This window comes from Rana temporaria, chromosome 11 (assembly GCF_905171775.1).
Source record: "Rana temporaria chromosome 11, aRanTem1.1, whole genome shotgun sequence".
NCBI classification, from domain to species: domain Eukaryota; kingdom Metazoa; phylum Chordata; class Amphibia; order Anura; family Ranidae; genus Rana; species Rana temporaria.
This window is the reverse complement of record NC_053499.1, coordinates 25,167,980-25,442,515: the sequence shown is the minus strand read 5'-3', so window position 1 is coordinate 25,442,515 and position 274,536 is coordinate 25,167,980. Positions and strand designations below refer to the sequence as shown.

General features: G+C 44.6%; 3 protein-coding genes across 6 annotated transcripts; all 3 read right to left on the bottom strand.

Annotated features, from left to right (window-relative positions):
- Nucleotides 1–18,658: 18,658 nt before the first annotated feature.
- LOC120917146 (para-nitrobenzyl esterase-like) lies at nt 18,659–47,963 on the bottom strand. Of its 3 annotated transcripts, none has more exons than XM_040328227.1 (9): nt 47,912–47,963; nt 37,571–38,268; nt 32,688–32,795; nt 29,994–30,190; nt 27,521–27,723; nt 26,074–26,132; nt 24,935–25,102; nt 20,546–20,767; nt 18,659–18,975 (listed from the first exon to the last, which is right to left on the bottom strand). In XM_040328227.1, exons 1-9 carry the CDS (start codon nt 47,923–47,925, stop codon nt 18,833–18,835), a joined length of 1,812 nt encoding a protein of 603 aa, XP_040184161.1. In that variant the 5' UTR covers nt 47,926–47,963; the 3' UTR covers nt 18,659–18,832. The 3 variants fall into 3 exon arrangements, with proteins under 3 accessions (XP_040184161.1, XP_040184160.1, XP_040184162.1); XM_040328226.1 differs by lacking the exon at nt 47,912–47,963 and adding an exon at nt 41,867–41,997; XM_040328228.1 differs by lacking the exon at nt 47,912–47,963 and adding an exon at nt 39,384–39,561.
- Nucleotides 47,964–58,426: 10,463 nt separating this feature from the next.
- Nucleotides 58,427–80,644, bottom strand: LOC120917145 (para-nitrobenzyl esterase-like). 2 transcript variants are annotated; one of them, XM_040328225.1, is made up of 9 exons: nt 80,619–80,644; nt 73,067–73,758; nt 70,600–70,707; nt 67,174–67,370; nt 65,191–65,393; nt 64,528–64,586; nt 64,269–64,436; nt 60,978–61,202; nt 58,427–59,530 (listed from the first exon to the last, which is right to left on the bottom strand). In XM_040328225.1, the coding sequence occupies exons 1-9, from the start codon at nt 80,627–80,629 to the stop codon at nt 59,388–59,390; spliced, it is 1,806 nt and encodes a 601-aa protein (XP_040184159.1). In that variant the 5' UTR covers nt 80,630–80,644; the 3' UTR covers nt 58,427–59,387. The 2 variants fall into 2 exon arrangements, with proteins under 2 accessions (XP_040184159.1, XP_040184158.1); XM_040328224.1 differs by lacking the exon at nt 80,619–80,644 and adding an exon at nt 77,858–78,045.
- A 32,080-nt stretch (nt 80,645–112,724) lies between these two features.
- C11H11orf49 (chromosome 11 C11orf49 homolog) lies at nt 112,725–267,664 on the bottom strand. Its single transcript, XM_040328223.1, has 9 exons — nt 267,447–267,664; nt 223,072–223,174; nt 180,743–180,873; nt 140,520–140,604; nt 132,703–132,788; nt 132,301–132,496; nt 122,153–122,265; nt 115,902–115,965; nt 112,725–113,252 (listed from the first exon to the last, which is right to left on the bottom strand). Exons 1-9 carry the CDS (start codon nt 267,511–267,513, stop codon nt 113,084–113,086), a joined length of 1,014 nt encoding a protein of 337 aa, XP_040184157.1. The 5' UTR covers nt 267,514–267,664; the 3' UTR covers nt 112,725–113,083.
- Between the last annotated feature and the right edge of the window lie 6,872 nt (nt 267,665–274,536).

Genomic DNA, 274,536 nt, shown 5'->3' with positions numbered 1-274,536 from the left:
AGATGGATATCTCGGTAACGGCAGCAGCTGCTGCCACAACCGGGATATCCATCTTTTCCGTGAGCAGTCCTGTAACCGATAATGGTGGTCTCTGCGGCCGTGAGATACCCACTCCCGCGGCCTCCGCTGCTTACCGGAGCCATCGGGAGCAGTGGAGGCGATCGGGTTCTGTTCCATGCTGGGTATGGAGATGAATAAGGGAAAGATGGGGGCCCCCCCCCCCCCACCCGTCTCCATACCATAGCCGGGCAGAAGCGGCGTCAAAACGTCACTTCGACCCATACGTCTTAAAGGCACATTTTTTATTGCATTTTAGTATAAATATGAGATCTGAGGTCTTTTTGACCCCAGATCTCATATTTAAGAGGACCTGTCATTTTTTTTTTCCATTACAAGGGATGTTTACATGATTTTATTTATTTTTACACAGTTAAAAAGTTAAGTAAAATAAGAAAACAAAAATTTTTTTTTTTTTTTTTTTTAAAGCACCCCGTCCCGACGAGCTTGCACGTAGAAGCGAACGCATACGTGACTAGCACCCGCATATGAAAACTGTGTTCAAACCACACAAGTGAGGTATCGCCACAATCGTGGAGCCCTAGACCTCCTCTAACTCAAAAGATGCAACCTATAGAATTTTTTAAACGTCGCCTATGGAGATTTTTAAGGGTAAAAGTTTGACTCCATTCCACGAGATGTTGGGTATCATTTTACTCGGCATAACGTTATCTTTCACGATATAAAAAAAATTGGGCTAACTTTACTGTTTTATTTTTTTTAATTAAAAAAAAATGATTTTTTTCCCAAAAAAGTACACTTATAAGACCGCTGCGCAAATACGGTGTGACAAAGTATTGCAATGACCGCCATTTTATTCTCAAGGGTGTTGGAACCCCCAAACATTATATATATATATATATATATATATATATATATATATATATTTTTTTTTTTTTCTAAGTAATTTTCTAAGTAAAAAAAAAACTTGTGAACCCAGAGTCTGAAAAACAGGCAGGGTCCTTTTTAAAGGGAAGGGGTTGTAGAGGTAAAACATTTGTTTTCCTAAATAGCTTCCTTTACCTTAGTGCAGTCCTCCTTCACTTACCTCATCCTTCCATTTTGCTTTTAAATGTCCTTATTTCTTCTGAGAAATCCTCACTTCCTGTTCTTCTGTCTGTAACTCCACACAGTAATGCAAGGCTTTCTCCCTGGTGTGGAGTGTCGTGCTCGCCCCCCTCCCTTGGACTACAGGACAATCTCTCTACGTTGCAGATAGAGAAAGGAGCTGTGTATTTAGTGGGCGTCCTGACTCTCCTGTAGTCCAAGGGAGGGGGGCGAGCACGACACTCCACACCAGGGAGAAAGCCTTGCATTACTGTGTGGAGTTACAGACAGAAGAACAGGAAGTGAGGATTTCTTAGAAGAAATAAGGACATTTAAAAGTAAAGGAGGACTGCACTAAGATAACGGAAGCTATTTAGGAAAACATGTTTTACCTTTTTAAAACCCCTTTTAAGTGGTTAAAACGGCAGGCAAATGCTGTCAGCGTGCGTGCCAATCGAAAACCGTAAGTGACGTCTCGTGGAATCGGAAATTGTGTCAATGCATTTCGCCCTCCCACAGGGTGTCTTCAAAGGACTAACCCAGGACAAGCATGCAGCAAGTGAAACTGAAACTTCAGATTTGCATGTTTGTTGCTGGTCCATGACTCAAATTATTAAAACCAAAGGAGCAGCTATACAATCGGGTTACTAGCATTGGCAGGTTGGTTTGTCAGTAGCCAAATGTTTATCTCATGGCAGCTTTGAGCAGAATGTAAACGACAAGCTCAGCAGGTTGCATGTTTTTATGAAGTGAAGATAAAGCGTGTTTTTTTTTTTTTATTTAGCATAAATGTAATAAGTGTAATCAAATTCCAGCATAGAGGAGAGGCTGCAGTGACCTGGTAGCACCACTGGAGGGAGCCTGTGGAATCATAAAATAAGGCATCTGTGTTTTTTTTTTTTTTTGTGTGCCCAGAATTGGGCTAAGCCCTTGTTCACATTGAATGAGGCTTTGAAATTGTGCGACTTCATCTTAAATCGCACAATTTCAAAGCCGCAAAAAAAAACAAAAAACACGCTTTATCTTCAATTCATAAAAACATGCAACCTGCTGAGCTTGTCGTTTACATTCTGCTCAAAGCAAACCTGCCATGAGATAAACATTTGGCTGCTGACCAACCAATGCTAGAAACCCGATTTGTATAGCTGCTCCTTTTGGCTTTAATAATTTGAGTCATGGACCATCATAGGTTTTAACTGGCTGCTGCCATGACTGGATGTTGTGCATGTGCCTCCCGGGCACCGGAAAATCCAGGCATGTGACGTCGTAGGGTTGCCACCTCATCCCTTTAAACCCAAACACATATTCTGAGGCTAATTTAATGCAGATAAGGCACTCAGTAAGTTTAATTAGCACCTTAATCAGCCACAGGATCTGTGTAATTAATGTGTTCAGTTTTAAAGGGATGAGGTGGCAACCCTAGTGACGGTGACAAGCCAAACCGCCCATGTTCAGGTAGCCTAATGGTTGTCCTACGCACTTCGATTTTATTATCATCGATTGTGTGGTTCAGCCTAGGTTCACACTGCTGCGAATTCAAAATCGCGGTAAAATGCGTGATTTTACCGCAATTTCGCGGCTGCGATTTTGCCGCGATTTCGGCCGCAATTTAATGTAAATCGCGGCCCGAAATCGCAAAAAGTAGTACAGGAACTACTTTTTAAAATCGCAGATGCGGCGTCGCACTGATTAGGACAGTGCCATTGCCGACAATTGCCGCCGATTTGAGATGCGATTTGACATGTCAAATCGCATCTCAAATCGTTCCAAATCGTACCCAGTGTGAACCAGGGCTCAATCAAATTGGCATACACCCGGATAGGCATAACTTTCCATTCCGATTAAATTTAGATCCCATTCAGTGAAACAAAAGTGATTGATGAGGGCAAAACGGTTTTCAAATGTGTTGTATTGATCGGCAACACTGAGATGCTTTGATCGTATTTCAATTACACGAGTAATCAATTATCGATGCATATTCCTATAAGAGAATGATCGGAAAATAAATAGATGATTTATTGATGTGTATGGCCGCCATAATCTGGGAAAGGAAGAGATTGCTGCAATGATTGCAGCTGAAGCAGTCAGGTGTTCTTGGCTACACATCACTGAGACACACCTGGGATAGGAGGAGAGAACAATTACATGCAAAGGGAGCAGACTGTGTGTTTGAGGCCAGGTTCACACCTATGCGAATTGAGTGCGGTTTAAACCGCATCTAATTCGCAGGACATTTCAAAATACATTGTTTTCAATGAGGCTGGTTCACATATGTGCGATGCATCCGCACTGCGTATTGCCTCCAAACCGCATGCGGTTTTTATGTCTTGCGGTGCGGCTCAGGTGCGAATTCAGTCCCATTATCTTCTATGGGTACGCATCTAATTCGCACATGTGTTCAGTTCTCTGCATGAATTTCTCTCATTCAGCTCAATACACTTCTCCCCCACTCTCCTCTCACCTGGAACTTCTCCCAGGTCTCCAAATTCGCACCTGATCTGCAGCTAAACCGCAGTTGATCTGCAGAACACCCACTAGAGAAATCTGCAATGACAACGCAGCTCAAAAAAGCAACGCACTATGCGACATAGAGATGCCTTTTCAGTCGATCGATCAAAGATTCCCGGATGGACACACCCTTCTCTCTTCTTTCTTCTCCTGTTTCTTCTTTCTTCTATCTCTAGTGCCTTGCCCTTGTGGATTCTCTGAATTACCCCCCCCCCCCCATCCCCCCTCCCCGTTTATTTTATTTTTTTTTATTTTATTTTTTTTAAAAACCTAGACCTTTTCTGTAATGTTGGGGACTAAGGACTCCCCTACCGGGGTCATTTAGGTTTAATATATGCTGAAGGTATCTTACTTGTTATGATTTTGAGCTGCCCAGATCCTCTAGTTGTGAGTTTACTCGTCCCTGACTCCTACGAAGTGACTCAGCTATCTTAACTATCTGTAAAATGTGTTGTCTGATGGAGAATTTGGGCTCCGAGGGACTTCAATATCTAAATATTGGTCATTGATTGGCCTTCAGTATTAGTTATGTTATGTAGAGGGGCCGCAATTCAGGATCCATCCCTCAATTTGGGTCAATAATGGTTCTATATTTAGTATAGCAAGCATTTGTAGTAATGTGATATTGTCTATATGCTTGGATGCCTGCTCATATGTTACCCAGTATCATTTTCCCTCCTACTTTTGTTTGTTATGATTGAAATTATTTTTCCTTTTTTTTTTTTTTTTTTCTCTCTGATTGTTTTCCCCCTTTTTTTTTTTTTTTTTTTTTTTTTTTTTTTACTTTCCTTTCCCCCCTTTTTTTTTTCTTTTTATTACGACTTACTATGTGCAGAGCATGCGAGGATTGTTCGCTGCTCTCTGTGTTGACGCATATAATCTTTACTTGAAAAACAAATAAAAATCATTGAAACAGAAAAAAGCAACGCACTAGTGTGATTCCGGCCTGAATGTAGCAAGAACATGCATGAGATCAACTGCCTGACTTCCATTAGGTAGGTACTCCAGGGAGAAACTTTTTTTTATTAGCTAAAGGCTTAAACTGGCTATACACATAGGGCTAGATTCAGGTAGCCGGGCGCATTGTTACGGCGGCGTGGTGTATTTACGCTACGCCGCCGTAAATCAGAGAGGCAAGTGCTGTATTCACAAAGCAGTTGACTCCTAAGTTACGGCGGCATAGCGTAAATAGGGCCGGCGTAAGCGCGCCTAATTCAAATGAGTATGAGGGGGCGTGTTTTATGTAAATGGATGGTGACCCGACGTGATTGGCGTTTTTTTTTACGAACGGGGCATGCGCCGTCCGTGTACATATCCCAGTGTGCATTGCTCCAAAGTACGCCGCAAGGACGTATTGGTTTCGACGTGAACGTAAATTACGTCCAGCCCTATTCGCGAACGACTTATGCAAACTACGTAAAAAAATTAAAAATTCGACACAAGAACGACGTCCATACTTAACATTGCCTACGCCTCATAGAAGCAGGAGCAACGTTACGCCGGAAAAGCCTTACGCAAACGACGTAAAAAAATTCCCGCCGGGCGCACGTACGTTTGTGAATCGGCGTATCTAGGTAATTTGCATAGGAAGCGCCACCTAGCGGCCAGCATAAATATGCACCCTAAGATACGACGGTGCAAGAGACTTAGATCAGCTGAGTATTTCCAAGGCTATGTAACGGCCCCCCACCTCTGGCCACATGCGGTATTGCATGCCATAGAAGTTAATGCGGAACAAATTATCTTCTTTTCTATTGACTTTCATGGGGAAACTCGCTTTGATATGCGAGTGCTTTGGATTGCAAGAATTCTCCTGGAACAGATTATGCTCGTAATCCAAGCTTCCACTGTAACCTTGTCAGTACATTTTCTAAAACTATTGCATAAGCATGAAATCCTTTCTGAGAAAAGCTTCATGCTGTAGGAAGGTTCTGACGCAAGCCAATCCTTACTTGGACTATTATCAAGTGTGTACTTTTACATATCAAATGTGAGCATTTGTGTTCATATTCATTATGCAGTGGCTTGCTTTTCCAGGTATACAGATGTCATCATACTGGAGTGTCTGCTACAACCTGCAATTAGGAGATGGTGTCACACCTACTAAGCTGTTTACTGTGTGACTTCTCCGTCCTACCTCTAATAATTCTCAAGTAGCAGGAACTATGGGCCAGATTCACAGAGGAGATATGACGGCGTATCTCCTGATACTCCGTCGTATCTCCTGTCGTATCTATGCGGCTGATTCATAGAATCAGTTCCGCATAGATAGCCCTAAGATCCGACAGGTGTAATTGACTTACACCGTCGGATCTTAGGATGCAATACTTCGGCCGCCGCTGGGGGGAGTTTGCGTCGTTTTCCAGCGTCGGGTGTGCAAATGAGGTTTTACGGCGATCCACGAAGGTACGCGCGTTCGTTACGTCGTTGCAAGTCTTTTTTTTTTTTCCCGTCGCAAAGTTAACATGGTGTAAAATTACTCCACCATGTTAAAGTATGGCCGTCGTTCCCGCGTCGATTTAGATTTTTTTTTTTCTGCGTAAGTACGTTACGCACGTCGCAATTCACAAACACGTCGGGATGCCGTAATTTCGCGCAAAGCACGTCAGGAAAATTGTGAATGGAGCATGCGCAGAACGTCCGGCACGGGAGCGCGCCTAATTTAAATGGTACACGCCCCATTTGAATTGGGCGGGCTTGCGCCGGACGGGTTTACGTTACACCGCCGCAAGTTTTCAGCGTAAGTGCCTGATTCACAAAGCACTTACCTGTAAAGTGCTTTGTGAATCAGGCACTTACGCTGAAAACTTGCGGGGGTGTAAAGTAAACGGGTTACGTTGCGCCGCCGCAATTGTACCTGAATCTGGCCCTATGGCTCTATCTGCTAATTACTGTCCTCCAAACAGCAGAGCTGGTAGATACCAAGGCAGGCTCTGCAAATGTATTCTTTTTGCTTTGTCACTAATGTAGCGCACACCCCTAAGGCTGCATTCACACTGTAACGCCGCGTACGCGGCGTATTTTGCCGCGATTCGTTTAACTTTTTTTTTTTTTTTTTTAACAAGACATTTACATTGATGTCTATGCCCGAAAGCCGCCTGAAAAAAGGGTCCGGGCCTAGTTTTCAGGCGGCAGGCGTACGGCGTTCGGCGTGAACCATTTCATAGACGTCAATGCAAATTCACCCCTCCAGCGGCACGAGCGTCGCGCTTCAGGCGTTTTGTCGCCTAGGTATGAATGGAGCCTAAGGAGCCGCATGTATACTGGGATCCTCCACCCTACACAGCCAGGCACACTGAATTTTCACAGGAACTTCATAGTCCGAGAACAGTCTGTGACTTTGTTTTTGTTTCTTACTGAAGGTAATAACTCTGATAGGCATCAGAGGTTATGGAATGCCCATCTGACCAGTAGTGTATTTAGGTTTTGTGCTGCCCTAGTCCTGACTAAACTCGTGCACCACCTAATTTAAATATGCCCCACCCATTCCTGTCAAGGCCACACCCCTTGCTGTTTAAGACCCGCCCTGAAAATTTCAAGTGGGGACACTAGTTCTGAGGGCCTGGGGGTTGGGCAATGGATTCCCTTAATTTGCAGATATTTTCTCTCACTTCCTGTTTATCTTTGGGGCAGGAAATTAAGGGAAATCTCTGCAACCCTCCCTTACTCTATCCAAAATGGAAAAAAAAAGTGTTGCCTATGGTTCTACTTTAAGCACAAATTTCTGATAATTTTATGGAGAGGACTAAGAAGATATAGCCATGCCAATGGTGCAGCAGAAAACATAGCACAGTGAGGAGGTTTGTGGTCCAGGATGATAGGACAGTCAAAATTAGAAGCAACGCCCCACTACTGGTGTCAATGGAAGGAATGGTGACTCAACCTTATTGATAGTGGGAGGAATAGTTTCCCAAAGGGCCTGAAAAAGGCACATAAAGGCCAAATCCGGCACGTGGACTGCAGTTTGGAGACCACTGATCTGGACTATACTGGGATATGGAGATGAGGCCAGCCCCGGTATGGTAGATGACATGAAGTATGAATTGTGTAAAGTGATAGGAACAGCACTAATCCGCACACCAAAGAAAAATCCTACAATCTAAAAGTGTGAATACTTCAGATTTTGTGTGTGTGTATATATGTATTTAAACCAATTATTCAAAATTAAACTTTTTACATCTTGAAACCCTCAAACAGTGTTTACCAGATAAAAGTGAATAAAAAGGCACAATTTTTTATATGTACCGTATTTATTGGGGTATAGCGCGCTCCCGCGTATAGCGCGCACCCCCTAAAGTTGCCCCCGAAATTCCTGTGGAAAAGATTTTTGTACTTACAGTTTGGTGTCTTGCGTGGCGTCCATCAGCGGCCTCGTCGGGTCCGGCGTCCGTCTGCGGCTTCGGGTGTCCTCTTCGTCGGGTCCGGCGTCCTTCTGCGGCGTCCTCCCAGCTTGTTTCCCGCGCCGAGTTTGAATGCTGCGCGGGCATATACCGAGCGCAGCACACTCATGTATAGTCGGGCAGTCTCGGCTACACTCTCGCTCACGTCCAGGACATCAGCGCGAGAGGAGCCGAGACTGCCCGACTATACACGAGTGTACTGCGCTCGGTATATGCCGGCGCAGTATTCAAACTCGGCGTGGGAAAGCGGGTATCAGCGTATATCGCGCACCCACGATTTTGCCCTAATTTTCAGGGCAAAAAAGTGCGCGGTATACGCCGATAAATACGGTAATTTTGTTGACTGATGAGGGAAGAATGAATGATGGGAAAAGTTGACTTGTGAAAACATCACTATGGAATGGGCTGCTCAGTCCAACAACTAAAGCTTACTGTAGGACCCCAGGGGTCCCATAGTAGCCATTTCTAGATAGCGGTGATAGTCACCTACTGGACCAGAGGAGAGGAGACGGGATAAAGTCCATTTTAGGTTTTAATCTCCAATTATGATGCTTCTAATCCCTCGGGGATGAGGCCTTAATTTCAGAAAATATGTAGAATGCCATTCCTTACCACCGCCTTCTCGGCCAACATCATTCCCTTACCTCACAAACGCGCTTCTGGAAGAACGGTCAAACATTCCCATAGACACACTCCTAAACCTTGTGGACAGCCTTCCCAGAAAAATCAATGGGCCAACTTAATATGGAACCCTACGGACTAAGACTGGGATGCCATTAAAGTTCATGTGCGTCTAAAGGCAGGTGTCCCAATACTTTTAACAATAAAGTGTATATAGCTATATTTAAATATGTTGTGCACTACAACAACTGGCTACACCATTGGAACCAGACTAGATCTTATGAATTGGTGCCCACTAGAACCCTTTGTGCTCAACATAATGAGTAGTAATTGAAGCATATTATAAAGCCATTGGCCCGGATTCACAAAGCACTTACGCCGACGTATCTCAAGATACGCTGACATAAGTGCAAATGTGCGCCGTCGTATCTATGCGCCAAACCACATACTAAGATATACGCCTAAAAATAGGCTTCCTACGACTGACGTAACTTGCCTACGCCGTCGTATCGTGGGCGCATATTTACTTACGCTCCCATTGATTTTCTATGCACATATGCAAATGAGGGAGATACGCCGATTCACGAACGTACTTGCGCCCAGCGCATAATATACGCGGTTTGCGCAAGTCGTACGTCCGGCGTAAAATTATTCCCCATATATGAGGCGCAACCCATGCAAAGGTATGGACCAGGGAACACAGCCGTCGTATTTTACGTCGTTTACGTAGTACGTGAATAGGGCTGGGCGTAGGTTACGTTCACGTCGTAGGCAGTGATCCGTCGTATCTTAGGAAGTAGTTCCGACGTGATTTTGAGCATGCGCACTGGGATACGTCCACGGGACGGCGCATGCGCCGTTCGTTTTAAGTACTTGGATGGCACTCGGCCCATCATTTGCATGGGGTCACGCCTCATTAGCATGGCTCACGCCCACTTCCACCTACGACGGCTTACGCCGAGGGAACCCAGGGCAGTTTGGGAGGCAAGTGCTTTATGAATTCGGTGCTTGCCTCTCTGCGCAACGTCGGCGTAGCGTATATTAGATACGCAACGCCGGCATAAATATGCGCCAATGTATGTGAATCCGGGCCAGGGTGTTTTCATTTTAAATTAGAGAATAGTCCTGGTGACCATTGTACTGGAACTAAAAGTGGGGGGAAAGCTACATGTTTGGGTTGACACCAGAACAGAAATAGAGGGGAAATTGTCTTCTGAGAATACTTGTTCTGGTGACAATCAGGGATTCCCTCACTTTGGAGGGATTTTCTCTCACTTCCTGTTTTGACTATAGTACAGAAAGCGAAAAGAAATTTCCCCCAAAGGACACAGATGGCAAAAAACAGACAATCTTTCCAACATAAAAAAATACAAATATTGCTTTTAATCCTACTTTTAACCACTTGAATACCGGCCGCATGTAAAATGACGGCTTCACAGTGGCTCTGGAAACTCAACAGGACGTCAATTGACGTCCTGGATTCCTCCGGCCACTGGGGGGCGCGCGAGTGCGCCGGCGCGTCCCCGAGATGCCGATGCGCGTGCCTGGTGGTCGCGATGTCCGCCAGGCACCCACGATCAGCAGTGACAGAGCAGGGGACAGAGGAGACCGATCTGTGTCTCTTGTACATAGGGACACAGATCGGTTACCTCCCCCAGTCACCCCCCTCCCCCCACAGTTAGAACACACCCAGGCTACACATTTAACCCCTTCCTCACCCCCTAGTGTTACCCCCTTCAATGCCAGTCACATTTATACAGTAATTAGTGCATATTTATAGCACTGATCGCAGTATAAATGTGAATGGCGCCAAAAATGTGTCAAAAGTGTCCGATGTGTCCACCATAATGTCGCAGTCCCAATAAAAAAATCGCAGATCGCCGCCATTACTAGTAAAAAAAATAAAAATAAAAAAAATAATAATAATAATAATAATTCTGTCCCATATTTTGTAAGCGCTTATTGCGATTTTTTTTTTTTTTTTTACCAAAAATATGTAGAATACGTATCGCCCTAAACTGAGAAAAAAAAAATTGGAAAAAAAAAATTTGGCTATTTATTATAGCAACAAGTACAAAATATTGATTTTTTTTTCAAAATTGTTGCTTTTTTTGTTTTATAGCGCAAAAAATAAAAACCGCAGAGATTATCAAATACCACCAAAAGAAAGCTCTATTTGTGGGGAAAAGAGGACGCCAATTTTGTTTGGGAGCCACGTCGCACGACCGCGCAATTGTCAGTTAAAGCGACGCAGTGCCGGAAGCTGAAATTTCACCTGGTCAGGAGGGGGTATATGTGCCTGGTATGGAAGTGGTTAATTACAAACCCTTTGGCAGGTAAAACGGCTCTTATGTGTATTTAGAGGTTTGCCCGCAGTTTAGCTTTATTAATAAAACCCAAGTACACAGCCCAGCCCTAAAAGGATACAAAGCTGAATAAACATAATAATGAATTGAAGAGAATAGGAACACGGATGTAATGTCATGCCTTCACCCAGAAAGTCTGTTTTTCCTGCTCCTTTCTACTATTGAACAGGGAGGTCCCTTAACACACTTAGGCCTCATTCACACGAGCGACCAGGGGGCAGTAAAAACTGGCAGTTGAACCCCCAGCCACTGACCCAAAGGAGAACATGCAGGGGTGTACACATACCATGACCACAGCAGGAGTGCTACCCCTTCAAGTGTATGAGGCAGCACCGCCGCCATCCTGCAACCGCTTGTATTGCAAGCCATGGGGGTGTGGGCATTTCAGAGGCATACCGCCTCTCTGCTGCCTGTCAATCACCCTCTGAAAAACTATTCACCACCGCTTTATTTTTCAGAGGGGAGGCAAAAGGCTGTAAACAAACCCTTAACCACTTGCCGACCGCTGCACGCTTATATACGTCGGCAGGCAAATGTATGTCCCCTTTAATTTGCGGGCTAGTGGACACGTGTGTGGGGACCATTGGGCCTCTTACAGGTGTAATGCAAAAAAAAAAAAAAGAGGGGGCCAGCCAGGCCTGTAAGGGCCCCTGGGGACCATGGGGCCCTTTACAAGTGTAATGCAAAAAAAATTGGGAGAGGGGCCAGCCAGGCCCCTGGGGACCATCGGGCCCCTTACAGGTGTAATGCCTGTACCATTACATTGAGTTAATTAACCACTTAATGGTCTTGTATCTATTTTCTGGTGCTAAAAGAAGCCGAACGGCGAGTCGGCGCTATACGGCGCCTGCGCACCGACGTTCGGCTTCTTTCGGCAACTCGTGACGCTCCTTATGCGACGGGGTGAGGTCGTTTTCGTCATCACGTCAATCACCTGCTGGATAGGAACGCCCACTCCCGCGCGAGTCCCGACCCGGAAGCCGGGGAAGAAATCAGCTGTACGAGGTATGTACAGCAAAAACAAACGGCATACTGTCAATGTAGACAGTGAGCTGGATGTAATGTTAGAAAATCGTTTTTAGGGTGAACCCCCACTCTATGCATTAAAGTGAAAAAAACCTGCGTATTAGAGGCCCCCCAAACCCCCCCCCCCTTTACTTACCTGACCCCTCGAAAGTCCCACGCCGTGAACGCGCAGGCTTCTCGGCCGTCTTCCCGGCTCATTCATTGGTTGATTGAAAGCAGCGCAGCCATTGGCTCGCGCTGCTGTCAATCACATCCAATGATGCGGCGCGCTGGGGGGCGGGGCCGAGTGATACAGTGAGCGGCTATATCACGGGTGCGCGCCAGCAAGAACTCCAACATCATGCAAGCTCGCATGAAGGTGTCGAGTCCTTGCGGGGGGAGCCGAGACAGCCGCCGAGGGACCCCAGAAGACCAGGTTCGGGGACAATTTTTTTTTTTTTACTTTAGCGATCCTTTAATTTAAATCTTTCACCTTTTGATATTCCTTGCAGGATGGAAAACATACTAAAATAATCTAATATTATGCATGTCTGCGTAATATAAACCCAAATAAACAATCCTCCATGGTGTGGGTATATGTGTGAATAGGTTTGTTAATCTACATTAATAGGCTTTAAGGTGTTGCATAAAGCAGATGAGGTGTGACAGACATTTAACACCTCAGGCTCTTGAATTAATAAGATAAATCCTTATTTAACATTACTGTAGCTAGCCTCATTCAATGAACAGTTCTGCACGGTTCAGTCTTGTCTGGGGATGGGGGGGGGGGGGGGGGTCAGAATCCTCAGATTATGCAGATTATGGGGTCCGTGAACACTGGGCTTAAAAAAACTATTCTTTTAGTAGAAAAAAATATCATATGGAAAGTTATTGTACAGGCGTTATCCTTAGGCTTCATTCACACTTGGCGGACTCCGTCGCTACGAAGTCCGCCTGCTCCCGTCGGCTCAGCGGGAGATCAGTCCGCAGATCTCCGCTGAGCCGACGATGACAAGCTCCTCTCTGCTCACTGAGCGGGGAGGGGCTTGTCGGGCACCGCTGTGTCCCTATGGAGCGATCTGATGAAAACGGACAACATATCCGTTTTCATCAGATCTTACCCGATCTGATCCGCATGGACGGATGGGGACGTGGCCCCCCATACGTCTGTTTTTAGCGGGTCGGATGTCAGCGGACATGTCTCCGCTGACATCCGACGCTCCATAGCGATGCATGAAGCGGCCGTTCAGGTCCGCCGACAGACGGACCCGAACGGCCAAGAGCGTTTAGCATTTTTTTTTCTTTCTGCCAAAAAACTCCTGTTAAAAACGTAAACCAGAAGTTTTTTTTCCTGCTTTTAAACATTTTGTAAAGTCAGAAGTTTTTTTTTTTAAATCTTAATACATTCTATGCATTAAGATAAAAAGCCTTCTGTGCGTAGCAGCCCCCCTAATATTTACCTGAGCCCCATCTCTATCCAGCGATGTCCATAAGTTCCATCCGGGACTCTTCTCCTGATTAGCTGAGACACAGCAGTGGCGCCTTTGGCTCCCACTGCTGTCAATCAGACTCAGTTAGCCAATTCGGAGAGAGAGGGGGCGGGGCCGGACTGGGGCACTCTGAAGGGATGGCTAACTGTTCTGTTTCTTCAGGGCAATGTACAGTGAACAGTGGCTCAAGCGCGCATGCATGGGAGTGACCTCATCAATCACAGCACCAGAGCCCACGAACCCCGACCCGGGGGAAGATGTCAGCTTAAGGCCCCTTTCAGACTGGGGCGGGAGCCGCGGTGGTGGTATAATGCCGCTAAAAATAGCGGCGCTATACCGCCGGGATTGCCGCGGGAATCAGCCGCTAGCGGTGCGGTATTAACCCCCGCTAGCGGCCGATAAAGGGTTAATACCGCCCGCAATGCGCCTCTATAGAGGCGCATTGCGGGCGGTATTGCCGCGGTTTCCCATTGTTTTCAACGAGAAGGAGCGGTATACATGCCGCTCCTCTCACCGCTCCAAAGATGCTGCTGACAGGAGATTTTTTTGTCTCCCGCCAGCGCATCGCCTCAGTGTGAAAGCCCTCCAGCTTTCACATTGAGTCTGCAGTGAAGGAGTTTTTCAGGCGGGATAGCAGCGCTATTTTTAGCGCTGTACCACTTGAAAAACTCCTCAATGTGAAAGGGGCCTTAGAGTTGATTTCCATCTATAGTGTCGGTTAGCGGCCATAGGGGACACTTGCCTGCCTTTGCGTTCTGGAGCCAGGCCTGTACTTACTATAATGCCAAATAAAGAAAACGGAAGCCAGACTATTGGTAAAATTTAATTTATTGAAAATTGAAGTTTTGGAGTTTATAGGGGGACCCATTCATCAGGGCTTACATTTTTCAAGAGATGTAAATAATACGACTGTAGAGAACTGTGATTAAAAGATAGATGTAGGAGAATCGTTGTAGCAGCCGGTTTGCTGCCTCAGCACAGTGCCTAGGGTAGCAGGGTTAGATGGGGCACCAAGCTTTAAATTGTGATAATATTCTAGTTACTTTACTAGCCTGTCCTATCCACTTCTAGAAATGTGAGGGGAAATTCTGTAACAGAATTGTATGGTGTTGCAGGGGATGTTGAAAGGTACAAAGGCACTTTACAGTTCATGGAGACCCCATTCTGTCTCCTATAGTATATTCTAATGTTAGTCTTTACTCCCTTTTCCCTTTTTTAGTAATTATTCATGGTACCCAGTGCAATGGAAAGTGACACCAGTGATACTTTGATCTGTCTCTCTTCTTCACATGACTTATACCCCGTACACACGATCCGAATTTAGTACGACTTTTTTTGCTTAATAGTCACAAGTAGAAATGAAATAGGTTATTAAAGTCCGGAAAACTCTGGTACGACAGAAAAAAAAAAATAGGAAGTGATGTCATGTGTTGTAATGTATTTGTATTGTATTTTCGGACGGCAACTGTATTGACTAAACGAAAATCGTACGATCTGGTACCGTATGAGAAAAATGTTCGTGCATGTCTGATAAAATAATATCGAATGTTATGATCGGCTCTTGAAAGCTCTGTACCAACGATCCGATTTATTGTACGATTCTTTACCAAAAATATGTAGAATACGTATTGGCCTAAACTGAGAAAAAAATAGTTTTTTTTTTAAAAAAAATGGGATATTTATTATAGCAAAAAGTAAAAAATAGTGTGTTTTTTTTTCAAAATTGTTGCTCTTTTTTTGTTTATAGCGCAAAAAATAAAAACCGCAGAGGTGATCAAATACCACCAAAAGAAAGCTCTGTTTGTGGGAAATAAAAGGACGCAAATTTTGTTTGGGAGGCACGTCGCACGACCGCGCAATTTTAATTTAAAGCGACGCAGTGCTGAAAGCTGAAATTTCGCCTGGGCAGGAAGGGGGTATATGTGCCCAGTAAGCAAGTGGTTAAATGTCCACTTTAATTTCTTCTTTATAATCCTGATAGATAGCAGCAGATTTTTATCAAGAATGTCTTGGTACATTTTTACATTCGTCCTTCCTTCAATGATATGAAGTTTGCCAGTACCGTATGCTGAAAAACAGCCCCACACCATGATGTTCCCACCTCCAAACTACACTGTTGGTATGGGGGGGGGGGTGTTTTGGGGGTGATGTGTAGTGTCATTTGACCTCCAAACATGGTGAGTATTATGGCATCCAAAGAGTTCAATTTTGGTCTCTTCTGACCAGACTATATTCTCCCAGTATTTCACAGGCTTGTCTAAATGTTATGCAGCAAACTTTAAATGCACTTCATTTCAGTAATGGAGTCTTGCGCAGTGAGCGTTCATAAAGGCTATGGCGGTTTTGTGCATTTCTTATTTTCTCTGTAAACAAATGTACCTGCTAATTCCAGGTCTTTCTGAAGCTCTCCACAAGTGGTCCTCGACTCTTTGACAACTCTTCTGATAATTATTTTCACTCCTCTGTGCGAAATCTTGCGAAGAGCACCTGGTCGTGGCAGGTTTTTGGTGAAATCATGTTCATGTTCTTTCCACTTCCAGATTATGGCCCCAAGAGTGCTTACTGTAGCATTCAGAAATTTTAAAAATCCTTCTGTAACCAATGACATGGGTATGTTTTGCAACAATAGGGTGGGTTGCAAAGGTCTTGAGATGTTTCTTGTGTGACCTTGGTAATGAGACCTTTTTTTTAGGCCATCAGTTAAGATTCATTTGCACCGACAAGGGGCAGGATTGCTTTCTAATTACTGATAGATTTTAGCTGGTGCCTTGGCTTTCCATGCCTTTTTGCACCTCCCTTTCTTTATGTGTTCAATACTTTTACCCTGTGTCTTTCCATTTTATTTACACATAACTTAAAGTGGTTGTAAAGTTATTTTTTTTTTACTTTTACCTACAGGTAAGCCTATAATAAGGCTTACCTGTAGGTAAAAAAATATATCTCCTAAACCTTTACGGTTTAGGAGATATTCCCCCTCACAATGAGCCGCTGAATGCAGTGGTGCATTGCGCACAGGAGATTTTCGGGTTAAGGCCCGGGAGCCGCCGGACCTTGCCGGAAAGAAGTCTCCCCCGCTCATGTGCGGGAGTGACGACATCGCGGCTCCAGCCACTCACAGCGCTGGAGCCGCGATACCCGGAAGACACGCCGAGGTGAAATGTCAGCTACCTCAGCGTGGACCGGGAGGGACACCGACACCTCGTTCTAAGATAAGTATTTCATAATCAGCTAGTATGCGGATCAATCCTATCGTGTGTACCAGGCCTTACAGTTCAGGAAACATGGTGCTTATTTTAACTGCTGTGTATAATAAAAGCCTAAATTGTTTAATAAAGCACTCTGGGCCAGATTCACAGCAGAGATACGACGGAGTATCTCAGATACTCCGTCGTATCTCTCAGAGTATCTATGCGACTGATTCATAGAATCAGTTACGCATGGATAGCCCTTAGATCCGACAGGTGTAATTGTTTTACACTGTCGGATCTTAGGATGCAATACCGCGGCCGCCGCTGGGGGGAGTTTGCGTCGTAAACCAGTGTCGGGTATGCAAATTAGGAGTTACGGCGATCCACGATGGTTTTTCGCGTTCACTACGTCGCTGCTAGTCTAGTTTCCCGTCGTCCGGGAATACGGAAGTACGCTACGCACGTCGCCGTTCGAAAAAATTACGTCACTTCGTGCAAAGCACGGCGGGAAATTCAAAAGGGAGCATGCGCAGTAGGTCCGGCGCGGGAGCGCGCCTAATTTAAATGGAACACGCCCCTTTGAATTACGCGGGCTTACGCCGGAGGCCGCCGGCGTAGGTTTTCATTGCAAGTGCTTTGTGAATCAGGCACTTGCGATGAAAACTTGCGGCGGTGTAACGTATCTACGATACATAACGCCGCCGCACTTCTACGTGAATCTGGCCCTCTATACCTACACTGCCTGCCAGACTACAGGACACAACCAACATCACTAGGATTTTTTGACCTATGTTAACTACTATCCCAGCCCTCTTCAACATAGAAAATGTACCCTTCTCTAGTGAATGATCCCAAGTAAGAGTTTAAAGACCTTCCACCAAGTCAAAGCAAAATCATAATTGGCAAAGTCCAGGAGCTGTGCTTGGCTTTATTCCATTCTAAATTACTGACTTGAAACAGGCTTGTAAGTTAAAACACCTGATCTACATTTTTGTTTCAGGCCGGATTAACATCTATGCGAATTGGTTGTGGCTTAAACCGCATCCAATTCGCATAACATTATAAAATACATTGATTTTAATGTGGCTGATTCACATATGTGGAATGCATTTGCACTGCGCATTGCCGAAAAAACGTGTGCGTTTTCTAGTCATTGCGGTGTGTCTCAGGTGCGAATTCAGGCCCATTATCTTCTATGGGCACGCATCTGATTCGCACATGTGTTGCGTTCTGAACAGGGATCATAAGGGGGAACTTCACGCCAAATTTAAAATAAAAAACCGGCATGGGTTCCCCTCCATGAGTATACCAGGCCCTTAAGCCTGGTATAGATATGGGGGGGACCCCCACGCCATTTTTTCGGCGTACAGGTTCCCGTTAAAATCCATACCAGACCTAAGGGCCTGGTATGCTCATGGAGGGGAACCCATGCCGGTTTTTTAGTTTAAATTTGGCGTGGAATTCCCCCTCATGATAACAGCGGCAAGATTTCCCTCCCCTCTCCAAGGTCATCAAATCCGTAGCTAAAATGCAGTGGATCCGCTGAACAGCTGATGGAGAACTTGGCAAAGGGAACGGAGCTCAAAAATGCAACGCACAAGTGTGAATCCGGCCTCAGGGCAGTCACCTAAGGCCCCGTACACACGGTCGGACCGAACCGATGAGAATGGACCGAAGTTCAGTTTCATCGGACAAAACCGACCGTGTGTATAGCCCATCGGTCTGTTTTCCTTCGGTCCAAAATTTTAAAACATGCTTCAAAACCGAACCGATGGACCACTGCCCGATCGGACCAAACCGATGGTTAGTACAGAAAAGCATCGGTTCAAAACCCGCGCATGCTCAGAATCAAGTCGACGCATGCTTGGAAGCATTGAACTTCGTTTTTTTCAGCACGTCGTGTGTTTTACTTCACCGCGTTCTGACCCGATCGGATTTTGAACTGATGGTGTGTACACACATCAGGCCACTTCTGCGGTGAACCGATGAAAACGGTCCGTCGGACCATTCTCATCGGTTCGGTCCGACCGTGTGTACGGGGCCTAAGTGTTGAAGTCTAGGAATGGATATCACAGTCATGATGGAACCAGAAGCTTCAGACGACAACCTATATATTGTTCTCACATGTTTCTTAGAAACAGAAGCATTCCTCAGTTTATCCAGGCATACGGAAACACGTTGTACTTCTCCCAAAGTGCACACTGAGCTGAGCGATAGTCCTTCCCCACAGACAGTGATGTGGACAATAGTGCAGTCCCTTCGGGGTACTCTGGCCATTCGGAAGGCATGCGTCCTATAAAATAAATAAATTCGAATACATGAAAGCTGACCAATCCTCAAAATCCTCTGACAGCTACTGTACATCTTTCAACATTTCGGAGATGAGGACAATTGCAGCAGAACAAAGGTTTTAGGTATGCTGTGTTAAATGGACAGCATATTGAAATAAAGTCCAAAAAAGTGTTAAAGTGAAAAAATTGTGTGTGTGTGTGTGTGTATGTATGTTTTTTTTTTTTTTGCATACCTTGTAGACAGCCTTGTAGATTTAAAGCTGTTATAGCTAGTCTATTACACATTTTCACTGCTTTTACTGTGCAGAAACCTTTCCCGTATTTGAAGGTGAAATCTCTTTTTCTCTAGACGTAAAGAGTGCCCCCTTGTGCTCTGTGATGACCGTAAAGTGAATAACTCAAAACCAAGTTCACTATATGGACCCCTTATATATTTGTACATGTTGATAAAATCCCCCCTAATCTCCTCTTCTCAAGAGAGAATACATTTAGTTCTTCTAATCTTTCCTCATAGCTGAGCTCCTCCATGCCTCTTATCAGTTTGGTTTGCCCTTCTCTGTACTTTCTCCAGTTCCCCAATATCCTTTTTGAGAACTGGGGCCCAAATTCGTTTCAGAGATTTTCTGTGGTACTGCATGCTGTGTACGCTCAATCTAGTAGTGTGTCAGAGGGGCTGGAGTTCTTATGGAGGACCTATCTTTTCCAGCAGCTCCTACGGGGGAAGCGCTACAATAGGTTTCTTGGCTGTCTTGCTGATCCTTTGACATTTTCTAAGATGCTGCTCTAGAACAATTCGAACAAGAGTTTATTTCCTATAATTTTTATTGTCAGTTTTTTTTTTTTAAGAAATGTACTATACCAAGTACAAACTGTTGCAGAGTCAATTTAATTACTTATTCAGCTTAAAGTGGTACTAAAGGTTTGATTGTTATTTAAAAAAAAAAAATCATACTTACCTCTGCTGTGCAGTTCGTTTTGCACAGAGTGTCCACAATCCTCGTCTTCTGGGGTCCCTCGGCGGCTGTCTCGGCTCCTCCCTGCTTCAGCTAACCCCCCCGGGAAGTGCTTTCTAGGGGGGTTACCTTGCGGGCATGCCCCCGAGTCCTGTATTTAGCGTCCATAGCCGCCAACTACAGGACTCGGCCCCGCCCCGCTCGTCATTGGAGTTGATTGACAACAGCGTGAGCCAATGGCTGTGCTGCTATTAATCTATCCAATGAAGAGCCAAGAAGCCTGGGCCGAGAAGCCAGCACGTTCTTCGACACAGACTTTTGCATAGGATGCATTAAGGTGATAAAACGCAAAGCTTTACAACCCCTTTAAACTATGAAGATCAAGAGTTCCAACTTCATGGACCCACGCTACTGCAATGTTATCCCATTGTTTGTGGCTGAAGGTATTTAAGTCAGACATGTAGCCATTTTCAGCAATGGTAGCCATCATGTTTCAAATTCTGTAAACCACTGCAGTTGGGAATGTTGAGACGCTACACAGCTTGTACAACGTACCAAGTTTCCGCATTATGCTGGTCTCTAGCTTCTATGGGACAACATCCCTGAAAATTGTTCTTACCTTCTTTAGCAAAGTGAATGAAATATTTTCTTATCAACCTCTGAAAGTCACGATCTGTTTCTGTGGTCTCTCCAAGTGAATAATCCAGAGTTCCAAAAAATCCCAGAGTATCCAGCATATGAAAGGAGAACCAGCTCTCATAGGAGAAAAGGTTATTGACTTTAACTGGGCGGGATGGATTGTAGATGACCTGATAGCGGTAGACTGGACTGGACAATGCAGCTGCAATTACAGAGCAATGAATGATCATTTGTTACATAGAGAAGTTCAGTTTTTTCATATATATTTTTTATATATTTCTCTGGTCATTGGGGTCTACTATACTGGGAGGAAAACTACATGTTTCCTTTATAGAATCAATACTTTTAAATGTCGCTTTCATTTTAAAAACTTTTTTTAAACTTTTAAAAAAAAACTGGAGTTACAGAAATGCAGTCAGATAGACATTGTGACAAGGAGTGAGGAATAATGTAGATATATCGGTATGCCATACTTACATCCAATCTCATTCTGGTGATGTACAACGATTAATGTACATACTGCTTTGTTACATTTTGTGCCCAATATGCTGTTTTTCTAGTAGAATATTGTGATCCTTATACATTAATGCTCCTGATGAAGGGATGCTATTGGTCCTGAAACACGTTGGGCTTCTAGGACCAGAATCGATCAGTCATTAAACAGCTGTTCTTACATTAATGTTTTTATTTGGCGATGTATGCACCCACTTTTTAACTATAATAAAATTGGATAATTCTATATATCGTATTTATCGGCGTATAACACATGCCTGGTTATAACACGCGCCGGCGTATAACATGCACCCCAATTTAAGAGGAAAGTTTCAAATACACCACTTTGAAGCAAAATAATGGTCAGTGCCAATCAATGCAGCCTGATTAGTGTCCATCTGTAGCCTCAATGCAGCCTGATGTCCATCTGCAGCCTCTGTGCCCATCTGCAGCCTCTGTGCCCATCTGCGGCCATCCAATGCAGCCTGATGCCCATCTGCAGCCTCAATGCAGCCTCTGTGCCCATCTGCAGCCTGACCTGCGCCCATCCAATGCAGCCTGATGCCCAACTGCAGCCTCAATGCAGCCTCTGTGCCCATCTGCAGCCTGACCTGCGTCCATCCAATGCAGCCTGATGCCCATCTGCAGCCTCAATGCAGCCTCTGTGCCCATCTGCAGCCTGATCTGCCCCCATCCAATGCAGCCTGATGCCTATCTGCAGCCTTACTATCTCTCATGCAGTGCAGGAATTCAGGAGGGGGACGAGCCAAAATCACTGTGCTGTCATCTTCTATTTACAGTACTCGGCTCTCAGTCGGCAGTCACATACACAGTCCCGCCTCCCCCATCGCCATTGGACCAGCTATTGTGATTGACAGAACACTGGTCCAATGCCAGTGGCGGAAGCAGGACGTGTGTGTTTTGTCAGAGCTGAGTAAACAGGACATGACGGCTCGGTGATTCCGGCGGCGCTCGTCCCCCTCCTTCTCCTCTGAGTTACGCCATCGGCGTATAACACGCACCCGTGATTTCCCCCCTATTTTCAGGGGGAAAATTGCATTTTATACGCCGGTAAATATGTTATATCTGACTCTGCATTGTCTGCCTTTAAAGTCCCACTAGTTTTGTTTTATGAATAATGTAGCTTTCCACGGCGGTTGGCTACATTATTCCTCACTCCTTGTCAGCATATCTCACTATGCCATCACGGTAGAGGACTTGTTGGATTGCTTACCATGCCAGCCATTCCATCTTGTCCTGTTTTGTACTGCTGGGCCCTTCGAATCCCACAGTTTCCGGGTCAGACATTTCCAAGCAGCCACCATTAGGTCACGAGCATGTGATGTCTTGTAGATTTATAATTGTGTGTACATCAACCCCCGAGCAAGTGATGTCATGTCATGAATTGCTTTGGGTTACATAGATGCAAATTCACACCAATTATTGATCTTTGAAACACTGTACCTTTCTATGGAATTAATCTGTATATATTGACCAATCTGCTTGACTATATGGCATTCTGTTATTGGTGATCTGTTGAAATTGTATTTACCACTCTTTACCTTGTTAATTTTACAATTGAGTGTGTTGCGCCTCGTATAAAGTCCCACGGCAATTTGTTTTCTGTTGTCCATGAGCTTGTTCTGAAGTCAAGTGGGCATCTCATAATTTCCAATCTCTGGCCAAGTTATTACTCCCCGATAAGTAACAAAAACAAAGTCACAGACTGTTCTCTGACTGAGTGCATGTGGGAATTCAGTGTGCCTGGCTGTGCCGAGTGGGGGAGCCCAGTTTACTTGCAGCTCCTTAGGGGAAGCGCTACACTAGTCTTCCACTATCTTGCTACAGCAGTTGTGCAGGGAGTCTAAATAAGATTCCATGCTCTCAGTAACAAGCACTAAGACCCTTTCACACTGAGACACGTTGCAGGCGATATAACGCTAAAAATGGTGCCTGCAAAGCACCCTGAAAGATCCACTGCTGTCTCTCCAATGTGAAATCCCCGAGGGCTTTCATACTGGAGCGGTGCGCTAGCAGGACATTAAAAAGGTCCTGCTAGCAGCATCTTTGGAGTGGTGAAGGACCAGTGTGTATACCGCTCCTGCCCATTGACATGAAAGGGGACCGCGGCTATACCGCCGACAAAGTGCTGCTGCAGCGGATATTTGCAGGTGGTTTTCAACCCTTTTTTGGCCGCTAGGGGGGGGTTTAAAGCGCCCGCTGGCAGCTGAATACCCCTGCAAATACAACGGTAAAAAGCCACTAAAAATAGCGACTCCTCAGTGTGAAAGGGGCCTAAGTACCAGTACCTGGTTGGACACAGCCCTTGTTCTTTCTCTGCAATACAAGTCTGTGGGGGATACCTATGATGTGGGGTGTGGCTATTACTCAGCTCTGCCAGCACAGAGCTCTAGCATGAGAGGTAGAAAGTGGCATTTTCAAGTATTCCAAGTATAAATATGTCACAGTTCATGGCAGGTGGGGAGATTAAAAATATGCAAAAAAATAATTTATTTTTTTGGGGTGGATACACATTGAGGAGTTGTGCATGTTGTTAATATTTACTTGACTTCTCCCATCCTATAGAACAGGGGTCTCAAACTCAAATTACCTGAGGGCCACAAGACAAGTTTTCATATGCCATGAGGGGCCGCATGCAAACTTTCAAACTTCAAAAACAACAGTACTGGTGTCAGCGAACACATTATTAACCCCCCAGCACTGGTGTCAGCGAGCGCATTATTACCACCAGCACTGGTGTAAGTCAGGGTTTGACAAATTTGCTTGGAATCTCGGAGCCAGCTAAAAAAGTTAGCAGCCAGAAAACGCACCCTGTCCCGACGAGCTTGCGCGCAGAAGCGAACACATACGTGAGCAGCGCCCGCATATGTAAACGGTGTTCAAACCACACATGTGAGGTATCGCCGCGATTGGTAGAGTGAGAGCAATAATTCTAGCTCCTCTGTAACTTAAAACATGCAACCTGTAGATTTTTTAAAACGTCGCCTATGAAGATTTTAAAGGGTAAAAAAGTTTGTCGGCATTCCACAAGCGGACACAATTTTGAAGCGTGACATGTTGGGTATGAATTTACTCGGCGTAACATTATCTTTCATAAAATTAAAAAAAAATGGGGATAACTTTACTGTTGTCTTATTTTTTAATTAAAAAAAGTGTAATTTTTTCCCAAAAAAGTGCGCTTGTAAGACCGCTGCGCAAATACGGCGAAACAGAAAGTATTGCAACGATCGCTATTTTATTCTCTAGGGTGTTAGGATAAAAAATATATATAATGTTTGGGGGTTCTAATTAGAGGGAAGAATATGGCAGTGAAAATAGTGTAAAATGACATTAGAATTGCTGTTTAACTTGTAATGCTTAACTTGTAATACCAACGGCCACCACCAGATGGCGCCAGCTCACATCTGGTGGTAATAACTTGTAATACCAACGGCTCACCACCAGATGGGGGCAGCTCAAAAAAAAAAAAAAATTTTTTTTTTTTTTTTTTTTGCTCCCCTCACTTCCACCCTGCCTGGGGGCCATTTATAACTGGTCCGCGGGCCGGTACTTTGAGACCACTGCTATAGAATAAAAATCCTGTTTTTTTTTATTTTATTTCAATTGCATATGATGGTATAATTGCTCCTTGTAAATCAACATCATTCCTTTAGTATGTGAGGCTTAGTTAGGAAGATGTCCACTCACTGCCTGTTGATGTGAATAGTTAATACCAGAATAGGAAGGGGAAAAAGCTCTTCAAAAGAGACGCAGCAATTTAAAGAACACGTATATGGGCAAAGCACAAGGTTTTGATGATTTTTTTTTTTGTAAGCAGAGATGTAATGGGAATCCCAGAGAGAAGGTATACATGTACCTGCTGCTTGTTTGGCCAGCTCATTGTTAGGACATGAGGCTCTCAGATCAGACACCATTGTCATGTAGGTCTTCTCCACACATCGCTCAGGCTGGGTGCAGAACTCCGAGGTGGGATAGAGATACAGAGCCTCGTCTGCCAGACTTTCCCCAAATGTGTTCAGACGTACTGGAGAAGAATATTACACAAATCATTCTTTTATATATATGACTAAAGTAAGGTGACCAGATTTTTAAAATGAAATCCGGGGGCATTTTTTCTTTTTATACGTAACGGCGGCAATCAGCGAGTCTCTGCCCATCGCCGCCCGCCTCCCATCACCGCCCACCTCCCAGCCTATCGAGTCTAATGCCCGGTACACACGATCCGATTATCGGACGATTGATCGTCCGTTTTTTTTGTATGCTAATCTCACGTCGAATCTGACGAGTTTACTAAAGTCACGAAAATTCTCATACGGCAGAATAAAAAATCGGAAGTGATGTCATGTGTTGTAATGCATTTGTATTGCATTTTCAAACAACAGCTGTACTGATTAAACGAAAATCGTACGATCTGGCATCGTACGAAAAAAAATTCCGTGCATGTCCGATAGCATAAAATCGGATGAACTGTCCTGATCGGCTCTCGGAAGCTCTGTACTAATGATCCGATTATCGTACGATCGTTTAGAAAGCGGAATTTTTCGTACGATTTTCGGATTGTGTGTACGGGGCTTTACTCTCCGGGCTCGGCTACTACTGGGTGGGGAGCGGAGGAAGATCACCCCGCCAAGGAAGGCAAGGAGAAAAGCAGGCAGACGGCTGGCTGGGACTTGAGCCAAGGCAGAAGAAAATGCGGAGCTGAATGGGCATGCACCCGAAACTGAAGAAATATTCCCTTCGACCCGACCAGCACATGATCATCAGAAAGGGGCACAGATAATGGAAAAAATACACCCCCCTTAAGCTAGTAGGAGCGATGGGGGTGTGTAATTCATTTTTTTTTTTTTCTGCACTGACTGTCTTTGAAATTGCCCCAGCCCCTGTCCAAATCCAATCCGGGGACAGTGTCCTCAATCCAAAAACGGGGGATGTCTGGTCACCCTAGACTAAAGATTCATTAAAGGTTAAAAATTCAATCAGTGGGAGAACACTCACGTTTGACAAACCAGCGGTAATCCTCTTCAGTCCACTTAGAAAGGTTGCCGAAAACTGGCCTGCGGAGAATCAGTGGAACATGGGATGCAGAGCATGTAGCCCAAGCAGAAAATTGCATTTGGCATGATACAGTATAACCCTCATCTCTCCTACCTCTACCTATCTTGCTTTATGGTAGAAGGAAAGGATGAATTGGAGAGAAGCTTGCTTCAATCAGCCTCCAGACGGGAATGGAATTCTCCTTAAGGGGTATTTCATCTTTTCCCAAAAAAATGACAAGCTGAATTAACTCCAAATATCACAGTCCTCCACTGTGGAGGCCCGGGATGCCCTGCAAGCACTTATTGGTTAGCGTGACTGACTGCACTGACCAATGTGAAGGGCATCTATCTAGGGCACCTTACCATAATAAGCCCAAGATCTGCCATTTTTAGCCAAATAAGGTGCTACAAAGCGCAGTGTCGTGGTAGTTAAAATAGAAAGCAGTTATGAGGGCCGTGAGAAAGTCCAGCCTTGACTCAAAGCAGTGTAAAGAGAAATCATATTATAATCAGCAGCTACTGGAAAGAAAGTGAATGGCATCCTCTGTGAAAGTGTATGTTATGCAGCATTTCCACTTCAAACTTTCAAAGAATGTTATATACAATGTGTACAGTCTGTTTCATTATGATTCTTGGGTTAAGGTGTCCATTGGATAAATGTCAGTAAAAATAAAAGAATTTTGAAACCAAAAAATATAGAAAGAGCATAGGACTTTAATTGTTGCCAACTGTAACCCTGCACAACCCAATTAGCGTGGTGCCACATCCATAAAACAATATTCAGAAACAAAAAAATGTAGAAAGCACATAACGGTTGCCAACTTTAATTAAAAAAATAATAATTTGGCATGTCTGATAAGTTATTTTGACACAGAAAGTTTTTCCAAATTTTCAAAGCCGACCAAAGTCCACTAACAGTCCATCAGCCTGGTTTAATGAACTTGTACAGGGCAATTTAATAAGGTTTGCTTTATACTTTTTCTTTTAACCTCACCCTGTTCCATTTAGCTGCCTGGAATGAGGAAAAGTCCTGTGTACCCTAAGCTCCAAGTCACAACTAAGAGCTTACACAGGGCTAAGGACTCCCTCAATGTCCACATGTGACAGCACTAGGCCTTAAGCAGCCAATAGCCAATCACTAGTGCTGTCAAGGGGGAGGAAAGGGTGCGAGTCTGGTGTGCTCTGGCTGTGTTGCATGCTGATAGGCATGCCAACTGATTACATTAAATTGGGGTTGAAGAGAAATACTCTAGTGTACAAACTGTGCATGCACCAATTCAGGGGGTTAATGTTTTGAAAATTGGCATAGATACACACAAAGGTACATAGATGGGGTTTGCCTCCTAGGCCAAAGGAACCCAGTCCTCTCTTAGGTCACTAAATTCTAGAGACATTAATTGTCTTACCCATACTCCGCTTCTTGCAGGGCAGTGCCAATCACATATGGTACATCACTATAACCCTCTTTCTTCTCCTTCCATACATCTAGTGGGGGAAATGGCACCATATATCCATCCACTACAGCCAATGGGCCAACAAATTTTCCTTCTTGTGGCAAGTCACACAGGTCTCCTGCTGCCCATTCTGGGTATTCTGCCCAAGGGCTGGACTAGACGAAACACAGGCAGCAATATATAACTCAAAAGGCTACAATACGAACAATGAGCTGTCTTATCTGAGATTAAACCCTCAATGTCTATGTTCTAGGTGTATGTTGCTTGTATTGTATTGTATTGAAAAGTACACCTTTGCACTACATACATTAGAAAAGGCTAGGTTAGGGAAATTCTTCAGGATTTGCTGAGATTACTATTATTACTCAGCAAAGCATATCAATAACACCGCTAACTATAAAAAGCCAAAAGAATAGATGATCCACTTCATGCTCAAAGTTTGTGGACACTCAACCATAACATCGAGGGGCAATAAACAAATTTCCCCTCTTCGGGTGTCAGGTGCTGATGTCGAATGAGAAGACCTGGCTCACAATCAGTATTCCAATTATTCTCAGAGGTGTTACTGTGTTTTCCCGAATATAAGCCTGGGTCTATTATTAATTTTGGCAACAAAAGACACAGTAGGGCTTATTTTCAGGGTAGGTCTTAACATGTAATGTGATGTCTTCTCTCCCCCTCTCTCTTTCTCCCTGCCTGACAGGAATCCCCAGTGTGAACTGAGGTAAAATTCTTGTAAAATCCTATAATCCACTCTATTACAGTAGTATATAATGTACAAAGGGCCAGATTCACAAAGAGATACGACGGTGTATCTACAGATACACCATCGTATCTCTGACGTAAACTGGTCCTATCTATGCGCCTGATTCATAGAATCAGTTACGCATAGATAGGGCTAGATCCGACAGTGTTACAATGTGTTACACTGTCGGATCTTTTTTTCAATTTAAAAATGGCGCCGGGGGCGTTCCCGCTGATTTACAATAAATAATATGTAAATCAGCGAGATACGCAAATTCACGAACGTACGCGGACCCGTCGCAGTGTTCTTACGTCGTTTCCGTAGAGGTTTTCCGTTGTATACTTACCCCTTCTTTTATCAGGCGCAGCCAATGTTAAGTATAGCCGACGTTCCCGCGTCGAATTTAAATTTTTTAACGTCGTTTGCGTAAGTCGTTCTCGAATACGGACGAACGTCGTCCTTGCGTTGTCAGTGGGAGCAATGCACGCCGGGAAATTTCGCGGACGGCGCCTGCGCATTTAAATCGGCGCGGGAACGCGCCTGATTTAAATAGTACACTCCCCTAGCCGCGGAATTTGAATTCCGCCGGGGGATTTAGGATCCGCCGTCGCAAGTTTGGAGGTAAGTTGTTTGTGAATTAGCCACTTGCCTCCTAAACTTGCGGAAGCGGATCTTAATTCACGTAGAACGAGCGGATCTATAGATCCGCTGCGCTACGTGAATCTGGCCCAATGTGTGTGTTCTGTAATATAATTGTACCAAATACCTTCGTTATAGTGCCGCTCTGCACTTCTGTGACTCGCCGGAGCTTTGTTCCCCCGCAATTATATTATAGAAACACACACACTGTACATTATATAATACTGTAATAGAGTGGATTTTGGGATTTGACAAACATTTTAAACTAGGGCTTATTTTCGGGCTTATATTGCAGCCCTGCATAGGTCTTATTTTTGGGGAAACACGGTAAATAGTGATGAGGTGATGGCTCTGTGAAGGTCGCTGCTCACCCTACAAGCCAAGCTCAACAAACCTTGGTTGATATACTAAAACTGGGGTGTGCAAAATTTGTTGCAGATGTGCATGGTAGCCAATAAGCATCTAACTTTAGCTTGTTCAACTAAGCTTTGACCAAAAAAATTGGAACTGATTAGATTTTATACAGTTTTATACAGAGCTACTCAAGATATTGCATTCTCCAGCTTTAGTAAATCAACCCCATCATGTCTTTATGGACTATGTGCATAGTCATGCTGGAATAGACGATGATCTTACATCAATTTTGCAACAAGGTTAGAAGCGCATATTCTAAATGTCTTTTTTAAGTTGTAGTATAACTTTTTTTACTTACACTGGGGGAAGAGGGTCTACTAATGTTTTGCCATATAGTAGGTGTGATGATTAGTTGTCCAGAAACTTTTGGCAATATGGTATATGTCAGTGATGGTGAACATTGGCACCTCAGATGTTTTGGAACTACATTTCCCATGATGCTCAACTACACTGCAGAGTGCATGAGCATCATGGGAAATGTAGTTCTAAAACATCTGGAGTGCCAAGGTTCGCCATCACTGGTATATGTCATCAATTTAAATAACGGGCCATTATACTTAGGACAACGGGATAAATGGAATAAAAAAATTAAGCCTTTTCTGCCTATTGAGTGTGGGTGACACTTACTTGAAGGATCTTGATTACATTCAGCTGCCTCAAACACTCAGCATCTTCACAGCCTGTTTTCTTCAGGAAGACCAGGTTGTCCTTTTCTGCCTCCGCCATGGTGGCTTTAAACACAGAGGATCCACTAATATCAATGGCACGATGAAAAAGACCCTTGGCCAATGGAGACGTCATCATAGTCCAGACCGAAGTCCCTCCTTCATTATTTAGAGTATTCAAATGAGGATGGTCAAAACCAAAACATAACTATGGAACATTATGGTATCTGCTTTACTATAAGCAATAATGTATATATTATAATAATACAATGTCCAGGTTTAAAGGACCATTGTCTCTAGATGCTTTTTTTTTGCGAACAAAGGCCCAGATTCACAAAGGAGATACGACGGAGTATCTCCTGATACGCCGTCGTATCTCTCAGAGTATCTATGCGACTGATTCGTAGAATCAGTTACGCATAGATAGCCCTAAGATCCGACAGGTGTAATTGTTTTACACTGTCGGATCTTAGGATGCAATACCGCGGCCGCCGCTGGGGGGAGTTTGCATCGTAAACCAGCGTCAAGTATGCAAATTAGGAGTTACGGCGATCCACGACGGTTTTTCGCGTTCGCTACGTCGCTGCTAGTCTAGTTTCCCGTCGCAAATTTAGTCGTCGTTTTGGGTGCCCTAACTTTACACAGCACACGTATGTGCTGTATAAAGTATGGCCGTCGTTCCCGCGTCGAAATTTAAAAATTCACGTTGTTTGCGTAAGACGTTCCGGGAATACGGAAGTACGCTACGCACGTCGCTGTTCGAAAAAATGACGTCAGTTTGCGCAAAGCACGGCGGGAATTTCAGAACGGAGCATGCGCAGTAGGTCCGGCGCGGGAGCGCGCCTAATTTAAATGGCACACGCCCCTTTGAATTACGCGGGCTTACGCCAGAGGCCGCCAGCGTAGGTTTTCATTGCAAGTGCTTTGTGAATCAGGCACTTGCGATGAAAACTTGCGGCGGTGTAACGTATCTACGATACGTTACGCCGCCGCACTTCTACGTGAATCTGGCCCAAAGCTCCTAACAAATATGCACAAAATATTATAAAAATTTCTACAACTTAAAATGTTTAAATTATACATGGCAGCGTTGTATTGCAGTGGTTAGCATTGTGGACCTATAGTACTGAGGCCCCAGGGTTTAATTTCCATGAGGTGCCATGGATTTACCCCCCCCCCCCTTTTTTTTTCTCTCCCACAAAAAAAGGGTGGACTGGCTTCTGATTGCATAGGGCTCCCTGTGTGTATGAATGTATGTATGTGTTTGTATGACGTAGAGCAGAGGTGCCCAACCAGTGGCCTGCGGAGCCCTCTGATGTGGCCTGCATCCTCCTGCTTTGGGATAGCAGGTTTGCAAGCCCAGATCGCGGGTTGCCGACCTGTCATCCCAGAGCATCAGTGTTCTGAATGAAGCCAGCGGTATATAAAGCAAGCGGCTGCGGAGGGAGCAGAGCCGCATATGCCGATGCTTCCTGTATAGAGCCGACTCCTATCACAAGCGGAGTTATACCAAATGCACTCTGCCTGGGACAGCAACAGCGATACCTGAATAAAAGACTGTAATTAAAGGTAAGTTTATTACTAAAAAGTGTATATATGGGCATACCTGTTCTGCATTGGTTACTGGGCTGCTTTCAAACGTATCCGCAGGTGCAGCGCACCTTCGGGTTACCTGCACTGAATCATACACCTCTGTTATTACCTGTGGGTTTGGTGCGCTTTCAGAAAGTGCGCCACACCTGCAGTATATGTGCAGCTAACCCAGGAAAGCCACAGGTCCACTGCGCTGCACTCGCAGTGCAGGTAAACTGCAGCACATCAGTGTGAAAGGAGCCTTATGCCGCGTACACACGATCAGTCCATCCGATGAGAACGGACCGATGTACCGTTTTCATCGGTTAACCGATGAAGCTGACTGATGGTCCGTCGCGCCTACACACCATCGGTTAAAAAAACGATTGTGTCAGAACGCGGTGATGTAAAACACAACGACGTGCTGAAAAAACTAAGTTCAATGCTTCCAAGCATGCGTCGACTTGATTCTGAGCATGCGTGGATTTTTAACCGATGGTTGTGCCTACTAACGATCGGTTTTGACCTATCGGTTAGGTATCCATCGGTTAAATTTAAAGCAAGATTGCTTTTTTTTAACCGATGGTTAAATAACCTATGGGGCCCACACACGTTCGGTTTTGACCGATGAAAACGGTCCATCAGACCGCTGTCCTCTGTTTAACCTATCGTGTGTACGAGGCCTTAGGCTCCTTTCACATGAACAGTTCAACCCACACAGACACTCCATTCACCTCTATGGAGTGGCAGATGCAAACGGACTTGTGTTTGCACCCACCTACCTCCAACTGTCCCCTTCCATCTGGTTGGATCGGATGGGAGGGCCCAAAGAGTAGAGTGGGCTGTGTCCGTGTCTGCTCTGCATATACAGAGTGGACATGGATCCGTCATCCGTCCATTCCACTTGTGGCCCGTGACCAGTTAGCAAGTTGCTTAAGTGGCCCTCACTCTTCAAAAGGTTGCCCCCCCCTGACGTACAGGGACATGTGATTGTAAGCTCCTCGGATACAGAATCTAAAAAATAATAAAAAAGCACAAAGTTGTTCATTATGGTAATGATTTATTATTGGCACACTATTCTCACCTGAGCTTTGGCCATAAATCGTCACCTTGTTTGGGTCACCACCAAAATATTGGATGTTCTTCTGAACCCATCTTAGGGCAGCCACCTGATCCATGAATCCATAATTTCCTGCAAGTCAGTGGTTAAGAAAAAGATTATGCTCATGTGCCTAAAGTTAAACTCAAGATACAAAAAAATACTAATGAAAGCAGTTACTTTTTAGAGTAAGCAGTATTTTTTATATGCACCTAATTTCAGTACCTTTTTATTTCACTTAATTTGCGTCAGTCTCTAAAAGGTCGGTTGTTTTCTGCTTTAAAAGTGTGCAATTAAGAAGGGTAGCACAATAGATATATAGCTACGTGTGTATATATATATATATATATATATATATATATATATATATATATATATATATATATATATATATATATATATATATATATATATATATACAGGTCTTTTTTTCAGCGGGAACTTGGGGGAGCTCAGTTCCACCACCTCTGGCTCAGACCCTTTGGTGCCTGCTCACCACAATCACTTGAAAACACAGAGGTCTGGTTTCTGTGTTTACAAGTGACAGCTTTGTAACCCCCTGAACTCTGCACTCTGTATGTAATGCAATTCTGGTATCCGCTGATTGCAGCGGCGCATGCACAGGGGGGAATCCACGGCGAAAGGACCGGCATCCGCCGGACCCTGCCGATTTTAAATCTCCCGCGCGCACGCTGGAGCAGCGATACCCGGAAGACACGCCGGAGCAAGATGACATCTCGCTCGGCGTGGACCAGGTAAGTGTTCTTCACCTCGTTCCGAGGTAAGTATTTCATAATCAGCTAGTATGCGGTGCAAAATAGCTGATTATGCCTTTTGCCTTGCAGGTTTGAAAAAAAAAAAAAAGTTTATGCGGTTTACAACCGCTTTAATAAAAATATATATATTTATTAGTGCTGTCAAGCGATTAAAATTTCTAATCGCGATTAATCGCATTAATGTCATAGTTAACTCACGATTAATCGTGCGATTAAGGAGGTTCACCCTTTAAAACTTTTTTTTTGTTTTCTTATTTATTTATTTTTTATAATATTAAATTGTGTTTTTTTATTTTTTTACATTTTGATCACTTTTATTGCTGTCACAAGGAATGTAAACATCCCTTGTGACAGCAATAGGTGGTGACAGGTACTCTTTATGGAGGGATCGGGGTCTAAAAGACCTCCGAGCCCTCCTTTGCACTTCAAAGTATTCAGATCACCGAAAACGGCGATTCTGAATACTGTGTACTTTTTTAAATCCGGCGCCATTGGCAGCCGAGAAACCCGGAAGTGACGTCATGACGCCGCTTCCGTGGTTTCAATGCGGAGACTGAATCAAAGCCGTTTACGGCTTAGTGTCAGTCTCCGCCTGGACACAGAACGCGGCGGATGGAGGATCGGGTCTCCCGGTGGGACGGGAGGCCCGGTCAGAGCGGCGAAAGGCGGCGGGAGGGGGGGGATGTCCCCTCCCGCTCCTCCGGCATAACAACCGAGCGGCTTTTAGCCGCATCGGTTGTTATGTTAGGATAGCCGATTGCCCGCTCTAAACAACGGTACCGGGATGATGCCTGCGGCTGCAGGCATCATCCCGGTATAACCCCCGAACGCCGCCTCGTTAATCGCGCGATAAAAAAATTGACGGCGTTAACATGGGTTTGTGTTAACGCCGTTAATAACGCATTTAACTGACAGCACTAATATATATAAAAAAAAATTGCTAGTCTTGTTAAACAATTGCAGGCCAAGTTATTCGCAATCCATGGCTGCATTAGCATTTTTTTCTGCCTTTTGTTTTCTTTTATTGCCACCTGGTAGTCCTGAAAACAACAACCTTCCTGTCCCTTCATGTTTACGTTTTTTCTCCACTGTATCTATGGAGGGAGCCATGGTTGTCACACAGGCTGGTCTTCAAAAATGTCTCCCTTTGTTCATCTCCATTACTGTACATCAGTGGCCCCCAAACTGCGGCCCGGGGGCCAGATGCAGCCCTTTGCTTTCCTTTTATCAGGCCCTTGGACTACTATTCATCCCACTGATACGAGACACTTTTCTTCCCACTGACACCAATAATAGGGCATAATTCCTGTCCCTGACACCAACAATGGGGTACTATTCAACCCCCTGATATCAAAAATGCAATACATGGGGGGATGGCGGGTTCTGGGGGCCCCCTTGTTTAAGGGAACATTCCAAATTCTGATAGGCTCCCCTCACTCGCAGACCCCCACAATCACATCCCAGGGTTTTTGGGAAAAGGCCCTTGACCCCATCAACATGGAGACAAGGTGCTTTGGGGTGCATGTTGCATGTGGCCTGGTATGGTTCAGGAGGGGGGGCAGTCGCTCATCACCCCCCCCCCCCTTTCCTGGCTTGCCAGACTGCATGCTTGGATAAGGGTCTTGTATTGATTTTGGAAGGGGATCCCCCATGCAGTTTTCTTCTTTTTTTTTGTCAATGCTAGTGTAGTACTACCCCCGAAGGAGCTGTTCCGTGCACTCGCCTCAGGGGTTCTCCTTGAAGAAGTGGTTAAAGGAAGAAATGTCTGCACCAAACACCAAGTCTCCTTTTCTCCTCCCTGCAGAGAGGGTTTTTATTAAAGACAACTTCAGAAAAGAGGGGTGGAGGTGTAGGGGAGATTCAGGCATCTGACCACATTTATTACTTTTAGGTCTTTAGGTCTTTTAGGTCCAGAGGAACAACCGTTTCCACGCTGGACTCGGCGACCACCAGATAGGCCCACTGTCACTGGTCTAGCAGCCAGTGCGAAACTCGATCAAAGGATAGTCTCTGCCACAGACTAGGTGAATTGTAGAACTTGTTCGATAGTCTCTGACCATCCTGATCTTTGAGATCAGGATGTATCCTTCAATTGAGTCCTCAATTGCTCGGTCCATTCCAACAGGTAAGGTGACCCAGCAGCTCCAGGGTCTACATCTCAGTTGCGAGGCCTCAGGCCAACGTGGCCCCGAGGCGGTAACTGCCAACTCATCCCTGAGGCCAGGAGGGCCCTCAGAGCGGGATTGGAAGATGAACCCCACAAAATGATGTCTGCCCCTTAAGTACCCTCTCCCAGAATGCACAGCGGGTTAACCACGCCCCCTGGGCCGCTTCTGGGAAAGAAGATACCCAATGCATCCAACCTGTTGCCTTTCCAACTCTGACCAGCGGTGACAGCGACACCCACCATCAGAGAGAAAATCGTGCAACCAGCCAAACTGGAACAGAGCCATGAATTTGAACAAAATCTCTCTGGGCCAAACTACTGCCCAGGCAACTATTATTTCAACATATTGCGCCCACTCATTGGGAGAAGGGCGCTACACTAGAAAAAAAATTATATTCCCACTGGCCACAGTCCGGCCCCCCTAAAATCTGAAGGACAGTAAACTGGCCCTTTGTTTAGAAAGTTTGGAGACCCCTGCTGTACATGGTGGATTGATGGGGCTAGTAGATTACACAATAACGTTCTTTGTGCTTTCTTTTCAGCTCACACGAAGTGACAAAGACGCTGCTTTTCTGGTACAATGAGCAGGTATTTCCTGTATTTGCTGAACCCGTTCTTAGCCTGAACAATTAAATCGATTTTAGCCACTGGACTGGTAAGCCGCAGTATATTAAATGTTTGTTTTTGGGTTTAGATATGCTTTAATCCTTCCCTTGTCTGCCCCAAAGTTTTAAAAAATGACTTTAGATATACTTTTTTTAAAACACAGAGGGCCAGATTCAGAAAGAATCGCCTATCTTTAGGCGGGCGTAGCGTATCTCAGATACACTACGCCGCCGTAACTTAGAGCGGCAGGTCCCGTATTCAGAAAGAACTTGCGCTCTAAGTTACGCGGCGTAGTGTAAATGGGCCGGCGTAAGCCCGCCTAATTCAAACTAGGCTGGTAGTGGGCGTGTTGTATGTTAATGACTCGTGACCCCGCGTAAATGACGCGCTTAACGAACGACGCATGCACGCGCATGCTCAGTATCACGTCGAATTGTCTCCGTAAATTACGCCCGCTCAATGCTTAGTCGACGTGAACGTAACCTACGCACAGCCCCATTCACGGACGACTTACGCAAACGACGTAAAACGTGTAAAATTCTATGCTGTTCCGACGTCCATACTTAACATTGGCTGCGCCTCATATAGCAGGGGTAACTTTACGCCGGTCAGACGCCTTACGTAAACAACGTATATTGATACGCCGGGCGCAACTACGTTGGTGAATCGGCGTATCTTACTCATTTGCATATTTTTTAATGGGAACGCCGAATGCGTCCAGCGTAACTATGCAACCACGATACGCCGGCGTAGGCAAGTTACATTGGTCGGCTGAAGCCATCTTTTCAGGCGTATCTAGCTTTGTGAATTGGCGTAAAGATGCGACGGCTCACATTTTAAATTACGGCGGCGTATCTGGAGATACCCCGCCGTTTCTCCTTTCTGAATCCGGCCCAATATTTGGTGCACATGGCCCAAGCCTCTCCTAAAGCCCCTAGAATTATCTGTGCAAAAACTGAAATGTCTAGTCAACGACTTGGCAACCATCACTCAGGGGTCTGTGGCCCTACTGGTGCACTATTAGAACTAGACTTCCCGGAACAATGTTCTAGGGCAATACATAGCAAAGTACAATTTAGACTAGAACTAACAGAATCTAGTGTGTTCTGGAATATCTACCGATGTGGATATTTTAGAGAAAATTGCATACCTACTATAAGCCTGCACCATGCATAAAAACTCATAGCTGCACAATAACTGCACCTCACACTGGCAGGAGGCACATTTATACAGGAAAAGGCATTGGGAAAATATTAACTAATAAAGATTAAAGCGAAGATAGAGAAAATAGATCTGTACATGTGCTGTGTTGTAGTTACCAGAGGTGTTGGTAGGAGATCCTTCTCGGAGTTCAGCCAAAGCCAGGAATCCAAATGCATTAAGACGGTAGTTGAAGCTGACATGGACAATATGGCTGTCCTTTACTAGATCTTCATTGGGACAATAGCCAGGTTCTGAGCCACTGTCAATTAAAAGGTAGCCTCCGTGGATCCAAACCATGACTGGCAGCTTGGCTTCATGATCCAGTGATGGTGTCCACACATTGACATACAGGCAATCTTCTGAGCCCATCACTGTGCCCGTCTCACTCAAAGGCCTCACTTGGGCACACATGGACTTGAACTCTGTGGCAGTGAGAGTGTCATTCCAACAGGTGGGCTCCACAGGAGGCCTCCAACGCAATGGTCCAGTGGGGGGACTGGCATAAGGAATTCCTTTAAACATATAAACATGATCGCAATGATGACCACGAACCTTTCCACATGATGTTGACACATCTACCAGTGTACATCCTGAATTTCCCGAAAGGTAGGCAAAACCAGCTGCGAGCAAACACACCAGTATAATCCCAACAGTTATTATAGCAGCCATGATCTTGAAGGATTGGAATCTGCAGGAAGAGTCAACTGTGTCAAAGTCCTTCTCCGAAAAAGTTTCTTCTTCTTCTTCCCCCTCAGAGTCCACCAATTGCCTAAACTCGGAATGTAAACCTTGCTCTCTTCGAGTATGCCTATGGCTGTCAAGAAAACGGAAAAACATCTTAATACTTCCAGTAGCCTACAAGGATGACTATCATTGCTAGGTGAAGTCGGATACTTTACACTGGCCATGGATGGCAAAATTAATACTATTCTAATGAATTTTGGGGCAGATCCTCAAAGATCTGCACCCGCGCAGCGTATCTGAGATACGCTACGCCGCCGTAACTTACCTGGCTTTGGTTTGAATCCTGAAAGAATTCACGTGGTAAGTTACGGCGCCGTAGTGTATCTCTCGTGGCGTAAGGGCACGGAATTCAAATGCGGCGAGTAGGGGGCGTGTTTCATATAAATGAAGCGTGTCCCCGCGTGAACGAACTGCGCATGCCCCGTCCGTCAAAACTCCCAAGGTGCATTGCTCCAAATGACGTCGCAAGGACATCATTGGTTTTGACGTGAACGTAAATGGCGTCCAGCCCCATTCACGGACGACTTACGCAAACGAAATACAATTTTAAAAATTTGACACGGGAACGACGGCCATACTTAACATTGCGTACGCCACCAGACAGCAGCTTTAACTATACACCGAAAAAAGCCGAACGGAAACAACGTAAAAGAATGCGACGGCCGCTCGTACGTTCGTGGATCGTCGGAAATAGCTAATTTGCATACTCGGCGCGGATTACAACGGGAACGCCACCTAGCGGACGCCGAAGAATTGCATCTAAGATCCAAAGGCGCACGAAGACGTTCGCCTGTCGGATCTAACCCAGATGCCGTCGTATCTTGTTTTGAGGATTCAAAACAAAGATACGACGCGGGAATTTTGAAAGTACGCCGGCGTATCAATAGATACGCCGGCGTACTTTCTTTGTGGATCTGCCCCTTTATCTTTACAACTAAGTGAAAATGTTTCCAAATGTTTCCCATCACAAACATTGACACTGATTATTCAAAGAAACCATGGTGGTTCACCACCTTATGAAGACCCTGGAGGTTTTTTTCGTTTTATCTTGCTCAAAGCAATCAATGACCTGTCTATGAGCAACTATGAGATTCTATTGCCAAACCATCCATTTCAACAAAAATCTTCCCATAAGATTATATGAACATTTAACATATTTGTATACAATTAATAAATATAATTTACCTGTAAAAGCATCCCCTTTATAGACACCCAAAAGGCCTGAAGCTTCTGCTGAGCATCATCTTGAATGTGATAGCAGCAGCCCCAGCAGACTAAGCCACCACTCAAGTGACACCTAAAGTATCCAACTTTTTCCTCCCTGGCAGCATCATAAAAGGTTTATGTAGGGAGGGAAGTGGAGCTGGGCCAGCAAATACAGTAGACACTCCCAAAAGGTAAGACGGATATGACCTAGAAGGAAGGAGGGCTAAGGAATTGACTCTCCTGGAGTAGTACAAATTTCTAGCAAGTTCAAAAAGCACATTTAAAGTGAATTACAAAAATAATTTTATGGAAAAGAAAACACAGCAAGTGAGATTTTTTAAATACCCTTTCTGCGCTTTATCATTGCACTGTAAATAGTCTATACAGACAGCATAGCTGGGTGAGGGACTTGGCAGAACCACCTGCTACAGGCTGCCTGCAGAAAACTACAGGAGGGGACGGAGACCAGATCAGTCGCGCTGCACAAGGACAAGGAGCAGCAGTGACCGGTCTTTATTACAGGAAGCTCCTGCTCAGAGGAAAAGTTTCACATTGGATTATTGCACCCCATAGTTTGTTACACAGACACCCCCCTAAGGCCTCGTACACACGACCGAACATGTCCGCTGAAACTGGTCCGTCGGACCAGTTCCCGCGGACATGTTAGGTCGTGTGTAGGGCCGACCGGACAATTTTCCGGCCGACCGGACAGGTTTCCAGCGGACAACCGTTTCTTAGCATGCTAAGAAACATGTCCGATGGTCAGTATGACTCATCGGACATGTCCGCTGGCCCGAGAACCCACGCATGACGTCGAAGTGATTCGACGCATGCGTGAAAGCATTGAACTTCCGGGTTCGCGCACGTCGCCGCATCATCGTCGCCATCACGTCACCACGTATTCTGTCCGCGGGGATTTTGGTTTGATGGTGTGTACAACCATCAGACCAAAATCTCTGAGTGGACATGTCCGATGAAAACGGTCCGAGGACCGTTTTCATCGGACAGGTCCGCTCGTCTGTATGCGGCCTAACAGTTCTGGACCTCCTGCATGTTACACAGACCTCCCTACAGTGCAGACCCCCTCCCTACAGTACAGACCCCCCTACATTACAGGCCCCCCTCTACAATACAGCCCATACAGACCCCCCCCTACATTACAGAGACATGACCTGTGGCCCGCGGGCCGCAGCGGCCCACCGGGCATATGCCCGGTATGCCCTATGGCCAGTCCGGGCCTGGTAAACCCTCACCGTATAAAACAACTTATTGAGTTTAATATAGGTAATAGTTGCAGAGTCTCTTTTAAAGGGGTTGTAAAGTCTCAAGGGTTTTCACCTTAAAAGAGTTGTAAAGGCAAATGTTTTTTTATTTTAATGCATTCAATGCATTAAGATAAAAAGCCTTCTGTGTGTATCAGCCTCCCCAGCCTCCCCAAATTACTTACCAGTGCCCCTTTACTCTACAGCGATGTCTGTGAGTATCTTAGTCATCTGGGACTCTCCTCCTGATTGACTGAGACACAGCCGTGTTACTATTGGCTCCTGCGGCTGTCAATCAAAGTCAGTTAGTCAATCAGAGGAAAGAGGGGCGGGCCCCCATGTTTGAGTGGACACAGAGCTGTGACTCAGCTCTGGGTGCCCCCATAGCAAGCTATTTGCTGTGGGGGCACTTGTCAGGAGGGAGTGGCCAGGAGCAGCAAAGAGGGACCCGAGAAGACGAGGGTCTGGGCTGCTCTGTGCAAAACCAACTGCACAGAAGTATAACGTGTTTGTTATTTTTTTATAACAAGACTTTACAATTGTATGCATTAAGGTGAAACCCCTTCTGTGCTACAGCTCCCCCACAGATCCCACCTGAACCCGTTCCTTCCAGCGTCAAGCACGAGCCCAGCATCTTCAGCAGCTGTCTCGGGTCCTCGTTGGATAGATTGATAGCAGCAGGAGCCATGGGCTTCTGCTGCTGTCAATCAAATCCAGTGACACGAGAGCGGAGGGGCAGAGCCGAGTCCTGCTGTCTGTGTCAATGGATGCAGCAGCGGGACTCGTGAGCAAGAGGAGGAGCCAGGAGCACCACTGGGGCATCCCAGGGGGGGAGGATCGGGGCTGCTCTGTGCAATACCATTACACAGAGCAGGCGGGTATAATCATGTTTGTTATTTAAAAGAAAAAAAAAAGGAACTTTACAATCGCTTTAAGTAGAAAAAGAAAGCAGGGAGGGAGAGAAAAAGAAAATACATACAGAGGACAAGTTCATGCAAAAGTCTAAAGAGCTACCTGTGTTGTCTGTATCAACACCACCATATCAGTGCAGTAAAGTGAAATGACCAGAACTCTGGAGCTTTTGGCAACTCACACTCATTTATTAATTTAAAAGCTTGCTGTGCAGTGGGGCTCTTCCAACATCGCAAGGTTAAATTTCCATTTTTTGCCCAGGCTACGGATAAAAAGCATATTACTTACCTTATACCTCGATTCGCCATCATCTCATCACGTTTTAAGAAAAAGAGAAACGTTACCGACGTTCACAAGCCGACACAAAAACTAAATGAAGTCTTACTACAGGTGTTACACAATGTGTTCAGAATCCTAGGGCAGGAGGAACAGGTATGTCTGTGTGGGAGGAGTGCCTTCCTTCCCCCAGGCATAATACCCACACGTAATGCCAGCTGTACATTTCAGTTCTGCAACCAAGTCTCTATGGCTGGTAAAATACACTGGCACAAACAAATAATGTTGTTTGTTGCACAGACTAGCCATTGATTGCATCACATCTTCTAATCCAGTGGTTGTCAACCTCGGTCCTCAAGTAATGGGCCATGTTTTGGGAACTTACCTTAGATAAAATACTGTAACTCTTATCAATACCATGCCATTGATTTAAAGCAGCTTTGCAAAGTAAAGGAAAACATGGCCCATTGGCAGTACTTGAGGACTGAAGTTGAGAACCACTGTTCTTATCTATAGGATCGTACACGCGATTGGTTTTCCCGGCGGCAGGGGCGTCGGGGGGCACTGGCTGGGGGGGCTGGAGCCCCGAATGTGCCCCCGAAAAGCCCCGAGTCTCGATAATCCCCAATAGAATTTTTAACCCCCGAGCCGTTTCCACGGGCAGCGGGGAATGATCTTGCCCTTATGCAGCGCGGTCGTGGCTGACGTCATTGACGTACAAAAAGTCCCGCCTCCTTCAGTCTTGGTGTGTCCCGTGTATTTCCTCCACATCTGTCCCGGAACTTCCTCCCTATAATAAAGACCGGTCCCTGTGGCTCTCTCTCCTTGTGCGGGGTGACCGGTCTTGTCTCCGCCCCCCTCATGTTTTCTACAGGCAGTCTGTATCAGTGTATATATGTGTCACCATGGGGGGGGAGTCAGTGTATATATGCGTCACCATGGGGGGGGATCAGTGTATATATGTGTCACCATGGGGGATCAGTGTATATGTGTCACCATGTGGGGATCAGTGTATATATGTGTCACCATGGGGGGGGGATCAGTGTATATATGTGTCACCATGGGGGGATCAGTGTGTATATGTGTCACCATGGGGGGATCAGTGTGTATATGTGTCACCATGGGGGGATCAGTGTATATATGTGTCACCATGGGGGGGGATCAGTGTATATATGTGTCACCATGGGGGGGGGGATCAGTGTATATATGTGTCACCATGGGGGGGGATCAGTGTATATATGTGTCACCATGGGGGGGGGATCAGTGTATATATGTGTCACCATGGGGGGGATCAGTGTGTATATATGTGTCACCATGGGGGGGATCAGTGTGTATATGTGTCACCATGGGGGGATCAGTGTGTATATATGTGTCACCATGGGGGGATCAGTGTATATATGTGTCACCATGGGGGGATCAGTGTATATATGTGTCACCATGGGGGGATCAGTGTGTATATGTGTCACCATGGGGGGATCAGTGTGTATATATGTGTCACCATGGGGGGATCAGTGTATATATGTGTCACCATGGGGGGATCAGTGTGTATATATGTGTCACCATGAGGGGATCAGTGTGTATATGTGTCACCATGGGGGGATCAGTGTGTATATGTGTCACCATGGGGGGATCAGTGTATATATGTGTCACCATGGGGGATCAGTGTATATGTGTCACCATGGGGGGATCAGTGTATATGTGTCACCATGGGGGATCAGTGTATATGTGTCACCATGGGGGATCAGTGTGTATGTGTCACCATGGGGGATCAGTGTATATGTGTCACCATGGGGGATCAGTGTATATGTGTCACCATGGGGGATCAGTGTGTATGTGTCACCATGGGGGATCAGTGTATATGTGTCACCATGGGGGGATCAGTGTGTATATGTGTCACCATGGGGGATCAGTGTATATGTGTCACCATGGGGGGATCAGTGTATATGTGTCACCATGGTCAAAAGTCCGCCGGGAAAACCGAGGGGAAAACCGAGAACCTGCTCGGTTGCTTTTCCCGTGTACACACGGCCGGTTTTCCCGACAGGAAAACTGCCATGACAGATTTGGTTGGGAAAACCGGCCGTGTGTATTCTCCACTGCAGTGTTTCCCATAGGAAAACTGCTGAGCAAAAAAACGCAGAGAATCGCAGCGAGAAAAAAGAGAAGTTCTAATTTTTTAGCTCGCAGTTTTTCCTGTCAGGGGAAAAACTGCTATGGAGCATACACACGGCATTGAGAGCTCATGTCGCATGGCGTGTGAAAATCGATGTTTCCCTATGGGAGCCGTCTTAACTGGTCCGACACAAGTTGGACCGACTTTAAAAATGCTCCCTGCACTGCTTTAATCCAACTTTGATCCTACTTCAGCCCACTGCAAGTGGGACGGAACGCCGTCTTGCATGCTCAGACTTTGGCATGCAACTTGTACTTTGATGGTCTTGAGGGGGAACTCCACGCCAAATTTTAAATAAAAAATGGCATGGGTTCCCCCTCCAAGAGCATACCAGGCCCTTGGGTCTGGTATGGATTTAAAGGGGACCCCTACGCCAAAAAAACGACGTGGGGGTCCCCCCCAAAATCCATACCAGACCCTTATCTGAGCACGCAGCCCAGCTGGTCAGGAAAGGGAGTGGGGACAAGCGAGCGCCCCCCCTCCTAAACTGTACCAGGCCGCATGCCCTCAACATGGAGGGTGGGTGCTTTGGGGCAGGGAGCGCCCTGCAGCCCCCCCACCCCAAAGCACCTTGTCCCCATGTTGATGAGGACAAGGGCTTCTTCCTGACAACCCTGGCCGTTGGTTGTCGGGTTCTGCGGGTGGGGGCTTATTGGAATCCGGGAGCCCCCTTTAATAAGGGGGGCCCCCAGATCCCAGCCCCCCACCCTATATGAATGAGTATGGGGTACATTGTATGGATTTTGGGGGGGACCCCCACGCCGTAGGGGGTTCCCCTTTAAATCCATACCAGACCCAAGGGCATGGTATGGTCTTGGAGGGGGAACCCATGCCGGTTTTTTATTTAAAATTTGGCGTGGAGTTCCCCCTTAACCACTAGAGGGCCGCGCTATAGACGAAAGACGTCCACAGCGCGGCTCTCAAGTGCCGAGTGGACGTCTTTAGACGTCCTGTTGTTGTGATTCCCCGTGCGCGCCGCTGGGGGCGCGCAGCGGGGAAACAACGTGCCCGGCGCATCGTTCGGGAGCCGATGCGAGTGCCTGGCGGCCGTGATGTCCGCCAGACACCCGCGATCGTCGGTGACAGCAGGGACGTGGAGCTCTGTGTGTAAACACAGAGCTCCACGTGCTGTCAGGGAGAGAGGAGACCGATCTGTGTCCCTTACATAGGGACACAGCATCGGTCACCTCCCCCAGTCAGTCCTCTCCCCCCACACAGTAAGAACACAATGAGGGAATACATTTAACCCCTTCCTCACCCCCTAGTGTTAACCCCTTCACTGCCAGTCACATTTATACAGTAATTAGTGCATTTTTATAGCACTGATCGCTGTATAAATGTGAATGGTCCCAAAATTGTGTCAAAAGTGTCCGATACGTCCGCCGCAATATCGCAGGCCTGACAAAAAAATCCCAGATCGCCGCCATTACTAGTAAAAAAAAAAAAAAAATCATAAATCTATCCCCTATTTTGTAGGCGCTATAACTTTCGCGCAAACCAATCAATATACGCTTATTGCGATTTTTTTTTAACAAAAATATGTAGAATACGTATCGGCCTAAACCGAGGGAAATTTTTATTTTTTTAAAAAAAATTGGGATATTATTATAACAAAAAGTAAAAAAGTGTTTTTTTTCAAAATTTTAAGTTTTTTTATGTTTATAGCGCAAAAAATAAAAATCGCAGAGGTGATCAAATACCACCAAAAGAAAGCTATATTTGTGGGAAGAAAATGATAAAAATATAATTTGGGTACAGTGTTGTATGACCGCGCAATTGTCATTCAAAATGCGTCAGCGCTGAAAGCTGAAAATTGGTCTGGGCACGAAGGGGGTGTAAGTGCCCAGTAATGAAGTGGTTACGATACATACCAAACACAGTGCCTGGTATTGGCGGGGATCCAAGCCGGATCCCCGTTCATTGAAAGTCGGATCCAAAGTAGGACGGCTGTCTTGTCGCACCAGTGTAAACCCAGCCTAAAGGGGGCTGAATATACATGCACGCCACACTTTTCACATATTTATTTGTAAAAAAAAAAATGGAAAACCATTTATCATTTTCCTTCCACTTCACAATTATGTACTACTTTGTGTTGGTGTATCACATAAAATCCCAATAAAATACATTTACGTGTTTTGGCTGTAACATGACAAAATCTGGAAAATTTCAAGAGGTATGAATACTTTTTCAAGGCACTGTAGAAATGCGCAAAACGATATGTTGTATGCATCTAAACCAAGGGTCTCAAACTGGCGGACCTCCGGCTGTTGCAAAACTACAGGTCCCATGAGGCATTGCAAGGCTGACAGTTACAAGCATGACTCCCACAGGCAGAAGCATGCTGGGACTTGTAGTTTCGGAAAAAAAACTGGAGGGCCGCCAGTTTGAGACCCCTGTTCTTTTTCTGCCAGCAAGAATGAGCTCTAAATGTATTATGTAATGATAGGAAAAGGGGGGTGGCAGCATTTGCCCCCCTTTTCCTCATGGGAAAGCGATGGATCCTATGGTTCCAATTTTCCCTGAGGAACAGTTTTCCCTCAGGTAAATTGGCGGGCTCTTTTGCCCCTGCAGTGACCTCTTACTGCAGGGGGATTTTGGCGGGCTCTTTGCCCGACAGATGACCTCTGCAGCTGGGGTAGAAAGCCCGGGAAAATCCTGTTTGAACTGGCCAGAACCAACCCGGTTCTGGGCTATTTAAGCAGGGTTCCGATAGCTCAGGCTCATTCGCCTCAGAAGACTTAGGAGCTGTGGTGTTCTTTTCCCCCACCCCTCTTTTTAATTTTGTCGCAGTGTTTGTTATGTGGTAGGGTCACCTTTGTCTTATCAAAGGGGGACAAGCTTTTCATTATTTTACATGATTATTTGTTATAATAATAATATTAATTTTAGCTAATGCTATGGTATTTGTTTTAAGCTGGGTAATTTTATTGGCAGCCTGGGCTGTAGTGGCTAGGTTAGCTTAAAGCGGTGGTTCCCCTAAAAATAAAATGTTAACATTGCCTTTCCCAAATAAATTACGATTAGAATCGGCCGGTGTTATTAAAAAAAAAAGCTCCGTACATACCGTTTGTTAGATTCGTTCCCACCGCCACTTCCGGGTACGATGCTGGCGGTGGGCATTCCTAATTGATTGACAGGCATCCGACCGACGCATACATCGCGTCACGAGATGCCGAAAGAAGCCGAACGTCGGTGCGCATGTGCCGTATAGAGCCGCACTGACGTTCGGCTTCTTTCGGCATCTCGTGACGCGATGTATGCGTCGGTCGGATGCCTGTCAATCAAATAGGAATGCCCACCGCCAGCATCGTACCCGGAAGTGGCGGTGGGAACGAATCTAACAAACGGAATGTACGGAGCTTTTTTTTTTAATAAAAACGGCCGATTCTAATCGTAATTTATTTGGGAAAGGCAATGTTAACATTTTATTTTTAGGGGAACCACCGCTTTAAGGCTTATTTAAGTTTATTTATTTATGTAAATATTTAAATTATTTATTTATTTATTTACCCTATTTTTAATATTTTAAGGGTATGTTCCATCTGCTTTCCCATGGTTAGGTAGATTAAAAAAGGAAAACGGACTTCATTTGTAGTGATAAAACCTCAGAGTGTCGCTGCAAATGAGGCATTCAAAATAAAAACAATGGATTTGTCTACAGGGGAGTGACCTTAAGCAAGCAGGTGACAACACACACAGATAAGACGCTGGCTGCCTGGTGACACTGGTCACTATCTATATAAACACTCACAAAACTAAAAAAGATGACAAGGCTTCCATACCACCCGAGTGTGGCTAGAAAGAGGTTAAAGCTGCCATGAAATCTCAACACGTCCCTTCCCTCTGCCCCAGAGCTGTCCTCCGTGAGGTGATTTTCTACTCACTTGTTCCCCGCCATGTTGCCTCACTGCTGTATGAAAACACACAGTCCCCCCCCCCCCTCCCTGTACAGCTAATCTTTGTTCGGTTTGTGAAGGTGTCGGTTATGCAGGTCCTGGCAAATCTGGTAATAATTATTCACATTACACTGGACTGTAACCAGAGCTTTTTTTCTCAGAAAATAGGTCCAGGAACTCAACCACGACCTGTTCAGATTCCACAAACAGCAGGAGGGTCTTAAAGGGGCATTAAATACCAGAATTGCATTAAATACAGAGGCCCATATTCTCTGTAAATGTCCGCGGGCGGCGCGTAAGGCATTTACACTCCGCCGCCCCAAACTACAGGAGCAAGTGCTGTATTCCCCAAACACTTGCTCCGTAGTTTGGGGCGGCGGAGTGTAAATGGCCCCGCATAGCCACACATATCTTCAAGAGGGCGGCTTCTATTCAAATTAAGCTTGCCCCCGATTCTAAGTAACTGCGCATGCGCCGGGCTTAAAAAAGCCCAGTGCGCATGCTCCAGTTCTCGGCGGAAAATGTCAACGTGTGCGTCATTGACATAAAGTCGTATTCAAGAACGACTTAGGGAAACGACGTAGCCGACGGAAAAACACGACGCGGACCCGACGCTATCCGTAACATGGCCTACGTGGGACATGCGGAAACTTACTCCTCATATAGCAGGAGTAAGTTTCCGCTTACGCAAACGACGTTAGCGATGGGTACGCAACGCAAAATCGTTCGGGAATCGGCGTAGCAGGCTCATTTGCATAAACAAATGAGACCTTCACGTAAACGCCATCTAGCGGCGGGCGGCGTAATTACATTTAAGATCCGACAGTGTAAGTGACTTACACATGGCGGATCTTAAGTGTATCTATGCGAAAATGATTCCAAGAATCAGTCGCATAGATACACGGGTCAAAAAAGAGATACGATGGAGCATCCTGAGATACTCCATCGTAACTTCTCTCAGAATATGGCCCAGTGTGCAGAGTTCAGGGGGTTACATAGCTGTCACTTGTAAACACAGAAACCAGACCTGGTGATTGTGGTGAGCAGGCACCAAAGGGTCTGAGCCAGAGGTGGTGGAACCGAGTTCCCCCTGAAAAAAAGCCCTGACTAACGATGGAGACTTTTCATAGGTAATCCAAGCCAATTCTTCAGGTCTAAAGAAAGAAAGGAACACATACCACAGCATTTATATTCAAACAGGTAGCACAGTCGCCTTAATCCAATCACCATTCAATGTGTCAAGGCAGATGAGGATTTGCCAAGAAGACGTGTTCTGTTTGTAGACTGCACCATAGGGTTGCCACCTTTTCTTCAAGCCAAACCCGAACAGTTTAGCGCAAGATGACCAGATTTTTTAAATGAAATCTGGGGACATATATATTTATATATTTTTACTAGTAATGGTGGCAATCAGCGACTCTCTGACAGTCGCCGCTGCCGCCCGCCTCACAGCCTGTCAAGTCTGATGCCGCGTACACACGACCGTTTTTCGGGTTCTAAAAAATGACGTTTTTAAGGGTCTAGAAAAAAAACAACGTTTTTTTCAACCCGATCATTAAAACGGCCTTGCCTACACACAATCGTCGGGAAAAAAATGCTCTAGCAAAGCGCGGTGACGTACAACACGTACGACGGCACTATAAAGGGGAAGTTCCATTCGGATGGCGCCACCCTTTGGGCTGCTTTAGCCGATTTCGTGTTCGTAAAAGACGATTTGCGCTTTTCTGTCTGTTACAGCGTGATGAATGTGCTTAATCCATTACGAACGGTAGTTTTACCAAAACAAGCGCTCCCGTCTCATAACTTGCTTCTGAGCATGCACGTTTTTTTCACGTCGTTAAAGCCCACACACGACCATTTTTTACAACCTTAAAAACGACAACGTTAAAAACGTTGTGAAAAAATAGAGCATGTTCGAAAAAAAAATTGCACATTTTTTTTAGAACCCGAAAAATGCTCTGAAGCCCCCACACTGTCGTTTTTAATGACTTAAAAAAAAGTAATTTTTTAGAACCCGAAAAATGGTCGTGTGTACGCGGCATGACTCTCCGGGCCCCCGGCTACTACATGTGGGACAGAGCAGTGCAAATGTTTTTTTTTTTTTAATGCTCCCATCAGCCAGGTGCACGTTAGCGCTGCACACGTAATCTTTAACAAATCGTGATCTCGATTCAACCCCCCTGAGATCTCCAATGCAGAGTTTGCAGATTCTTTCATATAACAAGTGGAGCGACTTTATCTGCTCACTCAGCTGTCAAAAGAAAATATTCAGACAATCTGCCAAGTTCTTAACATGAAATATTGTAACTAACTTCCTTCTTAGATCAAACTTCTGTGTGTAAATGCAGGAAGCTTAACCAATTAAAGTCCAAATCTTTTTCTGACACTTGATTCTTAACCATTTAAGGACCGCCTAACGCCGATATACGTCAGCAGAATGGCACGGCTGGGCACAATCACGTACCTGTATGTGATTGTATAATGCCCAGCCGTGGGTTGCGGGCGCGCGCCAGCGACCCGGTCCGAAGCTCTGTGACCCGCGGACCCGATCACCGCTGAAGTCCCGCGATCGGTCCCCGGAGCTAGAGAAAGGGGAGAGCTGTGTGTAAACACAGCTTCCCCGTTCTTCACTGTGGCGCTGTCATCGATCGTGTGTTCCCTTTTATAGGGAAACACAATCGATGACGTCACACCTACAGCCACACCCCCCTACAGTTGGAAACACAAATGAGGTCACACATAACCCCTTCAGCGCCCCCTTGTGGTTAACTCCCAAACTGCAATTGTCATTTTCACAGTAAACAGTGCATTTTGAATGCATTTTTTGCTTCGAAAATGATAATGGTCCCAAAAATGTGTCAAAATTGTCCGAAGTGTCCGCCATAATGTCGCAGTCCTGATAAAAATAATTAGTAGTAAAAAAAATAAAAATTGATAAAAATGCATTAAAACTATCCCCTATTTAGTAAACGCTATAAATGTTTGCGCAAACCAATCGATAAACGCTTATTGCGTTTTTTTTTACCAAAAATAGGTAGAAGAATACGTATCGACCTAAACTGAGGAAAAAAAATGTTTTTTTTATATATTTTTGGGGGTTATTTATTATAGCAACAAGTAAAAAAATTTGAATTTTTTTCAAAATTGTCGCTCTATTTTTGTTTATAGCGCAAAAAATAAAAACCGCAGAGGTGATCAAATATCACCAAAAGAAAGCTCTATTTGTGGGGAAAAAAAAGATGCCAATTTTGTTTGGGAGCCACGTCGCACGACCGCGCAATCGTCAGGTAAAGCGACGCAGTGCCGAATCGCAAAAAGGGGCAAGGTCCTTTTAGCTGCATTTTGGTCCGGGTCTTAAGTGGTTAAGTTAAAATTAATATTTTGTGCTAGAAAATTACTTGGAACCCCCAAACATTATATATATTTTAGCAGAGACCCTAGGGAATAAAATGGCAATTGTTGCAATATTTTATGTCACACTGTATTTGCCTAGCGGTCTTTCAAATGCAATTTTTGGGGAAAAAATACACTTCAATTAATCAAAAAAAAAAGAAACAGTAAAGCTAGCCCAATTTTTTTGTTTGTTTTAATGTGAAAGATGATGTTGCGCCGCAAAAATCGTGAGAGAATCCTGATTTATCTTCTAAGCAAAAAAATCGTGATTCTCATTTTGGCCACAATCATGCAGCCCTAGTGCACATCCAGAACGGCTTCTGTGTAGTGCAAATAAAGTCTTGTAGTGCAGAGCCATTTATTTCAAACAAAAAACAGCAGTTTCAGGTTTTGTGGACATCATCAGTCCAGTGCATAGAAACACAGGGCCAGATCCACAGTGAGAGTACGCCGGCGTATCTACTGATACGCCGGCGTACTTTCAAATTTCCTGCGTCGTATCTTTAGTTTGAATCCTCAAACCAAGATACGACGGCATCTGGGTTTGATCCGACAGGCGTACGGCTTCGTACGCCTTCGGATCGTAGATGCAATACTTCGTCGTCCGCTGGGTGGAGTTTGCGTCGTTTTCCGCGTCGGGTATGCAAATTAGCTTTTTCCAACGATCCACGAACGTACGCGCGGCCATCGCATTCTCTTACATCGTCTCTAGTCGGCTTTTTTCGGCGTATAGTTAAAGCCGGTATTTTGCGGCGTATAGATAGACTTGCCATGTTAAGTATGGCCGTCGTTCCCGCGTCGAAATTTGAATTTTTTATTTTTTTTGCGTAAGTCGTCCATGAATCGGGATGTACGTAAGTCACGTCTAAGTTTAAAAAATGACGTCGTTGCGACGTCATTTCGCGCAATGCACGGCGGGAAATTTCGAAACGGAGCATGCGCAGTTCATTCGGCGCGGGGACGCGCTTCATTTAAATGAATCACGCCCCCTAATCGCTGATTTGAATTCCGCCGCCAGAAATACACTACGCCGCCGTAACTTACGGCGCAAATTCTTCCAGGATTCAACTTAAAGTCAGGTAAGATACGGCGGTGTAGCGTATCTCTGATACGCTGCGCCTATCCATTTCTATGTGGATCTGGCCCACAGATTCTATGAAGTAGGGCTTGAGAAGCAGCTAAAGTAATCTGTATGGTTATACTGTCTTGTCGTTTGGGATTTTTTTTTTTTCAGTAGTAAACCATCTTTATTGAGTCAGGAGAATTTACAGTGCCTTGCGAAAGTATTCGGCCCCCTTGAACTTTGCGACCTTTTGCCACATTTCAGGCTTCAAACATAAAGATATAAAACTGTATTTTTTTTTGAAGAATCAACAACAAGTGGGACACAATCATGAAGTGGAACGAAATTTATTGGATATTTCAAACTTTTTTAACAAATAAAACACTGAAAAATTGGGCGTGCAAAATTATTCAGCCCCCTTAAGTTAATACTTTGTAGCGCCATCTTTTGCTTCGATTACAGCTGTAAGTCGCTTGGGGTAGGTCTCTATCAGTTTTGCACATCGAGAGACTGAAATTTTTGACCATTCCTCCTTGCAAAACAGCTCGAGCTCAGTGCGGTTGGATGGAGAGCGTTTGTGAACAGCAGTTTTCAGTTCTTTCCACAGATTCTCGATTGGATTCAGGTCTGGACTTTGACTTGGCCATTCTAACACCTGGATATGTTTATTTGTGAACCATTCCATTGTAGATTTTGCTTTATGTTTTGGATCATTGTCTTGTTGGAAGACAAATCTCCGTCCCAGTCTCAGGCCTTTTGCAGACTCCATCAGGCTTTCTTCCAGAATGGTCCTGTATTTGGCTCCATCAATTTGTATCTTCCCAATCATCAATTTTAACCATCTTCCCTGTCCCTGCTGAAGAAAAGCAGGCCCAAACAATGATGCTGCCACCACCATGTTTCACAGTGGGGATGGTGCGTTCAGGGTGATGAGCTGTGTTGCTTTTACGCCAAACATAACGTTTTGCATTGTTGCTAAAAAGTTCGATTTTGGTTTCATCTGACCAGAGCACCTTCTTCCACATGTTTGGTGTGTCTCCCAGGTGGCTTGTGGCAAACTTTACACAACACTTTTTATGGATATCTTTAAGAAATGGCTTTCTTCTTGCCACTCTTCCATAAAGGCCAGATTTGTGCAGTATACAGGGACTGATTGTTGTCCTATGGACAGAGTCTCCCACCTCAGCTGTAGATCTCTGCAGTTCATCCAGAGTGATCATGGGCCTCTTGGCTGCATCTCTGATCAGTCTTCTCCTTGTATGAGCTGAAAGTTTAGAGGGACGGCCAGGTCTTCGTAGATTTGCAGTGGTCTGATACTTCTTCCATTTCAATATTATCGCTTGCACAGTGCTCCTTGGGATGTTTAAAGCTTGGTAAATCTTTTTGTATCCAAATCCGGCTTTAAACTTCTCCACAACAGTATCTCGGACCTGCCTGGTGTGTTCCTTGTTCTTCATGATGCTCTCTGTGCTTTAAACGGACCTCTGAGACTATCACAGTGCAGGTGCATTTATACGGAGACTTGATTACACACAGGTGGATTCTATTTATCATCATTAGTCATTTAGGTCAACATTGGATCATTCAGAGATCCTCACTGAACTTCTGGAGAGAGTTTGCTGCACTGAAAGTAAAGGGGCTGAATAATTTTGCACGCCCAATTTTTCAGTTTTTTATTTGTTAAAAAAGTTTGAAATACCCAATAAATTTCGTTCCACTTCATGATTGTGTCCCACTTGTTGTTGATTCTTCAAAGTTTGAAGCCTGAAATGTGGCAAAAGGTCGCAAAGTTCAAGGGGGCCAAATACATTCGCAAGGCACTGTATAGTCGAGTTTAGCCTTTGGGTAACCAAGTAGGTTATATCAATAAGGATAAAAGGGTACATCGTTAGGTTAAACAAAGTCCATCTAGTTCAACCAATAAAAGGGAGAAAAAAAATAAACCATACAAAGGGTGTCTTGGACTAGGCAAGGGAGAACCGTGAAGTGGAGGGATTGGAGTGAAAGAGGTAGGGTATTGCAAGAAGAAAATAAAACTCAGAAAACATATAAATAACCTCATAGTTGGAAGCGATATTAAAGCGGGGGTTCACCCTTAGAGGGCACTTTTCCCCCTTCGCTTCCTGCTCGTTATTACTAGGGGAATCGGCAATTTATTTAAAAATATGTGCAGTACTTACCCGTTTACGAGACGCATCCTCTCCGTCGCTTCCGGGTATGGGCTTCGGGAATGGGCGGTCCTTCTTGATTGACAGGTTTCCGAGAGGCTTCCGACGGTCGCATCCATCGCGTCACGATTTTCCGAAAGAAGCCGAACGTCGGTGCGCAGGCGCAGTATAGAGCCGCACCGACGTTCGGCTTCTTTCGGCTACGAGTGACGCGATGGATGCGACCGTCGGAAGCCTCTCGGAAGGCTGTCACTCAAGAAGGAACGCCGGCTCCCGAAGACCCATACCCGGAAGCGACGGAAGAAGATGCAGCTCGAAAACGGGTAAGTACTGCACCTATTTTAATATAAATAGCCGATTCCCCTAGACCGAACGAGCAGGAAGCTAAGGGGAGATTTTTTTTTTTTTTTTAAATGGGTGAACTCCCGCTTTAAGTGTTCAGATGTCATCTAGTGGTGAAAATAGGTAAGACAGTCGAAAAGTAAACCATGAAAAAAAAAAAAAGTAAAAACCTGACACTGTGAAATATGATTAAAATAAGGTTGCCATCCATCCACTGTATAGTGTCAACAGTTTGTGAAGAGGCGTATTAGATACACTATATTACCAAAAGTATTGGGACACCTGCCCTTAAACGCACATGAATTTAATTTTTTTTAAACAATAGATTTTTATTGAAAGTATTTACTTACGGTAAGAATACAGATTGACATTGTCATGTTAGTCATTTGTAACCAACTTAGTTACATTGGTTCATGAGATTATTCTTATAAAAATACAATATTTGATAGTCTGTACCAGCCTACCGCTATTGGGTTCAATCTGTAGGCATGGACAGGCCACCAATTGAGTTAATTAGTTGAATACAGAAAATTATAAAGAAAACAGAAAAATTATATATAAAAAAATATATAATTAAAATAACTGAACAAAACCTGCTACATAGATTAATAAAGTGGGTCCAGGGTGATATACTACATTTATTGGCATCCCAGTCTTAGTCCATAGGGTTCAATATTGAGTTGGCCCACCTTTTGCAGCTATAACAGCTTCAACTCTTCTGGGAAATCTGTCCACAAGGTTTAGGAGTGTGTCTATGGGAATGTTTGACCATTCTTCCAGAAGCACAATTGTGAGGTCAGGCACTAATGTTGGACGAGAAGGCCCGGCTCGCTCTAATTCATCCCAAAGGTGTTCTATCGTGTTGAAGTCAGGACTCTATGCAGGCCGGTCAAGTTCCTCCATCCCAAACTCGCTTGGGTGCTTTGTGCACTGTGCGCAGTCATGTTGGAACAAGAAGGGGCCATCCCCGAACTGTTCCCACAAAGTTGGGAGAATGAAATTGTCCAAAATGTCTGACGCCTTAAGAGTTCCCTTCACTGAAACAAAGGGGCCAAGCCCAACCCCTGAAAATTAACCCCACACCATAATCCCCCCTCCACCAACTGATTTGGACCAGTGCACAAAGCAAGGTCCATAAAGACATGGATGAGCGGGTTTGGGGTGGAGGCACTTGACAGCCTTCCCAGAAAGTTGAAGCTGTTATAGCTGTGAATGGTGGGCCAACTTGACTAAGGACTATGGACTAAGACTGGGATGCTATTAAAGTTCATGTGCATGTAAAGGCAGTCCCAATACTTTTGGTAATATAGTGCATCTCTTCTGTTCACAAATTTGTGTTTACAACTAAAGTTCGATTTTAAAGTTTTGCATTTTACTTCAGGAATACAGATAGGTGTAAATGGACTTTTTTACTTCAGCCATATAACGTCAAGGACATTGACCTAGATTAATTGTGGAAATGTGTCTCTTGTACTTTTGGCCACTATGGTGCAGGCATCAGTTGAATTGCTATGGTTAATGCACATCTCCAAGTTTTGGTAAATAGGACCCACAGGGTTTGCTCTGCCAATTGTAACACCATTTTTCAAACAATTATAAAATCCGAAATCATGGAAAAAATCCCTTTATATTAATTACTTTTTTAAGGAACCCAAACTGCATTAGTACATCAAATAGAAACGTGTCCAAGGCATGTTACCCACATACGGTATATTGACTTAAATGTTTGTTTAGCAAACTTTATTGCAGCTTAATGGTCTGTACACAGGATCAGAAAATTGTATGAAAAATATTGCTTTCGAAGCAATCGTACGATAATCTGAAGCCTCGTACACACGACCGGTTTTACCGTTGGGAAAACTGCCATGAGAGCTTTTGGCTGGGAATCCCGGCTGTGTGTATGCTCCATCGCAGTTTTCCTAACAGGAAAACTGGCGAAAAAAAAAAAAGAATCAGCCCACTTTTTTTCCCGCCGGGATTCCCGGCGGTCTTTTTCCCGTCAGTTTTCCTATGTGAAAAACTTGCGATGGAGCATACACAGGGCCGTAATTCCCGACCAAAGCTCCATCGCAGTTTTCCTGTCTGGAAAACCTCTTGTGTGTAGGGGGGAAAACTTACCGAGCAGGTTCTCGTTTTCCCCTCGGGATTCCAGACTGGCTTTTTACCGCCGGGAATCCCGTACGTGTGTAATAGGCATGATAGTTCGTACACAGCTTTTAAGAGCTGATCATGACAGTTCATTTGATATTATCCAATGGGACAATACACTACAACACATTACATCACTTCCAAATTTCTATTCTGTCATATGAGATTTTCCACCACTTTAGTAAACTCTTCATTTTATGAGACTAGCATGCAAAATAAAATGGATAATCATTCGTCTGATAATCTCATTGGGCCAGATTCAGGTAGGAGAGCGGATCTTTATATTGGCGTAACGTATGTCATTTACGTTACACCGCCGCAAGTTTTTCAGGCAAGTGCTTTATTCACAAAGCACTTGCCTGTAAAGTTGAGGCGGCGTAGCGTAAATCACCCGGCGGAATTCAAATTCGGCGGGTAGGGGGCGTGTATCATTTAAATCAAGCGCGTCCCCGCGCCGAACGAACTGCGCATGCGCCGGCCGCGACTAAATCCCAGTTCGCATGCTCCAAATCACGTCGCTAATTGTCAATGAAAGCTACGTGAGCGTAACTTACGCCCAGCTCAATTGTGAATCGACTTACGCAAGCAGCGTAAATTACGTCTGTCCCGACGTCCATACTTAACATTGGCTGCGCCTCACTATAGCAGGGGTAACGTTGCGCCGGGCGTAAGTGTTACGCAAACGACGTAAACAGATACGCCGGCCTGGCGTACGTTCGTGAATCAGCGTATTTGCTCATTTGCATATTTAACAACGGGAACGCCACCTAGCGGCCAGCGTAAATATGCATCTAATATACGACGGTGTAAGTGCCTTACGCCGGTCGTATCTTGGCAACACTTAAGCGTATCTCATTATGGAGCATACGCTTAAATTTGCGCGGGCTCAGATTAGGACTTACGACGGTGTATCTACTGATACGCCCGTCGTAAGTCTTTCTGAATCTGGCCTATTGTGTGTACCAGGCATTAGGCTCGGTTCACACTGCTGCGACGGCAAAGTGGTTACGACTTTGCGCTGCGACTTCCTTTTGACCTGATCCGACTTGGACACTATTTAGGAGCCTGTACAAGGGCTGAAATCTCACCCAACTTGGACCAAATTAGTGCAGGAACCTTTCCTAAAGTCAGAGCGACTTGTGTAGTGTCCGTTTAGACGGCTCTCATAGGGAAACATTGAATTCGACATGCCATGTGACTTGGGGTCTCACAAGTCGGATGCCTTGTCCCAGCAGTGTAAACCAAGCCTAAGTGGCCATTTCTATGTGCAGGGCCCTCTGTGGTTAGTGCAATTAGGGGATACTTACCCACCCTGGCATCCATGTATAAATTCTGGAACCAGGCCTGTATTTACAATAGTACGAAATAAAAAACAAACTGAGCACAAAGCCATTGTAAAGTCAGTTTATTGAAAAAAAAAAGAATCTGCTATGCCATCTGATTTCCGGAGTTATGGAACACCTCCTCCATCTGGGTTTAATGTTTTCAGGAGATCGGAATACTTGCACTGTAGATAACTCCATTGTCAAGATAGATTTAAGAGACATTGGGGTCACTGCAGCAGCTGGTTTGGCAGCTCCCGCCTAGGACAGTAGGGTTAGAGGAACCATCCACCCTCAACATGTATAATATAATTGTGATAACTGTTTCATTACTTTGTTTTCCACCAATTTTTCAATAGAATTGCAGAGGATGTTGAAAGGAGTGTAAAGGCTCATTAGAGTTCAGGAAACATGATATCATCCTTAATTTTTCTTATTTGGTAGTCTGTTGCGTTGAAAAACTGTTTATATAATACAGACCCCATTCTGCCTCCAATAACACAAGTAAGTCTACTCAAATTGGAGACGTTCTGTGCGTACAAGTAAGTACCTCTGCCAGTTGGAAGCCTTCTTAATGTTCTAGGGGAGGACCCAATGCTGCAAATGTTCCTCAAAATGAGTACAATACTTGGAATTTTTATCCGTGTTATGCTCACCACTATCCCAACCCTTCTGAAGATAGGAAGGGTCTTTTTCACCAACAGTTAAGCCCAAGTAAGGGTTTAAAGACCTTGAAAACCCACCAAGTCAAAGGGAACCCGTACCAAGCAAAATTAAAAAACGGTTGCTGTTGACCTCTTGACATGAAAAAATGTTAGTTTAATTTTCTTTGGCCTTATTCTTTTCTCTTCTGAGTTCTTGATTGAAACAAGTTTGAAAGTCAAAACACCCGATCTGCATTCTTTTTTCAGATCAGTCACCAATATGTTGAAGCCTCTGAATTGATGTGACAGCCAGGCAACTGGCAGTTTTAGGAGACAATCATCATATTTTTTACGAGTTTCCTTTAATAAAAAAAAAAGCATTCCTCAGTTTATCCAGGCATAAGAATACATGTTGTACTTCTCCCAGAGTGCACACTGAGCTGAGCGATAGTCCTTCCCTACAGACAGCGATGTGGACAATAGCGCTGTCCCATTGGGGTACTCTGGCCATTCAGGTGGCATGTTTCCTGTAACAATAAATACATTTGAACACATTAAAGTCAATCTGTGCCTTCCCCCAAACCACCAGTTTTCAGAATGTTCTGATAGCTATTGCATATCTTTCAACATTTCAAAGCTAAGGAGAATTCCAAGCAGAACAAAGGGTTCAGGTATGCAGATATCATGGTTTATTTCTGCATGATCCATTTACAGTATGTTTAATACTTTTTAAAATACACTGAAAAAGCACTGAGCTCTGAGTGTGCGAATGTACAATTTGTGATCATGGTAAAACCAAATCTAACTTGTATAACAGTCCTCCTGACTGTGTGTCACTCACCAGCCCTCTTGGCTGTTCCTTGTTCCTCCTGGAGACTTGCCTGGCAGTGTTCTCCTGCTGTCCTCCTCACTCCCAGTGCCTCCTGTCCAGGACACCTCCATGTGTCTTGAGAGGGTCCAGTCCACACACGAGCCCAGGCCCAAGGTCAGCTCCCTCAAAGGCCACGATAGCCTAACACTCCATCTCCAGCTTCCACCCGAACAACTCCTCCCCAGCTAGGCTGACCCTGAGTATTTGAGGGGGCCTGCCCCCTGCCAATCCAAGTTGAGGATTGGTCAGGGCCCTCAGAATACTCCAGGCAACTTCACCACTCCTCCCCTCCCATTCTTCAAGAAGGTATCAGAACATTTGAGAAGTGGGGGGAAGTCTTTGCGATGCTGCCTGCGAGTCATCCAGCTCTCCAGGACAAAAACAATCAGGCTTGTCTGCCAGCCAAGACTGCATGAATTTACCTACACTACACAAAAACTCTAGCACTCTAGTAACACAGCTAGGGGGTGCTACACCATCCTAGCCACTGCTACAGTGTGATTTGAGCCAGAGGTAGGTAGACCCCAGATTCACCAGAGATAATTGCGTTGCAAGTGTGACAATGGAGCTTAAAATATTTCTAAATTCAAAAATAGGAGTTATATATCAACCAGGCAATCCTGGATTCCATTGAGTGAAGTTATATGCTGTTGGGTTATACTGCCACCTATTGCAGGACACTGGCAAACCAAAAAAAATTGTAGGCCAGCACCTTGTAAGGGTAAGACCAGCCGACGTGAGTAAAAAGGCACTAAGCCTCCATTCACCTAACCCTATAAGAAAATGAGAACTTGGTACCTCGATAAATTGTCAGGATAATCACCCCACCACAACCTGTGAAGTACATGGAAAAGGCTCATAGGTCTAGCCAAAAGGACAGAATTCTATACCACACAATCAGGATGATTGATCAAAATACTGAAATCAGACATAGCCAGGCAACTAGCATTTTCAACAATGGCAGCCTTCACATTTCAGTATCTCTAAACCATGAATGCTGGGATGCTGCAGCGTATACCCAGTGTGTGCAATATGCTGTCCATTAGCTGATATTTTCTAACAGCCAGTTCTTACAGCCACATCTTACTTTCTAAGATTCTTACCTTCTTTGGCAAAGTAAATGAAGTATTTTCTTATCAGCCTCTGGAAGTCACGGTCTGCTTCTGTAGTCTCTCCAAAAGCGGAATCCAGTGTTCCAAAAAATCCCAGGATATCCAGCATATGAAAGGAAAACCAGCTTTCATAGGTGAAGAAGAGGCTATTAACTTTAACTGGCCTAGATGGAGAGTAGGTGACCTGATAGCGGTAGACAGGGCTCGACAATGAAGCTGCAATTACAGGACAATGAATAATCATCAGTTACATAGAGCAGTTCCTTTTTATTTTCTTGTTATTTTTTTTATTTTTTTATTGGAATAAACAACCATAGTACAGACATTGATTGAGATAGTCTCTTTATATGTTGTAGTGGGCATCGTACCCACAGTTAGTACTACAAAAGTCACAGGTAAACAATTCATAAGATCACAGTAATACATTTTTTATTTACTTATAACAATTAGGTTACAGAACATTAGCAACAAGGGTGTCACACCCCATAGGATGAGCACAATGAGGGTGATCGGGTACAAATAGGCCCTAAATCCGACATTCCAAAGTAGGTAGGAAGCATGATTAGCACTGAGAACCAAATGAAAAATACCAAAAAATAGAGGAGAGAAAGTAAACTAGATAAATGTTAAAATAGGAATCAGGAACTTAGAGAAGAGAGGCAGGGGTTGGTAGCACACATCTGGAATGGCTACAGGCCATAGCACTGTAACGGAATGGCCCGTGATACCCAGAGACTTTTGAAGGATGCGGTGGATACTCCTGTGCCAGCTTCACCAATGACTCTTGGGTCTAGGTCCATTAGGGACATAGGATGACTGAGAACTGATATCTCGGATTAAATGGGATGGGACATTAATCATAATTCAGGCATTGCATGATATCTTGGAATATTACAGGTGGTTTATTCTGACCACAACAGGTCAATAGAGTGTCTCATTCAATGTGCAACGTAGACTGTTGAGATGCTAATTAAGTCCACCTGGCTGTAGTGATGAAAGCTGTGTTTGCATTCTGTTGTCCATTGTGCTAATTAGGTCTGCTCCTAAGATATTTCATTGTGTATGCTAATGACACTGGGGAATGGAATGGGTCCTGTCTGCTGGAATGTCGGATAAGCTGTCGTAGGGTGATGGAATGGAATATCGTAAACGGTGTTAACCCCTGACTGTTACAAGCCCTATAGGCGAGTGGGAAGTTTTGGCTTTAGCAAGGTGGAATCAAAGCCAGGAGGTAAGAAGTTGTCCACCCATGACTGCCACATCCCCACATGCTTAGATTCTTTGTCAAGCAAGGTCATCTCATTCATGGCCTATGTGATACAAATTTTAGTTTCTAGTATACAACAGGCCCTGCCAATGGTTCCTTTTTGTTTAATTATGATACCCTTCTACTAGTGACCGGGATCTACTTTCCCAAGGGGACATCACATGGGGTTTTCAATTAGTCCAACTGGAGTTACAGAAATACTATATATATGAAGTCTGATAGACATTGTACAAATAAACTCCAATTTCCTAGTTTTACCTCCACTCTCCTGGTACAGCAGTTGTGCAAGGAGTCTTAATATGACTGTGCAGTCCAAAGGGCACCAGATTGTGACCCAGTGTTCTAAGCAACCAGCACCCAGTATTATGCTGCGTACACACGATTGGAAATTCCGACAAGAAAACCGTGGATTTTTTTCTGACGGAATGTTGGCTCAAACTTGTGTTGCATACACACCGTCACACAAAATTGACTGCCAAGAACGCGGTGACGTACAACACTACGACGAGCCGAGAAAAATTAAGTTCAATGCTTCCGAGCATGCGCCGACTTGATTCCGAGCATGCGTATTTTTGTGCGTCTAAATTGCATACAGACGATTGGAATTTCCGACAAGAACTTTTACCGTCGGAAAAAATGAGAACCAGCTCTTAAATTTTTGTTGTCAAAAATTCTGACAGAAAAAGTCTGATGGAGCCTACACACGGTCGGAATTTTCGACCAAAAGCTCACATCAAACTTTTCTTGTCATAAATTTCAACCGTGTGTACGTGGCATTAGACCTGGTAAGATATATCCCCTCTCTTCCTCTGCAATACAAATCTGTGTGAGGAGACTTTTGATGAGGAGAGGTGGTTACTCAGTTATGCCAGCACATAGCACCACAGTGGATGGGCAAGAAGTGGCATTTTCACTAAGAATTCTAAGCAACATTAGTCATAAATCCAAGCAGAGGTACAGAAGGTAAACATAAAAGAAGATGGAGACTTTTATTGGGCTTTAACCACTTCAATACTGGGCATTTTCACCCCCTTCCTGCCCAGGCCAATTTTCAGCTTTCAGCACTGTCACGCTTTGAATGACAATTGCGCAGTCATGCGACGTGGCTCCCAAACAAAATTGACTGGTGTTATTTGATCACCTCTGCGTTTTTTATTTTTTGTGCTATAAACAAAAAAAAGACTGGAAATGTTGGAAAAAAAACACACAATATTTTTTACTTTTTGCTATAATAAATATCACAATTTTTTTTTCATTTTTTTTTTTCTCAGTTTAGGCCGATATGTATTCTTCTACATATTTTTGGTAAAAAAAATCGCAATAAGCATATAGTGATTGGTTTGCGCAAAAGTTATAGCTTTTTTTTACTAGTAATGGCGGTTATCTCTAATTTTTGTCAGACAGATTGGACACTTTTGACACCATTTTGGGACCATTCACATTTATACAGCGAACAGTGCTATAAATTTGCACTGATTACTGTATAAATGTGACTGGCAGGGAAGGGGTCAACACTAGGGGGCGATCAAGGGGTTAAATGTGTTCCCTGGGAGTGATTCTTACGGTGGGGGGAGGGGACTGACTGGGGGAGGGGACCGATCGGTGTCCTTATGTACAAGGGACACACCATCGGTCTCCTCTCCCTGACAGGACGTGGGTCTCTGTGTTTACACACAGAGATTCACGTCCCTGGCTCTTTAAATGCCGATCGCGGGTACCTGGTGGACATCACAGCTGCCAGACATGCGCATTGGCACCCACATGATGCGGCGGGCACAGATTTTCCCCCGATGCGCGCCCGCGGCGGCACACGGGGAACTAGTAAACAGTAAACAGGGACTCCCTCCAGGCAATTGAGCGACCTGCATTGACTTCTATACAGAAGTCGTTTTGCAAATCGCCTCTGAAGTCGTCCTCAAGACGACTTGCAGAGTCGCCCCCGAAGTCGTGCTGCTGCTATGTGAACCGACTCTTAATGGTTTAATTGAATTCCCAGATGAAGGATTTACATGTACCTGCTGCTTGTTTGGCCAGCTCATTGTTGGGACATGAGGCTCTCAGGTCAGACACCATTGTCATGTAGGTCTTCTCCACACATCGCTCAGGCTGGGTGCAGAACTCCGAGGTGGGATAGAGATACAGAGCCTCGTCTGCCAGACTTCCCCCAAATGTGTTCAGACGTACTGGAGAAGAATATTACACAAATTATTATTTTATAAATATGACCGAAGATTTATTAAAAGTTTACAATTCAGTCAGTGGGAGAACACTCACATTTGACAAACCAGCGGTAATCCTCTTCAGTCCACTTGGACATGTTGGCAAAAAATGGGCTGTGGAGAAAAAAGAAAATGTATAAGTATATTGGAACATGGGATGCACCTCCCTTGCGTCTCGGTAGATAGGCAGAGTGAATTAGAGGGTGCCAGAATAGGCCCGGCAATAAGTGCCTAATGAACATGTACTTTAACTCTAGCACATGCATGCCTTCATTTTACTTCCCACCTTTAGCTGCCTGGAGTGAGGAAAAGTCCTGCTTGAGTTTAAAGTCACAAGAGCTTACACAGGGTTAAGAACTTATTCTTTCTGTCCATATGCGACAGTGCTGGTCCCTAAGCTGCAATTTGTGTTGTCGTGTGGGAGAAAGAGGAGTCAGTCAGTTTTATGTCTTTTGAAATTTGCTGTGGCGGTATTAAATGTTCATGTGAATGCCAATGAATGGCATTAAACTGAGAAGATAATCTTGCGTACTAACTGCATGAGTGAACTCTATGGGGGGGGGGGGGGTTGGTTAAACATTTTCAATAATGTTGGTATAGAAATTCATCCCTAACCTACTATAAAAGGGCCAGTTGGTTGTATCTGCGTCCTAGGCTAAGGGGAACCCAACCTCTCCTGGACTTCGTCATTGAATTCAAGAGATAATAATCATCTTACGCAAACTCAGTTTCTTGCAGAGTGGTACCGATCACATATGGTACGTCACTGTAGCCCATTTTCTTCTCCTTCCATATATCCAGTGGGGAAGATGGCACCACATATCCATCCACTACAGGCAACGGGCCAATAAATTTTTCTTTTTGTGGCAAGTCAAACAGGTCTTCTGCTGCCCATTCTGGGTATTCCTTCCAAGGGATGGACTAGAAGTAACACATGTAACATTATATCAAACAACAATCCACCATAACCATTACTATAAACTACACTGTTTATCTGAGAGTAAACCCTCCATATCTATATTTTGGGTGTATGTTGCTTGTGTTATAATAGTAGACCAGGCTAAGGAAGTTATTTCTTTAGGTTCATACAATATTATTACCATTATCAATCTGCACAGTACTGTATATGAATAGCACTGTTGCCCTTACGAAGCCAAAAAAAAAGTGATGATACGCTTACTGGCCAAATGCTCGTGGCCAACTGCCAACTATATGAGCATGTTGGACATCCGATTTTAAAAGCTTTGTATTTGGTTGTCATCCCAACCCTACCCTACACAGTTGTAGCAACTTTCATTCTTCTAGGTAGGCTTTCCAAATAATTTGGAGTGTGTCTGTTGAAATTTGAGTCATTAAGTCAAAAATGCAATTGTGAGGTTAGATGTTGATGGTGGACGAGAAGACCTGGATTCTGGCTTCTGGCTTGCAGTGGGCATTTCATTTCTTCATAAGTGTTTAGTGAGGTTGAGTTCAGAGCTCTGTGTAGGTTACTGGGGCTCCTCCAAAGAAACTCATTATGACGGGAGTCACTTTGGGTAGGGTGCCCGAGAACTCCATTCTGACCTGTACTAGTCGGACTCTCTTTACAGCCACACTGGAAAATTGTATATATGTATATATTGTGTGTTGTCTCATGCTGTTGGACTCTTTTGCTGAGATCGTTTGGGGGTGTGGTTGTATTGCATTGTTTTATTGTCTGTCTGCCCTGGATTTGGGGGGGGGGGGATTCCTCCAACAGCTCTCCTTGCTGATTGGACAGTTTACCCCGCCCTAAATTCCAAAGGGGGGGGGTGATGGGCCTGAGTTGGATAATGGTTGTGTACATGTGTGATAATAAAACAGTTTGATGATGTTGTTCACCCTACACTGTGTTACGGCTGGTGACTGGGTGAGCTAAGGGTTCTAGGATAGTGCTGGTTCTGGACAGAGGAAGCATTTACGGTGGACATAGTCCTGTTGAGGACAAGTGTTCGTCACACTTATCAAACAATGTCTTCATGGATCTGGCTTTATGTACAGTCATTCATAGAGAAGGGTATAGGCCTCATGCATACTGCTGCTCCTAAATTGAGAATTTTGGGACTTTTGGCATTTTTTTGCCTAAGCTCTTGAACGCACCGCCATAAAAGCCTACATGTCCATGCACACATAGGCTTTTAGAGTAATTTAGGAACAGCAGTGTTTTAAAGGCAGACAAAGCTCCTTCTCCTGAATGCAGAAGAATTGCAGGAGAATAAAAAAAAAATGCCAATCGTGGCTAAATGTGTCTAAATGTTTGAGCTTTTTTCATTTGAATGGCCAGAATAAATTAAAATTGTGACATAAATGCTCAAATGTGCCTGAACGCGTCTAAACGCACCAATTTTTTTTTTGAAAAATACGGCTTAGGTGCATTTTTAATGCCAATTTTCTCCTGTCAGGAGAATAAACAATAAACACTTACAATAAACCAAAGTGCATGAGGCCTAAAAGCACACAAGTGTCTAAAAGGTCTTTGTATGCTGTAGCATTAAGAGATCTCTTTACTAGAAACTTTTCAATTCAATAATTTGGATTGTTGAGTTGTCCACAAACTTTTGTCCATATGGTACATCTTATCAGTTACAGTCATAAGCTACCCTACGTGGGACAATGGGGTAAACGCAATAAAAACCTGAAGCTTTTCATGTTCATGATCTTCTCACCTGTGGGTGACACTTACTTGAAGGATCTTGGTTATGTTCAGCTGCCTCAAACATTTAGCGTCTTTGCAGCCTGTCTTCTTCAGGAAAACCTGATTGTCCTTTTCTGCCTGAGCCATAGTGGCCTTAAACAGAGAGGATCCACTCATATCAATGGCACGATGAAAGAGACCCTTGGCCAAAGGGGACACCATCATAGTCCACACTGAAGTCCCTCCTTTAATAATAAGAGAATTCATATAAGGATGGACAGAAACAAAACATACAGTCGGTATAGATATGAGCAACCATTTTGTTGCTTGTTATAGAAAAAAGTGGGGTTGGGACTTTATATGAGGCATGTGGTTTGCACCACCACAGGCCTCCATCCCTAAAAGGGTTTAGAAAATGGAAGGTTGGGACTTTAAATGAGATGCGATTAGCATAATGCGATTAAATATACATATGGAAAATACAAAAATTCTTACCATAATAGTCAGGCTCAAAAATACCAAACCAAAGAAGCACAAAACCAAATTCATCTGTCTAACTGTATGTAATTAAAACAGAGGTTTAGTTGCAGTCATTTGCAAATGTCTGGGAAGCTGCAGGCCACGTCACGGCACTCTATGTAACTGCAGTACTAACTATGAATTTTAAGGCCTCCAAAAGGAGGAACCCAGGTGTGCTAATTAATAGACAGGGAGCAGAAGGCAACCTAGAACCGCCCCTATCTATGGTTGGTCTGGCAAATGAGAGCACTGAAAAGACAAAAAACAGGGGTGAAACCAAAACATGCCTACCAAACTAAAATACCACCAAAACCATTTTGTTGCTTTGCAGCCATGAAATAAAGACAGACACGTTTTTTGTTTTATCCAGCTGTATTTACTCATACAACATATAATATCCAACATGTCAGAAAAATAAATAAAATAATCAAAACTAGAATCACTGAGTTGGAAAAAGGATCACCCCCCTCATGTCAGTATTTTGTTGAACCCCCTTTTAATCTGTTGGGATTTGTCTCCACTAACTTTGCACATCTAGGGCCAGATTCTCGTAGATCGGCGTATTTTTGTGCGGGCGTAACGTAACCCATTTACGTTACGCCTCCGCAACTTAGACGGGCAAGTGCTGTATTCTCAAAGCACTTGCTTCGTAAGTTGCGGCGGCGTAGCGTAAATAGGCCGCCGTAAGCCCGCCTAATTCAAATTTGGAACAGGGGGCGTGTTCTATGTAAATAACTTGTGACCCGACGTGATTGACGTTTTTCGCGAACGGCGCATGCGGCGTCCATGGAATATCCCAGTGTGCATTGCTCCCTAGTACGCCGCAAGGACGTATTGATTTCAACGTGAACGTAAATGACGTCCAGCCCCATTCACGGACGACTTACGCAAACGACGTAAAATATTCAAAATTCAACGCGGGAACAACGTCCATACTTAACATTGGTACACCGCATGTACGCCTCATATAGCAGGGGTAACTTTACGCTGGGAAATGCCTAACGTAAACGGTGTATCTGTACTGCGTCGGCCGGGCATACATTCATGAATTTGCGTATCTAGCTGATTTACATATTTCTAGGTGTAAATCAGCGTACACGCCCCTAGCGGCCAGCGTAAATATGCAGTTAAGATCCCACGGCGTAAGAGACTTACGCCGGTCGGATCGAATAGAAATCTATGCGTAACTGATTCTATGAATCAGGCACATAGATACGACCACCCAGACTCAGAGATACGACGGCGTATCTGGAGATACACCGTCGTATCTCCTTTGAGAATCTGGGCCCTAGACTTTGCAATATTTGCCCACTCTTTGCAGAACTGCTCATGTTCAGTTAAATTTGATGGTGACCATTTGTGGACTGCAGTCTTCAAGTCATTCCAGATTTTCAATGGGGTTTAAGTCTGGGCTTTGACCAGGCCATGCAAGGACATTCATCTTTTTCCATTGACAACTTTCTGGCAGAGGGCACCAGATTTTCCTCAAGAATTTGACGGTATTTTGCCCCATTCATTTTTCCTTCTATCCTGACAAGTGCTCCAGTCCCTGCTACAGAGAAACACCCCCATAACAGGATATTACCACCTCCATGCTTTACTGTAGGAATGGAGCTATATTGGATTTCCACCAACATATCGTTTGGTGTTGAGGTCAAATAATTCCATTTTAGTCTCATCTGACCAGAACACCTTTTTCCATGTGGCATTTAGAATCTTCAAGGTGCATTTTGGCAAAGCTCAGTCCTGACTGCATGTGGCCTTTCTTGAGTGGCTTTTTTCTTCCAACCCTCCCATACAACCACATTGGTGGATAATTTGTGATATTGTTGTCACATGCACACAATGGCCACTCTTTGTCATAAATTCCTGCAACTGCTTCAGAGTTGCTGTAGGTCTCTTGATAGCCTCTCTGACCAGTTTCCTCCTGGCTTTTTCATCCAGTTTGGAGCGACGTCCTGATCCGGGGAGGGTCTGTGCTGTACCAAATACCCTCCACTTCTTAAAAAGGAAGTAACCATCCTTCTAATGTTTATATGCCTATAATAAGGCTTACCTATAGGTACTTTAAATATCTCCTAAACTTGTACCGCTTAGGAGATATTTACTGTATACTGCGCCGATTACGTTATCGGCACATACTCTATGAAGGTACGGCCTCTGGTGCCGTTTCTTCAGAGCAGTGTGCCATGACCGGTGGGAGTGACGTCACATGGCTCCGGCCAGTCACAGAGACAGAGTCCGCCGCCCCTGGAAGAGGGGTGAAGATGGGGTTTGCAGGTGTCACATAATGTGCTAGTATACGATGCATACTAGCACATTATGCCTTTACCTTGCAGGGAAGAAAAAAAAGAGTTTACCTGCTTTTCAATAATAGATTCACTGTGCATTGAAAAATCCATTTAAATAATTTGTTTCTATTTGCCCATCCACAACGTTATCCTGGAGATTATTTCACAGTGCCTTGTCACCCATAGTTGATCATTTGCTTCAGTTGCACTACCAGGCACTGAAATGCTCCAGGAAAGCTCTTTTCGTACTGAGCTGATCAAACTGACCACAGTTGAAAGTCAAATGACTTTATGTGCCATTGAGAATGTGATTAGCTACACCTGATTGAATGCACAAATCATATTTAGGAGGGGGTGATCCTTTTTCCAACTCAGTGATTCTGTTTTTGATTTTGATTTTTCTGACATGTTATATCTTTCACTTGGATGTTATAAGTATGAGTAATACCATGATGAGTAAATACCGCCAAAAGTAAGCTCTATTTGTGGGAAAATCACAACATAAATTTGTATTTATGGAAAGTGTTGCACGACCGTGGAATTGTCAGTTAAAGTAACACAGTGCCGTACAGCAAAAAAAATGGCCTGGTCATGAAGGGGGACAATCTTATGGAGGTAAAGTAGTTAATATGGTAATAATTTAATATTAGAACATTGGTCTCACCTGCGCTTTGGCCATAAATCGTCACCTTGTTTGGGTCACCGCCAAAATATTGGATGTTCTTCTGTACCCATTTTAGAGCAGCCACCTGATCCATTAATCCATAATTTCCTGCAAGTCGGTGATTAAGGAATAGTGTTATGTATTTAATAAAAAAAATATTATATGTACTGTATATTTAAAGTTAAAGTCCGACCCCACCTTCAGGTTTACACAGTCCTACAAGCTCCTCTTCTGTACTCAAATAGCTTAGTCTGATTTCACTGCACACTGTGAGCTTCTCATTGGATACTTCAGCAAGTCAGATAGGGCACACCTTTTTTCAAGGCTGAAGGATGTTCATAATCATCAGGGATGGACTGGCCATTGGGACTACAGGGAGTTTCCCGGTGGGCCGATGGCTCAGTGAGCCGACTTCAGTGACAGCAGACCGCTGCCCCCCTCCGCTCCTCTGTCTCTCCCTCCCCGCAGCGCTCACCTGGGGGGAACAGAGAAGCAGGGGGAGGACCAGAGGAGCAGGGACGACGACAGAGGAGCATGGGGGGAGGGGACAGACAGCTGACTCAACAGCTATGGCCTGGGAGTTTCTCACTTCTGCCTAATCTTGTCCCATAAGGTGGGGCACCAAACTGATTCTTCCCCCGGGTGAAATAATGTCTAGCTTCCCCACTGGTACTGCCTATAAAAGTACCAGTACCAGCCGTTCTACTCTAATAAAGTAGAACGGCTAGTGAAGGGGGAGAGGGGGCTTGGGTGGCCGGGGGGGGGGTGCGGGAGTTGTCCGGCCCCCACGGGAGAGACCTGTCAAAGTGGGCCAGTCTGGATGAAGTCCAGGGCCAAATTTTTGTCCCAGTCCAGCCCTGATAATCATCTACCTTCCTCCTCCCAATGCAGGGACCTGGTGATATCACTGGATCTAACATTATGTATGCAATGAAAACAGATTATATTTTGACTTAGTATTGGCCAATCAGGTGTGTTTCATATGCATGTGCTGACAAGGAACAGGCAGGTTCGGCATCACTGGGGGGCAGGGTGATGATGTCAGCAAGAGCAATTTTGCCACACCCACATTTTGTTGCGGGACACTATGCGCACCACATTACTACTCTCCTTGGGGCACCCAAAGGTGTCCCAGGTTGCCAACGTGTTTGAGTTTGGCTTGAAGAAAAGGTGGCAACCCTAGTGGTAAGGTTCTTCCTAGTGGAACTGCATGGTAACGATATAATTTCCTGTTTCTATGTCTCATGTTTTTTTTCCCCATAAAACAAGAAGGGCTCTTCCTTGTGTCCAACACAATCTTGGCTGATGGTTGTCATATATGCAGCAGCTTTCCAACAGGATACTCTATCACTGGGGTAGGCAACCTTTGGCCCTCCAGCTTTTTTTAAACTACAAGTCCCATGAAACATTGCAAGACACTGACATCACAGCATAGGCGTGCGCAAGGGGTGTGCCAGGTGTGCCTGGGCACACCCTAATCCTGGGATTGGTAACCTGTCAATGGTGGGCAGGTGACAGGTAAACTGCAATCCTTCCTTGCCGACCCTTAGAACCTGGACAGGAGAGGTGACGGGGGGGGGGGGAATTTAGTGGAACTGATCTGTATTTTCCTCCTGCAGCAGCTGAAAGTAGGCTTCTCCTCCTCCTGCCTTACAGGAGGAAAATATAGGGGATCGGTACTAATGTATGCCACCCCTCCTTTCCCAGTTACTCTTCCTTCTGTTGCCCGGGTCACCCATGTGCTCCCTTACTCCCCCTTCACCCCATTGTTTCAGGATGGAGAATGGTGAAGAGGCCGGTAAATATTTCAAACGCATATGTGTTGGAGCTTTGGGGTGCACACCCTAATGCAATAGACTGTGCACACCTATGCATCGCAGGTATGACTCCTCGAGGCAGAGGCATGATGGGATTTGTAGTTTCACCACAGCTGGAGAGCCGAGGTTGCCTACCCCTGCTCTATCACATTGAGCACTGATGTGGCCGCTCCCTAGCTCTATAAAACTGAGCTACACAATAACTGCATCTAAGTCTCCATACTGCCATTGGGCAATAAGCATGGAAATGGCATAGAAATGGCAAGTTAAAGTCAAATACAAGAGGGTTAAGAATTTTGTTGGGTTTCAACCAGGGGCGGACTGACCATTGAGGCACTCGGCACTGCCCGAGGGCCCCATGCCACTAGGGGGCCCCATCAGGGTTGCCAGGCTTAGTAAAACCAGGGACAGTATGTAAAAATCTGTGTTTTTTTTTACATCTGTCCCTGATATGTCCGAAACCGACATGCTTTTGATGTGAAAATCTCGAGATTTTAGCTGCCCCGCCTCTGCACTGCCTCCTGGCATGGTGGCCATCTGTAAGCCCGGGGGCCCCATAATCTTCTATTGCCCGGGGGCCCCATGAGTTGTCAGTCCGCCCCTGGTTTCAACATTAACAGATACACAATCTGTGTATGTGTTGTAGTTACCAGAGGTGTTGGTAGGAGATCCTTCTCGGAGTTCAGCCAAAGCCAGGAATCCAAATGCATTAAGGCGGTAGTTGAAGCTGACATGGATGGTATGGCTGGCCAGATCTTCATTGGGACAATAGCCAGGCTCTGACCCACTGGAAATTAATAGGTAACCTCCGTGGATCCAAACCATGACTGGCAGCTTGGCTTCATGATCCAGTGATGGTGTCCACACATTGACATACAGGCAATCTTCTGAGCCCATCACTGTGCCCGTCTCACTCAAAGGCCTCACTTGGGCACACATGGACTTGAACTCTGTGGCAGTGAGAGTGTCATTCCAACAGGTGGGCTCCACAGGAGGCCTCCAACGCAATGGTCCAGTGGGGGGACTGGCATAAGGAATTCCTTTAAACAAATAAACATGATCGCAATGATGACCACGAACCTTTCCACACGATGTTGACACATCTACCAGGGTACATGCTGACTTTCCAGACAGATAAGCGAAACCGGCTACCAGCAAGCTGAACAGTATAATCCCAACACCTATAGCAGCGAGTGTCTTGTAGGTTGGAAAGCTGCAGGAAGAGTCAGTTGTATCAAAGCGCTGCTCCAGAAACTTTACTACTTCTTCTTCTTCTTCCTCCGAGTCCACAAGGGGCTTAATCTCTGAATGTGAGCCTTGCTCTCCTTGAGTACTCCCACGACTGTTGAGAAAACAGAGAGACATTTTAATACTTTCAGTGGCCTACAAGGATAATAATAACTGCTATGTCTGGCCATAGATGATGTTTTTTTTTGTTGTTTTTTTGTCCCATTGTAAAAACATTGGCTGAGGGTAGCAAAACCAAAACTATCATTGTTTAACCGCTTGGGATCCGCACTATAGTCAAATGACGGCTACAGCGCAAATCTGAAAATCCAAGTGGACGTCAATTGACGTCCGCCCCTTTGCGCGTTCCCCGCGCGCGCTCCAGAGCGCGCAGCGGGGAACTGCTGTGCTGGCCGTGTCCCTTGAACACAGCCAATCACAGATCGCCGCGAACGGCCAATCAGAGTGGCCGTTTGCGATGCGATCTGTGCGGCCAATGAGAGATGATCTCATATGTAAACATATGAGATCATCTCTCATTGCCGTTTTACACAGAGACAGCGGTGCTGTCTCTGGAGAGGAGACCGATCTGTGTCCCTTGTACATAGGGACACAGATCGGTCACCTCCTCCAGTCAGTCCCCTTCCCCCACAGTTAGAACACTAATTAGGGTACACATTTAACCCCTTCCTCACCCCCTAGTGTTAACCCCTTCAATGCCAGTCACATTTATACTGTAATTTGTGCATATTTATAGCACTGATCGCAGTATAAATGTGAATGGCGCCAAAAATGTGTCAAAAGTGTCCGATGTGTCCACCATAACGTCGCAGTCCCAATAAAAATCGCAGATCGCCGCCATTTCTAGTAAAAAAATAAATAATAAAAAATAATAATTCTGTCCCCTATTTTGTTTGGCGCTATAACTTTTGCGCAAACCAGTCGCTTATTGCGATTTTTTTTTTTTTTACCAAAAATATGTAGAATAATACGTATCGGCCTAAACTGAGAAAAAATATGTGTTTTTGTTTTTTTAAATTGGGATATTTATTATAGCAACAAGTAAAAAATATTGTATTTTTTTCAAAATTGTCGCTCTTTTTTGTTTATAGTGCAAAAAATAAAAACCGCACAGGCGATCAAATACCACCAAAATAAAGTTCTATTTGTGGGGAAAAAAAGGCGTCAATTTTGTTTGGGAGCCACGTCGCACGACAGCGCAATTGTTAGTTAAAGCGACGCAGTGCCGAAAGCTGAAATTTCACCTGGGCAGGAGGGGGGTATATGTGCCCAGTAAGCAAGTGGTTAAAGTGATTGTAAAGCCTAGTATTTATTTTTATTGAAAATAACAAACATGTCATACTTTACCTGCTCTGTGCAATGGTTTTGCACATAACAGCCCCGATCCTCCTCTTCTCAAGTCCCCTGCCGCTGGCTTCTCCTTTTCTCTGTGCACCCCCAAAGCAAGCTATGGGGGCACATGTGCGAGCTTGTTACCAAGCTATGCTGTCAGTGTCCATTGACTAGGACAGCGCAGCTCATTCCCGTCCCAACTCCCTCCTCACAACATTTGATTGACAACAGCAGGAGCCAATGGCTGCCTGAGTCTCTGTGAGAAGAGGAAACGAGGGGAGAGAAGACTGCAGCCGGGCACAGCGCTGGATCTCTGATAGGCTCAGGTGTTTAGAGAGGGAGGGGGGAAATAGTCAGTGGGGTGTGTTTTACCTTAATGCAGGGAATGCATTAGGGTAAAAAACACCCAACCTTTAGAACCACTTTAAGTGACATAGATTGCTTTTGAAACATAGTTAGGAAATCATTAGGAACACAAGTGTAGATACCTTTATCTTGGTTGTGAATTAGTATGAGAAAATAGACATAAGACCGTTTCGTGGTAAATTAACTCAATTAATTGGTACAAGTTAGAGTAAATGGTTTGGAAATAAATGAACACACAGAAAGTAGGTTCAAACACTGTCCACTAAGCAGTATAATCACTATGCTAAGGTAACTTAGAATATATTTCTGTACCACTAGACTGGGATTAACTCCTGTATCGATACAGTCAATAATAAACATTGGCCCAGATTCAGGTACGATTTGCCCCTTTTTTTACGGAGGCACAGGGCAGAGTTTTTGCCCTGCGCCCCCGCAAATTATCTGCGCTGCGCGCGATTCACGGAGCAGTAGCTCCGTAAATTGCGTGTGCGCTCTTTAAAATTGCCTTGCGTAAGGGCGCTTAATGTAAATGATCCCGTAGGGGGCGGGAATCATTTAAATTAGGCGCGCTCCCGCGCCGAGCGTAGAGCGCATGCTCCGTCGGGAAACTTTCCCGACGTGCATTGCAGCAAATGACGTCGCAAGGACGTCATTTGCTTCAAAGTGAACGTGAATGGCGACCAGCGCCATTCACGAATCACTTACGTAAATCACGTAAATTTCGAACGTCGCAACGCGGGAACGACGGGTATCCTATAGCATTGCCTGCGCCTGCTATTAGGATGTGCAACCTTATGCGAAACCCGAGCCGAGAAAAATTAAGTTCAATGTTTCCGAGCATGCGTCGACTTGATTCTGAGCATGCGTGTTTTATTCTCCGTCGGAGTTCCATACAGATGAATACGATTTTTTCCGTCGGAAAAAAAAGAGAACATGTTCTCTTTCTAAGTCCGTCGGAATTTCTGAAGGAAAAGCTCCAATGGGTCACACACACGGTCGGAATATTCGATGAAAAAATTCCGCCTGACTTTTTTCATTGGAAATTTCAGTCATGTGTCCAAGGCATTAGAATGGCCCAGTCAAAGTCCAGACCTAAATCCAGTTGAGAATCTGTGGCATTACTTAAAAATTGGTGTTCACAGACGCTCCCTATCCAATCTGACAGAGCTTGAGCTATTTTTCAAAAAAGAATGAGACAAAGTTTCACTCTCTAGGGGCCAGATCCTCAAACGAATTACGCCGGTGTATCTATGGATACGCCACGTAATTTTTAAAGTTCCCCCGTCGTATCTCTGTTTTGTATCCACAAAACAAGATACGACGGAATCTGGGCTCGATCCGACTGGCGTACGTCTTAGTACGCCGTTGAATCGTAGGTGCATATTTACGCTGGCCGCTAGGTGGTGTTTCCGTCGAATTACGCGTCAAGTATGCAAATTAGCTAGATACGGCGATCCACAAACGTACGTCCGGCCGGCGCATTTTTTTACGTCGTTTGCGTTCGGCTTTTTCCGGCGTATAGTTACCCCTGCTATATGAGGCGTATCCTATGTTAAGTATGGCCGTCGTTCCCGCGTCGAATTTTGAAAATGTTATGTCGTTTGCGTAAGTCGTTCGCGAATAGGGCTTTGCGTAGAATGATGTCACCGTCGTAAGCATTGGCTTGTTCTGGTTTAATTTCGAGCATGCGCACTGGGATACCCCCACGGACGGCGCATGCGACGCTAAAGAAAAACGTCATTTACGTCGGGTCACGACGTATTAACATAAAACACGCCCCCATCACATACATTTGAATTGCGCGCCCTTACGCCGCCTAAGTTACACTACGCCGCCGTAACTTACGGCGGGAAATCTTTGAGGATACAAAAAAAAAAAGTAAGTTACGGCGGCGTAGTGTATCTGAGATACACTACGCCGGACGGAGAGAAGCGCCACGCTTCGTGGATCTGGCCTTAGATGTGCAAAGCTGGTAGAGACATCCCCAAAAAGACTTGCAGCTGTAATTGCAGTGAAAGGGGTTCTACAAAGTATTGACTCAGGGGAGCCGAATACAAATGCACCCCACACTTTTCACATATTTATTTGTTAAAAAAAGTTTAAAAAAAATCATTTTATCATTTTCCTTCCACTTCCCAATTATGTGCTACTTTGTGTTGGTCTATCACATAAAATCCCAATAAAATACATTGAAGTTTTTGGTTGCAACATGACAAAATGTGGAAAATTTCAAGGGGTATGAATACTTTTTCAAGGCACTGTATGTATAGAGGACAGCGATACTGAGCTAGCAAGTGACAATGCAGACAGATAAGACGCTGGCTGTCCTGTGACTCTGATCACTATGTATATAATCACCCACAAACTAAAAGTGACAAGGCCTCCATACCACCCGAGTGTGACTAGAGAGAGGTTAAGCTGCCATCCTCATGAAAACTCCCCACATCCCTTCCCTCAGCCCCAGAGCTGTCCTCCATGAGGAGAATTTTACTCACTTGTTCCCCGCCATTCTTCTTTGCTTTAACATGGAATCACACACTTCCTCCTCCCTGTACGGCTAACCTTTGTTCTATTCCTAGACTCACCCAGCACCGTCTAACCGGCTAAGTGACATTACATCAAACTGCGGTGACATTATTGTGACAAGAGTCCATGTGCTTTTATCAGAGGATAGATGCTGTGTAATTTCTTATAGGAGGTATGGAATGTTGTTCATCCAGGAATCCCGGTCTGTGCACTTCTACCAGTCCTGATATTTTCCTGGCTGAATTGGAACGCCTCAATAAAGCCCTGGAAATTGTTAAAGTTGGACTCCAGGAATGATATTTTTTTTTTAACCACCTTACCCCCCGGCCAATTCTGACCTTTTCGTCATACATGTAAGAATCAGCATTTTTTTTGCTAGAAAATTACTTTCGAACCTTCAAACATTATAGTTTTTTTTTAACCACTTAAGACCCGGACCTTTAGGCAGGTAAAGGACCTGGCCAGTTTTTGCGATTCGGCACTGCGTCGCTTTAACTGACAATTGCGCGGTCGTGCGACGTGGCTCCCAAACAAAATTGGCGTCTTTTTTTCCCCACAAATAGAGCTTTCTTTTGGTGGTATCACACACAGTGTGTGTGTATATACACATACACACACACACACACACACACACATATATACACATACACACACACACACAAGTGAGTACACTCCTCACATTTTTGTAATTATTTATTGTGACAACACTGAAGAAATTACACTTTTCTACAATGTAAAGTAGTGAGTGTACAGCTTGTACATTGAGGGAACCATGAATGCCAACATGTACTGTGACATACTGAAGCAGAGCATGATCCCCTCCCTTCAGAGATTGGGCCGCAGGGCAGTATTCCAACATGAGAACGACCTCAAACACACCTCCAAGATGGCCACTGCCTTGCTAAAGAAGCTGAGGGTAAAGGTGATGGACTGGCCACGCATGTCTCCAGACCTAAACCTTATTGAGCATCTGTGGGACATCCTCAAACGGAATGTGGAGGAGCGCAAGGTCTCTAACATCCACCAGCTCTGTGATGTCATCATGGAGGAGTGGAAGATAACTCCAGTGGCAACCTGTGAAGCTCTGGTGAACTCCATGCCCAAGAGGGTTAAGGCAGTGCTGGAAAATAATGGTGGCCGCACAAAATATTGACACTTTGGGCTCAATTTGGACACTTAAGGGTGTACTGACTTTTGTTGGCAGCGGTTTAGACATTAATAGCTGTGTGTTGAGTTATTTTGAGGGGACAGCAAATTTACACTGTTATACAAGCTGTACACTCAGTACTTTACATTGTAGCAAAGTAACTATACGCCGGAAAAAAATGCGCCGGCCGGACGTACGTTCGTGGATCGCCGTATCTAGCTAATTTGCATACTCGACGCGGAATTCGACGGAAACGCCACCTAGTGGCCGGCGGAAAAATGCACCTACGATCCGACGGCGTACTAAGACGTACGCCAGTCGGATCAAGCCCAGATGCAGTCGACGCGGGAAGTTTGAAATTACGCGGTGTATCAATAGATACGCCGGCGTAATTCTTCTGTGGATCTGGCCCTTAGAGTTACAAAAGAGGTCACGTGCTAGAGTATTCAGCTTTAAATTGTAACTAAATAATTTTTTTGGATGGAGTAGGAATTGATTAAAGAGACCCTGTCATCAGACATTTTTTTTTTTAAGAAAAAACTCCAGCAGAGCATGATCCAATTTGCTCCAGCAGGAGAAAGAATTCATTCATGATCCCCTGGGAGGTAATCAGATATTCCCTGGATCAACTATACCTATAAATGTTAGGATTCAGTTATATTATGTGCATTTAGGAAAGAATCCAGGCCTTTTTAACGCAATCTACTGAGCCAGCTCTTGAGGGAGTCTATTCCACATTTTCACAGCTCTTACTGTAAAGAAACCTTTCCGAAAAGAAACCTATTTTCCTCCAGATGTAGAGAGTGTCCCCTTGTCCTCTGTGATGACTTTAAAGTGAATAATGAACACCAAGTTCACTATATGGACCACTTATACATGTTGATCATATCCCCCCGTAATCTGCTCTTCTCAAGAGAGAATACATTCAGTTAAAGCGGGGGTTCCGCGGTCCGGACGTTTTTTTTTTTTTGGTTCATTAAACTCTTCTAATGTTCTAAAAATAGTACTCACATATTTAATGTCGCTACTGCCCCGCATTCTCCCTCGGCATGAAATGTGTTTTTATAAAATTTTCCTCTGCCCGTTTCCATTTTGCTTGTGGGCAGCGTGAAGCCCACAAGCAAATGCTTCTGGGAAGCGGTGAATGCGGATCACGTGACGAGTAAAATCACACGATATTTCCTCCTTATGCCTTCGGAATCATCTCCTGGGAAGCGTGACGCTCTGCTCCCAGGAGACATTGCTAAATAGTCCCACTGGGACGCAGGGAGATGAAGCGACACGCCCCCTCCCGCGGGATGAGAACCAGGCAGTGCCAGCTACAGACTCCAGATTTAAGGTATTGTAATGATATTGCAAAGTATGGATAGCGATCAGTTTATATACACACTCAGATAGTCCTTAAGCAATACTTAAGATTTAGGGTGAACCTCCGCTTTAAGGTAATCCTTCCTCATAATAACGGAGCTCCTCCATGCCTCATCAGGTTCGTTGCCCTTCTCTGCACTTTCTGCAATTCCCAGATATGCTTTTTGTGAATGCATTCCTAATCCTAGCTCAGGATATGTGCTGCCCCGGCATACCTGAGATCCATTAGTGCATGTCCCAGTGCTGGAGTCTTCGGGGGCGAACCCTAGGTCCCAACGACGTCCTACATTATGGCAATAGCAGCAGCAGGCAACATTCTTTCACGCCTCATAAGTGCGACTCTCTGACTCTCTCCCCTCCAGGCTCTCTGCTCTGGACCACTGTCTCTCTCTTATAACACAAGATTAGTGTGTCGGACCCAAAGAAGACCTGCAAAAAAACAAAGCACAAGGAAAGACATGAACCCTTACCATCATGTCCCGAGCATCTCCTAACTGGCCTAATTTCAACCTGCTTACAAGCACACAGCTCCTGGGACGCCGAGTGGGAGCTTTCTGTGGACTGTTGCTTGTGAGAGTGCTAGAAGGGAATAAAGGTTTCTATATGTACTTGTGCTGTGGAGTCTTCGATATACTGGCTATTCCCTGTCATGCTACCTCCAGAAAGCTGCTATTGAAAGACTAGAGAAAAGTTTGTTCTCCTGTCTTTGTTACGGATTGTTTTGGAGTATCCTGTGACCCTAAATCCTGTTAAAGTTCTTCAGCAATAAATATTAAAAGACATCCCATTGACCAATGGTCTCCTAACTGTGGGCTGAATGTGGCCCTTTCCTTGCCTTTATCCAGCCTTCGAGGCACTATTACTCTCGTGGACACCAACAGTGGGAAACCATTCCTCTCACTGACACCAACAATGGGGCATTTTTCCCTTTCACTGACACCAGCAATGGGGTATGATTCCTCCTAGTGATATAAACAATTACACACTATTCCTCCCACTAATGCCATTGATGGGGCACTATTGCTCTTACTGACAACAGGCACTGAGCTATTTTTTTACTCCCACTGATGGTCACTCCTAAAGCCTGAGTGACAGTAAACCCGACCTTTGTTTAGAGAGTTTAGGGACCCCTGACCCAGACTGAGCCTAAATTGTTGGCGTTTGTGGGACTTTGCTTGTATGACTGGCAGCCTCTGTACTACATTGGGAGACCTGAGTATATTCTCAGCCGTCCCTTTGGGGTAAGCACTACAAACATACTATTTGTGGCTAGATTCAGGTAGGGCGGCGCATCTTTCAGGCGGCGTAGCGTATCGTATCGTATTTACGCTACGCCGCCGTAAGTCAGAAAGGCAAGTGCTGTATTCACAAAGCACTTGCCTCCTAAGTTACGGCGGCGTAGCGTAAATGGAGCTGGCGTAAGCACGCCTAATTTAAATGAGGATGAGGGGGGCGTGTTTTATGTAAATGATTGATGATCCAACGTAAAAGTTTTTTACGAATGGCGCATGCGCCGTCCGTGTACATATCCCAGTGTGCATTGCTCCAAAGTACACCGCAAGGACGTATTGGTTTCGACGTGAACGTAAATTCCATCCAGCCCCATTCACAGACGACTTACGCAAACAACATAACATTTTCAAATTTCGATGCGGGAACGATGGCCATACTTAACATTGACTAGGCCAGCTATTTGTTCGACTAACTTAACGCCGGAAAAAGTCGTACGTAAACAACGTAAAAAAATGCGCCGCGCGCACGTACGTTTCTGAATCGGCGTATCTAGACATTTACATATTCTACGCCAAACTCAACGGCAGCGCCACCTAGCGGCCAGCGTAAATATGCACCCTAAGATACGCCGGCGTAGGAGACTTACGCCGCTCGTATCTTAGCCTAATTTAAGCGTATCTGGTTTCCAGAATACGCTTAAATTTGCGACGGCGTAGATTCAGAGTTACGACGGCGTATCTACTGATACGCCGGTGTAACTTTCTGTGAATCTACCTATTAGCCTATAAACGGCTCAGAGGTGCATAATCGAACAAAAACTCTGCTCCAGCCTCCAGTCTGTGCTTGGAGACCACCTCACCTCGTTATTCCTTATTGGGTTTCACCAGTTTGGCTCTTTCATATGTAGCACTAACCCCGTAGGAGCTGCTGGTTTAGATTTGGGCCTGCCGTTACCTTACTGTTCACCGTGTTTGTCCTAGGGGTCCTTCTTGAAGAGTTACAAACACTCCACACCAACACTTGGTTTCCTTTTCTTCAAACGTTTTATTAAACAAGTTCCTTTAGAGGGACAGAGGGTTAGGGAAGATTCAGGTACCTTGCTTTGCGGATTGCGTGTATAATCTTGGATCCAGAGGACAAACTGTTCCAAACTGGATTCAGCGACCACCGGATAGGCCTCTCTCACTGACCTAGCAGCCGGAGCGAAGCTCGCTCAACAGTCTCTGCCACAGACTTGATGAATACTGTTGAGTCGTTACACGGTCCTCTGCCACAGGATCATGTAACTAAACAAACACTTTGCAAAGTTCCAAAAGAGATTACACAGCTCACGGTGCCAGGATCTTTCAGCCAAACCAGCCGCACTGTAAGGTAAATTGGCCAGGATGCGTCCTCTAATTGAATCCTCAATTATTCGGCTCCTTCCTGCAGAGAAGACAGCACAGGACCATCCCTGGACCAGTAGGCCACAGAAACATCTGGGCCTACTTTTAATAGCGGTGCCTCGGGCCAGCAGCCCCCGAGACCAAAAGATTGCCAATACATCCCTGAGGCCAGGAGGGCCATCAGGTCAGGATCGGAAAGGCCCTGTCCCTTAAGTACCCCTCCCCAGAATGCACAGCGGCGGGGACCACGCCGCTGAGTTGTTTCTGGGCAAGAGGCACCCAATACACCCAGCCCATTGCAATTCCAACCTTGACCCCTAGTCAGAGCGACACCCACAGTCAGGTGGAAGATGCGCAACACAGACGAGCTGGAACAGAGACCCATAATTTGACATGTAAATCTGAGCTAAACTACAGCTCAGATAACTAAATTTACAAAATAGCGCCTACTCAACAGGAGCAGGGCGCTACACATAATAGAGAAGGTGAAGCCTGGTGGTCATTTACAGTTCGCACATCACACACTTTTGCACAGGTGAGTCATATATCATTGCATATGTCACCTGCCAGACAGCATATGGTTAGAGATGGCAATGTGTACCTAAGTGTTGACTTTGTGTCAATGTAGGCAATCATTAACAGTTTTGTTTATTCTACTTAGGCTGTATATTCTGGGAAAAGAAGAAGTTGGTTTTATATAGCTGATGTTAAAGCCCAACTCTGGGCTTATAAACCAACTTGAGGGATGGACAGGTTTTTGTTTAGGCTTGGATTAAGGGGGAAGGGTTTGGACCTCTGATAACTGTTTATTGCCGCGCCATCTCTTTTTGGTCCATGACATCATCACGCCTGCCGGTGGCTTCTGATATATTTGTTAGTCTATATACATACTATGTGGGTGTTAATCTTTTAATAAATGCATTTTCCATACTACACTATAGGACAGTGATGGTGAACCTTGGCACCCCAGATGTTTTGGAACTATGTTTCCCATGATGCTCAACTACACTGGAGAGTGCATGAGCATCATGGGAAATGTAGTTCCAAAACATCTGGGGTGCCAAGGTTCGCCATCACTGCTATAGGATTTTTGTTTTGTTTTCCTCTTGCTCCATACAAGTTTTGTGCGAGATGCTGAGTCACCGGGGAACCTGTGGGGATTAAAGTGGAGTAAACTCCCATGCATAATTTGTATCTATAGGTAAACCTATAATAAGGCTTACCTATAGGTACTTTAAATATCTCCTAAACATGTACCGAGATAGTTACTGTTAATGCAGGCAACGTTGCCAGCGCATGCACTTTGAAGGTACAGCCACCCAAACCGCTCCTTCAGAGTCCTTTTCCATAAATGGCGGCTCCTGCGGGAGGGACGTTATCACGGCTCCATCCAGTCACACAGCCGGAGTTCGCGAACCCGAAAGGAAAATCAGGTGAAGAAGGTAGTCCTTTCAGCGGTAACAGCTCGTCACTGGAAGGCTTGGTCCTGAGGCAAGTTTCACATAATGTGCTAGTATGGGATGCATACCAACACACTATGGGGTTGATTTACTAAAGGAAAATCCACTTTGCACTACAAGTGCACTTGTAAGTGCAGTTGCTGTAGATCTGAGGGGAAGCTCTGCTGATTTTATCATCCAATCATGTGCTAGCGAAAAAAGTTTTTTTTATTTTCCATGCATGCCCCATTCAGATCTACAGCGACTGCACTTAAAAGTGCACGTTAAGTGCACTTTCAAGTGCACTTGTAGTGCAAAGTGGATTTTCCTTTCATACATAATCCCCTATGGCTTTATCTTGCAGATTCCAAAAAAAAAAAAACACAGCGGTTTTAACTGCTCTAAGGTTGTGTGGCAGCCAGGTGCTAATGATGTCTTATATGGAGATCCTAACCATCCAGTAAGGAGCTTAAGCACCAGTGGGACATCCCAAAGTGAATAAATATAGAGAAACCTAGATGACAGCCCTATAGGAACAAAGGCTGTCCCTAGGTAAGAGGCTACTGTTGGCAAAATAGGGACACTCAGGGTGTGCAAAAAAATATTATAATTTATTAATTATTGATTTACTACAAAGCATGATAAAACTAATCAAAATAGAAATAGAAAATGTGGCAGAGCTATTAAATAGAACAGTATGCTGCCGCATAGGCGGTATAGCTAATGTCAGACAAACAAACAAAAAACGATGACAAACATACAACAATGAAACTCAGACAGTCCAGACACATAAGTATCACTTCTGTGGTGGTTCACTAGGGGAAGACACACCCCTATCGATTTGTAAATAGATGTACAAGAAATTAAGTAAAGATAAACCTAATAAATGGTGAACAGACCACAGAGGTGACACTGCGGGGGGGGGGGGGGGGGGAAGCAAACAGGTGAAATGAGTTACCCTAAATAAATCTGGTTGATAAACTTGTATATGCTACAAATGTCAGCTGGCACGGAAAACGTGTGTGGGGCATACCAATTTGGTGAGTGATGCCCTGTATTCCAAAATGTCCAGACCTATCAACAACGAAAAAAAGGGGGTATCAAGATGACATTAGAGCAGGGGTCTCAAACTCAAATTACCTGAGGGCCACAAGACAAGTTTTCATATGCCATGGGGGGCCGCATGCAAACTTTCAAACTTCAAAAACAACAGTACTGGTGTCAGCGAGCGCATTATTACCCCCAGCACTGGTGTAAGTCAGGGTTTGACAAATTTGCTTGGAATCTAGGAGCCAGCTAAAAAAGTTAGGAGCCAGAAAACGCACCCCGTCCCGACGAGCTCGCGCGCAGAAGCGAACACATACGTGAGCAGCGCCCGCATATGTAAACGGTGTTCAAACCACACATGTGAGGTATCGCCGCGATTGGTAGAGCGAGAGCAATAATTCTAGCCCTAGACCTCCTCTGTAACTCAAAACATGCAACCTGTAGAGTTTTTTAAACGTCGCCTATGAAGATTTTAAGGGGTAAAAAAGTTTGTCGGCATTCCACAAGCGGGCGCAATTTTGAAGCGTGACATGTTGGGGATGAATTTACTCGGCGTAACATTATCTTTCATAATATTTCGAAAAATGGGGATAACTTTACTGTTGTCTTATTTTTTAATTAAAAAAAGTGTATTTTTTTCCAAAAAAAGTACGCTTGTAAGACCGCTGCGCAAATACGGCGTAACAGAAAGTATTGCAACGATCGCCATTTTATTCTCTAAGGTGTTAGGATACAAAATATATATAATGTTTGGGGGTTCTAATTAGAGGGAAGAAGATGGCAGTGAAAATAGTGAAAAATGACATTAGAATTGCTGTTTAACTTGTAATGCTTAACTTGTAATACCAACGGCCACCACCAGATGGCGCCAGCTCACATCTGGTGGTAATAACTTGTAATACCAACGGCTCACCACCAAATAGCGCCAGCTCACAAAAAAAAAAATTTTTTTTGCTCCCCCACTTCTGCCCTGCCTGGGGGCCATTTATAACTGGTCTACGGGCCGCAAATGGCCCGCGGGCCGGTACTTTGAGACCACTGCTATACACATTTGGAGGTGAGCACTGAGCGCTGTCTTGATATACGAGCGCGGTCTTGATATACGAACATGTCTTGATATACGCGCGCGGTCTTGATATACGAGCATGGTTTGATATACGAGCGCGGTCTTGATATACGAGCGCGATCTTGATATACGAGCATGTTTTGATATACGAGCGCGGTCTTGATATACGAGCATGTCTTGATATACGAGCATATTTTTGATATAGGGGTGCGGTCTTGATATACGAGCGCGGTCTTGATATACGAGCATGTTTTGATATACGAGCATGTCTTTATATACGAGCGCGGTCTTGATATACGAGCATGTTTTGATATACGAGCGCGGTCTTGATATACGAGCGCGGTCTTGATATGCGAGCATGGTTTGATATACGAGCGCGGTCTTGATATACGAGCATGTCTTGATATACGAGCGCGGTCTTGATATACGAGCATGTTTTGATATACGAGCGCGGTCTTGATATACGAGCATGTTTTGATATACGAGCGCGGTCTTGATATACGAGCATGTCTTGATATACGAGCATATTTTTGATATAGGGGTGCGGTCTTGATATACGAGCGCGGTCTTGATATACGAGCATGTTTTGATATACGAGCATGTCTTTATATACGAGCGCGGTCTTGATATACGAGCATGTTTTGATATACGAGCGCGGTCTTGATATACGAGCGCGGTCTTGATATGCGAGCATGGTTTGATGTACGAGCGCGGTCTTGATATACGAGCATGTCTTGATATACGAGCGCGGTCTTGATATACGAGCATGTTTTGATATACGAGCGCGGTCTTGATATACGAGCGCGGTCTTGATATACGAGCATGTCTTGATATACGAGCGCAGTCTTGATATACGAGCATGTCTTGATATACGAACATGTTTTGATATACTAGCGCGGTCTTGATATACGAGCATGTTTTGATATACGAGCATGTTTTGATATACGAGCATGTTTTGATATACGAGCGCGGTCTTGATATACGAGCATGCTTTGATATACACGTATGTTTTGATATATGAGCATGTCTTTATACGAGCGCGGTCTTGATATACGAGCATGTCTTGATATACGAGTGCGGTCTTGATATACGAGCGCGGTCCTGATATATGAGCATGTTTTGATATACGAGTGCGGTCTTGATATACGAGCATGTTTTGATATACGATCATGTCTTGATATACGAGCATGTTTTGATATACGAGCATGTTTTGATATCCGCGCATGTTTTGATATACGAGCGCGGTCTTGATATACGAGCATGCTTTGATATACAAGTATGCTTTGATATACGAGCATGTTTTGTACAGGAGTATGCGAGCGCATTATTACCCCCAGCACTGGTGTAAGTCAGGGTTTGACAAATTTGCTTGGAATCTAGGAGCCAGCTAAAAAAGTTAGGAGCCAGAAAACGCACCCCGTCCCGACGAGCTCGCGCGCAGAAGCGAACACATACGTGAGCAGCGCCCGCATATGTAAACGGTGTTCAAACCACACATGTGAGGTATCGCCGCGATTGGTAGAGCGAGAGCAATAATTCTAGCCCTAGACCTCCTCTGTAACTCAAAACATGCAACCTGTAGATTTTTTTAAACGTCGCCTATGAAGATTTTAAGGGGTAAAAAAGTTTGTCGGCATTCCACAAGCGGGCGCAATTTTGAAGCGTGACATGTTGGGGATGAATTTACTCGGCGTAACATTATCTTTCATAATATTTAGAAAAATGGGGATAACTTTACTGTTGTCTTATTTTTTAATTAAAAAAAGTGTATTTTTTTCCAAAAAAAGTACGCTTGTAAGACCGCTGCGCAAATACGGCGTAACAGAAAGTATTGCAACGATCGCCATTTTATTCTCTAAGGTGTTAGGATACAAAATATATATAATGTTTGGGGGTTCTAATTAGAGGGAAGAAGATGGCAGTGAAAATAGTGAAAAATGACATTAGAATTGCTGTTTAACTTGTAATGCTTAACTTGTAATACCAACGGCCACCACCAGATGGCGCCAGCTCACATCTGGTGGTAATAACTTGTAATACCAACGGCTCACCACCAAATAGCGCCAGCTCACAAAAAAAAAAATTTTTTTTGCTCCCCCACTTCTGCCCTGCCTGGGGGCCATTTATAACTGGTCTACGGGCCGCAAATGGCCCGCGGGCCGGTACTTTGAGACCACTGCTATTAACATTTGGGGTTAGCACTGAGCGCTGTCTTGATATACGAGCGCGGTCTTGATATACGAACATGTCTTGATATACGCGCGCGGTCTTGATATACGAGCATGGTTTGATATACGAGCGCGGTCTTGATATACGAGCGCGATCTTGATATACGAGCATGTTTTGATATACGAGCGCGGTCTTGATATACGAGCATGTCTTGATATACGAGCATATTTTTGATATAGGGGTGCGGTCTTGATATACGAGCGCGGTCTTGATATACGAGCATGTTTTGATATACGAGCATGTCTTGATATACGAGCGCGGTCTTGATATACGAGCGCGGTCTTGATATACGAGCGCGGTCTTGATATGCGAGCATGGTTTGTTATACGAGCGCGGTCTTGATATACGAGCATGTCTTGATATACGAGCGCGGTCTTGATATACGAGCATGTTTTGATATACGAGCGCGGTCTTGATATACGAGCGCGGTCTTGATATACGAGCATGTCTTGATATACGAGCGCAGTCTTGATATACGAGCATGTCTTGATATACGAGCATGTTTTGATATACTAGCGCGGTCTTGATATACGAGCATGTTTTGATATACGAGCATGTTTTGATATACGAGCATGTTTTGATATACGAGCGCGGTCTTGATATACGAGCATGCTTTGATATACACGTATGTTTTGATATATGAGCATGTCTTTATACGAGCGCGGTCTTGATATACGAGCATGTCTTGATATACGAGTGCGGTCTTGATATACGAGCGCGGTCCTGATATATGAGCATGTTTTGATATACGAGTGCGGTCTTGATATACGAGCATGTTTTGATATACGATCATGTCTTGATATACGAGCATGTTTTGATATACGAGCATGGTTTGATATACGCGCATGTTTTGATATACGAGCGCGGTCTTGATATACGAGCATGTCTTGATATACGCGCATGTCTTGATATACGAGCGCGGTCTTGATATACGAGCATGTCTTGATATACGAGCATGTTTTGATATACTAGCGCGGTCTTGATATACGAGCATGTTTTGATATACGAGCGCGGTCTTGATATACGAGCATGTTTTGATATACGATCATGTCTTGATATACGAGCGCGGTCTTGATATACGAGCGCGGTCTTGATATACGAGCATGTCTTGATATACGAGCGCGGTCTTGATATAAGAGCATGTCTTGATATACGAGCGTGGTCTTGATATACGAGCGCGGTCTTGATATACGAGCATGCTTTGATATACGAGCACGGTCTTGATATACGAGCATGTTTTGCTATACGAGCGCGGTCTTGATATGCGAGCATGTTTTGATATACGATCATGTCTTGATATACGAGCGCGGTCTTGATATACAAGTATGCTTTGATATACAAGTATGCTTTGATATACGAGCATGTTTTGTACAGGTGTATGCGAGCGCATTATTACCCCCAGCACTGGTGTAAGTCAGGGTTTGACAAATTTGCTTGGAATCTAGGAGCCAGCTAAAAAAGTTAGGAGCCAGAAAACGCACCCCGTCCCGACGAGCTCGCGCGCAGAAGCGAACACATACGTGAGCAGCGCCCGCATATGTAAACGGTGTTCAAACCACACATGTGAGGTATCGCCGCGATTGGTAGAGCGAGAGCAATAATTCTAGCACTAGACCTCCTCTGTAACTCAAAACATGCAACCTGTAGATTTTTTTAAACGTCGCCTATGAAGATTTTAAGGGGTAAAAAAGTTTGTCGGCATTCCACAAGCGGGCGCAATTTTGAAGCGTGACATGTTGGGATGAATTTACTCGGCGTTACATTATCTTTCATAATATTTAGAAAAATGGGGATAACTTTACTGTTGTCTTATTTTTTAATTAAAAAAAGTGTATTTTTTTCCAAAAAAAGTACGCTTGTAAGAGCGCTGCGCAAATACGGCGTAACAGAAAGTATTGCAACGATCGCCATTTTATTCTCTAAGGTGTTAGGATACAAAATATATATAATGTTTGGGGGTTCTAATTAGAGGGAAGAAGATGGCAGTGAAAATAGTGAAAAATGACATTAGAATTGCTGTTTAACTTGTAATGCTTAACTTGTAATACCAACGGCCACCACCAGATGGCGCCAGCACACATCTGGTGGTAATAACTTGTAATACCAACGGCTCACCACCAAATAGCGCCAGCTCACAAAAAAAAATATTTTTTTTGCTCCCCCACTTCTGCCCTGCCTGGGGGCCATTTATAACTGGTCTACGGGCCGCAAATGGCCCGCGGGCCGGTACTTTGAGACCACTGCTATACACATTTGGAGGTGAGCACTGAGCGCTGTCTTGATATACGAGCGCGGTTTTGATATACGAGCATGTTTTGATATACGAGCGCGGTCTTGATATACGAGCATGTTTTGATATACGGGCATGTCTTGATATACGAGCGTGGTCTTGATATACGAGCATGCTTTGATATACGAGCGCGGTCTTGATATACGAGCATGTCTTGATATACGAGCATGTTTTGATATAGGAGTGCGGTCTTGATATACGAGCGCGGTCTTGATATACGAGCATGCTTTGATATACACGTATGTTTTGATATATGAGCATGTCTTTATACGAGCGCGGTCTTGATATACGAGCATGTCTTGATATACGAGTGCGGTCCTGATATATGAGCATGTTTTGATATACGAGTGCGGTCTTGATATACGAGCATGTTTTGATATACGATCGTGTCTTGATATACGAGCATGTTTTGATATACGAGCATGGTTTGATATACTCGCATGTTTTGATATACGAGCGCGGTCTTGATATACGCGCATGTCTTGATATACGAGCGCGGTCTTGATATACGAGCATGTTTTGATATACGAGTGCGGTCTTGATATACGAGCATGTTTTGATATACGATCATGTCTTGATATACGAGCGCAGTCTTGATATACGAGCATGTTTGGATATACTAGCGCGGTCTTGATATACGAGCATGTTTTGATATACGAGCATGTTTTGATATACGAGCATGTTTTGATATACGAGCGCGGTCTTGATATACGAGCATGCTTTGATATACACGTATGTTTTGATATATGAGCATGTCTTTATACGAGCGCGGTCTTGAGACCACTTGATATACGAGCATGTCTTGATATACGAGTGCGGTCTTGATATATGAGCGCGGTCTTGATATACGAGCATGTTTTGATATAGGAGCGCGGTCTTGATATACGAGCATGTTTTGATATACAAGTATGCTTTGATATACGAGCATGTTTTGATATACGAGCATGTTTTGATATACAAGTATGCTTTGATATACGAGCATGTTTTGATATACGATCATGTCTTGATATACGAGCGTGGTCTTGATATACGAGAATGGTTTGATATACGAGCGCGGTCTTGATATACGAGCGCGGTCTTGATATACGAGCATGTTTTGATATACGAGCGCGGTCTTGATATACGAGCATGTCTTGATATATGAGCGTGGTCTTAATATACGAGAGCTGTCTTGATATACGAGCATGCTTTGATATACGAGCGCGGTCTATGTTTTGCTATACGAGCGCGGTCTTGATATACGAGCATGTTTTGCTATACGAGCATGTTTTGATATACGAGCATGTCTTGATATACGAGCATGTTTTGATATACAAGCATGTTTTGATATACGCGCATGTTTTGATATACGAGCGCGGTCTTGATATACGAGCATGCTTTGATATACAAGTATGCTTTGATATACGAGCATGTTTTGTACAGGTGTATGCGAGCGCATTATTACCCCCAGCACTGGTGTAAGTCAGGGTTTGACAAATTTGCTTGGAATCTAGGAGCCAGCTAAAAAAGTTAGGAGCCAGAAAACGCACCCCGTCCCGACGAGCTCGCGCGCAGAAGCGAACACATACGTGAGCAGCGCCCGCATATGTAAACGGTGTTCAAACCACACATGTGAGGTATCGCCGCGATTGGTAGAGCGAGAGCAATAATTCTAGCCCTAGACCTCCTCTGTAACTCAAAACATGCAACCTGTAGATTTTTTTAAACGTCGCCTATGAAGATTTTAAGGGGTAAAAAAGTTTGTCGGCATTCCACAAGCGGGCGCAATTTTGAAGCGTGACATGTTGGGGATGAATTTACTCGGCGTAACATTATCTTTCATAATATTTAGAAAAATGGGGATAACTTTACTGTTGTCTTATTTTTTAATTAAAAAAAGTGTATTTTTTTCCAAAAAAAGTACGCTTGTAAGACCGCTGCGCAAATACGGCGTAACAGAAAGTATTGCAACGATCGCCATTTTATTCTCTAAGGTGTTAGGATACAAAATATATATAATGTTTGGGGGTTCTAATTAGAGGGAAGAAGATGGCAGTGAAAATAGTGAAAAATGACATTAGAATTGCTGTTTAACTTGTAATGCTTAACTTGTAATACCAACGGCCACCACCAAATAGCGCCAGCTCACAAAAAAAAAATATTTTTTTTGCTCCCCCACTTCTGCCCTGCCTGGGGGCCATTTATAACTGGTCTACGGGCCGCAAATGGCCCGCGGGCCGGTACTTTGAGACCACTGCTATACACATTTGGAGGTGAGCACTGAGCGCTGTCTTGATATACGAGCGCGGTCTTGATATACGAACATGTCTTGATATACGTGCGCGGTCTTGATATACGAGCATGTCTTGATATACGAGCGCGGTCTTGATATACGAGCATGGTTTGATATACGAGCGCGGTCTTGATATACGAGCGCGATCTTGATATACGAGCATGTTTTGATATACGAGCGCGGTCTTGATATACGAGCATGTCTTGATATACGAGCATGTTTTGATATAGGAGTGCGGTCTTGATATACGAGCGCGGTCTTGATATACGAGCATGCTTTGATATACACGTATGTTTTGATATATGAGCATGTCTTTATACGAGCGCGGTCTTGATATACGAGCATGTCTTGATATACGAGTGCGGTCTTGATATATGAGCATGTTTTGATATACGAGTGCGGTCTTGATATACGAGCATGTTTTGATATACGATCGTGTCTTGATATACGAGCATGTTTTGATATACGAGCATGTCTTGATATACGAGCATGTTTTGATATACAAGTGCGGTCTTGATATACGAGCATGTTTTGATATACGATCATGTCTTGATATACGAGCGCAGTCTTGATATACGAGCATGTCTTGATATACGAGCATGTTTGGATATACTAGCGCGGTCTTGATATACGAGCATGTTTTGATATACGAGCGCGGTCTTGATATACGAGCGCAGTCTTGATATACGAGCGCAGTCTTGATATACGAGCATGTTTTGATATACTAGCGCGGTCTTGATATACGAGCATGTTTTGAAATACGAGCATGTTTTGATATACGAGCATGTTTTGATATCCGATCATGTCTTGATATACGAGCGCGGTCTTGATATACGAGCGTGGTTTGCTATACGAGCGCGTTTTGATATACGAGCGCGGTCTTGATATACGAGCATGTCTTGATATACGAGCGTGGTCTTGATATACGAGCATGTTTTGCTATACGAGCGCGGTCTTGATATACGATCATGTTTTGCTATACGAGCATGTTTTGATATACGATCATGTCTTGATATACGAGCATGTTTTGATATACAAGTATGGTTTGATATACAAGTATGCTTTGATATACGAGCATGTTTTGTACAGGTGTATGCGAGCGCATTATTACCCCCAGCACTGGTGTAAGTCAGGGTTTGACAAATTTGCTTGGAATCTAGGAGCCAGCTAAAAAAGTTAGGAGCCAGAAAACGCACCCCGTCCCGACGAGCTCGCGCGCAGAAGCGAACACATACGTGAGCAGCGCCCGCATATGTAAACGGTGTTCAAACCACACATGTGAGGTATCGCCGCGATTGGTAGAGCGAGAGCAATAATTCTAGCCCTAGACCTCCTCTGTAACTCAAAACATGGAACCTGTAGATTTTTTTAAACGTCGTCTATGAAGATTTTAAGGGGTAAAAAAGTTTGTCGGCATTCCACAAGCGGGCGCAATTTTGAAGCGTGACATGTTGGGGATGAATTTACTCGGCGTAACATTATCTTTCATAATATTTAGAAAAATGGGGATAACTTTACTGTTGTCTTATTTTTTAATTAAAAAAAGTGTATTTTTTTCCAAAAAAAGTACGCTTGTAAGACCGCTGCGCAAATACGGCGTAACAGAAAGTATTGCAACGATCGCCATTTTATTCTCTAAGGTGTTAGGATAAAAAATATATATAATGTTTTGGGGTTCTAATTAGAGGGAAGAAGATGGCACTGAAAATAGTGAAAAATGACATTAGAATTGCTGTTTAACTTGTAATGCTTAACTTGTAATACCAACGGCCACCACCAGATGGCGCCAGCTCACATCTGGTGGTAATAACTTGTAATACCAACGGCTCACCACCAAATAGCGCCAGCTCACAAAAAAAAAAATTTTTTTTGCTCCCCCACTTCTGCCCTGCCTGGGGGCCATTTATAACTGGTCTACGGGCCGCAAATGGCCCGCGGGCCGGTACTTTGAGACCACTGCTATTAACATTTGGAGGTGAGCACTGAGCGCTGTCTTGATATACGAGCGCGGTCTTGATATACGAACATGTCTTGATATACGCGCGCGGTCTTGATATACGAGCATGGTTTGATATACGAGCGCGGTCTTGATATACGAGCGCGATCTTGATATACGAGCATGTTTTGATATACGAGCGCGGTCTTGATATACGAGCATATTTTTGATATAGTAGTGCGGTCTTGATATACGAGCGCGGTCTTGATATACGAGCATGTTTTGATATACGAGCATGTCTTGATATACGAGCGCGGTCTTGATATACGAGCATGTTTTGATATACGAGCGCGGTCTTGATATGCGAGCGCGGTCTTGATATGCGAGCATGGTTTGATATACGAGCGCGGTCTTGATATACGAGCATGTCTTGATATACGAGCGCGGTCTTGATATACGAGCATGTCTTGATATACGAGCGCAGTCTTGATATACGAGCATGTCTTGATATACGAGCATGTTTTGATATACTAGCGCGGTCTTGATATACGAGCATGTTTTGATATACGAGCATGTTTTGATATACGAGCGCGGTCTTGATATACGAGCGCGGTCTTGATATACGAGCATGCTTTGATATACACGTATGTTTTGATATATGAGCATGTCTTTATACGAGCATGTTTTGATATACGATCATGTCTTGATATACGAGCATGTTTTGATATACGAGCGCGGTCTTGATATACGAGCATGTCTTGATATACGCGCATGTCTTGATATACGAGCGCGGTCTTGATATACGAGCATGTCTTGATATACGAGCATGTTTTGATATTCTAGCGCGGTCTTGATATACGAGCATGTTTTGATATACGAGCGCGGTCTTGATATACGAGCATGTTTTGATATACGATCATGTCTTGATATACGAGCGCGGTCTTGATATACGAGCGTGGTTTGATATACGAGCGCGGTCTTGAAATACGAGCATGTTTTGATATACGAGCGCGGTCTTGATATACGAGCATGTCTTGATATACGAGCGCGGTTTTGATATACGAGCATGCTTTGATATACGAGCACGGTCTTGATATACGAGCATGTTTTGCTATACGAGCGCGGTCTTGATATGCGAGCATGTTTTGCTATACGAGCATGTTTTGATATACGATCATGTCTTGATATACGAGCGCGGTCTTGATATACGAGCATGCTTTGATATACAAGTAACTCCTCTGTAACTCAAAACATGCAACCTGTAGATTTTTTTAAACGTCACCTATGAAGATTTTAAGGGGTAAAAAAGTTTGTCGGCATTCCACAAGCGGGCGCAATTTTGAAGCGTGACATGTTGGGGATGAATTTACTCGGCGTTACATTATCTTTCATAATATTTAGAAAAATGGGGATAACTTTACTGTTGTCTTATTTTTTAATTAAAAAAAGTGTATTTTTTTCCAAAAAAAGTACGCTTGTAAGAGCGCTGCGCAAATACGGCGTAACAGAAAGTATTGCAACGATCGCCATTTTATTCTCTAAGGTGTTAGGATAAAAAATATATATAATGTTTGGGGGTTCTAATTAGAGGGAAGAAGATGGCAGTGAAAATAGTGAAAAATGACATTAGAATTGCTGTTTAACTTGTAATGCTTAACTTGTAATACCAACGGCCACCACCAGATGGCGCCAGCACACATCTGGTGGTAATAACTTGTAATACCAACGGATCACCACCAGATGGAGCCAGCTCACAAAAAAAAATATTTTTTTTGCTCCCCCACTTCTGCCCTGCCTGGGGGCCATTTATAACTGGTCTACGGGCCGCAAATGGCCCGCGGGCCGGTACTTTGAGACCACTGCTTTAAACATTTGGAGGTGAGCACTGAGCGCTGTCTTGATATACGAGCGCGGTCTTGATATACGAACATGTCTTGATATACGTGCGCGGTCTTGATATACGAGCATGTCTTGATATACGAGCGCGGTCTTGATATACGAGCATGGTTTGATATACGAGCGCGGTCTTGATATACGAGCGCGATCTTGATATACGAGCATGTTTTGATATACGAGCGCGGTCTTGATATACGAGCATGTCTTGATATACGAGCATGTTTTGATATAGGAGTGCGGTCTTGATATACGAGCGCGGTCTTGATATACGAGCATGTTTTGATATACGAGTGCGGTCTTGATATACGAGCATGCTTTGATATACACGCATGTTTTGATATATGAGCATGTCTTTATACGAGCGCGGTCTTGATATACGAGCATGTCTTGATATACGAGTGCGGTCTTGATATACGAGCATGTTTTGATATACGAGCATGGTTTGATATACTCGCATGTTTTGATATACGAGCGCGGTCTTGATATACGCGCATGTCTTGATATACGAGCGCGGTCTTGATATACGAGCATGTCTTGATATACGAGCATGTTTTGATAGACGAGTGCGGTTTTGATATACGAGCATGTTTTGATATACGATCATGTCTTGACATACGAGCGCAGTCTTGATATACGAGCATGTCTTGATATACGAGCATGTTTGGATATACTAGCGCGGTCTTGATATACGAGCATGTTTTGATATACGAGCATGTTTTGATATACGAGCATGTTTTGATATACGAGCGCGGTCTTGATATACGAGCATGCTTTGATATACACGTATGTTTTGATATATGAGCATGTCTTTATACGAGCGCGGTCTTGAGACCACTTGATATACGAGCATGTCTTGATATACGAGTGCGGTCTTGATATATGAGCGCGGTCTTGATATACGAGCATGTTTTGATATAGGAGCGCGGTCTTGATATACGAGCATGTTTTGATATACACGTATGCTTTGATATACGAGCATGTTTTGATATACGAGCATGTTTTGATATACAAGTATGCTTTGATATACGAGCATGTTTTGATATACGAGCATGGTTTGATATACGAGCGCGGTCTTGATATACGAGCATGGTTTGATATACGAGCGCGGTCTTGATATACGAGCGCGGTCTTGATATACGAGCATGTTTTGATACACGAGCGCGGTCTTGATATACGAGCATGTCTTGATATACGAGCGTGGTCTTAATATACGAGCGCTGTCTTGATATACGAGCATGCTTTGATATACGAGCGCGGTCTATGTTTTGCTATACGAGCGCGGTCTTGATATACGAGCATGTTTTGCTATACGAGCATGTTTTGATATACGAGCATGTCTTGATATACGAACATGTTTTGATATACAAGCATGTTTTGATATACGCGCATGTTTTGATATACGAGCGCGGTCTTGATATACGAGCATGCTTTGATATACAAGTATGCTTTGATATACGAGCATGTTTTGTACAGGTGTATGCGAGCGCATTATTACCCCCAGCACTGGTGTAAGTCAGGGTTTGACAAATTTGCTTGGAATCTAGGAGCCAGCTAAAAAAGTTAGGAGCCAGAAAACGCACCCCGTCCCGACGAGCTCGCGCGCAGAAGCGAACACATACGTGAGCAGCGCCCGCATATGTAAACGGTGTTCAAACCACACATGTGAGGTATCGCCGCGATTGGTAGAGCGAGAGCAATAATTCTAGCCCTAGACCTCCTCTGTAACTCAAAACATGCAACCTGTAGATTTTTTTAAACGACGCCTATGAAGATTGTAAGGGGTAAAAAAGTTTGTCGGCATTCCACAAGCGGGCGCAATTTTGAAGCGTGACATGTTGGGGATGAATTTACTCGGCGTAACATTATCTTTCATAATATTTAGAAAAATGGGGATAACTTTACTGTTGTCTTATTTTTTAATTAAAAAAAGTGTATTTTTTTCCAAAAAAAGTACGCTTGTAAGAGCGCTGCGCAAATACGGCGTAACAGAAAGTATTGCAACGATCGCCATTTTATTCTCTAAGGTGTTAGGATAAAAAATATATATAATGTTTGGGGGTTCTAATTAGAGGGAAGAAGATGGCAGTGAAAATAGTGTAAAATGACATTAGAATTGCTGTTTAACTTGTAATGCTTAACTTGTAATACCAACGGCCACCACCAGATGGCGCCAGCTCACATCTGGTGGTAATAACTTGTAATACCAACGGCTCACCACCAAATAGCGCCAGCTCACAAAAAAAAATATTTTTTTTGCTCCCCCACTTCTGCCCTGCCTGGGGGCCATTTATAACTGGTCTACGGGCCGCAAATGGCCCGCGGGCCGGTACTTTGAGACCACTGCTATACACATTTGGAGGTGAGCACTGAGCGCTGTCTTGATATACGAGCGTGGTCTTGATATACGAACATGTCTTGATATACGTGCGCGGTCTTGATATACGAGCATGGTTTGATATACGAGCGCGGTCTTGATATACGAGCGCGATCTTGATATACGAGCATGTTTTGATATACGAGCGCGGTCTTGATATACGAGCATGTCTTGATATACGAGCATGTTTTGATATAGGAGTGCGGTCTTGATATACGAGCGCGGTCTTGATATACGAGCATGCTTTGATATACACGTATGTTTTGATATATGAGCATGTCTTTATACGAGCGCGGTCTTGATATACGAGCATGTCTTGATATACGAGTGCGGTCTTGATATATGAGCGCGGTCCTGATATATGAGCATGTTTTGATATACGAGTGCGGTCTTGATATACGAGCATGTTTTGATATACGAGCATGGTTTGATATACTCGCATGTTTTGATATACGAGCGCGGTCTTGATATACGCGCATGTCTTGATATACGAGCGCGGTCTTGATATACGAGCATGTTTTGATATACGATCATGTCTTGACATACGAGCGCAGTCTTGATATACGAGCATGTCTTGATATACGAGCATGTTTGGATATACTAGCGCGGTCTTGATATACGAGCATGTTTTGATATACGAGCATGTTTTGATATACGAGCATGTTTTGATATACGAGCATGTTTTGATATACGAGCGCGGTCTTGATATACGAGCATGCTTTGATATACACGTATGTTTTGATATATGAGCATGTCTTTATACGAGCGCGGTCTTGAGACCACTTGATATACGAGCATGTCTTGATATACGAGTGCGGTCTTGATATATGAGCGCGGTCTTGATATACGAGCATGTTTTGATATAGGAGCGCGGTCTTGATATACGAGCATGTTTTGATATACAAGTATGCTTTGATATACGAGCATGTTTTGATATACGAGCATGTTTTGATATACAAGTATGCTTTGATATACGAGCATGTTTTGATATACGATCATGTCTTGATATACGAGCGCGGTCTTGATATACGAGCGCGGTCTTGATATACGAGCGCGGTCTTGATATACGAGCATGTTTTGATATACGAGCGCGGTCTTGATATACGAGCATGTCTTGATATACGAGCATGTTTTGATATACGAGCGCGGTCTTGATATACGAGCATGTCTTGATATACGAGCGTGGTCTTAATATACGAGCGCTGTCTTGATATACGAGCATGTTTTGCTATACGAGCGCGGTCTTGATATACGAGCATGTTTTGCTATACGAGCATGTTTTGATATACGAGCATGTCTTGATATACGAACATGTTTTGATATACAAGCATGTTTTGATATACGCGCATGTTTTGATATACGAGCGCGGTCTTGATATACGAGCATGCTTTCATATACAAGTATGCTTTGATATACGAGCATGTTTTGTACAGGTGTATGCGAGCGCATTATTACCCCCAGCACTGGTGTAAGTCAGGGTTTGACAAATTTGCTTGGAATCTAGGAGCCAGCTAAAAAAGTTAGGAGCCAGAAAACGCACCCCGTCCCGACGAGCTCGCGCGCAGAAGCGAACACATACGTGAGCAGCGCCCGCATATGTAAACGGTGTTCAAACCACACATGTGAGGTATCGCCGCGATTGGTAGAGCGAGAGCAATAATTCTAGCCCTAGACCTCCTCTGTAACTCAAAACATGCAACCTGTAGATTTTTTTAAACGTCGCCTATGAAGATTTTAAGGGGTAAAAAAGTTTGTCGGCATTCCACAAGCGGGCGCAATTTTGAAGCGTGACATGTTGGGGATGAATTTACTCGGCGTAACATTATCTTTCATAATATTTAGAAAAATGGGGATAACTTTACTGTTGTCTTATTTTTTAATTAAAAAAGTGTATTTTTTTCCAAAAAAAAGTACGCTTGTAAGACTGCTGCGCAAATACGGCGTAACAGAAAGTATTGCAACGATCGCCATTTTATTCTCTAAGGTGTTAGGATAAAAAATATATATAATGTTTGGGGGTTCTAATTAGAGGGAAGAAGATGGCAGTGAAAATAGTGAAAAATGACATTAGAATTGCTGTTTAACTTGTAATGCTTAACTTGTAATACCAACGGCTCACCACCAAATAGCGCCAGCTCACAAAAAAAAAATATTTTTTTTTGCTCCCCCACTTCTGCCCTGCCTGGGGGCCATTTATAACTGGTCTACGGGCCGCAAATGGCCCGCGGGCCGGTACTTTGAGACCACTGCATTAGAGACTGCAAAGAGATCTTCAGCTGAAGAATAATTGATAGACCATGCTGGTCATGTTCCTATGCAGTCTCACTCCTTATTCATTGCCATGAAGGGGATCGGGACAGCTGCTAGGGTGAAATACAATTCCTGAATGGAAATGATGATGGAAAAAACTCTGTAGTCAGCGAACTTGTTGCTTTTAAAGATAATAATTAGAACAGTCTTACCGCATCCATAAACTGAGGTGTGAGCTGTATTGAAGTTCTCCAAGTTGCGAACAAACGTTGTGATTCCAATGAATGAAACTATACAGCGAGGTCCTTAATCAAAGCCGCTGTAGCCCGATCATGCCCTGCTCCAGGCATGTAAGGGGACACCGCCTCGAGGTATGACCCTCAGATGTGCCAGTGACTCGGTAAGTTGCGGGTCAGATTGACCACCATGCCTTGTAGTAGGCGTGTCAGCACGCTGGTGTGCGCAGGGCTGGCGATGATACAGGCGAATCCTCAACAGCTGATGCTCCCTCCAGCTGCCGCCCCCAGCTGGGAAGGGGGGGTGTGTGAGTGTCCGGCGTCTGAGCGTGATGACGTCAACGCGTTTCGCAAATGACTTGCGTAGCTTCGTCTGGACGCTTGGAAAGGGGCAGTGCAACACTCCTTCTTATGCATCCTGCTATGCACGCCCACTTTCCTGAACTGAACGTTCACAAAATGATTTTAGAGTGTTTTGTTGATGAAAACGTACATTGTTTGTGGAGTCTGACAGGTGTCCTCCCGGTATGAGAGAAAAAAAAGGGTTTTGATGTCAATTACAGGATGTCATTTAAGCTATAGCATATTAGCAAATGCAATCGCCATGCGTGCCTCATTTTTTTCCCCCATATGCGAATTACCAATTTGTTCCTCCTAATGATATCATATGAGACAATATAGTCTGAAATATATTTAAAGGGGAAACGTAAACAGAGGACAAAAAAAAAAAAAAAAAAGTGGATACATGTGTGCAGTGTGTTTTGGGCACATTTTTTTTATGTAAAGGCAAGTATAAAACAAACATAAAAAACACATACTGCCAGGGACCACTGTCTCTCTCTTATAACACAGGATCAGTGGGTCGGACCCAAAGAAGACCCGCCAAAAACCAAAGCACAAGGAAAGACATTAACCTTACCATCATGTCCTGAGCATCGCCTAATGGGCTTATTTCCAACCTGCTTACTTTGGCTTAAGCCTCGTACACACGACCGGTTTTCCCGGCAGGAAAACTGCCAGGAGAGCATTTGGCCGGGAATCCCAGCGGTGTGTTTGCTCCCTTGCAGTTTTTCCGTCAGGAAAACAGCCGGGAATCCCAAAGGGAAAATGGAGAACCTGCTCTCTTTTTTCCCACCAGGATTCCCGGCAGAGTGTTTCCTGTCGAGAAAAAAACAGTCGTCTGCATGCTAGAAAAACCATGCATGCTCGATAACACTTCGACGCATGTGCGGTAGCATACAACGTTAGTCTGGGGTGTAGCAAGATGGCGGCGATGGAATCGAATGCGACGAGACACCAGCTTGTCGTAGCCGATGATGTCACCGTGTTCTTGCCATTCAAAAGAATGGCGGGTTTTTGTGTGGCCGTGTGTATACATGGCTTTTCAGGCAAGCCTGCCAGGAATCCCGTCGGGACATTTTTTTTCCCAACGGGATTCCCAGTCGTGTGTACAGGGCTTAAGGGGAACCCTAGTAAGAACTGTGAGCATATAGAACTAACTTTTCTAAACAGTTTCTGTATTTGTTAGAAGAGTAATTGTAGATCCAGCACCTAGGGAGCCCACGCAGTGCAGCAGTGCGATTACATTTTTACAGGCCTTTGACAGGCCTGTTGAAATCTGATTGCACCTGAGACTTTGGAACAGTTGTATTGATCTTGGATAAGCTATATCTTGCTGGCTCTACACATTGGAAGTTCATTTACAAATTGCAACAAGAAGTTCCATCTATTTGCCAACTGTCATTGAGGTTATACAGAAAAAAGACAAAACAATGATGGGGCAAGGTGTGGGTAATAAGTGCGAGTCTCGAGTGCTCAATGAGGAAAATGGCAGTCCATATAAACTTCCTACAAAAGTCAGTTGGAATGTAGGATGCTCACTAGTGGCAGCTCAGTGTGAGAGCAAGAAGCAACTCTGGAAGACAAACTGGGGAGAATACACAAGCGCCTTCTAAGTGCAACATAAAGGGAATTTAATTAGATAAAAGATTTAATGTAGATAAAAATAAGTGTTACAAGGATAACATTTAAATGTGTGTGTAGGATTCTTGCTATGGTCCTCAGTGTCAGAGTCCTGGAGGTGCCTGGTGGATGTATCGGCTGTCTCCAGGCTATCATCGGTGGACTCCGCTGCTTCCCGAGTCCGTGGAACGCATTGTCGGGCCTCCCTGTCACTTCTGGGTGGGGGTGTGTGGCTAATGGTGACACGTTTGCCTGGAGAAGGCGCACTTGCTTCGCAAATGCATCGCCCACGCCTCAGCACACTGATAATAGGGTACTTTGATGCAGTAAGTGGGCTTAACCACTTACCCCCCGGACCATATTGCTGCCCAAAGACCAGAGTACTTTTTGCGATTCGGGACTGCGTCGCTTTAACAGACAATTGCGCGGTCGTGCGACGTGGCTCCCAAACAAAATTGGCGTCCTTTTTTTCCCACAAATAGAGCTTTCTTTTGGTGGTATTTGATCACCTCTGCGTTTTTTATTTTTTGCGCTATAAACAAAAATAGAACGACAATTTTGAAAAAAATGAATATTTTTTACTTTTTGCTGTAATAAATATCCCCCAAAAATATATAAAAAAAAATTTTTTTTCCTCAGTTTAGGCCGATACGTATTCTTCTACATATTTTTCGTAAAAAAAAAATCGCAATAAGCGTTTATTAATTGGTTTGCGCAAAAGTTATAGCGTTTACAAAATAGGGGGTATTTTTATGGCATTTTTATTAATATTTTTTTTTACTAGTAATGGCGGCGATCAGCGATTTTTTTTTCGGTATTGCGACATTATGGCGGACACTTCGGACATTTTTGACACATTTTTGGGACCATTGGCATTTTTATAGCGATCAGTGCTATAAAAATGCATTGGATTACTATAAAAATGCCACTGGCAGTGAAGGGGTTAACACTAGGGGGCGGGGAAGGGGTTAAGTATGCCTGGGTGTGTTCTTACTGTGGGGGGGGGGGTGGCCTCACTAGGGGAAACACTGATCCTCAGTTCATACATTGTATGAACCGAAGATCAGCATTTCCCCTGCTGACAGGAACGAGAGCTGTGTGTTTACACACACAGCTCCCGTTCCCCGCTCTGTACCGAGCGATCGCGTGTGCCCGGCGGCGATCGCGCCCGCCGGGCACACGCACGGGAGTCGGGGGCGAGCGGGGGGCGCGCGCGCGCCCCTAGTGGCGGCTAATAGACAGGACGTCATATTACGTGCTCTCGCCTAGGAGAGCCACCTTGTGGACGTATTTCGGCGGTGCGCGGTCGGCAAGTGGTTAAGCACCGTATGGCCATATGTGACCAGATCCTCATATTTTTTGCTTATTTGCTGTACATGTTCAGGTGTTTTAAATAGCCTTGCATGATTTAAAATGTCATTGTTGTATGTGTGCGCTGTAATCTTATGTTCTGTTTGTATGGTCTTATAGCTGCACTGTCTTTAATGTAATGCATTTTTAGGGTGTGCCCCCCAAGTCTTTGTTTGTCAATTGTATGGGTCCTGACCCGATCTGACGCAGTAAGTGGGCTTAAGCACCATATGGTGTGACCAAATCCCCATATTTTTGCTTATTTGCTGAATATGTTCAGGTGTTTTAAATACCGTATTTATCGGGGTATTGCGCGCTCCGGCGTATAACGTGCACCCCTAATGTGGACCCACATTCCTGTAAAAAAAAAAAAACATTTTAGTACTTACAGTTTTGGTGTCTTGCGCGGTGTCCATCGGCGGCCTCGTCGGGTCCGGTGTCCGTCTGCGGCTTCGGTGGTGTCCTCCCCGCTCTATCCCCGCGCTGAGTTTGAACCACTGCGCCGGCATATACCGAGCGCAGTACACTCGGGTATAGTCGGGAAGGCTCGGCTCCTCTCGCGGTCACGTACATCCAGGACGTGATCGCGAGAGGAGCCGAACCTGCCCGACTATACCCGAGTGTACTACGCTCGGTATATGCCGGCGCAGTGGTTCAAACTCGGCGCGGGTATCGGCGTATATCGCACACCCACGATTTTGCCCTGATTTTCAGGGCAAAAAAAGTGCGCAGTATACGCCGATAAATACGGTAGTCTTGCAGGATTTAAAATGTAATTTTTGTATGTGTGCGCTGTTATCTTTTGTCATGTTTCTATGTATGTGCGTACATGTGCATGTCTCCCCTGTGCTCCACTGAATGCAAATCGCACTGCATTACATTCTTTCCTGGCCATGCTGTCAACTGGGATCTGGAAGTGTCATCATACACACTGCTTCTGGGTCAGGTACAAGATGGGAAGGAGAGTGACATGTGTCCGCTCTCCTCCCTCCCCTCTACCCTGCGGCATCGGCTATGCTGGTCCCGGGCCCGCAGATGGGCAAACAGAGCCTGGGATAAATAGCAGAGGTGCGTGGGGGATGGCACTTTACACAATGCAGCACAAGGCATGTGGACCATCCCCAGTAGGACACACACCCAAGGCAGAAAGGCAGCATCACAGCCTGTCCGTCACCTGGCCACCATATGCATGTAAAGCCTAGTGCACACTGTCAAAAAAGCCAACAGCTCACATTGGAGCCGATGTACTAACAATTCAATGTTAGAACACAATAGTTCAGTGGGGAGATCACTGTAGTGACACTCCGGCCAGCCAATCGGGAGCTGGTCGGCTGCAGGTTTTCCAGCATGCTTTCGATGGGACGGGGCCATGAACCGTCAAATCTTGAGTAAAAAAAACTCCTTCCCTTTAGTGCGTTGGAAATGGGTCTTCCAGCATGACAATGTCCCAAAGCTTAATCCCATGTGTGCAAACCTGGTGGCCAACTACAAGAAACGTCTGACCTCTGATAGCTAACAAGGGTTTTGCCACCAAGTACTTCGTCATGTTTTGTGAAGGGGTCAAATAATTATTTTACTCATTAAAATGCAAATCAATTTATAACTTTTTTTAAATGAATTTTTCTGGATATTTTTGTTGTTGTTCTGTCTCTCACTGTTAAAATAAACCTACCATTAAAATTATAGACTGATCATTTATTTGTCAGTGGTCAAACGTAGAAAATCGTCAGGGGATCAAATACCCTTTTCCCTCACCGTATGTATTACTTTAGCTTGAGAACAAGTTATTGCCGAATAAATCTACATCGTCCTATAGGTGAAATTTGTAAAATTTGCACACAGCTCCATAGGTGAAATATCTAAATTGTTCTAGACCACAAGGGTTATACAGGTGCAAGAGTTGAACTGGCTAAAGTAATTTAAGTTCAGACTGAGGAAGGGTAAGAACTTGGGATGTTTTTATTACCATTTGGCTCACCAAAGGTACGGAAGATTGCTTCTCACTTCAATCCCAATGAAAATCAGCGTCAAGTACAGGATACAAATAAATCTCTTGACAGACGCAGACATCAATATAACCTGCCACAGGCCTTCTCCAGCAACAACAAAGGGCCGGATTCAGATAGATTTGCGTAATAATGTGCGGGAGTAACGTATCTCTGATACGTTACGCCGCCGTAAATTAGGGTGCAAGTTCCGTATTCAGAAAGAACTTGCGCCCTAAGTTACGGCGGTGTAACGTATGTGCTCCGGCGTAAGCCCGCCTAATTCAAATTTGGATGATGTGGGCGTGTTTTATATAAATTTAGTGTGACCCCACGTATTTGATGTTTTTTACGAACAGCGCATGCGCCTTTTGTAAAAGAATCCCAGTGCACATGCTCGAAATTCCGCCGCAAATCGTCAATGCTTTAGACGTGAACGTAAATTACTTCCAGCCCTATTCGCAAACGACGTAAAAAATTCAAAATTCGACGTGGGAACGACGTCCATCCTTAACAATGCGTATGCCTCATAGAAGCAGGAGCAACGTTACGCCGGAAAAGCCTTACGCAAATGATGTAAAAAAATTCCGCCGGGCGCACGTATGTTTGTCAATCGGCGTATCTAGGTCATTTGCATATTCTACGCCGAAACCGATGGAAGCGCCACCTAGCGGCCAGCGTAAATATGCACCCTAAGATACGACGGCGTAAGAGACTTACGCCAGTCAGATCTTAGCCTAATTTCGGCGTATCTTGCTTTCTGAATACAGAAAGAAGATACGCCGGCGTAAATTCTTGCTGAATCCGGCCCAAAGTTTTTTTCTGTATTCCCATTAAACAGCTTACCCCTCCACCCTGTCCCAGTGACCACCATCCAGGAGGACAGCAGACATAGATCCCCCAAATGTCCCTCATTCTGAGCCAAATCCCTCTTTCCCCAACCGTCACTCATTCTCTTCTGATGTACAGACCCCCATTAGGAGAATTATTATTGAACTGTCAAAAGTGTTTTAATGCGTTTCATCTACCCTTTAAATTGTTGTATTTACAATTTTTAGAGCTGCTTAGAATACCAGCCAAGACTTGCTCTGTATCTGTTGGAGATTAGGCTTCAAGATCATAACACTGTTCAGAAGTTTCCATGCAAAAAGAATCTGCAGATCAAATAAGGTATATTAAGTTAACCATTAGTTAATTATAATCAGTCCTAAATAACTCCTTCCTCCCTTTAGCTGTTTTTTTTTTTATTTCTATTTTTCAAACCATTTAAGTTTTTTGTTTGCTCTCATGAGGTCATAATGAAGTTGTCGCCTTTCTTGGTTGCCTTAGTTATGTTATTTCTACATGATCCCTTTTGGCTTTGTAATAGCTGACTTTTTGGCTGGAATAGGGAATTTTAGCTGGGATATCTTCAGTGGCAGCTGGTGCTCAAAAGTGGCAAAACTGAGAAGAAAAAAAAAAATTGCCCGCCACTGTGCACATCAAACACCGCCAGTTTGCCCCACATATGCAGCCAGTTTCCCCCCCAACCCGGCACTTGCCTTCCTCGGGTCAGCGCCACCCTCCTCCATGCTCCCCTTGTTGTCTTTTCCCATCCTCGATGTCACTTCAGCCAATCAGGTGACTGGTAACCAGACCCAGTGCACTTGATTGGCTGAGAGGCGGGGCAGTGTTAGGGAAGCAATTCCCTAACACAGCATGGTTTAAACAGGGAACGCACAGCCGTGCGCCCGCTGTTTAACCATTTGGAAGCCGATTAGAGCCCACAGGCTGTAATCGAGAAGCCTATTAGAGATAATGGCTCTAATCAGACACTTCCAAAACACACCCACCGCTGTTATTCAGATGGCCGGCGCTCAACAGGGGGACACCTGAATAGGGGGCGACAATAGATATATTCATGCAATATATGCAAAGCTTGTAGCTTTGTGTTGTAGGTATTTATTTGCTGTGCATGAGAAGAATTTGGAATACATTACCATTATTTACTGCACTATGAAGTTCCTCTTCTTTTTCTTCCAAGTTAACAAAAAACTTACTGGAGGAGTATCAAGCAGAGTGAATGGAAAGTTATTAATCCCTCTTGCTGTCCTTGACGGAGGAGAGTGGCTATTCCTCTTTGGAGCGAACCGGGTGGAACATCACAGCTGATTATTGCCGATACCAGGCGAGTCTGACCCCTATAATTTGGGGTCCATCAAGTTCGGTAAGAGGCCATCTGGCTTTTTTAGCTCACTTCTCCGTCCAGATTCTAAGCATTTGACTAGTCACCATTGCCGATTGTGAGGGGCGGCATCAGAAGTTGCTTTCACCATCACCTTGTTTCAAATCCATTTTGTTCCTGTTGGGACTTTTTAAACGTATCAATTACAAGTATTCCTTGTGAATTTTTTTTATCCAAAAGTTTATTTTTTATGTTTGGGACTATAATATGATAATGATTAATCAATTATTGATTATCTTACTCACCTAATATATTGAGTTATTCACTCACACTGTAAATTTAGGTTTGCATGATTATGCACCGATGCGTTTTGTTTTTTGCGTAATTTTTTTTTGTATATAAAGTGTCCTTATTAAAAGTCAGCAGCTACAGTGTTTGTAGCTGCTGACTTAAAAAATAAAAATTGCAGTGGAACACCACTTTAACTTCTGTAACAAGTCAATGGAAGAATCAAACATTTCAGAGCCCAGTCACTCTGCCAGGACTTTAAGCTAGACACCAGGCAAAAGAAAGTTCTTTTTTTTGGCTTGAGAAGAATCAAATTCAGCATGATGCGTGTTTGATCAGCCTAAAGCAGCCCATAGATAGATGATACAATTTTTTTGTTCAATCAACTTACTCAATTCCCCCATTGACACACTCCATTTTCTTGAATGAGTCGACTTTCCTGCCTTCCGAATACACTGATCAGCGCCAACAGCGCTGTAAAAAACCTTTCACACCAAACGCAGTGGGATGCAGTTGGATGCATTTTGAACTGCACGCCAACTGCATAAACAGTCCAAAATCAAGTTAATCCTTTGGGCATAGTTCACATCAATGCAGTGCAGCTCAGCACAGTTAAAAAAAAAGGTGCAAAAAATGCAAACGCAGAGGACGTGCTACAAAACGAGCTTCAAACGCACCGCACCCCTTTAACCACTTCCGGACCGCTCACCGGAAATATATTGCGGCAGAGCGGCCCGGCTGCATGAAACAACATACCTTACGTTGTTTCCTCGTCAGTGTCTCCCGCTGCAATTGGACACAGCAGGAGCCAATCAGCGGGACCGGCAGCCACGATGGCTGCTCGGGACCCGCCAATTGTTCGCAGGGGAGGTAGAGCGTTCTGGAAGAGAGATCTTGTGTTCCTACCATTTAGGAACACAGATCTCTGTCTTCCTCCAGTTAAGCCATCCCCTCACAGTTAGAAAGCACTTCCTAGGAGCACACATAGCCCTTTGATCACCCCTGATGTTAACCCCTTCCCTGCCAGTGTCATTTATACAGTGAGAGTGCATTTTTTTTTTAGCTCTGATCACTGTATTAGTGTCACTGGTCCCCAAAAAAACACATGCTGCAGTCCTGCTAAAAACCACTGATCGCCGCCATTACTAGTAAAAGTAAAAATGCCATAAAAATATCTCATTGTTTGTAGACGCGATAACTTTCACACAAACCAATCGATATACACTTATGTCTTCTACTTGTTTTTGGTAAAAAAAATCCCAATATCGGCCTAATCTGATGAATACATTTGATGTTTTAATTTTTTTTTATTATGTATATATTATAGCAAAAGGTAAAAAATATTTTTTTCCCAAAATTGTCGTATTTTTTTTTTGTTGATGGCACAAAAAATAAAAAATGCAGAGATGATCAAATACCAACCAAAAGAATGCTCTATTTGTGGGGGGGGGGGAAAAAGGACATACATTTTGTTTGGGTACAGCGTTGCACAACCACGCAATTGCCAGTTAGGTCAACGCAGTGCCGCATCGCAAAAAAAATGAAGGGGGTAAAACCAAGAAAGCCAAGCCCAAAAATGTATAGAGAAATGCAGTGTAAATGCAGTGCTAAATGCATTTAAGCACGCTTCAAATTCATGTAAACACGCAGTTATGTGCAGTTTCTGTGGTGAATGGGCCCTTAGTTCTTTGATTGTTATGGTTAACGTTTGGGAGACTCTTACCTCCTGAAATTGTCTTGTTCCTCTGTATTGTATATTCTATATTAAAGGTCTGCTCCAAAAAAAGAAAAAATACTGCAGCTGCTGGCTTTTAATAATAGGACACTTAGCTGTCCTGAAGTCCAGCGATGTCTGCATCGCAGCTCATGTTTGCCCATCAGCTGTCGGGTTCTGCCGCCGCCATTCCGGGGAAGGGAACCCGGCAGTGTAGCCTTACGGCTTCACGCCGGGAAAACTCCTGTGCATGTGCGAGGACCCTCTCCTCTTTCCTACAGGCCTGGCGACAGGGGGAGGAGGGAGCCCTGCGGTGACATCATGGGTCAAAGACAGGTATCATGTCCCCCCTCTCCCACCGGAGGGGGAGAGGCGACAAATGAGCAGAAGTTCCACTTTTGGGTGGAACACCGCTTTAAACTTTAATAAAACTCTTGTGAAAGATAAATGTATGGCACCAACACATTTGTATTACTGCAATCTATAGGTCTTAAGGGGGGACCTAAAGGTTCTATCTCGACTCTGGCCTTGTTGGTTTGCAAGATTTTCAGGTCTACAGTATGTTGTGAGATGTAGTAGTAACCGGGCAGTTAGTTTATTTTGCCGTTAGCAGCACTAACGCATGGAATAACATTTTACTTTTGTAAAAGAGCTACAGTGAAAAGTCACCCTAGCAGAAATTGAGCATTTTAGATCAAAGTTCTGCTTTTTGTTAGTTAAACAAATATTATGTAGCTTAAGGCCCCTTTCACACGGTCGGACCCTTCAGGTCCGCCTGTCAGCAGACCTGACCGGCCGCTCCATACATCTCTATGGAGCATCAGATCTCTCCATTGGAAACAGCGGCGCTGGACAAGCCCCTCCCTGCTCAGTGAGTAGAGAGGGACCTGTCATCCGCCGGCTCAGTGGAGATCCACGGAGAGATCTCCCACTGAGCTGGAAGACTCCGTATCGACAGATCCACCTAGTGTGAAAGGGGCCTAAGGCCCATACACAGGATCGAAAAATCGTAGGAAAAATACTAATTATACGATAATCAAATCATTAGTACAGAGCTTTCTAGAGCCGATCACGACAGTTCATCCGGTTTTATCCGATTGGAAAAGCATTAAAAATTCTCGTACGATGCCAGATCGTAAGATTTTCATTTAATCAGTACAGTTGTCATTCGAAAATACAATGCAAATACAATACAATGCATGACATCACTTACGATTTTTTATTCTGTTGTAGGAGAATTTTCATAACTTTAGTAAACTTTTCAGGTTCAATATTGTGACTAGCGTGCAACAAAAAAAACGGACGATCTGTCGTCCGATTTTCGGATCACGTGTACAGGGCATGATTTGTTAGTCTGTAATATATAAAATAAATAACAGAATATATACAGACCATTAAAGGAGTCTATTTTAATAAATAAAATACATAAATTATATATATATATATATATATAAAAAAAAAAAAAAAAAATTGAATTTGATGAAGAGGGTAATTTCACATAGAGGTTGAGACTGCATTGGGACAGGCCGAGCAAGTCGAGCAGATCATGAGCAAATTCCAGGTTCTAATTCTCAGAGGAGTCAGTCTCCTCGGTGGAGCCATCACTCTCCAGGTCCTGGCGTCTACGGCGGTGTAAAGACTTCTTTGGAGAAGGCATGCGGATGATGTCTCTGGGTGGAAGAGGGTAGGGGGCAGTAGGCTGTGTTACGGAGCAAGACGACAACTGGGCAACACTGTAGTGAGAAACAGAAATGTAATATCCGTTAACACAATCCTTATACTTACAATATATTTATAATGTTGTAGTCACCAAAGCCCCCAAAGTCACCAAAAGTAGTGCAGGAACTACTTTTGGAAATCAGTGCGGCGCCACAAAGTCAGCGTCACGCTGATTGGGCCCCCCCTATTGCCGGCAATAGGCTCCGATTTGACCTGTCAAATTGCTCCAATGTGAACGGGGGCTTATTGTCAAAGCTTAATTGAACAAGCGGACGTTAGAAGCCAATTGGTTTCTATGCAGAGGTGCACCAGGTTCTGTGGGTCTTCAGGTCCGAATTCAGACATGAAGCGGTGAACAGGGATGCACCGGACCCATTGCTGCGAGCCGCGCCGCACACAGTGTGAACCCAGCCTTAAAAAAAGGGTTTAACTCCTTCCTGCTCCCTCCCAGCGACCCTTTAACTGGGTCCTAAAGCTGCGAGGTGGGACGGACTTCCCACATGATCATGATGATTGGCTGTCAGAGATCACATTCATTTTTAATCTATTGTGGGGTCCCTTTATTAGGTTTGTTGCCTTTCTCTGGGCACCAAGAGCACTGTGTTATTTCTGTCTGCTGCCTCCTCCCTCTGCTATCTACATGAGTCACTTCTGACAAGTTCTCCTGACAGAGAAAAAAAAATAAAAAAAAGTGATGGGGAGGGAGCTCCAGCACACATCCTCTCCTCTGCTCATGTGTGGAGGGGCAGCGAGAGCCATAGGCTCCTGCTGCTGTCAGTTAAATTATTTTGAGGAGGGAGTAGGGGCATGTGCGTCTATGGATGCACATGCACAGCTGCCTCCATACAACCTGCAATGCTAAGGAGGCACCTGGGGGGGGGGAGCGGATAGTGCCGGAGGGGGATTGCCAAAGAAGAGGCAAGGTTCCCCTCTGTGAAATATTGCACAGAGCAGGTAGGTATAACATCTTTATTTTCCATTTCAATGTCATTTAAGTTTAGATAGTAAAACATACAGAATGCCCACACAGGGGCCAAGGCATGGAAACTGAGGTTAAAATCCAAAACGTGTAGCGCTGTCAAACCATGACCTTAATGATCAAAGTGCAGAAAAACACATCCAATATAATGCAATAAAGATGAAAATATGAAAAAAAAATATTAATAGTCCAAATGTCCCAATTCCACATCCATAAAGTGAACTCAAAAACCTGTGTTGATCCAATGTTCAATTTATGTTCAATTTGTGAAGACACCCAGTTCTCCCCACAGGATAGACAGGGGAAGTATATCTGCTTACCAGATTTTAAGTTATCATCAGTTAAGGAAACTTCAGAGTCCGGTCACACATTCATCATATGAAAGAGGAAGATAAACTCATTGCGTAACATTATTTTAAAAGCACAGAAGCCGTCTTATTGGACGAAACGTACGTCGGGCTACGCGCGGAGCAGCGGTGACATCCGAACACTCGTGGAGGGTGCTGGACAAACAAATATTTATATTTTGAACCCAATTTTATCGTTTTTGTTGTAAGTACAACTTTTAATAAACTCCTGTGTGCTTTTAAAAGAATGTTGCGCAATGAGTTTATTGCATTGCAGGAAACAACAATGTGAAAATGGAGACCTGGAGGAGATCTTTGTGATTCTATACACTTACTGAAGTTTTAGGTCCAAGTGAGTCAGATGAAGCACATCACATGTGTAATTTGCCAAGATGTATGTATACTCACAAAAGGATACAGAATTGCTTATAAACATTCATACCGCAGAAATTGGCTTTTGCGAATGAAACTTTAATTTTTATTGTGACCCACTCAGGGCTGGTGCAAGGATTTTTGACACCCTAGGCAAAACCTAAATTTTGCCGCCCCCATTGGCTCCACCCCCTTTCCACTGCCCATGTGACAGAAGGCGACTTTATACAGGAAGCATCGTCTCTGCTTCCTCTAGTGCTGGCTCCAGTACTTCGCCTCCAATTACACTACCGGACGGAAGGAGCAGCTGCCTGAGACTGAGTTGGTTACATGCTGCAGCCTGCAGAGCATGCAGACGCAGAGGTAAACCAGCGGCTGGGTGTCCCTAGGCAGCTGCCTAGTGGTAGCCAAGGATGAGCTCCGGCGTGTTTGCACAGTCCTCGTGCAGAGCCCGCCAGGAAGTCGGCACCACGCTGCGCTAATCACGGTCAGGGAGAGATTTCCCGATCTCCCTGCCCGTGATTATCGCAGCATGGTGCCGACTTCCTGGCGGGCTCTGCACGAGGACTGTGCGAACACGCCGGAGCTCATCCTTAGTGGTAGCACCGGCCCTGAACCCACTAGCTACAGGGTCCTGAAGCTGGTGAAGGGCAGAGTTCTGGTCTCTGTGCTGGTCACGCAAGTTCCTCCACGCCAAACTGGACAGACGGTGGGGTCTATTTACTAAAACTGGAGATTACAAAACCTGGTGCAGCTGTGCATGGTAACCAATCAGCTTCTAACTTCAGCTTGTTCAATTAAGCTTTGACAAAAAAAAACAAAAAACGGAGGCTTATGGGTTCTATACAGAGCTTCACCAGATTTTGCACTCTCCAGTTTTAGTAAATCAAACGCCATAGTGAGTTAGTAAACTAAATGTCATTCAGTTAGGGTCTACATCTAAGTTTAAAGTTCCACATACTTACATTTTCTCAAGTTGATTATCCAGAGCTTCATCAACTAACAAATCCGCTTTATCAGGCAAAGCACCTACACATTGATAAAAAAAGAATTATAAAAAAGATAAAAAATATTTTATTCACCAAAAACAGGGGTCTCCAAACTTTCGATACAAACTAAAATATTGAATGCAAGGTGTAACGGTCACCACCGTTTACGACCTTCCATCACATCCACGACAGCTTATCGACACTCCAACCAACAGGACCCGATCCATAAGAATTCCCCCCAGACACGAGACACAGCTCTGTGCTTCTGGTTTCAAATGTAATGATACTTTAATGGTTTCTTCTCAGCTTTTATATACAGTACAAGGCATTAAAGCAACAATGAGATCTCAACCCCCCTAATCACACACTAAGGCTAATTACTAAACATTCCTTAATTAACAGCATAACAACAAAACACCTTCACACACTGAGTTCCCTAGGCAGATGTTTCGTCTCCGCATACAGCTTGACACCTATTCACACCTCTGAGCATCAACAGGCTGTAGACAGTGTTATCACACATAAACAGTATTTAGCATGCATAATTAGAGTTCTGGGAGCAGACCTGGGTTAACACCTTTACACAAGGACAATGGAATGTCTTCCAGGAGCCCTGACTCAATTAGCATGTCACTAGTCAGGGCTAAGCATAGAATGAGTCACTATTGACTGGTTGGGCCAACATCTTGCAGTATCTCAAAATCCTGCAATACGATCAGTGATGTCCTATCTCATGTAATACATGAATTATGATTCACTTGCCACCCCATGCCCAAAAGGCACAGGGTGGACTCAGACCCAAGAGTTATCAGTGACGCTGACACAGGAGTATGCCCCATCCTCACAAAGTCTCTGGGTGTCCCGGGTCATTCCGTTACACAAGGTAAATACATGTTAAATGTGAGATAAATACCTCCAAAAAAAAAAAAAAGGATAAATCATTTAAAGTCAATTCACTAAAGAACACACATTCGTTATTTATCACCTGTCAGTAGGTATTTTAGCAATGTACAAAATAAAAATCGTCTTATTTTGTGATAGCGTGTACTAGGCTTTAGTAGAGCATGCTTTTAGCTAGAGTTCCAGAACAGCTGGGTTTTCAATACTACCATAAAAATCCCATCAGCTCATTTTCAGGCAATTGGGCATTTTTAGCAGACTGAAAGAGACTCCAATTGAACTTCAGGCCCAACCAAGCCTATGAAACCCTTCCTTTGATTGCACGTGACAATCTATCGATAGAGATCAGAGGTTTAATGACGCTGAGCACAGCTGCAAGGACCATGACCCCCCCAGACGACTGCTGTGAATGAGCATACTGATCTCTGGTGTGCCATCACATTCTGCTAGAGCAGAAACTGGATTATTTCAGAGAGATGGTTAGAGATGAATCAAATTCCTTCACACTTGGTAAGATAAGCTGAACGCATTTTTAATACATGATCAAAGCAGTCATTTCATCTACTTAAGAACTTAAAAGCATTATCGCTGCATGTGGGATCTTTTCTAAATGAAAGATAGTTATGTGCTCTTCAGAGAGATCTTCATTTATGGGGCGATCAGAACGATAACATTCAGTATCTGACAGAGGCAATGGTGGTTTATTGCCGGCATTTAAAATGCATTTAGCAAACTACTTTGGTGACGCGATGACTCCTCTGAAACCAGGTTTTAGACACAACACGGTCAGGTGTGTCTGATGCGTTAATAGGTGTAAGCACATACAAACTGATAAGATGTATTGGATCAGCCTTTCCTCACCTAGGTTCTGTGGAAGAGCAGAGTTCCGCCAAAGGTTTATTGAGGTTTATTGAGGTCAATGATCATTAATATAAGAGGGCACTACACTGAACACCAATGTAACATGAGGACATTCTTTCCACTGATCACTGTGTAAGGGGGGCCTTTTTCCACTGACCACCACTCCCACTGACCAACAGTGTAAAGAGAAAAGTCCCCTAGAAAAAAAATCAGATTTTAAAAGTGACCCGAAAACAACAAAATTGTATTAAAAAATTGTTTTATTAATTAAAATTTATTTATTTTTTTTTAAAAAGAGATACTATACAAAACCACACAGTGTAGAGGTCATGATGCATGTAAAATACATTTGAAAAGGCTCTTGGTTAGACCCAACGTTTCCGGCTTGATGCCCTTCAAGGATTTTATAAACAGAGCCAAATATCTATTAAGAGAACATATATCACATTATGATAACAATACATTAAATCAAAAATATAAATTGTATAGATATACATTAGGGCAGATTTTATAAAAATCTAAATCTATATTTTTGATTTAATGTTATATTAATGTGATATATGTTCTCTTAATATATATTTGCCTCTATATCAGTGGTTCTCAACATGGGGGGGTCGAATGATGATTTGCCTGGGGTCACCGAACCTGGGCTGTTCCTGAAGCCTGCACCGCTCTCCCAGACTTTTTGGGGCCACGCAGTAGGGCTGTCCCTGGAGCCTGTGGCCGCCCAGCTGGGCTGTTCCTGGAGCCCGCGGGCGCCCACTCAGCCTCTTCGCAGACGACTCATTCAGTTCACTGCCTGGCTGGGGAGCAGAGACTAGAGGTCAGCTGACTGGTGAGGAATGTGAAGTGGGAGGGGCTGGAGGAGACCCTGTCTCCTGATTTTGGTATAGGTGTCACTGCTATGGGACACCACAAAGTCAAAGACACAGTGAGTAACACTACCTGTGATTATAAATGCCATTAAAAGTCCCCACTACAGTTCTCAGATCAGCAGATGACCTTGATCAAGAGCACCTAAGTTGGCTGATTAGAACTCCCCGCCAGCATTGCCACTCATCCCATTTTCCTCACCAAGGAGTAAGAGAAGGAATAGAAAATACATGGAAGGGAGAGAAAAAAAAATGAGGAGGAACAAAGAAAAAGGGAGAGAAAAAAAGACAGCTAGAGAGGGATGGGGAAAAAAAAAGAAATTAGGGAAAGGGAAAGAAAGGGAGAACAAAGAGAAAGAGTAGTACATCCTAAAATGTAACAGAATGGGGTTTTAACCACTTCCCTACCGGCCCATAGTAAAATGACGTCCACAAAGAACTTCTGCCGTTCAGAGTGGACGTCATATGACGTCCTGGGCTTTCCGGGTGGATATCTGAATGATGCCTGCAGCTAAGAGGCATCATTCAGATATCCTTCTAAACTGCCGGCGATTCTGCACAACGTAAGAACGATCATAGCGGCGGTTCCGCCGCTAGATCGTTCTTACAGGCGGCGGGAGGGGACATCCCCCCCCCTCCCGCCGCCATCCGGTGCTTCTCCGGGCTCTCCCGTGCCATCGGGGGCCCGGAGAACGAATCGTCCGGCGCTCGCAGGAAGCATAGAGATGACTGGTGACCAGATGGTCACCAGTCATCTCTATGACCGTCGGAGGACCCGGGCGCGATGTGATGACGTCACGCCCGGGTCCCCGTAAGTAAACAAAGCCGCGATTGCGGCTGCTAAGCAACCACAAGCATGAGATCGGTGAATTTTTTTTCACCGATTTCATGCTTTCCAGCCTGGAGGAGAGATGTGGGGTCTTATTGACCCCGCATCTCTCCATAAAGAGTACCTGTCACACATATTCCTATTACAAGGGATGTTTACAGTGTAAAAAAAGAAATAAATATATAAAAAAAAAAAAGAAATAAAAATTTATTTTTTTAACGCCCCTGTCCCCGGTAGCTTGCGCGCAGAAGCGAACGCACACGCAAGTCCCGCCGACATATCTAAACGCCGTTTAAACCACATATGTGAGGTATCGCCGCGTGCGTTAGAGTGCCAGCAACAATTCTAGCACTAGATCTCCTCTGTAAATCTAAACTGGTAACCTGTAAAAAATTTCAAATCGTTGCCTATGGAGATTTTTAAGTACCGAAGTTTGGCGCCATTCCATGAGTGTGCGCAATTTTAAAGCGTGACATGTTAGGTATCTATTTACTCGGTGTAACATCATATTTCATATTTTACAGAAAAATTGGGCTAACTTTACTGTTTTTAAATTTTTTTAATTCATGAAACAATTTTTTTCCCAAAAAAAGGCGTTTGAAAAATTATTGCGCAAATACCGTGCAAGATAAAAGGTTTCAATGACCGTCGTTTTATTCCCTAGGGTGTCTGCTAAAAAAAACATATATAATGTTTGGGGGTTCTGCGTAATTTTCTAGCAAAAAAATTATGATTTGTACATGTAGGAGAGAAGTGCCAGAATAGGCCTGGTATGGAAGTGTGTATAACTGCCCGGTATGGAAGAGGTTAATACTGTATAAGTGAAAAAGACGCTAAATGTTCTTGGGTTAGGAGCGCAAATTACTTGTCTTGCCTTGGGTGCCGACAACCCACGCTACAAAAATTATTTTACTGTTGGGGTCCCCACAACTTGGGAAATTTTATCAAGGGGTCACGGCACTAGAAAGGTTGAGAACCACTGCTCTATACGTTTATAAATCCCCTGAATGGCATTAAGCCAGAAACGTTGGGTCTAACCAAGAGCCTTTTAAAATGTATTTTACATGTATCATGACCTCTACACTGTATAGTTTTGAATAATATCTCAATCTTTAAAAAAAAAAAAAATTGTAATTAATGAAACAATTTAATACAATTTTGTTGTTTTTGGTCACTTCCAAAATCTCATTTTTTCTAGTGGGCTTTTTTCTTTCTACATTATCCGGGATGTGGTGACCGCAAACCTGTTTCTGTGAAAATATATATATATATATATATATATATATATATATATATATATATATATATATATATATATATATATATATATATATATATATATATATATATATATATATATATATATATTTATTTATATTACACACACACAGTACAGACCAAAAGTTTGGACACACCTTCTCATTCAAAGAGTTTTCTTTATTTTCATGACTATGAAAATTGTACATTCACACTGAAGGCTTCACATTTATGAATTAACACATGTGGAATTATACATAACAAAAAAGTGTGAAACAACTGAAAATATATTTCATATTCTAGGTTCTTCAAAGTAGCCACCTTTTGCTTTGATTACTGCTTGGCACACTCTTGGCATTCTCTTGATGAGCTTCAAGAGGTAGTCACCTGGCGCAGCACCCCATCACTCTCCTTCTTGGTCAAATAGCCCTTACACAGCCTGGAGGTGTGTTTGGGGTCATTGTCCTGTTGAAAAATAAATGATGGTCCAACTAAACGCAAACCGGATGGAATAGCATGCCGCTGCAAGATGCTGTGGTAGCCATGCTGGTTCAGTATGCCTTCAATTTTTAATAAATCCCCAACAGTGTCACCAGCAAAGCACCCCCACACCATCACACCTCCTCCTCCATGCTTCACGGTGGGAACCAGGCATGTAGAGTCCATCCGTTCACCTTTTCTGCGTCGCACAAAGACACGGGGGTTGGAACCAAAGATCTCAAGTTTGGACTCATCAGACCAAAGCACAGATTTCCACTGGTCTAATGTCCATCCCTTGTGTTCTTTAGCCCAAACGAGTCTCTTCTGCTTGTTGCCTTTCTTTAGCAGTGGTTTCCTAGCAGATATTCTACCATGAAGGCCTGATTCACACAGTCTCCTCTTACCAGTTCTAGAGATGTGTCTGCTGCAAAAGGTGGAAGAACCTAGAATATGAAATATATTTTCAGTTGTTTCACACTTTTTTGTTATGTATAATTCCACATGTGTTACTTCATAGTTTTGATGCCTTCAGTGTGAATCTACAATTTTCATAGTCATGAAAATAAAGAAAAAACTCTTTGAATGAGAAGGTGTGTCCAAACTTTTGGTCTGTACTGTGTGTGTGTATATATATATATATATATATATATATATATATATATATATATATATATATATATATATATATATATATATATATATATATATATATATATATATATATATATATATATATATATATATATATATATATATATATATATATATATATATATATATATATATATATATATATATATATATATATATATATATATATATATATATATATATATATATATATATTACACACACGATGCTTGAGGTGGTGAGAATGAGGCAGCAACACAAATGAAGTTTTAGGCACAATGACGTTTGGCAAAGCTGCAAACTGACTACAATTTAGCCAGTAAGGAGCACTGTGTGTTTACTGCAGTCAATGACTAGCTTTGTAAGTCAGGGAGATGCTAAGCCAACGTTTTACTTACCAATACTTTGGTTAATCCCAGCATGCTTTGCCAGCGCCATCAGAAATCCATAAAAAGTAAGCCTTGGTGCACTGCTTACCATCTCTCCAATTAATGGTAAAGGAGGGCAGGTACTGGAAAACAAATATATAAACCATAACAAAGTTTAAAGTAAACTCCAGGCAAGCAAAAGCATTTAATAGATAAAAATAAGTAGAACTTAGTTGATTGGTATGGAGGTGCGCACAGCACAAAAGTTTGCCACACTCCGGGGTATATTTGAGAAGTTTATTGAAGGTAATAGTTCATTGATAGCAGGTTAGTTCAAAGTGTTTTGGGGGCAATTGCCCCCCCCCCTCAAAGTTGTTAAGTGGGAGGAAACCGTAGACCGTGAAAAACACAGAAAATATTTCAATCCTCAAAACTATGAGATATTTGCCATTTTTTTTTTACCATTTACAGTTCCTCCACTTAACTAGCCCTGAGGAAGGGAGAGGGAATTACAAAAATATTGCTGCCACTGTAGCCAATCAAGGGGGTTATTTTTGCTGCAAGTGAAGCCAATAAAGAGGGTTTTAATTGCTGCCTTTGCTCTGAATTTGTTTGAATTAATTTTATGTATATTACTTTTGTAATGACATGTCTAAATATCTCCACCATTCTCTACCTTTCCATCACAAATCAGTCCTGTGATTGGGTGAAACACGTCAGAGGAGGAGCAGAATCTAGCGGGGTACATTAGCCGTGTTTCAATGATTGCTGTGCAAACAGCATTGTGGCCTGTGCTTGTATTGACCAGTTATTATTCAGGATTTAAATCGCACCAACAGTTTACGCAGCGCTTTACAACATAAGGGTAGATAGTACAATTACAATACATTTTAATACAGAAGGAATAGGCCTCTCTGAAGAGATGAGTTTACAAATTCTACTTTAATTGGAGAATATCACTATGCAGGTCCATGCCTTAATACTAGCACAATATGTACTGGGGATACTCACCTTTAATTGGTTAGTTTTTTTTTATTTGGTGGGAAAAGCATTAAAAAAAATGTTGGTAGCTGGGTGCTTATTTTAAACATGCGCAGTGTTACCTTTGACCACTAGAGGGGGACATTTATACAAAAATGTTTTCAGACTTCGCTGCAGAGGGATTTCCCTGACCTATAAGAAAGAAATGTTGCAGAACGTTTCCTAATAAGTATAGGTAATGACATTGCAACAGTTGCTTCATTCCCCTTCCATCACACCATGGAATCTTCTAAAAGTATATATCTTTGGTGTTCTCCATTTATTTAAAAAAAGGCTTAATGAGATATATCTTAACCACTTGACGCCCGGAAAGGTTTACCCCCCCCCCTTTCGTGACCAGGCCATTTTTTTGCCATAGGGCACTGTGTTACTTTAACTGACAATTGCGCGGTCATGCAACGCTGTACCCAAATACAATCGTATGACCTTCCCCCCCCCCCCCACAAATATAGCTTTATTTTGGTGGTATTTAAATTTTTTGCGCTATAAACAAAAAAAGATTTACTACTTTCTGTTATTAAACACATCGAATAAAATTCATCAATTTAGGCCAATGTGTATTCTGCTAACATTTTTTTGTTAAAAACACATGTGCAGGGCAGTCTCGGACACACTAAGCATGGGCAGGGCAGTCTCGGACACACTAAGCATGGGCAGGGCAGTCTCGGACACACTACGCATGGGCCGTGCACTCTCAGACACACTACGCATGGGCAGGGCAGTCTCGGACACACTACGCATGGGCCGTGCACTCTCAGACACACTACGCATGGGCCGTGCACTCTCAGACACACTACGCATGGGCCGTGCACTCTCAGACACACTACGCATGGGCCGTGCACTCTCAGACACACTACGCATGGGCCGTGCACTCTCAGACACACTACGCATGGGCCGTGCACTCTCAGACACACTACGCATGGGCCGTGCACTCTCAGACACACTACGCATGGGCCGTGCACTCTCAGACACACTACGCATGGGCCGTGCACTCTCAGACACACTACGCATGGGCCGTGCACTCTCAGACACACTACCCATGGGCCGTGCACTCTCAGACACACTACCCATGGGCCGTGCACTCTCAGACACACTACCCATGGGCCGTGCACTCTCAGACACACTACCCATGGGCCGTGCACTCTCAGACACACTACCCATGGGCCGTGCACTCTCAGACACACTACCCATGGGCCGTGCACTCTCAGACACACTACCCATGGGCCGTGCACTCTCAGACACACTACCCATGGGCCGTGCACTCTCAGACACACTACCCATGGGCCGTGCACTCTCAGACACACTACCCATGGGCCGTGCACTCTCAGACACACTACCCATGGGCCGTGCACTCTCAGACACACTACCCATGGGCCGTGCACTCTCAGACACACTACCCATGGGCCGTGCACTCTCAGACACACTACCCATGGGCCGTGCACTCTCAGACACACTACCCATGGGCCGTGCACTCTCAGACACACTACCCATGGGCCGTGCACTCTCAGACACACTACCCATGGGCCGTGCACTCTCAGACACACTACCCATGGGCCGTGCACTCTCAGACACACTACCCATGGGCCGTGCACTCTCAGACACACTACCCATGGGCCGTGCACTCTCAGACACACTACCCATGGGCCGTGCACTCTCAGACACACTACCCATGGGCCGTGCACTCTCAGACACACTACGCATGTGCAGAACCAAGCCACCAGGGGGCCGGATGCAAAAACGTAGAAGGCACACCCAGACCTCTGGTGGCCTCAGTGTCAAAAATGGGGATGTGGAATCCGGTGGGCAGCAGCGGAGGAGCATGTTATTATTGGACACCGGGCATGCGTTTTTATTTGTGTTTTAGGACAAGCAGTGGTACAGGTAACGGGGGGAAGCAAAAGCGGGAGTGAAGTTCCTTTTTAATGACATGGATCCACTCACCTTTAAGTCACTGTGACTTCCAAACTCAAAAATTATAAAAAAAATGTTTCCAACACTTTACAATCATTCCCTATACTCAGCAGTCTAAGTGCTGCGGGTTGGCTGTGTTCACACGATGGACCCGTGGCTCTTTATATACTGCTTATGTCATGACATGTACCAACAGGACACAGCCTACCTCGGCAAAGGAACCTTTCTAAATAAACAAAGCAACAAAACCACATGAAAGGAACGCAGCGCACAATACAACAGACGAGGGTTGAAATCCTACAGAATATGTACAGTGTGAGAAAGCGATGCCAAAGCATCTCCGACAACAAAAGGAGCAATTCATCAGTGTTGCCGTGGCAACTAAATGTCAAAACTAATCCAGCATATTCAATGTAACCGAGCAAAGAACACATGGGAATATAAATGCAGTAACTGAAAAAAAAAATAAAAAAAATAATGCATACAAAAGGCTACATTACAGCTGTCATGAGAGCAAGTGGAGACAGGCAGGCACTGCAATGGTGAGTCACAGGCTAAAGAAGACCCGTCATTCCTCCATGAAGACAACATCTACTCTACATTACTGCGCCAATGTTCTACAAGGACACAGGACATATAAAAAGTATAACTGCACCATGTATATTATATTTTTTGGATGCAAATAAATGGAATTTTTGTAGAATCCTTTTCTCTACGTTCATTAACCACTTAAGGACCGACTCACGTACATACACGTCAGCGCTTTAAAGATGGATCTCTCAGTAATGGCGGCAGCTGCTGCCATAACCGAGATATCCATCTTTTCCGTGGCCGGTTCTGTAAACGATAATGGTGGTCTCCGCGGCGGATTCCCCACAAGATCACCATTTCCCCCCTCCCGCCGCTTACTGGAGCCGTCGGTAGCAGCGGAGGCGATCGGGTCCTTCTCCCTCTGTGTCATGGATACGAGTGAGGGCAGGATGGCCCCCACCAGTCTCCACAGCTTAGCAGGGCGGAAGCGGCGTCAAAACGTCACTTCCGCCCATGCGTCTTAAAGGCAAATTTTTTTGTTGTTTTTTCAAATGACAATTTTTTTTTTTTATTGCATTTTAGTCTAAATATGAGGAGATCTGAGGTCTTTTCGACCCCAGATCTCATATTTAGGAGGACTCATCATAGGATGTTTCCATTCCTTGTGATAGGAATAAAAAAATGACCCATTTAGAAAAAAAAAAAAAAAAAAAAAAAGAAGTGTAAAAATAAAATAAAGTAAAATAAAAAAGAAAAAAAAAAAACTTTTTGCTATAAATATCTCCCAAAAATGTATATAAAAAAAACACGATTTTCTTCCTCAGTTTAGGCCGATACGTAGTCTACATATTTTTGGTAAAAAAAAAAAAACGCAATAAGCATATATTGATTGGTTTGGGAAAAACTTATAGCGTCTGCAAAATAGGGAATAGTTTTATTACTAGTAATGGCGGTGATCGGCGATTTTTATCATGACTGCGACAATATGGCGGACCCATCGGACACTTTTGATGCCATTTTGGGACCATTGTCATTTATACAGCGATCAGTGCTATAAAAATTCACTGATTACTGTATAAATGGCACTGGCAGTGAAGGGGTTAACCAGTAGGGGGCATGGAAGGGGTTAAGTGTGTCCTAGGGAGTGATTCTAACTGTGTGGGGGCTGGGCTACATGTGACACGACACTGATCACTGCTCCCGATTACAGGGAGCAGAAAATCAGTGTCGTGTCACTAGGCAGAACAGGGAGATGCCTTGTTTACGCAGGCATCTCCCAGTTCTGCAGCTTCGGGACACGATCGAGGGACACTGCATGGCACGAAATTCAAAGCAACGTATATATACACACACACACACACACACGTTGCTTTGCGCAGCCGTGCTATTCTGTCGACGTATCTACATGACACGGTCGGCCCTTCTGGCCTGCTCTTTTAACCACTTAAGGACCGCCTAACGCCGATATACGTCGTCAGAATGACACGGCTGGGCACAGGCACATACCTGCACGTCGCCTTTAAGAGCCCAGCCGTGGGTGTCTCACGCTCGCGACCCGGTCTGAAGCTCCGTGACTGCGGGACCCGATCGCCGCCGGTGTCCCGCGATTGGGTCACAGGAGCTGAAGAACGGGGAGAGGTGTGTGTAAACACACCTTCCCCGTTCTTCTGTGTGGCAGTGACACTGATCGTCTGTTCCCTGATATAGGGAACAACGATCAGTGACGTCACACATCCAGCCCCGCCCCCCTACAGTAAAAATCACTCTCTTAGGGCACACTTAACCCCTTCGGTGCCATTGTCATTTTCACAGTAACAGTGCATTTTTATAGCACTTTTCGCTGTGAAAATGACAATCGTCCCAAAAATGTGTCAAATCGCTGATCGCCGCCATTACTAGTAAAAAAAAAAAAAAAACAATAAAAATGCCATAAAACCATCCCCCATTTTGTAAACGCTATAACTTTTGCGTAAACCAATCAATAAACGATTATTGCGTTTTTGTTTTTTTTTTTACCAAAAATAGGTAGAAGAATACGTATCGGCCTAAACTGAGGGGAAAAAAAAAAAAGTTTTTTTCATATATTTTTGGGGGATATTTATCACAGCAAAAAGTATAAAATATTGCATTTTTTTTTACAATTGTCGCTCTATTTTTGTTTATAGCGCAAAAAATAAAAAATGCAGAGGTGATCAAATACCACCAAAAGAAATCTCTATTTGTGAAAAAAAAAAAAAAAGGACGCCAATTTTGTTTGGGAGCCACGTCACACGACCGCGCAATTGTCAGTTAAAGCGACGCAGTGCGGAATCGCAAAAAGGGGCAAGGTCCTTAACCTGCATAATGGTCCGGGTTTTAAGTGGTTAAATGCGGGCGACGCCAATCAGCCTTACCACAGACTGAACATGCAGAGGATCTCAAATCTTGCAACAATGAGCTCCTGCGTAGGACTTCACTCAGCCTCCTGGTACAGGTGTGGATCTCAAATCTTACGATAATGCACGCTTGTAAAAAGTGGAATCCTTAGCCGCCAGCTAGGCGAGGTGGAAGTTAATATGCATCTTCTGCGATTTTTTTTTTTTTTTTTTTTTACCATTAACAAATTTTGCACTGGGGGAGATTATATATATATATATATATATATATATATATATATATATATATATAATTTTTTTTTTTTTTTTCAAGATCTGCTTTAATACTGTAATAAATAAGGCACTCAGCAGGGTCAGTGCTCCTGCCTGGAAGAAGAATGGTCGGGGTGATGAGGATAACTCTCCATGAAAGAGGCTTGAAGTCACATCCACTTTGATGTGAATTGTAATCCCTCAACAGCCACAGAAGATGAAAAATGAGCCGTTCATTGTTAAAGCACAAAAGCCCAGATCGGATTATAAAGGGACCCGTGCAAAATAGTTACTGTCTCCACTGATCTTTAGGTCTGCCATTACTGTAAATAATTTATCTCTGTGTACTCATGGCTTAAAGCTGCAAATTGTTCTTCTCCCTGGCTATTAAAACACTTCATATACCCGCCATACGCAGGCAAGGATATAGTGACAAGGCTCCCTCCTAAGGGCTCAGCTACAATCAGTGATCTGATAAGAATTCTAGCAAATCCTTGGTAGGAATCTGTGCCCTGGAAATGGGCCCCTTCTCCACCCCACCTCACCCAGGTGCAGGGTTTACAATGAGCACCTAAGGGACACCACAGCTATGTGACCCAGGTATTTACTCAGCACGCCCATGGGAAGAATGTACCAGGCTCATAGACCGCACAACACAGTACTGCCCTGGAGTGGTGCGACTTCAACTACATTAGACATTACTGCAATAATGACAGAATTACAGATGTATACAACACGCCATGCTTGTTAAAGGATAAGCTCTTCTTTAGACAACTAACACATAATGGCCCTTGCAGTTGACAGCCTGTATGATGCTAGTATTTACAGGAAATGTACAGTGGTGTATGGTTAATTTCATCTAGTGTAGACTTTAAATTGGTTCTAAAGGCAGAAAGTTTTTTACCATAAAAAGAGAAGTACGAGAATGTTTTGTTTTTTTAACCACTTAAGACCCAGACCAAAATGCAGGTAAAGGACCCGGCCAGTTTTTGCGATTCGGCACTGCGTCGCTTTAACTGATAATTGCGCGGTCGTGCGACATGGCTCCCAAACAAAATTGGCGTCCTTTTTTTCCCACAAATAGAGCTTTCTTTTGGTGGTATTTGATCACCTCTGCGGTTTTCATTTTTTGCGCTATAAACAAAAATAGAGCGACAATTTTGAAAAAAAATTCTATATTTTTTCCTTTTTGCTATAATAAATATCCCCCAAAAATATATTTTCCTCAGTTTAGGCCGATACGTATTCTTCTACCTATTTGTGGTAAAAAAAAAAAAACGCAATAAGCGTTTATCGATTGGTTTGCGCAAAATTTATAGTGTTTACAAAATAGTGGATAGTTTTATGGCATTTTTTATTAAAACATTTATTTTTACTACTAATGGCGGTGATCAGCGATTTTTTTCGTGACTGCGACATTATGGCGGACACATCGGACAATTTTGACATTTTGGGACAATTGTCATTTTCACAGCAAAAAATGCTATAAAAATGCATTGGTTACTGTGAAAATTACAATTGCAGTTTGGGAGTTAACCACTAGGGGGCGCTGAAGGGGTTAAGTGTGACCCCCATATGTGTTTCTAACTGTAGGGGGGCGGGGCTGGACGTGTGACATCATTGATCGTGTTTCCCTATATTAGGGAACACACGATCAATGACAGCGCCACAGTGAAGAATGGGGAATCTGTGTTTACACACAGCTCTCCCCGTTCTTCAGCGGCGATCGGGTCCCGTGGCCGCGGAGCTTCGGACCGTGTCGCGGGCCCGCGACCCACGGCTGGGCACTTATGAGGACGTACAGGTACGTACATGTGCCCAGCCGTGCCATTCTGCCGACGTATATGTGGTTAAATCATACTTATCCAGGTGGATGCAGCATCTGTCCCCCACCGGCTCTAACATCAGAGCGATCAAACACAATGACTGTCCTGTTCTCACAGCTTCCTGAGCAGAGAGCTGGTGACTGTCAGTCATCAGCTCTCTGCTCGGCTCCTTCATGCTCACAGGGGCACTGGGCTGTAGAGAGGGAGGGGTGCACATGCACTGTGTGCTATAATGTCCATCTGAGCATCCTCCACAGCTACTACCCCTTGTCCCACTTGACCTTCCCTTCTAGATTGTAAGCTCTAACGAGCAGGGCCCTCTGATCCCTCCTGTATTAAATTGCATTGTGACTCTACTGTCTACCCTGATGTTGTAAAGTGCTGCGCAAACTGTTGGCGCTATATAAATCCTGTATAATAATAATAATAATGGCATAAGGATGGGCTCATGCATGTATGCAGCTCCAAATGCCTGAGTTCACACGGGGCAAATTTCAGGGGACAGACATTTCAATAAAAACCGACCGACATTCTGCCCGTGTGTATGTCAGTCTGTGGAACAAGCTTGTTGGAAAACCAGCAGCCTACCAACTGTCGATCAGCGCTCTCAGCCAATGGCAGAGAGCGCTGATCAGAATGTTCTGGCCCTTGTGTATGTCCGTCTGTCCAACGAGCATGCTCAGCAGGGGAGATCGCTGTACTAACTTCAGTTGGTTAGTACAGCAACTCTAGCTAGAACTTGTAGTGTGTACCAGGCATCACATCACTTTATCACACCTTAGTTCATTCAGCACATTAAATTTCACTCAGAATTTTGAAGGGGAGCGTTGATTTTTTCCTTTTTTACCAGGCATTACTGCCAGACTTATTTTGTGGGTGATGCCTTTTGTTCTACCCAAGCAAAAGCACCAGAAGATAGCTAGAGGCTACACCAACTCCATATGGCCAAGATAGACAGAAAAACGCTTTATTTCTTAAGCCCCGTACACACAGGCCAAATGTTGGGCGACGTCAACCAGTTACATAAAAACCAGCTGACATTTGGCCTGTGTGTATGCCACCCTTCTGTCGGATGAGCATGCTGGAAAAGCAGCCAACTGACTCCTGATCAGCGCTCTCAGCCTGATTGTAGTGTTCTGGCGGGGAGGCTATCAGAACACAACAGCTCAGCTGGGGAGTATTAATTTGGATGTTAGTACAGCTGTCACTACACGTGTAGTGTATACCAGGCTTAACAATCTACTCATTGGCGTCACTAGGGTTGGTGTCACCCGGTGCGGTAAAACATGGTGTCACCCCCCCTCTGTCTAGGCTGCCCAGCACCAAGCAGGCAGCGCACGGGCACGGGGCGCACCCCAAACCAGCCCCTGTAAATGATAGTATAGGGCAGTATAGTGGCAGGTTAGGGTAGTATAGAGTGGTATAGTGGCAGGTTGGTGTAGTAGGGTGGTATAGGACAGGTTAAGGTGGTATAGGGCATGTTGGGGTGATATAGGGCATGTTGGGGTGATATAGGGTAGTTTGGGGTGGTATAGGGCAAGTTAGGGTTGCATAGGGCAGGTTGGGTTGGTATAGGGTGGGGATATGCAATTAGCGGACCTCCAGATGTTGCAGAACTACGATTCCCATGAGGCATAGCAAGACTCTGACAGCCACAAGCATGACACCCAGTCAGAGGCATGATGGGACTTCTAGTTTTGCAACAGCTGGAGGTCCGCTAATTGCATATCCCTGGTATAGGGCAAGTTAGGGTGGTACAGGGCAGGTTGGGGTGGTATAGTGCAAGTTAGGGTGGCATAGGGCAAGTTGGGATGGCATGGGAAAGGTTGGGGTGGTACAGGGCAAGTTAGGGTGGCATTGGACAGGTTGGGGTGGTATAGGGCAAGTTATGGTGGCATAGGGCAGATTGGGGTGGCATGGGAAAGTTTGGGGTGGTACAGGGCAGGCTGGGGTGGTACAGGGCAGGCTGGGGTGGTACAGGGCAGGCTGGGGTGGTACAGGGCAGGCTGGGGTGGTACAGGGCAGGCTGGGTGGTACAGGGCAGGCTGGGTGGTACAGGGCAGGCTGGGTGGTACAGGGCATGTCAGCTAAAAAAAAAAAAGTGTCATGCAGGGATATGCAATCAGCGGACCTCCTGCTGTTGCAAACCTACAAGTCCCATCATGCCTCTGGGTGTCACGCTTGTAGTTCTGCAACAGCTGGAGGTCCGCTAATTGCATATCCCTGATCTAGTGGGACATACCTGTGTCTAAGCCGTTCACATAAGTTCTCTAAACACTGGTAAAAGTGTGGAGTCTCCACTCCCTCTAGAGATGCACCATCGGTAGAAGGCTGGCGTTGGCGTGGTGTAGCAGAACGTGATGTTGGGACAATGACGGTATTTGAGCTTTTGCCAGTGAGCAAATCCTGATAAACTGCAGCGGCGCTGTCCAAAAACTCTGCAAACATAAAAGAATAGTGATCAGAATGTGTACAACTAATACATTAAAAGAAAATCACACGTTCCAATCCCAGCAAAAATGTCTCGAGACATCCAGGCTTCCTCTTGGACTGGTGACATCAGTGCGCAGTCATCAGATACTACACACAGCTGTCAGGTTGTGCAGATGATGGATGGGTTCTGTGTGGCCAGAGGGACACTCACCAGAGTAATAAAACTGGATCTGGAAGGCATACAGGAAATCGGAGAATGACATGAGACAGTCCATTGCATCGTCCATCAGTACAATCCTGGGAAGACAGAAAAGGGTTAGGCTTAAGTACAACTGAGGAACAAAACGGGGTTCATACTATTCCATGGTGGTAAAAAACAGCCCTTGCTATTATGATTATGTACCGTATTGTAATATGAAAAAAAATAAAAACCTTCAAATAAAATCCAAACAGCTATCTACGTAGATTCCAGTTCAAACAATTTGGAATAGGTCACACCAATTACCATCATTTTCAGGGCTTGACAAATTTGCTTGGAATCTAGGAGCCAGCTAAAAAAGTTAGGAGTCAGAAACGCACCCCGTCTCACGCATACGTGAGTAGCGCCGGCATATGAAAGTGGTGTTCAATCCATACATGTGAAGTATCGCCGTGATCGGTAGAGCGAGAGCAATAATTCTAGCCCTAGACCTCCTCTAAATCAAAACATGCAACCTGTAGAATTTTTTTTAAATGTCGTCTATGGAGATTTTAAACGGTAAAAGTTTGTCGCCATTCCACAAGCGGACATAATTTTGAAGCGTGACATGTTGGGTATCAATTTACTCGGCGTAACATTATCTTTCAAAATATAAAATAAATTGGGCTAATTTTTTTTTTTTTTTTTTTTTATAAAAAAAACAACAACAGTAAGTGTATTTTTCTCAAAATAAGTACGCTTGCAAGACTGCTGCGCAAATACGGTGTGACAAAGTATTGCAACGACCACCATTTTATTCTCTAGGGTGTTAGACTAAAAAATATATATAATGTTTGGGGGGGGTTCTAACTTCTAAGTAAAGGGAAGGAGATGGAAACAGGCAGGGAAGTTCCATTAGCATTGCTGGTTGTCTTGTCATACCAACAGCCAACAACAAGAGGGCGCCAGATTCCAGAAGGAACCATAGGACTGCAGAAGGCCGCAAAGCCGCGGCCTCAATTACCGGCTGGCGCGGCCCGACAAGATTCACTCTCCCAATCAACATTGATTATTTTTAATCCTTAGTATTAGTAAATAGATATGAAAGGATATCATATTTACTTGTTTTAAACTTTTTTTTTTTTTTTTACATTGCTTCAGGTACTTCTTGGTTGATTGCCTAGGCAAATGATGACATGCATCTCAGAAGTCTTCAGGAGGAGAGGAGGAGAGGTTTCTCAGCTAAGCCTGAGCTAAGGGCGAATGGATTCCAGGAAGTAAATGATACATGAATCATTTGCCCCTACTCAAGATGGCCACAGCCAGAAATACTAGGGGGTTGTTTTTCAAAGTGATTTCTTAATAAAATAAAGCATGGAGACATGTATGGGAAGGTCTGGGATGTTTGCTTTGGATATTAAAAATGAATTAAATAGCAATTTTTGTTTGTGGTGCTCAGATGCAGTGAAAAAAAAAAAAAAAAAAAAAAAAATTTATATATATATATATATATATATATATATATATATATATATATATATATATATATATATATATATATATATATATATATATATATATATATATATATATATATATATAGCAGAATGACGGCCGGGCGGTGGTTCAGTTATCCTGACTGGGCGTCATATGACGCCCAGCAGGATAACAGCCGCCACACGGCCGTGGGGGCACGCATAGTGGCGATTGGTGGTGCGGCGTGTCAGTCTGACACACACCGCTACACTGATCTCGGAGGCTCTTTACCATGTGATCAGCCGTGTCCAATCACGGATTATCACAATGTAAACAGGAGGAGCCGTTGATCTGCCTTTTCTCACTCGTGTTTGACAGATGCGAGGAGAGACGATCGGCTGCTCTCCTGACAGGGGGTTTCTGTGCTGATTGTTTATCAGCAGGGCCCCCCCTCGGATGCCCGCCCAGGACCGACCAAGGATGGAACACCCACAGTAGACCACCAGGAATATGTCAATCAGTGCCCAGGCAGCTGCCAATCTGAACTCATCAACAATGCCTGCCAGTGCCACCAGGGATGTTTATCAGTGCCATCTTTTAGTGCCACCTATCAGTGCCCAGCAGTGCCGCCTATCAGTGCCCATCAGTGCGGCCATATCAGTTTCGCCATATCAGTGCCCATCAGTGTCGCCAATCAGTGCCCAGTGTTGCCAATCAGTGCTGCCATATCAGTGCCATCCATCAGTGCTGCCATATCAGTGCTGCCATATCAGTGCTGCCATATCAGTGCTGCATATCAGTGCCACCCATCAGTGCTGCATATCAGTGCCACCCATCAGTGCTGCATATCAGTGCCACCCATCAGTGCTGCATATCAGTGCCACCCATCAGTGCTGCATATCAGTGCCACCCATCAGTGCTGCATATCAGTGCCACCCATCAGTGCTGCATATCAGTGCCACCCATCAGTGCTGCATATCAGTGCCACCCATCAGTGCTGCATATCAGTGCCACCCATCAGTGCTGCATATCAGTGCCACCCATCAGTGCTGCATATCAGTGCCACCCATCAGTGCTGCATATCAGTGCTGCATATCAGTGCCACCCATCAGTGCTGCATATCAGTGCCACCCATCAGTGCTGCATATCAGTGCCACCCATCAGTGCTACATATCAGTGCCACATATCAGTGCCACCCATCAGTGCTGCATATCAGTGCCACCCATCAGTGCTACATATCAGTGCCACCCATCAGTGCTGCATATCAGTGCCACCTTATTGGTGCCGTCTTATCAGTGAAGGAGAAAACGTATTTACAAAATTTTATAACCGAAAAATAAACTTTTCCAAATTTTCGGTCTTTTTATAAAAGCTGCAGAGGTGATCAAATACCAAGCTGTATTTATGGGAACGAAATGATAAAAATTGTGTTTGGATACAGTGTAGCAATTGTCATTTAAACAGCGACAGCGCTGAAAGCTGAAAATTGGCCCGGTCAGGAAGGGGGTGCAAGTGCCTGGTATTGAAGTGGTTAACTAATGGGAAAAGTCAGGTTACCTAGCTGGCTGTACGGTGCGGGAGGGCCAAGCAATTCTTATTACAGGATGGACAGGAATACAAATGCTTCAGCGGGTAAGACAGCGCCCTTCTATGCATTTCATCTGTGCCTTTACCCGCTTGCCCGCAGTTCAGTGTTCTGCAAACTTTCTAATAACTAAATGATGTCCTTCATGAAAATAAACTGAATGTCCCCTTTAAGTCTGCAGGGCCTTCAGCACACAGAGGGGTAACCGAGGTAAACATCATCTATAAAAGGCAGGGATCAGGCAAGTTATGACATAATTCTAACAGCAGGGATTTCCCAAACTGTAATGCCCTCCAGATGTGCGACTGTTTAGGGTACATCATTTCGGATCACGGATATCACTGGCAAAGTGTTCCTCAAACACATCTCTACTGCAGGCGTCTCTTTCATGTGTTTTTCCAAAGCCCAGCACAGATCTGTTTGATGTTCTGTACAAAGTGTAAAATATTCTGTTTAACCCCCCCACCCCCTCCACACCACCCCCCTTCCCACAAAACGTGAAGCCAGAGAGCAGGCGCGGTAAGTGTGGGAGAGGAATAAGCGGCAGAATCACAGGGGCACAATGGCCTTTATTGTGCGCCTTTACCTGTCATGTGTTTAATCTGCCAGCTGACTGATGACCTCATGGCAGAGCGTCTGTGCACTCGCAATCCACGGGTAACAATATTGTCTTTTTCGGCCTTGTGTGTTATCCTGGCCGCCTGGTTGGGAAATGTCAGGCTGTAAGACAGCATAGTATTAATTCCCTGGTATTCTGTACTGCATTTCAGCAAAGAGGACTTGTCTAATGTGGATCTGGTATCAATATAGGTATTGGTTGCAGTTATTTGACAATTTACACTCTATTACCAAAAGTATTGGGACGCCTGCCTTTGTATATATATATATATATATATATATATATATATATATATATACACATACACACACACACACAAACTTTAATGGCATCCCAGTCTTAGTCCGTATGGTTCAATATTGAGTTGGCCCACCCTTTGCAGCTATAACAGCTTCAACTCTTCCGTGAAGGCTATCCACAAGGTTTAGGAACATCTATGGGAATCTTGGCACTCCTACTCCAAATGCCCCTGTAGACGTCCTATTGGATCGAAACGCGTCGGGCCATGCATTTTGCTTCCCATATTGCTTTTAATACTTATGAATTGAATTGTGACCACCTTTTTTTATATTTTATTACGTATATTGTTTTTTTCATTAACCACTTGCCGCCCGCCAATGACATATTGACAGCGGCAAAGTGGTTGTCTGATCCTGACCGGACGTCATATGACGTCCTCAGGATTCTGAGCCGCTGCGCGCCCCCGGGGGCGCGCATCGCGGCGATCGTTGTTGCGGGGTGTCAGTCTGACACCCCGCAACACCGATCTTGGTAAAGAGTCTCTCACGGAGACTCTTTACCACGTGATCAGCCGTGTCGAATCACGGCTGTTCACGGTGTAAACAGGAAAAGCCGTTGTCGGCTCTTCCTCACTCGCGTCTGACAGACGCGAGTAGAGGAGAGCCGATCTGCGGCTCTCCTGACAGGGGGGGTTCGCGCTGATTGTTTATCAGCGCAGCCCCCCCTCGGATCGCCACATGGACCACCAGGGATGCCCACCCTGGACCACCAGGGTGGGCAAAAAAAAAAAAAAAAAAAGCATTAAAAAAAAAGACATAAAAAAAAAAAAAGATGCCAATCAGTGCCCACAAATGGGCACTGACTGGCAACATAGCTAAATCAGTGCCGCCCCAGTGTCCATCAGTGCCACCCCACATTGTCCATCAGTGCCACCCTACAGTGTCCATCAGTGCCACCCCACAGTGCCCATCCATGCCCAGTGCCCACCTATCAGTGCCCATCTGTGCCACCCATAAGTAGCCATCAGTGCCACCCATAAGTGCCGCCCATGAGTGCCCATCTGTGTCGCCTATGAGTGCCCAGTGCCGCCCATCAGTGCCCATCAGTGCCGCCCATGAGTGCCCATCAGTGCCGCCCATGAGTGCCCATCAGTGCCGCCCATGAGTGCCCATCAGTGCCGCCTATGTGTGCCCATCAGTGCCGCATACAAGCGCCGCCAATCAGTACCACCACATCTGTGCCCGTCAGTACTACCTCATCGATGCCCATCAGTGCCATCTCATCGGTGCCCATCAGTGCCGCCATATCAGTGCCCGTAATTGAAAGAAAACGTACTTATTTACAAAAAAATTAACAGAAAAAAATAAAAACATATTTTTTTTCAAAATTTTCAGTCTTTTTTTAGTTGTTGCGCACAAAAAAAAAATCGCAGAGGTGATCAAATACCACCAAAAGAAAGCTCTATTTGTGGGGAAAAAAGGACGCCAGTTTTGTTTGGGTACAGTGTAGCATGACCGCGCAATTGCCATTCAAAGTGCGACAGTGCTGAAAGCTGAAAATTGGCTTGGGCGGGAAGGTGTATACGTGCCCTGTATGGAAGTGGTTAAAACCTCCTTATGACCCACACCATTGGAGCCCCCATTTTTTTCTTCTCTTTACATGAATTTGTGGAAGATAAGTTTTTTTGAGCCCTCTCCAGTTGGTTTCCAGTACCCATGCCAGGGTTCCCACTTACCTGAACCAGATCGTATTTGGATGCTTGGAGGATCTTTTAGGATTGCCATACCCACGGTTTACTAGGATCTTCAGTATTGGAGCAGTCGGTGGCCGATTAACATCTGGTCTTCCTGCCCTTTCCTGGGTTGACGACATCTGACTGCCTAGGAGGTAGACTCCATTTCCTTCTGGACTTCCGGTGACCAAGGATGAGCTCCGGCGTGTTCGCATAGAACACGTGCAGAGCCCGCCAGGAAGTGAGCACGGCGCTGTGCCAATCACAGCCAGGGAGACATTGTCCCGATGCTCGGCTGCAGGGATCGTGAAATGTCTCCCTGGCTGTTATTAGCGCAGCGCCGTGCACACTTCCTGGCGGGCTCTGCACGTGTTCTATGCGAACATGCCGGAGCTCATCCTTACCGGTGACATCTCTGTGGGACATTCCAAGCTCGATCGATCCACTGTCATTTGGGTCCAACGGTTGCAGTAAGCGCATATGTGTTCCACCTTATATTTGAAGATTTCTGTTGGGAAGTTCCTCACCACCTCATGACACCTTCATTGTTTTATTTATTATGGACACTACATTACATTTTTTTTTTTTTTTTAAAGTGTATTTTGTGCGTGTACTCGAGAGAGGAGCCGGACTGCAGGAGTTGGGAGTAGGCAGGCCTCCCCCAGAGGCAATCTGCCACCTTTCTCCATGCCCCGGGTGGCAATGGCGGGTGTGAGGGGGTCCTCCCACACAGCCCGCCCTACCTGCTTCGCTTTGAAGCCCAACGGGGCAGAGGGACTCCCTATAAGGGAGTGAGAGGATTAGCCCGCTCAACCAGCCCCATTAGTCCTTCGCCTCTCTTTAGAGACCGCGTGGTCAATGTGCGTGTGTTAACCCAATTTAGAGTGCGTGTGTAAGTGTGGTGGTTTTTTGTGGGAGGGGGTGGGCGTACTAAGCACAGGCTTACCTTGCATAGCACACCCACCGGGAGCCAGGCTGAGACCACCAAACTCAATTCACATTTTTTTTTTATATTGTTCACTTTATTGATTTGAATTTCACATTTTGTTATCGTGCAATTTTTGCCATTACATCCTTTGTGTCACAATATATGGTCACACCCCATTAGGTGTATACAGCCTTTGCTTTTTGGCTCACACGTAGCGCTACATTACCATCCACAATATAAGGAGCAATAGCTCCAAGCGCATAGCCTAACCAGCCTTCTCTCTCTCTTGTGAAAGTCCTCCCCCGGAAGTGATTGTGTGACCCGTGACATGTGTGTTCCATGCCCGCCCTAGCCTCCTTCGGGCTTGGGTCAGAAGCAGCATCCCCCCTAGGGAAATAGGATTCTCTTAAAAAAAAAAAAATCTATTATGTCTCCCTGGGAGGTTTTTTTTTTTTTTTTCCTTAAAGCGGGAATCGGGTGTTTTTTTTTAAATCGAAGCAGTACTTACCGTTTTAGAGATAGAGCTTCTCCGCCGCGTTTCCGGGTATGGTCTTCGGCACTGGGCGTTCCTATTTGATTGACAGCCTTCCGACAGGCTTCAGACGGTCGCATACATCGTGTCACGAGTAGCCGAAATAAGCCGAACGTTGGTGCCGCTCTATACGGCGCCTGCGCACCGACGTTCGGCTACTTTCGTAAAATCGTGACGGGATGTATGCGACCGTCGGAAGCCTCTCAATCAAATAGGAACGCCCAGTCCTGCAGCCCATACCCGGAAGCGGCGGAGAAGATCTCTCTCTAAAACGGTAAGTACTGCTTTGATTTAAAAAAAAAAACACCCGATTCCCCTAGACAAAACAAGCCTCAATCTAATGTTAAAAATTAACTTTTTGGGTGAACCTCCACTTTAAGTGATGTCTGCAAAGCTCTCCTCCAATCTGGAGGTGCCCTCCACAGTGCTCTTTCCCAACGCAAAAATGTCCTCAGCCTTGCTAGCAACCTGCACATGATTAACCAAAAGGAAGAGGAGACTCTTATGGGACCTGGATGGCATTCCGACAGGAGGACACATTGGTGCAAAGAGGAGGTCAGAGACAATTTCTTGGCTTTCCTGTTGCTTACCCAAAGCTAAGGAGGGATTGTTGTCATTGCCTATGCATAGCGACTGGACCCAAGGAACCTGGCGTTTCAGATAAGCTTGCTGTAAAGGTTTTAAACAGTGTGCTGCATTACTTTGTGTATGTCTATAGAAGGGTCTGTGCTCACTCACCTTGCTGCTTTCTGTGTCAGGTCCATGGGAAGGTCTGGGCACAACATCTGCAGGAGGCAGTGATATTCCTTCATGGTCAAGAGATCTACAGGAGACAGACACTTTGTTAGACTTTCAGAGGAGCAAGTAAAAACTATTTTACAAACTTTAGGACTTATGTAGACAGGTTTCTACCTAGGGGGGTGCACTGTGGTGTAAGGGAGAGTGGGGGACTCAACTTCTGATGGTGGGGTGGTTTATGACATCTAATGTAAGGGGAGGGGATGCGCTGGACATCTAATCTTACAGATACAACCGGCCCTTTTGAGGGCAATTATAATGCTGATGCGGCCCACAATGAAATTGAGCTAGACACCCCTGATCTATGGGGATTAGAGTGGTGCAGGAGAGAGAAAGAGAGGGGGAAGGGGGGACGGCGCTCCTGCACCCTTTATGGACACACCACCGCTGGGATCAAATACTTATTTTACTCACTGAAATGCAACTCAATTTAGAACCTTTGAATCATGTGTTTTTTTGTTATGGGTTTTTGGTTGATATTCTGTCCCTATCATTTAAAATACACCTATGATAACAATTATAGACCCTTCATTTCTTTATAAGTGGGCCAATTTACAAAATCTGTGGGGGATCAAATCATTTCCGCCACTGTATGACGGGCCTCAGTCTGCTCCAGTTTTTTTATGTAATGCCCTCTGATTCAGACTTGGACTCATGCTGTAAACATGGCCTGGGTCCTGGGTGGTCAGGATGTCTCAAGTGAAGGTAGGCAGAGAGGGGGGTGTCAAGAACCGACATGTGTTTTCATAGTGTATAAATATCTGCAGAACAGTTATAATTTTCACAGTGGTTTCTCTCCCCCCAGACCCCCCCACGCCACAAGGCTGCTGGGAGCGGCCCATGAAACTCTTGGCAGGAGTTAAAGGCAGACAAGAATCAATGATATTTCAACATAAGACCGGGAATAACCACCGAGACTGCAGTGTCCTCTGTGATGCAGAATACAATAAATACCATGGATTGTACTGGCTTGGGTTCAAGATCCGTACAGCAAAGAAAGGCCAGAGTGGAGTCTGAGGTTATACTACTGAAATTATGGTATACAGTCTACATATACTAGTCAGTCAAAGATAATCTCGTTGATGGTTGCATAATTGGGTTGAAAAAAGCCCATCAAGCTGTTGGAGTTGTTTATGAGGTCAAAGCCCCCTATTATTATTATTATCTACTTGCCGACCAGCCGCCGTCATTCTACGGCGGCAGGTCGGTTCTCCTGGGCGAGAGCCCGTAGCTCTACGAGGGGCCACTAGGGGCGCGTGCGCGCCGACGGAGGCACGCGCCCCCCGCTCGTCCGTGACTCCCGTGCGGGTGCCCGGCGGGCGCGATCGCCGCCGGGCACCCGCGATTGCACGTTACAGAGCGGGGACCGGGAGCTGTCAGCTCCCGGTCCTGTTAGGGGGGGAAATGCTGATCCTCTGTTCATACAACGTATGAACAGAGGATCAGTGTTTCCCCTAGTGAGGCCACCCCCCCCCCCCCCACAGTAAGAACACACCCAGGGAACATACTTAACCCCTTCCCTGCCCCCTAGTGTTAACCCCTTCACTGCCAGTGGCATTTTTATAGTAATCCAGTGCATTTTTATAGCACTGATCGCTATAAAAATGCCAATGGTCCCAAAAATGTGTCAAAAGTGTCCGCCATAATGTCGCAGTACCGAAAAAAAATTGCTGATCGCCGCCACTACTAGTAAAAAAAAATATATTAATAAAAATGCCATAAAAATACCCCCTATTTTGTAAACGCTATAACTTTTGCGCAAACCAAATCAATAAACGCTTATTGCGATATTTTTTTACGAAAAATATGTAGAAGAATACGTATCGGCCTAAACTGAGGAAAATAAATGTTTTTTTATATATTTTTGGGGGATATTTATTATAGCAAAAAGCAAAAAATATTTTTTTTTAAAATGGTCGCTCTATTTTTGTTTATAGCGCAAAAAATAAAAAAACCGCAGAGGTGATCAAATACCACCAAAAGAAAGCTCTATTTGTGGGGAAAAAAGTACGCCAATTTTGTTTGGGAGCCACGTCGCACGACCGCGCAATTGTCAGTTAAAGCGACGCAGTCCCGAATTGCAAAAAGTGCTCTGGTCTTTGGGCAGCAATATGGTCCGGGGGTTAAGTAATTTTTTTTTTTAACTATAAAAACTACGGTTTGCCCTTCAACTTCTACACAGTGCGAATGATATACTAAAACTGGAGCGTGCACAATCTGGTGCAGCTCTTCCTAAAAACCAATCAGCTTCCAGGTTTTTTTTTTGTTTTTCCCTACGCATAATTGAGCAAGCTGAAGTTAGAAGCTGGTTGGCTACCATGCAGAGATGCACTAGACTTTGCACTGTAATGTTTTAGTTAGTCAACCCCACTGTCTCCACTGGGGTAGATTCAGCAATATTTGCGCAGTTTTTACGTAGGCGCAGGGCACCGTTTTTGCCCTGCGCCCCCGCAAATTATCTGCGCTACCCTCGATTCACGGAGCAGTAGCTCCGTAAATTGCGTGGGCGCTCCGGCAAAATGCCCGGCGTAAGCGCGCGCAATTTAAATGATCCCGTAGGGGGCGGGAATCATTTAAATTAGGCGCGCTCCACGCCGAGCGTAGGGCGCATGCTCCGTCGGGAAACTTTCCCGACGTGCATTGCGGCAAATGACGTCGCAAGGATGTCATTTGCTTCAAAGTGAACGTGAATGGCGTCCAGCGCCATTCACGATTCACTTACGCAAAAGGACGTAAAATTTCAACTTCACGACGCGGGAACGACGGGTATACGCAACATTGGCTTCCCCTGCTATTAGAAGGAGCAGCCTTACGCGAAACCCGACGGACGGAAAAGACGTAAACTGCGTACGCAGGGCTCGCGTAACGTTGTGAATCGGCGTTAGTATGCAATTTGCATACTATACGCTGACCACAATGGGAACGCCCCCTAGCGGCCAACGTGAGAATGCAGCCTACGATATGACTGGCATAAGAGCCTTATGCTAGTCATATCTTAGGCTGCCGTCGGCGTAACGAGGTTCCTGAATCAGGTGCATTGGTAACGCCGGCACAAGTAAGCAATTGCGCTGCGTAACTATGGTTACGCAGACGCAATTGCTTCTTGAATCTAGGCCACTGTTATTAAAGTGGAGGTCCACCCAAAAGAAAAAAAAAAGTCACCAAAATACAATTTAAAATAAAAATAAAAATAAATGTACTTACCAGAACTTGCGGTTGCTATGCGGATCTTCCTAATCTGCCTCTTCCTAGTCCGCGGCTGGTCTACATCCTTGCGTTGTCTTCTGGGGAATGGTGCGCGCTGCCTTCTGGGAACTGTGTGTATCCCAGAGAACAGCCGCCCATTCATACAGCGCCGCGAGACTCACGCATGCGCAGTAGGAAACGGGCAGTGAAGCGTGCAAGGCTCCACTGCCTGTTGCACTTAGTGAGCATGGCGGTGCCGGGAGCTGCAACGATCGAGGGATCGGCCTCAGGGGGGCCGACATCGCGGGCGCCTAGGACTGGTAAGTGTCCTTTTTAAAAGTCAGCAGCTACAGCATGGGTGCTCAACCTATGGCCCTCCAGCTGTTGCAGAACTACGAGTCCCATGATGCATTGCAAGCTACTGACAGTTTCCAGCATGATTCCCAAACACAGAGGCATCACCTTCTCTTTCTTGATGCAAATTATGCTTATACCCAGGGCTTTTTTCCTCAAATAGGTGCATAAACTCCCCCTTTCAAGTTCCGCCTGGTTTCCATCCCCTACTTACCTCTGAGCACTGTCCCTTAATTCCTTCCCCAACCCAACTCCCAATTCCACCCCATTTAGCCACGGCTCTTTACAGAGATCGTGGTCACGCTGTGTCCTAGCAACACCGATGGGCGCGCGCAAGTGGCCGTTCTGGGACACCGTCATATGACGGCGTCCCAGAACAAGAGCTGCACCGCCCGCCGCCATTTGAAAGTGGGCGGCCGGCAATCAGTTAATCCCGACTCAGTTTGCGAGTGTTGTCCCGCAAGACCAGTAGGATTCAAGCCTCTGGGGTGTGCGGTACCACATTAGGCCAGAGGTGTGGGGGCGCCAGTGATGCTCGGAGCCACTCCATTCCCGAGTGTCTCCGGCACCCCCCCACCCACCTCTGGCCACATGCGGTACTGCATAGACAAGCAAGCAGTGGCTGTGGAAAAGGATTATCTGAGTTTCCATGATTTCCTATGGGGAAACTTGCTTTGATATAAGAGTGTTTTGGATTACAAGCATGCTTCTGGAACAAATTATGCTCATAATGCAAGGTATTACTGTAGCTCGTTTGGGTGTCAACCAAGAAAAACTGAATTATTTGATCACTTTTATTGGTTAGAATTAAAGTTCCCCTGCGTGAGACATTTGACACACCATGTATCAAATGTTACCTGTATACTTCTATTCTTGACATGCATCTTATGGCAAAAAAATAAATAAAACATTTAAAAAAAAAATATTGAGCCTTGTTGTCTATCCCTATTGGCGTAGTAACTCCTGGTGAAATCGCATTATTTAAAACAAAAAAACTAGATGCTCTCTGTGAGCTTTCCTTGTATTATGTTTTGTTTTTACGGTTATTTATTTCCTACACAATTTTTTTTCTACCAAAAGTAAAAAATATAGAACAATACTCCCTGCAGGCAGCAGGGGGAGACTCAGCAGTAGCGTTTGGGGCAGCAAACCGCAAAGTAATGAGTCTCTGCACTTGTGATAAATGTAAATTGGGATGTTGAAAAACAGCTTTACACACAGGAACACCATGACAGACAAGTCATATAATCTCTCCCTGGGCAACTCTGGGAAAGGGAACGGCAGCGTGAAATATCATTTAGCATCTTGCAACGTCAGACGGCTGAGTGTTAAAAGAAAGAATAGAAAAGATCCAACTGGGAGGCAGAGCACACCATCAGAACGTCTGGTATCAGTTTATTGCATGCGACTGCAGCTGAAGCATAAATCTGACTGGCTGCACACATTTCTTCCATTTTGTTCATGATCACTGTCGGCAGTCATCATTGCCAATGGAAGAAAGAAGAAAGAAGAAAAAAATAATAAAAAAAAAAGTTATCTAAAAAGGTAAACTCCATGCACAAAGATCGACTTCTGTCAAACAAGGAGAGCGACACACAGATCGATTCAATGTAAAAGGTGCATTATAGCGCACCTTTAGCTTTGCCCTTTAACCACTTCCCACCCAGCCTATAGCAAAATTACGACTTGGAAGTGGTTCAGTTATTCTGACTGGGTGTCATTTGATGTCCAGAAGGATAACAAGCCAACACACGGCCATGGGTTCGCAGTGTGGCGACCGGTGTTGTGGTGTGTCAGTCTGACACACCGCAACTCAGATCTAGGTAAAGAGCTTCTGACGGAGGCCCTTTACCACGTGATCGGCAGCGCATCCCCCCCCCAGGATGAATATATATATTATATAGCGCAACACATGCAAACTTAATCGCCTCTGGGCGCTTGTTGTTCCTGTCTCCTTTGGTATCAAAAGAGATGAGTCTTGATCTTTCTCCTGAACGCCAAGTGGTTCTCCTCCAACCGAAGGATGCCCACTTCCAGGACCACCAGGGATGCCCACCAATGATGACCACCTGTTTTGCCACCCATGACCACCAGGGATGCCCACCAGTGCCTCCTTATCAGTGATGCCCATCAGTGCCTCATCGGTGACGCCCAGTGTCCTTCAGTGCCACCTATGCGGATGACACGCAGCTTTACCTTCGAATCACCAACAAAAAAGACCAATTTCATGAACTTGGAAAGTGCCTTACGCTGATTGACAATTGGATGACAGAAAACTCCCTCAAACTTAACGGATCCAAAACAGAACTACTCACCCTTCACGCAAATAGGAAATCCATTTCTAGGACCACCGGGACACCACCCACCATCCTCGGACAAACCATCGCACCAAGCAATAAAGCCAAAAGCCTCGGAGTCACCTTTGACTCTGACATGACGTTGGATGCACAAATAGGATCAGTTGTCAGCGGTTCTCATCATCTGCTCCGAATGCTACGTAGACTTATCCCCTTCATCCCAGAAAAGGACACGGCAGTAGTTGTGGGAACGATCATCAACTCACGACTCGACTACGCAAATTCCCTCTATTTAGGACTACCAAAATACCAGATTTCACGTCTACAAGTCGTCCAGAACATGGCAGCCAGACTGGTAACAGGTAAAAAGCCGTGGGAATCAGTCTCCCCGGCCTTGAGGTCCCTCCACTGGCTGCCCGTACAGGACCGGGTGACATTCAAGACACTCTGCCTCACCCACAAATGTATACAGGGGAACGCTCCCCAATACTTAAGCGAGAAAATAAAACCCTACGTCACCAAGCGCGTTCTCCGGTCAACCGACCAAAACCTTCTCCAAATTCCTAAATCCCGCTACAAATCGAAGGGAGAACGTAGATTTTCGGTCCAAGGACCACGGCTCTGGAATGCTCTACCCACTACCATCCGCTTGGAAGAAAACCATCAGGCCTTTAGGAAAAAACTAAAGACCCACCTCTTCTGAAGGACCGGAATGACTCTGGACGGGAAGCGCTTTGAGGCGATTTAGTTCACATTTGTTGCGCTATACAAGTTACTCACTCACTCACTCACCTATGAGTGCTGTCTATCAGTACAGCATATTAGTGCCCATCATCAGTACCCATCAGCGCCACCTCATTGATAGCCATAAGTGCTGCCTTATCAGTGCTGAACAGTTAAAGAGAAAACTCTCTTATTTACAAAATGTTATAACAGAAGCAAAGAAAAAAAATATATATATTTTTTAAAATTTTCGGTCATTTTTTATTTATTTAGCAAAAAAATAAAAACCTAAAGGCGGTGATCAAATACCACTAAAAGAAAGCTCCATTTGTGCGAACAAAATTATAATTTGTAAAACTGCTGGTCCCTAGGAAGCCACTTCAATTTCAATCCATCTGTACCCAGCCTTACTCTCCCCAAAATGGGGGGGGGGGGGGGGGTAAAATGGTGGCTTCACATATATTATGGGGCTTGCTCACATGGACCCATTGAGCTTTTTGTCAATGCCGCCACCACATCCAAGGACTGGTAAACTGGACTATATTACATTTGTTTTTTGGGTTTAGATATCCTTTAGCTCCCTAAACTATAAGGCTTCATTTCCACTGGCGTTTTTACAGCCACTTTTCTGAGCATTTTTTACAGCCTAAAAACGCCTGTCCATGTTATTCTATGGCATCATGCCCACATAGGCGTTTTTGAGTTGCAAAAAAAACGCGGGGCCAAGGCGTTCTGTGGCTCCAGCAATAGAGCTGTAAAAACGCCAGACATTAAAAAACGCTCAAAAAAACGCTCAAAAACGCACAAAAGCGCTACCGCGTTTAACATGGACAGGCGTTTTTAAGCTGTAAAAAAGGCTAAAAAAAGTGGCTGTAAAAAGGCCAGTGGAAATGAAGCATAATCCTTATTGCATGCCCTGTTATTTTAAGTAGTGGAGGCCAATGAGAGTTGACAGTCACAAGGCAGACACTTACGATCGTTATGGCAAATAAATAACACATGCTTTACAGTTTAGCAAACCGAGCCTCATGTCCTCCAGCAAATGCTTTGGACTTCAAGGGCTAAAATTTCTTCATGGGCATGTTTGAAAAAAATAACTGTTAGATAATCTACTGGAGTTCTTCTATGCCAAACGTCTTCTCTTTTATTAAGTCTTGGATAGGGTGGGGTAGGGTTTGAACCAATACAATACAATACACTTGTACTATTAGATAAGATTTCCTGCATGTAAAAACTACACCTAAACCACACGTCCTATACTAATATTTTCAATCGGGTCGGATTTATGATTAGCACAGTAGGCCTGCGTCTATAGGTGCTGAAGATAGTCAGTCTGATTTTCCCTGTATTGTTAGCAGGCCTGAATTTTTCCTTCCATTAGCAGTATAAAAACACTAAGGCCTCGTACAGACGGGCGGATTATCCGATGAAAACGGTCCGCTGGACCGTTTCCATCGGACATGTTCGCTGCCGGATTTTGGTCTGATGGCTGTACACACCATCAGACCAAAATCCCAGCGGAAAACAAACGCGGTGACGTGTCGCGACGTGGCCCTGGAAGTTCAATGTTTCCACGCATGCGTCGAATCAGTACGACGCATGCGAGGGATGCCGGTTGGTCGGAAGTGTCCGGTGAGTCTGTACAGACGACCGAACACGTCCGACGGACAGGTTTCCAGCGGACAGATTTCTTAGCATGCTAAGAAATTTTTGTCCGCTGGAAACTGTCCGATCCGCCGGATATTTGTCCGGTCATGTGTACGGGGCCTGATGCCCCCGTACACACACACCATCACTTTATGTGATGAAAAAAAACGACGTTTTTAAAAACGCCACTTTAAATGACCGTGTGGGGGGAAAACGTTGTTTTATGTCTTGTAAAAAACGACCAAAAAAAATTGAAGCATGCTTCAATTTTATGTGTCGTTTTTCAAAACGTCGTTTTTTACTTCACAGAAATTGACCGTGTGTAGCAAAAAACGTCGTTTAAAACGACGTTTTTACACCCGCGCATGCCCAGAAGCTACTTATGAAGCGAGCTTCAATGGAAAAACGTGGTGAACGTAACCTCGCTTTGCTAGAGCATTGTGAGAAAAACGATGGTGTGTAGGCAACTTCGTCTTTGAAAATTTAAGTTTCAAAAACGTCGTTTTTTACTTCACAGAAAATGTCGTTTTTTTTCATCACATGAAGTGATGGTGTGTATGCAGCATTAGAAATACTCCAGCAACTACACAGGACTTTCTTTTGAAATGTCCCAAATGGCAGCTGAATGGGGCAAGAGATGAATCATTGGTTACAAATGTATAAAGAAAATATGGACAGCCGCACTCCAAAAAACCTTGATGGTTGTCTTTATTTAAAAAAGGAAAATGCACTACAAGTCACAGCACACTACACGGGAGTAAAACAGCTGACGCATTTCGCACTATAAATTAGTGCTTAATCATAGTACTATGATCACTACGAGCTATGATTAAGCACTAATTTAGAGCGAAATGCGTCAGCTGTTTTACTCCCGTGTAGTGTGCTGTGACTTGTAGTGCATTTTTCCTTTTTTAAATAAAGGAAACCATCAAGGTTTTTTGGAGTGTGGCTGTCCATATTTTCTTTTTCCATTTGTTGCCTTGTGCATTGTCGGCACCCTTGATCTCCTGAGACCAGACTGATCATCCTAACACAATCGACCTGGAGCGGTAACTTTCTTTCATGAATCATTGGTTGCTAGGAAGCCAGTGGTTGCAGGCTACCTAGCAACCCACAAGCCCTGTGCAGGAAGCGGTCACCTCAAAGACAGCTTTCCAACACATATGACCAACTCTGAGCACTGCTATCGCATTGTACTCCAATTTAGAGTTGGTCTTAATTATCACCAGTTGGTGTCTATGTGAACTGGCGGTTATTCTTTTTGAATCTGTTGTAGTCATCACAATAGATTCTAAAAGTTGGGGTAGTTCGAACTGCCTGAACCTGGTGCACACAACAAAACTGGTACAGAAACTGCTGAAAAGCTGGCATGAATTAGGTACAGGTCACGTTAAAGGCCATACCACCAGAAAAAAAATTCTTATAGCTTTACTGAAGTCCCCCCAGTATGTGAGTGAAGCAGGTATTTTAGTGGGGTAAATTGAAGAAATTGTATTTACACTGACATAATATAATCGTTAGAGCTACAGATCCTGCAATAACGAGTGTTAGCCTTTGAAGTCAACATTAAAGCTTGATATTGGTAGTGAAAAATCCAGGATTTTGAAGAAAAGGTCAAATTCTACCGGATGAAAATGGTTTACAAAATCAGATGGAAAGGTTAGAGAAAAGAATAGAAGGGAAAATAAATAATATGAAGGGGAAAGGTGAAGAGGGGGTAGGGGGGGAGACTGGGGAGGATTGGGGAGCAATGGTATAAGGCCTCTGTTCAGAGTCCAGGCTGAGGGGGGGGGGGGGGGTCACCTTCACGGGTTGACAATGCTCCATGGATAAAAGGATAGAATGATTCTATCCATCTATATCATCAGGGTCAAAGTATGTAATCCAGAGAACTGTGGGCATAGTTTTGAAAAAAATAATAATATGACACCTGTCAAATAGCACCTGTGGTTAGTAGGAAAAGCAATAGTGCTCCACCACAGGTATCGGTGGAAGGCCTAGTAGTGCTCCACCACTGGTATCGGTGGAAGGCCTAGTAGTGCTCCACCACTGGTATCGGCGGAAGGCCTAGTAGTGCTCCACCACTGGTATCGGCGGAAGGCCTAGTAGTGCTCCACCACTGGTATCGGCGGAAGGCCTAGTAGTGCTCCACCACTGGTATCGGCGGAAGGCCTAGTAGTGCTCCACCACTGGTATCGGCGGAAGGCCTAGTAGTGCTCCACCACTGGTATCGGCAGAAGGCCTAGTAGTGCTCCACCACTGGTATCGGCGGAAGGCCTAGTAGTGCTCCACCACTGGTATCGGCGGAAGGCCTAGTAGTGCTCCACCACTGGTATCGGCGGAAGGCCTAGTGCTCCACCACTGGTATCGGCGGAAGGCCTAGTGCTCCACCACTGGTATCGGCGGAAGGCCTAGTGCTCCACCACTGGTATCGGCGGAAGGCCTAGTGCTCCACCACTGGTATCGGCGGAAGGCCTAGTGCTCCACCACTGGTATCGGCGGAAGGCCTAGTGCTCCACCACTGGTATCGGTGGAAGGCCTAGTGCTCCACCACTGGTATCGGCGGAAGGCCTAGTGCTCCACCACTGGTATCGGTGGAAGGCCTAGTGCTCCACCACTGGTATCGGCGGAAGGCCTAGTGCTCCACCACTGGTATCGGTGGAAGGCCTAGTAGTGCTCCACCACTGGTATCGGCGGAAGGCCTAGTGCTCCACCACTGGTATCGGCGGAAGGCCTAGTGCTCCACCACTGGTATCGGCGGAAGGCCTAGTGCTCCACCACTGGTATCGGCGGAAGGCCTAGTGCTCCACCACTGGTATCGGCGGAAGGCCTAGTGCTCCACCACTGGTATCGGCGGAAGGCCTAGTGCTCCACCACTGGTATCGGCGGAAGGCCTAGTGCTCCACCACTGGTATCGGTGGAAGGCCTAGTGCTCCACCACTGGTATCGGCGGAAGGCCTAGTGCTCCACCACTGGTATCGGCGGAAGGCCTAGTGCTCCACCACTGGTATCGGTGGAAGGCCTAGTGCTCCACCACTGGTATCGGTGGAAGGAATAATGGTCCACCACTGGTATCAGTAAAGGGATTGTGCGCCATCTTTTTTATCAGTGGAAGAGATTGTGCCCCATTGTTGGTGTCGATGTAAGCCATAATGCCCCATCACTGGCAGCAGTGAAAGGAATTCTGCCCCTCTGTTGGTGGAAGGACAGGTGCCTCATTTGTGTCAGTAGAAGGAATAGCACCCTAACGGCTGCATAAAAGCAAGAAAAGGGTCACAGTTTGGAGATCACTGCTTTAACTGTAGTATAAACTGTGACCTGTGATTTGGCTATCCCAATAGCTCCCCCCAACATTTATTTTACCCTGCTAGCCACCCCCCCCCCCCCCCATTTTATTTTAAGCAAAGAAGGTGCAATTCTAGGATTCATAAATATGTGGCCTTCCTTATGTCTTTCTTTAAGTAGCTGTATAGCTGCAGTAGGGTCATATCGCTGCCTATTAAATGGACCCCCCAGGGGCCCATTGACACCATTGTGTTGCCATAACATGCATTACTGCAATGCACAGTAAGGTGATTTACGCACGTTGGTGTGATGCGATACCATTCATTCATAACACACATGTGCCAACGCAGCACAACAATGTGAATGGGCCCTTAGGCTTGCCTTTGCTCAGATTGTTGTAGACTGGGTGCGGAGTATGTCTGGTATGACTGACAGCAATAACAGCCTGCAGTAATCTGACACTTGTGTGATATAAAAAAAAACTTCAGACAAAGCAAAACTCTAAAGAGACCGTACAAGAAGGAGCTTCATTACAAATTGGCACTGACCATGGCTATCTAGTCATCTCTGCAGTAATAAACATCTAGCTTTTATGAGGAACTCTCACGGATGCACACAGCACCGTAATGCACTAGAAATCCGAGACAAAACGTTTTGAGATGTTAAAAAAACGTATACTGAGAAAAACAACGTAGGATGCCAGTTCTGTCCTATTTTTTAGGAAAATGCTCGTTTTCTGGCTGTGATGCTGATCCAGAGACTTTATGCTTCTCCAGGCTGGATCGGTCTTACCATTGCCGAGAGCAGCTCTAACGCGTTTGCATCAGCTCTGCTCCCTCCACTAATACACTGGGAATGAATCGCGTTCTAGCGATACCCCCTCCAGGTGAACCCATGATGTTCTGCACTCACAGTATGGTTCTTGGTCTTCAGGAATAAAGGGTTAGTTCATCAATAAAACACTGTGCAGTCAAGGAGCCCCAGTAGTAGTCGAAACACCAAACATCTGGCTTCAATACTTTGAGTCACTAAAACAAGCATCAAATAAAGTCACAGCAGGACCAGAACTCTAAAATGGTATGCTTATTTCGGGTCAACAGATTGGAAAGTATTAAAAACTCAATTCCAGACTAAAGGCCCGGATTCACATACAGCGGCGCATATTTATGCCGCGGTAGTGTATCGCCTTTACGCTACGCCGACGCAGCGCAGAGAGGCAAGCACTGGATTCACAAAGCCAGTGCTGCCAAATTTGCGCTGGGTTTCCTAGGCGTAAACCAGCGTATGTGGAAGTGGGCGTGAGCCATGTAAATGAGGCGTGACCCCATGCAAATGATGGGCCGAGCGCCAGATACGTATAACAAACGGCGCATGCGCCGTCCCATGGACGCATCCCAGTGCGCATGCTCACAATCACGTCGGAACTTCTCCCTTAGATACGCCGGATCACTGCCTACGGCGTGAACGTAACCTACGCCTAGTCATATTCACGTCCTATGTAAAATACGTTGGCTTGTGTTGCCTTTGCATGGATGCTGCCGAGTTACACCTCCTTATTGGGGCATAACTTTGCGCCGGACGTATGACTACGCGCACTGCGTCGGACGTTCGTAAATCGGCGTATCTCCCTCATTTGCATATGTGAATAGAAAATCAATGGGAGCGCCAAATACGACCAGCGTAAATATGCGCCCACTCTACGCCGGCAAGTCACGTCAGTCGGATGAAGCCTATTTTCAGGTGTATCTTCGTTTGGTGCACAGATATGACAGCGCATATTTGCACTTACGCGGCGTATCTCGAGATACGTCGGCGTAAGTGCTTTGTGAATCCGGGCCAATATATTTATTCATAGACAATTTCCACCAACCGTTTTAAAATTAGATAAGCAGATCTGTCCTCAATACTTGCCTTCTATCCAGAGCTGTCACCCACAGTACCTCTTCTAGACCACTAGAGGTCTTTGCTCTTCCAGGCTGAATGACGCCCAGTGTCCCTTGAGAGAAGTATGGGAATAAGTTAATTTTCCCAGTCATACTTCCCTAGCTGGATGAAGCATCAATCTAATGCTGCATCTGTCCTCTACCGGCTTAAAGGGGTTGCAAAGGTAATTTTTTTTTTCCTAAATAGCTTCCTTTACCTTAGTGCAGTCCTCCTTCACTTACCTCATCCTTCCATTTTGCTTTTAAAATGTCCTTATTTCTTCTGAGAAATCCTCACTTCCTGTTCTTCTGTCTGTAACTCCACACAGTAATGCAAGGCTTTCTCCCTGGTGTGGAGTGTCATGCTCACCCCTCCCTTGGACTAAAGGAGAGTCAGGACGCCCACTAACACACAGCTCCTGTCTCTATCTGCAACATAGAGAGCGTCCTGACTCCCCTGTAGTACAAGGGAGGGGCGAGCACGTCACTCCACACCAGGGAGAAAGCCTTGCATTACTGTGGAGTTACAGACAGAAGAACAGGAAGTGAGGATTTCTCAGAAGAAATAAGGACATTTAATAGCAAAATGGAAGGATGAGGTAAGTGAAGGAGGACTGCACTAAGATAAAGGAAGCTATTTAGGAAGAAAAAAAAAAAAATTGTACCTTTACAACCCCTTTAACACTGAGAACCAAAATGGTACGGTCGGATGTTTTTTCACCTTAATGCATAGGATGCATTAAGGTGGAAAAACATTTAGCTTTACAACCCCTTTAAATATTGTACATGAACGTCCCTTTAAATTTCGGGTCACAGAGCTGAAGAACGGGGAGATTTCAGTGTAAACACAACATCTCCCCGTTCTTCCTAGCGACAGGTTACCGATTGTCTGCTCCCTCTCATCGGGAGCAGTGACGTGTCACTCGTAGCCACACCCCCTAACATTTAGAATCACGCCCTAGGACACACTTAACCCCTTCCTAGCCCCCTAGTGGTTAACCCCTTCACTGCCAGTGACATTTACACAGTAACCAGTGCATTTTTATAGCACTGATCGCTGTATAAATGTGAATGGTCCCAAACCAGCACCAAAAGTGACCGACGTGTCGGCCATAATGTCGCAGTCATGATTAAACAAAACAAAGTTATGAAAATGCCATAAAAATATCCCCTATTTTGTAGACGTTATGGCCCAGATTCTTGTAGAATGGCGTATCTCCTGTGGTGGCGTAACGTATCCGATTTACGTTACGCCGCCGCAACTTACACGGGCAAGTGCTGTATTCTCAAAGCACTTGCTCCGTAAGTTGCGGTAGCGTATCGTAAATCGGCCGGTGTAAGCCTGCCCAATTCAAATGTGGAAGGAGGCGTGTTTTATGCTAAACTACTGTGACCGACGTGATTGACGTTTTTCACGAACGGCGCATGCGCCGTCCGTGGAAATCTCCCAGTGTGCATTGCTCCTAATACACCGCAAGGATGTATTGGTTTTGACGTGGACGTAAATTACGTCCAGCCCCATTCACGGACGAGTTACGCAAACGACGTAACTTTTTTAAATTTCGACGCGGAACCGACGGCCATATTTAAAATTGGCTGCGCCTCATATAGCAGGGGCAACTATACGCCGGGAAAAGCCTAACGTAAATGTCGTAACTTCGCGCGTACGTTCGGGAATTTGCGTATCTAGCCAATTTGCATACTCGACGCGGAAATCGACGGAAGCGCCACCTAGCGGGCAAAAAAAAATTGCAGTTTAGATCCGGCGGCGTAAGAGACTTACGCCTGTCGGATCCAATGGATATCTATGCATAACTGATTCTAAGAATCAGTCGCATAGATACGACGGGCCAGATTAGGACTTACGACGGCGTACATGGCTCTGCGCCGTCGTAAGTCCTTTGAGAATCTGGGCCTATAACTTTTGAGCAAAGCAAACATTTTTTGCGATTTTTTTTAACCAAAAATATGTAGAATATGTATCGGCCTAAACTGAGGGAAAATATTTGTTTTTTTTATTTTATTTTTAGGGATATTTATTAGAGTAAAAAACATAGGTTTTTTTTTCAAAATTGTCGCTCTATTTTTGTTTATAGCGCAAAAAATAAAAACCGCAGAGGTGATCAAATACCACCAAAAAAAGCTCTATTTGTGGGAGAAAAAGGAAGTCAATTTTGTTTGGGAGCCACGTCGCACGACCGCGCAATGGTCAGTTAAAGTGACGCAGTGCCGGATCGCAAAACGTGCACTGGTCTATCAAGCATCTGCAGGAAGCATGGTTTAGATTCTATGGATATTATACAAGATGTGCACAAGGAGGAGCGAGCCTGCCTTCCTGAAGACTTGGCAGTGCTGACCCTCCAACTGTCCCTGGATGCCATCATGACACTCTAGGCCTCTGCCCAGCAACCATAGACACCATTTGTTGCTATAAAGGAAGGAGAAGGAATTTAGTGCCACACAGGAACCTGGCATGCACAGAACTCCGGCAAGTATCCATTACAATAAATTTGTATTTGGCACAAAGACTCACGTATACACAAAGATCTCTTCTCCAGTGATTACCAGAAGGTCAGGTTATGAATTTATAGCACCAAATACATTTTTTGTAAGGAGAAGTCATGGAAATTTTGAACTCCATCTTAACATCATAAAAAAAGGAGAAGGTTTTATAGCACCGGCTTTCCAGTTATTTGACATGAGTTTAGCCATATTGGATTAGGAGTCTTTAGCCCTGGCATCTCAGTGCTGTGTCATTCAGGGCAGTGCTGATTGCTTCACGACCAGAAAAGGTAAGTATGTTGCAGAAAAAGTTAAAGCGGAGGTCCGCCAATTTTTTGATTTATTTTTTAAAAGTCAGCAGCTACAAATACTGCAGCTGCTGACTTAAAATAAGGACACTTACCTGTCCAGCGTGCCCGCGATTTTCGGCACCTGAAGCCGATCTCTGTCTCGGCTCTTGGATGCTGCCGCCGCCATCGTCGGTAAGGGAATCAGGAAGTGAAGCCTTGTGGCTTCACTTCCTGGTTCCCTACTGCGCATGTGCGACTTGCGCTGCGCAATGTCACTGGTCCCTGCTGTCTTCTAGGAGACACGTGCGCCTCCCAGAAGACAGCTTGGGATGCGCCAAACATGACGTAGACCCCCGCAGATAATGCGGGGGTCTATGCCCAGAAGTGGGTGCAAATACCTTAGACAGGTATCTGCTCCCCCCTGAAAGGAGCCAAATGTGACACCAGAGGGGGGGGGAGGAATCCGGACAGCTGAGGTTCCATTTTTGTGTGGACCTCCGCTTTAAAGTAGAAGTACGGTTTAGATGAGTTTATTGTTAGAGGATTAAGTTTAGAAGTTATGATCAAGGTTGGGGTTTGGTGGGTTTTGGGTCAAGTGTTGGACATGGGGGGTAAAAAAGTCAAGGCTTGTTTCAGGAGTTAGGTCTAGTGCAAGCTTCTGGTCACTTTCACAGCAGACAAGTCGACAATTCCCAACAAACCTTAAAGCGGAGGTTCACCTTAATTGTCAAGTTTTGCTGTTTAAAACCAGAAGCCATAGTACTGTATCTATCCGTTTTTTTTTTTTTTTTTAATCGGCCTCCTTACCTTGGAATGAGGGCCTTTTGTGAGCTGTCACTCACTTTTCCCCGCGGGAGTGGGCGTGGTTTCGAAAAATCCCCGATCAGCGCTATGTCTCCTGGGAGTGAGTCCTGAGAATCCCAGGAGACGCGCTGTGTTTGAAATCCCGCGGGTCACGTGACTAGTCTGGCTAGTCACAGCGGGAAGTGTCCTTTTCAGGACGCTGCCGGCCGTTGTCCTAGCAACTATGCAGTGTTGACGGCGCGGTTCGCCGTCACACTGCATAGTTGCTAGGACAACGGCCAGCAGTGTCCTGAAAAGGACACTCCCTGCTGTGACTAGTCATGTGACCCGCGAGATATCGCGGGATTTCAAACACAGCGCGTCTCCTGGGATTCTCAGGAGACACCGCATCCCGGAAGATAATACAGGAGGGCTTTAGAGTGCCAGCAGTTAAGATGGCAATGTCCATCATCAATTTTTATAAAATCTACTTTTGGGGGAAATCGTCCTGGTAGCGGCTGCGACTAGGAGACTGGTGAGTACAATTTTCGTTGTACCATCAGCGTTACAAAAACGTCTTTAAAAAAAAACGTTTTCCCACGAAACTCCCGCTTTAACCAATCTCCTGGGGCATTCAAACTGCCATGACCATAGAAATGGAGTGCAGGACCCACAGCTAATAGTCATGGATAACTGGGTACATCCAAAAGCTATGGAGAAAGCCTGCACCGAGATGGAACACCTCCAACACTCCGAAGACCAGGTAATCAAGACTCTCCCCACCCTGGCTGGAGTAAGGTAATAGCAAAGGACAATTTAAAACTGTATAAGTCGATCTCTAGTCAAAATTAAGAAAAGGAATGTTTTAAAATCTATAGCAATCTTAAGTACCGTATATACTCGAGTATAAGCCGAGTTTTTCAGCACATTTTTTGTGCTGAAAATGCCCCCCTCGGCTTATACTCGAGTCACCTTGTTGCGCCTGATCTCCTGGACTTTGGGGACCCGGTACTTGGCACACATGTAGCCCCACTCTTCCTCTACAAGTGTGCAAAGTTTGTTGTCTGGGGGGACCTAGGGCCGGGGAGCACCGATTTCTCAAAGCTGGGCACCCCTTCCATAGACTCCCATGTTAAACGTCAGTCTAGTCATGGTCACAGTGAGGCATGGGCACCCTAGGCTTATACTTGAGTCAATAAGTTTTCCCATTTTTTTTTTGGTAAAATTAGGTGCCTCGGCTTATATTCGGGTCGGCTTATACTCGAGTATATACGGTAAATTGTTAAACTATATAAGTATATTATTTGTAACAAAATATGGCTGCATTGCAGTGCCGCCGATCTCTTGTAGCCTCTACCGCCACATCGAGCATACATGTAATCCGGAGCTGGCTGCTGGACATTTCTCAGGGAGGGTTTTCTGCTGCAAAAACAGTGGATTATACCGGCTTAACATGTGTTAAAACAGCGTCTGGAGAGTTTAGTGATCAGATTTATATGCATTTACATTAGGGACACTTGGAGAACAATGTATTGTTACTCGTTTTAGCACTGAAAGCCTTCTTCCAAATACTACTTGACCCGGTTTCCTGATGCCAAAACGTAATGTATTGTTTTTGGCAGTACTAGAAAAGCCATTATCCACTAGTTATTGACAATCCGATTTATGCTCATTACACTGGACTTCACAAAAACACTTGGGAGACCCTGTCAGGCTGTCACTAATTTAGAAACTGTAGAAACATAAGGTATTTTAAAAGCTTGTACTTCTGATCTCTGCACTGCGTACATAGTGCATCCCTGAACACCACACAACACACGTCTGATATTTATTACCCCTTTAAGATCCTTCCTGCACACTGCGCATACCAAACCCCTAAACCCTGCACTCTGTAGCGCACTCCTGAACTATGAACTCTGTACACAGCGCACCCCTGAACTCTGCACTTTTTCCAGCTGTACTACACACCAACTAGACTACACTGAATTTGTAGGAGGCAATCTGCAATCTGTCATAAATGTATGGGGGCGGAAGGAACTTTCCTCCATATGGTGTGGGAATGCCCAAAAATAAGACCATTGTGGTCCCAGGTAACTGAATTGGTTTCTGATGACTTTGGCCTGCATAATATATGCCCTCCCTTATGTTGCCTCCTGGGGGTCTTCGACCAGGAGGTGATGAATGTATACACTAAATTGTTCCTTAGGATCTTATATTTTGGAGTAAGAAAAGGTATAGGCAGGCGTTGGATTTATGAGGAGCAGCTGACAGTTGGAATGTGGATAAAGGTCGTAAATGCGGATGTTCTTTTTTATAGTTAGACCTATGAGGCTAGAGAGGGCCCCAAGAAATGTAGGAAGGTATGGTTTAGATGGGTGGATTCTAAGGACATGCTGGAGGAAGATGGGACCTAGATTATTGGACATAACTAAGTGTAATTTTTACTCCAATGACAGAGTTTCAGTAAGGAGCTGAGACTATGAGCACACTGTTCAAAAGAAGGATGGGTACAGTTTCTTATCCCATTGCCCACGGCTCTCAAAACTGAATGTTGCAATCCCTAGGGGGAGAGGGGGGTTTGGAGTTCTGCCCCTGTTGGAATAGGGAGGCATGGTTACTTCCCTCTCATAAGGGGCAGGGGGGCTTCATTTTTTTGCACTGTTGGTTTTTTACTGTTTAAAAAAACGAAAAAAGCACCTATATTGAAATGCAGGATAGAGATGGAGATCCAAATGGTACAGCTATAGACTGTTGATATCTGCACTAATGTCTGGATCACTGTGAATTGATTGTTGAATATCCTTGCTGTAACACCTGTCCGATGTCTTGTATGTCCATCTTTTGTTATGCAAAAGAAAAACAATTATAAAAAACAAAAAAAAGGAAAACGAAGAACTCGGCACTCTACACACAGCGCACCGCTGAACTTGGCACTCTGCACACAGCGCACCGCTGAACTCGGCACTCTGCACACAGCGCACCGCTGATATTTATTGCCCCTTTAAGATCCATCCACTGCAAAAAATAAAAAGCCCTGCATGAAATGATATAAATGTAGCACCCTGATGTTTAGGCAGGGTTTCTCTTATATTTACCTGCCAGGTGTAGTTACCTTGGCTCATTGTTGGGGATCAATTGAGTTCACCCCAAGTCTGGAATTGCTGCACTTTTCTCTTCTGCCACTGGGTGGCCGGGTACCTGGTGACATTAGATAAGGACAAGGGCAAAGCAAGGACAGATTAGGAGTATATGGGGCATCTCAGACAATGGGCAGGGGTTTTCTTAAAGTGGTTGTAAACCCCTAAAAAAACTGCAAGACAAAGGCATAATGAACTAGTATGACTAGCATACTATCTCATTATGAATTACTTACCTTAGATCGAAGCCCCCGCAGCGACCCTCGTTCCTCTCCGGGTATCGCCGCTCCGGCGCTGTGACTTGCCGGAGCAGCGATGACATTGTGCGTGGAACTGGCACGATCCCCGCACATGTGCGCTTTTCCGTCACTATCCCATTCAAGACCTGGCACCCTCAATGCGCCTGTGCCGTTGTCTACGGCACGCATGCGCCCGATTTTCTGCAAATATCTCCTTAACCATGTAGGTTAAGGAGAAATTGCAAGCACCTACAGGTAAGCCTTAATGTAGGCTTACCTGTAGGTGCAAGTAGTATCAGAGGGTTTACAACAACTTTTTATCCCTTGGCCTGCTGGGAGAACCTATATATTTGGGTAGCAGCCAACCCAGACAGCCATCCAGGTGGCACATAACACTGATGTTCTGTGCCACCTGGATGGCTGTCTGGGTTGGCTGCTAGGCCAGAGTTTGGGCCTATTCCGGGCAAATCTGGCTGCCTATCCAGAAGTTTTGCTGGCCAGAGAACGTGTCGTGGTCGGAGGAAGAGGAGAAGCTGTCGTCACTAAAGGGACCAACATCCAGTTTTGACTGGATGTTAGCGATTATAGCAGAAGTTCAGTGTAAGAAATACACAGGAGAAAATGCATGTTGACAACGGAAGTGTAGAGGTGGGAGGGGAGTCCGACATACTCCACCCACAAGCTCCGAACAGACCAACCCACAGAATCTGCAGTTTTTCGGGTCTCATAACAGTTACCACGATGGCAGTAGTTTAAGGCTGAGAGTGGGTTTACATCCACTTTAAGGCAAAAAAACCTTCTGCCTTTAGAACCACTTTAGGATCCTGGCCTCTGACCTATGTGCAGTACATTGTGTGGACTGTCCAGCCAGCAATGACAGGGTTACACCCTTCTCCATCGTATTCTAAACGGTGGGCAGTAAAGTCACCATGTGGGTTCCTAGTTATTTATAAAGATCCCAGATCAGAGGAAGACTTGGCCACTCTATGACTAGGATCTGTCTCATGAAAACAAACTCCTCGCTATTTTGCTAATTTGCTGTTCCAGCATGCAAGAATAGAAGAAAAATAAACAAGTTACGGGCCAAAGGGGACAGTCATCCCTCCAAAAAGAAAAGCGCAAACCTTTAATTCCCAAACAGAGAAGCCAGCACACAGACTGCCCATGGAGCTCTGATCTTCCCAGAAGGAAGCATAAAATGACAGAGCTAAACCGGAGCCAGCTGTTCTAACCACCGCAGGCCCGCTGTGCCCATCTGTTCCCCACGTCCTCCTTACCTCCCAGCTATCTGGCCCTCTTCATCTGTATGGATGCCCTGTGCACAGCACCATGCGCTTCTAAGCCATGTGGCAAGTGCTAAGTGATACCTGGGGAGTCCGGGGGGGGGGGGGGGGGCGCTGAGCATCATGGGACATGCAGATAACAAACAGCTGGAGGTTACCCTTCCCCAGTAGACAGATGATGTTGTCATTCTCAAATTGCTGTTTATAGTAAATGTTTAGCAAACAGGCAAATAAATTGAAATGTTGAGGATTTCGGGAGGGGAGTTTGTGTTACAGCCTGAAATATACCCAGACAGTTGATATGGATACCCGGACTTCGCAGCAGTGTAGCTTTTTTTCCACCTGGAGTGATTTACCAGTCTGGACCACCAAGGAAGTCTGATGTTCTCAGGCCAGTGCGATGCAATACAAGGCAAGACATCTACGGACAGCGCAAATGAATGAGCAGGGCCCTCCTGTATTTACAGTGCCTTCAATAAGTATTCATACCCCTTATTATTTTCCACGTTTTGTCATGCTACAACCAAAAATGTATTTTATTTCATTGGGATTTTATGCGATGGACCAACACAAAGTGGCACATAATTGTGAAGTGGAAGGAAAACGATAAATCAACATTTTTTACAAATAAATATGTGAAAAGTGTGGCGTGCATTTGTATTCAGCCCCCTTTAGGGTCCTTTCACACCGTTCGTCCGTTTTTTCATACGTCCGTTTATGGACTGCAATGCTTTTTTCAGGGCAAAAAAGTGTGCGGTATACGCCGATAAATACGGTAATTTCCGTGGGCGCAATCCCGCGTCGCTCTCTCCACGGCTTCTTGGCTCTTCATTGGATAGATTGATAGCAGCCCAGCCATTGACTCCCGCTGCGGTCAATCAAATCCAATTGCTTCAACTGACAATTGCGCGACATTGTACCCAAACAAAATTGATGTCTTTTTTTCCCACAAATAGAGATTACTTTTGGTGGTATTTGATCACCTCTGCGGTTTTTAATTTTTGCGCTATAAAACACAAATAGAGCGACAATTTAAAAAAACATTTTTTTTTTACTTTTTGCTATAATAATTATCCCCCAAAAAATATATAAAAACACATTTTTTTCCCTCAGTTTAGGCCAATATGTATTCTTCTACATATTTTTAGTAAAAAATAAAATAAAAAAACGCAATAAGCATATATTGATTGGTTTGCGCAAAAGTTATAGCATCTACAAAATAGGGGATAGTTTTATGGCATTTTTATTATTATTCTTTAAGTTCTAGTTATTGCGGTGATCTGCGATTTTTATCGTGACTGTGACATTATGGGGGACAAATCGGACACTTTTGACACTGTTTGGGACCATTGTCATTTATACAGCGTTCAGCGCTATAAAAATGAACTGATTGCTGTGTAAATGACAGTGAATGGGGATAACCAGTAGGGGGCAGGGAAGGTGTTAAGTGTGCCCTAGGGAGTGATTCTAAGGCCTCATATGCACGATAGGTTAACCATTGGACAACGATCTAAAGGACCGTTTTCATCGGTCAAAACCGATCGTGTGTGGGCCCCATAGGTTATTTAACCATAGGTTAAAAAAAAGCCAACTTGCTTTAAAATTAACCTATGGATTGGAAACCGATAGGTCAAAAACGATCGTTAGTAGGCACGACCATCGGTTAAAAACCCACGCATGCTCATAATCAAGTAGACGCATGGTTGGAAGCATTGAACTTCGTTTTTTTTTCAGCATGTCGTTTTATTTTTTCGTCACCGCGTTCTGACACGATCGGTTATTTAACCTATGGTGTGTAGGCGTGACGGACCATCAGTCAGCTTCATCGGTTAACCTATGACAACGGTCCTTCAGACCGTTGTCCTCTGGTTAACCTATCGTGTGTACGAGGCTCAACTGTGTGGGGGCAGGGCTTACTGTGACACGACACTGATCACTGCTCCCGATGAGAAGGAGCAGACGATCAGTGTCCTGTCACTAGGCAGAACAGGGAGATGCCTTGTTTACAAAGGCATCCCCCCATTCTGCCGGTCCGTAACACAATCGCGGGACACCGGCCGTCAGAGTCTGCGGGTCCCTCGGGCACGGTCACGGAGACTGCGGCGTGCGCCCGCTAGGTGGCAGATTCAAAGCAACAGCTATATCCTGCCTGCCCGTGCCATTCTGCCGACGTATAATAAATATGCTACTTGACTTCCAGTTCTGTTTTTGAGATCTGGCTACTGGTTGTGGATTGGTCACATAGAGCAGCTTGGTGACTTTGGGACATACAGTAATATTTTGCTGATGAAAACCAGAGACATGTCTCGGGATAGCAGACACGCTGAGAAGATCAGTTGTATAAAGTCAAAAACAATCAGCATTTGCCGTATTAGAATAATTTAATAGCGCATATGGAGGGTCAGTAGGTCCATGCAGCTTAATTTCCATTTAGCTTTGCTCTTCTCTGTGAACCAACTGAAAATCGTCTACCGCAAACCTTACTTCGAAGCCACTCGCTGGGCAACGGACATTCCCTATAATTAGGACTAACCAAGATATACAGCCTGTTCCAGCCACAATAAAAGTGAGGCTTACAAAATGACTTTTCTCAGTAGTGACAAAGAATGGAATCTGGGAAAAAATTACTACATTGTTGATAGTTTTTTCAACGAGAAAAAAAAAAAGAAATCTGTACAAAGTGGTCATTTATAAGACTCACAATTCATAGGGGATATGCGAGTGTGTATTGGAGGTCGAGGCATTTTCCCCATTGAGTGGGAATGCATTTCTTTTGGCTCGTTGCTATACAAGCAAGTCATTAAGAAGAACTTTGTTATAGTTTCTAGAAGCAAAGCCGTTTAGTCATCTAAACTGAATAATAAGTCAGTTGCTACTCAAAACTCAACCCCCAGAATATTTAGCAGTCTATGCTTTACCTGCATTAAAGCAAATCTAAAATCAAAATGTGAATAAGGCAACCCTGTAAAGACTGAGGCAAGATTCTCGTAAAATCGCCTATCTTTAAGCGGGCGTAGCACATCTGAGATACACTACAGCGCCGTAACTTAGAGCGGCAGGTCCCGTATTCAGAAACATTTTCCACTCTAAGTTACGGCGACATAGTGTATCTGATACGGCGTAAGCCCGCGTAATTCAAACTAGGCTAGTGTGAGCGTGTTTTATGTTAATGTATCGTGACCCGACGTGATTGACTTAATGAACGGCGCATGCGCACGCATGCTCAGTATTGCGTCGATTTTTCAAATTAAATTGCGCCCTCTCAATGCCTAGTCGATGTGAACGTAACTTGCGTCCAGCCCCATTCACAGACTTACGCAAACGACGTAATACGTGAAAAATTCTACGCTGTTCCGACCTAACATTGGTATGCCTCATCTACGCCTCATAGAGTAGGGCTAACTATACGCCGAAAAAAGCCTAACGCAAACGACGTAAAAAATGCACCGGCTGCACGTACGTTTGAGAATCGGCGTATCTAGCTCATTACCATATTTGACGCGTAAATCGACGGAAGCGCCACCTAGCGGCCAGCGTAAATATGCAATATACGACGGCTTAAGAGACTTCCGCCGTTTGGATCTAATACAAATCTATGCGTAACCGATTCTAAAAATCAGGCGCATAGATACGACGCCTCAAACTCAGAGTTACGACGGCGTATCTGGAGATAAGGCAACGTAACTCGTACGAGAATCTGGGCCTGAAAATACGAGGGCTGTGGGCAGCACAGTAAATAAGTGGTTAGCACTTCCATCTGGCAGCACTAGGGTTGTCAGTTTGAATGCCAACCATGGCACTACCCGCATGAAGATGAATGTTCATCCTTTGCCTGTGTGGGTTTTCTCTAGGGTTGTCCCAATACCACTTTAAGACAGAGTACAAGTACCAATACAATTTTTCAAGTACGTGCCAATACCGATTACCGATACTTTTTTTTTTAATGTCATGCAACAGTGGCACATGTGTCAGTATTTTTATTTTTTTTTTACAATTTTTATATATTTTGTTATGTTTTCCTACAATGCTTTCTTTTTTTAGGGGGGGGGGGGTGGATGGTGTCGGTGTGTTTTTTATTTTAATTTATTATTTATTGCAATTTTTTTTTTTTCGCCCTGTTGGGGGGCTTTGGTGAGATATCAGGGGTCTTAAATAGTGGTGCAACGGATCGTCACCGATCCATGATCCGAACGGTCACCCTGTTCGGATCGGCACACCACGCGATCCGTGGAGAGCTCCGCAACCTCGACCATAGGAAAGTCCCCGGCTTCGACCGAGCTCCGGAGCGGCGGCCATCTTGGTACACACGATGGCGGCTGTCTCGTCAGGAAGTGATGCATCGTCGCCGCCATCTTGCTCCACCCGATACTCCTGCACAATAATGATAGTGAGAAGGGGGCAAGCGGACATCTTGTTACACCAAACAGAGGTTTCGATTTCACAGTTCTTTTAAACACAAAACGAAGCTTAGGTGCTTAAATACAGTATTTGGAAATCCAACAAACTTTGTTTGCATGTTAAATTTTAAAAGCAGCAGCAAACCTTACATGGTTGCTAATGTGACAGAACACCTCTGATTTCACATTTCACATTTAGTTAAATGTGAAAATCAGAGGCTTCTTTTACATTAGCAACCATGTAAGGTCAGCAGGTTTGCTGCTGCTTTAAAAATGTAACATGTAAACAGTCCATCAGATTTACATATACTGTATTTAAACACATAGGCTCAGTTTTGTGTTGAAAATAACTGATCCGAGGATCGATCCGATCCGTGGGTTTTTTGATCCGTTGCACCCCTAGTTTTAACAGACCTCTGACATCTCCCCTTTGAGACAGTAAAAGGGACCAAGAACACAGGGCCAGATCCACAGCCGCCGAGCGCAACTTAACTTTTCAGAGTTAAGTTACACCGCCGCAAATCTCCCAAGTTAGGTGCCGATCCACAAAGCACTTACCTGGAAATTTGCGGCGGTGTAACTTAACTCCGTCCGGCGCAAGGCGTTCCTAATACAAATGGGCGATTCCCATTTAAATTAGGCGTGCTCCGTCGGGTAAATTACCTGACGTGCATTGCGCTAACAGACGTCGCTCCGACGTCATTTGCTTAGACGGTAACGTAAATGGCGTCCAGCGCCATTCACAGATGTCTTACGCAAACGACGTAGAGTTTGAATTTTCGATGCGGGAACGACGGCCATACTTAATAGGGCTTAGTCAAATAGGACTCAGCCCTATTTTTACACGGCGTAACTCGACGTAAACGACGTAGAATTAGCGCGACGGGCCCGTCGGAACGTTCGTGGATCGCCGTAAGTGTTCATTTGCATATTCTAGGCTGGCCGCAATGGCCTCGCCACCTAGCGGCCAGCCTAGAATTGCATCCTTAAGATCCGACAGTGTAATTCAATTACAAATGTCGGATCTTCTGTCCATCTCTTGGAAACTGATTCTGTGGATCAGTTCCAAAGATAGAAACAGGGATACGACGGCGTATCAGTAGATACGCCGTCGTATCTCTTTTGTGGATTACCCCCACAGACTCCCCAGTCCCTTTCTCAGCAGCCTCAGCTGCACTGAAAATGAATGGAGAGGAGACAGAAGCTCCTCTCCATTCATAAACTGAAGCATCGTAAACACAGGTTACAATTTTTCAGTTACATGAATGGACAGAGTCAGTGATCACTGACTCTGTACATTCGGAAAAGGTAGGAGCCGTTCTCCATTCTGACAGATCAAGGACAGAGAGGGGGGCGGAGGAGGATACAGGGACAGTCAGCGGTGATCGGTGCGGCTTTGGGGGGGGGGGGGGTTACAAGCACCGATCACCGCTGTATAGATTTCACTAAAGCAGCTGAAAAAGGGGGGGGGGTGTCCAGGGAGAAGCTGTCAGGCTTTATAGAAATCTATACAGGGAGATCGGTTCTTGTAACTCTCCCGCTGCACCGATCATCTCAGGTATCGGGTGAAGCATCAGAGCATTTGCCCAAAGTACAAGTACTCGGGGAAATGCTTGGTATCGGTACCAATACTAGTATCGGCACAACCCTAGTTTCCTCCAAGTACTCCCGTTTCCTCCCACACTCCAACTTTTCGTTTTGAGACATGGTAGTCAGATTTCCATATTCTGTTTGACTAGCATTTTAATTTATTTAAAAATAAATCTATATATTTCATTGTCTTTGTCAACTGGATACAATGTGTTTCCTCTAAATCCGTTTCCCTTTGTTGGGAATGGGAACCACAAACCACATGGATTATAGCACGGGGGATTATCCAGTATGTCAAGCATGGGATCTCGCACTTGTTTACAATGCGCATGGAGCGTGACAATAGAGCTCTATTTACAAACACAACTGACATGTCTTCTGCAACGTAAATAAACACCGGTATGAATGCTGAATTTCACAGAATCCCTACGCACAGATGGGGTCACAAGCGCCACACACATCACAGAAAAGGCCTGGGCTACAAGAAGAAACTATGTTATATGTGATACACTAGATTACCAAAAGTATTGGGACACCTGCCCTTAGGCACACATGAACTTTAATGGCATCCAGCATTAATCCGTAGGGTCCAATATTGAGTTGCCGGCCCTTTGCAGCTATAACAGCTTCAACTCTTCTGGGAAGGATGTCCACAAAGTTTAGGAGTGTGTCTATGGGAATGTTTGACCATTCTTCCAGAAGCACATCGGGTCAGGCACCGATGTTGGACGACAAATAAAACCAAAAGAATTTCCATGTTCAACTTACCAACCAGCCAGCAACCAACTGAGTTAACCTGTCTAACAGTACGAGTTAAAAACAGGTGTTTAGTTGCACACATTTGCAAATACATGCGTAAGCTGCAGGCTCCGATAAGGCTCCCTGTATCCTGCAGACCCCAACTCTAAATTTAACCACTTCCATACCGGGCTCTTATACACCTTCCCGCCCAGACCAATTTTTAGCTTTCAGCGCTGTTGCACTTTGAATGACAATTGCGCGGTCATGCTACACTGTACCCAAACTAAATTTTTATCATTTTGTACCCACAAATAGAGTTTTCTTTTGGTGGTATTTGATCACCTCTGGGATAGTTATTTTCTGCAAAAAAAAAAAAAAAAAAATGACCGAAAATTTAGAAAAAAAATTTTTTTTTTGTTTGTTATAAAACATTGTAAATAAGTAAGTTTTCTCCTTCACTGATGGGCACTGATGGTACTGCACTGACGGGCACTCATAAGGTGGCACTGATGGGCACCGATGAGGTGGCACTGATGTGGTGGCATTGATGGGCACTAATATGCGGCACTGATGGGCAGCACGGATAGGCGGCATGGATGGGCACGGATAGGCGGCACAGATGGGCACAGATAGGCGGCAAGGACGAGCACGGACGGGCACTGATAGGTGGCATGGATGGGCACTGATAGGTGGCACGGATGGGCACTATTGTATGTGTTGTACTAATGGATGCCAATCAGTGCCAAACAATGCCTGCCAATCAGTGATGCCAATTGTGGGCACTGATTGGCATCCATTTTTTGTGTCCTCCTCATCCCTGGTGGTCTAGGGTGGCATCCTTTTTTTTTTTTTTTTATCCCTGGTGGTCTATATGGCCATCCCTGGTGGTCCAGTGGGCATCCTCGGGGGGGGGGGGCTGTGCTGATGATCGATCAGCACAAACCCCCCCCCCCTGTCACAGGAGCAGCTGAACGGCTCTCCTCTACTCGCGTCTGACAGACGCGAGTGAGGAAAAGCCGATTACCGGCTTTTCCTATTTACATCGTGATCAGCCGTGATTGGACACGGCTGATCACGTGGTAAAGAGTCTCCGTGAGAGACTCTTTACCTTGATCGGTGTTGCGGGGTGTCAGACTGACACCCTGCAACAACGATCGCCGCGATGCGCGCCCCCGGGGGTGCGCAGCGGCTCAGAATCCTGAGGACGTCATATGACGTCTAGTCAGGATTCTACAACCACTTTGCCGACGTCAATATGTCATTGGCGGGCGGCAAGTGGTTAAAGAGTTGGTAAGTTGAGCATGGAAATTCTTTGGTTTTATTTGACATGCGTCTGCCCTTCCAGTGCTCCTTGCTGTGAAGACCAGTTATAGGTAGGGGAAAAAGATAGGGGGCGCTAATAATTAACACCTGGTCACGCTACGTACGTCATTTCTGGCCCTGCTGTTTGTTGGTTCCTGTGTGGTGGAACATGCGCCACGGACAGAGCGCGGTGGGAGGCGGTGGGAGCACGGCAGATCCCCTGACTACCGATTAGAGCCAGCAGCCCCAATTTTAAATGTGAGTAGCCATTTGGCTAAGTTTTATCTTTGCTCATTTTTTAATAAACGAAATTACGCTATGGATGTTTACATTGTTATTTCATATCCGGCCGAGACCTTAAAGGAGGAAGTCACCTAATATCTCCATTTCAGCCTATGTGAGCGGCATTATCCTGCACAAGCTCTCATTGACTCTCTTTTTGAGTTAAAGGAGTCAATGTGCTCTGGTAGGCAGATTACTTATCCAGTCACTTTGGGTGTTTATTCAAGTTTGGTGAAGGATCACTTCTCTATCAGTATATCACAGCAAGCACGGAATGGACGTTTGGTGTTGTATGGACTTTGATTTATTATCATAATATTTTTTTGTGCTTAAGATTGGGACTGAATATTATTTGCACCAATTGATATTTCACAATATTTTTTAATCATATGTTTGATAATGTTTTGTGCACATTTGTTTATTTGATAAGGATTAATGACTTCAGAAATGCAGTCCTATGATTTTCATTGTTATTTTTATTAAATATTAGCGCCCCCTATCTTTTACCCATATCACTAGGAGCATTCACTCTTTGAGGGGAGCAGCTTATTTTATTTACTACTATATATTTATTCACTTGGCGCAGAGTTTTCACCCTTTATCAGTGTTATAGGTAGGGGCAGTGACCTTGTATGTTGGATGAGAAGGCCTGACTCGCAGACTCCGCTCTAATTCATCCCAAAGGTGTTCTATCGGGTTGAGGTCAGGACTCTGTACAGGCCAATCAATTTCCCCCACCCCAAACTTGCTCATCCATGTCTTTATGGACCTTGCTTTGTGTATTGGTCCAACTCATTTGCTGAAGGGGGGATTATGGTGTGGGGTGGTTTCAGGGGTTGGGCTCGGCCCCTTAGTTCCAGTGAAGGCAACTCCTGTACAGCGCCTGAAAACTGCCTCCTAATCATTACAATGGGTAATTTCACACCTGAGCGGTAAGTTTGCAGGATGTTCGGAAAAGTCCTGCGTCAGCATGCCAAGACATTTTAGACAACTTCATACTCCCAACTTTGTGCAAACAGTTTGGGGGCGGCCCCTTCCTGTTCCAACATGACTGCCCACCAGTGTACAAAGCAAGGCCCATAAATAGATGGATGAGAGAGTTTGGGGTTAAAGGGTTTGTAAAGGAATTATTTTTTTTATCTTAATAGCTTTCTTTACCTTAATGCAGTGCTGTTTTCATGTCCTGATTGTTCGTTTTTGCTCTCAAGTTGCTGTAATTCTTCTCTGATCTCCACACTTCCTGGTTGTCTGTTTCCTGATAACCACAGTGCTGGGAGCTTTCTCTCTGTGGTCACCAACTTCAAGGAGTTGTGATTACTGTGTGTCTAAAACCCCTCAGCACCAATCAGTTTTGTTTTCCAAACCATCACTGCCCTGTATTGGCTCTGTGGCTCTGTACAGCAGAGAGGCAGGAAACAACATGCAAAAACGAAACTAGAAACTACAGGTTATTATATGATTGATTAATCAGTTAACTATTATGTCTCTATACCCTGTTAACAGTCATTTTAGCAAAAAAAAAATGTTTTATTTTCAACTCCTTTAAAAAAAGAACTTGACTCACAGGCGTGAGTTCCATTTATTGGAGGACAAAAGGATCCATTAGGATAGATCCAGGTTGTTGAGACACAATCTTGGATCGGAAAACTAAAATCTGGCAGATGGACATGATTGCAATGGCAGGTTGTAGGGCAGGGCCTGCGAGGGAATGAACTTTTATCAGTTAGCACTGTTCCATGCTATCTTAGTGGACAACAAAATACCTCCCACTGATAGAGAAGAGAGGGAGGTGTTATGTAGTCTTAAACACACTTTGTTACACGGTGACACTACTGCACAATACGGTTGCAACCCTTGGAAAAGGAAGGGAGTTAATGGTAGGATTACCAGGTTAAAATCAAGAAAATACTGTATTTATCGGCGTATACCGCGCACTTTTTTGCCCTGAAAAATCACGGCAAAATCGTATGTGCGCGATCTATACGCCGATACCCGCGCCGAGTTTGAACACTGCGCCGGCATATACCGAGCGCAGTACACTCGTGTATAGTCGGGCAGGCTCGGCTCCTCTCTCGCTCACGTCCTGGACGTCCAGGACGTGAGCGCGAGCGTAGCCGAGCCTGCCTGACTATAAACACACACACACACACACACACACACACACGTGTACTGCGCTCGGTATATGCCGGCGCAGTGTTCAAACTCGGCACGGGAAAGTGGGGATTGAGCGGGAGGACACCGCAGAAGGACGCCGGACCCGACGAAGGACACCCGAAGCCGCAGACGGACGCCGTACCCAACAAAGAGGACACCCGAAGCCGCAGACGGACCCGACGAGGCCGCCAATGGACGCCGCGCAAGACACCAAAACTAAGTACTAAAATGTTTTTTTTTTTTACAGGAATTGCAGGTCCACTTTAGGGGTGCACGCTATACGCCGGAGCTCGCAATACCCCGATAAATACGGTAATGTGAAAAAAAGATTGCAGGCAAGCAAACCAATACTGGTAAGCTACATTCCTATAAATGTGTTCTTGAATGTAGAAATGCTTTCATTTAGGATTATGAAACTTAATTTTGGACATGTGATCAGCCAGTGTTGCCAACCTACCAGACTGAAATTTACTGACAAGCCACCCAAAATTTACTGGCACAGCCAAGTTTTTACTGGCATTTCCAAAAGTAAAAAGATTACAGTTTTAGGTGCAATTTTAGTATTTAGGCTACAAACAAGAACAATATGCAATTAGCAATGCGATTTAAAATACATAAAACATATTTCTTATTTTATTTTCGATATAGTAAGCAAGTAGCTCAGTTACAGGACTCCTGAGGGTAAGAAATTAAATTGGGTCAGGCACACACACACACACACACGTGAAACTGACTCTCAGTGACAATGACAGCAGTGTGCAGCAGCACAGATACACCGACATGTCCCCGCCTGAGTCACAGCAACAGTCACTCTCCACGCCAGGTGATCCCTCTAGTCCACTCCAGTCTAAACAGCACTGACCGTCCCGCTCCTGGCCTGCCTTGTTCCCGACCCACACACGAGGCTCTGGCCCCTCTGCCTGGCTCCCTTGCACCATGACATCACAGGACATGCTCAGGCACCGCCTCCGCCAGAACCGCCCAAACACACTATAGCAGGCATTCGTATGGTTTCAGCCGGCTCTAGACCTATCCAGGCGTCACAGCCATATTTTACTGGCAATCTTTTCCTTTTACTGGCATTTACTTGCAGGAGAAAATTGCCTGTTTTTTACTGGCTGCCAGTAAAAATACTGACAGTTGGCAGCACTATGATCAGCCTGTAAAGTAAATGGCCACAGCAATTAATATTTTCACATGCCCTCTTCTGCTGTCCTATACAATGCAGACAGCGGTTCTGTAAATCGAATGCAGAATCAGGCTGTTGAGGGAAAGGATTTTCAGGTGGCACAATCTTCCTGTACATGGCCAGCTCTACCATGTTCTCCCCTGTAATGCCGTGAACACCAATGCTCTTCTCACCCTCTCCCAAGTTGTGGCAGTGGCATGCTCTGCATTCCTTCCATCCAGATTATTTTCTCAGCTACAAGTTCCAGCTCGGCAGACTGCATCCTAATTACAGGGGAATTTCTGTTGTATAAACTGCAAAAATTAGAGCACTGCCTTTATTTCCCCAAACGTTTGAAGATGTTTAAAAGGGAAGAAGGGAGGAGGCCGATACGCATACCGAGAAGGACAACACCGAAGAGAAGAAAAAGACACGGCAAGTTCGGGCGGAACTGAAGAGTTCTTCGATGTTACGGTTATGAAACTTACGTAATGGTTATGGGTCCCATCAAATCTCAAAATCGCTTCCACATTTCATGAAGTCTTTAGGAAAGATCATGGGGGGGGGGGAAGGTAGGGGGGGGGGGTGTTTGAGAGAAAAAAAAAGGAAAGAGACTGAAGAGAGAAGGGCAAATCTTGGTAAATTTAGGCACTGCCAGGACTTTCTGTCCAGTATGGTCAATGGTATGGCATGTGTGGTGGAATGTTTGTTCTCCCTTCTCTATTGAAAAGGGAATGACCGGGAATCAGTTGCATTAAAAAACTAGCAATCAATTGCCACTTGTTACTCACTGGTTAACCACTTAAGCCCCGGACCATTTTGTTGCCAAAGGACCAGGCCATTTTTTGCTATTCGTCGCTGCGTCGATTTAACCTACAATTGCGCAGTCATGCGACGTGGCTCCCAAACAAAATTGACATCCTTTTTTTCCCCCCACAAATAGAGCTTTCTTTTGGTGGTATTTGATCACCTCTGCAGTTTTTTTTTTACGCTATAAACAAAAATAGAGCGACAATTTTCAAAAAAAAAAAATGCAATTCTTTTTACTTTTTGCTATAATAAATATTCCCCAACAACAATATCTAAAAAAAAACATTTTTTTTCCTCAGTTTAGGCCGATACGTATTTTTCTACATATTTTTGGGAAAAAATAATCTCAATAAGCATTTATTGATTGGTTTGCGCAAAAGTTATAGCTTCCACAAAATAGGGGATAGTTTTATGGCATTTTTATTAATATTTTTTTTTACTATTAATTTTTATCGTGACTGCGACATTATGGCGGACACATCGGACACTTTTGACACCATTTTGGGACCATTTTCATTTTTACAGCAATAGTGCTATGAAAATGCACTGATTAGTGTGAAAATGATACGGGCAGTGAAGGGGTTAACCTGTAGGGGGCGATGCAGGGTTTAAGTGTTCCCTAGGAAGCGATTCTTACTGTAGGGGGGGCGTGGCTTGGCGTGTGACGTCACTGATCGTCGTTCCCTATGACAGGGAACAGACGATCAGTGACACTCTCACTAGGAAGAACGGGGAAAGGTTTGTTTACAACTTTACGCTTACCTCTCCTCGTTTTTTCAGCTCTGTGACCCAATCGCGGGACACACGGGTGATTGGGTCTGCGGGTCCAGCGGTCATGGAGCTCAGGACCAGGTTGCGAGCGCGCCATTGGTGAACCGCGCGCGACCCACGGCTGGGCATCTTAAAGGGGACGTACATGTACGTCCTTTTGCCCAGCCGTGCCATTCTCCAGACGTATATCTGCATTAGAAGATCCTTAAGTGGTTAAAGCCATCGTGTTCTGACTGTGACCATCAGTGATCAGATCTGTTACGCTGCTTGCTTTTTTTGGGGGTGAGAATGATCACTTTAAAGCCCATCTCCAGGTAAAACTTGTGTGTTAAAATAATTTAAAGCCTAAATTAAGTTTCAGTTTAAAATCATCCAAATATATTCCAAGTGGATCAAATCAAAAAGGTGTGCAACCTAAAGAAAGCAGCCACAACCACAATAAAAATGCCTGTCCCATGCCAACATGATGTGGAGAAGGACCCTTGCTCGTTGTGTGGAAAAAGCTGTAGAGGTCAGACATCAACCTCCAAGTTAAAACTATAAGCTCTGCAATCAGCTCATACTCCTCATTGGCTGACAGCTGATCACCTGAAAAGGGGCCGCTGTGGTTGGCCCTTTACCCTGATCTGTGATCAGTCGAGTCTCGAGGACTGGGCGTTCACACAGCACACCGCCCATGCGCTGCAGGCAGCATGAGAGGACATCCATGGATGCCCTCCTGTAATTTTAAGCCCAAACTGTACCCGTCGTTTGGCTCTAATCAGGTGCTTCAAAAGACACACCCCCGCCTATCCCGGCAATTGTAATTCATGCGCCCGGCGTCCTGAAAGGGGCCAGGCGCATGGATAGGGAGGGCAGCAGTGGTGTTAGGAGGGGTGGCCATTCGCCCACAATGCACGGGCTGCCACTGCTGTGTTGACTTTTGTGTTAACATTTGCAAGTATTGTAAGGGGTTCCATATCGTGTTTATACGGTTTAATTATTGATTGTCTTCGTTTTTAATAGGATTTATGTAATGTTTCAGGATGTCAGTAAATAATGTGCTTCATCAGTAAATTTCCCCATTTTTTGTCAGTAAAAAAATGCCATGAGAGGTTGGCAACCCTGGTTAAGAGCCATCAAAAAACAAGTTATGGTTGCTATGGGTTGATGCGTCTTGCACTAAATTATTGCATGAGCATTTCACGATAACTGTATTGATGCATGAAAGATAAATTGTAGTAGCGTTATGCCTTCAAATATCAGGTGCATAGGCATTTCTTCCCGCATGTGACCAAAACATGTCTGCCTGCTGTCCCCTAAATTACCAAAGATTATTCCGTCACTTCCACCTTTAAGTACCAAGTTTCAGATTAAGTGAAAGATCAGACTGGCTGTAATGTAACACTGGAGTAAATTCTGGGGATAATACAAGGCAAGGAAAGATTGACAGCTGGAGAAAGGATGTGATAAATCATACATAGCTGAACTAATGATACAAGGTCAAGCCACAAGGAGATGTAAATCTAATACCAAAATAACCAAGAAAAACTTTGGGCCTCGGGTGTAATTACCAAAGGGAAGGAAAGTTCAGGGTTTGCCTGTGGCAACCACAATCAATCTGTCATGTTTTATTGCAGCTTAAGAAATAAATAAATAAAATAAATCAACCATCTGGTCACCATAAACTTGTCAGTTTGTAAAATAGGAGTTAAAAATTTCACAAATGAGGTCTTATAACTATATGAAAAGTGAGAAGTTTTGTCTCAAAGGTTTGAAAACACACATCAGGTTAAATCCAAAATGCTTACCGGAAACCCATCCTTTCTACCCATGGGTTACATTTATGTGCAATATTCTCAGTGCCAGTACTGGCCAAGCACCACCCAATGGCAATCCCCTCATTAATAATTTTACAGTAGATGACCTGGGATTCCCATCTCCGCATCTTGCAGTGGCACAACCCTTTCATGATGCACTATGTTCATTGTATGGTACAATATATACTTTACAATACTCAGTTATGTATAATGTACTTTACACACTCCATACTACTCCACTTTGTACATCAGCCTTGCTCAACCTTTTTACCCCCAGAAGAACCACTAAAATAATTTGTAGGCCTCCGGGAACCCTTAGCTTAACCACTTGCTTACTGGGCACATAAACCCCCTTCGTTCCCAGGCGAAATTTCAGCTTCCGGCACTGCGTCGCTTTAACTGACATTTGCGCGGTCGTGCGACGTGGCTCCCAAACAAAATTGACGTCCCTTTTTCCCCACAAATAGAGCTTTATTTTGGTGGCATTTGATCACCTCTGCGGTTTTTATTTTTTGCGCTATAAACAAAAAAAGAGCGACAATTTAAAAAAATATATATATATTTTTTTTACTTGTTGCTATAATAAATCTCCCATTTTAAAAAAAAAAAAAAAAAACTTTTTTCCTCAGTTAAGGCCGATACGTATTTTGACGTATTTTTGTAAAAAAAAAAAAAAAAAAAAAAAAAAAAAAAATCGCAATAAGCGACTGGTTTGCGCAAAAGTTATAGCGCCTACAAAATGGGGAACAGAATTATGTTTTTTTTTCATTATTTTTTTTTTTACTAGTAATGGCGGCGATCTGCAATTTTTATTGGGACTGCAATATTTCGGCGGACGTATCGGACACTTTCGACACAAATTTGTGACCATTCACATTTATACAGCGATCAGTGCTATAAAAATGCACTAATTACTGTATAAATGTGACTGGCAGGGAAGGGGTTAACACTAGGGGGTGAGGAAAGGGTTAAATGTGTAGCCTGGGTGTGTTCTAACTGTGTGGGGGGAGGTGACCGATGCTGTGTATCTATATACAAGAGACACAGATCGGTCTCCTCTCCAGAGACAGCACGTGGAGCTCTGTGTTCACACACAGAGCTCCACGTTCCTGCTGTTACCGGCTGTATTCCCGACGATCGCGTGTACCCGGCGGACATCGCGGCCGCCAGGTACACGCATCGGGTCCCCAGCGATGCGGCGGCACATTGGTTACCCGCCGCGCGCGCGGGTAATGCATTTCAAATTACATCCAAAGACGTCCACTTGGCACCTGAGAACCGCGCTGTTGACGTCTTTTGTCAATACCGCGGGTCTCAAGTGGTTAAAGTATAACTCAAGGCAAAACTTTTTTTTTTAGTTTTGGAGTGGAGACGGATTAGAACCGCCAGGTTTTTATTGCGGTCTGTGACCCCGTTAAGGAGAGCCAACCTCTCCATTTGTTCTGTTCATTATCACTGAAAGTGAAATTAAAAGAAAATCACAAATTCTGTGTTGTTCCCATAAAAGTAATAGAGGGAAAATCTTCCAATGGGGACTCTAGTTATGGTGACCGGCGGGGGGGTAATTTGTAGCAAAGAAATGTTGTGCGCTTAGAGTAAATTTGGGTGCAGCACACAGAGTTGGAATAACCCCTGCTCCATCCCCCTGAGGTCACTTATTGCTACTCACACGGGATTCCCGACCCGGTGGCATGGGCTAGATATGGCATAATATACTTACACCAAGTTCTATCAAACCCTGGATTCAAACAGTTCCAGTCACTTAGAGAGGAATTTTCACTCCCACAGCACTTGCCATTTAAATACCTGCAGCTCCGTCATGCACTCAGAACCCAGCTGCCGTCTCTGGATGTAGATACGGAACCCCCACCGGTGCTGGGTGTTCTGGGGAGTGATCCCTCCAAGCTTATTTCGCACCTGTACTACACCATCAGGCACAGGAGAACACTGGCTGTCTCTCAGAAAGCCAAGACGACTTGGGAACAGGACGTAGGCCCAATAGAAGACGCAGACTGGGATGAAATACTCGAGGGAACCAAGACTGCGTCCCCTAAGCTGTCAGATATACTGACGCAAACTTACATTATTCCCAGAGCCTACCCAACACCACTGAGGTTGGCCGAGTTCCAAAGCTCATCCAACCCGACCTGTCGCTTGTGTCAGTCCACGCTTGGTACGTTTTACCATCTCATTTGGAGCTGTGCCGGGGTTGCGCATGGAATGCAAGGATCCTGGCTTCGGGACCACGTTGGCCCGGAGCAATTGATCTGCAGCTTGGGGACTCAGTAATCGACTGGGTCCCACCTAAAGTTCCTGGGTCGTCCATCCAGTTGGAGGAGGCCGTACAGTGGATAGTCTGCCTGAGGAGTGCCAAGAGAGGCTGGAGTTCGGATAGGGGCCTGACTATCCATTGGGGACCAGGGGAACCGGACACTGAAAGGCTGGATGTTGGCCGCCTGTCAGTCGGTACCCCAATTCAAAACTACCCAAAGTTTTAGGAGCCAAGTCTGCTAAGGAGGATTATCTCCGCTGTTCATTTATCAGGAGGGACTTTCCCTAAGGTTCGAGTGACATTCTGGCTGCCAGGCTGGTGAGAGAAGCCTGTCCAGGTGCACTATACCCACTCAGGCTGGAGTGGTAAAAAGACATTACACGTGGGAGCAGGACTGTTTCAATATTTCTGACCTCTGGATCTGCCATCTTCATTTCTTCTGAACCTCTATTCTTTACCAAGTTTTATTGTTTTTACCCGGCTGGGTAATAAAGAGCACAGAAAAAGACAGACATTCCGTTACTACAACTTTCACCAAACACCCCTAGACATCAGAGAAACACGAGGTAACATGCCACCCAAAACAAACCAGCAGCTCCTTCAGGGTAGTGCTACATAAGTATGAAATGCAAGACTCTGGTGGGTGCAACAAGATGTTTGCTTGCCGCCTTCAAACGGTGGACGAGTGTGGGGTGTAGCAAGACAGCGGCGACGGAACGTCACTTCAGTTTAAAAATCTCACGGGTAGCCAAATCTGTCAAAACATGGGCAATGAAACGGATGTGACTTCCTGTCCAGATATCTCATTAAAAAAAGCTGCCCACTGTTAATGCGATACATCCATTGGTCGAACACAAAAGCTAATAAAGCAACTGGCAAAAGGTACAAAAATATCTTAGGTACTTTTATATTTTGGATAAATCATAGCAATTTCACCAAAAAAATTAAAAAAATATTTTTTTTTACTGGCCCTTTAAGGAAAACATATCTGACGAATTGTAAACAAGCCATTGACATTCCCATCATGTGTTTATTTCAGATGGCCATATTGCCTCATTATAGGATAAAGAATTCATAAAATCTCTCTTAAGCGGACAAAGCTTTAGATTACTGAACCCCCCACTGCGGGATTGTCAGTGCAGATGGAAGCAACATCAAAGCATCTCATCTTCCAGCAATGTATAAATAATAACCTCCCCACAGCCCCCCCATTGTCTCCCTCTTCTTACCTCCATTCTTAGCGATTGTCCTGAAGCATCTCCAGAAGAGTCGTAGAAAGGACGCCCGGTTATGAGGGGTGCACTGAACAAAGGAGTAATCTCTGAACAGGACGTGGGTGCCCTGAGACACGCTGGTGAAACTACAGGGGAAGAGAAACAGACACGGGTTACCCGATGAGAAAAGTACTTAACTGCGGAGTTCCGGCCACAATTTCACTTTTTAAATATAAATGCCCCTGTAATACACAAGCTTAATGGATTCTAGTAAAGTTAGTCTGTAAACTAAGGTCCGTTTTGTTAGGTTGTTACAGCATTTAGACACTTTATAAAATAGAAATTGACTGGGGCCATCTTAAGTGTGTGCATCATGAAGCCAGACTGTATGACTTCCTGGATTTCAGCCTTGCAAATCTCGCACATGCTCAGTGCTGCACAAGCAGTGTCAGATCAGGTTTCAGCACCTGTGCTGTCCAAGTCACATGATTCTTTGAGACTGGGGAGTGCACAGACTCCTGGAAAGTGACACCCACTACATTCCCAGGAGTCTGTGCGGTGTAGGTTAGGAAGCATTAAGCACCTAGGTGCAGGAAGTGGGAAGAATAACTATTCTGCCTAGCAACAACACTTTGAAGGCATCTAAAAAAAAAAAAAAAAAAAAAAAAAATTCGTAAAGGACTAATAACATTTTTTTAAAACTACTGATGTAATGTTATATTTATGGGTGGAACTCCACTTTAACTGCCTACCATAAATAATTTGTGAAGTCAGGGAAAGCAAAGGGCAATATACGGTTTAAAATAACTTTATAGCTGTAATAAAATATACATATTTTGTTTTAAATAACAGCATTCATATACCTTATTTTTTTCCGTGGTCATGTGGCTACACTACCTTGCTTTCCTCCTTGGGGGGTGGGGGTAGTGGTATATCAGCATTGCCCGAGGATGGGCAGCAGAATGAGCATTGGGGGTGCCGCGCTGTCAATCGAGTAGAGTAAAGCCTTGTACAAACGATCGGACCTCCATCTGACTTTTCCGTGGAAGGGCGGTGTCCGTGAACTTGGTATGCATACACACGGCAGAACATTTTCAACCAACACGAACGTAGTGACGTACTATACCAGGGGTGGCCAATCAGTGGCCCGCGGAGGCCTCTGATGTGGCCCACGGAGGCCTCTGATGTGGCCCGCGACCTCCTGCTCTGGAATGGCGGGTTGGCGAGCCCACATCGCAGGTTGTCGACCCACCATACCACAGCATCAGTGTTGTGAATGAAGCTGGCGGTAGAGGAAGAAAGTGGCTGCAGAGCACCATAAGCCGATGTTTCCTCTACAGTGCTGGCTTTTGCCACAGGCAGAGTCTATGGCAAATTTTAGCTAACCCTCAGGATAGACACAGGTGCACTACGTTGCACCTGCGGTGTGGTTAAACCGCAGCACAGTGTGAAAGCAGTCTTTGGCCCTTTTCACACGATCAGCCGACCCAATGGGAACCTCAATTCAACTCTATAGCGCGACAGATGTCCATCTACGCCCACCTACCTCCAATCCGAAAAACAGAATCCATCTGGGTGAATTGGAGGGCCTATAGAGTAGCCGTGACCTGTCATCTGCCCGCTCTGCTCATTGTGGCTGGCGACTAGTTACCAAGTTGCTTAAGTGGCCCTCACCAAAAGGTTGGGCACCCCTGTACTAGGTGGTCTTTCAGCTCTTTAGCGCCACCCTTTGGGCAACTTCTGCTAATGTTGTCTTAAGGTTAGCATTGGTTTGGAGCATGCATGTTTGTACTTTGGATTTTAGTCCGACGGACACATTTATTGTCAGACAGTTGGTGAGCATGAACAGCCAACATTTGTTGTCGTTAATTCCGCCAACAATTGTCTGATGGAGCATACACACGGTCAGATTATCCGACAAAACACATCCATCGGACAATTACTGTCATAAAATCCGATCGTGTGTACGGGCCTTCAGACGAGCCAGGGTGCACAGCAACAAATCTGACTATGGGACTACAGGCATGCAGTCTGTCTACACAGTGTCCTGAAGCTTCAATTAGCAAGCTAGGAGATGCAAACCGACCACACCAGCAAGGATCTACTTCCACTTGCTTGGTCCAATTGCAACAGAAAAATAGGACTGCCAGAATCACCAGGTATTTGATACTAAATGAGGGGAAGTAGTAGTAGCATGTACCAGATAATGTATTACTAAGGGAATGCATATTCATTTTAGAGTTACAAAACACTTTAAAGTGTACGTAAAACACCCAACTTCTCTTATTTGCTCCCTATTGGTGTGTTAAATATATGTGTTCAAGACAAAAGAACAGGGCCGACACCAGTTTGTGTGCTTCGAGACTTGTGTTTCACACTTGTGTATTAGGGTTCATGTAGATGGAGGTTGTTACAAACATTACCTTTTGCATTCAAACTCAACTCTGCTCAACCCCAAAACAGGACAGAGGCTGAGATTTTTCTGCATTAATAGCGAAAAAACACAGACCTGCAAATGCCTGCTATACAGTCATATATGTAGTTTGTAGTTAAAGATTGATGTTGTTGTTGCAGGTTTACTTTCAAGTATGTGTAACCTCTAACCTCTGCAATCCAGGCACATTTCCATGTTTTATCCCTTCAAAGACATTGCAAGAACACCAAATCATCCGTTGCTCTGCTTTTAATTCACCTGGTCCTTATTTTCTTGTGGGACTTCTACACTCCCCTTGTCAACATGCATTTTTTCCTGTATATCCTTTACACTAAATTCTGCTATGATCACCAACATCCAGTCAAAATCCAGAAAAGTAACCACATGACTTCAGAAATGGAGTGGGGGTGGGAATTAAAAAAAAAATGCCTGTCTCCAGGCTAGTGCATGAGATATGTAAATAACCGGTCATTCACAGCAAGGGGGTGGAAAGGACCAAGGTTTTTCTCTAAGTCCGTTTTATTTCACTGAACAATAAAAGATGATTGCTCAGAGCTGGATTAACTCTGTGTGCCAAGACTGGGCATAGATGATAGGAAATGCTATACTGTACATTGTGGCCCGGATTCTCGTACGAGTTACGCCGGCGTATCTCCAGATACGCCGTCGTAACTCTGAGTCCGAGCCGTCGTATCTTGGCGCCCGATTCAAAGAATCCGATACGCCAAAATTTCACTAAGATACGACCAGCGTAAGTTTTTTACGCCGTCGTATCTTAACTGCATATTTAAGCTGGCCGCTAGGGGCATGTACGCTGATTTACGCCTAAAAATATGTAAATCAGCTAGATACGCCAATTCACGAACGTACGCCCGGCCGACGCAGTACAGATACGCCGTTTACGTTAGGCTTTTCCCGGCGTAAAAAGTTACCCCAGCTATATGAGGCGTACCAATGTTATGTATGGACGTCGGAACAGCGTAGAATTTTTCACGTTTTACGTCGTTTGTGTAAGTCGTTCGCGAATACGGCTGTGCGTCATTTACGTTCACGTCGAAAGCATTGGCTTCTTGCGGGTTAATTTGGAGCATGCGCACTGGGATACTTTCACGGACGGCGCATGCACCGTTCGTAAAAAGCATCATTTACGTGGGGTCACATAAAATTTACATAACACACGCCCACATCTTCCACATTTGAATTAGGCGGGCTTACGTCGGCCTATTTACGCTACACAGCCGCAACTTTGGTTTGAGAATACGGCACTTGCCTGTCAAAGTTGCGCAGGCGTAATGTAAATAGGATACGTTACGCCCGCACAAAGATGCGCGCTTCTACGTGAATCCAGGCCTCTGACATAAAATAAATAAATAATTCGGGCATACATCCAAAAAAAAAAAATAATAATTCGGGTATACATCCACTTTAAGACTGAACACTTTCATCTTTGACTAGCAAGAGCATAGCCATTTGTTATTAGATTAGTGGAGCAGCTTTGGCACACAGTGTACAAAAGCCAGATATTCAATGCCAGATCTGTACTTTGGACAGGAATTTCAGTCTTACCTTCCTAAGATCTGCCTGCCAAACTCAAGAGTTACCTGGTTATCAGCAAACGTACTTGTGGAATACAATTCCTAGACACCTGCGTCGCTCAGGACACGGAGATACGCAGTGCACTGCGAGATAGGACAGAAAAAAATAAAAGCATTTCATGTACAACGTGCCCTGTGCAGCTATCCGTGCCCCAGGCAAAGGAACGCCTTTCAAAAAGCACCATTGTCTGAGTGTTTTGAAATTAGGAGTGGGCACTCCGCCAGGGCAGGAGAATCGTTTAAGCAATCCCAGGAACCTGCAGACATGTAACATAAAAGGTCACGGGATGCCAGGTACCAAGTCTTACTCAAGCCTCTGCGCCAAGCCAACAAGTCTTAACTATTTCTCCTAACAGAAAATAGGCGTTCAACTGTCGTTTCCCCTCCAAGCAACATGGAGGTACAAAGCGCAACAAATTATCATGAGACTGAAAAAAAAAAAAAAAAGGACACCGCACAAATAACAAAAAAAAACACAGCAAACAAACACTCCGCACCGAGAAGACAATAGATAATTCATGCTCTATAAACACATCGCTTAGCGGCAGCTTGTGGTGGATCAAGGAAGAATTCTCATCCACAAGAACAGCCACTATTCAAGACACGTCAATCACAAAATACAGTATACAATAATTCTACTAATCAAATGTAAAAGTGGCCACATACAGTGCCTTGAAAAAGTATTCATACCCCTTGACATTTCCCACATTTTGTCATGTTACAACCAAAAATTTATTTTGTTGGTTTTTCGACCAACACAACGTGGAACATAATTGTGAAGTGGACGGAAAATAAAAAAATGTTTTTCAAATTGTTTTACAAATACATATGTGAAAAGTGTGGCGTGTATTTGTATTCAGCCCCCCTGAGTCAATACTTTATAGAACTCCCTTTCACTGCAATTACAGCTGCAAGTCTTTTGGGGATGTCTCTTCCAGCTTTGCACATCTAGGGAGGGACATTTCTGCCCATTCTTTGCAAAATAGCTCAAGCTCTGTCAGATTGGATGGAGAGCGTCTGAACAGCGATTTTCAAGTCTTGCCACAGATTCTCAATCGGATTTAGGTCTGGACTTTGACTGAACCATTCTAACACATGAATATGCTTTGAGCTAAACCATTCCATTGTAGATCTGTCTATGGCCATTCCCATTTTGGGAAAAAGTACACCTAGTGAGACTTCTCTCAAATAGGACAGTTGGAAAATTTACGTATAATCAGCGCATGCAACAAATCATCCACGTGTGACCGGCTTTAGGTTAAATCTGCAGCGCGATGGTTACAATAGACTAAAATTTGCCTTAATTATAAGGCATAATTTTTATATATTCAAATGACAGCGGAAACCTTTTTTGCTCAGGTTCTACATACTGGTACCCAAATCTGTTGTCCTTGTCACTGCACAGCAAATACCTGCACGATCAATAACATTATTTCAAAGGCTATGCAGGTAGCCACAGTCCCTGTGTAAATGCATTTAGAGATACCAGAAAGCAAGATCTGGCAGCTGTGCCAGTCTGCTAAGGAGACATTTCCGACTAAACATTAACTTTTATGTTTGAATTTGAACAACTGATTACAGAAATACCTTATATGTAAAGGCTAACCCTTTATTTCATACAAGATTCACTTATTCACAGATTATGGCCTTCGCGAGTATGTACTGAAAGAATGAATAGTTCCTACCTGGCCCTCATTTGGAGAAATGATTTTTTCTTCTCTTAAGATGTATTTAAAAAAAAAAGTAATTTATATATATATATATATATATATATATATATATATATATATATATATATATATATATATATATATATATATATATATATATATATATATATATATATATATATATATAATGAATAAAAAAGGTGTTTTACTACACTAAACCTTTCATTCAAACTCCAAATCCTTGCACTCTGTATTTTGAAAAGCTGCTATAGAAGGGCTGAGCTGCGATACCTGGTGGTAAAAAGCACTTAATACTAGGGTTTTCTTAAAGCGGGGGTTCACCCTAAAAAAAAAAAAATTCTTGGTCTACCATCCATTCCAGCATACTAGCGTCAGCTACAGTATGCCTTTATTTTTTTGGCGCTGTACTTACAGTTTAATCCTGTAGTTTAGTTTCAGACTCCCGCGGGGAGTAGGCGTTCCTATGAAGAGGGGAACATGATTGACGGCCGGCTATGGCGCGTCACGCGTTCCGAAAATAGCCGAAATAGGACTCGGATCTATACGGCGCCTGCGCAGTCAGCTCCTAGTCTGTGCGCAGGCGCCGTATAGCGCTTTGAAGAGCCGAGTCCTACTCCGGCTATATTTACGTTTTTGGTTGCAATATGACAATATGTGGAAAATTTCAATGGGTATGAATACTTTTTCAAGGCACTGTAGGTACTTTGCCAGAAATGTAAAAAGAACTCCATGTACATGCCCCAGAGGACTGCAAACAGGTACATCAGTGTAACTTATTGCCAAAGAGATATTGGGAGTATGTTTTGCAATGAAGAGCCTGCATTTCGTGCAGCTTTTTTTTATGGTTTCTATGGAGATGTTGCCTCGCTAGCTGGGAGAGTGAGATGACGCTTCCTTGCTAGTGAGGGAGGTTCAGTGTTCTGGGCCAGCAAGGGAAAGATTCACGAGAGGCAAGTGGAAGACTCTCCCTGGTAGAGCCAATAGGACTGGATATTTCAGTCCCTATGATAATTCGGGACTCTTAATATTGGTATTGGTGTGGTGAAATGGGGGAGGGTAGGAACATCACTGGGATCATCAGGTAGGTACTCTTTTACGTTTTGTAGATGAACCCACTACATCTCCAGAGGGCTGAGCTGCGATACCTGGTGCCCCAAGTACACTCCTCTCAGTTCCAGGGCTGGGGTCACACTGATGCAGCCACAGGTCACAGCAGAGGGTCCGGTGTTCACCATTTAAGGTGCGAATCAGGTTTGAATCTTTGCCTGAATTCGGGCCTAAAACTGAGCCAAAGACGCATGACCCTTTTCCAGTGCGCTCCGCAGCCGCCCTGGAGCTGTGTGATCCGCTTCCATTGAAAGCCAGTCATAGTCTACCGTCATTCGAATTGGTTGCGGGGAAACCCGCATGCAAATCGCAGCAGTGTGAACCCAGCCTAACAGCAGTGTGTCCTTTGCCTACACACTTTGTGCTAAAAAGGCGTCCCTCTTTCCAATCTCAGAAAATTGGGAGGAGTGTTTTAAAGGGGTTGTAAAGGTACATTTTTGGTCCCCTAAATAGCTTCCTGTACCTTGCAATGCAGTTCTCCTTCACTTACCTCATCCTTCCATTTTGCTTTTAAATGTCCTTATTTCTTCTGAGAAATCCTCACTTCCTGTTCTTCTGTCTAACTCCACACGGTAATGCGAGGCTCTCCCTGGTGTGGAGAAAGCCTCTTGAGGGGGGAGGGGGCGATAAGGAGTGTCAGGACACCCACTAACACACAGCTCCTTTATCTGCAAAGTAGAGAGTGTCCTGACTTGCCTGCTCGCCCCCTCAAGAGGCTTTCTCCACACCAGCGAGAAAGCCTCGCATTACTGTGTGGAGTTACAGACAGAAGAACAGGAAGTGAGGATTTCTCAGAAGAAATAAGGACATTTAAAAGCAAAATGGAAGGATGAGGTAAGTGAAGGAGGACTACACGAAAGTAAAGGAAGCTATTTAGGGAATTTGTTTTACCTTTACCTTTAAGGCCCCTTTCACACTTGTGCAACTGGGGACTGAGTACAGTGTCATCTTAAGAGCATTATAGGCCCCCGGGCAATACAGTGCACAGGGGCCCTGTCTACACAATCACGCACGAGAATTTACTGACAAAAATCATAAAATTTACTGGCAGAACCACATTTTTTACTGCCACTGCAAAAAAAGTACCTAAAATTACAGTTTTCAGTGCCGAACAGTGCAAATGTCAGTATTTAAACTATAAACATATAGCTAGTGCTATTAGCAATGTGTTTAAGTTAAACAAAAGTAAAAAAAAAAAAATATATGTCTTCATTGACATGAAGGTCAGGTTACTATAACCCAGCCAGCACAGAGTTTCCTCTTACATCAGAGTCTGCAGGATTCCCCCTTACAGTGAAAGGGAACTCTTATGTAAAGGGAAATGCTGCAGATCATGATCTAAGGGGGGAACTCTGATGTGGAGGGGGGCTCTGGTGACCAGAGGCCACCTTATATCTTAGTCCACTGCTTTCTCTTTCCCACTTACATCAGGGTCCGCAGACTGAGTTCCCCCTTGCATTGTAAGGGGGAATCCTGCAGACTCTGATGTAAAGGGGTGACCAGAGACCACCTTCCGTAGAATACACGAAGGTAAGGGGGGTCACCAATATAGGAGGGGGAACCTTTATATCAGTGCCCTCTTACATTTTTGCATTCACTCCCCCCTTACACCAGCAACCCCCGCACTCATGGAGGACCGGATCTTCTCTGTGATTTCCGCAAACTGGGCATGGGCAGTTCTAACCCATCACTCTCCACAAATTTTTACTGGGGTTGCTGGGCAGCCGGTGGGGCCCCCCTGGCAAGCGGGGCCCCCGGGCAACTGCCCAGCGTGCCCAATGGAAAAGATGGCCCTGACCGAGTACCATTCATATCTATGCAACTTCAAAGTAGTCCCTGTACTACCTTGGTCTGACTTTGATGCGAGTTGAGGCCCATAGACCTCAAGTTTACACAGGCACTCCCTGAAATTGCAGCAAAATCACAGCCGCCAAATTGCGGCAGTGTGAAAGGGGTCCAAATCCACTTAAAGGGGTTGTAAAGCTTAGTGTTTTTTCACCTTAATGCATCCTATGCACACCTTGCAGTCACCGCCCCCCCCCCCCCCAGCCCCCCGTTTTGATTACCCAAAACTCTGTGGGCGCGATCCCACGTTACTTTTCCCTAGCTCAAGTCGGCTCTTCATTGGGTGATTGATAGCAACGCAGCCATTGGTTCCTGCTGCTGTCAATCAAATCAATGACGTGGCGCCGGGGGCGGGGCCGAGTGATACAGTCAGCGACCATAGCCGCCGAGTGTATCACACGAGTGCGCCTGCAAGGTAACTCCCTCGGGAGAGAGCTTCCCAGAGGGGGTTAGCTCTTGCGGGAAGGAGCCGCGAGAGCCACCGTGGGACCCCAGAAGAGGATGTTCGGGGGGCCACTCTGTGCAAAACGAACTGCACAGTGGAGGCAAGTATGACATGTTTGTTATTTTTATTTATTTTTTAAACACAAAGCTTTAGTGTTCCTTTAAATAAAATGGGTACAAAAAACGAGGAAACTTGTAAAAAAATGTAAAGTTACATAACAAAGTTATTCAAATTATTAAAGCGGTTGTAAACCCGCATAATTTTTTTTTTCCCCTACACCTGCAAGGAAAAAGCCATAATGAGCCAATATGCACCGCATATTAGCTCATTATGAAATACTTACCTAGGAACGACGTGTCTTCCGGGTATCGCCGCTCCAGTGCTGTGATTGGCTGGAGCGGCGATGACGTCACTCCCGCGCATGCGCGGGAGATTTCCTTTCCGGCATGGCCGGCCATTCAGCCGAGGATCCCCCCTGCGCATGCGCCGCTGCAATCAGTGGCGCATCGCGAGGGGAATATCTCCTAAACCGTACAGGTTTAGGAGATATTCTTTATACCTCCAGGTAAGCCTTATTATAAAAAGTGAAAAAAGTGGGTTTACAACCACTTTAAAACCAAAAAAAAAAACACACAAATCAAAGTATGTAATGCACAATATTTTTCATATTGTAAAATAAAATGAACCCTGAAAGTCACAGGTGTGCTATGAATTGTATAAAAGCATTAAGCCGGAGGCCCAGTGTATCATATTTTATCTGTAGTCTTCAGCTAGTGGAATTGATAGCCTTATAAATACATAGCAGTGCATAACACAAGCAGGCCTTGCTGAACATGGCTCATTACAGAAGCTCCCATCATCCCTATACCATGTGTGCGCAGTATGTGCTGATCACACACAAATACATGCATTGGGAACAATGGCTCGAAAATTCTTTAGCCAGCAGAAAGATTTAACCCCCTGGCGTCCTATAGATCTGACAATGTATCATTCTGCAAAATGCTGATGAGCCCTTTGCTCACAAAGAGGTGATTGAAAAACGCTTTATCCCTCCCCTTGTCTTGTTTTCTAGCTCGGAGGAGGTCAGTAAGTCAACACTGTCTATTGCTCATCTGCCTATAGGGTTGCTGTCAGGGCTGCCGGGTATAGATATAAAAGTAAGGAGCTTGGAAACAAGAGAATGCCCCTTTGATCAGAGCGGCACAGTGGGGTGTGTAGTAACTCAAACCGCTATTGTGTGTATGAGGTTGGGGGGGGGGGGGGGGGTCATCCTCCTCCAGGTCACACTCTTCAAAGAAACAAGATCTCTTTAGGGGTAGCAAGCATATCTTCAAGGCTGGAAGAAGAATAGATGGGAAGGTTACACAGGTGGGTATTGAGGGTTCTCATATAACCTAGGATCTAAGCACTGGTTTGGCAAGCACAGCCTGTCCTACAACATCTATGTTGTCCTCAGCAGCCCAGCTGAAGATAGTCAGTGTTGGGTGACAGGCCTGACAGCTGCTGGAAAAGACCCAGGAGGGGCGAGACACGTGGGAGCTGAACAAACATGAACCTACACAACTATGAGATGGCAGTTTGGGACCCGAGCAGCCTTGCAATGAACCGTGATAGTTATATTGTGTGCACTTTCACTGCACTCACGTGTCATATAGTACTTCTCTGCCATAGGCCTCATTTATCAAAGTATTCATAAGAACACGTGTTGTCTCACAGCAACTAAACCAATGCACACCTGTACTGGGGAAAAAAACAGCTGAAGAATAAAATATTGAATTGTAACAAGTAGGGTTGTCCGATACCACTTTAAGACCAAGTACAAGTACCGATACTTTTTTTTTTTAATGTCATGTGACAGTGTTTTTACAATTTTTTTTTATTATTTTTAAAAAAAAAAATTACAATGCTTTCTCTTTTTTTTTTTAGGGGGGGGGGGGGTGGACAGCGTCTTTTATTTTAATTATAATTTTTTACAATTAATTTATTGCAATTCTTTTTTTTTTTTTTACCATGTTGGAGGGCTTTGGTGAGATATCAAGGGTCTTAACAGACCCCTGATATCTCCTCCTCGAGACAGAAAGCCTGAGGATAGAGATACCCCAGTCCCTTTCTCTGCAGCCTCAGCTGCACTGAAAATGAATGGAGAGGAGACAGCGGCTCCTCTCCATTCATAAACTGAGACACCGTAATCAAATGAGGTTACAAAGTTTGTTATTTAGATAGAGTCAGTAATCACTGACTCTGTTCTTACAGAAAAGGAAGGAGGACATGGAGAGGGACAGCAGAACGGAGGGGGACTCAGAGGAAAGCTGGAGGGGGACAGAAGCAGAACGGAGGGGGACATGGGAGGGGGATGAGGGGACAGTCAGCGGTGATCTGAGTGGGGGAGTTTCAAGCACCGATCACCCTGTATAGCAGGAATAAGCAATTAGCGGACCTCCAGCTGTTGAAGAACTACAACTCCCATCATGCCTCTGCGAGTCATGCTTATGGCTGTCAGAGTCTTGCCTATGCCTCATGGGACTTGTAGTTCTGCAACAGCTGGAGGTCCGCCAATTGTATATCCCTGCTGTATAGCTTTCACTAAAGCAGTTGAAAGCCACAGGGGGAGAAGCTTGCAAGTCCCCCACGCACTGATCACTGCTGAATGTCCAGGTACCGGGTGAAGCATCCCCCCCCCCCCCCCCAAGTACAAGTACTCGGGCAAATGGTCTGTATCAGAACAACCCTAGTAAAAAGGTAAAAAAAGTGATGTGGGGAAGCAAGCTGAACTATACAAATCTGCATTTCAGCGAGGAGGTGTCCATGCCTGTCAAACTCTGCAACCCGATTTAAAAATGGCATGGTGGCAGCATGTGTACAACCCTGTTTTGGCAATGTTAAAAGAGAGGTGCAAGACTTAAAAAAAAAAAAAAAAATTGTAAAATACTCACCTAGGCTGCATCGGTTCCATGCGGTTCCCTGCCGCCTCAAAGACCAAGAACCGAGCGATCAAACGCTGATCGCACGGTTCTCCACCTTCAGTGTGTAATGGGCAGAAACAGCTGGCTCAGGCTCTCAAGGGCGCATTGAGAGCTGCCGATCAGGCATCTCGTTTCTCGGTCTTCAGTGAGCAAAGAGCCAGAGACTGGCTTTGCTCTGCCCCTCCAGTGCTCACTGGTTGTGCAGGGGGCAGAAGCAACTGGCTCAGGCTCTGGATGGCGCACTGAGAGCTGCCGATCAGGCATCTGGGTGGATCTCGACATTAAAGTTGGGATTCCTTCAGAGTCTGGACTGGCTGATATGTCAGCCAACACCAGACTTTAGCACACTGTCAGCTGAATTCAGGTCATAGGAGCACAGAATGAAGTACACTTCTACAGTCCACATGAGAGGTTATGGCTTTGGACCCATTTTTCATTTAATGATTTGGGTGGGCAGCGGAGGGGCAATAAAACCACAGCTCAGCCTCCTGTTTTACTGCCCATGTAAAAGAGCCCTAATGGCGCGTACACAAGATCTAATTTTCGGTCAAAAAAACCTTGGATGTTTTTTGATGGAATTCCACTCAAGCTTGGCTTGCATACACACTGTCACACAAAAGTTCTCTGAACTTTCGACCGTCAAGAATGCAGTGACGTACAACACTACGACGAGAAAATGAAGTTCAATGCTTCCGAGCATGCGTTGGATTTTCCAATAGGAATTTTTTCCGTCTGAAAATTTGAGAACCAGCTCTCAAACTTTTGTTGGCGGAAATTCCGACAGCAAAAGTCAGATGGAGCATACACACGGTCGGAAATTCCGTTCAAAAGCTCACATCGGTTTTGTTTTGGTTTCAATCTGTCATGGCCGTCTAAGGGCGGTCCACCTGTTCAGCACTAGGTGACGGTTTTGGTGCGGGAGGGCCGGCTGGCTTGAGGGACTTAGACAATCTACCATGACGAGATTCCCTGATACGTTTTGGGGATCGGCACTTGGTGCCACCGTGGTGCGGGGGCTTTGACCTGGGGGCGGACAGTCGCCCCCTCCCTTCGGGCGCGCCCGCCCGGGCCCACCCCTTAACTTATACGATACACTGTAATTTTAGTGTGGTCTGGGGAGCCGGTCGGCCAGATCACACGGCCAATAACTCCTCTTTGGAGGATAATTTCGTCCTACATTCTGCAACACGGCGGTTGGGGCTCGGCTCACTCGTTGTGTGGGTGGAGGCTTTGCCGCAGCTCGGTTACCCGATTACATTCCCTATGCCTTTGACCGATTTAATCGTTTTTCTCCTGTGAATGTTTGTCATTGATGTTTTTATGTCCTTTTCTTTTAAGGAATTACAAAAAAAAAAAAAAAAAATGGAATGACTGGTGCATTACTTGATGTCTATCTCTAGCGACTGTAACCCGAAATGTACTGCCCTGTTTATCATAAAATTAAGAATTCACAAAAAAATCTCACAATCGGACTTTTGCTGTGGGAATTTCCGATTGTGTGTACGGGGCATTAGTCACGGTCTTGCAATTAGCAGCATGCCGTGTACACACCTTCAATGGGCTTCCTATCAGGTCTGCCAAAAGGTATTTGTGGACCTAAAAAGGCAGCCCAAAAGGCCAGGTGAAGAAACACCTTTTGCAGTAAACCATTGCCATTGACAACCTCCTGATGAAAAAAAGTCAAGATTTCAAAGCTGAAATTCACCCTTTATAAATAGCACTGGAGTTCTGTTTTAGCATCCTTGTGGGCCCCCCTGGGGTCTGGGGCACCGGCCAGTGACCTGTTCCATCTTTATTATAACCCACCATTGTGGTGGGGAAACACTGAGTGCTTATGAAAGATATAGGACTTTTATAAACAGGGTGCACGCTTTTCTCTACAAATCACTTCACTACTCAAGTAAGTCTTAAACGATCACGTAACAAGGTAGAACATGAGTCTCACAGAGGCCGGGATATAGAGAATCTGCATTTAATAACTTGAACCTGTTTGTTTTGCCTCACCACATCTTGTAACAAAGCTCACAGGCTGCATTCCCCATTCTTTGTCCTCCAGATCTGGCAAGTGCTTCACCATCCCATATGTCAGCAGCACAGCTCAATATAATAAATGCCTGATGTTTTTCCAGAGCACTGTGCTCAAGCTTATACATGGGAGGGCAAAGACAAAGGACCTCTCAGCTTTGCTCCTGTTGGATTCATGTCCGGCTCATTCAAATCGTGCCACAGCAATAAAGTAAACATGTGCTTTACCCACGCCTCAATGCCCCCCCCTTCCCCCTAGCAGCACATACTCCTCCTTCCATCACTGTCCCGGTGCGCCATGCCTTTTCCTGGAGCTCAGAGAACAATCAGTACCACTGGGTGTAAAGTAGTATGTGAAATATGGAGCTTACACAAGGATTAGCTTTCTTCTGTCAGCTGAACAGAGGTAAGGGGGGGGGGCAATAGTGTGTGCTTCTGGGAGCATAAACAATTTGAAAAATACATTCTTTATAATGTCCAGGTCTTTCTGCATAGTTGCATAGCAAGGTTGAAAATTGAAAAAAACTAAAACAAAAAACGATAGATAGATAGATAGATAGATAGATAGATAGATAGATAGATAGATAGATTCTCAATTTTATCAACTGCAACCAAAAAAACTAAAATAAAATGGAAAATCTCCAATATAACCAATTATTTGCCAGCCTAAATTTCACAACTGTCCATACACCCGATATCCTGTTGTGGGAACTCTTGGAACTACCAAATTGTGCCTCAACATCTTAGCAAGCCCTACTTTGTCTTCCTCATTAGGCTTCATAGTTGGCAGACGTGGGATTCTGTTTGGCATTCAGGTAGTTTGATGCCCCCTTTTTTGTCCCTTCTGACTGTCGATCACTAATCCTCTTTTCTGGGGTTAAAAACAACCTCATTCCTTTTCCTGGTGGACCACTCGTGGCTTTATGGAGGGTGCATTACTTTCTATCCACCCGCTCGTTTCCGTCATGGGAGATGAGATCCCGCAGCTGGAACATTTTCATTATGTCACAGTGAGACCATCCCCCAAGTTAGAACACAGTGAGGGAACACAGTTAACCCCTTTGTTGCTCCTTAGTGTTTAACCCCTTCCCTGCCAATGTCATTTACACAGGAATCAGTGCATTGTTATAGCACTGATCGCTGTATAAATGTCACTGGTCCCAAAAGTATATATATATTTTTGCAGATTGCCGCCATTACAAAAAATATATATTATTATTATTATTTGTATTATTATTACTATTATTGCCATAAATCTATCCCCTTTTTTGTAGATGTGATAACTTTTGCGCAAACTAATCAATATACCCTTATTGCGATTTTTTCACCAAAAATATGTAGAATACATATCGGCCTAAATTGATGAAGACATTTTTATTTTTTGGGGGGGGGGGGATATTTATTATAACCAATAAAAAAAATCATATTGTTTTTTTTCAAAATTGTCGCCCTTATTTTATATGTAGCGCAAAAAATAAAAACCGCAGAGGTGATCGAATGCCACCAAATGAAAGCTTTATTTGAAAGAATAGGACGTCAATTTTGTTTGGGTGCAACATCACACAACTGCGCAATTGTCAGTTAAAGCGGCGCAGTGCTGTATCGCAAAAAGTGCTCTGGTCAGGAAGGGGGTAAATCCTTCCGGGGCTGAAGTGGTTAAAATTTGGGAACCTTGGATCAGCTATTCTTTCCCATCTCTGCCTCCGGTTAGTTATGGTCATTTATAATTGTTGCCTGCGCCAATCCTGAGTTCATGGTACCCTCTTACCCCTTGGTCCTTCTCTCCCTTCTCCTAGGTTTCCCTTTCTCTTCCTAGAAGACATATTTTGTGGGCCTGTTGCCCCTTAGCCTGGTGGTTATCGGGATATTTTCTCAAATTTCTGCTCCTCATTAGTTTTGGTTAGAATCTTGTTGTTCCGACAATCCATAATGCTTACATGTGTCTGCTTTTATATGTGAATATTTAGCTCAGCCCCTGCATGGGCAAAGCAAAAGTTTGTTATGTTTTCTCTGAAAACTAAAATAAACATAATAAAAATGAATAGTTGAATTGCCAGCTTAAAGTGTATGCAAATCCAAACAATGAATTTCTTTTATTTGATCCCTCTTTGATCTTCTGAATATATAAAATGAAAGGGTTTCATTCCATCTGTTCAATAAGTGCAAAAAACACCTGTTAGTTTTGCCAGAAATCTGAGCGGATAACTTCCTGCGCTCTCTTCCTGCGCACAGAGGGGTCATGGTGGTGGGGAAACGATGTGGAAAGGTTTGCTTTCTTTGTAATCCAACACAAATGAGTAGGGCAGGGCCGACACCATGAGATAAGGTCACATCAAACAGAAGGGAAGAAGCACGCTATATTTTTGGCACATCAAGTATTTTTCTGTACTTGCACATGGAGAAATGTGTATCTATCGTAGAGATGTCCTAAATACAGTGTCTCACAAAAGTGAGTACACCCCTAACATTTTTGTAAATATTTTATTACATCTTTTCATGTGACAACACTGAAGAAATAACACTTTGCTACAATGTAAAGTAATGAGTGTACAGCTTGTACAACAGTGTAAATTTGCTGTCCCCTCAAAATAATTCACACAGCCATTAATGTTTAAACGATAAAAGAAATAACAAAAAGGAAGCAGGCGCCACTAGGTGAACTGTACAGCTTTTACTCAGTGTTTGAAATAAAAGTACTCACATTAAATTAAGGAATTCAGGCATGTAGTTGTTGTCCTGCGATTCGTCCGGGTCCAACCGATAGATGTGAGTATCCTTGGGTCTCTATCACAGCGCTGGTGTTGTGCTGTGTTTGTAGGTGTAACCTTGCTGGGTCCGTACACTTGATTGTAGGGGTTGTAGGTGCACAGATGTGCCGATGGAGACGCCGGAGCGCACGTTGAAGCGCACGCTTGTGGATGCTATGGTTGCGGGGAGAAAGATGACGTCATCGCCTGGGGACAGCAATGTGCTCCCCAGGCGATGACGTCATCTTTCTCCCCGCAACCATAGCATCCACAAGCGTGCGCTTCAACGTGCGCTCCGGCGTCTCCATCGGCACATCTGTGCACCTACAACCCCTACAATCAAGTGTACGGACCCAGCAAGGTTACACCTACAAACACAGCACAACACCAGCGCTGTGATAGAGACCCAAGGATACTCACATCTATCGGTTGGACCCGGACGAATCGCAGGACAACAACTACATGCCTGAATTCCTTAATTTAATGTGAGTACTTTTATTTCAAACACTGAGTAAAAGCTGTACAGTTCACCTAGTGGCGCCTGCTTCCTTTTTGTTATTTCTTTTATCATATGTACTTGGAGTGTTGCTTCAGCTCCCCCTGCATGGCTGCCCGGTAAAACAAACTGTCACTCATGGTACAAGCTCATCTAGCTTACAGGACTTATTGCTCAGAAGGCTCTCTTTTTCCTTTACAGGATTTACCACATGCGCTTTATTGTATATAATTATTAATGTTTAAACCACTGGCAACAAAAAAGTGAGTACACCCTTAAAGTGGAGTTCCACCCATAAATATAACATTACATCAGTAGTTTTAAAAAAATGTCATTAGACCTTTAAGAAAAATAAATAAATGTTTTTAGATGCCTTCAAAGTGTTGTTGCTAGGCAGAATAGTTAATCTTCCCTCTTCCTGCACCTAGGTGCTTAAGCTTCACCGCACAGACTCCTGGGAATGTAGTGGGTGTAACTTTCCAGGAGTCTGTGCACTCCCCAGTCTCGAAGAATCATGTGACTTGGACAGCACAGGTGCTGAAACCTGATCTGAAAACTATTACATTGCTTGTGCAGCACTGAGCATGTGCGAGATCTGCAAGGCTGAAATCCAGGAAGTCATACAGTTTGGCTTCATGATGCCCACACTTAAGATGGCCCCAGTCAATTTCTATTTTATAAAGTGTCTAAATGCTGTAACAACCTAACAAAACGGACCTTAGTTTACAGACTAACTTTACTAGAATACATTAAGCTTGTGTATTACAGGGGTATTTATATTTAAAAAGTGAAATTGTGGCCGGAACTCCGCTTTAAGTGAAAATTCCCAAATTGGGCCCCATTAGCCATTTTCCCTCCCCAAAGTCATGTGACTCGTTAGTGTTACAAGGTCTCAGGTGTAAATGGGGAGCAGGTGTGTTAAATTTGGTGTTATCACACCTCATGGCAAAGAACTCTGAGGATCTGAAAAAAAATAATTGTTGCTCTGCATAAAGATGGCCTAGGCTATAAGAAGATTACCAAGACCCTGAAACTGATCTGCAGCACGGTGGTCAAGACCATACAGCGGTTTAACAGGACAGGTTCCACTCAGAACAGGCCTAGAGATGGTTGACCAAAGAAGTTGAGTGCATGTTCTCAGCGTCATATACAGAGCTTGTCTTTGGAAAATAGACATATGAGTGCTACCAGCATTGCTGCAGAGGTTGAAGGGGTGGGGGGAGGTGCTCAGACCATACGTCGCACACTGCATCAAATTGGTCTGCATGGCTCTCATCCCAGAAGGAAGCCTCTTCTAAAGATGAAGCACAAGAAAGCCCACAAACAGTTTGCAGACGACAAGCAGACTAAGGACATGGATTACTGGAACCATGTCCTGTGGTCTGATGAGACCAAGATAAACTGACTTGGTTCAGATGGTGTGAAGCGTGTGTGGGGGCAACCAGGTGAGGAGTACAAAGTGTCTTGCCTACAGTCAAGCATGGTGGTGGGGGTGGTAGTGTCATGGTCTGGGGCTGCACGAGTGCTGCCGATATGGTTCCTCCTATCGGTATGGTTCCCCCCTTGACTGCGCAGGCACAATCCGAGCCAAAGGAAATCACCAAACCTGATCAGCTGTAGCAACAGGTCCAGGGCGATGTGTAATTCGCTTTATGGGGCCAGTCGGCCTCACATCCTCGCTGCGCTCACTCGGCCTCCTGGCTCTTTTAACATCCTCCAAGTGCACGGGGATGTTAAGGAATGAGCCTGGATGCCGCACATGCGCCGTGTACAGCCGATTAGGTTCAGAGATTTCCGTGGGCTTCGTCTGTCAAGCAGGGAACCATATCGATAGGGGAACTAGCTCGACAAGACACCGGCAATGGGGAGCTATGGTACATTGAGGGAACCATGAATGCCAACATGTACTGTGACATACTGAAGCAGAGCATGATCCCCCTCTCTTCAGAGATTGGGCCGCAGGGCAGTATTCCAACATGATAATGACCCCAAACATATCCCCAAGGTGTGACCACTGCCTTGCTAAGGGTAAAGGTGATGACAACCCAGGCATGTGTCCAGCCCTATTAAGCATCTGTGGGACATCCTCAAAACGGAAGGTGGAGGAGCGCAAGGTCTCCAACATTCACCAGATCTGTGATGTCATCATGGAGGAGGGGGAAAAGGGACCCGGTGACAACCTGTGAAGCTCTGGTGAACTCCGTGCCCAAGAGGGTTAAGGCAGTGCTGGAAAATAATGGTGACCACACAAAATATTGACACTTTGGGCCCAATTTGGACATTTTCACTTAGGGGTGTACTCACTTGTTACCAGCGGTATAGACATTAATCGCTGTGCGGCGAGATGTTTGGAGGTGACAGCAAATTTACACGGTTATTCAAGCTTTACACTCACTACTTTACATTGTAGCAAAGTGTAAATTTCTCAGTGTTGTCACATGAAAAGATATAATAAAATATTTACAAAAATTGTGAGGGGTGTACTCATTTTTGTGAGATACTATATGTAATCCCCCCCCCCCCACACACTTTTCCCTGACCTACACTTTAACCACTTGCTTACTGGGTACTTACACCCCCGTCTTGCCCAGGCCAGTTTTTCAGCTTCGAATCGCTGTTGCACTTTGTATGACAAGTGCGCAGTAATGCGGTACCCAAACACAATTTTATAATTTTTTTCCCTCCACACATTTTTTGCTGGTATTTAATTACCACTGGGATTTTCATTTAAATGAGCGAGTTTAGGGTGGAGGAACTTGACTGGCCTGACCTCAACCCGCTAGAACATCTTTGGGATGAATTAGAGCAGAGACTGCAAGCCAGACCTTCACATCCAACATCAGTGCCTGACCTCACATTTGCACTTCTGGAAGAATGGTCAAACATTCCCACAGACACACTCCTAAACCTTGTGGACAGCCTTCCAAGAAGAGTTGAAGCTGGTATAGCTGCAAAGGGTGGGCCAACTCAATATTGAACCCTACGGACTAAAGCCTCGTACACACGCTCGGTTTACTCGGCAAGAACCAGCAAGGAAACTTCTGGCAGAGCTTTCTTTCCGAGTATACCTAGCGTGTACATGAGGCTTTCAGGTTTCTCGTCAAGAAAACTGCCTAAAATCTTGACGAGATAAATAGAGAACCTGCTCTTCATTTTCTTGTCGTGATTCTCAGCAGTGTTTTCCTGCCGAGAAACCCGAGAGTGTGTATACTTACCTGTCGCCGTGGAAACCCGCGCATGCTCGAAATGACTGACGCATGAGCGGTAGCTTCCTAGGCATAGGTAGGGTGCAGCAAGATGGCGGCGACGGCATCGAATGTGAGGAGCGCATGCTCGTGGTACACGATGACGTCATTGCGTTCTTGCCATTCAAAAGAACTGCAGTTCTTTTGAATGGAGTGTCTGTACACTCGGGCGGCAAGAGATTCTTGCCAAGAATCTGGTCAGGAAAAACGTTTTTTTCCTGACGAGATTCTGGCCCATGTGTACAGGGCTTAAGACTGGGATGCCATTAAAGTTAATGTGCGTGTATAGGCAGGCGTCTCAATACTTTTGGTAATATACTGTAGGATAACATGGAGGGGTGTTTAATGGCAGAAATAAAAAAAAAAGTTAAATTGCCTGTAAAAGCTCAATTTTTTAGCTCAAGTATGCATGAGGCTTTACAGCTGTAAAAAGGAACATCCTCAAAAAGTACAGGTCAGCAATGTTGATCTACAAAATTGGTGTACTTTAACCACTTGCCGCAAAAAGATGTCGGCAAAGTGGTTTCAATATCCTGAGTGGGCGTCAGATGACGTCCTCAGCATATTGAGCCGCTGCACGCCCCCGGGGGCGCGCATCGCGGCGATCGTTGTTGCAGGGTGTCAGTCTGACACACCGCAACACCGATCTAGGTAAAGTGTCTCAGACGAAGACGCTTTACCACATGATCAGTCGTATCCAATCACGGCTGATCACAATGTAAACAGGAAAAGCCGGTAATCGGCTTTTCCTCACTCGCGTCAGTCAGACGCGAGAAGAGGAGAGCCGATCAGCTGCTCCTCTGACAGGGGGAGTTTGTGCTGATCGATTATCAGCACAGCCTCCCCGAGGATGCCCACACTGGACCACCAGGGATGCCACTAGACCACCAGGGATGCAAAACACAGGTATGCCACCCTAGACCACCAGGGATGACAATGACAGAAATAATGGATGCCAATCAGTGCCCACAATGGGCATCACTGATCGGCAGGCATTGTTTGGCATCCATTAGTACAACACATACGTTAGTGCCACCCATCAGTGCCCATCCGTGCCACCTATCAGTGCCCATCCATGCCGCCTATACGTGCCACCTCAGTAAAGGAGAAAACTTATTTACAATGTTTTATAACAAACAAAAAAAACTTTTTTTCCAAAATTTTCGGTAATTTTTTAATTTTTCTTGCAGAAAATAAAAATCCCAGGAGGTGATCAAATACCACCAAAAGAAAGCTCGATTTGTGGGAACAAAATGATACAAATTTAGTTTGGGTACAGTGTAGCATGACCGCGCAATTGTCATTCAAAGTGTAACAGCGCTGAAAGCTAAAAATTGGTCTGGGCGGGAAGGTGTACAAGTGCCCTGTATGGAAGGGGTTAAACTTTAGGCCACCTTTAGTATGACACAGGAGCCAAAAATGTTCTGTTCATTGGCCATAGCGACGTGTTGGCTGGAGACTTCCGCTGCCCCCAGGGAATTGTGGGTCCTGCGATTGATGTGGTCACACACAGCTGAACTTGAACAGAAGGTATTAATATATCGAGCTCTAGCACTTGAGAACGGACCCATGTTTCTCAGGAATGAGGCGGCTCAGTTACAACAAAACAATGTAATTATCTCATAGCCGGACTTGTAACAAATACTCTTTAAATAGCCTTGGGGAATTCTACACGCACTCTGATTTATAGAGAGGCACCTGCTGGAAGGGCCGCCCTCTCCTGTAGTGCCCACACTGATGAGCTTTCCAAACTCTGATCACAAAGCCAGGAGGATGCGTTTCTACACATACTAGAGCAGGGGTCTCAAACTCAAATTACCTGAGGGCCACAAGACAAGTTTTCATATGCCATGGGGGGCCGCATGCAAACTTTCAAACTTCAAAAACAACAGTACTGGTGTCAGCGAACACATTATTAACCCCCAGCACTGGTGTCAGCGAGCGCATTATTACCACCAGCACTGGTGTAAGTCAGGGTTTGACAAATTTGCTTGGAATCTTGGAGCCAGCTAAAAAAGTTAGGAGCCAGAAAATGCACCCCGTCCCGACGAGCTTGCGCGCAGAAGCGAACACATACGTGAGCAGCGCCCGCATATGTAAACGGTGTTCAAACCACACATGTGAGGTATCGCCGCGATTGGTAGAGTGAGAGCAATAATTCTAGCTCCTCTGTAACTTAAAACATGCAACCTGTAGATTTTTTTAAACGTCGCCTATGAAGATTTTAAAGGGTAAAAAAGTTTGTCGGCATTCCACAAGCGGACACAATTTTGAAGCGTGACATGTTGGGTATGAATTTACTCGGCGTAACATTATCTTTCATAATATTAAAAAAAATGGGGATAACTTTACTGTTGTCTTATTTTTTAATTAAAAAAAGTGTAATTTTTTCCCAAAAAAGTGCGCTTGTAAGACCGCTGCGCAAATACGGCGTAACAGAAAGTATTGCAACGATCGCTATTTTATTCTCTAGGGTGTTAGGATAAAAAATATATATAATGTTTGGGGGTTCTAATTAGAGGGAAGAATATGGCAGTGAAAATAGTGTAAAATGACATTAGAATTGCTGTTTAACTTGTAATGCTTAACTTGTAATACCAACGGCCACCACCAGATGGCGCCAGCTCACATCTGGTGGTAATAACTTGTAATACCAACGGCTCACCACCAGATGGCACCAGCTCAAAAAAAAAAAAAAATTTTTTTTTTTTTTTTTTTTTTTGCTCCCCTCACTTCCACCCTGCCTGAGGGCCATTTATAACTGGTCCGCGGGCCGCAAATGGCCCGCGGGCCGGTACTTTGAGACCACTGTACTAGAGCATAGGAAGGTTGTATGCAGGTCACCAGAAGGCAGGTGAATGGGAACACACAGGATCACATTTTCAAACAGCAGAGGCCTAAATGATAAGCTGAAGAGCTGCCAATGTATTTATTTTACTGAAAAGGGACCTTAACGTGGTAAAAGGCATGAGTTTTTTTGTTTTTTTTTACTGTGTTAAGCTTCCATGCCATGATCAGCTCCCTGCTCAAATCACCCCCCCCTCCCACAGTTGTCCACCGGCACTTACCCCATCTAGGCGGCAAGCATCAGCGGGCATCCAAGGAGCGGTGGCAGGGATCAGACAGCCAGGCATCGGGCTTTTCCAGTGGCTCTTCTCCTCCTGGCTTCCACTGTGCGTCTCCTCCCCTCCTCCTAGGCGTCCAATAGGATCACCCATCCTTTTAGCCAATTGGGTGACGGGTATCGGACCCGCTTCCCAATTGGCCTGGAGAAGGATCAGTATTGCAACAAAGAATATTCATTCGCTGTTGTAACAAACCTGGGTGCATGAATAGGGGGCGGCATGAATCTATCCATCACATGCCTAGAGAAAGTGGGCGGCACACCAAATAGACGGGCTGCCCCTGCTTACTGGTGTTTTGATCCAGTGTTGTGCCCACCTGCAGCAACGTTGCTTTCTCTTCCTGGCAGCAGTGAGATTTGTTTCCTGCTGCTGTCAATCAAATCCCGTGAGGAGGGAGCGGGATGAAACCAGCCTGGCTCAGAAGCGCACCCACACGAGTGACCCCAAAGCATACATCTTGCTATGGGGGGCACTCAAAAGAAGAGGAGAAGCAGACAGCGCTGGCGGGGGACCCTAGAAAAAGAGGCACGTGCTGTGCCTGAGAGTAGCGACTGATGAGGAAGTGGGAGGTGAAGCTGAGCCAAACTGTCTGTCAATGGACCCAGACAGTGCAGCTCGGGATGGAGCCCACAGATGTGCCACCATAGGAAAGGAAGCAGCTTTCTATGGTGGCACACCAAGAAGAGGATAAGCCAGTAATACTGGGAGGAGAAACCCCATGGGCTCCAGAAAAGGAAAAAAAAAAAAAAAAGAAGACCTTATAATCACTTTAACTTCAGTTTCACTTTAACTGATGGAGGCATACCTTGAGCTAGAAAGTGCTTCCAAGCATTGGATTATTTAACATATTAGTGAGATGGAGGGCTATTGCCCATTTTATCTAAAGTGGGATTTTGATGCTATTTAGCTGGTGAGGGATTACGCTCACCCAAAGATCTTCCACCCACCTGGCAAGTCACAACCTGAACTGGTTTCTTTGTCACAACCTAACTGGCAGGATTTACCTGGCAAGTGATAAAATGCTCCTTGATTGATGCCCTCTGTAGGTTTTGGGTAGTCGGAAAATGATGCCTAGAGCAGGCATTTAAGATACAGTAAGTTAGTGCAGGTTGGGTGCCCACAGTTCATTTGCAACTGGCACAGGTTTTTCTCAGATGTTATTCCTAGTATTATACAGGATTTATATTTTGCCAAGTTTGTGCAGAGCTTTACATATAAAAGGGAGACAGTACAGTTACAATACAAGAGGCCCAGGAGGACCCTGGCTCAATGCTCATAAGAGCTTACAATCTAAAATAGGTTATGGTCTATGGTTTTGACGCTGTAACTTTTGCACAAACCAATCAATATACGCTTATTGCGATTTTCTTTACCAAAAACAAGAATACATATCGCCCTAAACTGAGGGGGAAAAAAAAAAATTATATATATATATATATATATATATATATATATATATATATATATATAGTTTTATATTGTTATCTTACAGTAATGAGAGATGCGTTTTGTACTTGTATATGTTGGTTCTATGAGCGCATCGAGGCCTTCTGGTAATGACTGCGCTCCCAATAAGCATTTTAATTAAAAAAAATATATATATATATATATATATATATATATATATATATATATATATATATATATATATATATATATATATATATATATATATATATATATATATTTTAAGGGACATTATAGCAAAACTATTTTTTGTTTATAGCACAAAAAATAAAGACAGATGACCAAATACCACCAAAAGTAATCTCTATTTCTGGAAAAAGAAGAAAAGATACCAGTTTTGTTTGGGTGCAACGTTGCACGACCGACACGGAATCGGAAAAAAAAAAAAAAAAAAAAAAATGGCCCGGTCATTGGGCAGCCAAATCTTCCGGGTCTGAAGTGGTTAATTCATCCTATGCATGCATCCGATGCGAGGAGAGCCGCAAACGCCACCGGGGGACCCCAGAAGATGAGGTTCAGGGCCACACTGTGCAAAACAAACTGCACAGTGGAGGGCTTACAACCCCTTTAAAATAAGTTAGTCATATCTGTGAGTGCTTGAAAAATATTTCGTCATTGATGAAATTTGTATTTTGGGTTCACTTACATTTAAACATGTGTGACTAATTTCCCATCTTAACAAAGATGGAGTTTTGAGCGATGGTAGATATAATATATATATATATATCTCTTATAATAGCAGCCACAGGCAAATAAGTCGTTCTGGGAGTATGCGCCAAGAATGAACTTCACCTTCGTCAAGTCAGGGAAACCCGATATGGTCAGAATGTAGCGGAGCAGCTTTCCGCTATTGTGTCACCTGTACCGCCACAGGAAATGTTTTAAAGGAAGGTCTATCTCTGGACTCTGTAGGGGTGAAATGTGCACACAGACCAATAGAGACAAATCTGGGCACCTCGGTTCTACTGCAGGCCATTCACAAGAAAGATAGCGAACACTTGGCCTCTGCCTGTATTGAAGGTTAGAAGATGGCAAGGTATTAAACCGAATATGTGGATGCACCACGTGCAGGCTATCCCTGACACTGGAGACACTGATTGGCTGGGATAAAAGTTGGTCATAGGAGGGCCAGCATAAAAATAAAGTTCTGTGCTGCTACTGTCCCTGACACAATGTGAAAGATCAGTGTTCCTCGTTTAATGTGAAAGATTAGTGTCCCTAGCATAATGTGGAAGATCATTGTCCCTTGTATGATGTGAAGTGGGTTTTGAATGTCCAGATCGATAACACCGGGGTCATCAACTTTGTTTCCGTATGAAAGAAGCTACACTACAATGTCTGCCAGTTCTGAGATTCCATAAACGAAACGTTCTGCCAAGAGAACAACCCCGTTTATGGTTCCCCCGGGAAAATTTGTCTGAATGTATGACAATAAAAGTCCACCAGTGGCCTTTAAGTGATGGTAAAGAGTATACACGGTGCTGCCGCTGGACACACAAGGAAATGGAGGAGAACTGCACACGGTATATAACGAGTGCCAGCAAACAGGTCTTTTATAGGGAGACTTGATCGATGACGTCAGTGCTACAACCACACCCCCCTACAGTTGTAAACACACACTAGGTGAACCCCAACTCCTTTAGCGCCCCCTGTGGTTAACTCCCAAACTGCAACTGTCATTTTCACAATAAAGAATGCAATTTAAATGCATTTTTTGCTGTGAAAATGACAATGGTCCCAAAAATGGGTCAAAATTGTCCGAAGTGTCCGCCATAATGTCGCAGTCACGAAAAAAAACGCTGATCGCCGCCATTAGTAGTAAAAAAAAAAAAAAAAATGCAATAAAAACTATCCCCTATTTAGTAAACGCTATAAATTTTGCGCAAACCAATCGATAAACGCTTATTGCGATTTTTTTTACCAAAAATAGGTAGAAGAATACGTATCGGCCTAAACTGAGGGGAAAAAAAATTTATATATGTTTTTGGGGGATATTTATTATAGCAAAAAACCTACGTTACTTACCGATAACGTTATTTCTATGAACCTTCCAGGACGGCACACGAGAGATGATGGCTCCTCCCCACAGGAAACACAATCACTTAACAATTTAAAAGTCCCCACCCTTCCCCTTGATCCCCAGTATGTAATAAAGTAATCCTGAACTGGTTCACAAGGGACCTTGTTCCGTATAGGTACTTACCACCTAGCGTTTAGCTTATCTTTTCCCTCCACATAGGGCGGGAAGTAGGCCTGCCGTCCTGGAAGGTTCATAGAAATAACGTTATCGGTAAGTAACGTAGGTTTTCTCTTATCACCTTCCAGGACGGCACACGAGAGGATAATCAAGGAACCAAAAAGGCCTACTTTAGGGTGGGACCCTTGCCTGCAAGGTCTTCTGCTAGGTGTCAGAATCTGATTTTATTTCACCACCTCCACTCCCTAGTGTGTGATGAAGGTATCCTAGCTGGATCATGTAAATGACCTGCAGGTCTGCTCCACCTATGCCCTTGTCTCCTCTTTGGATGCAAGGTCTAGGTGGCACGTGCTCTTAAAGAAAAAACATTCTGAGAGCCCGAGTATTTTTTAGGATAGAAAGGTTGGCTGTGCCAATATTCTAGACATCGTGGTCGATAATGTCTGCCACTGCTGCATAGGACCATCTAGACATTTGTTCTGTGAAACAAGGACCTACTTTGATCAACCAAGACAAAACATCTGGTTTTAAGCCACTAGTCTGTTCAGGAGAATGGTTTAGAAAGGAAAAAAAGGTCTCCTGATGGGCAATCCTTGTGGGTCCCCCTTTTTGTTTGCCATAGTCATGGTGAAACAAGGATACTAGGTTTAAGGGAAGTTTATTCCCTTGATTCAAATGGCTGGACAGGTATGTGACTAAACAAGGCGTTTGGTGTGCTCCTGCACTCCCTTCAGTCCACCTGTCCACCTCCATTTATTGGAATGCATGCGACTTCATAGTGAGGACACTTATTGGTCAGTGTCAGGACCACAGGATGCCTTGGCGTGGCTCATTCATGCGCCCGCCAATACGCGTGGACAAAATTCTGTCTCCAACGCACACTGCTAGACCGGTCAAAACGGCTGCACTGCAAGGCGTTTGGCAAGTAGGTCTCATCCTGGTCATTCCCCACTTCTGGGTTTCTTCCCATCTGAATGCTGACATGTCGGCTGTGAAATTGTTCTATATACCCCAGGCTCCTTATAACTCTGCGAGTCAATATATTAAACTGCGCAGAAAAAGAGCCTGTTACTAAATTGCGAGTAACCACTGCATTAATTGGTATATAACAGAAAAGAAACAAAAGTGTCGGGGAAAGAAAAAAACTTTTCACCGCACCCTGCGTATAACACGCAGACACCTTTTACCCTATATTCTCAGGGTAAACCCATGAGTGCCACACGCCAACAGAATACAGTATTCTGTAAATATCCAGTGTTCGAGGTCATGATTCACTCCAAGCACCAATGGAGTGTCAAGTTAAACAGATCCCTACCATAAAGGGACAAATGCTATAGTAGGAGTAAAAGACGAATATTGGTTATTCACATCCAGTTCGTCCAAGGGGGTGACATGAAGAACATATACCGAGCCATAAACCTATCGGATCGGGAGAAACAGTCAGAATATTCTGATGCTGAATTTTTAAGCAAACAGCTCCTAAAAGCGTTACCCCTTTCCTACTAAGAAAAAACCTGATAGGTGATTTTATGACCTCCTTCCAGTGTCCTATAACCCTACTGGGTCCAAGGTCCAGGGAATTCTGGCATGCCTAGAAGTAAAGGCCTGCAATCAGAAATCTTGTTCCTTCCATGTACATGGAAAATGAGGTCTGAAATAAAGTGACCAAAACATCTCTGAAATACAGGTCATAAATCTTGTATTTCCGAAGGGTAGCAAGCTCAGACTTAACATGGAACACAAAGCAGGAAGACACCCCCAGCTTTCACTGCTGTGTTTTCTGATATACAGATAACTGTAGGATAGAGAAGACACAAACCAACCAAGGGATGTTGTGTAATTCTAATATGCAATAAGATACCATATAACCTCAGCCCAGAGAAAGGACAGAAGCTCCAAGTGTGAGTTTCTGATGCTTAATAGGTTATAAGGTCCTGCATCCAACAGAGAGGCCACTAGCCAATATGGTGTTTTTCTGAGTAATTAAACGCGGAGGGCACAGACACCTTCTACTGCTGTGTTTTATCTATTTGCAGCGATCCCAGGTAATAGAGTCCAGACGGGATGACAAGAACAACTTTAGTGTTGTCTATTCCTGACTCTGACCACAGTACGGTCCTCTAAATCAACAGAAAATAACACTAGCACCTATAGTATATTTCTGATGATCATGAATTGCAGCTGCATGCAGACAACAAAGAAGGACAAATGCGGCCTCAACCGTGTATGGCTGGTGCTATACTACCTGCAGTCATAACTAGCAGAGAGCGGTATTAACACATTACAGATAAACAACAGGGTATAGGACAACAAATGTTACAGACAGTAAGATTGTATATTCCTGATTACCATCACTACACAGTCATATACCCGATAGAAAAAACGCTACTAGCAAAAATCCAATGCTGTGCGTTTCTGGATAGTAATGTTAAACCGTCATTGAACCCACCATACAAAGTTGTGAATGATTTTGATTAGAAAAAAACTTGAACAGTTATATGACCAACAGAATGTTGCCGACAACTCAGTGTGTTACTAAATGCAACCTTGCCGGGTCTTCTAATCAACCGAGATGTCACTAGCAAAAGGAAACCTTGAAGCAGTGCATATCTGAATACATAAATATCATAACCAATAATACAATGTTATGCGTTTTTGTTTAGCAAAAATTGTACAGTCATATAATCAGCAGAAAAGTCGCTATCAGTAACTCAACGTCATGCGTTTCTGATAAGCAATAGTGTACAGACATGTAACCTCCAGAAATATTTACCAACAGTAAATCAATATGGTATGTATCTGAATAACAATATAACAGAGGTGTCACCGACAATTCAATGTCATACTTTTCTGATGAGCAATAGTATACAATCCTGTATCCGACAGAAATTTCACCCACAGTAATTCAATGTGGTGCGTTTCTGAATAACAATAGTGTGCCGTTATATAATAGATGTGTCACCGACAAATCAATGTCACACTTTTCTGATGAGCAATAGTATACAGTCCTGTATCCGACAGAAATTTCACCCACAGTAATTCAATGTGGTGCGTTTCTGAACAACAATAGTGTGCCGTTATATAATAGATGTGTCACCGACAAATCAATGTCATACTTTTTTGATGAGCAATAGTATACAGTCATGTATCCGACTGTGCTGATATGTAATAGAGGCATCACCCACCATTCAGTGTTAAGCGTTTGACTAGGAACAGCGTACCGTTACCTAATCAATTTTTGGTGAATCATAGGATATTTATCTATATACTGTATATATATGTATATCAAAATGACACAAGATAAAAGACTCCCCATGTTGTGTATTTCTGATGTGCGGACAGCCAACGACCTATCCTAGGCATAACCTGAATCTCAGATACTGATCCTTCCTCCCAGTGGAGGAGCCTGGTAGTTCCAAATAATGGAAATCTGAGGTGTTTAAATATACCACAGTAGTGGTAGCTGCTAACCTACTATTGCCTAGATCTGAGTAGGTGTAGCTGGCCCACACACAGGTGGGAGCGAGTCCTAGTCTCTACGGTCTTAACGAGCACAGACTCAGAAATCAATTAGGTCTCTCGTGAAGAGATGACCATAACTTTTAGGCTGGAGGCAATCAGACACCTGTATGGCTGCTTCACTGGTTTGTTGCCTGAGCCACAAGAGATTCAGATTAACCCTTACATACTGATAAGTATAACAGCATTGTAAGGAGAAAGTGATAGGTTGGAACCTGGGAAGATGTTGTAGACAATAAGCAACCCCCACAGGGGTAATATATATATTATATATATATATATATATATATATATATATATATATATATATATATATATATATATATATATATATATATATATATAAGCTGCCCCCCTTGTCGGGCCTATCCTAAGAGTTTAGGAGGTACGTTTTTTGGGGGCTAAAAAAAAAAAAAAAAAAAAAAAACATCTAACAACACCATTATGAGCTATATGTCAGATTCATGGTAGCTGGCCCTAATCCTTCAGGGATTCCTATAATCTCCTCAGAGGCCTGTATTGCCCGCAGGAGTCCATCCAGACCCTCTAGGGTGAAGGGGCGTCCTGTTCAGCTTTGCTTTTCATATCCTCCCTGTCCTTTGCTTCCTCTACCCGGACTAAAGGGAATGAATGAAAGCGGGGGAAGGGCACTAGATACTATTCAGGTGAGGCCTTCCTGGGAGGATATGTTTTCTCTAGGGATAAGCTCCTCTTATGTCAGACCTTAGGTTACTGACTGCCTGGCAGTTTCACGGAAAGTTTTAACCGTTGCCGGTCTTTCCATCTGTATAGATGAGAGATACCCCATTATTGCAGGAGTCCCTTTCTCTGCTAGGTTATCCATGCATTCTTAGCAAAAAAGGATTTTGAGTGGGAGTTTATCTTATGACCCACATATTTATTTTTAGAGGAGCTATACCTTGTAGCGGCAGGAGACCATTTATTTGGGATCTCCTGGGATCCGCTGGGGGGTTTCTGCCAGACAAGAGATATACATATATGCATAATATTACTTTGTCCTCCCCCAGGACTGCAGGTTTGTACTGGGGAGGGGAAAGGGTAAGGTGAGAAAACCAGTCCTGCCTGGCTGGCTCCAGGATCCCAGACCCCTGAAATCCAGGAGCTCTCACTCCCTTCCCTCCTCCTTTTCCAAGGGGGATTTGTACTCACTGCACCCCGACCTGGATCTGCTTGCAGTCACATATGCCTTCATCTCCTCCTGTTCCATGAGGAGGTTTGGCTGGGTCCATGGCTGTCGGTACCTCTTGCAGGGGCTATCCGCAAGCCGACCCTTCCGCCGCCCATGCTGCTCTCTAGGCGTTCCTTCCGGGTTGCGCTGTGAGGCAAAAGCCCACCTTCACTCAGAGAGGCTTGGAGCGCCATGTTTCCAAAAGTAGGAAGCAGTACCCGGGAAGAGAGAGCTCTTCAAATGGCGGCGTTTCCTCTGCACCCTAGCGATGGCAAGCCTCCCCGCAGCTCAGAGCGCTGGTGCACGCCTGGGGCGACCTGTGAGTTAGACCCGAAGGCCTACAGGTTAGTTCAGCCCTCCCCGGCCTCCCTAAGACCTGTCTCAACAGGGGTACCTTCGACCCTCCCCGGTCTCTAGGTATTCAAACAAAACAAACGTGACGATGTGTTCGGGAGAAACACAATCAATACTGGGGATCAAGGGGAAGGGTGGGGACTTTTAAATTGTTAAGTGATTGTGTTTCCTGTGGGGAGGAGCCATCATCTCTCGTGTGCCGTCCTGGAAGGTGATAAGAGAAAGTAAAAAAATATTGCATTTTTTTTCAAAATTGTCACTTTATTTTTGTTTATAGCGCAAAAAATAAAAACCGCAGAGGTGATCAAATACCACCAAAAGAAAGCTCTATTTGTGGGGAAAAAAAGGACGCCAATTTTGTTTGGGAGCCACGTCGCACGACCACGCAATTGTCTGTTAAAGCGACGCAGTGCCGAATCGCAAAACCTAGCCTGGGCATTTAGCAACAAAATGGTCTGGGGCTTAAGTGGTTAAACACTTCACATATGGAATCAATTACATGGTTAATTGCTTACTAATCAGATCAAATTCACACAAGGTAATTTCAAGTATTTCACACCATAGATACAAAAAAGGGTTAATCCAGCTGGCCACAGCCTCAAAAATCTCCAGGAGCTATCCCAGTGCCAGTCTGAAAAAAATGATATTTATTATATATATATATATATATATATATATATATATATATATATATATATATATATATATATATATATATATATATATATATATATATATATATATATATATATATATATATATAAAAATAGATATAAAAATAGATATAAACCCAAATATTAATCAATCAAAAAAATTATAAAACATATAAATGGATATAAATCCAAATCAGTGTTTAATTCATTAGGAGTGATCGTATTAAGGAAATGTATCCAATGTACTTCACGTCTGCTCAAGGTAAGTTCACGATCACCACCTCTCCTGTTTCTTTCAATGCCTTCTAATACCATATATTTTAATTGTGAGACAGTGTGTCCTTTTTCTACAAAATTACGAGCAAGTGGTAACTGTTAATTTATCTCTGATAGAATACTTATGACGAGCTATTCGGTCTTTTACCTTTTGGGTGGTTTCCCCCCAATATATAATAATCCACATGGACATTTGATAGCATAAACCGCAAATGATGATTGGCAGGTGTAGTGTCCCCTAATGGGAATATTAAAGCCTTTGTGGGGATGTGAGATATATTTACCTTTAATCATAGAGTTACATTGGATACAAGATAAACAGGGGAAAGATCCCATGTTTTTCGGTCCCAAAAATGTCAATTTAGGAACAGGCAGAGAAAATTGGTCCGATTTCACCAATCGATCTCTGAGTGTTCTTCCTTTCCTATATGAGGGCATGGGTAAACTCCAAAATTCATTAATGGTAGGATAACTAGTCTTAAGTAAATTCCAATGTTTTTTTATATTAAAAATTTTATATGGAAAAAAGGATGATACTGTGAGACAAAGGGGATTCTTTTAGACGATCTTTTAGGCATCCCGTTAGTGTTTAAATGTGATTGTTCTTTTTTGACTGATGCTTCAGGGTATCCTCGCTGGATACGTTTTTTTCTCATTTCATTTCATCTCTGTTGGCAACATTGTGGATCATTAACTATTCTCTGAACACGCATTAGCTGACTTTTAGGAATGGAGTTAAAAAAAACGCACCGTGGGTAAAAGCTGCTAAAGTGTAACAATTGATTGCGATCAGTGTTTTTTACATATAAATCACTCATGATTTTCATATTGTTGATACATAGAGTGGTATCAAGGAAAGAAATTAGAGTTTTACTATATTCCATATTACATTTTAAACCGGGGATAAGATAATGGAGATAACAATCAAAAAGAAATAAGGATTCCATGTCGCCACCCCACACGGCAAAAATATCGTCCACAAATCTGTACCATCCTTGGCAATGTTCAAAAAACAAACCATTGACATAAATCAATGAAACTTCAATCATGTTCATGAACGCATTTGCATATGGGGGTGCGACATTAGAACCCATCGAAGCCCCTCTGAGCTGTAAAAAAAATGGGTATCTTTGAAAAGAAAATAATTTTCATGCAGTACTATTTTCAATAAATCCAATAAAAACTCCACGTGTTCCAAGAGGATCCAGCAGTGTGCCTCCTACATATAAATGACATATCAGAGAAAAGATACAAAGAATCCCTTGCCTGCTACTTATTAGACGCGGCAAAAACTTGTATACCATTGAAATGGAAATCAATAGTAGCACCTACAATACAAATGTGGGCCTGCAAAGTAAGGGAGATAAGCAGGTTGGAAGACCTGGTTCTCTCATCACGTCAACAACGAGAGAATTATTTAAAGACCTGGGCACCCTGGAAATCCTTTCTAGCTTCAGAGGAGGGAGGACATCTCCTTGAAGTGGTCTAATTTATACGAGATAAGAGTAGGGCACAAGCATAAATGGTGAAAATGGGACGACATACTGGCAACGGGTCTGAAGGGGGAGAGGAGAGGGAAGGGATTTGGATGGGGGGGGGGGGGTTATATATTGGTTTATAGGCGTTTTTAAAAAGGTGACCTATTTTTTTTACATTAGAAATCTCAAAAATGATGGCAAATGATGAAAAACCATTAAAAAAAAAAAAAATTGTAATTGCTTGCATTGTGGACAATCCACAACTTGTGGCTGGTGACATGGCCATGTGAAGTGGCAGGTGACATGGCAAGTGGACAATCCACAACTTGTGGCAGGTGATGTGGCAAGTAACGTGGCCAGGTGATGTGGCAAGTGAACAAAATTTGCGGCAAAACAGGCGCTTTTAAATGCCGGTTTTAGCCTTTAAAAACGTGTGTTTAGCAGAGTTTGCACCAGCGTCCCGTGTGCATGGGGCCTTAAACAAATCTGCTGATTTACAAACAGCCATCCCAGCTTTAGAAAAAAAAAAAAACAAGATAATGGTTTTCATTTCAGAAAACTAAAAGGTTCTGCCATTAGAAGCTTGGAATGTTTTGAATGTAGGAGTTCTTTTTTTAAACGTGCATCCTCAATAGCCATCTCTCTAATGGTTGATATGTGGTGTCACCTGTCCACATGGTAACGGATGGTTATAGGAGATTGTCACATTGAGAAAGCAGTGTCAATCTAATTAACCTCATAATTTCTAAGTGGCTACAACGTAAACCAAGCGTGAAAACGGAACCTGTTCTTTGTCAGCTTCCTGAATGCGTCCATCTAATCAGAAATGAGAATTGGAGAAGAAAGCTGAGGAAGTACATTGCGGGACACAGTGAATCCCAAGGGGAAAACCGACAACCTGCTCGGTAACTTTTTCCCCCCCTACACACGCCGTGTTTCCTCGACAGGAAAACTGCTATGAGAGCTTTGGTCGGGAATCCTGGCCCTGTGTATGCTTCACGGCAGTGTTTCCCGTAGGAAAAACTGCCGGGGAAAAAAAAAAAAAAAGCTGGTTCATTTTCCCCCCCGGCAGTAAGAAATAAAGAAAGAAAGAGAGAAAGGAGAGAAAGAAAGAGAGAAAGGAGAGAAAGAAAGAGAGAAAGGAGAGAAAGAAAGAGAGAAAGGAGAGAAAGAAAGAGAGAAAGGAGAGAAAGAAAGAGAAAAAAAAGAAAGAGAAAAGAAAGGAGAGAAAAAAAAAAAAAAAGAGAGAAAAGAAAGAGAAAAAAAAAAGAGAGAAAGAAAGAAAGAAAGAGAAAAAAAAAGAAAGAGAAAAAAAAAAAAGAGAAAGAAAGGAGAAAAGAAAGAAAGGAGAAAAGAAAATAAAGAAAGAAAGAAAGAAAAAATAAAAAAAGGCTTTACTGTCCTGTATACACAACAGAAAGCTCTCCAAAATGTCACTGGAAAAAGTGCCCCAGTTGGATGATTTCTACATAAAATTGGTTGGAAACCCTTACATATACCTGGTGAAGTGACTGGCCTCAGGTGATACATATAAATTAAACAAATCCGCCTATATAAGTTGTACCTGTTTATCTGCAGTCTTCTCTTCATCAATTCAAAGTCTTCAATTTATAAACCTTGTCTGACCATCAGAATAAAGGGGGCGGAGAGCTGGAGTTAGATTCTGTAGAGCTCAGTGTGGAGAGCTCTGAGAGCCAACTGAAGGAAAAAAAAAAAAAAAGAAGGACACAACCCCCTCCACACAGCACACGAACAGAGCCGATGCTGTCAAATCACCTGGAGATCCCTTCCGTGTCACTTTTTTCCCCTCTTTGTGCCAGGAAAATGTGTCAGAAGTTAATTATGCTGACAGCAAGGAATAAGTCAGCAGACAGAAATGGCACCTAGTGCTCTTAATTGAGATAGGTACACACTATAGAAGGATATGCTTTGTTCATATATCATGTATGAGATTTACAGACACTTTAAAGTCTCCACGGCAGCAACACAGCAAGCAATAACCACTCACCAATCTATCCAAAACAGCCGACAGACCTCAATTGGGATATTAAATGGTGCAATTGGAAGAAGAACCCCATTTGAGGGCTGTGTATACGGCTCTTGATAAATGGCTGTACCCATTGTGCACTGAATAATATGGGCATCAGCACCAATGTAGACATATCTGCAAGAATAGACACCATGGATCGCTGAATCTACTCCAGATTTCTGTAGAAACAAAAACTAATGCCCCGTACACACGATCGGAAATTCCGACAGAAAAAGTCCGATGTGAGCTTTTGAACGGAAATTCCGACCGTGTGTAGGCTCCAATAGGACTTTTGCTGTCGGAATTTCCGGCAGCAAAAGATGTTTTTTTTCCCGACGGAATTCCGCTCAAGCTTGGCTTGCATCCACACAAAAGTTCTGAGCTTTTGACCGTCAAGAACACAGTGATGTACAACACTACGACGAGCCGAGAAAATGAAGCTCAATGCTTCCGAGCATGCGTCGGAATTGCTACAGACGATTGGATTTTCCGATTGGATTTTCCTCCCTCTGAAAATCCTTTCGTCTGTAGCAATTCCGATGCTCAAAATTCTAACGTATGCTCGAAGCATTGAGCTTCATTTTCTCGGCTCGTCGTAGTGTTGTACGTCACTGCATTCTTGACGGTCGAAAGTTCAGAGAACTTGTGTGACTGTGTTTGCAAGCCAAGCTTGGAGCGGAATTCCGTCGAAAAAAACATCCAAGGTTTTTCAGACGGAAAATCTGATCGTGTGTACGGGGCATTAGGCTTCTGCATGAACTTGTATGTGCACAGGTAGCTTTGGGACTATGGGCTGCATACTACCTCCCAGAAAACCTCACTATGTTCTATTCTACCCTCTAGTACTGTGGTTCTCAACCTTTTTAGTGTCGTGACCCCTTGATAAAATTTTCCCAATTTTCCTAACAGATTAAAATATTTTTGTAGCGTGGGTTGTCAGCACCCAAGGCAAGACAAGTAATTTGCGTCCCTAACCCACGGACATTTAGCGCTCCCCGAGTCCCTTCCACTGGTACAGTATTAAAAACCCATATGGTACATTTTGGGATGTACCACTCTCTCTTTGTTCTCCTTTCTTTCCCTTTTATCTCTCTCTATCCTAATTTCTTGTTTTATTTCCCCATCCCTCTCTCTAGCCTTCTTGTTCTTATTCTTTCTTACTTTTTCTTTGTTCCTCCCCCTCTTTTTGTCTTCCTTCCACGTATTCTCCATTTTTTTCTTCTTACTCCTTGGTGGGGGGAGTTGGGATGAGTGCCAGTCCTGGCAGAGAGTTGGGATGAGTGGCAGTGCTTGGGGGGGGGGGGGGGGGGGTTCTTTTTTTTCTTTTTTTAAAGTGTATTTTGTGCGTGTACTCGAGAGAGGAGCCGGACTGCAGGAGTTGGGAGTAGGCAGGCCTCCCCAGAGGCAATCTGTCACCTTTCTCCATGCCCCGGGTGGCAATGGTGGATGTGTGAGGGGGTCCTCCCACACAGCCCGCCCTACCTGCTCCGCTTTAAAGCCCAACGGGGCAGAGGGACTCCCTATAAGGGAATGAGGATCTAGCCCGCTCAACCAGCCCCGTTAGTCCTTCGCCTCTCTTTTTAGAGACTGCATGGTCAAAGTGCGTGCATGTTAACCCAATTTCGAGTGTGTGCAAGTGTGGTTGTTTTTGTGGGAGGGGGGTGGGCGTACTAAGCGCAGGCTTACCTTGCATAGCACACCCACCGGGAGCCGGGCTGAGACCACCAAACTCAATTCACATGTAGCTGAGACCGGGATCCGAACCCCTAGCTGCAGAGGTGAATGGCTTGTCAGCGCAGTACCAATCGCGTTGAGCCACCGGGGGGGGGGGGGGGGGTTCTGATCAGCCAACTTAAGTGCTCGTGATCAAGGTCATCTGCTGATCTAAGAATTGTAGTGGGGACTTTTAATGGTAACTATAATCACAGATAGTGTTACTCACTGTGCCTCCGACTTTGTGGTGTCTCGCAGCAGTGACACCTATGCTGAAATCAGGAGATGGGGTCTCCTCCATGCCTTCCCACATCACATTGCTCACCAGTCAGCTGACCTCTAGACTCTGTCCCCCAGCCATGCCGTGAACTGCGGCAGCTTCAGGAACAGCCTAGGATTTGGTGACCCCTGGCAAATCCTCATTCGACCCGAGGGGGTCCCGACCCCCAGGTTGAGAACCACTGCTCTAGTAGAAACTGGGGCACACAACATAAGGAAAGCTGAAAAAAAGATTTAACCTCTAACATTAGAAAAATACAAATGAATTGGGAATGTACCATCATCCTAATATTCATAGAATAGTCGAAGGGTTCAGGGAACCCCCTGTAGACCCTGAAACACCAACACAAATGGGTGGGCGGGGAGGAATATAGCGGTACTAGATAAAGTGGATACACTCAAACCAGAGCTATCAAATAAGGAAAGCTACTAGCTCAGAGATCACCTGACCAACCTGATTTAGGAATCACAATAACAGCGCCTGTTATTGATGGCATGGGATATGTAGTAAAGGGAATACTATAAACACTAATAAAAAGCAATCTGTCAATCTCTTTTTAATCAGAATCCATTATAGTTGTCATTAATGTCAGAGGTCTTTCCAAAGTTCTAAAAAGATCAACCACTTCAGCTTCCTCCCAAGTTCAGGAGCAAATGCAGAACAAAAGGTCCTTTTTTTCTTTTTGGTGAGACGTGTAAACTGCAGATTGTTAAATGTTTCCAATGCCCTGAAGGTGAAGGCACATGAATGGGAACATCAAACAAGTGACCTGGAATCCTGCCGTCACAGAGATGGGCTCCGGAGAAGGGGGGAGCGGGCCCTACGGGGCATAAGGAAGCTTGGTTTCATATGCTCAGCACAGAGATGAGAGACAAAATAGAGATGCCAACAGTAACTTGGTAGCTGCAGTTGGCAAAAGGTGCCAAACGATGAAATGGAACATGTTGAATACAATACGTTATGTGGACACTAATCGTGTGATGAGAGAAAGGAGAATACAGTACAAGCTCCATTGGAATTATATAGAAATAATAGATCCGATCTGCCCAGAACAACCAACCTGTATGTTAAGTGAGTAATTAAGCTGCTGTGGACATCTGCCAGGCTACTCTAGCTAAAGTTGTCTTTCCTTCTTTCCAAGGGGAACCTTTATTACATTCATTAACCACTTCCTTACTGGGCACATATACCCCTTCCTGACCAGGTGAAATTTCAGCTTCTGGCACAGCGTTACCTTAACTGACAATTGCGCGGTCGTGCGACGTGGCTCCCAAACAAAATTGACGTCCCTTTTTTCCCCCACAAATAGAGCTTTCTTTTGGTGGTATTTGATCGCCTGTGCGGTTATTTTTTGCGCTATAAACAAAAATAGAGCGACAATTTTGAAAAAAAAAAAAAAAAATTTTTACTTGTTGCTATAATAAATAGCCCAATTTTTTTTTAAAAAACATTTTTTTTTCTCAGTCTAGGCGAAACGTATTTTACATATTTTTGGGGGGGGAAAAAATAAAAAAAAATAAAAAAAAAAAATCGCAAGAAGCGACTGGTTTGCGCAAAAGTTATTGCGCTTACAAAATAGGGGACAGAATTATTATTATTTTTTTTTTTTTTTTTTACTACTAATGGCGGCGATCAGCATTTTTTTCGTGACTGCGACATTATGGCGGACACATCAGACACTTTTGACACATTTTTGGCACCATTCACATTTATACAGTGATCAGTGCTATAAAAATGCACTAATTACTGTATAAATGTGACTGGCAGTGAAGGGGTTAACACTAGGGGGTGAGGAAGGGGTTAAATGTGTACCCTAAATTGTGTTCTAACTGTAGGTGGAGGGGGGGTGACTGGGGCAGGTGACCGATCTATGTCCCTATGTACAAGGGACACAGATCGGTCTCAACTCTCCCCTGACAGGACATGGATCTCTGTGTTTACACACAGAGCTCCACGTCTTGTCCCTGTAGCCACCGATCCCGAGTCCCTGGCGGACATCACGGCCGTCAGGCACTCGCATCGGCATCGGCATCTCAGCGATGCGGCGATAACGCGCGCGCCGCTGGATCCGCGCGCAGGCCGTCTATTTACGGCCTGTTAGAGATTGAGAACCACCCCGCGGCCGTATAAAGTCGTACGGCCGTCGGGTAGTGGTTAAGAGTTCTCCCATCTCAGAACCAACACTGCCATTTTAGTTGAGGTTTTGGGACTGAATCTTTTACTAGCTTCTGATGTCTCTCAGCTACTCCGACAAGATGTCCTCATCGGAAATACCGAGCCCTGCCTTCTACTGCAGCCATTGTGGAAACTACAAAGTGTTTAACCGGTTAAGACCCGGACCAATATGCAGGTTAAGGACCTGGCTCCTTTTTGCGATTCGGCACTGCGCCGCTTTAACCGAAAATTGCGCGGTCGTGCGACGTGGCACCCAAACCAAATTGACGTCCTTTTCCCACAATTAGAGCTTTCTTTTGGTGGTATTTGATCACCTCTGCGGGTTTTATTTTTTGCTCTATAAACAAAAATAGAGCGTCAATTTTGAAAAGAAATGCAATATTTTTTTTACTTTTTGCTATAATAATAATAATAATACTCCCCAATAAAATTATATATTATATATATATATATATATATATATATATATATATATATATATATAAAAAAAAAAAAAGTTTTCCTCAGTTTAAGCCCATACGTATTCTACATTTGTTTTTTTTTACCAAAAATAAAACAATAAGCGTTTGATTGGTTTGCGCAAAAGTTATAGCGTTTACAAAGTAGGGGATAGTTTTATGGAATTTTTATTAATAATTTTCTTTTTACTAGTAATGGCAGCGATCAGCGATTTCTTTTGTGACTGACATTATGGCGGACACTTTTGACACATTTTTGTGACCATTGTCATTTTCAAAGCTAAAAGGGCTATAAATCGCGCCCAGCCATTGGCGCCAGTGGGAGGAATCGCGCCCAGCCATTGGCGCCAGTGGGAGGAATCGCGCCCAGCCATTGGCGCCAGTGGGAGGAATCGCGCCCAGCCATTGGCGCCAGTGGGAGGAATCGCGCCCAGCCATTGGCGCCAGTGGGAGGAATCGCGCCCAGCCATTGGTGCCAGTGGGAGGAATAGCGCTCCATTATTAGTATCAATTAGAGTAATCGTGCCCCAACATTGATGTCAGTGGGAGGAATAGTGCCCCATTTTTTGTTGCAGGAACTATGCCCCAATGTTGCTGAAAGTGGGGGAACAATGCCCCAAGGACCGTCTAAAAGCAAGCAAAGGGCCGCATCCGGCACCTGGGCCGCAGTTTGGAGACCACTGCACTAAGCCATAAGCATTCTTGCAATCATTTTGGAGAAACAAACACAAAATCAACATAACATGATAAATTATTGCACAATAAACTAATTTTATCTGTCCAAGTCTCTTTTGGAAACAAGATGAATACATGCATCAATAACAGTGGAAAAACTTACTAGTCAGAGAAAAACCTGGCAACGTCACTGTGCTCAGTGTCATCTTTGTGCTCTACAAGTTGGGTGAGGGCATCTTCCATGTACGTCAGGACATGCCTTTGTGCTGCAGGATAGAAAAAAAAAAAAAATATTACTAACCTTGTGCCCTACCACAGCCTTTATGCCGCGTACACACGGTCAGAGTTTGACAAGAAAAGTTCTTTTGGTCGGAAATTCGGACCGTGTGTATGCTCCATCTGACTTTTTCTGTCGGAATTTCCTACAGCAAAAATGTGAGAGCTGGTTCTCAATTTTTCCGACGGGAAAAGTTCTGGTCAGAAATTACGATCATCTGTATGCAAAAAAAAAAAAATACGCATGCTCAAAAATTCTACACATGCTCGGAATCATTGAACTTAATTTTTCTCGGCTCGTTGTGTTGTACGTCACCACGTTCTTGATGGTCGGAATTGTGTGACCGTATGTATGCAAGACAAGTTTAAGCCAACATTCCATCGAAAAAAAACAAAAAAAAAAAAAAACACGGTTTTCTTGTCGGAATTTCCGATCGTGTGTACGTGGCATTAGGCTACTCAGAGACCAGAAGTAGTCTGGACAGCAAGAAAACAACATGGAGAACCAGACGGAAGAGAGGTAAAAGCACCTTCCACCATAAACCTCCCAAACATCTGGCACAAAACATGAGTTTCTTATTAACAAATTGTTTTATGATTACACCTTTATTTAGATAAAAGCTCAGTTAATTCTTATTCTTAACCACTTCATTACTGGGCACTTAAACCCCCTTCGTGCCTGGACCAATTTTCAGCGCTGACGCATTTTGAATGACAATTGCGCGGTCATACAACACTGTACCCAAATTATATTTTTATAATTTTTTTCCCACAAATAGAGCTTTCTTTTGGTGGTACATCTCTGCGATTTTAATTTTGTGCGCTATAAAAAACCCCCAAAAAAAAGACAGAAAAATTGAAAAAAAAAAAAAAAAAAAAAACAATATTTTTTACTTTGTTATAATAATATCCCAATTTAAAAAAAAAAAAAAAAAAAAAAAATTCCCCTCGGTTTAGGGCGATACGTATTCTACATATTTTTGTTAAAAAAAAAGAGAAAATAATATCGCAATAAGCGTATATTGATTGGTTTGCGCAAAAGTTATAGCGCCTACAAAATAGGGGATAGATTTATGATTTTTTTTTTTTTTTTTTACTAGTAATGGCCTGCGATATTGCGGCGGACGTATCGACACTTTTGACACAATTTTGGGACCATTCACATTTATACAGCGATCAGTGCTATAAAAATGCACTATATACTGTATAAATGTGACTGGCAGGGAAGGAGTTAACACTAGGGGGTGAGGAAGGGGTTAAATGTATTCCCTGGGTGTGTTCTAACTGTGTGTGGAGGGGGACTGACTGGGGGAGGTGACCGATCTGTGTCCCAATGTACAAGGGACACAGCATCGGTCTCCTCTCTCCCTGACAGGACGTGGATCTCTGTGTTTACACACAGAGCTCTACGTCCCTGCTGTCACCGCCGATCGCGGGTACCTGGCGGACATCGCGGCTGCCAGGCACGCGCATCGGCTTCCCAGCGATGCGCCGGGCAGAGTGTTTCCCCGCTGCGCGCCCCCAGCGGCGCGCACGGGGAATGTAAACAGGACGTCCAGGGATGTACACCAGGCACTTGAGAGCCGCGCTGTGGACGTCTTTCGTCTACAGCGCGGATCTCAAGTTGTTAAATCAGTACAAGGGATGGTACTTACGTTGAGTAACAAGTATCCTTTGTGCTGATGGCTACTTTCTTTGTTTAAATCTTAAGTCCTCTGTTAATACCAGCCCCTGGACCTGTCAGACGCTTTTGAAAAGTGCCCACCCTCTCCACATAAAAGCCATACTATAGTTCCCTGCAATGATGATGTACCATGATCATGCCCACTGCAGGCCTCGACTTGGCCACATTTTCCCAGCTGGCAAAAAAAAAAAAAAATTATATTATAAAAATATATATATATATATATATATATATATATATATATTTTTTTATATCTCTTAATAAAAATTCTTCTTTGGCGATTTTGTCTGGTTATCCGATTAAAACTGCAATGACCTGAAGACCGCTACTTTAATTCTAACCATCCTATGTTATACCCAGGCTCCGGTACCTGTTATTTTTGTCATATTATAGCATCAGTGTGTTTATATTAGGATTCCGTCTCCCCCTCCAGTCAGTGGCCTTCAATGCCTCACAGCACCCTGTACCACCTGCACTGCAAACCAACGGCAAGTATCAATTACTGACCTACATATTTTCCTGACCTCCATCCTTCCTCTGCTGTTATAAATTACCAATTTCCTTACAGCAGGCAAAGCCAGTAAATCAACTGGAGACACTTAGAGGAAGAAATAATATTGATATTTTCCTTTCTAACCCCTGTATTCTTTAAGGCTGCATTCACATTGTAACGCCGCGTATGAGGCGTATTTTGCCGCGATTTGTGTAACTTTTTTTTTTTCACAAATCATTTCCATTGCTGTCTATGGCCGAACGCCAATGCCGCCTGAAAAAAAGGGTTCGGGACTTGTTTTCAGGCGGCAGGCGTACAGCGTTTCGGCGTGAGATATGAACCATCTCATAGACAGCAATGGAAATTCGCCCCTCCAGCGTGTCGGGCGTTTTGTCGCCTAGGTGTGAATGCAGCCTAAGGCTTTAAGAACATGCTGTTAATAGTATTAACTGTGCCTGGAATAAAAAGGGGCGTTCAATTTAAAAATAGGAAAAACCTACATACTTTGTCATCAGTGGTAGCTGGTGCATATTTTTCTTGGAGGGGGGCAACCGTGGGGTGGTGGCCCCCTCCCCCCGTCACTCGATTGATCGCCTGTCCCCTGCCAACCCTTGCACTAACCCCATCCAAGTGAGGGCTTCCCCCCCATGCGTCTCCTCCCGAGTCCCGGTGGTCGCTTCTCCTCCTGGCCAAATCAGGAGTTAGGACTCACAGCCAATCAGGTCTTAAGACTCCTGGCCAAATTGGGACTCAGGACCCGCTTCCTGATTGGCTAATATTAATTCGCTAATGTCACACAACTGGGTGGGCTCTGCGCCCCAAGCCCACCCTTTAAGGCAATAGAGCCTCTGGCACTAATCATGTGCTTAAAAAAATAAATAAAAAACATTGGAATCCATGTGTCTGGCGCCACTGTGATAGACTGTGTTCCAGGTATGAGACAGGAAGTCTCGGCTTGCACCCGGAACACAATGGTGTATGCCAGGGGTCTCCAAACTGCGGCCCGAGGGCCAGATGTGGCCCTTTGCTAGCCTTTATGCGGACCATGGGGCACTGTTCCTCCCACTGATATGAGGCACTATTCCTTCCACTGACACCAACAAGGGGGCGCTATTTCTTCTACTGATACCAATGATAGGATACTATTCCTCCTACTAATAGGGGCCCCACTCCTCCTCCTAGTGACCACCAACCCTGAGGCCACATTTATTCTCACCTGCGCTGGGCTCAGGACATTTTCTGCCCCCGCTGGCCACAATCCGGCCCTCCTAAGGTCTGAAGGACAATAAAGTGGCCCTTTGTTTGAAAACTTTGGAGACCCTTGGTGTATGCATTATGTAGCCTCAGCTATATACAGTTTATACCGCGCATCCAGCGGCCTCATGTTAGTGAGGGACATAGTTAGTTTGTTTGGGCCAGCTTGGCCCAAACTATGCAACGTATATCAAAAAGATGGAGTTCAGCTTTAAGCGATTAAGCTGAAGATAGAAACTGACCAGTTGCCGTGCAAAGCTGCTCCAGTTTTGATGAATTCCCCCTACAATATTCACTGTAGCTGAAGAGGAGTCTGCACTGCGCAAAGGACAGCAATACCCACATCTAAAGAAATACATTTTTTTTTTTTTTAAATACGTCACTATATTAGGTTTCTCAGAGAACGAATGTAGAAGACGACACTGCTATTCTGAACTATAAATGTTTATGATCTGTATGAATGATAATTAGGAAGTGTACCACTGCAACGGTTTCCATGGAAACTAACTCAACAAGCAGTCTTGAAAGATACATGCAGTCAAACTCCTGTTACTTCTGCTGCCTCAACTACCAGAATGACTATTTTTTTTTTTTAGAAGGAGAGATTTTTTTATAATATATATATAATTCCTCGATCAAAATAATTCAGTACTCACCTCTCCGCCTCCGTGGATTGAGCTCCACACATACATACACACATATAAATATAAATAAACACATATATATATATATATATATATATATATATATATATATATATATATATATATATATATATAAAATGTACACACACGTCAATAATTCTCAGATTGTACAGTACAGAATTATACCAAAAGAACAAGCACTTGCCAGCAAGGCGAATATTTGCAAAGGAGTCAATGTGGCATTCACCAAAAATTCTATTATAATAATAATAAAGCAAATAAAAACCGCAGAGGTGATCAAATACCACCAAAAGAAAGCTCTATTTGTGTAAACAAAATGATAAAAGTTCCGTTAGGGTACAGCGTTGCATGACCGCGCAATTGTCATTTAAACAGCGACAGTGCTGAAAGCCGAAAATTGGCTTGGGCAGGAAGGGGGTGGTATTGAAGTGGTTAAACACTGACGGCTACCAACACCATAAAACGCTTTATTTTACCATGCGGCCGGTGTTCTGCCAAATAAGTTCCCCCCCCGGCGGATAAGGACCCTCCTGTACTGCGCAGCGCTTACAAACTCAACTGAGCCTTCGTAAATAGCCGAAGATGTAGAGCCGAGTGTCAGCTCTACACAGTGCCTGCGCACCGACTAGGACACTTTGCGCACGCTCCCGATGCTAGTGCTACTCTGCAAGGGGCGGGGGTGATTCTAGCAATAAAGTACACATCTTAGCGGGGCGTGTTAAAACAAATGAAGGGCGGGTTTTGCAATGTGCTCTGCTAAGGTGTGTACTTTATTGCTAAAATTACCCCCGCCCCTTGCAGAGTAGCATTGGGAGCGTGCGGCATGTGTCCTAGTCAGTGCGTAGGCGCTGTGTAGAGCCGATGATCTGCCGTGCTGGTTCCAGCCATCGTGGAAGTTGCAGCGCATGGGCAAGCTGATGTGCTGAGATGGTTCCAGCCATCGGGAAAGTTCCTTCAAGGACTGCGCAGGCGCAAACTTGCTGACGGAAATCCCCGAACCGCGGCCGGCATCCAGGGCGACGTGGATTTCGAGGTAAGTGGCCAGTCGGCCTCACTGCGCTCGGACGGCTCGCTCCGCTCGCTCGGCCTCCTGGCTCTCTTTCTTTTTTAACATCCTCCAATCCACGGGGATGTTAAAGAATGAGCCTGGATGCCGGGCGAGGTTCGGAGATTTCCGTCGTGAAGTTTGCGCCTGCGCAGTCAGTGAAGGAACTTCCCCGTTAGGGGAACATTGAGGACAAGTCACCGACTCTCAGCTCTACATCTTCGGCTATTTTCGGAGGCTCAGTTGAGTTCGTATTGCGGAAGTGCCGCATCTGCGCAGTACAGGGGGGGGTCCTTATCCGCCAGGGGGAACTTATTCGGCAGAACACCCGTTTAAACATAGCCGAACTCTAGCTCTGTTTCTGAGAAAGACAGAGAGTGAACTCACGAGTTCCAACTCCGAAGTATAACGGAATGACCTTTTGAGCTATGGGGTCATTTCAGATGTCCACCACTGCTGCCCGCGCTTTAGTTTCATCCCTGCACTATTTTTATGTGAGGTGTAAGGTCTCAGCATTGCAGGCGGCCTTTGCAGCACGGGCACATCTCAGCGATATAAAGCCAAAGTGCAGAACACATCATTGTCAGCAGTGCTGGACAGATTTACATCCCGGGGACTGAGCCAGCTGGGACTTCAGCTGTGACTTCTCTGTGAAATCCAATCCTCAGCCTACACATAGCCGCTCGCTCCATGCACATGGAGGAGGGAAGCAATGCCTTAGAGCCATGAGTTACCTACTCACATTTCCTTGCTGGATTTTTTCTGGGTTGGCTTCCCTTTAGTAGGTTCCCTACCTCATGACAGCCAAGTACCTGAAATATTATTTGAGGAAGTGAAGATTAACAGCGACTGGGCAGAAGTCACCATTCACATCTCAGGAATGGAAGGAGGGCGCCGCTATCAAATTTGAAAGGCACAGAACCAAGTTATTAAAATGAATTTAAAACCCAACAATGTATTTCCCTTATTTGCTCCCTTTTGGTCTGTTTAACCACTTCAGCCCGGAAGTATTTACCCACTTCCAGACCAGGGCAATACGGCACTGCGTCGCTTTAACTGATAATTGCGCAGTCGTGCAACGCTGTACACAAACATGCATGTCCTTTTCTTTCTTTTGGTGGTATTTAACCACTTAAGGAGCGCTTAACGCCGATATACGTCGGCAGAATGGCACGGCTGAGCACAATCACGTACCTGTATGTGATTGTTAAATGCCCAGCCGTGGGTCGCGGGTGCCCGCCCGCAACCTGGTCCGAAGCTTCGTGGGACCCGAAGACCCGATCAACGCCAGAGTCCAGCGATCGGTCCCCGGAGCTGAAGAACGGGGAGAGGTGTTTGTAAACACACCTTCCCCGTTCTTCACAGTGGCGCCGTCATTGATCGTCTGTTCCCTGATATAGGGAAAGGCGATCAATAACGTGACATGTCCAGCACCGCCCCCCTACAGTTAGAAACACACATGAGGTCACACTTAACCACTAGGAGGTTAACTCCCAAACTGCAATTGTCATTTTTATAGCACTTTTTGCTGTGAAAATGACAATGGTCCCAAAAATGTGTCAAAATTGTCTAATGTGTCCGCCATGTCACAGTCACGAAAAAAAAAAAAAATGCTGATCGCCGCCATTAGTAGTAATTCAATAAAACTATCCCCTATTTTGTAAACGCTATACATTTTGCACAAACCAAATCGATAATCGCTTACTATGATTTTTTTTACCAAAAATAGGTGGAATACGTATCGGCCTAAACTGAGAAGAAAAAAGTTTTTTTTATATATTTTTGGGGGATATTTATTATAGCAAAAAGTAAAAAATATTGCATTTTTTTCAAAAAATGTTGCTCTATTTTTGCTTAATAGCGCAAAAAATAAAAACCGCAGAGGTGATCAAATACCACCAAAAGAAAGCTCTATTTGTGGGGGGGGGGGGGAGAAGGACGCCAATTTTGTTTGGGAGCCACGACCGCGCAATTGTCAGTTAAAGCGACTCAGTGCCAAATTGCAAAAAGGGGCCAGGTCCTTTTCCTGCATATTGGTCCGGGTCTTAAGTGGTTAATCACCTTTTTTTTTTTTTTGCGCAAAAAATAAAAACTGCAAAGTATATATATATATATATATATATATATATATATATATATATATAAAGACTCCCACTATGCCAACATCGATTAGATATGTGTAAGCAGGGGCAACGGGAAGGGGGGGCTGGAGCCGAATGGGGCCCCGAATCTCAGGCATGCAGGACAATATCTGCATGTTTTCTTGTGCTTGCATAGGTTCTCGTATGTAGGCATGCGAGATAGGGACCTTAGTCTGTAAACACCTTGAGGACAGGGACTGAGAAAGTAGAGTACGTAAACCGATTCCCTTACCGAAGATGGTGGCGGCAGCAACCAAGAGCCGAGGGATAGATCGGGTGCCGACATCGCAGGCGCCCTGGACAGGCAAGTGCCTTTTTTTAATCGGCGGACCTCCACTTTAAAAAGGTAAAAAACATTTGACTTTAGAACCACTTTGGGGTAGCTATACATGGCTCCATTTTCTCTCTCCAACAAGCTGAACAAGTTAGAAAACAATCAATTCCCCCATCCACACTAAACAGTGTTGGTGGAGGAATCGCCACTGCTGTACATTGTATTCAGGCAGCTGCTGCACCCAAGGCTACCTGATTACAATGGTGCAGCCAAATAGTCACTGCATGGGATAAGATGCACTCATTGGCCCAGATTCAAGAAGCAATTGTGCCTATGTAACCATAGGTTACACAGCGCAATTGCTTACTTGCGCTGGCGTTACGAATGCTCCTGATTCAGGAACATCGTAACGCCGACTGCAGCCTAAAATCTGCGTGGCATAAGGCTCTTATGCCACGCATATCTTAGGCTGCATTCTAGCGATGACCGCTAGGGGGCGCTCCCATTGTGCTCAGTGTATAGTATGCAAATTGCATACTAACACCGATTCACAATGTTACGCGAGCCCTGCAATTTACATAGATTGCGTACGTCGGGTTTCGCGTAAGGTTGCACATCCTAATAGCACGCGCAGCCAATGCTAAAGGATACCCGTCGTTCCCGCGTCGCGATATTTGAAATCTACGTCGTTTGCGTAAGTGATTCGTGAATGGCGCTGGACGCCATTCACGTTCACTTTGAAGCAAATGACGTCCTTGCGACGTCATTTGCCGCAATGCACGTCGGGAAAGTTTCCCGACGGAGCATACGCTCGGCGTGGGAGCGCGCCTAATTTAAATGATTCCCGCCCCCTACGGGATCATTTACATTAGGCGCCCTTACGCAGGGCAAGTTTACACAGCGCACACGCAATTTACGGAGCTACGGCTCCGTGAATCGCGGGTAGCGCAGTAAATTTGCGGGGGCGCACGCCGCAGGGCAAAAACGCTGCCCTGCGCCTCCGTAAATAAGGGGCAAATCTACCTGAATCCGGGCCATTGTTCGAATGTAAATTTTCCATCCAATTTGATATTTAAAATCGGTCGGGGTGGTGCTTGCAGGACAAAATCCTGACAAAAATTATACCACCTATAGCCAACGTTACATGAAGTCATCTTATCTCAACCATAATCAGCTCTAAAAAAGGTCCAGCCGCATCTGTGAATGCCATCGCTGGTTCTTTCACATCAACCAAGTTATAATTAGATTTACCAGGCCCTTAATGCCGTTCTCCCAAGTAGCCCTCGTGCAAACTTTCCATTTAATGTCAGTGATCTGATTCATTACATAAGGAAACACGTCTTGTCTGGTGACAGCAGCATTGCTCATCACATGTATATGAGAACTGCCTTCAGCCGCGCTGTGACAATGATCCTCTGTCTCCGCATAGCTCTCAATTCTTCCACTGGTTATCTGAACCAGAAGCAGCAGACACGCAGGAGACGCCAATCAGAGCGCAGGAGACGCCAATCAGAGCGTACAGCCAGGGAAGAATAGCCACATACAGCTCTGGGAGGCACCCTGCAGGAGACTGCCCGGGACATTCACACAAACACCTGCTCAGTGCCTAAAATACAAGATGCTTTGGTGAAATTAACCGCTTGACCACTGGGCAATTAAACCCCCTTCCAGCTTTCGGTGCTCTAATAATTCGAATGACAATTAGTCATACAACATTGTACCCATATGACATTTTTGCCTTTTTTTTTTGCTTTCACAATAGAGCTTTCTTTTGGTGGTATTTAACCACTTAAAGGGGTTGTAAAGACAAAAATATTTTTCTCTTAAAATTAAAGTCTGACAGTAGCTGATAAAGTAAAAAGTAATGTTTTGCATTATAACTAGTTTGATACCTGTTGAAATCGAGCTGTTTTATTCACCTCCGTCACTCCTGAATCATTATTCTCACTGACTTCCTGGTTTGGGGTGCGCATTCATTCTTGCTACATCACGGCCTAATGGGAACTACAGTTCCCATCAGGCTTAGCCTCCATGCCTGTGAGGGATAAGAGAGCATCTTCACGCAGGGCTGTAGTCATAGGGAGGGGGTGAGTACATTCTGCTTTCCACCATGCAAAACGGCTCAGATGCTGGTGGAAAGCAAGAAGAGGAGTGACAGGAAATGGCATTTTCAAACCTGGATTACTGTATTTTGGAGGTCAAAAGGAAAAACGAGGCAAGTGATATTTAAATGCTCTAGCTTACAGCAATCAATTGATCTAATAAAAAACGAACCTTTAGTGTTCCTTTAAGACCCAGACCAAAATGCAGGTAAAGGACCAGTTTTTGCGTTAGACTTGCCCCTTCTGTACTGCCAGTCACTGGTACTTCATCCTGAGATCTAACATTTTCCTTCAGTGTGGCTAGAAAGATATCTACGGAGATTTTCATCTCCTCCTCCACAGCAGATCTCTACTCTTTAGTCTTTGCTTTTGACCTAAACATGTCCTTCGTCACCAACACATAAATATGTCCCTGCCCGAGTGGCAGATCCCAGAGAACACAGAGCCAACCTGACCTCAATTGCCTTCACCCACCATTCCTGCTTCTCCCAATCGGCTCCGAATGAACAAGGTTCACCTTGGACATCAATATGAAAGTATTTACATGATACAAAGTAAACGTAACATCTTACCACAAAGGCAAAAGATGTATATATAAAAAAAAAAAAAAACACTAAACATCTTACATATTGTAATACCTAATAAACCCAACACTTTTTTTTTTATTATTTGTTATTTAGCTGAACTCAAACAGCTAAACATGAAAAAAAAAATGAAAAAAAACATACACAATACATATATGGTGACGGATTTCCCTGCCAAAGGATTTGTATTTCTATCCATTCAGTTTTGAGACAGCTTTGCCTTTTCTCTTCTGCAGAGAACCAACTTACAGGTCTTGTCCCTCCCCCTGCCTGTGACTGGACAGTGAAACAAGAAGTGGGAAACTGATGGGCTTGTCACTCTGCTGTCTGCTCCCATCAGCATGCTCTTTGCAATAGTTCCCATTTTTTCCCTCTCTGAACCCTGTTGTACAGAGGCTGATACCAAGTCAAATTAGGTACCGACCCGTTTCGTTGTGTCTTTTACGTTGCACTAAAGTTCAGCTTTGAAGTTGGCCATACACTACACAATCCATGCACAGTCTCCTTTATATTTACCAAAAATGTGTAATAGGACACACCCAATATTTTTTTTTTTATTTATATGAAATCAGGCAGGCCCTTGCACAAATTGTATAGTGTATGGTCACCTTTAGGGAAGTTGGGTACACATCCATTTAATTTCAGTACAGAAAAGGGAATCGTTCAAAGTAAACTCCTGGGGCCGGATTCAGAAAGATACGACGGCGCATCTCCTGATACGCCGTCGTATCTCTGAGTCCGGCCGGTCGTATCTATGGGCCCGATTCAGAGAATCAGTTACGCATAGATATCCCCAAGATCCGACAGGTGTAAGTGTCTTACACAGTCGGATCTTAGGCTGCAATTTCAGGCTGGCCGCTAGGTGGCGCTTCCGTATTTTTACGCGAGGAATATGCTAATGAGTATTTATGCCTATTCAGAAACGAACGACCGGCGCTTTTTTTTTACGTCGTTTGCGTTCGGCTTTTTCCGGCGTATAGTTACCCCTGCTATATGAGGCGTAGCTAATGTTAAGTATGGCCGTCGTTCCCGCGCCGAGTTTTGAAATTTTACGTCGTTTGCGCAAGTCGTTCGCGAATACGGCTGGACGTAATTTACGTTCACGTCAAAGGCAATGACGTTTTGCGGCTGATTTTCGAGCATGCGCACTGGGATGTTTTCACGAACGGCGCATGCGTCGTTCAAAAAAAAAAAAAACGTCAAATACGCGGGGTCAAGCAAAATTTAAATAAAACACGCCCCCTACATCCCCATTTGAATTACGCGGCCTGACGCCGCAACACATACGTTACGCCGCAACTAAGAGCGCAAGTTCTTTCTGAATAAAGGACTCGCGCCCAAAGTTAGAGCGGCGTAATGTATCGGAGATGCGTTACGCCGGCCGGTGATTTGTGTCCCATTAAGGCACCTTTCATATGGGGATAATTTTATTTGGATCAGTAGGGGATCCGCTCGCAGATCCCCTGCTGATTGGACCCCGATCCACCTAAATAGAAAGACAATTTTTTTTTGCAGATTGTCCCTCAGGGATCTCCCTTATCGCCCGTATTGTTTAATATCTATCTTCGCCCTCTCTTTGAAATCATCAGTAACCAGAAGTTACTTTACCACTCCTATGCAGACGACACACAACTGTATTTCCGCATCTGCAACAAAAAGGATCATTCTCTTGGACTAGAGAAATGCCTCACTCTAATAGATAACTGGATGACAAACAGTTACCTTAAACTCAATGGTTCGAAAACAGAACTTCTCCTGTTTCACGCTAACCGGAAAAATCACCCCGCGTCAACATGGACTCCCCCACCCATTCTGGGTAAAACTATCACCCCTAGCACCAAAGTCAAAAGTCTCCGAGTCATTTTCGATATCTACATGACAATGGATGCACAAATCGGGTCAGTAGTCAGCGGATCCCACCATCTGCTGTGCCTACTACGCAGACTCACGCCCTTTATCCCGAAAGAGGACATTGCAGTCGTGGTGGGAACAATCATCAATTCCAGACTCGACTACGCAAATGCCCTCTATCTAGGACTCCCCAAATACCAAATCACTCGTCTGCAAGTCGTTCAAAATACAGCCGCTCGACTAGTGACTGGGAAAAAACCATGGGAATCAATCTCACCTTCACTGAGATCCCTTCATTGGTTGCCAGTAAAAGACAGAATCACTTTCAAGGCACTCTGTCTAATACATAAGTGTATTCAAGGCAACGCCCCCCAATATCTATGCGAAAAAATAAAACCCCATAACCCCAAATCGCATTCTGCGATCCACCAATCAAAACCTCCTCCAGATACCTAAGGCCAGATACAAGTCCAAAGGAGATCGAAGATTTGCAGTCCAGGGACCTCGCCTGTGGAATGCACTACCAACCACCATCCGACTGGAGTCGGACCACTTGGCCTTCAGGAGAAAAATTAAAACCCATCTCTTCTGAGGTCAAGGGGTCTCCTTACCCATGAAATGGATACAGCGCCCAGAGGCGATTCAGTTCGCATGTTTTGCGCTTTACAAGTCTCTCTCTCTCTCTCTCTCTGTATAATGCCACGTACACACGACCGTTTTTCGGGTTGTAAAAAAAAAAGACTTTTTTTTTAATGTCATTAAAAACGTCCGTGTGTAGGCTCCAGAGAATTTTTCACGATGTAAAAAAATGGGCATTAAAAATTTCAAACATGCTCTAATTTTTCACGTCGTTTTTAACGTTGTCGTAAAAAATGGTCGTGTGTGGGCTTTAACGACGTGAAAAAAACGTGCATGCTCAAAAGTTATGAGACGGGAGCGCTCGTTCTGGTAAAAATAGCGTTCGTAATGGAGTAAGCACATTCATCACGCTGTAACAGACAGAAACGCGCGAATCGTCTTTTACTAACACAAAATCACCAAAAGTAGCCCAAAGGGTGGCGCCATTCGCATGGAACTTCCCCTTTATAGTGCTGTCGTACGAGCATTTTTTTTTTCACGATTGTGTGTAGGCAACGTCGTTTTAATGATCGGGTTGAAAAAAAACATTGGGCCAGATTCAGAAAGGAAATACAACGGCGTATCTATGCGCCTGATTCATAGAATCAGGTTACGCATAGATATGCCTAAGATCCGACAGGTGTAAGTGACTTACACCGTCGGATCTTAGGCTGCAATTCCTGGCCGGCGCTTTTTTTTTTACGTCGTTTGCGTTCGACTTTTTCCGGCGGAAAGTTACCCCTGCTATAGGAGTGGTAAGTGCGGCGTATCCTATGTTAAGTAAGGCCGTCGTTCCCGCGCCGAGTTTTGCATTTATGTCGTTTGCGCAAGTCGTTAGCGAAACCAATGACGTCCTTGCGACGTCATTTGGAGCAATGCATGCTGGGAAAATTTGCGGACGGCGCATGCGCTGTTCGATCGGCGCGGGGACGCACCCGATTTAAATTCTACACGCCCCCTAGCCGCGGAATTTGAATTTCGCCGGGGGATTTACGATACGCCGCCGCAATGTTAGAGGCAAGTGCTTTCTGAATAAAGCACTTGCCTCAAAAACTTGCGGCGGCGTAACGTAAATCAGATAGGTTACGCGGATCTAAAGATCCGCTGACCCATCTGAATCTGGCTCACTGTTTATTCTAGACCCTTAAAAACGCAATTTTTTTACAACCCGAAAAACAGTCGTGTGTACGCGGCATTAGACTCGGAGGTAGTCAATCTGTTTACACCCACCTGTCCATAGGGGTGAATGGACCATCAGATCAGGTCTACTTAAAAAAAAAAAAAAAAAAAAAAGGGGATCGGACCTGCAGGAGCGGTTTTCCACCGTCCTCCTCGGCAGCCAATTGGGAGTCTTCTATTTTTGGCCAATCAGAAAACGGGTCTCACATCTGCTTCTGGTTGAACTGATTGAGGATCAGTGTTTCAACAGAAAATGGTCATTTGCTGTTGTAACACACCTGGGTGGGATCAGAGCGCATTCTCTGCGACCCGAGCCCACCATATTTTGAAGCCCATTAGAGTTTCTGCCTCCAATCAGGTGCGTCAAAAAAAATAAAACAGACCGACCTCTGTAATTCATGCGCCCGATGTACTGAAAAGGACCAGACGCATGATTAGGGGGCGGCAGTGGATAAAGTCATGCTATGCATGAATCTACCCATTATGCATATAGGGGGTGGCGAGGATAATGGACAGGCCGCCACTAATAGGAATACAGATTCCTCCATAGGAATCACCCCTGCCAGCTATTGGATTTGACAGCTTCAGTTTACCTATACAGTGCCTGAAAAAGAAATTGATGAAGTCACTGTTTGGAAAGCAATTTTCTACCCGATTACTTTGACAAAAGTCGATTGAAACTCAACTTGTCAAGACAGGTGGTGCCAACAGGACCAACCGCATTGCAAATTGCTGCCGAATCGGCTGTAACCCAAGCTGTCTGACAGATTTAGAATGTGAGCCATATTAGTTCTAGTGTAAGGCTGCACAGACAGTAGGTCTGGATTGCACTGGATTCCTCATCCTAGTCTACATACTACAGCCATTAAAACTGGGTCTAATGCCGCGTACACACGATCGGAATTTCCAACAAGAAAAATGTGGATTTTTTTCCGATGGAATGTTGGCTCAGTCTTGCGTTGCATACACGGTGAGACAAATGTCGGAAATTCCGAACGTCAAGAACGCGGTCACGTACAACACTACGACGAGCCAAGAAAAAAATAAGTTAAATGATTCTAAGCATGCGTAGCATTTTTGTGCGTCGGAAATTGCATACAGACGATCGGAATTTCCGACAAGAACTTTTCCCGTCGGAAAAATTGAGAACCAGCTCTCAAATTTTTGCTGTCGGAAATTCCGACAGAAAATGTCCGATGGGGCCTACACACTGTCGGAATTTCCGACCAAAAGCTCCCATCGAACTTTTGTCGGAAATTCCAATCGTGTGTACGCGCAGGGCTGGACTGGGACAGAAATTTGGCTCTGGACTTCATCCAGACTGGCCCACTTTGACAGGTCTCTCCCATGGCGGCCGGACAACTTCCGCACCCCCCCCCCCTAGCCACCTCTCCCCCTTCACTAGCCACTAGCTGTTCTACTTTATTAGAGTAGAACGGCTGGTACTGGTACTCTTATAGGCAGTACCAGTGGGGAAGCTAGACATTATTTCACCTGGGGGAAAGAATCAGTTCGGTGTCCCCCCCTTATGGGACAAGATTAGGCAGAAGTGAGAAACTCCCAGGCCATAGCTGTTGAGTCAGCTGTCTGTCCCCTCCCCCCATGCTCCTCCGTCATCCCCCCTGCTCCTCTGGTCCTCCCCCTGCTTCTTTGTTCCCCCCAGGCGAGCGCTGCGGGGAGGGAGGGGGGGGATGGGGGGGGGGACAGTCCTCTGTCACTGAAGCCGGCCAACTGAGCCATCGACCCACCGGCAAACTCCCTGTAGTCCCAATGGCCAGTCCAACCCTGTACGCTGTATCATTCTCGTGACTAGAGAACCAAGAAAATTACAGACCTGTGTACTGTGGTAATGAGCGTTATACCCGTGTTACCATAACAAAGCACTTTGGGTGGTACGGTACCATTCGTTTGGCATACCAACCCAAACGCAGAAGTACAATAGGTGCCAACAACTCCACATGCGAGTTGTGGTTCCCTGCCTTAAAAAGAAAAAAGTTGCAGTTTTGTATTTTGTTCTGTTGCCATTCGTTGACCATTCAGCCCAGGTTCACAATAGGTACGATTCATGATTTGACATGTCAAATCGCATCTCAAATCGGCGGCATTTGCTGGCAATTGTCGGCAATGGCACTGTCCTAATCGGTGCACCGCCGCATTTGCGGCGCTGCACCGATTTCAAAAAGTAGTTCCTGTACTACTTTTTGCGATTTTGGGCCGCGATTTACATTGAACCCTGCACAGATGTCTCTTAAATCGCGGCCGAAATCGCGGCAAAATCGCGATTTTGAATTCGCAGCAGTGTGAACCTAGCCTTAAAGCGATTTACAAATCATCAACGCCAAAAAACGTGCACCAAAGTGAAATGATCAGTTCACTCGGTACGCTTAGGACAACACTAGCCAGTGCCGTGAAACATTGTTCAACCAATAAAAAGCAGAAGCATCGTAATAGAAATTGACAGAGAGAGAAACATCTTTGGACATTGTGTTCCCAAAGGAGTGCAGCGTGATACAAGCAAGCATGAAAGGAAACTGGGTGGTGTCACCGCAGATTGGTAAAAAACTAATTACTGCCCTTCACTGGCAACACAAAACGTGTCAACAGAAGCCTCCAATGAATGCGTGGCGAGCATGTTTGATTAGAGAAGAGTGGCCGGGCCAGAGCTCCGTTTTCTTCAGGAGTGTTTCGTCAGCCCCCATTCCGCTGGTACAGCTACTCTGTAGGAGTTCATCTCATTTCAGCCGGGGAAGAATAAGGGGCTTTTCTTCCTGCCAAGTACCGAGACGCTCTGCTGCCTCACAATCCTAACTCATGGACCCCATTCTCTTCTGCCTTGAAAGACCTTAATGGGACTGGCACTGTATATTCCCGGACTTAACAAGTGTACAAGCCTTGCTCACAAGTGCTTTGATTCTCATGGTGCGTGCTCACATGCGTGGTGTTGGCAGGAAACGGCCAATGCCCTCTCTCAGGCCACAATTAAATAAAATCACGGCGCTTTACAACACAGCAGATGAATGGGCTTTGTGGTGTTCCAAAGGCTTGTTTCAACAAATCTCCCCCCCCCCCTCCCCTTTAAATGGAACTCTGAGTGGACATAAAAAGCATATACTACCGATTTATTTTAGGGGGGGCCCTAATGGAGAGTATTACTTGCCCTACTGTACAGGTTCTTCAGGCCACCACTGGTTCTACATTAAAGCGGGAGTTCACCCATTTAAAAAAAAAAAAAAAATCTCCCCTTAGCTTCCTGCTCGTTCGGTCTAGGGGAATCGGCTATTTATATTAAAATATGTGCAGTACTTACCCGTTTTCGAGCTGCATCTTCTTCCGTCGCTTCCGGGTATGGGTCTTCGGGAGCGGGCGTTCCTTCTTGATTGACAGTCTTCCGAGAGGCTTCCGACGGTCGCATCCATCGCGTCACTCGTAGCCGAAAGAAGCCGAACGTCGGTGCGGCTCTATACTGCGCCTGCGCACCGACGTTCGGCTTCTTTCGGAAAATCGTGACGCGATGGATGCGACCGTCGGAAGCCTCTCGGAAACCTGTCAATCAAGAAGGAACGCCCATTCCCGAAGCCCATACCCGGAAGCGACGGAGAGGATGCGTCTCGTAAACGGGTAAGTACTGCACATATTTTAAAATAAATAGCCGATTCCCCTAGTAATAACGAGCAGGAATCTAAGGGGGAAAAGTGCCCTCTAAGGGTGAACCCCCGCTTTAAAGAGGAGGTCGACGGACCCTTCTAGGGCAGGAGAAGACAAATGTGCCCGACTGCTGTAGGATTGAGGAATAAGGAAGGTATTAAGCTGGCAATACACTAGTAGAATTTAATTCGATTTTTTTTTGATTGTTAACCACTTGCATACCGGGCACTTATACACCTTCCTGCCCAGACCAATTTTCAGCTTTCAGCGCTGTTGCACTTTGAATGACAATTGCGCGGTTATGCTACACTGTACCCAAACTAAATTTGTATAATTTTGTTCCCACAAATAGAGCTTTCTTTTGGTGGTATTTTCTGCAAAAAAAAATATATAAAAAAAAAAAAAAAAAAAAAAAGACTGAGAATTTTGAAAAACAAATGCTTTGTTTGTTACAAAACGTTGTAAATAAGAACGTTTTCTCCTTCACTGATGGGGCTGCACTGACGGGCACCAATAAAGCGGCACTGATGAGCACTAATAGGCGACACGGATGGGCATGGATGTACTGTATTTTATTGTACTTATGGATGCCAATCAGTGCCAAACAATGCCTGCCAATCAGTGATGCCCATTGTGGGCACAGATTGGCATATATTGTGGGCTAGGGTGGCATACCTGGTGTAGGGCATCTCTGGCGGCATCCCTGGTGGTCTAGTGTGGGCATCCTCCGGGGGAGCTGTGCTGATAAGCCATCAGCACAAACCCCCCCCCTGTCAGAGGAGCAGCCGATCGGCTCTCCTCTACTCGCGTCTGACAGACGCGAGTGAGGAAAAGCCGATAACCGGCTCTTCTTGTTTACATCGTGATCAGCCGTGATTGGACAAAAAGAAAGAAAAAAAGAAGAAAAAAAAAAGTGTTCATTGAGATGTTGATTCAAATCTTACTTTTCAAAGGGGGTGTACTCATTTTTGCTGAGCACTGTATACGCTTCCAGGGGAACTGAGGTTTCTGTGCTGAGAGCACGCTCCCAACACAATGACCGAGCAGTTTATGATTAGGAGATGGCAGGACAAGCCCCCAATTATGTGGCTAATCACAATGATTACATGATTGGGAAGTCTATCCTGCCTCCAAGCAATCCCTTACATGGCCCCTAACGCAGTGAGGTTGGACTGACACCGATCACTGCGATTGGCTGGGATGGATAAAGGACTCTGCACTTTTGCTGAGCAGAGGTATGCAAATGTCAGAACAGAATAGATATACACATCCTATGCAGGTAGAACAGCTCCCTTATGCTGTACACGTGATCAGAGTTTCCGTCGCAATTAACTCAATGGGTTTTTCCGACGGAATTCCGTTCAAGCTGTCTTGCGTACACCAAATTCCGACCGTCTAAAACGCGATGACGTACAACACTGCGACTAGCCTAGGAAAAGGAGTTTCAATGCTTCCAAGCATGCGTCTAATTGTTTCCGAGCATGCAAGTTTTTTTCTCCGTCGGAGTTCCATACAGACGAATGGAATTTCCGAAATGTTTTCATGTACTCCAAGTCCGTCTGACTTTTCCCAAGTTATAGTGTTTACAAAATAGGGGATAGTTTAATGGCATTTTGATTAATATTTTTTTTTTTTACTAGTAATGGCGGTGATCAGCGATTTTTATCGGTACTGCGACATTATGGCGGACACTTTTGACACATTTTTGGGACCAGTGGCATTTTTATAGCGGTCAGTGGTATAAAATTTTATTGATTACTATAAAAATACCACTGGCAGGGAAGGGGTTAACACTAGGGGGCGAGGAAGGGGTTAAGTATGTGCCCTGGGTGTGTTCTAACTGAAGGGGGGTGGGACTGACTTGGGGAAATGACTGATCGCTGTTCATACATTGTATGAACAGACAATCAGGCATTTCTCCCCCCTGACAGGACCGGGAGCTATGTGTTTACACACACAGCTCCCGGTTCACGCTCTGTAATGAGCGATCGTGGGTGCCCGGCCCGGTGATCGGGCGTCAAGCGCATGCGCCCCTATTGGCTGCTCGGCGAGATGACGTAGATCTACGTGAGCTCACCCAGCAGAGCCGACCTGCCGCCGTATAACTGCGGCGGCTGGTCGGCAAGCGGTTAAAAACGATCGCGTGTGGGCTCCAGAGCATTTTTCCGCGATGTGAAAAATGGGCATTCAAAAATTTAGAACATGCTCTAATTTTTCTCTTCGTTTTTCACGTTGTGTGTAGGCTTTTACGATATTTGAAACAAAAACGCGCATGCTCAGAAGTTATGAGACGGGAGCACTTGTTCTGGTAAAACTAGAGTTTGGAATGGAGACAGCACATTCGTCACGCTGTAACAGACAGAAAAGCACGAAGACTGAAAAGAGCGAATCTCGAAAAATTTTACTAACACGAAATCAGCAAAAGCAGCTTAAAGCGGTGGTTCACCCTTATTAACATCTTTTTAGCATAAAATGAGGCATAGTAGCGCGAGCTACAGTATGCCTGTCTTTATTTTTTTAGCCCCGTACTCACAGTGTAATCGTAGACACAAGATTCCGACTCCCCGTGGGGAATGGGCGTTCCTATGGAGAGGGAAGGTGATTGACGGCCGGCTCTGGCACGTCACGCTCCCCGAAGACAGCCGGAACAGGTCTCGGCTCTTCACAGCGCTATACGGCGCCTGCGCACAGATTATGCGCAGGCGCCAAGTCCTATTTCGGGTATTTCCGGAGAAGCGTGACGTGCCATAGCCGGCCGTCAATCATGCTCCCTCTCCATAGGAACGCCCATTCCCCGAGGGGGGTCGGAATCTTGTCTCTACGATTACACTGAGTACGGGACTAAAAAAATAAAGACAGGCATACTGTAGCTCGCGCTACTATGCCTCATTTTATGCTAGAAGAAAAAAAAAAATTAATAGGGTGAACCCCCGCTTTAAAGGGTGGCGCCATCTGAATGGAACTTTTACTTTATAGTGCCGTTGTACGTCACCGCGCTTTACTCAAGCATTTTTGTTCCACAATCGTGTGTATGCAAGGTAGGCTTGACAAGAATCACGTTGAGAAAAACGTTTGGTTTTTTTCCCCCCCATGACATTAAAAACGGTCGTGTGTACGCGGCAATAGGGGTTGTTAAATAGAACCTTATTATGCAACTACTTAAAGCGGGAGTTCACCCATTTATTAATTTTTTTATCTTTTCCCCTTAGATTCCTGCTCGTTTTGTCTAGGGGAATCGGCTAGTTGTTTTAAAATATGAGCAGCACTTACCCGTTTTCGAGATGCATCTTCTCCGTCGCTTCCGGGTATGGGTCTTCGGGAGCGGGCGTTCCTTCTTGATTGACAGTCTTCCGAGAGGCTTCCGAAGGTCGCATCCATCGCGTCACTCGTAGCCGAAAGAAGCCTAACGTCCGGTGCGGCTCTATACTGCGCCTGCGCACCGACGTTCGGCTTCTTTCGGAAAATCGTGATGCGATGGATGCGACCGTCGGAAGCCTCTCGGAAGACTGTCAATCAAGAAGGAACGCCCAGTCCCGCAGCCCATACCCGGAAGCGGCGGAGAAGATGCATCTCGTAAACGCTAAGTACAGGTCATATTTTAAAACTAGCCGATTCCCCTAGACAAAACGAGCATCCATCTAAGGGGAAAATGTGTTCTCTATGGGTGAACCTCCGCTTTAAAGTGGTTCTGGGGAAAAAGAAAAAACAAACCAACTTCTCAAAGTTCCAAGACTTGTTCTTTTTGTCATATCTTTTTTCTTCTGCTGAAGTTCAGATTCATTAGATGGCCCTTTTGTGAGCGAGATACAAGGGCACATCCAACCCTGCAGGGTGCATGGGGCCCGCTCTGTTTGTTTAGCCTGGTCACTGCCAATCCAAAAAGCAAAACAAAAAACACATAAATGCGTATAAAACCGTCAGAACAAAAAAAAACTGCAGATGCTGAGCCCCCACCCTTATGTACCTGCTTGTTTTACCTCTAAACCCAAAGCCCCAGGTGTAGCTTTTAAGATCACAGAGAACATAAGGAGGGAGAAAACTCACTTCTGAGACTTTCTGTACATCTGATCGGATCGCCCGGGGCAGCCCAGAGTCTTCTCAATGTGATTACAGAAATGCAGTATTGTTGCTTTATCACAATTACCTGTAATCTTTCTGCCAGATAATGGTGTTAACAAGACCTCTTTCTGTACAATAGGACAGCTGGGGACAGGCTCCCTTTGCCTAGGATGAGAACGTTGCTTTGATGAAGAAAAAAAAAAAAAAAAAGGGAGAAGAGCTTAAAAGAATACAAAAAAAAAAAAAAAAAAAATTAAAACCTCTTGGCAAACAGATTTGTTTTTTTCTTTCTGCAAAGTAAACTTTTGCAGAGAGATTTGCAAGAGATGACAGGGATTGGACTAAACTGTGTGTTATGACAATAATGTTATTTAATGATGACAAATGTGGTTTAGTTGAAAGCACGTTAAATGACAGTGGCAGAGGCTGGGAGGACTTCAGAGGAGAGGGCCTGTCTGAGACATGTTAACAGCAGTACAAAGATGATGAAAGGGGCAGATAAGCGTGTTTACCAGTAGTAGAGGGATGGAGGCAGCCAGAAATGCCCACTAAGCAACAAAGAGGCAAGAAAACATTCTAACGTCAATGACTTTCATGCCAGATGCTTACCATTAGATGTTATTAGTGTAGTTACCCTTATTTTGAACTCCACCTACTAGCCTTATATTCCCATGTCCTTAATCCAACAAAGACACGGCTTTGCAGTCCACCCAGCACCATACCCAGCTGCTACAGTCTCCATTCGGTCCTAAAGAGAGTCCCTACATGGAGAGGCCATGCTCCTGGGCAAGCCCAGTCGGAGGGAGAGGCCATGCTCCTGGGCAAGCCCAGTCGGAGGGAGAGGCCATGCTCCTGGGCAAGCCCAGTCGGAGGGAGAGGCCATGCTCCTGGGCAAGCCCAGTCGGAGGGAGAGGCCATGCTCCTGGGCAAGCCCAGTCGGAGGGAGAGGCCATGCTCCTGGGCAAGCCCAGTCGGAGGGAGAGGCCATGCTCCTGGGCAAGCCCAGTCGGAGGGAGAGGCCATGCTCCTGGGCAAGCCCAGTCGGAGGGAGAGGCCATGCTCCTGGGCAAGCCCAGTCGGAGGGAGAGGCCATGCTCCTGGGCAAGCCCAGTCGGAGGGAGAGGCCATGCTCCTGGGCAAGCCCAGTCGGAGGGAGAGGCCATGCTCCTGGGCAAGCCCAGTCGGAGGGAGAGGCCATGCTCCTGGGCAAGCCCAGTCGGAGGGAGAGGCCATGCTCCTGGGCAAGCCCAGTCGGAGGGAGAGGCCATGCTCCTGGGCAAGCCCAGTCGGAGGGAGAGGCCATGCTCCTGGGCAAGCCCAGTCGGAGGGAGAGGCCATGCTCCGGGGCAAGCCCAGTCGAAGGGAGAGGCCATGCTCCGGGGCAAGCCCAGTCGAAGGGAGAGGCCATGCTCCAGGGCAAGCCCAGTCGAAGGGAGAGGCCATGCTCCGGGGCAAGCCCAGTCGAAGGGAGAGGCCATGCTCCGGGGCAAGCCCAGTCGAAGGGAGAGGCCATGCTCCGGGGCAAGCCCAGTTGAAGGGAGAGGCCATACTCCAGGGCATGGGTCTTCAAACTACAGCCCTCCAGTTGTTCAGGAACTACAATTCCCATCATGCCTAGTCATGTCAGTGAATGTCAATGTGTAATAATGGATGCAGCTGCTGTTCACTCAATTTTCTGCCTCATTCCTTCAGTATTCAGAATGACAACTGTTGGGAGGGTGTCAACACAACCACCCATGGCTTGGATTTTGCTGTGTGGCCAGCTTTACCTTGTTTTGCGCTGGCTCTGTATGCAGGTAGCCAGAGGCAGGGCTTTTCTTGCTCATATCACAACCTCCAGCAAGGGGAAAAGTGAGCAGCACTGTATTGACCACACCAAATCTCACTCAAATCCATTAAACAAGCAGTCAGAGGGAGCAATGGGGAAGACATTGAGCTATAAGGCTGAAGGCAAAGGAGTGCCTAGTACATTTACATACCAGGAAGTGCACTGTTCTTTTTAGGCAGAATCAGAGGGAAAAAATGTTTTTCTCAAATTACTGCTTAGCCACAATTACAATTTCTAAATTTTCCTTATGGCAGATCTTCACTTTCTGTAGGAAGGTGGACTCTCAATTTAAGAAATCAGAAAGTCCTGACAAGCCTTAGGCTGGGGAATCCCTCCTGCGGAACAATTGTCTCCCTGCGGGGAGAAGACCATGGTTATTGCTAGCGGCTGCTCGCAAGTGAATACGTCAGGCTGGTTGTACCCAAGTTGAGTGATCGCTCAAATTCGTACATTCAGCCTGCCTGCACGCACACACACACACAAACACGCACGATTTGAACCGTCTATGGCCGGCATTACATCAATATCTTCAGGAGGAGGAAATATCCTAAAAAATTATATATATATATATATATATATATATATATATATATATATATATATATATATATATATATATATATATATATATATATATATATATATATATATATATATATATATATATATATATATATATATATATATATATATATATATATATATATATATATATATATATATATATATATATATATATATATATATATTTTTTTTTTCAATTACAAAATGATTAGCGATGCAATTTTATATGCGCTATATATTTTTGAAAGTGGCGTTACCCTTTAAAATGTACTCGCTGAGCATCATGACATTCCCCCAGCAATACAAAACATTAATGTCCCTAATTTTAGAGCCTTACATCTCATCCTCTCTGGAGACAGACCCTGTGGATAAAGAAGGGCTTTCCTTCTCCTTACCCAATTTATTATGCTCTGAAACCTGAGCTGATCTAATGCAGCTGGTTTGAATTTTTTCGGGTGATTGCTTATTTCATCAAATTAACCTTTAATCATGGAGTTCTGGTGAGAGTCCTGAGTTTCCTTGTTCTGATGACATAATTCATGCTGGTCATGCTGGCCTCAGACGGGTTAGATGGCTTGTAAGCAAGATATAGCTGCACTACTTTTGCCGATTTCAGGTGCGATTTCTATAGACATCTGTGTATGAAGCCACACAAATCTCTATCAAGTACAGGGGTCAAGTGCTGGGGAAAAAAGTGTGGGAACTCCCACCCAAGATCCACTCCCCCACCAAAAAAAAAAAAAAAAGATACGCTCATATGCATAATTACTGAACCGCATGTTCTTTCTAAATCCCGCGATAACCTCCGCAATGTCTCCTGGAAACAATGACAAAAGCTCCCAGGAGACATTGCGGTATCGAGGAAGTGACGGAATACCTGCACACTACCCGATGAATCCATATACAGGAAGCGGCCAGTAACATAAAGGATTACTAAGGTTCGCCTGCCCCCGACAGTGACTCGAGCTGGGCATCGCCGCTTACTGAAGGATTGGCACGGGCAGCTCGGCTGCTCTCAGCTGCTCTAGTTCTACAAAGGGAACTGCATTCCTGCTGTGAAAAAAGTGCAGGAACTCCGTTCCCACGCGTTCCCGCAGGACTTGAGCCCTGATCAAGTAGCACCTGAAATCGCGCTGACCTTGCTACTTTGAAATCGCGCTACTTCAAGTAAAGTAGCACGATTTCAAAGTAGCATCAGTGTGAACCAGGGCAAAAAGTTCATTTTATATACACAACTATATAGATCGAACCAAAATGAGGGACAAATGATGACAAAAGAGGGGACCCTCGAAACCAATGACAGTTGGGGAGATATGAAACACCCCTCCTCTCCTGAAGACACCTGGGATGTATAATTTGCCTAGGCAAGGAACCAGGAAGAGAAGAAATGTAGAAAAAAAATTAAAAAGGTTTAACACAAGTAAATAGGATATGGTTTCCTAATGCTGGCAGCATGAGAATTAAACAATATTTAATTTTGATTGGGAGTGTAAAGTTCAACACCTGGGGCCAGATTCAGATAGATTAGCGGATCTATAGATCCGCGTAATCTATCTGATTTACGATGCACCGGCGCAAATTTTGCGAGGCTAATGCAGTATTCACAAAGCACTTACCTCGAAACTTGTACCGGCGGATCGTAACTCCCCCGGCGGAATTCAAATTCCGCGGCTAGGGGGGAGTGTAGTATTTAAATCAGGCGCGTCCCCGCGCCGATTTAAATGCGCATGCGCCGCCGGCTAAATTTCCCGGCGTGCTTTGCTCACACTGACGTCGCTAGGACGTCAGTGGTTTCGGCGTGAGCGTAACCTGCGTCGGGCAGAATTGTGAATCGACGTTAAAATTTAAAACTCGGCGCAGGAACGACGGCTATACTAAACATAGGATACGCCGCAGTTACCCCTGCTATAGCAGGGGGTAACTATCCGCCGGAAAAAGCCGAGCGCAAACGACGTGAAAAAAAAGCGACGGGCGGGCGTTCGTTACTGAATCGGTGGTTCTCCTCATTTGCATATCCGACACGTAAAAAAAAAACGAGGCGACACCTACCGGCCGGCGGGAGATTGCAGCCTAAAATCCGACGGTGTAAGTCACTTACACCTGTCGGATCTAAGGGAGATCTATGCGGAACTGATTCTTATGAATCAGTCGCATAGATCCGACCGTCGGATCTCAGAGATCCGACGGCGTATCAGGAGATACGCCGTCGTATCTCTTTGTGAATCTGGCCCCTGGAGTCTCTTTGGAGAAATAGGTGGAGATTTCCCATAATAAAAAAATAAAAAAAACACACACGCAGCTACAAACTTTCAGGGTAGGAAGAACAGAATAGAGACTCTCAAATCTGACTGTCTACAGTAAACCTCAGCAGTTGGCACAACCCTGCCATAATGAAAGTCTTTACCACTAGTTCCTTCTGTCTCCAGCCCATGTTTTCATCCCGTAAAAGGACAGCAGAGGCATAACCTCAAAAAATTCCAGCCACCAAAAGACAGATGTGGGAAGATCCAAAACATGCTATGACAATCCAAACCACACGCACACAACCAATTTAAAAAAAAAAAATAGAAACCGCTCTAGCTTAGGCTCTCCGCAAGAACGATAACAATCTGGAACGCATTACTCATGTCTATAGAATGTTACTATGCTACGTTTCAAATGATAAATAAGGCACAAATTCAACGACTGCATTTTAGAGCAACTATCAGCTTTGTGTATAAAGTATTCATGCCGTCCATGGCCACCAATCGGATTCAAGCTGTCAATTGCTACCAATCAGATTCAAGCTTTCAGACTTTTTGCACGGAAGAGAATAGGTGTCAGGCAAAACTGTTCCATTTATGATCATGATGAACACAGCTGATCACATGCATTATTTTGGATATCTGTATTGGTTCTTTCCGAGGTAGCCTAAAGCAGGGATCGACAAATCCAGGGCGCCAGGTCGCCATGCCGACTAGAAATAGTGTCCTGGCGACTTGGCTTTTTTTGTGAGCTGGTGCCATCTGGTGGTGAGCCGTTGGTATTACAAGTTATTACCACCAGATGTGAGCTGGTGCCATCTGGTGGTGAGCCGTTGGTATTACAAGTTAAGCATTACAAGTTAAACAGCAATTCTAATGTAATTCTTCACTATTTTCACTGCCATCTTTTCCCCTCTAATTAGAACCCCCAAACATTATATATATTTTGTATCCTAACACCTTAGAGAATAAAATGGCGATCGTTGCAATACTTTGTCACGCCGTATTTGCGCAGCGGTCTTACAAACGCACTTTTTTGGGAAAAAATTACACTTTTTTTAATTAAAAAAATAAGACAACAGTAAAGTTATCCCCATTTTTTTTTAATATTATGAAAGATAATGTTACGCTGAGTAAATTCATACCCAACATGTCACGCTTCAAAATTGCGTTTGAACACCGTTTACATATGCGGGCGCTGCTCACGTATGTGTTCGCTTCTGCGCGCAAGCTCATCGGGACGGGGTGCGTTTTCTGGCTCCTAACTTTTTTAGCTGGCTCCTAGATTCCAAGCAAATTTGTCAACCCCTGGCCTAAAGCCCTGTACACATGATCGGTCCATCCGATGAGAACGGTCTGATGGACCGTTTTCATTGGTTAACCGATGAAGCTGACTGATGGTCAGTCGTGTCTACACACCATCAGTTAAAAAAACAAAAAAAAAAGCGCCCCTTCCCATTGCCTTCCTTTTTTTAACATCAAAGCGCCTGAAAAATGCCCCAGTGTGAGAGGGATCTTAGCGGAGCTTTACCAGCGTTTTTCGTGCGCTGGCAGTGTGAAAGGGCTCTGAAAGCACTCAGGCTTTCACAATGCGATTGTAGATGAGGCTTTTTTTTAATGCCAAAGTGCCTGAAAAACACCCCAGTGTGAAAGGGGTCCAAGTGAAGTCTTATGCCAGCTCAAGTTTCAAATCAGGAATTCTGGAAAATGAAAAACCACAAGCACTGTAAAAAGAATGCAAACATTTACTTTACTTTGACTTTAAATTGTCCTTAAAAGCCTCCTTTAGATGGAGGAGAAGACCTAAGAAAACTTTGCTGCTCCAGGGAAAACCTGTAATTAGCCTCTAATTGACTCAAGGGAGAGGCGGCAGGCTGTCACTGTAATCACTAGGCTGTTAAAGATGAAGTTCACTGTACCTGCGTTTTTTCTATGATGTCAGAAGACGAATATATCGTCCCCATGATCAGGGAGGTGGAAGAAGTGATGTACATGGGCATCGGGTTCTAAGACCAGCAATACTCACTTTTGGGCATGCCTGAGTTGGCGGTCAATTGAATGGCATCAATTGAACATCACTGGCGGATGCGCTCTGAAGGGATGGTATACCCGTACTGTCCCTTCAGTGCTGCCTGCCGCGTTCCGTGACCCCCACTTGGGAGTGACATCACAGCACAGTGTGATGCATACTTGCTCATTATGTCTTTGTCTTACAGGTTTTTTTGTTTTTTACAATTAGTTTAACCACTAGCCGACCAGCCTTGGCTGCGCAAAATCGCATAATATTACGTCATTTTGCATTTCAGCCACTAAGGGCGTGCGCGCCCCCTGCTGCCGACGCGAGTGCCCGGCGGGCGCGATCACCCGTGATCGAGAACCGGGAGCTGTGTGTGTAAACACACAGCTCCCAGTCCTGTCAAAGGGAGAAATGACTGATCATTGTACATTATAAACAGCGATCTGTCATTTGCCCTAGTCAGTCCCACCCCCTTCAGTTAGAACACACCTAGGAAACATAATTATCCCCTTCCTCGCCCCCTAGTGTTAACCCCCTTCCCTGCCAGTGAAATTTTTATAGTAATCAATGCATTTTTATAGCACTGATCGCTATAAAAATGCCACTGGTCCCAAAAATGTGTCAAAAGTGTCCGCCATAAGGTCGCAGTACCGATAAAAAAAATAACTAAAAAAAAATAAATAAAAAAACACAAACAAACACACACAATCGCCCCCATTACTAGTAAAAAAAAAAGTTGAAGTGATTAAATGTTTAAAGCGGAGGTTCACCCTAAAAAACAACTATGTACCATCAAAACCAGCATACTAGCGTCAGCTACAGTATGCCTTTTTTTTTCCGCTGTACTTACCATTTAATCGTCCACTTTCGTTTCAGACTCCCGTGGGGAGTAGGCGTTCCTATGAAGAGGGGAACATGATTGACGTCCGGCTATGGCGCATCACGCGTTCCGAAAATAGACGGAGTAGGACTCGGCTCTTCACGGCGCTATACGGCGCCTGCGCACAGACTAGGAGCCGACTGCGCAAGCGCCGTATATATCCGAGTCCTATTTCGGCTATTTTCGGAACGCGTGACGCGCCATAGCCGGACGTCAATCATGTTCCCCTCTTCATAGGAACGCCTATTTCCCCGCCAGAGTCCGAAACGAAAGTGGACCATTAAACGGTAAGTAAAGCGCAATTTTTTTTTTTAAAAAAAGGCATACTGTAGCCGACGCTAGTATGCTGGTTTTGATGGTAGATAAAGAAAAACATTTTTTTTAGGGTGAACCCCCGCTTTAAGAAAAAAAAAAAAAAAACAAACCCACACAACCATACAATACAAAAATCACTTTTTATTTTAGCACATTTTCCCTGAAGTACGACATACTGTATTTAACTGTGTGGTCCAGAATGACAGGTAAATGTCATTTTAAACACCTTTACGCTTTATCCCATGTCAGATTAGTGGGAAAGAGGCAGAGCCCCCATCAGTTTTGCCTTGACACCACCACATAATATTAAGCTTTAAAAAGGCAGAAAGCTGACAGAATGTAAGACGTGGTCTCAACAAGCCTTTCAAATGGCACGCATGTATTTACCCCGCTTAAAGTATTCTCCAATCAAATGTGAATTCCCCCCCCCCCCCCCCCATTAAGAAAATCACTAGAGTAAAAGGAATACATCGTCTCATCACTCTACATCAGCCATTCTCAACCTTTTTAACATAGAGTGACCCCTTGAAACAACTTCTTGGCCTCAGGGAACCCCTATATGTTCAGATCATGGTATATTAGTGTGGTGTAGGAAACAGCGATCACAGGTCAATTGGCTTCAGTATAAAATCACACAAATAGGAAACACAAGGGGAATACAAAAACACTGAATTTCAAAAGAGCCAACTTCCCTAAACCTTGTTAGAAGGCATAAAATCTTAAAGCGGATGTTCCACCCCAAAAATATATTAAAAGTCAGCAGCTACAAATACTGCAGCTGCTGACTTTTAATATAAGGACACTTACCTGTCCTGGAGTCCAGCGCCGTCCGCAGCAGAGCACGAGCGATCGCTCGTCACCCTGCTGCTCCCCCCCTCCATCCACGGTGAGGGAACCAGGAAGTGAAGCGCTGCGGCTTCACTGCCCGGTTCCCTACGGCGCATGCGCGAGACGCGCCGCGCCCGCTGTGTGTTGGGAGCCGAGTGTTCCCAGCACACAATGGGGGGGTGATGGGATGTGACGCGATGGGATGTGACGCAATGCCCGTCTTTTGCCCGTGAATGCCGGGCCGGAAGTGGGTGCAAATACCTGCCTTTAGACAGGTATCTGCACCCCCCTCCCCCTGAAAGGTGTCAAATGTGACACCGGAGGGGGGGGGAGGGTTCCGATCAGCGAGACTTCACTTTAGGGTGGAGAACCGCTTTAAGAAACGGAGGAGAGATGGGTTTGCTTTAAGAGCATATTAGATAAGGGCATTAGCCAATGCATCCTATTGGGTAAGTCCTGGATGGCTTAACTCCAATGTAAAAAATGCATATAAAAGCAAAAGGAGAAAGCCTTAAAAAATAAAAACAAACACACACACACACGCACGGTTAAGGGATCATCATCAGCACTCAGATTTTATAAAGAATGCAACAAGAAATGTAAGGGAGCAATTAGGGCGGCTAAGATAGAACATGAAAGACCCAAAGCGGAGGAGAGCAAAAAAAAAAGAAATATATAATCCCAAGAAATTCTTGAAGTATGTAAACAGTAAAAAAAAAAAAAAAAAAAAAAAAAAAAAAAGGGAGGACAGACCATATTGGCCCCATAAAGGAGGAAGGACATCTGGGTACAAAGAAAGGGGAGATCGCAAAAGGTTTTGAATTTATTCTCCTCTTCAGGCTTCACGAGGGAATGGGGGGGGGGTTCAGTAACCAAAACTGCAGTGCTTATCCTCATGACACGTCACATGAAGCACCTCCATGGTTAATAGAGGACAGAATTAAAATTAGGACTTGGGTCACTAAAGGAAAAAAAATGTTTTGCTGAAATGACTGTTTACAGGGTATAGAGACATAATAGTTAACGGATTCCTTTTAAAAATTAAAAATAGATAAAAACCAATCATAATAAAAACCAATCATATAATGTACCTGCAGTTTAGTTTCGTTTTTGCTATTGTTCTCTGATGTACAGAGCCAGAGAGCCAATAGATGGCCGTGAAGGTTTTGAAAAATGAAACTGGATTGGTGCTGACACACAGTAATCACACCTCCTTGATTAGTCACCACAGTGAGAAAGCTCCCAGTACTGTGGTGATCAGGAAACAGACAACCAGGAAGTGTCCAGAACAGAGAGGAATTACAGCAACATCAAAGCAAAAACGAACAATGAGGACATGAAACCAGGACTGCAGTAAGGTAAAGGAAGCCATTTAGCTAAAAAAAAAAAAAAAAAAAAAAAAAAACCCTTTAGTGACCCTTTAACATTAATAAATCACCGGGGGGCAGATGGCTTGCATTCGAGGGTACAAAAGTAATTGCCAGACCATTGTTCCTAATTTTTGTAGCACCAATATATATATAAAAAATAAAAGGGCCCAAAATACATCCTTGGGAATTACAGACCAGTTAGCCTAACATCAATAGTATGCAAGCTCTTAGAGGGGATGATAAGGGACTATTTACAAGATTTTAGTAATGAGAACGATATCATTAGCAGTAATCAGCATGGATTCAAAAAGAATCGTTCTTGCCAAACCAATCTATTAACCTTCTATGAGGAGGCGAGTTGCCATCTAGATAAAGGAAGGCCCGTAGACGTGGTGTATCTGGATTTTGCAAAAGCATTTGACACCGTTCCCCATAAAAGTTTACTGTACAAAATAAGGTCCGTTGGCATGGGCCAAAGGGGGCAAGTACATGGATTGAAAACTGGCTACAGGGGCAAGTTCAGAGGGTGGTGATAAATGGGGAATACTCGGAATGGTCAGGGGTGGGTAGTGGGGTCCCCCAGGGTTCTGTGCTGGGACCAATCCCATTTAAATTTGTTTAAAAACGACCTGGAGGATGGAGTAAAAAGTTCAATCTCTATATTTGCAGACAATACTAAGCCAAGCAGGGCAATAACTTCTCCGCAGGATTTGGAAACCATGCAAAAAGATCTGAACAAATTAATGGGGTGGGCAGCTATATGGCAAATGAGGTTTAAATGTAGAAAATTTTAAAATAATGCAATCTATACACTAGGGGGGGGGGGGGGGACCTCTGGGAGAATCTAGGATGGAAAAGGACCTGGGGGTCCTAGTAGATGATAGGCTCAGCAATGGCATGCTGTCCAGTTCTGGGCACCAGTCCTCAGGAAGGATGTACTGGAAATGGAGAGAGTACAAAGATGGGCAACAAAGCTAATAAAGAGTCTGGAGGAGATTAGTTATGAGGAAAGGTTGCGAGCACTTATTCTCTCTGGAGAAGAGACGATTGAGAGGGGATATGATTTCAATTTACAAATACCATAATGGTGACCCCACAATAGGGATAAAACTTTTTTGCGGAAGGGAGTTAAACAAGACACATGGCTACTCATTAAAATTAGAAAAACAAGAGGTTTAGCCTTAAACTACAGAGAGGGTTCTTTACTGTAGGAGCAGCAAGGATGTGGAATTCACTTCCACAGGCGGTGGTCTCAGCGGGGTGCATCGATGGTTTCAAGAAACTATTAGATAAGCACCTGAACAACCACAACATACAGGAATATACAAGGTAATACTGACATATAGTCACACACATAGGTTGGCCTTTGACTTTTTTCAACCTCATCTACTATGTGTTTAATGGGAACAATGAGGCAATTGCTCAAGGAACCAAGGGGGCGGTGGGTAATGGCCCCATTATCCTGTTGGTCAATGGACAGAAAGCTTCTTACATTGGGGATCACTAGGACAAATGCTCCTTACACCGATAGTCCATCGGAAGAATGTTCCTTACATTGCCGGTCAATGGAATAATGTTTCTTACATTGATGGTCGGTGTGGGCCATGTTTAAGTTGCGAAACGCGACCGTACAGCGTTAATCGCGGTGGAGCATGGTCCCGATTCATCTCCCAAAGGTCTACTGTCCGCGTCCAGCATGAATGCTGGGCAGAGAGGGTGCCCTTGGGTAAAAGCAGGATTTTTAACGAAACAATGGAAACGCAATGGACCAGTGTGCGGACAAACATAGAATTTAAAGCAGTGGTTCTCACCTCCTGACCTCAGGACCCACTAACAGGCCAGGTTTGCAAGATAACAGAAATAGATCACAGGTGATTGAAATATTCTAGTCTGCATCTCCCCATGGGAATACTTAAATCTATCCTGTTAGTGGGTCCTGAGGACAGGAGTTGAGAACCACCGATTTAAAGGGATACATTTTTCTTGAGCTTTTCTTGTGCTAAGGGTGCCAATAATGGCCAACAATAAATTCATATTTAAATTGATGATATTAAATTAATTACATATCTCCTAAGTAAACAAATAAAAAAAGTCGAAAGTCAACACCTTTTAACCACTTAAGGACCGCCTCATGTACATATACGTCAGCAGAATGGCACAGGCAGGCACATCAACATACATATATGTCCTCTGCTTGACGTGGGTCCGATCGGGCCCCCCCCCCCCCGGTACATGCGGCGGTCCCCGTGGCTTCAGGAGCGATCCGGGACGATGATGTCAGTCCTACAGCCACACCCCCCTACAGTTGTAAACACACACTAGATTTACCCTAAATGTTACAGCGCCCCCTGTGTTTAACTCCCAAACTGCAACTGTCATTTTCACAATAAACAATGCAATTTAAATGCATTTTTTGCTGTGAAAAGGACAATGGTCCCAAAAATGTGTCAAAATTGTCCGAAGTGTCCGCCATAATGTCGCAGTCACGAAAAAAAATAAAAACGCAATAAAACTATCCCCTATTTTGTAAACGCTATAAATTTTGCGCAAACCAACCGATAAACGATTATTGCGATTTTTTTTTTACCAAAAATAGGTAGAAGAATACGTATCGGCCTAAACTGAGGGAAAAAAAAATGTATATGTTTTTGGTGGATATTTATTATAGCAAAAAGTAAAAAATATTGCATCTTTTTCAAAATTGTCGCTCTATTTTTGTTTATAGCGCAAAAACTAAAAACCGCAGATGTGATCAAATACCACCAAAAGAAAGCTCTATTTGTGGGGAAAAAAGGACGCCAATTTTGTTTGGGAGCCACATCGCACGACCGTGCAATTGTCTGTTAAAGCGACGCAGTCCCGAACTGTAAAAACACCTTGGGTCTTTAGGCAGCATATTGGTCCGGGGCTTAAGTGGTTAAAAAAAAACAGTACCATCCTATTATAACAGTGATGGGTCAACTATTACTGGTACCCTGTTAAAGGTTTCCTTTCTTTGATTTCAGGGACACATATTGTTTCACTTGAGGTTCATGTATTATAATATGGTTGCATAATAAGGATAGTATTTTTACTATATGGCCACATGTATTCATTTATGTCTTTTGTAAATTTCAGTTACATCTTTTTGAGCCATAGTGGACCTGCCCAAGCCATTTTTCAGCGCTGTCACAATTTGAATGACAATTGCGTGGTCATGCTACACTTTACCCAAATTAAGTTTTAAACTTTTTTTCCCCCCACAAATAGAGCTTTGTATTGGGGGCATTTGATCACCTCTGCGTTTTTTATTTTTTTCGCTATAAAACAAAATAGGAGCGACAATTAAAAAAAAATAAAAACTAAAAAAAAAAAAACACACAAAAAAAACTTAGTACTTGGTGGAAAAAACCCTTGTTGGCAAGCACAGGGGTAAGACGTTCCTTGTAGTGGATTACCAGGTTTACATGCATCTCAGGTGGTATTTGGGGCACTCTTTACAGATCTTTAAAACCTTTTCACACTGGGGTCGACTGTGCATCCGCGGCAAAGCGCCGCTCAACTTGGGTACATTCAGCCTGCCAATACAAGGTTTGAATCTCGGCCAGACCCTGCTGAACAAGCCGAGATTCGAACCGTCTATGGCCGGCTTTAAAGTGGATGTCCGCTCAAAAAAAAAAAAAAATATTAAAAGCCAGCAGCTACAAATACTGCAGCTGCTGACTTTTAATATTAGGACACTTACCTGTCCTGGAGTCCAGCGGCGTCCGCAGCAGAGGACGAGCGATCGCTCGTCACCCTGCTTCTCCCCCCTCCATCCACGGTGAGGGAACCAGGAAGTGAAGCGCTCCAGCTTCACTGCCCGGTTCCCTACGGCGCATGCGCGAGTCGCGCTGCGCCCGCCGATTGGCTCCCGCTGTGTGCTGGGAGCCGAGTGTTCCCAGCACACAACAGGGGGGGGCGACGGGATGTCAGAAAAAACCCGTCTTTTGCCTGTGAATGCCGGGCCGGAAGTGGGTGCAAATACCTGTCTTTAGACAGGTATCTGCACCCCCCACCCCCCTGAAAGGTGTCACATGTGACACCGGAGGGAGGGTGCCGATCAGCACGACTTCACTTTAGGGTGGATATCCGCTTTAACCTCCATTTAATCCACAATGGTTGTGAAAGGTCTTGATCCACTATCCGAGTCATTCAATGTTCATCAGGACACAACATGGGTTTAGATCACTGCCCCGCAGAATGCTGGTGTCACTTGTGTTGTCACTATATCTGTGGGGAGTTCCCTGATGTGTGGATAATGATCATAAGGGTGAGAAATGATTGTTTGTTAATAGCCAACACACCTGAACTGGTTATGTCTAGACCAGAAGAAATACAGGAAGCAGATTTACCGCTTAAAGCGGGGGTTCACCCAAAAATACATTTTTAACATTACATTCAGCTGGGTTGTCCCAATGACAATCGGCTGTTTTTTTTTTTTTCGTACATACCGTATTTTCACCGCCGCTTCCAGGTATGTCTTCTGCGGGACTGGGCGTTCCTAATTGATTGACAGGCTTCCGACCATCGCATACAGCGCGTCTCGAGTTGCCAAACGTCAGTGCGGCTCTATACGGCGCCTGCGCACCAACATTCTGGTTTCTTTCGGCAACTAGTGACGCGCAGTATGTGACGGTCGGAAGCCTGTCAATCAATGGGAATGCCCAGTCCCACAGAAGACATACCAGGAAGCGGTGGTGAAAATACAGTATGTACGAAAAAAAAAACAGCCGATTGTCATTAGGACAACTCGGCTGAATGTAATGTTAAAAATTTATTTTTGGGTGAACCTCCACTTTAAGGTAGGTTTTTATATGCGGACAACCGCTGGGAGTGCAGGCAGGGAAAGAGCTACATAGAATTCAATGAAGGAAAAGTCGTCCCAGGAGCTGCACATCACACAAAACCCTCATGTATAGAGTGAAAGCAGCCTTAGCCACGCCCTGGAAATGTATTACCCCACCCATGACTAAGCTCCCTGGGCAAAACGAAACATGTCAGGGGAATGGCTTGGACAGAGACTAGGCCATGGGTCTTCAAACTATGGCCCTCCAGATGTTTAAGAACTACAACTCCCATCATGCCTAGTCATGTCTGTGTATGTCAGTTTTTACAATGCCTCATGGGCTGTGTAGTTCCGCAACAGCTGGAGGGTCGTAGCTTGAGGATCCCCGATCTAGGCTGAGGCTGCTTCCACACTTCACGTGAGGGCATTGTGTGATCAACGCCTGGGACTTTTCCTTCTTTAGCAGATTTACCTGCCAAAGGCTTTGTATTTCTAGTCATCCAGTTCTGAGATTTACAAAGCTTTGCCACAAACCACATCCCTATCTGACAGGAGACCAGATTTTCCTCTGCTGCAGATAAGCAACACTGACAGGTCTTGTCCCTCCCCCTGCCTGTGAAAGAAAAAGAAGCAGCACACATATGGGCTCCTCCCTCTGTCATTCTGCCCTGTCTTCCTATATGCTCCTCTGCTGCAGAGAAGCAACATAGACGACAGGTCTTTTTTCTCCTCCTGCCAGTGAAAGAAGAAGCCGCAAATGGATGAGATCCTCCCGTTGTCATTCTGCTCTGACCGTTTTCCTTTATGCTCCTTGTAACGGTCACCACCGTTTACGACCTTCCATCCCATCCAAGACAGCTTATCGACACTCCAACCAACAGGACCCGATCCATCCCATTTCCCCAGAATCAAGACGAGACACGCAGCTCTGTACTTGTTTCAAAATGAATGAATGCTTTAATGGTTTCTTCTCAGCTTTTTATGCAGTACAAGCATGTGACAGAAATTACAGGAACTATCAGACTGTCCACCCCCACCCTGGGGGGGCTTCAATACACCTTCAGATGGCTAATTGCTAAACATTCTAGACATCTTGGCGCCGGGCTATAATTATCATGATCTAATCACTGCACATTCCTTCATTAACAGAATTCAACCAAAACACCATCACACAATGCATTCCCCTTAAACCATATCTTTAGACAGACGTTCTGTCTCCGCATACAGCTTGACAAGTTCCATTCCACACACAAAACAGTATTTAGCATACATAATTAGAGGTCTGGAAGCAGACCTGGATTAACACCTTAACACAATGGACGATGAAATGTCTAGGAGTAGATGCAATTAACACCTTTCAAAAGAATATGTCCTCACATTGAATAGCCAACAACTTGTGATATCTCAAGACATCCTGCAAACATGAATTATTATTATTAATGTCCCATCTCATGTAATACATGAATTATGATTTATTAGCCACCCTATGCCCAAAAGGGGCACAGGGTGAACTTAGACCCAAGAGTTCTTAGGGCCGCTGGCACAGGAGTATCCCCCATCCCTCAAAAGTCTCTGGGTGTCACGGGTCATCCTGTTACACTCCTCTGCTGCAGATAAGCAACATTGACAAGTTGTTTCCTTCCCCCTGCCTGTGACTAGACAGTGAAAGAAGAAGCAGCAATCTGATTAGCTCCACCCTCATTCTGCTTTGACTGTCTTTCTGTACACTCGTTGCAATGCAGCACAACTGATTATCTCATTGTGCTGCTTCTCCCTCCCACTCTCTGAGCTCTGCTGTATAAGGGATTACAAAAGGATGAAACCAAATCAAAATGTACATACTTCCACTGCTTGCATTTACGAAATACATTTAAAGGGGAGTTCCACCCACAATGTCACTTTTTAAATATAAATACCCCTGAAAAACACAAGCTTAATGTATTCTAGTAAACGTTAGTCTGTAAACTAAGGTCCGTTTTGTTAGGTTGTTACAGCATTTAGATTTAGAAATAGTTTATAATCTAGAAATAGACCGTGGCCATCTTAAGTATGGGCATCATGAAGCCAGACTGTATGACTTCCTGGATTTCAGCTTTGCATATCTCGCACATGCTCAGTGCACAAGCAATGTAATAGGTTTCAGTCAGGTTTGCAAGGACTACTGGGAAACATGATGCCTATCCCAGAAACCCTTGCAAATAGCCTAGGCAAATAAGGAGGAGGAAGTAATGAAGGACTACAAAATAAAGGTATTTACAAGCAACAAATTAAATAAAAATTGTCCATTCTGAACACTATGAGATTAGAGCATGCAGCACAGACAAACATAAAAAAATGGGTGGAACTCCACTTTAAGAATGCAATAATGAGAACAGATCTGCATTCAATTGCGTCTTCCATATTTGCCTGGAGGTCATCTTTACAATGTAAACAAATGACGGTCAATCTCCGGAGGCAGAGCATGGTCAGTTGAAGGAACAGTACTCTCAATTGTAGAGCATGGCTCCTGACTCTTGGTGACATCATGTACATGGTATTCACAGGGCCTCACGCTGGATGCGTACATTCTTGCCAAGCATGCTTACTTAAGCAAGCGCCACTAACAACTTGTTAATCTAATATCACATTGAAGTCATTTGCTTCACTAAACGTCACAGAACACTTCGCTTCCTGCAGGGATTTTGCTTTGAGCGTTCATGGTTTATAAAAAGTTGCATTAAAACAAAAGTGATTTTTTTTTTATGTTTATAGATCAGCTGGAAAAAAAAATGCCAATGTATATAATTCTATACACAACACTGCATTCCAGCTGACATCAGCAGGAAAACATGCTATGGGGAATTTAAAGCACAGGAAAATATAAAATCAGTAATATTACAGTCCATGTAAAAAACAAAAAACCCCCACACCCCTGGAATTTCTGAAGAAAAAAAAAAAGTTTTACTGATGAGGCTGCACCGAGGGGCACGAATATGTTGAATTAGGCCCAGATTCTGAAAGGACTTACGACGGCGCAGCGCCATGTACGCCGTCGTAGGTCCGAATCCGACCCGTCGTATCTATGCGCCTGATTCTTAGAATCAGTTACGCATAGATATCCATTAGATCCGACAGGCGCAAGTCTCTTACGCCGTCGGATCTTAACTGCATTTTTTTTTGACCGCTAGGTGGCGCATCCGTCGAATTCCGCGTTGAATATGCAAATTAGCTAGATATGCGAATTCCCGAATGTACGCGCGGCCGACGCAGTAAAGTTACGACGTTTACGTTAGGCTTTTCCCGGCGTATAGTTGCCCCTGCTATATGAGGCATAAGTGCGGCGTAACAATGTTAAGTACGGCCGTCGTTCCCGCGTCGAAATTTGAAAAAGTTACATCATTTGCACAAGTCGTCCGTGAATGGGGCTGGATGTCATTTACGCTCACGTCGAAACCAATGACGTCCTTGCGTCGTACTTTGGAGCAATGTCCCCTGGGAAATTCCACGGACGGCGCATGCGCCGTTCCGCAAAAACGTCGATCACATCGGGTCACAGTAGTTTTACATTAAACACGCCCCCCTGATCCAAATTTGAATTAGGGCGGGCTTACGCCGGCCGATTTACGCTACGCCGCCGCAACTTAGGGAGCAAGTGCTTTGAGAATACAGCACTTGCCCGTGTAAGTTGCGGAGGCGTAGTGTAAATCAGAAACGTTACGCCCGCACAATGCGCCTGGTATTGCAGCGGTTTCCCATTGTTTTAAATGGGAAGGAGCTGTATACATACCGCTCCAAAGATGCTGCCGACAGGAGATTTTTTTCTCTCCTGCCAGCGCATCGCCTCAGTGTGAAAGCCCTGTCCGTTTCCTACTGCGCACGTCGCGCGGCTATTTGTGAATGGAAACACCATTTGTGTCCCAGAAGGCAGCACGCCTCCATTTCCCAGAAGGCTTTGCGAGGAGGAGAACACAGAACCGCACTGCAGAAGAGGCAGATTAGGACAATCTGCCTAGTAAGAGCAATTTCTGGCAAGTCTAAAAAATAAAAATAAAAAATAAAAATTAAAATTGGGGGGGGGGGGCACTTACACGTGATACTGAGCTTACACAATTGTAAAGAACTAAAACTCAATGAATGTAAAGGGTGGGCCAGAGACAGTAAGGATGGGGAGGAAAGAACTAGACAATACTGGACGTCCTCCAGCTGGGAAATGGGGGGGGGGTAATCTATCGGACATGTTGAAGCTTCTAATGCACACTGTGAAAAGCTCAGAGTATGCAATAAAAGTCAGTGTAAGTAATTTTAGTACAGCAAAGGAGCCGGTACAACCAAGACTGAAGGGAAGGCTGGAGTTCAGCTTTAACATTTTGTGACCGCAGTAACTTTGTTTTGTTACTAAGATTGTACTTTATTACAATGACTCACTTTGGGGATCTCAAACCTACGTAACGGAGAGCAATTCAAAGCCATTTGTATCCCTCTGTAGGATGACAATTTTGCTAGCGCTGTAATGTATTTCCTCTGTTTTCTCTTTTTATATTCCCACTGCACCTTGTCTGCAAATCCCCCTTTTACCCGACCAGTACAAGGACAAGCTTTACATCTCACACACCGCCGGAAGAAGAGCTGCACAAGAAACAGTTTCAGATGTCTCGCCAAGTCTCGGAACGTCTTCCCAGTGCAGCGACAGTCCACATAGATCAGCGGGAGACAGAAAAATCACACACCAGAGTGCAATGTTCCCATCCAAGGCAACAGATCCATGCAGTCCCAGGATACACAAAAAAAATTAAAATAAATTTTGTAAAGACATGCAAAGTAGTTTAACTCAAAAAATATATTTTTAGATATTTTTTTTATTAATTTTTTTTTAATTATTTTTAATAATATTTTTTTTATTTGTCTTTTTGCAGCTTACCAGTCCTTAAATGTGGTGGCTGCATACGTTCTCTTTTTCAGGCCAAGAAAATTTGTACAAAACAAAACCAGAGAAAAATCCCAGCCCAATTCACGCTTCAGTCCGCTACCAACCGATTTAACTTGTCTAACAGTTTGCGTTAAAAACTAAACAAACTGTTAAGACCCCCCCCATACTAGAGCTGCATCATTAAATGAGAATCACAATTTTTTTTATTTAGAATAAAGATCACGATTCTCACGGTGGAACATCTTTTTCACATTATACAAAAAAAAAAAAAAAAAAAAAAGGGCTAACTTTACCATTTCATTTATTTTTTTAATTAATTGAAGTGTATTTCCCCCCCCCCCCCCAAAAAAAAAAAACGTTTGAAGACCGCTGCGCAAATACAGTGTGACATAAAATATTGCAACAACCACCATTTTATTCTCTTGGGTCTCTGCTATAAAAAAAAAAAAAAAAAAAAAAAAAAAAAAAAAAAAAACACACACACACACACACACACACACACACACACACACACGTTTCAAGTAATTTTCTAGCAGAAAACAATGATCATTTGTAAGCAACAAATGTCAGAAAAGGTTTGGTCTTTAAATGGTTAAACCTTCCTTTGATGAAAGAACAAAAAGATACTTTGGGGCAGATCCACGAAGCGTTTACGCTGGCGTATCTTGATACGCCGCGTTACTTCTATTTTGCTCCGGCGTATCATTGTTTTGTATCCACAAAACAAGATACGTCTGAAGCTGGGCTAGATCCGACTGGTGTACGTCTTAGTACGCCGTCGGATCTAAGGGGAATATTTACGCTGGCCGCTAGGTGGCGCTTCCGTCGAATTCCGCGTCGAGTATGCAAATTAGCTAGATACGCAAATCCACAAACGTACGGCCGGCGCATTTTTTTACGTAGTTTCCGTAAGGCTTTTTTCAGCGTAAAGTTACCCCTGCTATATGAGGCGTACTCAATGTTAAGTATGGACGTTGTTCCCGCGTTGAATTTTGAAAATTTTACGTTGTTTGCGCAAGTCGTTCGAGAATAGGGCTTTGCGTAGAATGACGTTCACGTCGTAAGCATTGGCTTGTTGCGGGTTAATTTCGGGCATGCGCACTAGGATACCCCCACGGACAGCGCATGCGCCGTTCAGAAAAAACATCATTTACGTCGGGTCAAGTAAAATTAACATAAAACACGCCCACATCTTTAACATTTGAATTCCGCGCCCTTACGCTGGCAGATTTACGCTACGCCGTAACTTGGATCTGGCCCTTTGTTTCTACTTATTTGTGTGTTGTGATAAAACTTGACAGACTGCCTAGATGGATTTTTTTTCCCCAGATGCGAGAACTCTGCACTTGTTTGAAAGAATCGTGACATGCCGTTTTAAAGATCGAGAAGGAAAAAAAAAAAAAGATTGCGATTTAGATTCTTAACGATCAATCGTGCGGCTCTACCCCCATACACACCATTAGATTTTCTGCAGATTTTTGTCTTCAGATTTACAAAAACTATGTAGTGCAAGGGCCTGCCTGACTGCATAAAAATGTTACCTCTAATGCCGCGTACACACGATAATTTTTCAGCATGAAAAAAACGTTTTTAAAAAAAATGTAATTTGAAATGATCGTGTGTGGGCTTCACATATTTTTCGGGTTCTGAAAAACGACCAAAATTTTTTTTTCGAACATGCGGCATTTTTTAACGACGTTTTAAACTATGTCGTTTTTCGGGTTGTAAAAAATGATCGTGTGTGGGCTAAAACGACGTTAAAAACCCGCGCATGCTCAGAAGCAAGTTATGAGACGGGAGCGCTCGTTCTGGTAAAACTAGCGTTCATAATGGAGTAAGCACATTCATCACGCTGTAACAGACAGAAAAGCGCGAATTGTCTTTTACCAACACGGAATCAGCTAAAGCAGCCCAACGGGTGGCGTCATCCGCATGGAACTTCCCCTTTATAGTGCCGTTGTACGTCACCGCGCTTTGCTAGAGCATTTTTTTTAAACGATGGTGTGTGGGCAGTGTCGTTTTAATGATGATCTTGGAAAAACTTAGTTTTTACTACATGCCGAAAAACATCTTTTTTTTTTTATGCCGAAAAAATTATCGTGTGTACGCGGCATAAGGCCCCTTTAACACCGACACACGTTTTTCAGGCGGTTCAGCGCTAAAAATAGCGCTGCTATACCACCTGAAAAAAATCGTGCCCTGCAGTCTTCAATGTGAAAGCCCGAAGGCTTTCACATTGAAGCGGTACCCATCTCCGAGCACCGTTCCTTGGTTCCACCCCCTACCCACCTGCAAGAACCATTCATTGGTTCCACCCCCTACCCACCTCTGAGCACCATTCCTTGGTTCCACCCTCTACCCACCTCCGAGCACCATTACATACATTCAGATCTGGAGGTGCCGGAACTGCGTTCCCCCGCGTTTCTGCTGGGAAAAAAAGCCCTGGTTAGAACTCCTGCCAATGTTTCTAACACTGTGTAAGCCTTCCTGTCCCGGTGACAACTCCCCCATTTCTTATAGGGGTGTCACAGGAACAGGAAATGAGTTAAAATCTCCCCAGTGGGGTCACTGACAGCAATGAAAGCGCCTGATGAAATCTGAAGTCTCCCTGGGCCATACAGAGGTATAATGACACTGCAGTAAGACTTTATCGCCTGTAAAGAAAAGTGAAGGGAGGGACCGGCCTGCTCTGTCTGGCAGGGGGACCCAATCATAAGACTGGCTGGACAGAATGACACATCCAGCTCACCTGTGTGTAATATAAATCATACTCTGAGATATTTGTATCGATGCTATAACATTTAGCTTTAATAATGGAATCCCAGTGATGGAGATGGTGACAGGTGCACACCGGAAGTCTATGGTCCCTACAAGAAACAAGCACTATGCATGCGGCAAAAGTCTGCTCACCCAGATACTCCGGGCCGGACTGCAGCAACCTCTCCGAGCTCATTCTTCTCCCTTCTACTGACACCATTCTTGATTCTTCACCGAGCACGACGTCATTTATCAGAGCCCCGCTTCCGGTCCGGTAATTAGGTCGCGTCTGTAGTTACCACAGCAACCCAGGCCTCCCTGTGCACCATTAATGTGTCTCGGCTGCAAACAGGAGCCTCACATTATGGTTCCCCCTGGCTCTCCCCTTTATAGAGGAAGGCGAGGGACATGTGAGAGGAGCTCTGAGTGCAGCACCAAGGCTTTCATATGGCTTTATTATCTCTCTGCAGCTGCATTCTGGATTTTAGTTAGAAAAGTGCAGCTGAACTCAATAAAAAAGCTTTTGAGTTGTGTGGGGAACACTTAGAATTGTTCATGGTGCCTCAGCAGTACCCAAAAAACAAGTACCTTTTGTTCCCTAAGGCCCCTTTCACATTGAGGCGTTTTTAATGCGGTACAGCGCTAAAAATAGCGCTGCTATACCGCATGAAAAATCATGCCCTGTAATGTTCAATGTGAAAGTCCGAAGGCTTTCACACTGAAGCGGTGCGCTAGCAGGAACGCTCCAAAAGTCCTGCTAGCCGCATCTTTACCGCGGTATAGGAGCGGTGTGTTCACCGCTCCGATACCGCGCCTTCCCATTGAAATCAATGGGAAAGCGCGGTAATACCGCCCGCAACGCACTTCCCAGCACTTGTAGTTTTTATCTCGTACTCCGCTTTCACAATTGGGCATCTGTGCTAAAACGCCGCTATTTTTAGCGGTGCTTTACCGTCGTTTTAGCGGAGGTATTCGGCCGCTAGCAGGGCGCCTTTAACCCCCGCTAGTGGTCGCAAAGGGTTAAAACCATCCACAAAGCAACGCGGCGACACTTTGCCGGCGGTTCAGCCTTGCTGCCCATTCATTTCAACGGAGAGGAGCGGTGTATACATCGCTCCAAAGATGCTGCTTGCAGGAGTTTTTTTAACGTCCCGCCAGCGCATCGCCAAAAAGCCCAAAAGCGCATAGCCCAAAAGCGCCTGTAAAACGCCCCAGTGTGAAAGGGGGTCTAAGGCTACTTTCACACTAGCGCTAAAACCCCTGAAAACTGCCTCAGTGTGAAAGAGGTCTGAGGGCCAGATTCACAAATGAGATACGACGGCGTATCTCCTGATACGCCGTCGTATCTCTGTTTCTATCTATGCGACTGATTCATAGAATCAGTTACGCATAGATAGCCATAAGATCCGACAGGTGTAATTGTTTTACACTGTCGGATCTTAAGATGCAATACCGCGGCCGCCGCTGGGGGGAGTTCGCGTCGTAAACCAGCGTCGGGTATGCAAATTAGGAGTTACGGCGATCCCCGACGGTTTTTCGCGTTCGCTACGTCGCCGCTAGTCTAGTTTCCCGTCGCAAAGTTAGTCGTATTGCTGTATAAAGTATGGCCGTCGTTCCCGCGTCGAAATGTAAAAAATAACGTCGTTTGCGTAAGCCGTCCGGGAATACGGAATTACGCTACGCGCGTCGCCGTTCAAAAAAATGACGTCACTTCGCGCAAAGCACGGCAGGAGTTCGGAAACGGAGCATGCGCGGTAGGTCCGACGCGGGAGCGTGCCTAATTTAAATGGCACCCGCCCATTTGAATTGGCCCGCCTTGCGCCGGAGGCCGCCGGCGTAGGTTTTTGGTGAATCAGGCACTTGCGATGAAAAATTGCGGCGGTGTAACGTATCTACGATACGTTACGCCGCCGCTCTTCTATGTGAATCTGGCCCTGAATGTTTCTGGCTCCTGCTGTATCAGTGCGGCTTCCCTGAGCGTCCAGTTTTCACAGGAAAAAGTTAACAGTGGACAGTGCAGTCTCCAGTCAGTCTGTTGGCTTGGAGAAGTATACAGCAGGGGAGTGCCTTGCCACTATAGGCTACAAGGCTGTGTGTTTCTATTGATGCATATAGTGTATGGAGGCACAGCCCTAGTCCCTACATGTAAGGGTGACTCCATAGGATGCTGCAAAAGAAAGAAACTGCCTTAGAACTGGAAACCTTGGGCGCTGTCACCACCTTAAACAGGAACAAAGGTAGGGATAAAAAGATAAAGAAGCTGCATACTCAGTAAGTGATAATACCAGCTGCTGAATACACTTTTAAAGAACTGAGGGATTAATATCACTTTATCACTTCCCAACCGTGCTATAGCCGAATGATAGCTTCAGCGCGCCAGTTCTGAGAGGGCATCATATGACGTCCTCCAATAATCGCGCACGCCTACTCGCCTTCGGAAACAGCTGATCACAGATCAAGGTGAAGAGCCAATCACAGCGGCCCTTTACCACGTGATTAGCTGTGTCCCATCACAGCTGATCATGTTGTAAGCACAAGCTGGTTATCGACATTACTTTCCTCACGCTGACAGTGTGAGAAGAGGAGAGCCAGTGACTGGCTGGTGTGAATGGGATATCTACACTGATCATCAGGGCACTGATAATCACTGTCCTGATTATCAATGCCCATCAGTGCCACCTCATCAGTTAAATATTTTTTACTTTTTGGTATAATAAATATCGACAAAAAATATATAATTTTTTTTCCTCAGGTTAGTCCGATACATATTCTTCTACATATTTTTTTTTAAATTGCAATAAGCGTATATTCATTGGTTTGCGCAAAAGTTATAGCGTCTACAAAATAGGGGGTAGTTTTATGGCATTTTTATTAATATTTTTATTTTTTTACTAGTAATTGCGGCGATCAGCGATTTTTATCGTGACTGTGACATTATGGCGGAAACATCGCACTTTTTTGGCGCTATTTTGGGACCATTCACATTTACACAGCAATCAGTGCTATAAAAATTCACTTATTACTGTGTAAATGTGACTGGCAGTGAAGGGGTTAACCAGGAAGGGGCGCTGAAGGGGTTTAGTGTGTCCTAGGGATATGTTCTAACTGTAGGGGGGGTGGGCTACGTGTGACACAACACTGATCACCGCTTATGATTACCGGGAGCTGTGATCCTGCTAATCCTCCCACTGACACCAATGATGGGGCACTATTCCTCCCATTGACACCAATGATGGGGCACCATTCCTCCGACTAACACCAATGATGGGGTATTAATCCTCCCATTGACACCAATGATGGGGCACCATTCCTCCGACTAACACCAATGATGGGGTATTAATCCTCCCACTGACACCAATGATGGGGCACCATTCCTCCCATTGACACCAATGATGGGGCACTATTTGTCCGACTAACACCAATGATGGGGTATTAATCCTCCCGCTGACACCAATGATGGTGCACTATTCCTCCCATTGACACCAATGATGGCACACTACTCCTCCCATTGACACCAATGATGACACACTACTCCTCCCATTGACACCAATGATGACACACTACTCCTCCCACTGACACCAATGATGACACACTACTCCTCCCATTGACACCAATGATGACACACTACTCCTCCCATTGACACCAATGATGGCACACTACTCCTCCCATTGACACCAATGATGACACACTACTCCTCCCACTGACACCAATGATGGCGCACTAATCCTCCCTTTGACACCAATGATGGCACATTATTCCTCCCTTTGACTTCAATGATGGGGCACTATTACTGCCCCCAATACGAATAATGAAGCATTGTTTACTCTCACTGTTGCCAGGACATTTTCTTCTCCTACTGGTCACAGTGCGGCCCCCTAAAGTTTGAAGGACAGTAAACTGGTCCTTTTGCTGCGTACACACGACCATTATTCATATCATGGGGGGAAAACGTTTTTCTCGACGTGATTCCTCTCAAGCCTGCTTTGCATACACACGTTTGTGAAAAAAAAAATGCTTGAGCAAAGCGCGGTGACGTACAACACGTACGACGGCACTATAAAGGGGAAGTTACATTCGAATGGCGCCACCCTTTGGGCTGCTTATGCTAATTTCCCCATCTCATAAATTGCTTCTGAGAATGCGCGTCCCCCCCCCCCCCCCTCGTTAAAGCGTACACACGACCGTTTTTCATGACGTGAAAAACAACGAAAAAATATAGAGCAGGTTCTTAAAAAAAATTACGGAAATTTTTCACGTCAAGAAAAATGCTCTGGAGCCTACACACAACCGTTTTTCACGACCAATTTTAAAAATCGTCATGTAAAACGATCGTGTGTACGCGGCATTTGTTTAGACAATTTGGAGATACCTGTGTTAGACTAAATACACTGGGCCAGATTCACAGACAAAGTACGAAGTACTGATACGCCGGCGTACTTTCAAATTTCCCGCGTCGTATCTTTAGTTTGAATCCTCAAACCAAGATACGACGGCATTTGGGTAAGATCCGATAGGCGTACGGCTTCGTACGTCTTCGGATCTTAGATGCAATACTTCGGCGCCCGCTGGGTGGAGTTTGCGTCGTTTTCAGCGTCGGGTATGCAAATGAGCTTTTTCCGTCGATCCACGAACGTACGCGCGGTCGTCGCATTCTCTTACGTCGTCGCTAGTCGGCTTTTCCCGGTGTATAGTTAAAGCTGCTATTTTGTAGCGTATAGATAGACTTGCCATGTTAAAGTATGACCGTCGTTCCCGCGTCAAATTTAAATTTTTTTTTTTTTGCGTAAGTCGCCCGTGAATAGGAAAGGACGTAACTCACGTCTAAGTTCAAAAAATGACGTCGGTGCGACGTCATTTCGCGCAAAGCACGGCGGGAAATTTCAAAACGGAGCATGCGCAGTTCATTCGGCGCGGGGATGCGCTTCATTTAAATGAATCACGCCCCCAACCCGCCCAATTTCAAATACGCCGCCAGAAAAACACTACGCCGCCGTAACTTACGGCGCAAATTCGCTGTGGATTCGAAATTCCGCCAGGTAAGATACGGCGGCGTAGCGTATCACTGATACGCGGCGCAAGTGCAAGTGTTTGTGAATCTGGCCCCTTGAGTGTTTAATACTACTTTAAATTTCTGATCTTCTGGGTGAATGACTGCAATGCTTCCGCTCTAAACTTTGAGAATGCCTTGCTCCACAGTGCCTGCAGCTACAGAGATCAGTGAGAGCTTGTTATAAATCGCATTTGCTGTTTGCTGAGAATATGGTCATACTCGATGGTTTATAGCCTTGCCATAGGTTGACTCTACCTTTCCAAAAAAGTGCTGACATAGAAAGTTCCCTCCTAAAAAGACAAAGCTGGCCTTCTATGAAATTAATAAAACAGACCATTTCCCTACAGAGTTGTCATAGACAGGATTTAATCCATCATTTCTCTCTCCAGCTGCGCTTCCTTCTGCCCCCGTCACAAGAAAATCCTATCAGCTCTGGACGGCTTGTCTTTGTCATTCTAGCCTGGTAAATGTTTGGGGTCTCCTCCCCGGCTCAGCCCCTGGCATGCTCATAATATTTTCTTAAGAATTGAGGATAAAACCTGCTGTTTTTGGACTCTCCTCCTGCGGTTCTAATAATGAGATGTTTTTTGTTTCACTGGCGCCAGACGTAGAGGCTGAAGAAGAATAAGGAGATACCCCCAGGATTACGATCGCTCTGCGTGGATCATTATGCACATCTAATGTGTACACTTTATATATGATATGTGCACTATGTTTTCTTGTTTTCCCTTGACACACTATATTCTCTCCGGTTTCCCCCGGCCGGTATACAATTATCTGTCTGTAGGAAAACATACACACTGTCATTTTCTAATTATTTCATATGGAATTCTATTTTGTGCATTATTGGTGTGTAGTACAATATAAAGTCATTACTGTTATATCATACAGTCTTTTTTCTGCCTCTGATAGGCTAGCTTCTACTTGTTTGCTTTGAGCTGTAAAGGCTCGTGCAGCAGGGAGTGCCGCTTCTCACAAAAGTGATCTACGCTTGGATCATTTTTCAGAGGTGTTTGAAAGGCAGTGAAGAGGTATTGTCTCATCTTCTCACCCCCTGCTTTTACTCTTTGGACCCCGCTCTAATGCACCACCACTGCGCGAAATGCAGGTGGTTGCAGGGCGTTTGGGGAAAGGCCCCATTCCCATTAATGGGTCACAGACGGCAGCGCCCACTAAACGTGACAGGAGGTATAATTCCTGCCATGGCATGTGTACGACCCTGGCGGCTGCCTCTGCAACTAAAAGGGGGAGTGTGGGGAGGGCCCATGCCCCCTCCTAGCACAACCCCCCCCCCCAAGAAAAAATATCACCATGATCACAAATAATCCTCCTAAGTACAAATCCCTCTAATCATTGCTACTAGTACCCCCCCCCCCCAAATCCCCCTCCCTAACACAAACCCCCCCCCCCCCAAAACAAATATCTCCATGATCACAAATAATCCTCCTAAGCACAAATCCTTATAATCACTGCTACTAGCACCCCCCCCAAATCCCCCTCCCTAAGACAAATACCCTCCCAAATAATATCCCCATGATCACAATTTATCCTCCTAAGTACGAATCCCCCTAATCATTGCTACTAGCACCCCCCCAAATCCCCCTCCCTAACACAACCCCCCCCCCCAAAAAAAAAATATCTCCATCATCACAATTTATCCTCCTAAGCACGAATCCCCCTAATCATTGCTACTAGCTCCCCCCCCCCCAAATCCCCCTCCCTAACACAAACCCCCCCCCACCAAAAAAAATATCTCCATGATCACAAATAATCCTCCGAAGCACAAATCCTTATAATCACTGCTACTAGCACCCCCCCCCCCAAATCCCCCTCCCTAAGACAAATCCCCCCTCCCAAAAAAATATCCCCATGATCACAATTTATCCTGCTAAGCATGAATCCCCCCTAATCACTGCTACTAGCACCCCCCCCCAAATCCCCCTCCCTAACACAAACCCCCCCCCAAAAAAAAAATATCTCCATGATCACAAATAATCCTCCTAAGCACAAATCCTTATAATCACTGCTACTAGCACCCCCCAATCCCCCTCCCTAAGACAAATCCCCCCCCAAAAAATATCCCCATGATCACAATTAATCCTGCTAAGCACGAATCCCCCTAATCATTGCTACTAGCACCCCCCCAAACCCCCCTCCCTAACACAAACCCCCCCCCCCCCCCAAAAAAAATAT

What these genes read in the sequence shown, in the direction of transcription:
- LOC120917146 (XM_040328226.1), bottom strand. Translation starts at nt 41,889, where the DNA reads ATGATGGCGAATCGAGGTATAAG. An exon ending in ATGTAATCAAGATCCTTCAA is followed by an intron (nt 27,724 to 29,993) that starts GTAAGTGTCACC and finishes TGTTTCGTCTAG; the next exon opens with TCCAGCCCTTGGGCAGAATA. An exon ending in CATTCACTTTGCTAAAGAAG is followed by an intron (nt 18,976 to 20,545) that starts GTAAGAACAATT and finishes TTTATTTTATAG; the next exon opens with GACGCATGCCTTCCGAATGG.
- C11H11orf49 (XM_040328223.1), bottom strand. Translation starts at nt 267,513, where the DNA reads ATGGTGTCAGTAGAAGGGAGAAGAATGAGCTCGGAGAGGTTGCTGCAG. An exon ending in GTCCGGCCCGGAGTATCTGG is followed by an intron (nt 223,175 to 267,446) that starts GTGAGCAGACTT and finishes TCTATCCTGCAG; the next exon opens with CACAAAGGCATGTCCTGACG. An exon ending in CTGACACAGAAAGCAGCAAG is followed by an intron (nt 132,789 to 140,519) that starts GTGAGTGAGCAC and finishes CTGTCTTCCCAG; the next exon opens with GATTGTACTGATGGACGATG.
- LOC120917145 (XM_040328224.1), bottom strand. Translation starts at nt 77,889, where the DNA reads ATGTTAAAGCAAAGAAGAATGGCGGGGAACAA. An exon ending in TTACCGCTGGTTTGTCAAAT is followed by an intron (nt 64,437 to 64,527) that starts GTGAGTGTTCTC and finishes ATTCTTCTCCAG; the next exon opens with TACGTCTGAACACATTTGGG. An exon ending in GCTGGCCAAACAAGCAGCAG is followed by an intron (nt 61,203 to 64,268) that starts GTACATGTAAAT and finishes CTGTAATTGCAG; the next exon opens with CTTCATTGTCGAGCCCTGTC.